The sequence below is a fragment of the Bombina bombina genome, chromosome 9 (assembly GCF_027579735.1).
Source record: "Bombina bombina isolate aBomBom1 chromosome 9, aBomBom1.pri, whole genome shotgun sequence".
Taxonomy (NCBI): Eukaryota; Metazoa; Chordata; class Amphibia; order Anura; family Bombinatoridae; genus Bombina; species Bombina bombina.
This window is the reverse complement of record NC_069507.1, coordinates 213745594-213983093: the sequence shown is the minus strand read 5'-3', so window position 1 is coordinate 213983093 and position 237500 is coordinate 213745594. Positions and strand designations below refer to the sequence as shown.

Genomic DNA, 237500 nt, shown 5'->3' with positions numbered 1-237500 from the left:
TTATCTGAACCTTCTGAATACATTGGACCATCTTTCACCGGAGTGGTATGTGCGCTGGGCCACTTTTAATATACCCAGCTTGCTTCATTAGCACTACAGTGTGCTCTATACTTTGTGAGTATATCTCTGAAGGGTAAAGCTGGTGGGTTCACACTCTGCTTACTAATTCCACACTAGGAGTCGCCCTCTGTATATCTTCTTACTTTTGAGATCTGTTTGTGGCAGACCACAAAAACCCCTGCGGCCATGACAGCTCTACCTAATTCCCTACTAACTTTTTTCCTTACTCTGTATGGAGTTTTGTGCATTGGGAAATTCCTCCACCTAAGACGGGGGATGATGTTGGACCACCCCAACCTCACTCCTGGGAATATGGTACAAATTCATTGAACGTCAGACCTCATGTTGTTGATCAGGTCTAACACTGATGCCGTCCCTAAGTCATTACCCCCTATATGGAGCAAGATGATGTGGGGATGGCCCCACCTGCGCTTGGCGCCCTGAAGGAGAGTTGGCAAGCCATTACACAGCAAACCTCTAGGACCCAGCCATCTTAGGGATGCTCTTGATGCTGGAAGGCAAAGCTGTTGCCTGTCTGGAAGGGAGAACGCCCTCAAAGCTGCCCAGTGGATGTAGGAGTGCCCCACAATCCACACCCATGTGGGGACCCTGCCAACACCTAAAATAAATGGAACCAAGAGGAGGTGAGTGCCACAACTTCCGCATCCAAGGCCTGTTCTATCCCCGGATTACCTAAACCTGCCCCAACATTAGGCTGGGGAATCTGGGAATGGGGAGGGGTAAGGGTAGTGGGCTTGTGATGGACTACCAATGCACTTGATAATGGCCTGTTCCCAGGAGGTGTAGGAGGGATAACATCCTCTTTAATAACCTCATCTCTTGTCCCTTAGGTGCTGCACTCAAGGCAGAAGGTCATTCAGAGTCCCTGTAGTGTCTGGGAGCCGCTGAGATCTGTTTTATACGTTCCATCCTGGACTTCTAGAGTGCAATAAAAAACTTTTACAGGGGGGCGGAGCCGGCCGAGAAAGAACATGGTCGCACAAAGCTAAAGCTCCGATCATATCCACTTGATGTATCATATAAAGAAGGGGCAAATGCTCTTTATTTGGGTATTGAAAGGTGCCCAATAAAATCTGAACAGGGGAACAAGGTTCCGGTACCAAAACCTGAGCGGCAAACAGCGGGGAAGGCAAGAACACAAGCATCATCAACGGAGGCCGCACTGAAGCGCCAACTCGGCATGTAACATCCCGCGACCAGAATACTGCAACGGCGGATAAACCTGAGAGTGTGGAAGCCATAACTTGAAAAACGCTTACAGGGGCAATCGAGTGTAAAGAGTTTCATATAGAAAACAGGTCCCCAATATTGAACTTATCAGAACACGCATCTGACAAAAGGCCTCTGGATAACACAAGCCGGAGAGCGGTAACGACTCAAGCTGAAAGTAAGTCAGACCTCGATAACTTTTACTGGGGCCACTATCTAAAAACAATACCCTTACAGTTTCAATCGCAAGACTACTGCGACACAATATAGCTTTATACACAGGATATAAGGACACTCTGATCTGAATAACGCGCTCTCACAGAATTACACTTATTTTTCTCTTCTTATTGCACAAGCGCAGAGCCCCATAATAATAAAGACACCCGGGGTAAGGAGGAGACAAAATTCAAATTTGAAGTTTAATATACAAAGACCCTACATTGTTTTAAACATACTTAAGTGCTTCACATACCCAGATCAATATGGCGGCCAGAAAACCGAGGTCAGACAAGACACAGAAGAATACAACCCCCAGTGGAGGGAAACTAAAATCCTTTTTCAAACCATTTGACAGTGTAAACGCATTATCGTTAGAGACTGCACAAATGGACATGTCAGATCTCACAGAACACACAGATGATTCTGCTCCTATAACAAGGGCAGACCTGAATCTACTAAAAATGACCTCAGCACATTCATGGTACAAGTCAGCACAGCAATAAAAGATGGTCTGGCCGAAGTTAAAAGGGATGTTAACGCTCTGGGCCACAGAGTACTCCATCTTGAAGAGCAAGCAGAGGAAAATACAAAGACCACTGATGATATGACCATCGCATTACAACAGCAAAACACCACAATCCTACAATTGCAATCGCAAGTTGAAGACCTCGACAATAGAGGAAGACGCCACAATTTGAGAATTAGAGGGGTACCGGAGGAAATTCTACCACCACAAATCCCCTCATACCTACAAAATTTATTTAAATTTCTGTTGGGACTTAACAAAGATGACACAATAATTCTAGACAGAGCACACCGAGCCCTCAGGGCAAAACCCCCACCAACTGGGCCACCCAGAGACATAATACTATGCTGCCATAAATTTGCAGACAAGGAGAACATACTGTTGGCGGCAAGGAAAAAATCCCCAATCAGATTTGGAGAAGACTCCATCCAGATTTTCGCTGATCTTAGTCCCCTAACATTAGCAAAACGAAAGGAGGCCAGGTACCTTACACTACACCTGGCTGAATTAAACATACCCTACAGATGGGGTTTTCCATTTGCTATCAGAGTCATCAAGAACAATAAAACCTATATCTACAAAGACCCAGAAGATCTAGAGACATTTTGTCAACAGCTGGACATCCCTCAACCCTCTTTGCCTTCTATTAAAGACCTTATATCGGATAAACCAGCCCACAGAAAATCCAACACACAGGACCAAAGATCTGACTGGATGACAGTACCGAACAAGAGAAGAAACACCACTATTGCTCCACAAGCCCAGACAGAAATGGACGGTGAATCATCATGAAAGAGACACTTTGCTTTTCTTTGCCTTTGGGTGGGATACCTCCCCGCCATACTTTTGCTCAGTTACTGATAAGTATTTGGTTATATTGACACTTTATGCAGACTTGCACTAAAATGCCGGAAGGCATTGGGAGACTCTCCCCCTCATTACACCTATCACCTTAACTCCCCTAAATTAACGAATTCATGCCCCCGAATTCAACCCAATTTAAGACCTAATAACAGTCAACATCAAGATTGGATTGGCATATTTGGTGCCTCACTCCCTCCACCCTTTTTAGTCTTTAATACTCCACTTATCGGAAGTACCCGTTACCCCATCCCCTTCTCTCACCCCTCCTAAGTGTGTGATGCTAGAACTTCACACATCATATTGTTCAAGATGTTATTGTTGTTATTGGATGTTATTTTTATATGGTTTGAAATATTTACATGTTTTATTTATCTATTTCAATCTAGAAACCACCATCTATTTCCTTCTCTTTCTCTGCACTTCTCTTGGAGATCCGAAAACAACTCCCTCTTATGTAGTTATCCTCTGTCTCTCTTCTACCCTTGTTGACAGAACTCTGCAACCCACGAAATGGCCGAATTATCAAATGGTAAGAAAATATTGTTCTCCAACACACACACAAGAACATGGCTAACCCAATAGTTAATATCATTTCACAAAACACGAAAGGCCTCAACTCACCCACGAAGAGAGCAATTGCATTGCGGAGCCTAGCCAAACATAATAACTCTATTTTATTTCTTCAAGAGACACACTTTGTAAAAGAGTCAGAACCTAAATTCCACTCTAGGGAATTCACAACAGGCTATTATAGCTCAAACAAAGTTAAAAAAAACGGGGTATGTACCCTCTTCCACAAAAACATACAATTCCAGCTCAATAAACAGATAACGGACAACGAGGGCAGAATATTGATATTGACGGGACTCATGTTCCACCAACCAGTAACGTTAGTCAATGTTTATGCCCCTAACGGCAAAAAAGCTCAATTTTTCCAAACATTACAAAATTTAATTGTAGAACATAAGACGGGAATCCTTATACTAGGAGGAGATTTAAATGTTACTCTAAATCCCTCACTCGACGCCTCCTCTTACAGATCCACAGCCCAAACGAGACCACCTAACCTAGTATTCAAATTTCTAACACACTTAGGCTTACTTGATACTTGGAGATTGAAGCACCCCACGCAGCGCAATTACACCTTTTTCTCTTTCCCCTGGTCAGTGTACACTAGAATTGACTACATTTTCATAGACAGAAACCACCTATCTATACTTAAAGATGCGGACATCCAACCGACCCCATGGTCGGACCACTCCATGGTCAATACACAGCTACAATGGCCTAACCACCCCACTACCCCATTTATTTGGAGACTGGACGACTCCCTAATGCACACCCCACACACAGTCAAGGCAATAGAAGCCTCCTTAAAAGAATACTTTAGTATTAATATGACTCCCACCACTTCACCACACATGCTATGGGAAGCCCATAAGGCAGTAATTAGGGGGCACTGCATCAAACATACAACTTACAGGAAAAAAATCTACAACCAAACAATAAATAACCTGACTACTCAACTAGCCCGCCTGGAATTAGCACATAAAAACTCCCCAAAGAATAATATACTACTTAAACAGGTAACAGACACCAGGCTAGAACTTAACAACACATTGTTAAAAGAAGCACAGAGACGAGCGTTACACTTAAAGAAAACCTTCTACTTTGAAGGCAACAGGGCAGGCTCACTCTTAGCTAGAGCCTTAAAAACTCAGACGTTAAAATCACAGATACATAAGATAACAACACCTGACAAAAAACTTTTACAAGTGCAGATCCAAGGGAAAAGAGGCAGGATCTTCCTTGAACTTCTTCTTATATCTGGTGAGTAATCCCACCCTTCACCTTGCAACAAAGTTGCAACATAAAACATACAAGGGGTTTTCACTACCACTAGATGGCACAGGCCCCTAATTTTGCTTCAGGAGACTATGCTACCTTACACTACTTTTTTTTTTTACATTGGAATGATAAAAATGCAAACATTCTCAAACTAGAAAAATACCAGATTGTGTATTGGAAAAGTCACTAATACAACAAATGGAAAGCATTGACGTCAGCGAACACAATCAAACCAACCACAATTTATTGACTAAATATCAAAAACAGAATAGACACATCAAATTCAGCAACCAAATTGAGCGATAACACACACTGGATAAACCATAACAGTATTGGCTACTGATCTGCAAATGCTAAGACCCAAAAAACAAGAAGGCTCCTCCCATGCCAACAATGTCAACAGTACTTTTTGATGACTATTGAATCACTACAAATAAAAAACAGTACTGAATATATCACCACCACCAATTAAACATTAAAACATGAAGAAAACATAAGATATTGACAGTTGGGACCAGGTGGGTAAGTAGACCTTACTTTGCCCCAGGGCAAATGCTGTGGGAGGCCACTGTTTCAACATTGCCTATTCCAAAGCACCACAAACTCCTAAAAGTATAATTCATTAGCATATCTGATTAATTATAGACATTCATAGTCCACAGAATTGGAGCTGCTTCTCTGTGGGTCACCTATCTCCGCTTGTGCAACTTTCATATACAAACATGTTTTTCTGTACAGCAACACAGTGTTGGTCACCTTAAAGACTTTGCCACAATATTTGTAAAGGAAGAACCTTACATTGTGAAACTGTTTTATGGAGAGGAGGGAGCACACAAAGGGCTAGACATATGCTCATCAGGCAACAATGCGTTGATCATACTACTGATTACAGCGCAAGATGGGCCCGTTGTTGAGTCCTTTGAGACCCCTGTAGTTATGCACCTGGTTGCATCATGCAAAGAGAGCAAGGAGACTATCAGGAGAGGAGAGAATGTTGGACCATCATAATGAGTGTACCAAACAAAACTGTTCATCCAAGATCTAGCGCTCAAGGCAAAAAAGTTGGGCTCCAAATAACCACAATCAAACGTGTCACTTATCTGAAATCAGTGGTGAAGTAGTCACTGTGAAGCCACAACACAAGGGGGCATATGAAACAATCCTGTAGTTAAAAAAGGGCCCGTAATCCGTGAACTTGCAAGGAGTCTTAGTAGCTCAAGGTGAGAAAAGGTCGGCACTGCTGAATTACTAAAAGCAGCTCTCTTTATTGGTTCAAATTAAAATTAGGTACAGCAGGTTAAAAACCCATTTTATGCATTTCGGCTTGTAACCCTAATCATAGATGCAGAAATCTTTCTGGCATTAGAACACATTTTAAAAACACCAGCTGTCTGCCATGCATTAGATCAAATCACGTGACACATTGACATCAAATATTTGTTAAGGGGGAATAACTATAATGTGTAAAACACATAATGCCCTTAAGCAAAGAAAAAACTGTATAGTAACACACACATATTGCTTCTTGTGTGAAATAATGTCAAATCAAATAAATAAAACATTATATTGCAATAACCTTTAAGGTGAAAAAAAAATTACGCCCAGGGAATATCCTGGACATCTACAGTCAGCCCCTCGTTCTGCTTTAGTGCATTTACTTTGATAGCTTTACAACGCCTTCCCCCTAATAAAACAGACATGCAAATATTTTAAAGTTGCCAACATTGACATAACCATAATTTTATCCAACTGTGTTTCCTAAGCTTCTGGTTGTAATTATTGTTTTCTGTGCTGTTAGCGGTTCCTGTTTGATGTGAGAGAAACAGCCACTAACTAAAGTGTGGAGAAGGTATGTGATGCGAATTGCGAAGCTCAACAAATATCTAATCTAGGCCTTAGTGCATTTAAACAGGTTCATTAGCCTTTCTAACTCTTGTGTATCTCATAGCCTAGACATTCACTGATTGGAGTATACACACTGCGCACTCGCATGTCAATAAATCTTAAACTTTCACAATTCAGGAAGAGCATGTCATTTAAAGAGACTTTAAAAATGAACTTTTATTTATTATCTAGCTGGTGATTTGTGGCTACACACATTTGTTTCTTGTTATTGGCTCCAAAGATAACATCAGCTAGCTCCCAGTAGTGCATTGCTTCTCTGGAGATGATTTTATTTATAATTGTAATCCGTTTGTAGAGGTTAAACACATAGTTATATGCAAACAATAAAGCAATAATAAAATTCTCTATCACATTTGAATATTTTTACACTTTTATGTCCCTTTAAAATTCATTTAGAAGTATTTTTTTATATACTCGTTAGAAAGAATCTTTTAAAAAAAAAACTATCACTGTTTTGTGATAACTTTCATTGTTAACACCCAGCAGCATTAGACTAGCAATATGCATGCGCTCTTCCTCCCTGCGTATATGTTCAGTGTGCCAGATGTGTCATGTGATGTGTGACATCACCAGCACTAGGCGCTTGCTAAGGAGTAGATAGTTTATGTACAGCACCTAGCACTTTATAGATAGAGGTTCACATACATTGTAAACATTACCACAGAAGCAGTAAAATGTTTTATAGTTATGTTACTACAGAAATTCTTCCAATCAAATCTTAAATGGATATGAAACCTGTTTTTTCTTTCTTTCATGGTTTAGACAGAGCATGTAATTTTAAGGCCTAGATTTAGAGTTCGGCGGTAAAAGGGCTGTTAACGCTCCGCGGGTTTTTTTCTGGCCGCACCATAAATTTAACTCTGGTATCGAGAGTTCAAACAAATGCTGCGTTAGGCTCCAAAAAAGGAGCGTAGAGCATTTTTACCGCAAATGCAACTCTCGATACCAGAGTTGCTTACGGACGCGGCCGGCATCAAAAACGTGCTCGTGCACGATTCTCCCATAGGAAACAATGGGGCTGTTTGAGCTGAAAAAAAACCTAACACCTGCAAAAAAGCAGCGTTCAGCTCCTAACGCAGCCCCATTGTTTCCTATGGGGAAACACTTCCTACGTCTGCACCTAACACCCTAACATGTACCCCGAGTCTAAACACCCCTAACCTTACACTTATTAACTCCTAATCTGCCGCCCCCGCTATCGCTGACCCCTGCATTACACTTTTAACCCCTAATCTGCCGCTCCGTAAACCGCCGCCACCTACGTTATCCCTATGTACCCCTAATCTGCTGCCCTAACATCGCCGACCCCTATGTTATATTTATTAACCCCTAATCTGCCCCCCACAACGTCGCCGACACCTGCCTACACTTATTAACCCCTAATCTGCCGAGCGGACCTGAGCGCTACTATAATAAAGTTATTAACCCCTAATCCGCCTCACTAACCCTATCATAAATAGTATTAACCCCTAATCTGCCCTCCCTAACATCGCCGACACCTACCTTCAATTATTAACCCCTAATCTGCCGACCGGAGCTCACCGCTATTCTAATAAATGTATTAACCCCTAAAGCTAAGTCTAACCCTAACACTAACACCCCCCTAAGTTAAATATAATTTTTATCTAACGAAATAAATTAACTCTTATTAAATAAATGATTCCTATTTAAAGCTAAATACTTACCTGTAAAATAAATCCTAATATAGCTACAATATAAATTATAATTATATTATAGCTATTTTAGGATTAATATTTATTTTACAGGCAACTTTGTAATTATTTTAACCAGGTACAATAGCTATTAAATAGTTAAGAACTATTTAATAGTTACCTAGTTAAAATAATAACAAATTTACCTGTAAAATAAATCCTAACCTAAGATATAATTAAACCTAACACTACCCTATCAATAAAATAATTAAATAAACTACCTACAATTACCTACAATTAACCTAACACTACACTATCAATAAATTAATTAAACACAATTGCTACAAATAAATAAAATTAAATAAACTATCTAAAGTACAAAAAATAAAAAAGAACTAAGTTACAGAAAATAATAAAATATTTACAAACATAAGAAAAATATTACAACAATTTTAAACTAATTACACCTACTCTAAGCCCCCTAATAAAATAACAAAGCCCCCCAAAATAAAAAATTCCCTACCCTATTCTAAAATACAAATATTACAAGCTCTTTTACCTTACCAGCCCTGAACAGGGCCCTTTGCGGGGCATGCCCCAAGAATTTCAGCTCTTTTGCCTGTAAAAAAAAACATACAATACCCCCCCCCCCCAACATTACAACCCACCACCCACATACCCCTAATCTAACCCAAACCCCCCTTAAATAAACCTAACACTACCCCCCTGATGATCTTCCTACCTTGTCTTCACCATGCCAGGTTCACCGATCCGTCCTGGCTCCAAGATCTTCATCCAACCCAAGCGGGGGCTAGACATCCACTGAAGAAGTCCAGAAGAGGGTCCAAAGTCTTCCTCCTATCCGGCAAGAAGAGGACATCCGGACCGGCAAACATCTTCTCCAAGCGGCATCTTCTATCTTCTTCCATCCGATGACGACCGGCTCCATCTTGAAGACCTCCAGCGCGGATCCATCCTCTTCTTCCGACGACTAGACGACGAATGACGGTTCCTTTAAGGGACGTCATCCAAGATGGCGTCCCTCGAATTCCGATTGGCTGATAGGATTCTATCAGCCAATCGGAATTAAGGTAGGAATTTTCTGATTGGCTGATGGAATCAGCCAATCAGAATCAAGTTCAATCCGATTGGCTGATCCAATCAGCCAATCAGATTGAGCTCGCATTCTATTGGCTGATCGGAACAGCCAATAGAATGCGAGCTCAATCTGATTGGCTGATTGGATCAGCCAATCGGATTGAACTATATTCTGATTGGCTGATTCCATCAGCCAATCAGAAAATTCCTACCTTAATTCCGATTGGCTGATAGAATCCTATCAGCCAATCGGAATTCGAGGGACGCCATCTTGGATGACGTCCCTTAAAGGAACCGTCATTCGTCGTCTAGTCGTCGGAAGAAGAGGATGGATCCGCGCTGGAGGTCTTCAAGATGGAGCCGGTCGTCATCGGATGGAAGAAGATAGAAGATGCCGCTTGGAGAAGATGTTTGCCGGTCCGGATGTCCTCTTCTTGCCGGATAGGAGGAAGACTTTGGACCCTCTTCTGGACTTCTTCAGTGGATGTCTAGCCCCCGCTTGGGTTGGATGAAGATCTTGGAGCCAGGACGGATCGGTGAACCTGGCATGGTGAAGACAAGGTAGGAAGATCATCAGGGGGGTAGTGTTAGGTTTATTTAAGGGGGGTTTGGGTTAGATTAGGGGTATGTGGGTGGTGGGTTGTAATGTTGGGGGGGGGGGTATTGTATGTTTTTTTTTACAGGCAAAAGAGCTGAAATTCTTGGGGCATGCCCCGCAAAGGGCCCTGTTCAGGGCTGGTAAGGTAAAAGAGCTTGTAATATTTGTATTTTAGAATAGGGTAGGGAATTTTTTATTTTGGGGGGCTTTGTTATTTTATTAGGGGGCTTAGAGTAGGTGTAATTAGTTTAAAATTGTTGTAATATTTTTCTTATCTTTGTAAATATTTTATTATTTTCTGTAACTTAGTTCTTTTTTATTTTTTGTACTTTAGATAGTTTATTTAATTTTATTTATTTGTAGCAATTGTGTTTAATTAATTTATTGATAGTGTAGTGTTAGGTTAATTGTAGGTAATTGTAGGTAGTTTATTTAATTATTTTATTGATAGGGTAGTGTTAAGTTTAATTATATCTTAGGTTAGGATTTATTTTACAGGTAAATTTGTTATTATTTTAACTAGGTAACTATTAAATAGTTCTTAACTATTTAATAGCTATTGTACCTGGTTAAAATAATTACAAAGTTGCCTGTAAAATAAATATTAATCCTAAAATAGCTATAATATAATTATAAATTATATTGTAGCTATATTAGGATTTATTTTACAGGTAAGTATTTAGCTTTAAATAGGAATTATTTATTTAATAAGAGTTAATTTATTTCGTTAGATAAAAATTATATTTAACTTAGGGGGGTGTTAGTGTTAGGGTTAGACTTAGCTTTAGGGGTTAATACATTTATTAGAATAGCGGTGAGCTCCGGTCGGCAGATTAGGGGTTAATAATTGAAGGTAGGTGTCGGCGATGTTAGGGAGGGCAGATTAGGGGTTAATACTATTTATGATAGGGTTAGTGAGGCGGATTAGGGGTTAATAACTTTATTATAGTAGCGCTCAGGTCCGCTCGGCAGATTAGGGGTTAATAAGTGTAGGTAGGTGGCGGCGACGTTGTGGGGGGCAGATTAGGGGTTAATAAATATAACATAGGGGTCGGCGATGTTAGGGGTAGCAGATTAGGGGTACATAGGGATAACGTAGGTGGCGGCGATTTGCGGTCGGAAGATTAGGGGTTAATTATTTTAAGTAGCTTGCGGCGACGTTGTGGGGGGCAAGTTAGGGGTTAATAGATATAATACAGGGGTCGGCGGTGTTAGGGGCAGCAGATTAGGGGTACATAAGTATAACGTAGGTGGCGGTCGGCAGATTAGGGGTTAAAATTTTTAATCGAGTGGCGGCGATGTGGGGGGACCTCGGTTTAGGGGTACATAGGTAGTTTATGGGTGTTAGTGTACTTTAGGGTACAGTAGTTAAGAGCTTTATAAACCGGCGTTAGCCAGAAAGCTCTTAACTCCTGCTATTTTCAGGCGGCTGGAATCTTGTCGTTAGAGCTCTAACGCTCACTGCAGAAACGACTCTAAATACCGGCGTTAGGAAGATCCCATTGAAAAGATAGGCTACGCAAATGGCGTAGGGGGATCTGCGGTATGGAAAAGTCGCGGCTGTAAAGTGAGCGTTAGACCCTTTAATCACTGACTCCAAATACCAGCGGGCGCCCAAAACCAGCGTTAGGAGCCTCTAACGCTGGTTTTGACGGCTACCGCCGAACTCTAAATCTAGGCCTAAGTATCTTTCTAATTTACTCCTATTCTTAATTTTTATTTGTTCTCTTGGTATCTTTATTTGAAAAAGTAGGAATGTAAGCTTAGGAGCTAGCTTATTTTTGGTTCCGTGCCCTGGGTAGTGCTTTCTGATTGGTGGCTACATTTAGCCACCAATCAGCAAGCACTACCCAGGTGACCAATCAGCAAACGCTACCCAGGGCGCTGAACCAAACATTGGCCGGCTCCTAAGCTTACATTCCTACTTTTTCAAATAAAGAGAACAAAAAAAATTGATAATAGGAGTAAATTAGAAAGTTGCTTAAAACTGCATACTGTATCTGAATCATGTTTCATATCCATTTAAATGCTAAAAATTAACTTTTTTATGTCCCAAAAATTAAAAGTAAAAATACCCTTTAATGAGAAATGGGAAAAAGTGAAAACTATTGACTTTGCTGCAAAATCTTTAGCTTTCTTTCAATTTATTGGTGTCCTACAATAATGTTACACCATTAAAGTTCATAATATTGCAACAAAAATACCTCAGCAATGCAGATGGTACAACATTAAAGGGACAGTCTAGGCCAAAATAAACTTTTATGATTCAGATAGGGCATGTAATTTTAAACAATTTTCCAATTTACTTTTAGCACCAATTTTGCTTTGTTCTCTTGGACCTAGATTTGGAGTTTGGCGGTAGCCGTGAAAACCAGCGTTAGAGGCTCCTAACGCTGGTTTTAGGCTACCGCCGGTATTTAGAGTCACTCAAAATAGGGTCTAACGCTCACTTTTCAGCCGCGACTTTTCCATACCGCAGATCCCCTTACGTCAATTGCGTATCCTATCTTTTCAATGGGATCTTCCTAACTCCGGTATTTAGAGTCGTTTCTGAAGTGAGCGTTAGACATCTAACGACAAAACTCCAGCCGCAGGAAAAAAGTCAGTAGTTAAGAGCTTTCTGGGCTAACGCCGGTTCATAAAGCTCTTAACTACTGTACTCTAAAGTACACTAACACCCATAAACTACCTATGTACCCCTAAACCGAGGTCCCCCCACATCGCCGCCACTCGATTAAATTTTTTTAACCCCTAATCTGCCGACCGCCACCTACGTTATACTTATGTACCCCTAATCTGCTGCCCCTAACACCGCCGACCCTTGTATTATATTTATTAACCCCTAATCTGCCCCCCACAACGTCGCCGCCAGCTACCTACACTTATTAACCCCTAATCTGCCGTCCGCATGCCGCCGCCAGCTACATTATCCCTATGTACCCCTAATCTGCTGCCCCTAACACCGCCGACCCCTATATTATATTTATTAACCCCTAATCTGCCCCCCACAACGTCGCCTCCACCTGCCTACACTTATTAACCCCTAATCTGCCGAGCGGACCTGAGCGCTACTATAATAAAGTTATTAACCCCTAATCCGCCTCACTAACCCTATAATAAATAGTATTAACCCCTAATCTGCCCTCCCTAACATCGCCGACACCTAACTTCAATTATTAACCCCTAATCTGCCGACCGGAGCTCACCACTATTCTAATAAATGTATTAACCCCTAAAGCTAAGTCTAACCCTAACACTAACACCCCCCTAAGTTAAATATAATTTAAATCTAACAAAATAAATGAACTCTTATTAAATAAATTTTTCCTATTTAAAGCTAAATACTTACCTGTAAAATAAATCCTAATATAGCTACAATATAAATTATATTTATATTATAGCTATTTTAGGATTTATATTTATTTTACAGGTAACTTTGTATTTATTTTAACCAGGTACAATAGCTATTAAATAGTTAAGAACTATTTAATAGCTAAAATAGTTAAAATAATTACAAATTTACCTGTAAAAGAAATCCTAAACTAAGTTACAATTAAAACTAACACTATACTATCAATAAATTAATTAAATAAACTACCTACAATTACCTACAATTAACCTAACACTACACTATCAATAAATTAATTAAATACAAATACCTACAAATAAATACAATGAAATAAACTAACTAAAGTACAAAAAATAAAAAAGAACTAAGTTACAAAAAATAATAAAATATTTACAAACATTAGAAAAATATTACAACAATTTTAAACTAATTACACCTACTCTAAGCCCCCTAATAAAATAACAAAGCCCCCCAAAATAAAAAAATGCCCTACCCTATTCTAAATTACTACAGTTCAAAGCTCTTTTACCTTACCAGCCCTGAACAGGGCCCTTTGCGGGGCATGCCCCAAGAAGTTCAGCTCTTTTGCCTGTAAAAAAAAACATACAATACCCAAGCCCCCCAACATTACAACCCACCACCCACATACCCCTAATCTAACCCAAACCCCCCTTAAATAAACCTAACACTAAGCCCCTGAAGATCATCCTACCTTGTCTTCACCATACCAGGTTCACCGATCGGTCCAGAAGAGCTCCTCCGATGTCCTGATCCAAGCCCAAGCGGGGGGCTGAAGAGGTCCATGATCCGGCTGAAGTCTTCATCCAAGCGGGGCAGAAGAGTTCTTCCATCCGATTGAAGTCTTCATCCAAGCGGCATCCATCCGGAGCGAAGCGGCAGCATCCTGAAGACCTCCACCGCGGAACATCTATCCTGGCCGACGACTGAACGACGAATGACGGTTCCTTTAAATGACGTCATCCAAGATGGCGTCCCTCGAATTCCGATTGGCTGATAGGATTCTATCAGCCAATCGGAATTAAGGTAGGAATATTCTGATTGGCTGATGGAATCAGCCAATCAGAATCAAGTTCAATCCGATTGGCTGATCCAATTAGCCAATCAGATTGAGCTCGCATTCTATTGGCTGATCGGAACAGCCAATAGAATGCAAGCTCAATCTGATTGGCTGATTGGATCCATCAGCTGATTCCATCAGCTGATTCCATCAGCCAATCAGAATATTCCTACCTTAATTCCGATTGGCTGATAGAATCCTATCAGCCAATCGGAATTCGAGGGACGCCATCTTGGATGACGTCATTTAAAGGAACCGTCATTCGTCGTTCAGTCGTCGGCCAGGATGGATGTTCCGCGGTGGAGGTCTTCAGGATGCTGCCGCTTCGCTCCGGATGGATGCCGCTTGGATGAAGACTTCAATCGGATGGAAGAACTCTTCTGCCCCGCTTGGATGAAGACTTCAGCCGGATCATGGACCTCTTCAGCCCCCCGCTTGGGCTTGGATCAGGACATCGGAGGAGCTCTTCTGGACCGATCGGTGAACCTGGTATGGTGAAGACAAGGTAGGATGATCTTCAGGGGCTTAGTGTTAGGTTTATTTAAGGGGGGTTTGGGTTAGATTAGGGGTATGTGGGTGGTGGGTTGTAATGTTGGGGGGCTTGGGTATTGCATGTTTTTTTTTACAGGCAAAAGAGCTGAACTTCTTGGGGCATGCCCCGCAAAGGGCCCTGTTCAGGGCTGGTAAGGTAAAAGAGCTTTGAACTGTAGTAATTTAGAATAGGGTAGGGCATTTTTTTATTTTGGGGGGCTTTGTTATTTTATTAGGGGGCTTAGAGTAGGTGTAATTAGTTTAAAATTGTTGTAATATTTTTCTTATGTTTGTAAATATTTTTTTATTTTTTGTAACTTAGTTCTTTTTTATTTTTTGTACTTTAGCTAGTTTATTTAATTGTATTTATTTGTAGCAATTGTATTTAATTAATTTATTGATAGTGTAGTGTTAGGTTAATTGTAGGTAATTGTAGGTAGTTTATTTAATTAATTTATTGATAGTCTAGTGTTAGGTTTATTTGTAACTTAGGTTAGGATTTCTTTTACAGGTAAATTTGTAATTATTTTAACTATTTTAGCTATTAAATAGTTCTTAACTATTTAATAGCTATTGTACCTGGTTAAAATAAATACAAAGTTACCTGTAAAATAAATATAAATCCTAAAATAGCTATAATATAATTATAATTTATATTGTAGCTATATTAGGATTTATTTTACAGGTAAGTATTTATCTTTAAATAGGAATAATTTATTTAATAAAAGTTAATTAATTTCGTTAGATTTCAATTATATTTAACTTAGGGGGGTGTTAGTATTAGGGTTAGACTTAGCTTTAGGGGTTAATACATTTATTAGAATAGCGGCGAGATTCGGTCGGCAGATTAGGGGTTAATGTTTGAAGTTAGGTGTCGGCGATGTTAGGGAGGGCAGATTAGGGGTTAATACTATTTATGATAGGGTTAGTGAGGCGGATTAGGGGTTAATAACTTTATTATAATATCGGTGCGGTCCGGTCGGCAGATTAGGGGTTAATAAGTGTAGGCAGGTGGAGGCGACGTTGTGGGGGGCAGATTAGGGGTTAATAAATATAATATAGGGGTCGGCGGTGTTAGGGGCAGCAGATTAGGGGTACATAAGGATAATGTAAGTAGCGGCGGTTTACGGAGCGGCAGATTAGGGGTTAAAAATAATATGCAGGGGTCAGCGATAGCGGGGGCGGCAGATTAGGGGTTAATAAGTGTAAGGTTAGGGGTGTTTAGACTCGGGGTACATGTTAGAGTGTTAAGTGCACACGTCGGAAGGGTTACCGCATAACAAACAATGGGGCTGCGTTAGGAGCTGAACGCGGCTTTTTTGCAGGTGTTAGGTTTTTTTTCAGCTCAAACAGCCCCATTGTTTCCAATGGGAGAATCGTGCACGAGCACGTTTTTGAGGCTGGCCGCGTCCGTAAGCAACTCTGGTATCGAGAGTTGAAGCTGCGTTAAAAATGCTCTACGCTCCTTTTTTGAAGCCTAACGCAGCCTTTATGTGGACTCTCGATACCAGAGTTATTTTTATGGTGCGACCAGTAAAACGCGGGCGTTAGTTTTTCGGGTCATTACCGACAAAACTCCAAATCTAGCCGTTGGTATTCTTAGTTGAAAGCTTAACCTAGGAGGTTCATATGCTAATTTCTTAGACCTTGAAGGCCACCTCTTTTCAGAATGCATTTTAACAGTTTTTCACCACTAGAGGGTGTTAGTTCATGTATTTCATATAGATAACACTGTGCTTGTGCACGTGAAGTTATCTGGGAGCAGGCACTGATTGGGTAAACTGCAAGTCTGTCAAAAGAACTGAAATAAAGGGGAAGTTTGCAGAGGCTTAGATACAAGATAATCACAGAGGTTAAAAGTATATTAATATAACTGTGTTGGTTATGCAAAACTGGGGAATGGGTAATAAAGGGATTATCCATCTTTTAAAACAATAAAAATTCTGGTGTAGACTGTCCCTTTAAATATAGAGCCACCATCATGTGAGAATGGCACACATTTAGATTAGAATTTGGTTAAGATTAGGGCTAACAGGAGTTGGCATCTTTTATGAACTAATTGCCAGAGATATTCCTTGTGTGCCGATGTACATTTTTTTTTTTGGTACCAAAGTGATATTGTTTCCTCCATGATATACTTTTCTAAAATCAATGTATTTGATTCCTTTATCTGTTTAGATTCATTACTGATTTCCTTTTTCACCATGCTCTGAAGCTGACATGTACAGTATATGGTATTTGTCAAAATGTACTGGTCAAAGTTAAAAGTGCTATGATCCCAGTTACTGCACAGGCTGAACCTTCCCAGAAGCTTCTCTAGATGGAAAATCAAAGCCCCAGTTCAGGAGCAGAGACCTTTATCAGACACATATAGCAAATTCATCTGTTTTATTGATGTCCTTTCATCTTATTTTTAAACTCTCATTCTTTCAAAGTATTTGCCAAAAAAAGCCAGGAGGGACATTCGCTGTTATATTAAGCACAGATGGCAGCAAAAAAAAGCTTTTTTACTGAAGCCAAGATTTCCAAATGCACGTGGTAAGTGATGTCTATGGCCGCACACCTCATCTGACCTTATCTACCAGTAGTGGTTGTAGACAATAACATTTGGGTGTAAAATGGAACAAAAAACTATCCAGCACTGTTGGGAAACCCGTTTCTACCACATTTCTATAGGACAAAGACATCTGCAAGCTTTCAGGAAACTGTAGAACTACCAGACAAAGGGACCTCAGTGCCCTAAAAGCTTAAGTCTTCTTTATTTTTAAGCAATTCCTTTTTTTACTGTTTAACTTTTTTTTATAAATACATAGTCAAAGTTGCAGTCCTAGAGCCTCTGCTTTCTGCTTCAGATGATTCTAAGGCCAGTGATTGGAGAATACATATGTATGCCTGCTCCTGATTGGCTCAAAAGTTGTGTCCCTATCTAGGGTGGCAAAGGAGCACAAAACTGTACTTAGCAAATTTGCAGGGGTTAAACACATAGTAAAAGAAAGGAATTTGTTTGGAAATAAAATGCTTTAAAGGGACACTGAACCCAATTTTTTTTCTTTCATGATTCAGATAGAGCATGACATTTTAAGCAACTTTCTAATTTACTCCTATTATCAATTTTTCTTCATTCTCTTGCTATCGTTATTTAAAAAGCAGGAATGTAAATCTTGACAGCCAGCCCATTTCAGGTTCAGCACCATGGATAGCCCTTGCTTATTGGAGGCTTACATTTACCCACCAATAAGAAAGCATAACCCAGGTTCTCAACCAAAAATTGGCCGGCTCCTATGCATCACATTCCTGATTTTTAAATAAAGATGGCAAGAGAACAAAGAAAAATTGATAATAGGAGTAAGTTAGAAAGTTGCTTAAGATTGCATTTTCTATATGAATCATGAAAGATAAAAACATAATTTATGTAAGAACTTACCTGATAAATTAATTTCTTTCATACAATCCTACCAGGAGGGGCAACGTTTCCCAAACCTCAAAATGCCTATAAATACACCCCTCACCACACCCACAATTCAGTTTAACGAATAGCCAAGCAGTGGGGTGATAAAGAAAGGAGTAGAAAGCATCAACAAAGGAAATTTGGAAATAATTGTGCTTTATACAAAAAATCATAACCACCATAAAAAGGGTGGGCCTCATGGACTCTTGCCAATATGAAAGAAATGAATTTATCAGGTAAGTTCTTACATAAATTATGTTTTCTTTCATGTAATTGGCAAGAGTCCATGAGCTAGTGACATATGGGATATCAATACCCAAGATGTGGAGTCTTCCACTCAAGAGTCACTAGAGAGGGAGGGAATAAAAATAAAAACAGCCATATTCCGCTGAAAAAATTAATCCACAGCCCAAAAAAATAAGTTTATTTTCATTTTTGAAAGAAAAAAACTTAAATCAAAAGCAGAAGAATCAAACTGAAACAGCTGCCTGAAGAACTTTTCTACCAAAAACTGCTTCCGAAGAAGCAAATACATCAAAACGGTAGAATTTAGTAAATATATGCAAAGAGGACCAAGTTGCCGCTTTGCAAATCTGATCAACTGAAGCTTCATTCTTAAAAGCCCACAAAGTGGAGACTGATCTAGTAGAATGAGCTGTAATTCTCTGAGGCGGGGCCTGACCCGACTCCAAATAAGCTTGATGAATCAAAAGTTTCAACCAAGAAGCCAAGGAAATAGCAGAAGCCTTCTGACCTTTCCTAGGACCAGAAAATAAAACAAATAGACTGGAAGTCTTCCTGAAATCTTTAGTAGCTTCCACATAATATTTCAAAGCTCTTACCACATCCAAAGAATGTAAGGATCTCTCCAAAGAATTCTTAGGATTAGGACATAAGGAAGGGACAACAATTTCTCTACTAATGTTGTTAGAATTCACAACCTTAGGTAAAAATTAAAAAGAAGTCCGCAAAACTGCCTTATCCTGATGAAAAATCAGAAAAGGAGACTCACAAGAAAGAGCAGATAACTCAGAAACTCTTCTAGCAGAAGAGATGGCCAAAAGAAACAACACTTTCCAAGAAAGTAGTTTAATGTCTAAAGAATGCATAGGTTCAAATGGAGGAGCCTGTAAAGCCTTCAGAACCAAATTAAGACTCCAAGGAGGAGAAATTGACTTAATGACAGGCTTAATACGAATTAAAGCCTGTACAAAACAGTGTATATCAGGAAGTATAGCAATCTTTCTGTGAAATAAAACAGAAAGAGCAGAGATTTGTCCTTTCAAGGAACCTGCAGACAAACCCTTATCCAAACCATCCTGAAGGAACTGTAAAATTCTAGGAATTCTAAAAGAATGCCAGGAGAATTTATGAGAAGAACACCATGAAATGTAAGTCTTCCAAACTCTATAATAAAGCTTTCTAGAGACAGATTTACGAGCTTGTAACATAGTATTAATCACTGAGTCAGAGAAACCTCTATGACTTAGAACTAAGCGTTCAATTTCCATACCTTCAAATTTAATGATTTGAGATCCTGATGGAAAAACGGACCTTGAGATAGTAGGTCCGGCCGTAACGGAAGTGGCCAAGGTGGGCAACTGGACATCCGAACCAGATCCGCATACCAAAACCTGTGTGGCCATGCTGGAGCCACCAGCAACACAAAAGACTGTTCCATGATGATTTTGGAGATCACTCTTGGAAGGAGGACTAGAGGCAGGAAGATGTAAGCAGGATTATAACACCAAGGAAGTGTCAGCGCATCCACAGCTTCCGCCTGAACATCCCTGGACCTGGACAGGTATCTGGGAAGTTTCTTGTTTAGATGAGAGGCCATGAGATCTATCTCTGGAAGACCCCACATCTGAACAATCTGAGAAAACACATCTGGATGGAGAGACCACTCCCCTGGATGTAAAGTCTGGCAGCTGAGATAATCCGCCTCCCAATTGTCTACACCTGGGATATGCACCGCAGAGATTAGACAGGAGCTGGATTCCGCCCAAGCAAGTATCCAAGATACTTCTTTCATAGCTTGGGGACTGTGAGTCCCACCCTGATGATTGACATAAGCCACAGTTGTGATATTGTCTGTCTGAAAACAAATGAACGGTTCTCTCTTTAGCAGAGGCCAGAACTGAAGAGCCCTGAGAATTGCACAGAGTTCTAAAATATTTATTGGTAATCTCGCCTCTTGAGATTTCCAACCCCCTTGTGCTGTCAGAGATCCCCAAACAGCTCCCCAACCTGAAAGACTCGCATCTGTTGAGATCACAGTCCAGGTTGGCCGAACAAAAGAAGCCCCTTGAACCAAACAATGTTGATCTATCCACCATGTCAGAGAGTGTCGTACATTGGGATTCAAGCATATTAATTGTGATATATTTGTATAATCCCTGCACCATTGATTCAGCATGCAAAGCTGTAGAGGTCTCATGTGAAAACGAGCAAAGGGGATCGCGTCCGATGCTGCAGTCATGAGACCTAAAACTTCCATGCACATAGCCAAAAAGGGAATGACTGAGACTGAAGGTGCCGGCATGCTGCGACCAATTTTAAACGTCTCTTGCCTGTTAGAGACAGAGTCATGGACACTGAATCTATCTGGAAGCCTAAAAAGGTGACCCTTGTCTGAGGAATCAAGAAACTTTTTGGTAAATTGATCCTCCAACCATGTTTCCGAAGAAACAACACTAGTTGATTCGTGTGAGATTCTGCAGTACGTAAAGACTGAGCTAGTACCAAGATATCGTCCAAATAAAGAAACACCGCAATACCCTGTTCTCTGATTACAGATAGTAGGGCACCCAGAACCTTTGAAAAAATTCTTGGAGCTGTTGCTAGGCCAAATGGAAGAGCAACAAATTGGTAATGATTGTCTAGAAAGAGAATCTCAGAAACTGATAGTGTTTTGGATGAATCGGAATATGAAGGTATGCATCCTGCAAGTCTATTGTGGACATATAATGTCGTTGCTGAACAAAAGGCAGAATAGTCCTTATAGTCACCATCTTGAAAGTTGGTACTCTTACATAACGATTCAAAAATTTCAGATCCAGAACTGGTCTGAATAAATTTTCTTTCTTTGGTACAAAGAATTGGTTTGAATAAAACCCCAAACCTTGTTCCTGAGGAGGAACTGGCATGATTACCCCTGAAGACTCCAGGTCTGAAACACACTTCAGAAAAGCCTGAGCTTTTACTGGATTTACATGGATACGTGAGAGAAAAAATCTTCTCACATGAGGTCTTACTTTGAATCCTATTCAATACCCTTGAGAGACAATGCTCTGAATCCAATGATTTTGGACAGATTTTATCCAAAAATCCTTGAAAAACCTTAATCTGCCCTCTACCAGCTGAGCTGGAATGAGGGCCGCACCTTCATGCGGACTTAGGGGCTGACTTTGGTTTCCTAAATGGCTTGGATTTATTCCAATTTGAGAAAGGCTTCCAATTGGAAGCAGATCCCTTGGGAGGAGGATTGAGTTTTTGTTCCTTATTCTGACAAAAGGAATGAAAACGGTTAGAAGCCTTAGATTTACCCTTAGGTTTTTTATCCTGAGGCAGAAAAACTCATTTTCCTCCAGTGATAGTTGAAATAATAGAATCCAACTGGGAACCAAATAAATTATTACCTTGGAAAGAAAGAGATAGTAATCTAGATTTAGATGTCATATCAGCATTCCAAGATTTAAGCCACAAAGCTCTTCTAGCTAATACAGCTAAAGACATGGATCTAACATCAATTTTGATAATATCAAAAATGGCATCACAAATAAAATGATTAGCATGTTGCAGTAAGCGAATAATGCTAGATATGTCAGAATCCAATTCTTGTTGCGCTAAATTCTCCAACCAAAAAGTTGATGCAGCCGCAACATCAGCCAAAGAAATAGCAGGTCTGAGAAGATGACCTGAATATAAATAGGCCTTCCTTAGATAAGATTCAAGCCTGCTATCTAAAGGATCCTTAAAGGAAGTACTACATTCCATAGGAATAGTGATACATTTAGCAAGAGTAGAAATAGCCCCATCAACTTTGGGGATTTTTTCCCAAAACTCTATAGATTTTGCTGGTAAAGGATACAATTTTTTAAACTTTGAAGAAGGAATAAAAGAAGTACCTGGCTTATTCCATTCCCTAGAAATCATATCAGAAATAGCCTCAGGAATAGGAAAAACCCCTGGAGAAACCACAGGAGGTTTAAAAACAGCATTTAAACGTTTATTAGACTGAACATCAATAGGACTGGTTACCTCAATATCCAAAGTAATTAACTCTTCTTTTAATAAAGAACGCATATACTCTATTTTAAATAAATAAGTAGATTTGTCAGTGTCAATGTCTGAGGAAGGATCTTCTGTCTCAGATAGATCCTCATCAGAAGAGGATAAATTATTATGTTGTTGGTCATTTGAAATTTCATCAGCTAAATGAGAAGTTTTAAAAGACCTTTTACATTTATTAGAAGGTGGAAATGCAGACAAAGCCTTCAGAATAGAATCAGAAACAAATTCTTTAAAATTTACAGGTATATCATGCACATTAGAAGTTGAAGGAACTGCAACTGGCAATGTACTATTACTGATGGAAACACTATCTGCATGTAAAAGTTTATCATGACAACTATTACAAATGACATTCGGTGAAATAATTTCTACAATTTTACAACAAATGCACTTAGCTTTGGTAGAACCGATGTCAGGCAGCAATGTTCCAGCAGAAACTTCTGAGACAGGATCAGATTGGGACATCTTGCACAATGTAAGAGAAAAAACAACATATAAAGCAAAATTATCTATTTCCTTATATGACAGTTTCAGGAATGGGAAAAAATGCAAAAGCATAGGCCTCTGATAGAGAAAAAAGCAAGAGGCAAACATCAATGGGGTATTGAAATAATGAAAAAATTTGGCACCAAGTATGACGCACAACGTAACGTAAACTTTTTTGGCACCAAAAATAACCGGAAATGACACACTGTCACTAATGATGCCGCCGTATGAAAGGTCTTGGCGTCACGTATGACGCCGGAAATGACGAAGTTGCGTCATAAACGTATTTTTTCGCGCCAAAAATATTTTGGCGCCAAGATTGACGGAATAAAGTTTAGCATTTGACGCACCCGCAGGCCTAATACCCGCAATAGCAAGAAGTAGTCAATTGAAAAAAAGACTAAACCCCAGGTAAGAAATAAATTTCTTAAAATGTTTATATTCCCCAAATATGAAACTGACAGTCTGCAGAAGAAAATACATGAACCTGACTCATGGCAAATATAAGTACAATACATATATTTAGAACTTTATCTAAATGCATAAAGTGCCAAACCATAGCTGAGGTGTCTTAAGTAATAAAAAACATACTTACCGAAAGACCCATCCACATATAGCAGATAGCCAAACCAGTACTAAAGGTAATGGTAACTTGAGAGTATATCGTCGATCTGAAAAGGGAGGTAAGAGATGAATCTCTACGACCGATAACAGAGAACCTATGAAATAGACCCCCGTTAGGGAAATCATCGTATTCGAATAGGTGATACTCCCTTCACGTCCCTCTGACATTCACTGTACTCTGAGAGGAATCGGGCTTCAACAATGCTGAGAAGCGCATATCAATGTAGAAATCTTAGCACAAACTTACTTCACAAGAGCTGCTGGTGCAATGCTGAATGCGGAGAGCGTATTGCTCTCCGCATTCAGCGATGTCTGTCGGACATGATCCGCTGATCGGATCATGTCGGACAGACATTTGTTAAATAGGCCCCCTTGTATCTAAGCCTCTGTAGACTGCCCCCTTATTTCAGTTCTTTTGACAGACATGCATTTTAGCCAACCAGTGCTGACTCATAAATAACTCCAATGCTATCTATATGACACACATGGACTTGCGCTGTCTAGCTGTGAAAAACTGTCAAAATGCACTGAGATAAGAGGCAGTTCAACCTTAGCATATGAGCCTACCTAGGTTTAGATTTCAACAAAGAAGACCAAGAGAACAAAGCAAATTTAATGACAAAAGTAAATTGAAGTTGTTTAAAATTACATGCCATTTTTGAAACATGAAAGTTTGAATAGACTTTCCCTTTAACTTTTAAAAGTATTTGCATCAAATTCTTATATCAATATGTTTTTATAAAAGCATAGCAAAGTTTTGTTGTAATTTAAGACATCCTTACATTTACAATAAGTGCGGTAGATTCACTAGCAGCATCTCAAACCTCTACAGTCATTCAATACCTATGTTATCCATGGAACCCATTCACTAAAGTTCACACACCTCTCTAATCCTTAGGGAATAAACTGCATACTGATTATTGTGATTAGAGGAACGCTGTTAGCAAATGTAACTCTACCACAATGAGGTAGGGCTTAGTAAATATGGTGAGAGTTGCAGGAATATTAAAAACATGCTCAAGAAACACAGTCATCCCACTCATAGACATTGTGAGATGCAATTTATATAAAATATAATGCAAATGTAAATAATTTTATATTTAAATTTGTATTTCTTATTATACTGCTTTGCAATCCAAATATAAATACCATACTTAAAGTGATAGTAATCTCTCCCCTTTATAATAACAAACCTGGGCCTAGATTTGGAGTTCGGCGGTAAAAGGGCTGTTAACGCTCCGCGGGCTTTTTTCTGGCCGCACCATAAATTTAACTCTGGTATCGAGAGTTTAATCAAATGCTGCGTTAGGCTCCAAAAAAGGAGCGTAGAGCATTTTTACCGCAAATGCAACTCTCGATACCAGAGTTGCTTACGGACGCGGCCGGCCTCAAAAACGTGCTCGTGCACGATTCTCCCATAGGAAACAATGGGGCTGTTTGAGCTGAAAAAAAACCTAACACCTGCAAAAAAGCAGCGTTCAGCTCCTAACGCAGCCCCATTGTTTCCTATGGGGAAACACTTCCTACGTCTGCACCTAACACCCTAACATGTACCCCGAGTCTAAACCCCCCTAACCTTACACTTATTAACCCCTAATCTGCCGCCCCCGCTATCGCTGACCCCTGCATATTTTTTTAACCCCTAATCTGCCGCTCCGTAAACCGCCGCAACCTACGTTATCCCTATGTACCCCTAATCTGCAGCCCTAACATCGCCGACCCCTATATTATATTTATTAACCCCTAATCTGCCCCCCTCAACGTCGCCGACACCTGCCTACACTTATTAACCCCTAATCTGCCGAGCGGACCTGAGCGCTACTATAATAAAGTTATTAACCCCTAATCCGCCTCACTAACCCTATCATAAATAGTATTAACCCCTAATCTGCCCTCCCTAACATCGCCGACACCTACCTTCAATTATTAACCCCTAATCTTCCGATCGGAGCTCACCGCTATTCTAATAAATGGATTAACCCCTAAAGCTAAGTCTAACCCTAACACTAACACCCCCCTAAATTAAATATAATTTTTATCTAACGAAATAAACTAACTCTTATTAAATAAATGATTCCTATTTAAAGCTAAATACTTACCTGTAAAATAAACCCTAATATAGCTACAATATAAATTATAATTATATTATAGCTATTTTAGGATTAATATTTATTTTACAGGCAACTTTGTAATTATTTTAACCAGGTACAATAGCTATTAAATAGTTAAGAACTATTTAATAGTTACCTAGTTAAAATAATAACAAATTTACCTGTAAAATAAATCCTACCCTAAGATATAATTAAACCTAACACTACCCTATCAATAAATTAATTAAATAAACTACCTACAATTACCTACAATTAACCTAACACTACACTATCAATAAATTAATTAAACACAATTCCTACAAATAAATACAATTAAATAAACTAGCTAAAGTACAAAAAATAAAAAAGAACTAAGTTACAGAAAATAAAAAAATATTTACAAACATAAGAAAAATATTACAACAATTTTAAACTAATTACACCTACTCTAAGCCCCCTAATAAAATAACAAAGCCCCCCAAAATAAAAAATTCCCTACCCTATTCTAAATTTAAAAAGTTACAAGCTCTTTTACCTTACCAGCCCTGAACAGGGCCCTTTGCGGGGCATGCCCCAAGAAGTTCAGCTCTTTTGCCTGTAAAAAAAAAACATACAATACCCCCCCCCAACATTACAACCCACCACCCACATACCCCTAATCTAACCCAAACCCCCCTTAAATAAACCTAACACTAATCCCCTGAAGATCTTCCTACCTTGTCTTCACCATCCAGGTATCACCGATCCGTCCTGGCTCCAAGATCTTCATCCAACCCAAGCGGGGGTTGGCGATCCATAATCCGGTGCTGAAGAGGTCCAGAAGAGGCTCCAAAGTCTTCCTCCTATCCGGCAAGAAGAGGACATCCGGACCGGCAAACATCTTCTCCAAGCGGCATCTTCGATCTTCTTCCATCCGGAGCGAAGCGGCAGGATCCTGAAGACCTCCAGCGCGGAACATCCATCCGGACCGACGACTGAACGACGAATGACTGTTCCTTTAAGGGACATCATCCAAGATGGCGTCCCTCGAATTCCGATTGGCTGATAGGATTCTATCAGCCAATCGGAATTAAGGTAGGAATTTTCTGATTGGCTGATGGAATCAGCCAATCAGAATCTAGTTCAATCCGATTGGCCGATCCAATCAGCCAATCAGATTGAGCTCGCATTCTATTGGCTGATCGGAACAGCCAATAGAATGCGAGCTCAATCTGATTGGCTGATTGGATCAGCCAATCGGATTGAACTTGATTCTGATTGGCTGATTCCATCAGCCAATCAGAAAATTCCTACCTTAATTCCGATTGGCTGATAGAATCCTATCAGCCAATCGGAATTCGAGGGACGCCATCTTGGATGACGTCCCTTAAAGGAACAGTCATTCGTCGTTCAGTCGTCGGTCCGGATGGATGTTCCGCGCTGGAGGTCTTCAGGATCCTGCCGCTTCGCTCCGGATGGAAGAAGATCGAAGATGCCGCTTGGAGAAGATGTTTGCCGGTCCGGATGTCCTCTTCTTGCCGGATAGGAGGAAGACTTTGGAGCCTCTTCTGGACCTCTTCAGCACCGGATTATGGATCGCCAACCCCCGCTTGGGTTGGATGAAGATCTTGGAGCCAGGACGGATCGGTGATACCTGGATGGTGAAGACAAGGTAGGAAGATCTTCAGGGGATTAGTGTTAGGTTTATTTAAGGGGGGTTTGGGTTAGATTAGGGGTATGTGGGTGGTGGGTTGTAATGTTGGGGGGGGGGGTATTGTATGTTTTTTTTTTACAGGCAAAAGAGCTGAACTTCTTGGGGCATGCCCCGCAAAGGGCCCTGTTCAGGGCTGGTAAGGTAAAAGAGCTTGTAACTTTTTTAATTTAGAATAGGGTAGGGAATTTTTTATTTTGGGGGGCTTTGTTATTTTATTAGGGGGCTTAGAGTAGGTGTAATTAGTTTAAAATTGTTGTAATATTTTTCTTATGTTTGTAAATATTTTTTTATTTTCTGTAACTTAGTTCTTTTTTATTTTTTGTACTTTAGCTAGTTTATTTAATTGTATTTATTTGTAGGAATTGTGTTTAATTAATTTATTGATAGTGTAGTGTTAGGTTAATTGTAGGTAATTGTAGGTAGTTTATTCAATTATTTTATTGATAGGGTAGTGTTAGGTTTAATTATAACTTAGGTTAGGATTTATTTTACAGGTAAATTTGTTATTATTTTAACTAGGTAACTATTAAATAGTTCTTAACTATTTAATAGCTATTGTACCTGGTTAAAATAATTACAAAGTTGCCTGTAAAATAAATATTAATCCTAAAATAGCTATAATATAATTATAATTTATATTGTAGCTATATTAGGGTTTATTTTACAGGTAAGTATTTAGCTTTAAATATCAATCATTTATTTAATAAGAGTTAATTTATTTCGTTAGATAAAAATTATATTTAACTTAGGGGGGTGTTAGTGTTAGGGTTAGACTTAGCTTTAGGGGTTAATCCATTTATTAGAATAGCGGTGAGCTCCGATCGGAAGATTAGGGGTTAATAATTGAAGGTAGGTGTCGGCGATGTTAGGGAGGGCAGATTAGGGGTTAATACTATTTATTATAGGGTTAGTGAGGCGGATTAGGGGTTAATAACTTTATTATAGTAGCGCTCAGGTCCGCTCGGCAGATTAGGAGTTAATAAGTGTAGGCAGGTGTCGGCGACGTTGTGGGGGGCAGATTAGGGGTTAATAAATATAATATAGGGGTCGGCGGTGTTAGGGGTAGCAGATTAGGGGTACATAGGGATAACGTAGGTGGCGGCGCTTTGCGGTCGGAAGATTAGGGGTTAATTATTTTAAGTAGCTGGCGGCGATGTTGTGGGGGGCAGGTTAGGGGTTAATAAATATAATACAGGGGTCGGCGGGGTTAGGGGCAGCAGATTAGGGGTACATAAGTATAACGTAGGTGGCGGTCGGCAGATTAGGGGTTAAAAATTTTAATCGAGTGGCGGCGGTGTGGGGGGACCTCGGTTTAGGGGTACATAGGTAGTTTATGGGTGTTAGTGTACTTTAGGGTACAGTAGTTAAGAGCTTTATGAACCGGCGTTAGCCAGAAAGCTCTTAACTCCTGCTATTTTCAGGCGGCTGGAATCTTGTCGTTAGAGCTCTAACGCTCACTTCAGAAACGACTCTAAATACCAGCGTTAGAAAGATCCCATTGAAAAGATAGGCTACGCAAATGGCGTAGGTGGATCTGCGGTATGGAAAACTTGCGGCTGAAAAGTGAGCGTTAGACCCTTTAATTACTGACTCCAAATACCAGCGGGCGCCCAAAACCAGCGTTAGGAGCCTCTAACGCTGGTTTTGACGGCTACCGCCGAACTCCAAATCTAGGCCCTGGAATGTTAGTGATATTTTAGATGGAGCTAAATTCATCAGTTGTAATGAAGATGCGCTATAAGATTCCAATTCTCCACGCTTCGCCATCCACTTCAAAAGTCAATTCTTCTGTGAGCTAATGGTTTAAATTGTTGTCCAATCAGCGCTCTCCCCTTTGAGCGCCTTTTATTGTAACTAGAGCTCTGATTGGACAACAATTCAGATCTTTAGCTCACATAAAAATTTACTTTTGAAGTGGGCGACAGAGCGCAGGGATTTGAATTTCATGTCTATATTAAAAAGTACGTTTTAGCGCATTTTCATTACAACTTATGAATTAAACTCCATCTAAAATGTCACTAACATTCCAAATCTGTTTGTATAAAAGGGAGAGTTTACCATCACTTTAATACAATTCTTATTTGTACATTGTTTATCTGCACTTGGGCTATAAGAATTGTGCACAATTGTAGTGACATCTCCAGACATTAAATTGGGGGGGGGGGGCTCACCTATGATTTGTGGGTGAAACCTCAATAGGAGGGCGGGACCAGGTATATCTATATTTATCTATACCTATATATAATCATATATAAATATATATATAAGTTAACCGTGATAAGATGCTCTGGTTAAAATATTTAATGAATTATATTTTTATTGTGTAAGGTAGGGGGCGCTAACAGTGAGTTTGTAGTACCAAGGGGGTGTTGGCCGGAAAAGTTTGGGAGCCACTTTTCTAAACTATAACATTTTGGGAGTGCAAAAAGTGGTCCACACAGCTAAATATCAAGGGTGCAGGTGGTATGGGTGGGAGGTCTTTACTTCTATAAAATTTAAGTGCTACATTATGACCCCAATTATCTAAAGCTCTCCACTCAGGTGAGATTATCTACAAAGATCCATGAGTGCTACAAAACTCTTCACGGGACTGATCTATGGGCAAATTTAACTGTGACAGCTGTGTTTCTCGCTAAGGAGTGTACCCTACATTTCTGTATATGGAGAGACATTTTGTTTCAAAGCATATTAACAGTACATTTTAAATATTGTATAAAGAATATGCAGCAGAATGGAAAGTAAAATTGCACTGTAAAAATACAAAATTGTAATTGTAAAAGTACTTCAGCCTTGGTGGGTGGGCTGAACAGGGACATTTCTTGGGGATATATAAGCCTCTGATGGGGATTCTTGCCAAGGGGAACTACTTCTAAAATACTAATACTGTCACGGCCCCCAAAGAGACGCTTTACTGCTATAGATTGGTACTTACCATAAGACATTATCCGGAACTATGGTATAAACAGAGGCGTAACTAGAAACCACAGGGCCCAGGTGCAAGAATCTAAGAATGCCCCCCCCCCCCAAAAAAAAAATGGTGAATTTGATACATATCTTTTTTTTTTTTTTTTTACATTTAACACAGGGAAAAAAATGTGAATCAGATTACATGTCTGCAAAAGAAGGTACCCTGTGCCCACAGTCTGTGAGATGGTCTGACCCCCTATTACTGTATATAGTGACACTGTTTAACCCACCAATATTGTATATAGGGAGTTAGTGACACAGTCTGTAATCTGCTGGTGAGATGGCTGGCCTGACCCTACCCGCTCCAGTACTTTATAAAGTGACCACAGTAGTCAGTGACATGGTCCAGCCCCCCCGTACTGTATATTAGGGTTGTCACCGTTCCTTAAAATACAAAACACTTATACGTTACACATGCTGCAGGGTGTGCAGGGAGGAATATGAATAGTGCTGTCCAGAAACACAATACATGTTCCTCCCTGCACACCCTGCAGCATGTGTAACTCATAAGTGTCCAGAAAAACATGGCTGAGGTGGCAACCCTAACTGTATATAGTGGTACTGTATAGTGACACTGTTTACCCCCTGCCCCCCCATGCTGTAGTAACAAGGTCTGTAATTTGCTGGTTCCACAAAAATACGCACACACACATACATGCATAAATACACACACAGTCACATACATACACACATACACACACACACACACAGCACGCCACAAAAAGCACATGGCTAGAGGCGTGTTGTGTTTTTTTCTATGGGCCCAACCAGTAAGTGACACGTAAACGGAAAAGGAGGAGCTTGGATGCGTTCTTATTGCAGGGGGATCCTTACGGCAGTACACAGTTGGTCCTAAGTCGTCTTGAAGAAGTCTGCGCAGGACAGATGAAACGTGTATTTCTGCATGAGAGAGGGTTCTCTTACAGGGACCTTAAATAGCAGTATTGCCGGGAAACATTCTATTAGAGGACAAAGAACATTGGGATTGGACTGTGATTTATGCAGCCTGGAGCTGTATTTATATATGTTCTTAAGGCACCTTTTAATTTATTTTCCTGTAAGTGCATAGCGTTGTGTGTGCTTAAATAAATTTCCATACTACTACCTTGAGTCGAGGTTGCGCTTCTGTGTTCTTGTTTTGTAGTTACCCATTGCCCTGGCACTCCTTGGTGCCTGGAGACATGTGGAAGCTGCACCTGCGACTGATCAAAGGGGAGAGCTACTATTCCTTAAAGGATCCCAGCATCAATATAGCCTTTTTAAAGTGTACTACCTATACTCCCTGACAGGGGCGTATTTATGCATAGGCCAACAAGGCCGGTGCCTAGTGCAACAGATTTGGGGGGGGCCCTGGCACTGATATGTTGGCAACTGCATTTATTTATTTTTATTATTTATTTTTTTCGCTAAAATTTTTAATTTTTTTCTGTTCAGCGGTCACATGACCCGGCTTTTTGCCGAGGTCACGTGAAGTTTTCTACCTTCCGCCTGCCTTCCTGTCTGCTCACAGTTGCCGCACATGGATGGAGGGAGCCACGCACGTGCGCATGTGATCTCCCTCCCAGGCCAGTGAGGAGCAGCTTAGACAGTGAGTGTTTGGGATCGGACCGGAGCGTCTGCGGAGCCGACGAGCGAGCCTAAAACAGAGAGGACAGGTGAGGAGGGGAGTGACCCGGTGGGCAGGCACAGAAAGAATAGTAAGTACTCACTGCTCAGCTCACTCATGTCATGTGAAATAGCAACTTTGCAGGCCAACTTGCCAAGTATCTTCTTATTTTTTGTTTTGGTCTTTATTTATTTGGGCACAATGGCACATAACAGTGAGACTAGTGAACTTGTGAAGTGAAGTCCCATACCTAAGATATTAAAAGACAAAGAAATATCATGTCAGGGGGCTAAGCATTGACCAGCTAAGCTTTTATAGAGATAGTAAGAGTTACTTTCCTAAATATCGTCATCAACAATAACAGAAACAATAGTGTACTCACTGCTCTCTCATGTGAAATAGCAACTTTGCAGGCCAACTTGCCAAGGTATCTTATTCTTATTTTTTGGTCTTTATTTATTTGGGCACATAACAGTGAGTGAACTTGTGAAGTGAAGTCCCATAACAATATTAAGAGATATCATGTCAGGGGGGCAGGGGGCTAAGCATTGTCCAGCTAAGCTTTGTAGAGACAAGTCAGATCATCATGGCTGCTGCTATTAGAGAGAGTTACTTTAATAAATAACATCAATAATTAACATGTCATATGCTGAGGCCAGCCAGGGGTTTTATATACAAGGCTGAAAAAACAAGCACAAGAGCCTGGCAGGGGAATATTTAATTTTAAAATGCAGAACCAAAAAACAAATCACATTACTCCCACCAAAAAATGATATATCCAAAAATGACTGGAGTCTGAGTGCCTAGGGCAGTACAAAACCTAAATACGCCCCTGCTCCCTGAGGCACGTTGGTGGATAAGTGTACGAGGTTTGTCGAATCTGTTTATTGTTATTTTTTTTATTTTAATTCCTATTAAGGACTCCACTATAATTGATATAAATTATGTATTGTGATTAGCAACACAAAAGATCAAAGTGGTTATTGTTATTATTATTGTATAGCTGTGAGCACATAAATCTTTGGCTAAGCTCAGTTATGACACAATCAATATTATATTGTATTTATTATTGCATTTGTAACTGTGCGCAGGCAGCTCAGGGTTAAGTGTTTTGTACACATTTATATTTGCTTAAAAATGTTTTTATTCCTCCTTCTTTGCAAGATTCTCCAATCCAGGGAGCTTCATTACTCTCTATGGGAGACAGCTCGATCCTCGCTAGGACTTCCAGGTTCAGTCTTCCTTTTAAGAGAACTGTGAGAGGTTTGTTGATTCATGGGTCATGGTAATATTTCTCTCCATACTAGTGAATTTTAGCAAATCTGGCCCTAAGAAACCAGTGCCTGAAAACAGACAATTACATAGGGGGTTAGTAACATAGATTATTAGTATTACAAAACATGAGGATACTGCCCTCTAGAGGAAATGACAGGTAAGAACAGTACATTTCAAATATATCAATATTAAAAGTAAATAATGTTTTCAGTGACTTATATTGAAATGTATAAAAATCAACATTTGAATATTAATATTCATATTAAATATTTAAAACAAATTTCATATTTAAATGTTGCATTTGATAAAGGAACAGCTGTTTGCAAAAATAAAAGCCAAACATTCAATAATTGTTTAGAATTAATACTACAACTGTTGCACAAACAAATGTTTAACAGAAAACACACCACTTAGTTTACACCACCAAAAATTGCACTCCCTCTACATTCTTGTGTAATTCCTTAATCCCAATTCTCCCATATTCATGGTAAATTACACATTATATCTGTGGGTCTAATATAAAGGATAATAATTACATTGAATCTTTTTTGGAGACTTCTTGGTGTCATAAAACCCTTTTGTCCATCTTTTCTTTTCACCAATATTTTGGAAACAGTAGAATCAATTCTCATGCCCCACCCACTGCATCAATAATACCCCAGAGTTGTATAATTAATTATGTTTACAAACAAGAGAAGGCTCCAACCTTACATGAAAGAGACTTTTTTACTTAAGTTGTAAATATCATCAAAATCATATTTCATGATTCAAATGGAAAGTACAATTTAAAAAAAACAACTATGTAGTTATATTACCAAATTTATGCATGATATAGAAAGGGCTAGCATGTTCCTAATAATTTTTTCCCCACTATCTATATCATCATAAATATATTCCCTTATATTCCCGTTTATTATACATGCAAATTCCTCATTTTATCACCCCTATCCCTCCAATAATCCTCTAAATGAACTGTCCAGTCATGTTAATCATTTCACCAGGTTCCAGTTATGCAGATAAATATGATATTCCTGTTTTGCTGCTAAGAACTCCAGCTCCCTTATTTTACCTGTCATGCTTCTTGAATTTGCAGTCAAACTTTTTTCTTGTACTTACTGTTGATGCTTTTCCATCCAAACCTTGTGATGTGACATTTTCTAAGTGTACCCTTCTGTCATCCATGCTTTGGGATATTTCAGATGTATCATTTTCACAGACTAATCTGTCAGTTTTATTATGTTTAGACTGACCACCCCACTTCCCTATTTTAAAAGCTTCTCTAGAGGAGCTACCATCCTCTCCCCAAACACACCTGCCCCCATGTCATTCCGGTGCAATCCATCCTTACTTTACAAATTGTACCCAACTGAAATGTCAGCTCATTGCTCTAAAAAGTCAAACCCCTGATTTTTACACCACGTTTTTAACTAGGAATTAACTGTCCTTAGCTGCTTCTGCCTTACTGCGTTAGTGCATGGAACTGCCAATATATCAGAAGTTACTACATTGGAGGTCCTTGCTGTAAAATTGCTACCTAACTCCCTGAAGTTATTTTTAGGACAACATCTGCTTCTAATTCTGTCATTTGTACCAATATACACCATGACTGCTGGATCAGACCCAGATCTCTCTAACAATGTATCAATTGTTCCACAACATTCCTAACATTAGCTCTTGGAAGACAGCAAACTGTTCTATAGATCTGGATGACAAATTACCCTGTCTAAATTCCATATGAGTCTCCTACGAGTATCTGCCTTGAACCCAGACTTATATCCATGACTGTAGAACTGTTCACTGGATTGTTAGGCAGAACAACCCTCTCTGATATTGTAACACCTTAATCAATATCCCCAACGTCTCTTCTGCTTCCCCTTCTATGACCCAGCTACTTCCCTGAGTATTCACCTCTGAATCAACTCCTTCTCCTCTGCTAGAACCTGTTGGGTCTTATCCATTTCCCTTCCAATTGTTTTAATATCATGCATTAGAGCAATTAGTTCCTCCAGTACTCTAATACAAACTTCTAGAGACAATAAGCTCACAATTGTCACAGAGGTATAATTCCCAAAGTGGCTGCATTAGTGATACAAACTCATGTCAAGCTGTGCACTGAATTAAATTCTGACACATACTTAAAGACACAGTCTAGTCCAAAATAAACTTTCATGATTCAGATAGGGCAGTTAATTTTAAACTTTACAATTTATTTTTAACAACAAAACTATTTTGCTTTGTTCTCTTGGTATTCTTAGATGAAAGTTAAACCTAGGAGGTTCATATGCTAATTTCTTAGACCTTGAGGACGGCCTCTTATCTGAATGCATTTTGACAGTTTTTCACCACTAGAGGGTGTTAGTTCATGTGTCTCATATAGATAACACTATGCTCACCCACGTGGAGTTACCTAGGAGCCAGCACTGATTGGCTAAAATGAAAGTTTGTCAAAAGTAGTGAAATAACGGGGCAGTTTGTAGAAGCTTAGATACAAGATAATCACATAGATAAAAAGTGTATTAATATAACTGTGTTGGTTATACAAAACTGGGGAATGGGTAATAAAGGGATCATCTATCTTTTTAAACCATAAGAATTCTGGTGCAGACTGTCCCTTTAATATAAAAAGCTTTACATTTATACATATAAAATGTGTATATTTAACTTTATTCAAATCCCATCTTGCTTAAATGGAAAAACTCACTTTAACAGGATAGCAATTTAAGCAGCCAAGTTCTGCTGCAGAATTTGTTGATGGTCTACAAATTAAAATAACAATATAAAAAAAAACTTACAAGACTAGTGATAGCTAAAAACGCCATTATCCTTTTCAAATAAAAAAATCTCTTTCACAATAGTAAAGAATCTCCTCACAAAATACAACATTCTCCAACAGACAAACATATTTTCTGAAAAGGACATTTCATTTAATTGTCTCTCTAAAACATAACTGTTAATGTTTTTACAAGAAATTACACGGAAGCCTGAACTTTGTGTAAACTTCATTCCAGAGTAATACACTTAGGCTGCTCAAATTCTTCTCAGAATGATGCACTCAAGTTTCCTTGCAAGGCAAAAACTATTTTTATATTAAAACAAAAAATAAATTACAGTGTTTATCGTCAGTTTCAGATGATTGATTTACAGGCGTAATTACAAAATTCCAACAGTAGATGTCAGCACATACACATAACTTCTCATGGCTGTAATTTCTGATTTTGGATACTGTGTGAATATATCCAGCTATCTTTTGGTTTTAATCCTTCCATTTCAACATTAGATTTTCCAATTCTGGGCACCATCTACAGCCTTCTTTACACTTGCCAGCTTCATATTTTATCCATTCAACACATCAATAAATTTCTACTTTATTGTAATTCCACATCTGGGCCACTAGGTGTCAGTGCATCATGTAGCTTTCTCACTGTTCGGCAGTGTGTGAATGATCAAGCTTGGAGCTAGAATGTGACCGTGGCTTTGCTATGACTCCCATAAATATGAATTGTCTGCTAGTAGCTGGGCCAGCTTCTGGTTATAAGGACGGTAGAAATCTTTGAGAATTTGTCTGGTCTGTGGGAACATAGGCCCCAAGCTGCAGTCTTCTGGGCGACGACTATTAGATGCTGGACTCTGTATGACTGAGGCTTCCTCTTTGTCACTTAAAGGTCCTGCAAGGTTTGTGACAAGAAAGTCTGATTAAACACTCAGAGATAAAAGATAAAGATCAGGTCAAACATCAGACATCCCAACCTGCGAAAACTCATTTCAGGGAGGTGGCTTCACCCACTACTGCGCCGCCACCCCCCCCCCCCCCCATCCCAATTATATATTGGACACCTTGAATCCCTAAATAATATAGAGACTTATCATTAAAGTAGCTTCCCACTAAAGTCACATTCAAAAAAGTAGCTTTATTGCACAACCACATACAATAAACCTATTTTCCAGTGATCGTACGCTTGTTGAATGTATCAATATTTAGAATACAAAGTTTAATTATGTGCAGTAAATAAGGTAGTATTTGTGTTTTATTTTATTAGAATCAGTGGGGGCTTTTTGGTTACTGATGATTTGAGGGTTCTACAACGTCCCAGCAACTAAAGGCATTCCTTAAAGAAACACTTTTCCAGCTTTGGGCCACATTGGATCATGGTACTTGGAGTTTCAGGGAGATTGCATTCCATCTGCTGGCATCAGGGAGCCGCTATTACAATCAGGGAGACTCCCTGAACTTCAGGGAGAGTCGGGATGTCTGAAACATGCACATTAAATATCAGTGCTGAGAATCACAACGCGATTTACTAAAGAAAAGTCAGAAATGTAAAATCACACATTATAGTGTTGCAGGGTTAGGATGATGCAAACTGGAATGTTACAAGGTTAGGGTGGTTATCAAGGGAAATTTTGTAAAGTTTTGTTAACTCCTTGACAACCAGAAAGCAAAATGTTGTAGTAATATCAGGTAACATAAGTTTTAAAGGGGCATTCCTAAAACTGTTTTTTTTTACTAGCTGTGAGCTTTACCTTGGCAAGAACTGAAACTCAGATCATACACTCACATCACAAACTCTAAAACTGAAGTGCACCGGAGAAGTAAATTGATTTGTACATTTGAAACACGATATTCCCCTATATTTGCGCCTTAAAATCTGCACAGGAATTAATCCTCTTATTTATCATTTAAAAATGTGCATAAAATCGAGCAAGTTTGACTGTAAACTTTTCCTCCGTTTGCATTTGCCTAGGCACACAGGGGCGTCAAAAGGGTTATATTAGATTGTTGCAATCACAATAGTCCGCCTTATCGATTTGACTAGTTAGTTATTTATCATTTTTTTGCATCTATGGAGAACTCCTATATATGCGTGCGGTGGAGCTCTCCATAAGTACCGCGGCAAACAGCATTAGAAATCATAGCTTGTGTTGTGTGCACATCAGGGGCGGAACTACAGGGGGGTGCAGAGGGGCCCAGCTTAAAAAAAAAATATATTTTTCCTCCAATAGAAAATGTTGACCTGCCACTGCCTGCACTGATATCATGTGAGTGTGACAAGATGCTTCACTAGTGTCTCTGACTATGACTACAGGGGTTAGTGTTTCTGTTTTACCCATTGGTGTGTGTGTGTATGTGTGTATTTATGCATGTATGTGTGTGTGTGTGTATGTATGTGACTGTGTGTATTTATGCATGTATGTGTGTGTGTGTATGTGTGTATATGTGTGTGTGTGTGTATGTATGTGACTGTGTGTATTTATGCATGTATGTGTGTGTGTGTATGTGTGTATATGTGTGTGTGTGTGTGTGTGTATGTATGTGACTGTGTGTGTATTTATGCATGTATGTGTGTGTATGTATGTGACTGTGTGTATGTGTGTGTGTATGTGTGTATTTATGCATGTATGTGTGTGTGTGTGTATGTATGTGACTGTGTGTATTTATGCATGTATGTGTGTGTGTGTATGTGTGTATATGTGTGTGTGTGTGTGTGTGTATGTATGTGACTGTGTGTGTATTTATGCATGTATGTGTGTGTATGTATGTGACTGTGTGTATGTGTGTGTGTATGTGTGTATTTATGCATGTATGTGTGTGTGTGTGTATGTATGTGACTGTGTGTATTTATGCATGTATGTGTGTGTGTGTATGTGTGTATATGTGTGTGTGTGTGTGTGTGTGTGTATGTATGTGACTGTGTGTGTATTTATGCATGTATGTGTGTGTATGTATGTGACTGTGTGTATGTGTGTGTGTATGTGTGTATATGTGTGTGTGTGTGTATGTATGTGACTGTGTGTGTATTTATGCATGTATGTGTTTGTATGTATGTGACTGTGTGTATTTATGCATGTATGTGTGTGTGTGTATGTATGTGACTGTGTGTGTATTTATGCATGTGTGTGTGCATGTTTGTGGAACCAGCAAATTACAGACCTTGTTATTTACTACAGCATGGAGAGGTGGGGGTAAACAGTGTCACTATACAGTACCACTATATACAGTACAGGGGGGCTGGACCATGTCACAGACTGCTGTGGTCACTTTATAAAGCACTGGGGCGGGTAGGGTCAGGCCAGCCATCTCACCGGCAGATTACAGACTCTGTCACTGACTCTATATACAGTACTGGTGAGTTAAACAGTGTCACTATATACAGTAATAGGGGGTGAAACCATCTCACAGACTGTGGGCACAGGGCACCTCCTTTTGCAGACGTAATCTGATTCACATTTTTTTTCTGTGTTAAATGTTAAAAAAACATTCACTTTTTTGAGGTGGGGGTGGAGGTGGGGGGTCCCTTCTTAGATCCTTGCACCTGGGCCCTGTGGTTTCTAGTTACGCCTCTGGTGCACATCTTGCGGCATGATGGAGTATTTCTTGCTTTTTGCTGGGATATATGTGGCAAAGCAGCTGGAAAGGCCAGAGGATGAGGTAGCTATGCCCTTGCAAAGGTGCCAACGTGTTCCATGGGTATTTCTACCCCGTTGTGTTCTACATGCGCTGGCAGACCATGAAATAAAACAGAGATTCTGGATAAATAGGCACTATCTATAACTTTGTTGTCCTTTGTTTTTAAAAAACAAATAAATAAATAAATAAATAAAAAACAATTGATTGTTAATGGGAACGTATTTATGGTATAACCAATAGTAACATAGTCTAGAAAAGTACTGTATGTTGCAAAAAAGGATTATAAATTATAAATGAACGCAATAAATCTAATTGACATATTTCTGTAAGGATTTTTTTTATAACAGCGATAGCTTCTTTTACATGATAAATTAGGCATATTTAATACTTCGACTTGAGAAATTCATCATTACTTCGCCTCAGCTCGCCTCTGGAAAAACTACTTTTTTAGGATAAATTTATGCGCACCGGTGCATTTCTCCAATGGCGAGCTGAGGAGAACGCATAGGAGAATAGTGAGAATTCTCAGAGTGCTTGCTAAATCTTGCTTAAAGAGACATGAAACCCAATTTTTTTCTTTCATGATTTAGATAGAGAAAACAATTTAAAACAACTTGCCAATTTACTTCTATTATTTAATTTGCTTCTATCTCTTGCTGAAAGGTTTATCTAGGCAAGTTTAGGAGCAGCAAAGAACCTAGGTTCTAAATGCTGATTGGTGGCTGTATATAAATATAGATTGTCATTGGTTCACCCATGTGTTTAGATAGAAAATAATAGTGCATTGCTGCTCCTTCAACAAATGATACCAAAAGAATGAAACAAATTAGATAATAGAAGTAAATTAGAATGTTGTTTAAAATTGTATGTTCTACCTAAATCATGAAAGAACATTTTTGGGTTTCATGTCCCTTTAATATAGGTAGCAATCTACACAAGTAGTCAATCTATTTATAAGTTTCTGGCTCATGTCAAAGCAATAAGGCTGCAGGAAGCAGGTGATGATAATAATAACTGAACATGTCAGCACCTAAACTGGCATAAGTAATACATCTCTTGCCTTTTAAATCTAACGCTGACAAAACAGCACGCTCTATACGTTATATTTATGTTAAAGTGACATAAAACTACAATATGAAACTGCTGTTATGCTTTTTGAGAATTGTTATTGTACTGTTGAACCTTTTTTTTAAAAATTGTATCATAAAATGTGTGGTAAAAAAATAAACTGAAATATATATTTAAATAATTTATTTTGCCCCTTTTTTCCTGTAATTTAACTCTGAACATTGTGAGCTTTCCTAGTCCCCTGTGTTTCTGTGAAGTGATGTCATGTAGAAACCCTTTCCCATTTCTCTTCAGCTGAAGACAATTAGGGAAATATAAAGTGTGCAAACAGTGGTTGTGTAGAATATAGCAATGCTAAAGAACCTTTAAAACCTGTAACAAAGTTACTGTAACATTGGTATATTTAGTGAAGCCTTTGTTTGCACACGTTTTCTGCCCCAGTTGTCCTCAGCAGAAGATATTAGATAAGAGAAATCTAGGTTTCAACATCTAGATTCCGATTACTTGATAGAAATTAAAACATTACATTTATTCCTTCAATATTTAAACAACTACTATAATAAAAAAATAAATCTACATATTATTCTCAGGCTAATTTTTGCTTTATATTGTATCTAGCATTTTGTTTAATTTCCCTTTAATACGAGATCCCAAGGAAGTCAGAGTAATTTATACTAAGAGTTTGCTAGAAAGTAAAATATCAGTTTGGCAACAAAGTAATTAACTGGGTATATAACAAATATTAACAGTATATTGAACTTCCATGTTCACATTCCCTTAGGCAGAATTGTGATGAAATACAATATCACATGCTAGTCTTCCTGACACACATACACACAGTGTATACATACCTAGACTAAGGAAGGAGTATACCATCCTCATACTTTGTGTCACATTGGCTGCGTGATCTTCCAGTCGCATTATCAGGAACTGATCCATCCTAAATAGAGACAGCCAGTCCCATAGATACACAATGTAAAGACCCACGTGTAATCGCACCTTTGGGAGAAAAGACTGACTTGTAATTTAGGCATAAACACTGTAAATATATAAATATATGATATATATATAATATCAGCTGAACAGAAATAAAAAATGTTACATGAACCTATTCCAAAGAAAGATGCTAGCTCAAGAGGTCCTGCACTGAGCTTAAAGGGAAAGTCAAAATTAAACTTCCATTATTAAGATAGAGCATGCAATTTTAAATAGCTTTCTAATGTACTTTTATTCTATAAATTGCTTTGTTCTCTTGGTATCCTTTGTTGAAAAACATACATTTATTTTTATTATCTAATTTGCTTTGTTCTTTTGGTATCCTTTTTTCAAAAACTTGCATAGGTAGGCTCAGGAGCAACAATGTACTACTGGGAGCTAGCAGCTGATTGGTAACTGTACATATATGCCTCTTGCCATTGTCTCACCAGATGTATTCAGCTAGCTCCCAGTAGTGCATTGCAGATCCTTTAACAAAGGATAATGAGATAATGAAGCAAATCTAGTAATAAAAGTACATTGGAAGGTTTTTTACAATTGCATGCTCTATCTGAATTGTGAAAGAAACATTATGGGTTTCATATCCCATTAAAATAATTGTGGGAAATGTACAGGAATTGCTTATATCCCTATATACTGTAATACCAACCAGGACTGAACCAACCCCTCTTCTATGAAAGGTGATTGCTTGAATACTCCTTCATTCTTAGTGACTAGACCAAAGACAGACTATAAAAAGGAGTGAGTGACTGGTGAGTATTATCTAGGGATATGAGACAAGATATAGAAATTACAATATTAGGAAGGACATTTCTTGTTATCTTGGCTCTCCCTAGAGCAATACTCACCAGTGATGATTGACTAACAGAGCTGTAAATAAAACAAGACAGCATAAATACTGCAATGTCATTTATAGATAAATATTTATTAATTGAATGCAGAGGAAAGAATTTTCTTCCAGACCGTGGTCTCAGCTGCTTGGTAAACATCCAATCTATAATGTGTGATGAAGGTATTGTAAGATTTCCTAACTTCAGTCTTACATAATTCCTAAGGATAAATATCTGCCTAAACTGCTCAAGAAGTGGAGACTGCCCTGGTTGAGTATAGTTTATAGATACACTGTACAATCCAACAAGAAATTGTGTGTGTGGGAGGGGTTTACAAGAGCATGAATTCCATTATGTCCATAGGGAATAATATAGAGTGGAGAAATATGTTTAATTGGTTTGGTTCTTCTATAAAGATAAAAACAGATACAACAAACCAAATCGAAACCCTATAAGTTCTGATTAGACTGAACTTCTTAGTCCGATAGAAGAACAATCATCTGGGATATGTGAAAGTCAGGCTCTACTTTAGGAAGGGAAGAGAATACAGGATTAGTAGTAGAACCTTGGAACTGTGTAGTGCAGTGATTAATAGGTTAGGAGGTGTAGGCGTTCTATGGGAGATAGCCAGGCGTTCCAGTGGAGTCAGTAGTTTGATTGGGATAACATCGCCAGCAGTGAGATATATTCTAATCTCTGACGTACAGGTTACCATAGGGTTTCAGTCATGTCTGTCTCGCCTTTTCAGTGTAATGCTGGTTTAAGGAAAGTAAGGTCACGCCGGCATTATTTGAAGTGTTCCTACACAAAATCCATGTTTGGTTTCAGTGAGCATACTGTCTGCATCGTGTGGGAACACTTCAAATACGCCCCTCCCCGCTTGCTGACAGGGCCAACAAGTGGCGATGTCAGTGATCTTTTGATGATGTAGTGCTCCCCATTATATCCTATAGGAGACATATCACCACTCGCCGGCACTTCATGGGTCCATCCCTTTTTTTACAATATATCTACAGAACGGCAGGCTGAGAGGCTGACGAGGCCAGAAAGACAGTTTCTTCTTGGTCTGTCGATGCTTTGAATATCAAGGCCTAAGAAAGAAGGAGTATTCAAGCGGTTAACTTTTATAGAAGAGGGGTTGGCTCAGTCCACACTCTCCCCCCTTCCGGGGCTAGATAGATAGATAGATAGATAGATAGATAGATAGATAGATAGATAGATAGATAGATAGATAGATAGATAGATAGATAGATAGACAGATAGATAGACAGATAGATAGACAGACAACATGCCTTAAACAATGCAATAATAAAACATGTTTATGTTAATATTGTAGTAAACAGCTACACAATTGCTGATAGAGACTATCTATAAAGTGGCAATTAGAACCTTACTTTTTATGATACTAATATTATACCTCTTTGTATAAAAACACCCTATACTTGTTATATCTGCTGCGCTACTGCATTGTTTACTACATTTCAAATAATCTGAAATAATAATCCTCACATTCCCATTCCTATTTTAAAGGGACAGTCTATCTACTACAGATTTTTTATTGTTTAAAAAGATAAATAATCCCTTTATTAACCATTCCCCAGTTTTGCATAACCAACACGGTTATATTATTATACTTTTTATTTCTGTGATTGCCTTGTATCTAAGCCTCTGCAGACTGCCTCCTTATTTCAGTTCTTTTGACAGACATGCATTTTAGCCAATCAGTGCTGACTCGATACTCCACAGGAGTGAGCACAATGTTATCTAAATGACACAGGTGAACTAGCTCTGTCTAGCTGTGAGAAACTGTTAAATGCACTGAGATAAGAGTTTTTTTTATATAAAATTTGGAATACAAATGAAATGATTGCTTATAAAAGTGAAATAAATAGTCAGTAGTTCATACATGTAGTTCCAGAAAATAAATACATTTTGTCTAGATAATTGTGACCTGTAAAACTATATTTAAACCATTAACTTATCTTGAAAAAACAAGTCTCCATTTTAACATTGTGAGATTGCAGAACAGAGGACAAATAAATCCAAAAACGTCTTTGTGTTTCAGGATCACATATTTCCTTACATTCCATTTAAAAAACAACTAAGAAGTGAAATCAGGGTCTGGGCTTGGCTAGTGTTCTGAGGGGCAGTGTCAGGTGGTGCATAGGTGTGGGAGGAGTTACTTGAATATTTTTTTTCTAAATAAAGTATAATACAAAATGCTTCTAATCAAAACTGAAATGCCTTGATGTTTTTTTTAATTCTGTCATATTCTTGTAAGGATGATGCTACGCTTATTTTGCGTTCTCTACTGCTTGATGTGCTATCGTTGGACTTACCGGCACTGTATTACTAAACGCGGTGTTATAGACACAGGCTCTCAGAGAGGACCCTTGCAGGCAGCTACCAAACATTTGCAAGGACTCGTTCACTTTGTCGTGGAAATCTTCAGCAGACTTGTTTGCAATAGCAAAGTACAAATAGTCAGAATACAGCCTGTGAGATAAGCAGAGAAATTGTGGTGAAGGGAACTTACAGTGAATGTAACTACATGCAAACAACTTATAAGCAACAGGCCAGTGTCCCTGATATTTTTCCAATAATAAATAAATAATATGCTATAAAATCAGTAGGAACATGTGCAGAAGGAGATAGTTGCTTGTTATACATATACACAGCACATCATTAAAAAGAGTGACCTTTCCTTTAAAAATAAGTGACTCAGCATCAGTGCCACAAGTAAGGGCTTGAAGGGACAGTCAAAATTAAAGTTTCATGGTTCAGATAGGGCAAGCAATTTTAAAACAATTTCCAATATACTTTTAACCTCAAATTTACTTTGTTCTCTAGTTATTATCATGGATTTATATAGTGACAGAATTATGCTTTCCTCCCTTCAATCAATGCCTCTTTTTTTTTTTTTTTTTTTTTTTTTTTAATTGAGGTAAAGAATAAAGCAATACAAAGTAACCACAAACATAGGCCTCCAACCCATGGGGGCAATCTACAGAAAAGTACATTACTGTTCATGCACTAAATATTACATCCAAGATATATGGCATCCAAACACTCTAAGCAATAAAGAACTAATAGCCAGGAGTCACTTCCAATGATGTAATGTTGTCTAAGTGGTTAATTGAGCTATGAGTTAACCTCAGATTTTTAAGTTTTTGGTAAATAGGACTTCTTTTTGGGTCCTCCCAACTGTAATTTCTCATAAATTTCAAAAGAAAATTTACCAACAATGTACAATACATCATAAATGAGTTACAATTGAAACAGCTCTAGCGAGACAGTACATTCCTGTTAAGACGTGAGTGCATAGAGATAATTTCACAAGCAGTCTATTCAGATAATATATAAATTCAAATAGGAATAAGGTTATATGGTAGAACGTGTCTTTGGTATCCCAGGCTAACCCTGGATCAATGATATATCCTACTAGGACTCACAGCCTATGTCTAACTCATTTTTTCTTTGATAGGAAGGGGTGTATTATGTGCCGCTATTTTATATCAAACATCTAATAAGGAATGGGGAGTTGCTATGGAATCTGTGTTCCTTAGTTTACTTTAGTAAACAGGGCCCAAGGGAAAACCCTTTGGGGGGGGGGTGGAATACGGAGTAGTAAAATTAGTCCAATAGTACCTTCTCAAAGTATAAAAATGTGTGTTTTCAAACAAGTGGTAGATAGGCAATTGTAGATAGGGCGTTTCCCTTGTGCAGCACAGAACTACTAATGTACACTACATGTTATATAGGCGCATTTGAGCTTTCATATGGGTCTAGATTAAAAACAAGCGCCCAAACATCTCAGGATAATCGAAAACTTGGAGAAACCCCTTTCAATTTAAGAGTAAGGAGTAATATGGATTTCAAAAGCAGAGGGCTATATGTAACCACTGTAGGTAGTACTATCAAAACTATAGGGTTGAAGATTGCGAAGAGATACTGGTAGGTCATCTCGGCCGCAGACAGCCCACCTCTCTCTATACACATTTCAAGCACAACCCAAATACGTGCTGTACCGGTGCTAGATTACGTCCTACAGGTTTGGATATAAATATGTTGCGCAGCAGTATAGCCCAATATAAAATTCTAAATGTATATAACAATCCTCAATGAGAAGCAAAAAAAAAAAAAGAACTGTACCGAAACATTTATCATTATAGCTCCAGCCCCGGGGCACGGGCCCCATACCCCAAAACCTAGAGCAAGCAGTAGCACCACCACGTAACATAGTCTGTGCAGCAGCTCATATAAGTATGAAATATACAGGTATACCCCACTCATACAGCGGGTTAGGGACAGGAGCCCCGCTGTAAAGTGAAAACTGCCTTAAAGTGAAACAAGGCAGTTTTAGCTTTCTTTTCACTTGCCAGTGTGTTTAAAAACTTAAAAACATGTTTTAATTAACTTATATTAGGTGTGCAATAGCGCTAAGTTTAGTTTAACACTAGCACAGCACAGTATTCAATAAATACTGTACCTGTAAAATAGTGACAATCACTGTAGTGCAATTTGCCAGAGTATAGCACTGAGACACAGATTGCACTGTAATGCTGTAAACAGAGTGAACTAAGGATAATAAAATGGTGCCAGTCACTTTTCTTGCAATCTCACGAAGATTACAGCACGGTTTTAAAATCCTTGGAGGTTGAACTTCAGCTCCACAAAGCGCTGTATTAGCGAAGCGCTATAAAGTGAAGCGCTGTAAAGTGAGGTATACCTGTAAATGATTGCGAAATAATATTGCAAGGAGAGACCGATGGTATGTTGTATAAATCATCTCCATTGCTCTACATAGAATTATTCAATCAGCGGGTGTTTCCCCTGTATTAAAAGTATAGCATGCAGTTAGGGTGCATATAAACGGGAATAAACAGATACAAGTTTCAAAAACCTCCTACATTTTCATAGATATCTTAAAGAACTGGACTCTAAATAACTTGACTGAGCACACATAGTTATGTAGCTGTTTAGAGGGAAAAGTGAGTCTCAGAACAGAAAACCATGATATTAAATGAAAGTGTCCAGCGTATTGCGCAGTGTCTCTGGACTCAAAACTTACTAGAAATACCTTGCATAAAAACCAGAGTGAATAGGTACAGAGTACAAAAACCTACAACAATTGCATTGATATCTTAAACAAATTAACTCTAGATAACTTGACAAACACACATATTTATGTTGCTATAGAAAGGGAAAAGTGAGTCCCAGAACTGAAAACAATAAAACTAGATGATACTGTCCAGCATATTACGCAGTGTCTCTGAACTCAGATCTTACTGAAAATATCTTCATCTTGCTTCAAAGTAGTTCAAGCATAATAGCAGGTAAGCTACAGATTGTCCCAAGGAAAGAACAGAGTGCGGTAAGAGTAACTAAATAACCCCTCTGAGGGAAGTCTCGTTAGTCACTTTAGGGTTAATATTCATATACTGAAGGTTAGACGCTCCAGTACCTTTTAAGTGAGTTCTCTATGGGAGGCTAGTAAACGTTAAGTAGGGTAGTGTAGTAATCTACAGTCACATAATATTCTGTTTAACTTAAGGTTAGGGGCTTCAAATGGCAATAAACATATAATAGATACTACCAGTAAAATTGTTGTGTCCATAGGTGTCAAGTCCAGGGGGTTCCAATCATAACATAGACAGCCTCTCCCCAATCTATGGTGTTTTAACCCACACCAGTTTTTTGTAAAATAGGAAATGATGTAGAGTCAGCTCCATAAGAAGAGGTGAGTGTCTGGAATCCCCAAGTTGTCGGCTGCTCTTCACGGCCAATGCTCCGGATTATATGCATGCCTGCATCTCCAAGGTCCGGTCTAGGTAAGATGTGCCCATCTCCCAGCTGAACTGTATGATCGGTGAGTTCCAGCACCGTCCCCTCTGTCTCTGACTCAGGGTAATTAAGGGCCTCAGTTGCACAAATCTGGTGCTCCTGACAACACCATAGCTCCTCCGACGGATCTAAAAATCCTATTGGGGCCAAAGAAATCTTGGCGGTATGGAGGGTGGGCATCTGCAAAGTAGCTGTGAGATCTCCTGTCTCGTTCTCCGCCGTTGATACTACCCCTGGAGCGGAACAAGAGACAAGTTCCGTATGCGGTTTTATTACCCATTCTCCATCAGCATGGGAGCGGCCTGTTTCTGTATATACTCATTCCATTTTGGGTACATGCTGAGGGGAGTTGTGACCCGTTATCAGGAGAACAAGCTTTCTCTCTATGTCTTGCAGTGCCGCCTCTAATTTGCTATACACCTCCTCCATATCATCAGGTTATGTTGCTCCACGTGGGTAGAAAGATGGCCAAACTCCAATATGTTGATCCGGATATTTTAATCAATGGCTTTCCTTGTTTAAGTAGTTCTTAGTTTAGCATATGGTTCTCCTTGTTTAAGTAGCCATTCAGAACTTTTCCCAACATAAAGGACTATCTGAAAAGGTATTTTTTTACTATTTTGGCTACGGAGCTCTCTCTCTATGCATCTGCTCTGGTCCGTGGCTAGCTCCGCCCCCCAAATCAATGCCTCTTTTAATACACACTAGTATCTTATTAGCCCTTGAAGCTGCTGCCCTGCATTGTGCACCCATCTTTAGCTTGTTATCTATTACTACTCCCAAATCCCTTTCCTCTGTTTGGCGAAGTCTTGTCCCATTTAAATAATACGTTGCTTGCTTATTTTTACTTCTAAATGTAGAACCTTGCATTTTCTCGTATTAAATCTCATTTTCCATTTACCTGCCCATACTTCTAATTTTTGCAGATCCCTTTGTAACAAAAGTTCCTCCTCCTCTGACCTAATGACCTTACTTAACTTAGTATCATCTATAAAAATAGAGATGACCCCAGATGGCTGATAATACCTTCTTAGGTCTTATGCTTTCTTGTGCCCAGATCCCAGATATGTATAGTGGCTTATTGACACGTATATGAAACGTACATTATTTTACTATAATAATTATAATGCTTATGCTAGGAAAATGTATTTTGTTAAATTTAGTCTTGATAGTGATGTCACCATAGCCAATATTGTGAGCCCCCTTAGGAGCTTCACTGTGTGGTCCCCATATAATCCAGTGTGATTTTTACTACTGCTTATAGTGGATATGTACTGATAGCATTGATACAGCACAAATGACCTGTTTGTTGTTTTTTAACCACCTCACTACTGACAGAATGTTATTGACAGCTCTGACATCATTAAGATACAATGTTTATAACTTTATATGTCTATGACTATGCAGGTCCTTTATGTTTATGTGGGAAATATTCTTCATCTTATTTTTTCTTAGATGTTAATACTAAGTTCTCCTACATAGCATTGAGCCTCAGATCATCTTTCTACAGATAATATAATATTTTAGCAAGCAAAAATGTCACTGTGATAATGTAAAGATAGAAGTAATCTAAGATATATATATATATATATATATATATATATATATATATATATATATATATATATATATATATATATATATATATATATATATATATATATACTTAACCAGTTTATTACAAACTGAGCAGATCCTTTGATGGTGTTATGCCATTAATTTTGAATGCAGACTCATTTTTAAGAACATAATTTAACCTCTTTTATACTTCACAGAAAGGCCCAACTGATCATTCTCACTGTTCTTATAGTAAGGTGCATTAGTGGCCCTGTGTTATCCTTGTCAGCAGGGTATGTATAACCACCAGAGCCGTCTTTAATATTGACTGGACCCTGGGCAAAAAATTTCTTGACCCCCACCCCACCCCATGCAATTTGCTCTCCACCCCAACATCCCAAAAAACAACTAAATCAATTTATTTTATAATTTTTTATAAAACTATTAGCCCAGCAGTGGATCATCCACTGCTGGGCTAATCATTTAAAAAAAAATGAAATAAATTGCAATATGTGAAACTGGACGTAAGCAGTACTAATAAGTAAATAAATATATAAATTCCTCCACTGTGGATTAATTTAATATTCTTTTGAATGTGATTCTGGTGTGAGGTTTGCTGGTTAAAGAGATTTAGGGCAGCCAACAGGAGCAAAGTAAGGTAAAGACTAAGGAGGATGCATGGAGGTGCACACAAATATAAGTTTACTGACTGGAACAGCAGAACTACTATGGGATGCTGTAAAATCTGAGACAGAGAGAAAACAAAAACTATAACAATAAACCTTACATTAATGTGTGAAGTATCAGCATGACACTATACATAAGCCACACCAGCACATGTCACTTCTTTGCTAGGAACAAGTTCCCTCTCACCCTGCACTAGACAATGCTGCATGGGGAGGGGCGTGTGTGCACTCACTTATTCTTCCCACTGACACCTTTCTACAAAGCACTGTTCCCCTGACAAACTTCAGTTAGTTGATCTTAGGGTCACAGCAGAAAGAGCAGGGCTAAGGGGACCAGCAGACTGGATGCTGTCTGCCCAAGGCTGAATGGATACAGTGTGAGATGAGTCACACAGCCTCAAGACTGAAGAGAGCAGTGTATGCAGCTGCACAGATGCTCAAATCCTCACATGCCTGCTGCTCCAGCTTTCTGCTGCATGTGCCTACAGTTAGCCCTACCCAGAAACAATCCCCACCACCAGAGCAGTTACCTGGTAACAGTGGTAACCCCAGCAGGACCTTTTCTGATGCAATGGGAATGGCTGGATGCAGAGTTAGGTCTTAGCATTCAGTGCTGCACAGTGCACATCTAAAACAGCACATGGCAAAAGCTTGGCATGTCACATGACACCGGCACGCTCTGGCACAGATTTTTAAAAAAAATATATATAAGCAGAGTACTTTTGACTGTGACAGTATTAGGACTGAATGTGTGTGTTCGCCATGTCACATTAGCAGTCTGGTTGAACCATAAAAAATAGGACTCTTGGGCCCCTCAACAGAGACTGGGCCCTGGGCAGCTGCCCCTTTTGCCCTGTGTTAAAGACGGCCCTGATAACCACATTGAGGCTGTTCAGCAATATAGCTATTACACATTGAGAGTCAATCCATGTAAGATATTAGAACACCCCTGAGTTATAGTTACTGAGAGAGAACAAATGTGGTTTGTTATGCTAGTAATTTAAAGTTACATATATATAAATAGAAAAAAGAGGTTCCCCTTTGAGACTCAAGAGTAGTCTCTCAGTGTCCATAATAGCCCTCTGTAGATTCCTATTTTGATAGTGCCGCCATCTACCTTACCTACCCCCTAAAGTGAGCCCCTACCCCGCCGCCATCTACCTTACCTACCCCCTAAAGTGAGCCCCTTACACCGCCGCCATCAATTTTATAAATATTAACCCCTAATTTAATCCCCCTACACCGCCGCCAGCTATATTAACCCTAATTATATTAGGCTTAATATAGTTAATATCGTTATTATATTATATATATTAACTTTATTAACCCTAATTATATTAGGGTTAATATAATTAATATCGTTATTATATTATATATATATTAAGTATAATAACCCTATCTAACTCTAACATCCCTAACTAAATTCTTATTAAAATAAATCTAATTAATATTAATATTATTGATTAAAATATTCCTTTTTAAATCTAAATACTTACCTATAAAATAAACCCTAAGATAGCTACAATGTAATTAATAATTACATTGTAGCTATTTTAGAGTTTATATTTATTTTACAGGTAACGGTATTTATTTTAGCTAGGTACAATAGCTATTAAATAGTTAATAACTATTTAATAGCTACCTAGTTAAAATAATTACCAATTTACCTGTAAAATAAATCCTAACCTAAGTTACAAATACACCTACACTATCAATAAATTAAATAAACTACAAATATCTAAACTAAAATACAATAAACTAAACTAAACTACAAAAAAAAAACAACACTAAATTACAAAAAATAAAAAAATATTACAAGATTTTTAAGCTAATTATACCTATTCTAAGCCCCCTAATAAAATAATAAAGCCCGCCAAAATAAAAAATTTCCCTACCCTATTCTAAATTTAAAAAGTACACAGCTCTTTTACCTTACCAGCCCTTAAAAGGGCCTTTTGCGGGGCATGCCCCAAAGAAAACAGCTCTTTTGCCTGTAAAAAAAAACACAATACCACCCCCCAACATTACAACCCACCACAATCAGCCAATCAGATTTTTCTACCTTAATTCCGATTGGCTAATAGAATCCTATCAGCCAATCGGAATTCAACGGACGCCATCTTGGATGACGTCATTTAAAGGTAGAAGGAGCGAAGAAAGAAGATTGAAGATGCCGCTTTGCTTGAAGACATCACCGGATGGAAGAAGACTTCACTGCCGCTTGATTGAAGACATCGCCGGATGGAAGAAGACTTCATTGCCGCTTGATTGAAGAAATCGCCCGGATGGAAGAAGACTTCTCTGCCGCTTGATTGGACATCGCCCGGATCGGATGAAGAGTTCTGACCGGCTGGGTGAAGACAAGGTAGGGAGATCTTCAGGGGGGTAGTGTTAGGTTTTTTTAAGGGGGGTTTGGGTGGGTTTAGAATAGGGGTATGTGGGTGGTGGGTTGTAATGTTGGGGGGTGGTATTGCATTTTTTTTTACAGGCAAAAGAGCTGTTTTCTTTGGGGCATGCCCCGCAAAAGGCTGTTTTAAGGGCTGGTAAGGTAAAAGAGCTGTGTACTTTTTTAATTTAGAATAGGGTAGGGAAATTTTTCTATTTTGGGGGGCTTTATTATTTCATTAGGGGGCTTAGAATATGTGTAATTAGCTTAAAGATCTTGTAATATTTTTTTATTTTTTGTAATTTAGTGTTTATTTTTTTTGTAATTTAGTTTAGTTTAGTTTATTGTATTTTAGTTTAGATATTTGTAGTTTATTTAATTTATTGATAGTGTAGGTGTATTTGTAACTAAGGTTAGGATTTATTTTACAGGTAAATTGGTAATTATTTTAACTAGGTAGCTATTAAATAGTTATTAACTATTTAATAGCCGTTGTACCTAGTTAAAATAAATACCAAGTTACCTGTAAAATAAATATAAACCCTAAAATAGATACAATGTAATTATTAATTACATTGTAGCTATCTTAGGGTTTAATTTATAGGTAAGTATTTAGATTTAAATAGGAGTATTTTAATTAATAATATTAATATTAATTAGATTTAATTTAATTAGGGATGTTAGAGTTAGATAGGGTTATTATACTTAATATATATATATAATATAATAACGATATTAATTATATTAACCCTAATATAATTAGGGTTAATATAGTTAATATATATAATATAATAACGATATTAACTATATTAACCCTAATATAATTAGGGTTGATATAGTTAATATATATAATATAATAACTATATTAACCCTAATATAATTAGGGTTAATATAGTTAATATAGCTGGCGGCGGTGTAGGGGGATTAAATTAGGGGTTAATATTTCTAAAATAGATGGCGGCGGTGTTAGGGGCTCACTTTAGGGGGTATGTAAGGTAGATGGCGGCGGGGTAGGTGCTCACTTTAGGGGGTAGGTAAGGTAGATGGCGGCGGGGTAGGGGCTCACTTTAGTGGGTAGGTAAGGTAGATGGCGGCGGGTTAGGAGCTCACATTAGGGGGTAGGTAAGGTAGATGGCGGCGGTGTAAGGGGCTCACATTAGGGGGTATGTAATGTAGCTGGCGACGGTGTAGGGGGATCACATTAGGGGGTTATACTTTTAATGTAGGTGGCGGCGGGGTCCGTGTGCGGCGGTTTAGGGATTAAATACTTTATTAGGGATTGCGGAGGGGGATCGCGGTTGACAGGTAGATAGACATTGCGCATGCGTTAGGTGTTAGGTTTATTTTGCAGATAGTTTAGGGAGTTACGGGGCTCCAATAGACAGCGTAAGGCTTACTACGGCTGCATTTTGTGGCAAGGTGAAAATGGAGTAAGATTTCTCCATTTTCGCCATGTAAGTCCTTACGCTGTATATTGGATACCAAACTGCGCTGGTTTGGTATACCTGCCTATGGCCCAAAAAACTACGGGCGAAGGCAGAAATATACGAGCGTAACTTCTAGGTTACGCCGTATATAGGATACCAAACCAGCGCAAATTTCGGCGTTGCCGGCTTTTGCGGGTGACGCTGCATATTGGATCGGGCCTCAAGTGCTTATCAAGTAAAACAAAAAAATAAGTTATTTTACATTTAATATATTCTACACAAAATCCTAAAATATTCTACAGGGATTTGTAATCCTAATGATAAGATATTAAAAAAAAGTCTTTAAAAAAGTGATGTAAAATATATTTTCAAATATTTTCACCTAAGACAAAGTCCCATGTTAGTAGCAGGTAACACTGTGTATTACTGAAAAAAAAAATTAAAAAAAAGATGCCAAAAAGAAAATTCTGTAACATAAGGTATTTAAAATGGTGCAAATTAAAGGGACATTGTACACTAGATTTTTCTTTGCATAAATGTTTTGTAGATGATCCATTTATATAGCCCATCTGTGAGTTTTTGTAAAAATGTATAGTTTTGCTTGTTTTTTTTATTAATATTGTGCTGATTTTCAGACTCCTAACCAAGCCCCAACAGTGTCAGATTTATACTGATGTCTACAGACTCCTGCTGGCTCCTGTTTATCTTATCTGTCTTTTCATATGCAGGGAAGGGGGGAGGGGGAGAGTCTGCTCTTATTGTTTTTCTGGCCCCTTTCACTGGGTGTCCCAGCCTAACCTCGTCAACAGTGCTAAACTAGGAGCTTCTAAGTACGTTTTTAAAAAGTTGTATACTGTATTATATGTATTATATGTATTAGATCAGCATCTGTGCATATTCTACTTTATAGTAATGTCTATTACATGCAGTTATATGAAAATTGGTGTATACTGTCCCTTTAAATGGCAAGCTTAGGCAATTTGCATAATTTTGAAGAAAAGCTGCTACAGAATTTACAGAGAAAGGTACAAAACGTCAGTACTAAGGAAAATTCAAATAATATTATTAGTAAACTCTAGGTATTGATTTGAATTATACTTTGTAACAAATAGCTATCATACAAAAAATCACATGCTAAAGTCAACCCCTAGACTACTGTGTGTTTTAACCCCCGCAAAGTGGTTAAACGCACAGTAGAAATACCGCTCAGTACTTGCAGAGTACTACTGGTCCCAAGTAGAAAACACAGCTGATCCAACCAGCAGTGCTAGTTCTACATCAGTCGTGCAACTAGTGCTGTTGATTTGATCAGTTGCAGTTTCTGCCCGGGAACAGCAGTGCTCTGCGAGTCCGTATTGGTATTCCTACTGTGTATTTAACCCCTTTTTGTGGGGGGGGTTAAAAACACAGCAGTAAAGGGGTGACAGTCTTAAAATGACATGCTCTAATGGATTACAGCATGTCATTCTCTTTACTATAATGGCCCTTTAAGGTTTTTCAGAGACATTTAATAAAATGTAGGTAACAAACATGTAGTCAGTATAGTTCTGTCCACCATTAAGGAACAACCTCTTACACGCACAGTTCAATCTCTGGCCATAGGGCTGGACTGGAAACACGATAACTTGCCAACAGGAAGTTTGTTAACAGAGACTATCATTAAAGGGGCATGGTCAAAGAAGAAAAGCTGACTCTAACAGGGAGTTTAAATATAGAACATCCTTCTTACAGTAAATGTTGTTCCCAAAATGCTTAAATGGACAGATAAGTAAACTTGTAATCTTTAAAAGAGATATTACAAGGGATTAACTGGACCGTATAATAATGCATAATACGTATATCAGCAATTAAAGGGACATTCCTGTCAAAAATGTAAATGCACATAGATGGATTACATATTTGAATAGAAACATATTTGCAATATACATGTATTGTCAAAATGCTTCTAGCAAAAATTATCACTGTTTTAGTGTTTTCATTTTTTTTTACATGTATGTGAAGCATAGCTAGATATTCTCAGTGCACCAGCATTTTAAATACTGCAGCTGCTCAGAGCACTAGTGGGGCTTGTATTATCATAATTTAAACAAACTGAGTCATTATTCGATAGGAGACACACTTTAGGCTCTCTGATTAAGTGCTGTGTTTAAAATGCTAGTGCACAGTGCATACTTAAATACACCTTTGAAACAGCTATAGCTTTTATTAGGAGCATTTTTGCTAATGCATGTATATAACAAAAATGCTTCTATTCAAACCTGAAATGCATCCATGTGAATTTCAATTATGGCTGTGATGTCCCTTTAAGTAGTGAATTGCACAATAGCTGCATATAAAATAAATGCTTTAAAAGCAAATGTAAACTGTACATTTATTAATGATTTACACATTAATTGATTTGCAAAGCTCTGAACATTGTGCTAAATCTTTGAAAACCCTGATCAGTATCTTTATCTTATATGCAATGATTGTGGCCAATTAGGATAAGGGCTTGAGCACAACCTTGCACTTGTTTTCGGCAGATAATCGTTTCTGAACATTTGACTGGTTTTGTCAGAGTGATCGCAATCCTGAAATGCGTCTGCTGTTATCATGTCTGATGTTCTAAATTGTTATCTCACAAAAACAACATGAAATCGTTATCTACACCTTGAGATTTCGTAATCAAAAAAGGAAATGCGAATGATTAACGACAAAGAAAATGAAGATTTTGTGGGTTTGGGATTTACATCACATGGCCTGTATAATGATTGATCCCTTTTTTGTTCTGTGATGCTAGTATGTGATATGAGTATACTTAACCTGTTGTGTTCCAAAAACATAGAGATTTGTATCTTTTTAAGGAATTTTACAGTAGTAGGAACATGTGTTTGTCGGGTTATTGATTACTCTATTTTTTTATCACTGTAAAAGTGCTTTTTATTAAGTTAGGGACTTTAAAAGATCAATAACATAAAAAGTACTGACAACAAACAAAGACATCATGAAGCTCATTGGCAAGTTTTAACATTCTATACCTATGTCTGTGCAATGCTTTCTTAAAGCGACACTGAACCCAAATTTTTTTCTTTTGTGATTCAGATAGAGCATGCAACTTTCTAATTTACTCCTATTATCAATTTTTCTTCGTTCTCTTGCTATCTTTATTTGAAAAAGAAGGCATCTAAGTTATTTTTGGTTCAGTACACTGGACAGCACTTGTTTATTGGTGGGTGAATGTATCCACCAATCAGCAAGAACAAACCAGGTTGTTCACCAAAAATGGGACGGCATCTAAACTTACATTCTTGCATTTCAAATAAAGATACCAAGAGAATGAAGAAAATTTGATAATAGGAGTAAATTAGAAAGTTGCTTAAAATTGCATGCTCTAGCTGAATCACAAAAGGAAAAATTGGGGTTTAGTGTCCCTTTAATTACATTGTAATGTACAGAATTCTTATGCCTGATAACAATAGTATTTAGCTCTCTCCCATCTTCAACAGTGTGAAAAAGAAACAGGAAATAAAAAGTTTTAAACTCATCATTAATTGGTTAATTCAAGCCAGGTGAGCACTTACATTTCATCACAGGTCTATCTAAATGTACAGCAATGATACTCTAGCTCTTATTTTCAAACTGATTAGAATTCTTCAATAGGTAGCAATAATTGTGTCATGACAAATTTTCCTATCATTTCTTTTCTGGGTTATTATAGTTTTATCCTGTGCTTTTCTGTAGCAAACATATGAGTGTATATAGATCAAAGCTTCCCAGGAGATCTTGTAAATTATATAGAAAATATTCAAGGGTGCCAATAATGTTGACCAGAAGTGTAGGCTACAAAATGTGACTTCCAGCCTTTCTAAAGTGCATAGGACAAGTCATTTTTTCTTTAGCACAAACCAAGATATTTTAGAGCAAAAATAGTAAACTACAAAATAAATGTATACTGCAATCTAGTTGTTTCATTTTAAATAATTTTAATTAAGTTAATTAATCAATCAATCAAATGCTATAGAACCCAAATGTACAACAGTATCATCTTGGACCAGAAAACAGAAAGGAATTTGCCATACCTCTCCACAGGATCTCGGAGGATCATGATGAACTTAGCATTAGGTTGGAACGCATGGATGTAATCTTGTATAAGGATGGGGGGTTCAGTGTTTGTGACATTATCATAAAAGTATGTCCATGCACTGTTATCCCACATAGTTGAGGCACTGGCTTCTCCTGCATCAAGATAAACAATACATGAAGAGAAGTTATGTAGAACTAACCACTGTTCTCCTGTGCAACTCTATTCTTTTCACCGAGGGCATCAATATAAAACCTGTATCTCTAAGTGACAAATGGGGGCAAAGTTATTTGCTCAATACCCTTTTTGTTAGGATGCTCTCACGCTGAAAAATACAATATTTTAGTTCTCACACTTTTGGGCATTTTTCAGGGAACATGGCAACAAAATAAAAACCTAACCTGACAATTATAGCTTTGCTTTTATTATAGACAAATGCATATAGATTTAATTGGACAAAGAGCAAAGTCCCAGGAGAAGGCATTTGCCCTCTCTTGCCCCCCCCCCCTTCTGGATGCCCATGTTACTTTACCCCAATAGAGCTGTGGGAGTTTTCAGTATCATCCAGTGAATTTTTAACCCTCGGATTAGCTGTAATCCCTGTTCATTTCAAATCAAAATAAACATCTTTGAACTTTTTTTTAAGCAAAAAATATATACATTTTTAACATGATTAAATACTGCTTTTTCATTTGCACAATGTGTCCCTTTAGTATACCTAGCCTCTTTTTATATCATTTTATACAGTTAACCTAATTATAGTCATAACAGCTAGGGGTACAGGGAGTGTGATTGCTCCTGGGGTCAAGCCAACGTATGTTATATATGAAATGTATTTACAAATAGGCCCTTCAGGAATAAAAGAAAAATGTACACGAAAATACATAAAAGATTTGACAAATTGATGGAATCTGGTTACATTTTATGTGAGGCTGTGCGTATACCAGGTGAAAAGCATTGTGGGTAGTAGAAGGGGAGGGGTTCCAGTTTACTCTTGACCCTATTGGTATTTATAATGGTTATTATTGTTGATATACAGCAGTTAGCCTCTTTGTGTTTACATAAATAGCCCCTTACCAGTGATCAGAGGGTCTATACTGCTTTCTTCTGCTGCATTGTGACCATGATGTTGGCCTTGAATTTCTTGAGCTGCCAAATCAAACAGGTCCAGGTAATCCTCCAATGGGAATGGGCTTTGCAATGGCTCCTTCAGCCTCACAATTCCTTAAGCAAAAACAAGGTCACAATTCAAATATCTAAATTTTATATCCTAGAAAAATGCACCCAACTACAAGTTTTCTGAGATTACTAAAAAAAATAAAAAGTTTCCAAGGAAAGGTCACCATACATTTTTTTTTACTAACATTGCTGGTTACTACATCTAGAAATATGTAAACTTCTTCAGACGCAGACAGCAAATAAGCAATTCCTCAAAGAGAGAAAAAAATTACATTTTGTCTTTATGTTGCATCTAAAAAAAGAGGATTTTACATGAGTTATAGTTTTGTTTTATTTTATTTTATTTATTTTGTATTCTAAAACAGATGTTCCTGTACTGAGAAAATAATATATTTTGTTGTTATGCTTGTGAGGTGTATAACTCCCCACCAATAGAGAAGAGGGAATTTTGCTTATCAGCCACTAAGCAATTAGTCCCTGATCTACAGTTGTACACAGATATGCACTTTCTATTAGCTTCAAAATAAACAGATTTAACTTAGCCTTTTTCATGCGCAAAAATATATTCTTATATGTTTAAATAGTGCTTTTATATGCAAGAATATTGTATGTTTACTTTTCATTTAAAGTAAGTGACATAGATTCACAAACACTATAGGCTTTATTACAAGTGGAGCGCTAATTTATTGCGTTCCCGCAAACGGGCAAATTCGCCCTTTTACAGGCGTGCGATAAATAACCAGCCATTACAATTAGCATTCAAAAAATTAAGGGTCAGACCAGTGGTTCATTTTTTTAAAGTGCCGCAGTTGGCCCCAAGAAAATTGTAGTGTAGTTATGACTAATAAAAAATAAAGCAGCATTTTTCATTTTAAAAATATAAACTGCACTACGTAGTTTTTAGAGGTTAAAAGTGGCAGGTGTGGGTGTTGGGAAAAAAATGGCACTGAGTGCCTTTACATTGCAGTCTATAGGAACTGTGTGTTCCCTGTAATATATATGTATGTGTTTATATTTGTATATACACATATTAACACATAAATATATATGTATATATTCACATACACATATATTTATATCTGCTGCCCATCGCTGTGTGACTTACCCCCTTCACCGCACTAGTTCTCATGCCGTGTCTCATGCCATGTGTGCTGGCCTTTTTAGATACCAGTGCACAATTGTGTGCGCTGATACTACAAGTGGAGCACAAATATTGCGCTCATAAAAGCGCAATTTTGTGCTCCACCCGTAATCTGGCCCTATATGTTCACACTAGTCAGGATAGAAAGTTACTAGTACAGTCAGTGTAAAAGGCAGGCAAAAGTCAAATACCAAGAGACCGATAAAGTTTGAGAGAGAAAAGATTTACGCACATAAAATATTCATTCAGACGCACTAATAAAGAAACAAAAATAAACACAGACATAGGATCAACAAAGAGGACTGGATTGAGTAACTGTGTGTATTACAATTAATAAATATAGTGGATAAGTTTGGGATAAAACTAAGTAAAGGCTCGTATTGTGCTACTTTGTCTTCAGGATTGACAGCCCTACACTACAGGTCCGAGTGACCCTGTTTTCTGCTGGAAACAAATTAGTGAAACGTTGTGTACAAAGCCTAGCTACTAACAGAGAGGAACTATTCAGGAAGGCACCAAACAAATTCAGTGACTCATACATCCTATGGCAGGCACCACAGATGGGTTCTTTATAATTAGATGTAAAGTTGTAAATACACAGAATAACAATAAACAACAAACATACCAGGAAAAAGAGTACATTTAAATGATGAGACAGGAAGAGCTGCAAGCCTAGCTCCTGTATACAGCAAGACCAAAGACAATAGCAGATCAAAGAAAACCAAAATAATTATGTAGCACTTACTTGTAACATTAGTATGTAGCAATTTTGGATGACAAACTAAAACAAGTGTCGTAAAAAGCATGTATATATTAATCACTGCCGAAAACTTGTTATTAGGCATTCATTTACAATACAACTGCCAAATATGGCCAAGTGGGATTTGCAACTGGAAGCAGCCCCTCAGATCCCACCTAAAAAAATGATGATTCAGCCCCAAAATACCAGATAATCCTCTGATAGAGGAACATGGCAACCCCAGAAAATAATTTTACCCTTTAACAAACAATGCCTCAATAGCTTGTCCTTTGTCATCACCTGGGAACAACAGATTTTACCCCAGTTGTGTTTTTCAAAGAATTTACCTAGAAAGGACAGCCCCAAAATACCAGACATGGCATAACATGGTAACCCCAGAATATAAGTTCTGCTTTTATTGGGTCTTGTAAGTGAGGTGAAGCAATATCCCTCTAGCATGTTGATCAAGGGGTCCACACTTTCCTCTTATCATCCTCAGGCAGACTCCAAAAGGGTAAAAATGTATGTATTAAACCCTTGCCCTAAATGGATGTAGGTACTACGTCACACAGAATTTTTTTTGTCACCATCTGTAATGATCTTCTATTGGTGCCAGTGGGAGGGAGGCAGGTTGGTGCCTCAGTGCAGGAGGAGGAAGGGGCGGGTCCCTACACTAAGGCAAAAAAGGAGTTTGAAGGAAGAGAGAGGGATGGGTCCCTACGTTACAGAAGAATATAGGTTTGAGGGGGGTTGAGGGGGAGGTGGGTCCCTACACTGCAGGAAATTATTGATCACTTGGAGGAGGGAGTTGGTGAGGATGGGGGGATCCCTATACTACAGAATATATATATATATATATATATATATATATATATATATATATATATATATATATATATATATATATATATTTAATAAAAAATTCAAATTAAAACATAAACTTAATAATTTGTTACTGGCAAGGTACAGTGGGAGAAGGGAGGGTTAGAGAGCTGTTTGCGGGGGATCAGGGAGGTGAGCAGGTGAGAAGGGATCCCTACACAAGAGACATTAAAAAAAATAAGTATATATTTATTTAAAAAGAAAAGCCCTACACTGCATACTGGTAGACTGTCTGACAGTATCTAAGATGGTGGTGACCAGAGGGTAGGGGAGGAGGGAAGGAGGGAAGAAAGCTATTTGGGATGGTTCAGGTAGGAATCAGGGGGTGGGTGGCGTTAGGTGGAACAGTAATCCCTACACTAGAACAAATATTATCCATACAAGCTAAACTGACTAAACCATTCACTATCGGGAGTTTCAGAAGTGCGGTGCACAGCTGCAATTAGCGGCCTTCTAATTGCCAAAAACAAAAAGCAAACCCATGCATGTCTGCTATTTCTATTTCTAACAAAAAGGATTCTAGAGAAGCTTTTACAACCATTTGTCTTATGACTGCAGTAGTTGGGTCTAGATCAATACCTCAGATTGTCTACTTATATATATATAGTTTTCACAGTTAAATAAAAAAAAACAGAGGCTCTATTTCTTTTTAAATGGATTGATAGCAAAAAGTTCTACCAGTTCTCCAGTACTTTGGGCAAGTTTTCTCTGACTTTCCCAGCAGTGAAGGGGTGACAATAAGAGAGAAGTGTTAAACCAGGAACAAATAAAGCCTAAATAGCTTTTTTATTCATTGTTAATATACAGTATATGTATACTTATATAGTATATAGTAAATGACCCCGAAATGTCACTGTATCACAAAAATACTTTCTAAAAATCAAGTGAGTTCTGACCTCTATACTATTTGTAAATAAACTGCAATTAGATGTGAGTGTATATATATATATATATATATATATATATATATATACACACACAGGGAGTGCAGAATTATTAGGCAAGTTGTATTTTTGAGGATTAATTTTATTATTGAACAACAACCATGTTCTCAATGAACCCAAAAAACTCATTAATATCAAAGCTGAATATTTTTGGAAGTAGTTTTTAGTTTGTTTTTAGTTTTAGCTATTTTAGGGGGATATCTGTGTGTGCAGGTGACTATTACTGTGCATAATTATTAGGCAACTTAACAAAAAACAAATATATACCCATTTCAATTACTTATTTTTACCAGTGAAACTAATATAACATCTCAACATTCAGAAATATACATTTCTGACATTCAAAAACAAAACAAAAACAAATCAGTGACCAATATAGCCAGCTTTCTTTGCAAGGACACTCAAAAGCCTGCCATCCATGGATTCTGTCAGTGTTTTGATCTGTTCACCATCAACATTGCGTGCAGCAGCAACCACAGCCTCCCAGACACTGTTCAGAGAGGTGTACTGTTTTCCCTCCTTGTAAATCTCACATTTGATGATTGACCACAGGTTCTCAATGGGGTTCAGATCAGGTGAACAAGGAGGCCATGTCCTTAGATTTTCTTCTTTTATACCCTTTCTTGCCAGCCACGCTGTGGAGTACTTGGACGTGTGTGATGGAGCATTGTCCTGCATGAAAATCATGTTTTTCTTGAAGGATGCAGACTTCTTCCTGTACCACTGCTTGAAGAAGGTGTCTTCCAGAAACTGGCAGTAGGACTGGGAGTTGAGCTTGACTCCATCCTCACCCCGAAAAGGCCCCACAAGCTCATCTTTGATGATACCAGCCCAAACCAGTACTCCACCTCCACCTTGCTGGCGTCTGAGTCGGACTGGAGCTCTCTGCCCTTTACCAATCCAGCCACGGGCCCATCCATCTGGCCCATCAAGACTCATTCTCATTTCATCAGTCCATCTTGACGTTTCAGCTTGTGTGTCTTGTTCAGTGGTGGTCGTCTTTCAGCCTTTCTTACCTTGGCCATGTCTCTGAGTATTGCACACCTTGTGCTTTTGGGCACTCCAGTGATGTTGCAGCTCTGAAATATGGCCAAACTGGTGGCAAGTGGCATCTTGGCAGCTGCACGCTTGACTTTTCTCAGTTCATGGGCAGTTATTTTGCGCCTTGGTTTTTCCACACGCTTCTTGCGACCCTGTTGACTATTTTGAATGAAACGCTTGATTGTTCGATGATCACGCTTCAGAAGCTTTGCAATTTTAAGAGTGCTGCATCCCTCTGCAAGATATCTCACTATTTTTGACTTTTCTGAGCCTGTCAAGTCCTTCTTTTGACCCATTTTGCCAAAGGAAAGGAAGTTGCCTAATAATTATGCACACCTGATATAGGGTGTTGATGTCATTAGACCACACCCCTTCTCATTACAGAGATGCACATCACCTAATATGCTTAATTGGTAGTAGGCTGTCGAGCCTATACAGCTTGGAGTAAGACAACATGCATAAAGAGGATGATGTGGTCAAAATACTCATTTGCCTAATAATTCTGCACTCCCTGTATATATATACAATATATATATATATATATATATATATATATATATATATGAACACACACCCTGGCAGATGAGAGAGAGAAGAGAGAGAGAGAGAGAGAGAAATAGAAAGATAAAGAGAGAGCAAGGTGTCTCGCTAAGATGGTGTATACTGCATTTTCGTATGGGAAGGAGATGTATATATTACAAAAGGGCACAATGAAAATCGTAATTTTAAAAATTATTCAAAACAAATATTTGACCCATTCACTCATTAATACATAAAAAAAATTATATTTTTATGGCGCATCAAAAATCGAAGCAAAATTGTTCACCAAAAATCGTTTTTTTATCAAAAATGCAAAATTTAAATGTAAATTACACAGAAATAAATCATATTAAATATACACAGCATAGATCGTAATTTAAATACACTGGATATGCAAAAAACATAGAGATTCGTACTTTTAAGTATGAAATACAAAACGCAATTTTTTTTTAGACTAAAATGGGCTGAACATGTATGAAATTGTCTCTCATAACCAAGCGTAATTAGTTAAACATTTCTGCCCTACAGATCTCACAGTTTTTTCTTGCAAATTAAAAGGTGGCGAGTTTTTGTCAAAATAATCAAAACACTAATTACTCTGAAAGGAAAACCTATGCATATTAAAATATATATTTTAAAAGGGAAAGAAAAAATTACTCATTTTCAACAGTATAACACTATATGGCAGTTTGGCCTATAGGACAATTTAACATACCAAAGCGTTTTCTTGTCCACCAGTGTGGCTCTTTAATAACAGAGAAGCGAACTCTGGAATGGAGGCGAAGGCGATCGTAAAGGTCTGTTGTGCCACATTTGGGTTGTCCAATGATATAGAAGTAAGGAAGGCAGCGCATGCGGTATCTACGTCCCTCTTTTAGCTGCAGCTTCTCCCAAAAGCTCTTTCTCAATTCCGCAAAAATGGAATGGAAGCGCTTGGAGTAAAATGCATAAGCGTTGGATCTGTAGGGATCGTTGCTATGGTTCCCCTTGTATTCCTGGTACCAGCAAGGGCTTAGACTCAACTGCAGAAAGTTGTGTGGGATCACGGAATATAACTATGAAAAACAATAGGCTGAATTATATAGTTATTCATTATAAAAATATAATTTATGCTTACCTGATAAATTCATTTCTTTCTCCTGTAGTGTAGTCAGTCCACGGGTCATCCATTACTTATGGGATTATAACTCCTCCCTAATAGGAAGTGCAAGAGGATCACCCAAGCAGAGCTGCTATATAGCTCCTCCCCTCTACGTCATATCCAGTCATTCGACCGAAACCATACGAGAAAGGAGAAACTATAGGGTGCAGTGGTGACTGGAGTTTAATTAAAATTTAGACCTGCCGTAAAAACAGAGCGGGCCGTGGACTGACTACACTACAGGAGAAATGAATTTATCAGGTAAGCATAAATTATATTTTCTCCTGTTAAGTGTAGTCAGTCCACGGGTCATCCATTACTTATGGGATACCAATACCAAAGCTAAAAGTACACGGATGACGGGAGGGACAGGCAGGATCTTTACACGGAAGGAACCACTGCCTGTAGAACCTTTCTCCCAAAAACAGCCTCCGAAGAAGCAAAAGTGTCAAATTTGTAAAATTTTGAAAAAGTGTGAAGTGAAGACCAAGTTGCAGCCTTGCAAATCTGTTCAACAGAGGCCTCATTCTTAAAGGCCCAAGTGGAAGCCACAGCTCTAGTAGAATGAGCTGTAATCCTTTCAGGAGGCTGCTGTCCAGCAGTCTCATAGGCTAAACGTATTATGCTACAAAGCCAAAAAGAGAGAGAGGTAGCCGAAGCTTTTTGACCTCTCCTCTGTCCAGAATAAATGACAAACAGGGAAGAAGTTTGACGAAAATCTTTAGTTGCCTGCAAATAAAATTTCAGGGCACGGACGACGTCCAGATTGTGCAAAAGTCGTTCCTTCTTTGAAGAAGGGTTAGGGCACAATGATGGAACAACAATCTCTTGATTGATATTCTTGTTAGTGACTACCTTAGGTAAGAACCCAGGTTTAGTACGCAGAAATACCTTGTCTGAATGAAAAATCAGATAAGGAGAATCACAATGTAAGGCCGATAACTCAGAGACTCTTCGAGCCGAGGAAATAGCCATTAAAAACAGAACTTTCCAAGATAACAGCTTGATATCGATGGAATGAAGGGGTTCAAACGGAACACCTTGCAGAACGTTAAGAACTAAGTTTAAGCTCCACGGCGGAGCAACAGTCTTAAACACAGGCTTAATCCTAGCCAAAGCCTGACAAAAAGCCTGAACGTCTGGAACTTCTGCCAGACGTTTGTGTAAAAGGATAGACAGAGCTGAAATCTGTCCCTTTAACGAACTAGCAGATAAACCCTTTTCTAAACCCTCTTGTAGAAAAGACAATATCCTAGGAATCCTAACCTTACTCCATGAGTAACTCTTGGATTCGCACCAATATAAGTATTTACGCCATATTTTATAGTAAATTTTCCTGGTAACAGGTTTCCTAGCCTGTATTAAGGTATCAATCACTGACTCCGAGAATCCACGCTTTGATAGAATCAAGCGTTCAATCTCCATGCAGTCAGCCTCAGAGAAATTAGATTTGGATGTTTGAAAGGACCCTGAATCAGAAGGTCCTGTCTCAGAGGCAGAGACCATGGTGGACAGGACGACATGTCCACTAGATCTGCATACCAGGTCCTGCGTGGCCACGGAGGCGCCATTAGAATCACTGATGCTCTCTCCTGTTTGATCCTGGCAATCAATCGAGGAAGCATCGGGAAAGGTGGAAACACATAAGCCATGTTGAAGACCCAAGGTGCTGTCAGAGCATCTATCAGCACCGCTCCCGGGTCCCTGGACCTGGATCCGTAACAAGGAAGCTTGGCGTTCTGGCGAGACGCCATGAGATCCAGATCTGGTTTGCCCCAATGATGAAGCAGTTGGGCAAACACCTCCGGATGAAGTTCCCACTCCCCCGGATGAAAGGTCTGGCGACTTAGAAAATCCGCCTCCCAGTTCTCCATGCCTGGGATGTGGATCGCTGACAGGTGGCAAGAGTGAGACTCTGCCCAGCGAATTATCTTTGAGACTTCCATCATCGCTAGGGAACTCCTTGTTCCTCCTTGATGGTTGATGTAAGCCACAGTCGTGATGTTGTCCGACTGAAACCTGATGAACCTCAGAGTTGCTGAGGCCAAGCCAGAAGAGCATTGAAAATTGCTCTTAATTCCAGAATGTTTATTGGAAGGAGTCTCTCCTCCTGAGTCCATGATCCCTGAGCCTTCAGGGAATTCCAGACTGCGCCCCAACCTAGAAGGCTGGCGTCTGTTGTTACAATCGTCCAATCTGGCCTGCGGAAGGGCATCCCCTTGGACAGATGTGGCCGAGAAAGCCACCATAGAAGAGAATCTCTGGTCTCTTGATCCAGATTTAGCAGAGGGGACAAATCTGAGTAATCCCCATTCCACTGACTTAGCATGCACAATTGCAGCGGTCTGAGATGCAGGCGCGCAAATGGTACTATGTCCATTGCCGCTACCATTAAGCCGATTACCTCCATGCACTAAGCCACTGACGGGTGTTGAATGGAATGAAGGACACGGCAAGCATTTAGAAGTTTTGAGAACCTGTCCTCCGTCAGGTAAATTTTCATTTCTACAGAATCTATAAGAGTCCCTAGAAAGGGAACTCTTGTGAGTGGCAATAGAGAACTCTTTTCTACGTTCACCTTCCACCCATGCGACCTTAGAAATGCCAGAACTAACTCTGTATGAGACTTGGCAGTTTGGAAACTTGACGCTTGTATCAGAATGTCGTCTAGGTACGGAGCTACCGCTATGCCTTGCGGTCTTAGTACCGCCAGAAGAGAGCCCAGAACCTTTGTAAAGATTCTTGGAGCCGTAGCTAACCCGAAGGGAAGAGCTACAAACTGGTAATGCCTGTTTAGGAAGGCAAATCTTAGATACCGGTAATGATCCTTGTGAATCGGTATGTGAAGGTAGGCATCCTTTAAATCCACTGACCCTCTTGGATCATGGGTAAGATGGTTCGAATAGTTTCCATTTTGAACGATGGAACTCTTAGGAATTTGTTTAGGATCTTTAAGTCCAAGATTGGTCTGAAGGTTCCCTCTTTTTTGGGAACCACAAACAGATTTGAATAGAATCCTTGCCCGTGTTCCGACCGCGGAACTGGGTGGATCACTCCCATTAGTAAGAGGTCTTGTACACAGCGTAGAAACGCCTCTTTCTTTATCTGGTTGCTGATAACCTTGAAAGATGAAATCTCCCTTGTGGAGGAGAAGCTTTGAAGTCCAGAAGATATCCCTGAGATATGATTTCCAACGCCCAGGGATCCTGGACATCTCTTGCCCAAGCCTGGGCAAAGAGAGAAAGTCTGCCCCCCACTATATCCGTTTCCGGATCGGGGGCCCTCACTTCATGCTGTCTTAGGGGCAGCAGCAGGTTTTCTGGCCTGCTTGCCCTTGTTCCAGGACTGGTTAGGTTTCCAGCCCTGTCTGTAGCGAGCAACAGTTCCTTCCTGTCTTGAAGCGGAGGAAGTTGATGCTGCTCCTGCCTTGAAATTACGAAAGGCACGAAAATTAGACTGTTTAGCCTTTGGTTTGGCCCTGTCTTGAGGCAGGGCATGGCCCTTACCTCCAGTAATGTCAGCGATAATTTCTTTCAAGCCGGGCCCGAATAATGTCTGCCCTTTGAAAGGAATATTAAGATTTAGAAGTCACATCAGCTGACCAGGATTTAAGCCACAGCGCTCTGCGCGCTTGAATGGCGAATCCGGAGTTCTTAGCCGTAAGTTTGGTTAAGTGTACTACGGCATCAGAAATAAATGAATTAGCTAGCTTAAGGGCTTTAAGCTTGTTCATAATCTCATCCAATGGAGCTGTGCTAAGGGTCTCTTCCAGAGACTCAAACCAGAATGCCGCCGCAGCAGTGACAGGCGCGATGCATGCAAGGGGTTGTAATATAAAACCTTGCTGAACAAACATTTTCTTAAGGTAACCCTCTAACTTTTTATCCATTGGATCTGAAAAAGCACAGCTATCCTCCACCGGGATAGTGGTGCGCTTAGCCAGAGTAGAAACTGCTCCCTCCACCTTAGGGACCGTCTGCCATAGGTCCCGTGTGGTGGCGTCTATTGGAAACATTTTTCTAAATATAGGAGGGGGTGAAAAGGGCACACCGGGTCTATCCCACTCCTTGTTAACCATTTCTGTAAGCCTTTTAGGTATAGGAAAAACGTCAGTACACGCCGGTACCGCAAAATATTTATCCAGCCTACATACTTTCTCTGGAATTGCAACCGTGTTACAATCATTCAGAGCCGCTAATACCTCCCCTAGTAATACACGGAGGTTCTCAAGCTTAAATTTAAAATTTGAAATCTCTGAATCCAGTTTACTTGGATCAGATCCGTCACCCACAGAATGAAGCTCTCCGTCCTCATGTTCTGCAAATTGTGACGCAGTATCAGACATGGCTCTACTATTATCAGCGCACTCTGTTCTTACCACAGAGGGATCGCGTTTACCTCTTAATTCTGGCAATTTAGATAGTACTTCAGTCATAACATTAGCCATGTCTTGCAAAGTGATTTGTATGGGCCGCCCTGATGTACTTGGCGCCACAATATCACGCACCTCCTGAGCGGGAGGCGAAGGTACTGACACGTGAGGAGAGTTAGTCGGCATAACTTTCCCCTCGTTGTCTGGTGATATTTTTTTAACATATAAAGTTTGACTTTTATTCAAAGTAACATCTATACATTGAGTGCACAAATTTCTATTGGGCTCCACATTGGCCTTTAAACATAGTGAACAAACAGATTCATCTGTGTCAGACATGTTTAAACAGACTAGCAATAACACTAGCAAGCTTGGAAAAAACTTTTAAATAAATTTACAAGCTATATAAAAAACGCTACTGCGCCTTTAAGAAACATAAAAATGTGACACAGTTGAATTAACAATGAACCAAATATGTTAAAACAACCAAATTTTAACAGAAAATGTATAAAGTTAGCAGAGTATTGCACCCACCAGCAAAAGGATGATTAACCCCTTAATACGCAAAACGGATAACAGTTGAAATAATAAACGTTTTTATCACAGTCAAACACACTGTCACAGGTCTGCTGTGACTGATTACCTCCCTCAAAACTAGTTTTGGAGACCCCTGGGCTCTGTAGAGACGTCCTGGATCATGGAGGAAGAAATAGGAAGACTGTGACTAAATTTTTACTGCGCAATAAAGCGCTAAAATAGGCCCCTCCCACTCATATTACAACAGTGGGGAAGCTCAGTAAACTGTTTTTATGCAGAAAAAAAATGACAGCCATGTGGTAAAAATCATGCCCATAAAGTTTTATCACCAAGTACCTCAGAAAAAACGATTAACATGCCAGTAAACGTTTTAAAATTGAAAATTATGAAGTGTTATTAATAAGTCTGCTGCTAGTCGCTTTCACTGCAGTGCAGGCTCAAATATTACTTTAATATTGACAGTATTTTCTTGTGAAATTCCATTCCCCAGAAATACCTCAGAGTATACATACATACATATCATATCAGCCTGATACCAGTCGCTACTACTGCATTTAAGGCTGCACTTACATTACATCGGTATTAGCAGTATTTTCTCAGTCAATTCCATTCCTTAGAAAATAATTTACTGCACATACCTCCTTGCAGGTGGGCCCTGCATGCTATCCCCTGTTCTGAAGTTACCTCACTCCTCAGAATGGCCGAGAACAGCAAGTGGATCTTAGTTACGACCGCTAAGATCATAGAAAATTCAGGCAGATTCTTCTTCTAATGCTGCCTGAGAACAAACAACACACTCCGGTGCCGTTTAAAATAACAAACTTTTGATTGAAGAAATAAAAACTAAGTTTAACACACCACAGTCCTCTCACACGTCCTATCTTTAGTTAGGTGCAAGAGAATGACTGGATATGACGTAGAGGGGAGGAGCTATATAGCAGCTCTGCTTGGGTGATCCTCTTGCACTTCCTGTTAGGGAGGAGTTATAATCCCATAAGAAATGGATGACCCGTGGACTGACTACACTTAACAGGAGAAAAATGTTTATGGCAAATATTTTGTATTAAAAACAACATGTACCATGTCATTTTTTTTTCCATCATAGACAGACAGTCAGATAGGCAGGCCGACAGGAAGGCATATGGATAGATAGATAGATAGATAGATAGATTGATAGAAAAACTGATAAAAAGGAAGGAAATTTAAGGATAGATAGATAGATAGATAGATAGATAGATAGATAGATAGATAGATAGATGATAGATAGATAGATAGATAGAAAGGAAGGAAGGTAGATAGGTAGAGAGATAGGCAGACAGGAAGGGAGATGCATAGCTGTTTTTGCAATACTTCCATATAATTAATATGTAACTCACATGGGGCTCATAGCGCTCCATTTCTTCAATATCTGGGATCTTCCGTTGTGTGAGCTGAATTCCTCCATCTTCTGGAAGAGAGTTGCCAAGATGGGACGTAACATATGTGTAGTTGACCACACAAGGTTTAGTAAGTTGTGCAGCCTCACTCTTGGTGCCCGTAAGGTTGGAACTAAAGGTGAAGTCTCTAGATTCTGAGGGTGCCTGGAACAGATCTGGTCGGCCTCCAGACAAAATGTAAGATGCAAGAACTAGTGCAGTAATTACCAAAGCAAACAACAAGCTACAAAGAGTTCTTCTGCCAAGACCTCTGCTGTAGCTTCCCCTGTCTTCTTCATATAAAGACATTCCGAAGACATGCAGGGGATGTGGGGGTTCAGTATGGCGCAAGATAGCTCTCAATCTGTCAAATCAAAAGTAGTCTTACATTTGCCCCAGTATTTACAGGGAGCCAATAGAATTCCATCTTGTAGCTTGAACATATCTAAATAGAGGCAATAGTTTAACCAACGTGAAAAACAAATCAAAGGTATAAGTCTTCTTGTAGACTGAAAAACAAAATATGATTCCAAAAGAAAGCCATACAGAATCAGTGCTTGTAACTTTTCCAAAATGAGATGTATCAAATTCACAGCATCTCCACATTTTTTCAAGTCTTCCTCTTTTCTGCAATGATATAATAAAGCTCACATTACATAATTCATCTAGGTTTAGCAAGGTGTGAAACACATTTACATCTCTAAAATTAGACATTTCCTTACACAAGACACAACTAAGTTTTTAATCCACTCTCTCATCCTTTCCCGTCTCGACTATTGCAACTCCATCCTCTCTGGTCTCCATAGCTGTCGCCAGGCTCATCTTCCTTACACGTCGCTCTTCATCAGCTGCACCTCTCTGCCAATCCTTTTCACTGGCTTCCTCTTGCCTTCAAGATTAAACACAAAATCCTCACTCTGACATTCAAGGCCCCCAATAGCACTGCTCCCCTTTATATCCCCCTATATCCTTCTCTCCAGATACTCTCCCTCCCGTCCCCTTTGCTCTGCTCACAACCTCCTACTCTTGTTACCTCCTCACATTCCTGTTTACAGGACTTCTCCAGACTGGCTCCCATCTTGTGGAACTCTCTGCCTCACTCCACAAGACTCTCCCCTAGTTTTAAAAGCTTCAAGCGCTCCCTAAAGACTCTTCTGTTCAGGGATGCATACAACCTACACTAACCTTTCCTAATACCAGTTCCTCTCCTCCATTGCTATCCCCTTGAACCCCCTTATCGTGTATGCCTAAGAGCACAACTGTTTGCAGGTCACCTTCATAAGAGCTGACTACAACAGTGCGACTCTCGGCAGGGCCCTCTACCCATTTGATCCCTATAAATGTTACATTGTATACCACCTATGTTTATAGTGCTGTGGAATCTGCTCTACAAATAAATTATCATAATAATAATAGCATTCAAATGTAAAATCCAATATCTATTTTGTCATGCATACTTATTGTTATATTTCTCTAAGTTCTACTCTGAAGATATTCATGTTTTAAAAGGAACTGTTCTTTTAAAACCTGAAGTCCAAATTAAAGGGACACTGAACCCAAATTTTTTCTTTTGTGATTCAGATAGAGCATGACATTTTTAATCAACTTTCTAATTTAATCCTATTATAAAATTTTCTTCATTCTCTTTATATGAATTGCAATAATGTAACTTTAGATGCCGGCCCATTTTTGGTGAACAACCTGGGTTGTTCTTGCTGATTGGTGGATAAATTGATCCACCAATAAAAAAGTGCTGTCCAGAGAAAAAATGATAATAGGAGTATATTAGAAAGTTGCTTAAAATTGCATGCGCTATCTGAATCACGAAAGAAAAAAATTGGGTTCAGTGTCCCTTTAAACTTTCATGATTCAGATAGAGCATGTCTTTTATAATAACTTCCCAATTCACTTCTACTATTAGCCGTGTGATATGACTGCAGCGGCGTTCCAAAATCCCTTACGTGTATTTAACAGGACTCTGGGAGTTTGAAGAACTAAACCTCTCCTGCTGGGGATCATTCTGTGTTTTGATTACCTGCTTACACCACCCAGGATACTGAACGATAAGTACCTTTTATAATCCAGTATGAACTGTGCCTTTCTCAGCTCTGCAAATGCAGATATTTTTGAATAAGTGCATTAATCTCAAGTGCTTGATTTCTTCCTTATTTTATTATTGTGTGCATTAAGTATGAATAATGTTTGTTGTTCTATTGCCATAGGCTACATTAGATAATTGTAAACTGTGCACAGTAGGATTGGTATAGGATAATTTACTATATCAATAAATATTTCTTTATTAGACAAAGAGTGCTGTTGTGAGGTATCTGTTTTTCTTTTGCAATTTTGATTAGTTAGTTTAATACCTTAGCACCGATATTACTAAATATCCTAAGTCTTAAAGATTATTAGTAGACCTGAGCAAAGTTTATAACTTTAGTTCACTTCTACTATCAAATGGTATTCAATCTCTTGGTATCCTTTGTTGAGGAGCATACTTTGATAGGCTCAGGAGCTGCAATGCACTACTGGGAGCTAGCTGGTGATTGGTGGATATACATATGGCTCTTGTCATTGGCTCACCAGATGGGTTCAGTTAGGTCCCAGCAGTGCATAGGTGCTCCTGAGCTCCGCCTACCTTGACTGGTGGGTTCCATACAGATATTATTCAGAGATACAGTGGGATACTATTCAGGTAGCCATAAACAAAAGGGATACAATATGGAAATGCCATTCAGGCCATTGCAAAAAATGAAGATATAATTAAAAAAAAAGATTAGCCTTTTCTCATTTAGAAATCCTGACTAGGATTATTCTCCAGTTTATACTCCAGTGTATGGTCACCTGAATGTTGGCGACATAAAGAGTCACTGGTCAAGCCATAAAGGGGTTAAACACATTGTAATATTGCTTCTTTATGTCCCTTTTACCTACAATATCCCTATAAAACTAGAATATTATATATTCTAAAAATAATGTTATAGATATTTTTAGTCTGTTTTTGACTGATAATTGTGTAAAATAAATAAGTCTACACATCAATCTATATGGTATCAAAATTCTCAAATGAATCATTTTTTTTAATTGATCATTAAAAAGTTAAGGTACACAAGGAAATAAATCAATATTTTGGGCGAGATTTCATATGCGGCACAGGCCTCAGCGTAACTGCTGAAACCCGCGTTGCCTGTAATTTCCCCTTGCACATCGTAGAATCACATATACAGCGCCGGCAGTTCATAAAGTGTCGTAAGTCGGATAAACTAGCGATGTCCAGAAATGTGCGTAAATACAAATTTCTGGAGTTGCCAGTGACTTCTTTAATAATCTCGCCAGCCCAGAAACATTTAGATGATCGGGCCCTAACCATTACCTGTAAAGGGTTAAATAAGAGATTGGCAGAGCTGCAGGCACAGGAGTAAAACAATGCATGGTGAGTATTAACCATTCTATTGATGTTTTTTTTGTTCAGCAGTTTAATGTCCCTTTAATTCTATCAGTACTTTGCCGTTCTAATTGGTCTGTCAGCATCCCCTTAATCTGACACATCAGGGATTGTTTTTAAAGGGACAGTCTACTACAGAATTTTTATTGTTTAAAACGATAGATAATCCCTTTATTACCCATTCCCAAGTTTTGCAAAACAAACACGGTTATATTAATACACTTTCTTTCATGTAATTGGCAAGAGTTCATGAGCTAGTGACGTATGGGATATACAATCCTACTAGGAGGGGCAAAGTTTTCCAAACCTCAAAATGCCTATAAATACACCCCTCACCACACCCACAGTTTTACAAACTTTGCCTCCTATGGAGGTGGTGAAGTAAGTTTGTGCTAAGATTTCTACGTTGATATGTGCTTCTCAGCTTTTTTGAAGCCTGTTTCCTCTCAGAGTACAGTGAATGTCAGAGGGATGTGAAGGGAGTATCACCTATTGAATGCAATGGTTTTCCTCACGGGGATCTATTTCATAGGTTCTCTGTTATCGGTCGTAGAGATTCCTCTCCTACCTCCCTTTTCAGATCGACGATATACGCTCATATTCCATTACCTCTACTGATAACCGTTTAAAGGATTACTTTCTGTTATAATTTTTAAGCTAAACAACTAACATATTAAAGTTAATAAACATTAATTAAAACCTACTGACCTATATTTTCTCCAAAACGAAGTTTCAAAACGTTCTAAAAGTTATATCTTTTATTTGCCGATGATGTCACGTTATCCTGCCCACTATTTTCAGCACTGCATGTTCAAAATACTTAAACCAATAACTTTGTGTTTAAAGCGTCATTTTGAAACCTAGGTATTGTAAACGGATTTGTACAGAGCAAAGGATACCCACGGAGTGGGTTTGGAAAACAATTAAATTTGCAGACAAGATTTCTGATATACGGTAGAGATATGTTAATGAAATGCTATTGATAAAAAGCGTATTTGGGGTAGTTAGTTAGTAACAGGCATAGAAAATATTTACTTACAGTGGCCCTTTAAGTACTGGTTTGGCTATCTGCTATATGTGGATGGGTGTCTTCAGGTAAGTATGTTTTCATTACTTAAGACACTCTCAGCTATGGTTTGGCACTTTATGTATTTATATAAAGTTCTAAATATATGTATTGTACTTATATTTGCCATGATTCAGGTTTCAGTATATTTCCTTTTGCAGACTGTCAGTTTCATATCTGGGAAATGCATTTTTTAGAAATTTATTTCTTACCTGGGGTGTAGTCTTTTTTCAATTGACTGTCATTTTTCAAATTCGCGGGCAGAATTAGGCTCACGAGGGCGCAAATTGCTAAAATTTATTGCGTCATTCTTGGCGCGAGATTTTTTTGGCGCAAAATTATGTTCGTTGACGCAATTCGTCATTTCCGGCGTCTTAGTTGACGCCGGGTCCTTTCACAAGGTTGCGTCATCTATGACGCGGGTGTGTCATTTCCGGACGTTTTTGGCGCCAAAAAATATTTTTCTCTTTGTTGTGTATCATACTTGGCGCCAAATATTTTCATTATTTTAGACCCCATTCCGATTTGCCTCTTGCTTTTTTTTATGTCAGAGGGCTATTCTGTTTGCATTTTTCCCATTCCTGAAACTGCCATATCATTTTGCTTTATTTGTTGTTTTTTTCTCTTACATTTGCAAGATGTCTCAATCTGATCCTGTCTCAGAATTCACTGTTGGATCCCTGGTGCCTGAGAACAGTTCTACCAAAGCTAAGTGCATTTGTTGTAAACTTGTGGTGATTATACCTCCAGCTGTGGTTTGTAATAGTTGTCATGATAAACTTTTACATGCAGAAAATGTATCCATCAGTAATAGTTCATTACCTGTTGCTGTTCCCTCAACATCTAATGCACAAGATATACCTGTAAATTTAAAAGAATTTATTTCTGATTCGATTCAGAAGGCTTTGTGCCATTCCGCTTTCTAATAAACGTAAAAGGTCTTTTAAAACTTCTCATAAGGTTGATGAAATTTCAAATAACCAGCAACATACTGAATTATCCTTCTCTGATGAGGATCTATCTGATTCAGAAGATCCTGCCTCAGATATTGACACTGATAAATCCTCTTATTTATTTAAATTGGAGTATATTTGTTCTTTGTTAAAAGAAGTGTTGAATACATTGGATATGGAGGAAACTAGTCCTCTTGATATTAAAACTAGTAAATGTTTAAATTCTGTTTATAAACCTCCTGTGGTTATTCCAGAGGTTTTTCCAGTTCCTGATGCTATTTCTGATATGATTTCTAAGGAATGGAATAAGCCAGGTACTTCTTTTTATTCCTTCTTCAAGGTTTAAAAAATTGTATCCTTTGCCAGAAGTTAGATTAGATTGGAGCTTTGGGAAAAGATCCCCAAAGTTGATGGGGCTATCTCTACTCTTGCTAAACGTACCATTATTCCTACGGAAGATAGTACGTCTTTTAAGGATCCTTTAGATAGGAAACTTGAATCTTATCTAAGGAAAGCTTATTTATATTCAGGTCATCTTCTTAGGCCTGCAGCTGCCTCAACTTTTTGGTTGGATACTTTAGCGCAACAAGTATCGGATCATGATTTGTCTAGCATTGTTAAGTTGATTCAACATGCTAATAATTTCATTTGTGATGCCATTTTTGATATTATCAAAATTGATATTAAATCTATGTCTTTAGCTATTTTAGCTAGAAGAGATTTGTGGCTCAAATCTTGGAATGCTGATATGACTGCTAAGTCCAGATTGCTATCTCTTTCTTTCCAAGGTAATAAATTATTTGGTTCTCAGTTGGATTCAATAATTTCAACTGTTACTGGGGGGAAGGGAGTTTTTTTGCCTCAGGATAAAAAACCTAAGGGTAAATCTAAAGCTTTTAACTGTTTTTGTTCCTTTCGGCAAAATAAGGAACAGAAACCTAATCCTTCCCCCAAGGAATCTGCTTCCAATTGGAAGCCTTCTTCAAATTGGAATAAATCCAAGCCATTTAAGAGATCAAAACCAGCCCCCAAGTCTGCATGAAGGTGCGGCCCTCATTCCAGCTCAGCTGGTAGGGGGCAGATTAAAATTTTTCAAGTATGCTTGGATCAATTCGGTTCAAAATCATTGGATTCAGAGTATTGTCTCTCAAGGGTACAGAATAGGATTCAGAGTAAGACCGCCTGTGAGAAGATTTTTTCTCTCACACATTCCGGTAAACCCAGTAAAGGCTCAGGCTTTTCTGAAGTGTGTTTCAGACCTGCAGTTGTCAGGGGTAATCATACCAGTTCCGTTTCAGGAACATGGTCTGGGGTTTTATTCAAATCTATTCATTGTCCCAAAGAAGGAAAATTCATTCATTGGATCTAAATATTTTGAATCGATATGTAAGAGTACCAACTTTCAAAATGGTGACTATAAGGACTATTCTGCCTTTTGTTCAGCAAGGGCATTATATGTCCACAATAGACTTACCGGATGCATATCTTCATATTCCGATTCATCCAGATCACTATCAGTTCCTGAGATTCTCTTTTCTAGACAAGCATTACCAATTTGTTGCTCTTCCTTTTGGCCTAGCGACAGCTCCAATAATCTTTTCAAAGGTTCTAGGTGCCCTACTCTCTGTAATCAGAGAGCGGGGTATTGCGGTATTTCCTTATTTGGACGATATCTTGGTACTCACTCAGTCTTTACGTTCTGCAGAATCTCACACGAATCAACTAGTGTTGTTTCTTTGAAGACATGGTTGGAGGATCAATTTACCAAAAAGCTTTTTGATTCCTCAGACAAGGGTAACCTTTTTAGGTTTCCAGGTAGATTCAGTGTCCATGACTTTGTCTCTAACAGACAAGAGACGTTTAAAATTGGTTGCAGCCTGTCGGAGCCTTCAGTCTCAGTCATTCCCTTCAGTAGCTATGTGCATGGAAGTTTTAGGTCTCATGACTGCATCATCGGACGTGATCCCCTTTGCTTGTTTTCATATGAGACCTCTCCAGCTTTGTATGCTGAACCAATGGTGCAGGGATTATACAAGGATATCACAATCAATATCCTTAAATCTCAATGTTCGACTTTCTCTGACTTGGTGGTTAGATCACCATTGTATAATTCTAGGGGCCTCTTTCATTCGTCCAACCTGGACTGTGATCACAACAGATGCAAGTCTTTCAGGTTGGGGAGCTGTTTAGGGATCTCTGATAGCACAAGGAGTTTGGAAATCTCAAGAGGCGAGATTACCAATCAATATTTTGGAACTCCATGCGATTCTCAGGGCTCTTCAATTTTGGCCTCTGTTGAAGAGAGAACCATTCATTTGTTTTCAGACAGACAATATCACAACTGTGGCATATGTCAATCATCAGGGTGGGATTCACAATCCTCAAGCTAAGAAAGAAGTACCTTGGATACTTGTTTGGGTAGAATCCAGCTCCTGTAAAATTTCTGCGGTTCATATCCCAGGTATAGACAATTGGAAAGCGGATTACCTCAGTCGTCAGACTTTACATCCGGGAGAATGGTCTCTCCACCCAGATGTGTTTTCTCAAATTGTTCAGATGTGGGAGCTTCCAGAAATAGATCTGATGGTATCTCATCTAAACAAAAAACTTCCCAGGTATCTGTCCAGGTCCAGGGATCCTCAGGCGGAAGCAGTGGATGCATTGATGCTTCCTTGGTGTTATCAACCTGCTTATATTTTCCCGCCTCTAATTCTTCTTCCAAGAGTGATCTCCAAGATCATCATGGAGCAATCGTTTGTGCTGCTGGTAGCTCCAGCATGGCCTCACAGGTTTTGGTATGCAGATCTTGTTCGGATGTCCAGTTGCCAACATTGGCCACTTCCACTAAGGTCACACCTTCTATCTCAAGGTCCGTTTTTCCATCAGGATCTCAAATCATTAAATTTGAAGGTATGGAGCTGGAACGCTTAGTGCTTAGTCATAGAGGGTTCTCTTACTCAGTGATTAATACTATGTTGCAGGCTCAAAAATCTGTTTCTAGAAAGATTTATTATCGAGTTTGGAAGACTTACATTTCATGGTGTTCTTCTCATAAATTCTCTTGGCATTCTTTTAGAATTCCTAGAATTTTACAGTTTCTTCAGGATGGTTTGGATAAAGGTTTGTCTGCAAGTTCCTTGAAAGGACAAATCTCTGCTCTTTCTGTTTTATTTCATAGAAAGATTGCTAAACTTCCTGATATTCATTGTTTTGTGCAGGCTTTGGTTCGTATCAAGCCTGTCATTAAATCAATCTCATCTCCTTGGAGTCTTAATTTAGTGTTGAAGGCTTTACAGGCTCCTCTGTTTGAGCCTATGCATTCTTTGGACATTAAACTACTTTCTTGGAAAGTGATGTTTCTTTTGGCCATCTCTTCTGCTAGAAGAGTTTCTGAATTATCCGCTCTTTCTTGTGAATCTCCTTTTCTGATTTTTCATCAGGATAAGGCGGTTTTGCAGACTTCATTTAAATTCTTACCTAAGGTTGTGAATTCTAACAACATTAATAGAGAAATTGTTGTCCCTTCCTTGTGTCCTAATCCTAAGAATTCTTTGGAGAGATCCTTACATTCTTTGGATGTGGTAAGAGCTTTGAAATATTATGTTGAAGCTACTAAAGATTTCAGGAAGACTTCTAGTCTATTTGTGATATTTTCTGGTTCTAGGAAAGGTCAGAAGGCTTCTGCTGTTTCCTTGGCGTCGTGGTTAAAGTTTTTGATTCATCTAGCTTATTTGGAGTCGGGTCAAGCCCCGCCTCAGAGAATTACAGCTCATTCTACTAGATCAGTCTCTACTTCATGGGCTTTTAAGAATGAAGTTTCAGTTGATCAGATTTGCAAAGCAGCAACTTGGTCTTCTTTGCATACATTTACTAAGTTCTATCATTTTTATGTATTTGCCTCTTCAGAAGCAGTTTTTGGTAGAAAAGTTCTTCAGGCAGCTGTTTCAGTTTGATTCTTCTGCTTTTGATTTAAGTTTTTTCCTTTCATTTATGAGAATAAACTTATATTTTGAGTTGTGGATTAATTTTTTTCAGCAGAAAATGGCTGTTTTTATTTTTTCCCTCCCTCTCTAGTGACTCTTGTGTGGAGTTTCACATCTTGGGTATTGCTATCCCATACGTCACTAGCTCATGGACTCTTGCCAATTACATGAAAAAAACATAATTTATGTAAGAACTTACCTGATAAATTCATTTCTTTCATATTGGCAAGAGTCCATGAGGCCCACCCCCTTTTTTGATGGTGGTTATGATTTTTTTGTATAAAGCACAATTATTTCCAAATTCCTTTGATGCTTTTTACTCCTTTCTTTATCACCCCACTACTTGGCTATTTGTTAAACTGAATTGTGGGTGTGGTGAGGGGTGTATTTATAGGCATTTTGAGGTTTGGGAAACTTTGCCCCTCCTGGTAGGATTGTATATCCCATATGTCACTAGCTCATGGACTCTTGCCAATATGAAAGAAATGATTTTATCAGGTAAGTTCTTACATAAATTATGGTTTTTTACCTCTGTGATTACCTTGTATCTAAGACTCTGCAGATTGCCCCCTTATTTCAGTTATTTTCACAGACTTGCATTTTAGCCAATCAGTGACCGCTCATAAGTAACTCCACGGGCATGAGCACAATGTTATCTATATGGCACACATGAACTAATGCCATCTAGCTGTGAAAAACTGTCAAATGCATTCAGGTAAGTGACGGCCATCAAGGGCTATAAATTAGCATATGAGGCTACCTAAGTCTAGCTTTCAACTAAGAATGCCAAGCGAACAAAGCAAATATAATGACAAAAGTAAATTGGAAAGTTGTTTAAAATGACATGCCCTACCTGATTCATGAAAGTTTAATTTTGACTAGACTGTCCCTTTAATAACTAACTGCAGTAATGATCAAGTTAATTTGACTGAACGCTGGCAGTGTGTGTGAAATCATAGGGTAAAGCAGTTATAGCAGATGCAGCTCTTAGTCATGCAGAAAGAATTCAGCTCCCTGACCTCTTCTCACGGATAAGGCGACAAGTGCAGAGATTCCCAAACCCATCTCAAAGAACTGCTATTCACAAGTCTTGTATTCAAGTCCGTACACAACAACTGCAATGAATTATGAGATCATGTAGTAGGGAACATTGTATGAATATTGCAAATATTGCCACAAAAAGCAGCATTCAGCTCTCCCCTGTAATCACTGTTTTTTCGCCTGCTATTTAATGCACATTATTCCCTTTAATTAAAAGCTCCCCGCTAGGCTCTAACAGCAGTGAATGATTTAATGGTACTACTATTTAAATTAGGAAACACGTACATTTCAATTATGTACCTATTTGGTAGTAAATGAATACTTTCCTAGACAGCTGCCTAAAAAGGTCTGTTTTCCATGGGCTGATTTTCTCATTAAACTAAAGACAAAAAGTACAGACAGAATAAAGGGACCAGTTTATACATATGGTCATTCTAATCATAGATCTGAGCCCATAACAGACATGGATCAGGTTATTCCGTTTATATGGATATTATTTATTGTTTGTTTTCCTCTTCTGGATGATTGTCAGACCCTAGTCAGATCCATTGCTTGTTATCCAACAGACACACCAGGTATAACTTGTGATTTACAAATGTACATCTATATTAACAATAACACTGAGAATACAGAATAAAACACTAACCAGGTCTACTTACTTTCTTTTTTGTTTTTAATAGTCCACTAGTACATGTATAGCAGAGTAATAGCCATAGGTCAGATGTAGCAGAATAATGGTCAGAAGGTCACATATAGCAAGATATAGTTGTTGGTCAGGTATAAAGGCTGTGACACACTGCAAGCGGAGCGGCGCGCAGCGTGTAGATGCGGCTGTATGCGCTCAGTGTGTTCTGCCTTTTCATCTCTGAGCACTCTGCTGCGTCAGGTTGCGTAGCTGAGCACTCAGAGATGAAATAATTGAACTTCAGAATCAATGCAATGCGGTGCGAAGCAGCTGCATCGCCTCGCGCCGCATCGCTTGCAGTGTGTCACAGCCTTAAGAGAACAAGGGTCATCAGGTCTCATATAGCAGAGTACCAGGCGTAGCTCAGGTATAGCAGAGTAAGGGTCATCAGGTCACATACAGCAGAGTAAAGGCTGTGACACACTGCAAGCGATTGTGGCACGAGGCGAAGCAGCTGCTTCGCTCCACATCGCATCGCTTCTAAAGATCAAATATTTCATCTCTGAGCGCTCAGCTACGTGACCTGACGCAGCAGAGTGCTCAGAGATGAAAAGGCAGGACACACTGAGCGCGCACAGCCGCATCTACATGCTGCACGTCGCTCCGCTTGCAGTGTGTCACAGCCTTAACAGACGTAGGTCAGGTATAGCAGAGTAAGGGTCAGCAGGTCACGTATAGTAAAGTAACAGGCATAGGTCAGGTATAGCAGAGTAACAGGCATAGGTCAGGTATAGCAGAATAAAGTTCAGCAGGTCACATGTAGCAGAGTGACAGGCATAGGTCAGGTATAGCAGAGTAAGAGTCAGTAGGTCACATATAGCAGAGTAACAGGCATAGGTCAGGTATAGCAGAATAAGGTTCAGAAGGTCACATGTAGCAGAGTAACAGGTGTACATCAGGTATAGCAGAGTAAGGGTCAGCAGGTCACATATAGTAAAGTAACAGGCATAGGTCAGGTATAGCAGAGTAACAGGCATAGGTCAGGTATAGCAGAATAAAGTTCAGCAGGTCACATGTAGCAGAGTGACAGGCATAGGTCAGGTATAGCAGAGTAAGAGTCAGTAGGTCACATATAGCAGAGTAACAGGCATAGGTCAGGTATAGCAGAATAATAGGCATAGGTCAGGTATAGCAGAATAAGGTTCAGAAGGTCACATGTAGCAGAGTAACAGGTGTACGTCAGGTATAGCAGAGTAAGGGTCAGTAGGTCACATATATCAGAGTAACAGGCGTAGGTCAGGTATAGCAGTGTAAGGTCAGCAGGTCACATATAGCAGGGTAACATGCATAGGTTAGGTATAACAGAGTAAGGGTCAGTAGGTCGCATATAGCAAAGTACCAGGCATAGGTCAGGTACACAGCAGAGTAAGGGTCAGCAGGTCACATAAAGCAGAGTAACAGGCGTATGTCAGGTACAGCAGAGTAAGGGTCAGTAGGTCAAATGTAGCATAGTAATAGGTGTAGGTCAGGTAAAGCAGAGTAAGGGTCAGTAGGTCACATGTAGCATAGAAATAGCTGTAGTTCAAGTATAGCAGAGTAATGATCTGATGTTACAGTACAGCCAGAATGAGTCTTTTAAACTGTATACTATGGTGAGTTAAGACTGTCATCCTGGAGGTGGACTGAGGCTTACTCAGTACATGCTCTTTAGTAAGGCAGTAAATGTGCTGTAGTAATTGCAAAATTATGAAAAGTAACACCATTATGGGGTTTAAAAATGTAATCTTATCAACATAAGATTCATACAAAACATATACCAAATGATCAAACAGCCTGGAACTGATTCCCTAAAGCTAACACTCCTCTCCATTCATTAGTGACTGATCTCTATAGAAGAGACCTGCAATATTAGAGAGGTTGGACAGGAGTGAAACAGTAAGATGGTAACATCAGGATACACATCATTCACAGTAAAAGCTTTAACTTGTCAAATGGTCACAAACACTCACTATTTTTATTGGCTCCTGCATATTATAAGTGAACTGAGTGCCGCTACTTGTTTTTTCCGGGGCTGGGACATTTTTAAGACACATTCTACCAATAGAAAGAGGTATAAATAGGCTGGTTGTCATTATACAGACTGCAGGTATAATTAGCATCTCAGTGACTGCTCTGTAGAAGCTTTTAGCCTGGTTCAATTTCCAGCCGCTGCAGCATTGTGGCTCATTCATGTCACCAACCACAGAGAGGAAAACAAACCCACCCTGTGGTCAAACGAAGGAAAGAACTACACAAATAATGACTGCATTAAACTGATCTTGTGCTGACACAGGTATCATGGGAAGTCCTCGCTCCCAGCAGTCATCCCTAGAGAGCCATTTAACACAGACCAATATCATGTTAAATAACAGCATAAAAGTGCAATCCGTCCCAGAAGGCTAATAATGAAATCCAATGAAAAAGTAACCTAAAATAGATAGTGTTTGTTTTATGAGCGGTTAAACAAAATCCCTTAGAACATTAATGTTCTGATTACTGATATCCTACATTTAGGTATCTCCAGGGGCAAGTTATGGATAGGCCAACTAAACCTATGCCTAGGGCAGCATGATTGGAAGGGAAGCACATTTTGAGGGTTAGCTCTATGTATTTATTAAGTACAAACCAATGATCCCTTGTTTCAACTTCCGGTGGGTGGGCTGAGGTAGAGAGCACAAAGTGTCACAGCTCCCACCTCCGCATCACAAACACCGCATAGCAGACCCTAGGCCTAAGCAAGTCGGGACAAACCACGTTGCCTGCCTCCGCTGAGGGTAGGAAATAGAGGGTTGGTCTGAGAGGTTAGTGCAGGCGGCACTGACGAAAAGCAACTGGGAAGTGTGCAGGGAGCAAGCAACAAGATGGAGACATCAGTGCGAGAGTGAGTCTCTCCGTGGAAAGTCACAATCCGTAGAAGAAGGCTTTGTAACGGTTGCCATGTTTTCTGCTCCAGATAAAGTTATCAGCTTGGTCTTCAGCTGCTGTGGAAGGGAAAGATGGTGCATGTCGCTGCAATTACTTAAAGAGCTTCGAAGAAACCAACGTAAAGATAAGTGTCCCGGATTCTGTTTATCTACTTTATATTGAATGACTGGTAGAGGGCTTTGGTTGTATATATGCTTTGGCTTATAAGTCTGGGGCAGGAGTGAATGGTGATTCAGAGCTGAGAATCATGGCTGTTTAAGCACTATCCCAGTGAAGATGCATGTAATCCTACCTGTTTAAAATCACTGTAAATACTGCATAAGTAAGATACTCTTTTGCTTTAAAAGGCTTTGAAAGTGCAGAATGGAATATTAATCTGTGACTTTTTATGGAAAAAGAGGGTCTGTGTGAATTGCTGAATGCGGAATTATTACACGACCTGTAAGTCTGGGGAAAGGGAGGAATAGCGCTCCAAGCAGACATAAAAGTACCCCAGTGAAGATGTCTGTAATAAGGGAGATAATATGCCCTCTCTTTTGAGTTCAGCAAAGGTTCAGAGCTCAATATAGAGCCAGCTTGTAAACCTTAACTTGAGTCTTATTTGGTTGGTTCAAAAGACGGGTTGTTATTTGAAGGATCTCTACTGAAATTAAATAGTTTTTTTGTTTTTCTCTGCTTTTCTCCATTAATTAATTTAAGTATCTTGTATTGGGAAGCAATAGGGATTGCCACTATTTTGAAAAGTTTTTTTATTTTTATTTTCACTTTTTTTTGATACACATAGGAGATATCTCCCCTACACTTATCCACTGCTCACCCCTTTAAAAAAATTTTTGGAGCTGTTTGAATAATACAAAACCCCACTTTTCTTTTCTTCACATCCACACACCACTTGCACTTTTTTTTTCTCTTCAGTAAACACATGGAGAAATATGTACACAATTTGAAAGACAAATCTCCTATGATGGTGGCTAAAAATAGGGAGAGAAACAAAAACAAATATAGCACTGACAGTATTACTACAGAATCATGGGAACAGTCAATCTCAATCTTAGAGACTCAATTAATTATTTCTCAGATGTCGAATTTAATGCTACCACAATTCGAGAATATAAGGAAAGACATCTCAGAGATATCTACTGATTTAAAACAGTTTAATGCAAGAATGGTAGAGGCTGAGAATAGAATCTCCAATTTAGAGGATCAATTATGCAAGAAAGAAACAACTATTAAAATGGACTCACTGGAAGATAGATTAGAATACTTGGTGTTCCAGAGAAATATTTAAATGATGATTTAGAGAAATTAATATCGAAAGTAATCCCAAAGCATCTGCAAATGCTATTAACAAGAGAAATAATAGTGGAGAGAGCCCATAGGATTGGCATCAGAACTACCGATGTGCAGACTAGGTCTTCAAATAGAGGCTATCCCAGACCAGTTATAGCAAAACTCTTAAATTATCAAGATAAGGTAGAAATTATGAAGGCACATAAAAAATTGAAAGAACCCTTAGTACTTGATGGTTTGAAAATTCTGATATTTCAGGATTTCTCAATAGAGACAGCAAGTAAGAGAAAGAGTATGTCTCAGATTTGTAGTCAAATCATTCAGAGAGGATTACAAGCATATGTAATCTACCCTGCTATTTTAAAGGTTGAATGTAATGAAGGTATCAAAATATTTGGGAGTACACAAGAAGCAAAACACTTTCTGGATATGTTATTAAAAGAATAAGGATTTTGGGGTTAATGTTGATATTTTATCGGACTTCTGAATACATTATATAAGTTATCTGGAAACTATGAATCTGGTTATAGCTATCTTTGTATATCTGGAAGAATGACAACTATGGATATGGATATAACTACACATGAGATATATACTGGCTTGTATGTGCTTCGGATGAATACTTTTTATACAGTGGAAAAGATTATAATTATGGGTAGAATATGTTGTAATTTTGTAGTCTCCTCCAGACCTGGTCCTAAAAAAATGTTTTTGTGTTTCTTCTCTTACTCCTCTCTGATGCTATCCAAGCCCCTCTCTTTGTACATAAGAGTTTAGTAAGCTGATGAGCAGTGCAGTGACATTAACATCTTGGAAAGTGGCGGGCATCACCTCACCAATAAAAAGAAAAGCAATTATTAAACATTTTTAAAAATGTAATACGGACATAGCTCTTCTACAAGAAATAAGATTAAAAGAAAAGGAAATCTGTATAAATTAAAAAGCAACTGGATTCGGGAGGTGTATGTGACACCCTGCTCCAGGAGACAGAAAGGGGTTGCCATATTAATTAGTAAAAATTTGGAAACGGTTTTAGATGAAAATTCAAGATTCTTAATCTTGAAATTAGAAATAAAGGGTTCAGTTCTGGTAATATGCAATATCTATGGCCTGAATTAGCTTGATTTGGAATTATGGTCCAGAATTCAAGCACGGCTAATAGAGTATATGGAGTATAATTTAGTAGTAGCAGGGGATTTTAATTTAAACCCGCAATTCCCGATAGATAGACAAAGTACCCAAAATAGAAGATTTGATAATAGACTTAAAAAGGAAAGGAAAATATTTAGAAATTTGTGTAAAACTATAAAACCGCGGGATATCTGGAGATTTCAAAATCCAGACGAGAAGGCATTTACTTGCCTATATAAGAGATTCTTCTCATTGTCGAGAATAGATATATTTTTGATCTCTGAATCACTAATGAAAAAAGAGTTAATGGCAGACATTAAAGAATTTACGTTATCAGATGATGCTCCAATCACATTAAAAATATTAACAGCAGTGGGAAATCAGGGCAAGAGAAATAATTTTTTCCCCCAAAATATATGAAAGGGAATAGTGCATTTAGAACTTGGTTTAAAACAAAATGGAAGGAATTTTTAGAATATAATATAGAATATTGGGATAACATCGAAATCCTGTGGGAAACAGCAAAGACTGTTTTAAGGGGAGAGATAATAGTTTTATGACCCAGTTAAAAAAAAGGTAAGGCTAGAGAGGTGCAGTTAGCCAACCAACTAATAAATATGTATAATAGGTATCTTTAAGAGACATCTAAAAGTAACTGGCAAAAATATATTAATAGGAAACGAGAGAGGGATGCATTCTTGTTACAAAATGCATATAGAGAAGACTTGAAAACGGGTAAATATCTTGCTAATCTTACTAGGTCTTTAAAAAAAGTCAAGTCGAGTGGATGCAATAAGACAGGAAAAGACTAGGGTGACAAATCTGGATGAGATTTCTCAAATCTTCCATAATACGTTTCAAGACTTCTACACTGGTAGGGTAATCAATGAAAGGAATAAAAAAAGAGTTTTGGGAAAATATAGTTCTGCCAAGAATAAATAGTGAAGAACTGGAAAATGTGAATAAAGCTATTACTGAGGAAGAAGTAGAGATGGCGATCAAGAAAGTGGCAGACAATAAGTCACCAGGGCCAAATCAATTACCAGCAGAACTCTATAAAATTTTGTGTGAAGATTTTGTACCTGTTTTAACAAAGCTTTTTAATGCTTATTATATTAAGAATATTTCAATTTCTAAAAATTTTACAAAAGCAATTACTGTATTAGTCTAAAAAAAGGAAAAGTTTCAGAGTTAACAGATTCTTATAGACCAATCCCGCTACTGAACCTGGACTATAAGATATTTGCCATAATAATAGCAGATAGTCTTAAAATGTGATAAATAATTTAATTAACCCAAATCAAACAGGTTTTATGAATGGAAGAACATCAACTTTAAAAATTAGGACATGTTTAATTTTATAATATTTCTGGAATTTAAAAGAACAAGAGGAGAAGGAGAATCTAGATGATGCGGCTTTAAAAAACTATTGACGCTGAAAAAGATTTTTGTTGCTATCAGCAATGACGGCTTACTGGTGCGGTTGTTCATATCGGGCTGTGTGAAGAGGCTTGCTGCAGCTCCTTGGCAGTGCTGTGTATTCGCGCTCTTTGCTTCTACCAATGTAACACTGTCCATGTATGATAAGAGCTCTTTTTCTGTTGGCGTTCTATCAATTAGGGTTTGAAATAAAGCCTCAATCTTGGCAAAATGGCGATCAAACTTGTCTAGCATGTTGTTGCGCCACGTGGATGTGACTAATCTCGCCATTGCTATTAGCAGTGTAGATCTGTAAGCTGATAGTGGTTGCGAGAGGTGTATAAAGGTGAGGACCTGTTTAGAGAAAGTAAGTCAGTAAGGCAGGTATCTTCTGCCAGCACTGGTAATCCGGTATACCCGGGGGGGGTCGCCACCTATGTTCAGGCCGCTGCCTTAGGTCTTATGTTGCCGATTTGTAGCCCTGAAGTCATAAAAACAGCATGTCAAAATAGCCACCAGCTACTGCGGAGCTATTATTTGAAGAATAGGTTAGGTGATTTTGCTGTTATTTCTCAGTAATCAGCGGATTAGAGAGGATCATATGCAGAGCTCAAAGAAAGTGCGTCCATACTGGTACGCTGTTCGGACACGCCCTAGGCGGGACTTTTTTTTATGTAAAACAGCTGTTAGACTTAGGGAAACGCCCTACAAAAAGCCCTTTTAAGGGCTATTGGTAGTTTAGTATTAGATTAGGGGGTGTTTTTATTTTGGGGGGATTTTTAATTTTTATAGGGGTATTAGTTTAGGTTTAATTTTATTATTTTTGATAGCTTTGTTTATTTTTTTTCTGTATTTCTATTTCTTATTTTTTGCAGGCTTATTAACTAGTCATTCCATAAATAGATTCCTTTAGGCCAAAATAATGATCATGTTTCTAACAGAATTCAAAGAATGCTCCAATGGGGCAAAATACCTGGGTTACCTGTTACACAGGATTTGTAGAGTTACCTTATGCTTTAGTAAAACAGCTATACAGAATAATATAGAAATGGGCACAATTAGCTAAGACCCTCTTATAAGGGCTCAAAGATATAAAGTCTCTAAGGCTTTAACATAGAGATACAAACATACACAATATGTATACATATGGTTATATCTATATATGTGTGTACAGATGTATTTATGTGTTTACATATGTATTTACAGACATAAAAACACATATATGTACACACAAATATACATTTATATATGTGCATGTGAGCCCTTTGCAGTCAAATACCTCAAAACACGAAAAAGCATTTTTATTCAATATTAATATTGAATAATGGTTTTAAAGGGACATGAAAACCAATCATTTTAAACAACATTCGAATTTACTTATATTATCTAATTTGCTTCATTCTTAAGATATCCTTTGTTGAAGAAATAGCAATGCACAATAGAATGCAGCATTCACCAATCAGCAGCTACTGAGCCTATATAGATATCCTGTTCAACAAAGGATATCAAGAGAATGAAGCAAATTAGATAATAGAAGTAAATTGGAAAGTTGTTTAACCCTTTGGCTGCTAAGCCATTTCCTACCTGGGTGCTAAGCTAGTTTTGAGCTTATTTTTTATTTTTCCTTTTTTAAAATATATGTATTTTTAACTTTGTAACTTTTTTCTCCAGATCCCCAAGACTTATACCGTTAGAAAGGTAGCTGCTTAGATGCCTGAGATACAGGTTTCTAAGCAGCATGCCCCCATCTCTCTATACCTGTCCATTGTCAACTTTAAATAAAGTTGCGCGGTGACGTCATCACGTAATTGCGTGTGACGTCACCACACCAAACGCGAAGCCCCGGCGATGCCTGTCACTATACAGGCCAGACCGCCAGGTTAGAAGACAGCGGGAGCCCCCAGATTGTCCTTAAAGTGGGTGAGTACTAGCAACGGCTCTGAGCCGTCGTCAGCACCTGACTGGGACAATTTGCGACTGCTCAAAGCTGTCGTTAGCACTCAAAGGGGCCTTTCTATCAAGCTCTGAAAGGAGCTTGACGGCCCGTGTTTCTGGCGAGTCTTCAGACTCGCCAGAAACAGCAGTTATGAAGCAGCGGTCACAAAGACCGCTGTTACAGAAGCATTAGTTATTTTGTTGTGAAGAGCTTATTTCCCAGCAGCAATGCCTGAACCAGCAAGCCAGCGCCTAAGAAGGGCTCCAAGAAAACCGTAACAAGTATCATTTCATAAAGAGTTAACTCTTTTTTTTCAGCTTTTAGAAACTATTGCCTAAATACACATTTTTGCTGGCCTCAGCTCTAAGTTTAGGGATAACCAATCCCATTGTCTAATCACCTCTGGAGCCAGACTGCTAATTGATAAGATGAACTTGTAAACTTGTTATCTTAAGTACTGTAATCCTATTGTGGCCTGTCAAAGGACAGTGCTCTCTATCTAAATGTGTGATGGGGGATTTTGTGCTTCCCCCCCCTCTCCCCCTGGGAGTGCCCTGTGTGCATGTAACCTTAATAAAAAGCAGGCTGGGCATCCCAGTGCTGAGTTCTTGTTTGACCCTCAATCGCAGCGTTGACTCGTTTTTGTGGGCAGAAGGGTATCCTAGCGGTACTGCAGCTAAGGGAGATTATTCTATATTTGCGAGACTCATATAGAATACTATGGAAAGCAGCTTCTCCCCTCTTTAGCAATAGGGATCCAGGCTACTAATCGGTCCATCTCTCAGCGAGACTAAGGGTAACCGTAACATTTGGCGGCAGCGGCGGGATTTTCCTGGATTTCCTAGGAGAGGTACAGAACGGATGGAGAGCGCTTACGAAAAATTGAAGCGTACAACCCTAAAGGATTTACTTGAAAGCAGAGGGGGGTACACCAGCAACCGGCCGAGGAGAGAGCTGATCGCAGAATTGAACGAACTGGATCAGAGCTTCACAATGGTGGAAACACCGACCACGATTAGTGACGAAAAAACCAGGATTGTTCGGGAAAGGCTCTCATTATACGGGCCGAACCCCTCCATGGAATTGGTACAGCAGTTGATGGCGGAGGCGGACGAGGATATACGAGAGACTCGAGCCCACGAACTCAACCTAGCGAACGCACACCGCAATGCTGTAGCCCCGCAGGTAATCATCCCTGTCGAAAATGCTGGGAGGCCCAAGATACCCTATACAGCATTTCGACCCTTTCTAGAGAGCGAGACAGGGATTGATGAATATTTGGCGGACTTCGAAAGGCAATGTGCCCTGCACCAGATTCCCAACAGAGAGTGGCCCACGATATTGTCTGGGAAACTATCCGGGCGAGCCCTGGAAGCCTTTCGTACTCTGGGTGCTAAGGAAGTGACACAGTATGAGCTAGTTAAGGAGACACTGTTGCGACGGTACGCTGTAACTCCGGACACGTATCGCCGACAGTTTCGGGGCACGGAAAAGAAGCCTAACGATACCCATATGGAATGGGCGCACCGAATGCGGAGAGCGGCAAATCACTGGCTGAGCGGAAGTAAAGCGGTGACTGGGGAGGAAATTTTACAATTGTTTCTCTTAGAACATTTTTATAAGGGCATGGAACAGCAAGGGAAGGAATGGCTGCGAGACAGGCGGCCTTCTACCTTAGAAGAAGCAGCCAAATTGGCCGATGAACATTATGACTCCCGTCTTCACGAACCCATGAACTACCGAGCTCCAGCACGGGTCGAACCCAGAGAGGTTTACCGTGCACCCCCTCGTGCTGAATTCCGAGCCCCGGTGCCCACAGGGCCCGTCCGACACTCAGGACCACCCAATAACAGCTCTGAGCATCACAGACCGACTTGCCATCGATGCAAGCAACCAGGGCATTTCATGGCTAGCTGCCCCCTTAATACGCACCAGACACCCAGGAATTACAATTACCCCTCTGGGTCCTATCGTCCGGCCCGGGTCCTCTGTGTTAACCAAGAGGCCCCTATGGAGGGATATGTGGGGCCGCTTCACGAGGCAGACCCTGTATATGCTGCCTCAGATAACCGCCAGCACCATCGGCAGAGGGTATGGCTCGAGGGGCGATCTACCGAGGGATTGCGAGACACAGGGGCTACTATCACGCTGGTACAGAGTCATTTGGTGCCAGAGCACAAGCGATCCGGACAGACTGTGGCCGTTAGAGTGGCGGGGGGGGATGTGTACAAAATTCCAACAGCTAAAGTGCATCTTGATTGGGGAGCGGGAAAGGGGGCTGTGAACGTGGGCCTAATGGATAATTTACCTGCCGAAGTACTACTGGGCAACGATTTGGGCCCCATGACTTCTGCCTATGCTCCAGTATGCAACAACGAGGCGGACCCAGTGACTACACGGGCCCAAGCCCGGACGGAGCGAGAGCTCTCACCAGTGCGGGAGACACAGGTAAGACCTACCCCGACCTTGCCTGACAGGTTAGGCCCCATACCCTGGGACACCCCAGATGCTTTCGAGGCAGAGTCTAAGACTGACCCGACCTTACAAAAGTACCGGGAACGAGCAGAGACCGGAGGGGGCGGGGCAGATAACGAAACATTCTTATGGGAAAAAGGGAAACTATACCGCTGGACAGAGAAAAGGGGACAGCGTAGGCGACAGCTGGTAGTGCCCCACAAATACCGTCAAGAAATCCTCAAAATAGGCCACGACATCCCCTTAGCAGGCCACCTAGCCGTTACCCGTACCCTACACCGCATTACTCACACGTTCTTTTGGCCAGGGGTGCACGCTGACGTTAGAACTTACTGTAACACCTGCGATGTGTGTCAACGAGTAGGAAGGCGAGGCGATCACCCTAAAGCCCAGCTAGTAAATATGCCCATTGTAGAGGAACCCTTCAGCCGGGTTGCTATTGACCTAGTGGGACCACTGGCTACCCCTAGTCCCTCCGGTAAGCGCTACATTCTTACCGTAGTGGACTACGCTACCAGGTACCCAGAGGCTGTCGCCCTATCCAACATACAAGCGGATACGGTAGCGAATGCACTAGTACAGGTGTTCTCCCGGGTAGGATTTCCAAAAGAAATCCTATCCGACCGAGGCACCCAATTTACGGCTGAATTAACCCAACAACTCTGGCAGGTTTGCAAAATTAAGTCCCTCCTGAGCTCCCCATACCACCCCCAGACGAACGGGCTGTGTGAGAGGTTCAATGGGACCCTCAAGCAAATGCTCAAGACGTTCACTCAGGAATACCGAGACTGGGAACGCTTCCTGCCGCACCTCCTATTTGCTTATCGGGAGGTGCCCCAGGAAACGACAGGGTTCTCTCCCTTCGAGTTGCTCTACGGAAGAAAGGTACGGGGACCCCTAAACCTGATCCGGGAGCACTGGGAGGGAGAGATGGAGGCTGATGGTGTCCCCATTGTGCCATACGTGCTGGAACTCAGGGACCGAATGGAGCAATTAGCCAAATCCGTGCGGGCTAATCTCCAGTTGGCCCAGAGAAGACAGAAGGTATGGTACGATCGGGGGGCCCGAAAGAGAATCTTCACCATAGGACAAAAGGTGTTAGTACTTAAGCCGGTGAAGACAGACAAATTGCAGGCGTCCTGGCAGGGTCCCTACCAGATCGTAGAGAAAAGGGGAGACACCACTTATGTGATAGCTAGCTGCCATGACAACAATCTTAGAAAGACATTCCATGTAAACATGCTCAAGGAATATTTTGAGCGACCAGAGAACGTGACGGCCGTATGTTGTTCCCCTCAGGAAGACCCCGACAGTTTACCCATTCCAGACCTATTAGAAAAGAGTCTCCCCACAGGTATAGTGGCGCAGGTTCAGATAGGGGACCGACTTAGCCCCACTGAAAGGGAGCAGCTCAACCAACTCCTCCAGTCCAAACACCTCACCTTCTCCCCGAAGCCAGGGTACACTACTTTAACCACCCACCAGGTAGATACTCCGGGACAAGCTCCCTTGCGCCAGGCTCCGTACCGAATCCCCGAAGCAGTTAGGACAGGAATGAAGAAGGAGATCGATGAGATGCTCCAGCTCAGGGTAATTGAGCCCTCCGATAGTCCATGGGCCTCCCCAGTTGTCTTGGTGCCCAAGAAAGATGGGACCACCCGGTTCTGTGTAGACTATCGGAGGCTCAATGAAAATACCGTGACGGACGCTTACCCTATGCCCAGGGTAGACGAGCTACTCGATCGTATAGCCAGGGGAAATTACCTGACCACTATTGACCTCTGCAAAGGTTACTGGCAGATTCCCCTGGCCCCGGAGGCTATCCCCAAGTCGGCATTCGTCACCCCATTCGGCTTATATCAGTTTAGGGTAATGCCGTTTGGGATGAAGAATGCCCCAGCTACATTCCAGCGCTTGGTGGATAGGCTCCTGGATGGCTTCCAGAGTTTTGCTTGCGCCTACCTGGACGACATAGCGATCCACAGTGAGTCCTGGGAGGACCACTTAGCTCATGTGGGAATGGTTCTGGATCAGATCCGGGCTGCTGGCCTGACTCTGAAGCCAGAAAAATGCCACTTTGGGATGGCCGAGGTACAGTACCTGGGTCACCGGGTGGGGTGTGGAAAGCAGCGACCAGAGCCGGCCAAAATAGAAGCTGTCGCCAATTGGCCCACCCCCATCACTAAGACTCAGGTCCTAGCCTTCCTGGGCACGGCAGGGTACTATAGACGGTTCGTACCAGACTACAGCACACTTGCCAAACCCCTGACAGACTTGACCAAGAAGAACTTACCTCGACAGGTCCTGTGGTCTCCCCACTGTGAAACGGCTTTCCAGGCTCTCAAAAATGCTCTAATTAACGCTCCTGTCTTGGCGGCCCCAGCCCTTAACAAACGTTTTATCGTCCATACAGACGCTTCCATGTTCGGGCTGGGAGCTGTCCTCAGCCAAGTAGGCGAAGATGGAGGGGAGCATCCAGTTGCCTACATCAGCCGGAAGCTCCTGCCCCGCGAAGTCAGCTATGCAGCGGTCGAAAAGGAGTGTTTGGCTTTGGTGTGGGCATTAAAGAAATTGACTCCCTATTTATATAGTCAGGAGTTCACTCTGGTCACCGACCATAACCCGTTGGTGTGGTTGAACCGGGTCTCTGGAGATAACGGCAGGCTATTACGTTGGAGCTTATCGTTGCAACCCTTCAATTTCACCATTACTTACAGACCTGGGAAACAGAATGGCAACGCCGACGGGTTGTCCAGACAAACAGACCTCAGCCCTGCATAACCAGCGGTCTGGACAGCCTTAGTCTGCCCCGAAAAGGGGTCAGACCGTGTCTGCCAGAGTGTTCCACAGAAAGGGAGCACTGTTACAGAAGCATTAGTTATTTTGTTGTGAAGAGCTTATTTCCCAGCAGCAATGCCTGAACCAGCAAGCCAGCGCCTAAGAAGGGCTCCAAGAAAACCGTAACAAGTATCATTTCATAAAGAGTTAACTCTTTTTTTTCAGCTTTTAGAAACTATTGCCTAAATACACATTTTTGCTGGCCTCAGCTCTAAGTTTAGGGATAACCAATCCCATTGTCTAATCACCTCTGGAGCCAGACTGCTAATTGATAAGATGAACTTGTAAACTTGTTATCTTAAGTACTGTAATCCTATTGTGGCCTGTCAAAGGACAGTGCTCTCTATCTAAATGTGTGATGGGGGATTTTGTGCTTCCCCCCCCTCTCCCCCTGGGAGTGCCCTGTGTGCATGTAACCTTAATAAAAAGCAGGCTGGGCATCCCAGTGCTGAGTTCTTGTTTGACCCTCAATCGCAGCGTTGACTCGTTTTTGTGGGCAGAAGGGTATCCTAGCGGTACTGCAGCTAAGGGAGATTATTCTATATTTGCGAGACTCATATAGAATACTATGGAAAGCAGCTTCTCCCCTCTTTAGCAATAGGGATCCAGGCTACTAATCGGTCCATCTCTCAGCGAGACTAAGGGTAACCGTAACAACCGCTGCTCCATAACCTGTCCGCCTGCTCTGAGCAGGCGGACAGACATCACCGGAAATCAACCCGATCGAGTACGATCGGGTTGATTGACACCCCCCTCTTGTGAGCTGCCGGTGCAATGCTGAATACGGAGAGCGTATTGTTCTCCGCATTCAGCAAGGTCTGGCGGACCTGATCCGCACTGTCGGATCAGGTCCGCCAGACTTTGTTAAATAGAGGCCAAAGGGTTAAAATGGCATGCTCTTTCTAAATCATGAAAGAAAAAAAATTGTGTTTATTGTCCTAACTATGTTTTTAATGTAAGCATTTCACATTCCAATGTTTCCCTCCAAGCACTGAATTGCTAGCTATGCTTTTCGGCAAAAGATACCAGAAGAACAAACTAATTTAAATAAATTGAAAAGTCTCTTAAAATGGCATGCTCTATCTGAACCATAAAAATGTAATTTTGAGTTTCATGTCATTTTAATGTCCCCTTAAATGGGTTGTAGTCATTTGGGAAAACTGGTATAAGCACCGTGAAATATGTAAGAGGAGTATACAGTGAAACAGCGAAAGCTTGTTTATGCAGAGCGAGGAAATAAAAACATGACATCGTTCAGGTATATTGAAGGAAAAGTTCACATTGCTAACAAGACATTCCTTTGATACCCAAAGACTATTCACACTCTGAAATATGTTTATGTAGGAAACTCTTAGAGAAAGGAACTTGCAGAATGTTCTTGCAGGGACATGAATCAGTTTCCAAGAGGAAAATGTGTTTATTTATTTTGTATAGGCATTTATGCTGCAGGATTATAACTGGCAAATAATCAGGAAAGCTTTCTGTAACTGAATGACCCTGAAAAAACTGCAGACTACAGGCTTTTCTTAATTCAGCAAAAATACCTTTTTGTACCCTATAATAAACATGTGCCATAATTCATACACAGAAGCTACCAATATTAATTACTATATAATTATGGCTGAACAAAAATAACTCAAACAAAGCAGCATCCAGAGCTTTTGTGGTACCAGCTAGAATGTGTATGAATCATGGAGGGAGAACATTTATACAGGACACAGTAGTCTTAAAGGGACATGAATCTAAAAAAAAAATCTTTCATGATTCAGATAGAGAATACAATTTTTAACAACATTCCAATTTACTTCTATTTTCTCATTTGCTTCATTCTTCAGATATCCTTTGTTGAAGAAATAGCAATGCCCATGGCTGAGCCAATCACATGAGGCATCTATATGCAGCCACCAATCAGCAGCTACTGAGCCTATTTAGAAATGGTTGTTCAACAAAGGATATCAAGAGAATTAAGCAAATTAGATAATAGAAGTAAATTTGTGAGTTGTTTAAAGTTATATTTTTTTTCTAAATCATGAAATAAAACATTTTGGCTTCATGTCCCTTTAAAAAGACACATTACACTATGGATCAACATTTTCACATTATGAAATTAACAATGGAATTTTTCCCTCCTCATTTATGTGTGAAAGGTTAAATTATTTGTTTTGTATGATGTTTAAATTACTAATTTTTTTGTGCACTTTTCATACAAAAATTTTTGTTTTGAGGGTAAAAAGTGGCTTTAGATCATTCCACCAGGGAAATAGGACTGGCCAGCATTCTTTAATAATCTCGCCAGCCCAGAGAGTCCAGGGGGCCTATTTATTATTGTGCAAGCAGACGTGATCCGATATTGCGGATCAAGTCTGCTGCACATCGATAAATGCCAACAGCATACTCTGTCGGTATTTATCATTGCACCAGCAATTCTGGTTAACTGCTGGTGCTATACAGCCCCCTGCAGATTTGCGGCCAATCGGCCGCTAGCAGGGAGTGTCAATCAACCTGATCGTATTCGATCGGGTTGATTTCTGACAATTTCTGTCCGCTGCCTCAGAGCAGGCGGACAGATTATGGAACATCGGTCTTTAGATCGCGGCTTCATAACTTCTGTTTCTGGTGAGCCTAAAGGCTCGGCGGAAACACGGGGCATCAAGCTCCATACGGAGCTTGATAAATATGCCCCCAAGAGTCTCCTCAGTCACAAAGAGATCTGTAAGTTTACATTTGTCAGCCATTTAAAGGGACATTAAACACTAAATATATGCTAGACAGAATGATGTATTCAAAGAAAAGATTAGTCTGAGAATAACATGTAGCTGTATTTATTAAAGTTTTATTCGCTGTTTAAATAGTGACAACATTTAAATAAAGTTTTAGTTTCTATAAAACAATGGGAGCTGCCATGTTGTAACTTAGGTTACCTTCTCTGCTGTGGCCAATTAGAAACAGTTATAAATAGGTCACTAGAGTGTGCAGCCATGTTGTGCACTTCCATTTCTAACAGCAACTTAAAAGCTCACAATTTCAGAATAGAATTACAGGAAAAAGGGACAAAATACAAAATGAAAGTATATTGCATAGTTACATATATGATTTATTATTTTATATTACCATCTCATAGTATTTAATGTCCCTTTAAGGAAAATAAACATGAAGAAACTGTCATTTTTGTATGTATTGGATATGCTAATTAATACACACTGAAACATTTATCAGTAGGCAGTTCTGTGTATCTAACCCTTATATACTGTATAAAAATAAACCAATTAAAGGGAAAAAAACACCTTGTAGTTAAAAGACATTTCTGTAGTCTTGAAAAAGTTAACATACCAACCAACATTTTTCTACATACATTACCACTTTGTTTTCTGCAACCGTTTTTTCAATGGTCAAACTCCCCCCATTATTTATAATCACGTAATAATCATCCATACATGATGCAGTGATAGAATGTTTATATAAGCCTTGTAAGCACTTAGCATTGAAAAAAGCCATGATCCACTATGATCTGCTTGGAGAAATTCTCTATCACTTTGTTCAAAACAAAAAAAATATGCAGGTGCTTCAGCAACCAAACAGTGATACTGCAACATCTATATCCCCAAGTTAAAGCATGGCTCCATTTTATTAATAACAGTTAAAATACAGTTCAGTAGAGATATCTCAAAGATACTCCATTTGAAGGAGTTGATCTGGTAGGTAGACAAGGCTAGTCAAATTTTTTTTTTTTTGTGTCACTCCCTGGAGGGTGTCACCCAGGTGCGGCCCGCACCCCCCTAGTGACGCCACTGAGTCAAAACAAAACTAAAGGGACATGAAACCCAAACATTTTCTTTCATGATTCAGATAGCGAATGCAATTTTAAGCAACATTCCAATTTACTTCTATTTTCTTATTTGCTTAATTATTTAGATATCCTTTGTTGAAGAAATAGCAATGCACATGAGTGAGCCAATCACACGAGACATCTATGTGCAGTCTCCAATCAGCAGCTACTGAGCCTATCTAGATATGCTTTTCAGCAAAAGGTATCAAGAGTACATTTGATAATAGACAAATAGATATCCACAGGGCCAAAATGCAGCCACACAAGCTCTTCCCAAAAACAAGATCTCTCAACCAGATTTCATATATAAAACCAAATAAAAATGAACGGAAAGAGCGCTAATGTAGCTCCTATATGGGAGCCAAAAAGCTAAAGGTGGGATCTATTGGGTTATCCAAGTAAAAAATAATAAAAAGTAAAATGACTAGTTATTGGAAAAGTGAGGTGTGGATGGCCTCCTATGTCATGATATAACAATTTTACACAGATAGAATTACATAGGATAATACAAATAAAATATAATACAGTTGGATCCCATGTGTGATCTAGGAGAGACACCTAGATTTATACATATATCGGATCTGTACAGGGTGTATCCTATATTTTAACTAAAATCCAGAGAGTCTCCTCAGTGGAGAAGTTACGCTAAATTCTTTAAAACCAATATAGATATTAGACAGGGTAGAAATCAGCAGAGAAATAGAAAAATGTATATCCCTTAAGATAGAGATAGATCCAATGCTATTACTTTTTAACTATCTTCCTAAGCTGAAATGTAAACTGAGATTAAAACTCTTATGCATAATGATAAATGGGGCTAAACAATTGATACCCCGTCTTTAGAAGAAACCGATACACCCAAGATAACCGAATGGAAAGATCATATCACACAATTATTGATTTTAGAAAGGTACCACTATGCTCAATCCCAACAACTCGATTTCTATGGTAATATGAGATTCTTGTGGGAGGACTATTTGGAGTCACAGTGAACAAATATAGTATTGTTTCAATGATAGCTACGAATTGTATTAGAACTTTAATGTCCAATGTTTACGTACCATCTCATGTAATGTTTATAGCGGTATGATATTACCGCTGATTGTTATGTAATATTTGTTTTTTCTACAATAAAGGAAAAAAACAATATAGATGCGTTATATAAAAACATAGGATACAAAATATTACAAAATGCATAACATATGGTAATCCATGTAAAATGCCCCAAAAAATGTCCAAAGAAAGTCCCAAGAGAAAAAAATCTAGAAAAAATATCTTGATGTGGAAAAAACAAAAATATATATACTGTATATAAAAGTGTGTCCAAAAAAGGTGTTGATAAAAAAATGTAAAATAATCGAAAATATAAAAAACAAACAAATATGAAAAAATAAAAATGGGTTGAAAAACAAATGGTGTATACCTTAAAAATAAAAAATAAAATAAAAATGCAGTGAAAAGAGATGCAAAAAGAGATATATTTATTTATCCAAACGTGGATCATAAAAGTGAAAGCAGATTCACAGTAATGTTTAAAAGCAAAACTGGGGGAAGTCAGTTACATTTGGCGCCAAAGGATCTGGCTTAGGATGTGTACCCAGTCCGGTCTGTGAGTGCGGTCCATTCCTGTGTTTTGTATTTACATAGGGGAGGTTACAAAAGCCTGTGTCACCCTGGGAGGTTCCCAGTTGGTTTGTTTAGAAGTATGCATTGTGTGGGTGCTGGGTTAGGGTCCCAGGAAGGGGGAGACCTTGTCGTGGTGCTGGGCTTGATCCTTTGGCGCCAAATGTAACTGACTTCCCCCAGTTTTGTTTTTAAGCATTACTGTGAATCTGCTGGCGAGTGCCAGGTTTTCTGTGTGTTGTGTTGATAATGTTTGTAATGCTTCCCTGAGGACCTGTCACCCAGGCTGCTCTGGGGTTAACTGCCTGGGTTGCTGGGAAATTTGCAGCTGTCTGTCAGTGTTCAGGGCTGTGGAGTTTGCTGTGGCTTAGGATGTGTAACCGGTCCAGTTTGTAAATGTGGTCCATTCCTGTGTTTTATATATAAATATGCACACACACACACGTGTGAAGGGTTATTCAGGGATTCCTGACAGATATCAGTGTTACAATGTAACTATCGCTAATTTTGAGAAAAAAAATGGTTTGAAAATAGCAAAGTGCTACTTGTACTTATTGCCCTATAACTTGCAAAAAAAGCAAAGAACATGTAAACATTGGGTATTTCTAAACTCAGGACAAAATTGAGAAACTATTTAGCATGAGTGTTTTTTAGTGGTTGTAGATGTGTAACAGATTTTGGGGGTCAAAGTTAGAAAAAGTGTGTTTTTTTCCATTTTTTCCTCTTATTTTATCATTTATTTTATAGTATATTATAAGATATGATGAAAATAATGGTATCTTTAGAACATCCATTTAATGGCAAGAAAAACGGTATATAATATGTGTGGGTACAGTAAATGAGTAAGAGGAAAATTACAGCTAAACAAAAAACACTGCAGAAATGTAAAAATAGCCCTGGTCCCAAACGGTCAGAAAACTGTAAAGTGCCTTGGTCACTAAGGGGTTAAAAGCAGAAAGCAGATGGATTTACCTACTCAACACTGTACAACCATCAGGACTGGATGAACAAAACAACTATTACATATATTTATAAAAACTATACATATAAGAGAAACAAAGTTACTTTTTATTCTACATTGTTTCAATTAGATAATAGAAACACCTACATCAAACTGCCTATGTGGTAACTTTTACTGATACTGTATTATATTATGTGTATCTTTGCAGACTGCAGGACAAACAGGCTATACCAGTGGTTCTCAACCAAAGTGACCTCAAGGCCCGGTAAATTTTATCTAGACATGTCCAGGGCCCGGTAGTCTTATATTTATATATATATATATATATATATATATATATATATATATATATATATATATATATATATATATATATATATATATATATTATATATATATATATATATTATATATATTATATATATATATATATATATATATATATATATATATATATATATATATATATATATATATATATATATAGTGAGCAGCAGGGGCGGGCTGATCAGCCAGGCAAATAGGACCTGGGCCGAGGGACCAGCAAGTAGGGGGGCCCACAAATGACATCTCCACGGATCCTGGTGCATTCCTTAAGCTGGAGTTTTCAGTTGCCCTATCAGTAACTAAGCAAAAAAAGTGTGGGTTTAGAGGGGCCCTGGCGGGGGTCTGTCACTGTGAGGGCCATGGAGTGTGGGGGCTGGCCCTGGAGGTTGGGTACCCTTTCTCTGGACCTTAATGTTGGGGGTCCTGGCTCTGGAGGTTGAGGGGCCTGTTGGGGGCAGGGCAGGGAGGCTACCATGTTCATTTGCATACAATTTAATACATTTTGTTCAGTGTGAGACAGTGTTCCTGGGACCTTGATTGGTATCAGCCTGCCCTTGGTGTGCAGTGGGGTAAGAGTGTGCAGTGGAGGCATGACAGGCCGGGGCCCACCAGCAGGGCTATCACGGCCCGGTACTGGGCCACGGCCCGGCTGTTGAGAAACCAGGGGCTATACAATAATTCCAGTCACATTTATTGTCTTGGAGTTATTCTGTTTTCTTTGTAGTTTGCCCACATTCCAATGTAAAATGTATGACACCCATCATCCCCATTCAACATGTTTTACAAGGGTTCGTTCTTTTTCTTTTTTCACCCCTTCACTTATGATCACAAGTGCAATGTATATTTTATTACACACATATCTTCAATCACAGCACCATTGATCACATTTTAGTTATACAGACATAGTATCACACCCATTCTAGCTATCATTTGTTGCACACAGATTATCATGATGATCACTTTAGCATGCACTTAGATTGACAATAATATATTCCACTCAACACAGAACCAACTAATCCTTAGGGATTCTTCATCATATATTTTTCTCAGAATTGCACAGTCACAAAACGTGACTTCTAGTTACATTAATGCAGGTAATTATGTGTATCAATTCCAAGCTAATCAAGCATCTGCATATTTTTATTACATATACTTAGTGTATCACTCAATGAGCACAGTATTGGGATTCTACAATATACTTAGTGTATCACTCAATGAGCACAGTATTGGGATTCTACAATATTAGCAATTAATATGGAATAGTATACGATTATTTTGCTTGAATAGAAGATTATTTAATATTCAATACAATTAGTTGATCTGTGGGCTTAATGTAGGTACAGTTACACGTGATCCACCTGCAATAATAATATCATATTAAATACATTTTTAAATAAACAGGTCTTCTCATTTGATGTGAATAAATATAATTCTCCAACGATTATATCTAATAAAGTATTCAGACCTAGTGGTCTGTAGTGGCCCTAGCCCACCTTAAATATTACCATACCTTTCAATGAACATGCAGATCCAATTGCGTCTCAAGTTGAACTTTCAATGATAGATTTTCGGACCAATGAGAGGCAAGAGGCGGATACTTTAAGTTATCTGTTCGTGATTTAAACCCGGGAGAGCAGCGGCTCGCCTCCTTTGATAAAGCCCGTCAGGGCGAAATGCGTCAGCAGGGGTTAGGAGCTAATGGGAGCTCTTTTTATTTAATGAAAATACAGTGATATCCGCATTAGAGTATTGAATAACATACAGCGAGTGTGAGAGATATTTCTGATGTAGCATGACTGCTATGTGTAGCTTATTGTGTTGCAACCGTAACAATCTGTAATAGCGCCAACACAGTCAGCGATTTATATCCCTATTTGGGAAAGTATTTACTCAAGAATCATTATTTAACCAGACTGACAGTTTCACAAGAGGGTAACAGAGTGGTCCACAGTATAACTGTGTAACAAGAATATTCCCAACTAGTGGCAGAAGCAAGAGAAACGAATGGCCAGTGTCAACACAGTACTCTGCTACAACATCACAAAATTAAAGTGTAAATAGGAGTAACAGTACAGTAAGGTTTATCACCATGTATAGTGATGGGGCGGGTTTCATCAAGAGGATCATTAATAAACATTGGGGTATTTTAAAGGCAGACCCTATAATCAGGGGGGTAATTGAGGATAAACCACAGGTAGTTTTTTAAAAAAGCCGTAACCTCAAAAATATATTAGCTCCATCAAAACTAAAAGGCCCCAAGAACTCTAATGACAAAAAATCTGGTACTCTGGGTCACAGGTAGACCAGGGACATATAAATGTGGTTGTGGCAATTGCTGTATGTGTGCCCATCTACTGAATCATGATTCCATCAACAATTGGAATAACACTAAGACAATGCCCATTAAAGTAGAGGGAACTATCACAGCACATTTGTTGTTTACAGTCTCATTTGTGGCTGTGGCATGATCTATGTTGGAAGGACGAAAATAACAATAAAAAGGTGATGTTATGACCACATTAACAATATGGAAATTGGTCTGAGAACACATAGTGTGTCAGATCATTTCAGGATCCATCACAAACAAGATCCCAGTAGTCTTTTGCATAAGCATTTTAGAAGTAGTCCCCCTGGCCAAAATCCCCATCAGAGGCTCATTACCCTTAGGCAAAGAGAAACAAGATGGATTCAGGAGCTAGACAGTTTGACCCCAAAAGGGCGTAATATAGATTTAGATCTACAAGCATTTATGATCTGAAAAAGCAGTAGTCTGTCTCTTTAAGATGATAATATTAAGTTATTGTTTATCATAGATTACACTCAAATACAACAATAAGCTGCGCACAGATCTAAACACAGTAATTACACTTTAATAGATTTATACTTTAAATTTTGTTCAAATATTCTATTTTTATACACTATAGTATAATAGGGAATGCTCATAACAATTAGCACTCCTAGGGAAACAATAGTGATACAATTTCAATTTCAAGTAATACTAATTGTATCTAAGATACTTAAATATACAATATAATTATAAAATTAACCACTTCAATAACTCACATTCATGTCTCTGGGAGTAATGGTAGAAACTTTATGTTAAATTCCAAATTATTATTTGTAGATAATTCTCTCCCTTGGTAACGAATCTTTTGTGCTGCTTCTCAGTTCACTGACCACAAAGGAGTGCTCAGATTTCAAGGACACTAAAACGATAAGAACACAAAGCGCATCCCAGATTCAGGGTAAAATCATTTGTGACTTTATTTGTGCACACAATCTAATGCACTTACAAGAATTTAAAGAATTTTTAAATATTAAAAGTCTTGTAAAAACGTTTTGGTATACTTCACAGTTCTTACACCACAGGAATCCGCAGGTAGCGACCTCTGCTGCCCTTGTGTGTCTCTGTTTACCAATAGTCCAATCTTTAAAAAAGAATTTATCATCTGGTGCCGCTAATTATGTTCATAATTAGCGGCACCAGATGATAAATTATAGGAGGGGATTGCAGAACCGCTGCCATGTGGTCTTCCTGAGGACATCTGTAATAGTTTGCAGAGGCAAATGAAACGCGTAGACGGGAGGGTCTACCTATGACTACAGAGACTCTGCACGTTATAAGAGACTGTCTTATTTAAGCAATTGACTATTGAAGAACCCTTTTTAACCCCTTAATGACCACAATGTACCCTGTATGTCACTGGTCGTTAAGGGTTTTTTCAGGACATAATAGCACAAGTCTAGCAAGAACATGCTATTAATACCCTCCCTCCAGCAGGTTTTGTGGAATAGAGCAGTCTCAACGCTGGTGGCAAGACCGCGCAATAAAACAATCAAGTCCCAAAAAAAGGCCAGTGACATACAGGGTACGTCGCTGGTCCTTAAGGGGTTAAAGATTGGACTATTGGTAAACAGAGACACACAAGGGCAGCAGAGGTCGCTACCTGCGGATTCCTGTGGTGTAAGAACTGTGAAATATACCAAAACATTTTTACAAAGCTTTTAATATTTTAAATTCTTGTAAGTGCATTAGATTGTGTGCACAAATAAAGTCACAAATTATTTTACCTTGAATCTGGGATGCGCTTTGTGTTCTTATCGTTTTAGTTTATCATAGATTAGAGGTACTTTACATTCGATGTTATTTTGACCCACGGTATAGACTGTTTTAGGTGTGGTTAAGATATGGAGCACGCCGTAATAGCACATGGCTAGAGGCGTGGTTTGTTGTGCATCTGCACGACAAATTGGACAGAGACACGTCAACGGAAGAGGAGGAGCGTTGACATACTTGTAACAGAGGGGAATCCTCATGCCAATACACAGCTGGTCAGGAGTTGTCTTGAAGAAGTCTGCACAGGACAGATGAAACGCATAGACAAGACTGGTGTATTGATCTGTTTTCGTATCTAAGAAAATTTGCTTACAGGAATCTTATAAAGCAAGACTGCCAGAAACAGATAATTGAGAGCAAATTGAGAGCCAATTAGGAGTGGACCGTTTGACAAGCAGCCTGGAGCCGTAATTATATATGTCTTTAAAGGCACCTTTTCACCTTTTAATCTTGTAAGTGCATATGGTTGTGTGTGCTTTAATAAATTTACGTATTACTACCTTGAATCGAGGATGCGCTTCTGTGTTCTTGTTTTTGAAGAATACTTGTTACGTTATTTCATATTGATACATAAACAAAGATAACATCAGCTGCAGTAACTTTGTTGTTTTTCATTTAGTTACAATCAGAAACTATTAATATGTGTGTGCACTATAACATTTTATATGAGGTGCAGTAGGGGTAATTTAATTTATTAATAAGCACACTTTATCAGGCCAAGTTGATGGACAACTACAACCAAGTAATTTCATTTATTTACTTATAGATTTTAATCCACTATCCTGGATTTCACTAATACTTGGCCTTATTTCAATTATTTCCTTTAGTGGTCTCTTCCCCTCAAATCCATGTGTTGGAGCACTACACTACAAACGTTCAGTTTTACTATTATATATACATTGAAACTACAAACTGAATAATAATTCATGAGCTGAGTAACTTCACAGGTACAATCTGACTGATTGCAGTACAGTATAATATGAACAGACTGATACCATTATAGTTCATTACACACCTTGCTATGCTAACACCTGTTATAGGATCTGGAGGAGCAGGATATGTAAATATCTATGTGATTGTTTTAACTATGCACTACTCTGTGTGTACATTTGTTTATTAGGACTATACTATACTAGTACCCTATTGATTAATCATTTAATACATATTTCCACTCCTTGTTACTAATACTCCACTTACCATACTCCTTTACATGATAATTTGAACACTTAGGCCTATGATTCACATAGGAGAATATATCATGGATTCACTGTCATTTTCATTAGTTTTAATTTAGCATGTTAGCCCGTTTTTAGCAAATACTAATAAAAGTTATGTTTTAATTGGTTTGTATTATTTTCTGTTAGTTAAGGCAGTGAGTGCTAGAAGGCATCCTTAGTGGATCTCGTTTCTGCTCTTTCAGTAAGGTTAGCCACTCTTACTTGAATCATTTTGCAGTATGTTATCTTATCTCTTTTGCTGAGGCCGGTTACGAACATATACATAGCATCATTAGGCTTGTGAAGTCTGCAGCTTGCAAAATAAATAGTTGAAGCATATATTGTCACATTTCTGCAATTTACAGCATTAAATCCCTTTAAATAGGCAGGGGAGTGGCTAGAGCAGTGGCAGTTCTGTTAAGTGTTGGGGTTGTACTATTTATTCACTCCAAATCTCAACAGTTATTTATTTACATGACAGCCTCATTACTGTATGCCCTTTTGTATTAGCCAGGGCAAAATATGAAATACATGGTGATTTAAATAATGAAAGCAGGAACAACAAGCAGAAAATGATGACCTGACACCAATATTTGTTTCTCAATTATGGATATGCAGTTTTGAGGCAACTTTTGCTGGCTGTCTAATTTGCATGCGAGGCAGTCGTACCTACAGCTGCCGTAATTACCAGAGTAAACAGGTAGGCATCATGTTGCTCTAAGGGTGCCACATTTTCTGGATTTAACCCTAGCTGGTCCCTGCATATGTTTAATCAAGTGGCCAATGAGGAATCCTTATACACTAGAATTAAACAGAGATACGCATTATGATTCCTTAATACTTCTGTCATTAGTAGGATGGCAATTCCCTGACTAATGTATTTTAAATCTAGGAAGGAACCAATATCCCCTAAAGACAGCATACAGTACACATACATAAAATATCCCTCATATTATAGATAAATTGCATAGAAACTGCAATTGCATGGGTACTTGGTGATTTTATGGTGCTCTAACCCTTAAATATATTTACCACAGAATCAATATTTCACTACACGTACAAGCAATAATGAACAACCTAAAAAATATTATACGGTTTGACCCTGGATCCATGGAAAATACACTGTAACTGTCCCTTTAAAGGAGAGAGATGGAAAGCTAAGAGACACACATCTCTATAGTTATCAGATATATTTCTCCCTGTTTCTGGGATGTGTAAAGGACCATTAAACACAGAAGAATAGAATAATGAGCAAATGCATAATACAAAGATAATACTGAAGTATTTCCTTTTAAATAAAATGCATTTTTTTTCTGAAATTTCAAAATTAGTTTAATTTTCTTTCACCCTGCATCATGTGACAGCCATCAGCCAATCACAAAATACATATATTTATATACTGCTAATTATTGCACATGCTCGGTAGGGGCTGGTGCCTCAGAAAGTGTGCATATAAAAAGATTGTTCACATTTAAATTAAGGAAGTGAATTGGAAAGTTGTTTAAAATTGTGTGCTCTATCTCAATAATGAAAAATTCATTTTGCTTTTAGTATGCTAGATAGAATGATGCATTCAAAGAAAAGATTAGTCTGAGAATAATGTAGATGTATTTTTTAAAATTGTATTAGATGTTTAAATATTGACAAAATAAGTGTAACATTTTTGTGTCAATTAAACAATGGGAGCTGCCATGTTTTAACTTAGGTTACTTTCTCTGCTCTGGCCTATTAGGGACAGTTATAAATAGGTCACTAGAGTGAGCAGCCAATCGCTGTGTGGAATATAACAGTGTTCTGCACTTCCATTTCTAACAGGAACTGAAATGCTCACAATTTCAGAATAGAATTACAGAAAAAACAGGAAAAATTATATAGTATATTGCAGAGTGTTTTTTTTATACATATATCATTTAATATTACTATCTCAATGTGTTTAATGTCCCTTTAACTATCTTTTTCAACTCCCTCCTTTCTTCAATCTCATGTTTTACCCTCTTTTTTCTCTCTCAGGCCATACCTTCTCTTTACACTCTTTCATTCCCCTCTCTCATATCTCTTCACTCTTTTTTTCTCCATTCTCTCTTAAAGGGACACTGAACCCAAAAAAAATTATTTCATGATTCAGATAGAGCATGACATTTTAAGCAACTTTCTAATTTACTCCTATTATTAATTTTTCTTTGTTCTCTTGCTATCTTTATTTTAAAAGAAGGAATGTAAATCTTAGCAGCCTGCCCATTTTAGGTTCAGCACTATGGATAGCGCTTGCTTATTGGAGGCTTACATTTACCCACAAATAAGCAAGCATAACCCAGGTTCTCAACCAAAAATGGGCCGGCTCCTATGCATCACATTCCTGCTTTTTAAATAAAAATAGCAAGAGAACGAAGAAAAATTTATAATAGGAGTAAATCAGAAAGTTGCTTAAAATTGCATGCTCTATCTGAATCATGAAAGAAAAAAATTGGGTTTAGTGTCCCTTTAACTCTACCTTCTTCTCCACTGTCACTTTTTCTCTACAGTCTCTCTCGTTGCCCTTGTTTACCCTCTCAGAAGTAACAGTCTAAGCACTAATAGGGTCCCTACAGCCCTAGAGGAATAAAATATCCTTGCATTTGGATATATAATATCCCATTAGATAATAGTTTTAGCACAAAATGTGTTTTTGTCAGTGCTACATTAGGAATGTACAATCTGCAAATACAATGTGCCAACTTTGCTACTTACAGCATGCCACCAGACTTCAGACTCAGCATTCACTAACTAACTTTCACTCACCACCGTTAAATTTCCACTCGCCAATGGCTAGTGGAAATTTTGAGGAGTATATATATATATATATATATATATATATATATATCCTCCAAAAAGAGATAAGCACAGTCTTACATTACCACAACTGCCAGGGTGCACTTCACATAAAATGTATATGTTCCTCGTTTGCAAGAAGGCACTACTTTGGGAACATGATTGTCCTACATTGGTGATATTAGCAGAACATTTGACAAAGATGTCACAACGACATCGAAACGTTATGGATGTATTTGCCTTTTAAAATATGAATTAAAAGTAGTTTTTTCACTAAAGACCAGTGAGTGCCTTCTTGCAAACGAGGAACATATATATATATATATATATATATATATATATATATATATATATATATATATATATATATAGATATACAGTAGTTTACAAAACAAACATAAGATATGTGTAAAAATATGTATTTATAAATAAATAGAACATATTCTTTTATGTCAAGAACATTGGAATGTGAAATATTCATATTTTCATGTCTGGTTAGCACCCTTGAGAATATGTGATCGGGTTTGCACGCGATTAAGGGTGTTAGTTTTTGTTCCCACTTTTCGCCCGCCATTGAAGTCTATGGGGGAATACATTAATGCGGTCAAGATATTCGATCTTCAGCTTTTTGTGCACGTCGGGTTAGTGCGCGGGTGAAAACATATTACTTTCAACTTGTAATGCGCGCACAACCCGACACACACAAAAAGCCAAAGTCTAGCTGGGTTAAGGCAGGAGCTAAACTAACCCTTCACTAGTAATCTAGCCCTAAACGTTTATGACTCAGATGGAGCATGGGATTTTTAAACAACTTTCCACTTTATTTCTATTACTTCAATTATCAAATGCTCTTAGTTCTCTTAGTATCCATTGTTTAGGAGCAGTAATACACTACTGTGATCTAGGTGGTGGCTGCACACGTGTCTTGTCATTGGTAAAACCAATGTGTTCAGCTAGCTCCCACTGCTGCTCCTGAGCCTATTTAGGTTTACTCTTTAACAAAGGATTACAAGAAAACAAAGCAAATTTAATAACAGAAATAAACTGGAAAGTTGTTTACAATTACAAGTTGTATCAGAAAGTTTAATTTTACTGTCCCTTTAAAGGGTAATTAAACACTAGATTTTCATTGCATAAATGTTTTGTAGATGATCCATTTATATAGCCCATACAGTTTGTTTGTTTGTTTGTTTGTTTAAATGAAAAGTTTTGCTTATTTTTAAATAACATTGCTCTGATTTTCAGACTCCTAACCAAGCATCAAAGTTTTAGGAGAATACAGAGGTATACCTACTCTAGCTTGCTTCTGTTTGTGTAAAGGAAGGGTAGGGGGGAGTGTCTGTTTTTCCCACTTGCAGTAAGTGTTCCAGTAACCTTTTAAACAGAGCTAAATTGGAAGCTTCTAAGTAAGATTTTAAATGGTTTTATAATGGATTTTTATATCAGCATCTGTGCATATTATTCTTTATAGTACTGTCTATCACATGCCGTTATATGAAAAATTGTGTATACTGTCCCTTCAATGCTCATATAGCAACATTCTCTTTGCTAATTTGCTGCAACGCATTTCTTCTGTTTAAACTAACCGGAAATATACAAATATGAATACATTGTTCATGTGTTAAATAAACTCACTTGTTGGTAGGCAGGCTTGTGGAAGGAGTACAACTCTAGGAGGTGTCTCTTATCATCCAGTGCATATTAATACTGCAGTATCAATGCAGAACAAAGTCCTGCTATCCTGAATAGAAACTGCTTTTACTTTATATCTTTCTCATACAAAAAAAATATTTTAACCATTTTAATGACTTTAATTTCTTTAGCACACAAACCATGTCTGCGGGAGGCTCAATGTATTCACATCAACATTACAAATATACACAACAAGGTACACAACTCCAATCTTCATCTGCACCTCTACATCATGAGCTTTTGAGTATGTAATTTTGTTTGAATGTTATTCCTCTCCTGTAATTTGCAGATTCTTATCCAGTGCTGTGTGAGGCTCATCAGTCTGATTGCACATTTATTTACTCATTGAATCTTTCTGAGCATATTTATGTGCAGTCATCTGCTGGTGCTGCTATGGGGACTTTCAACAATCACAGACTGTCTGCCTAAGAAAGGAGGGGGGCAGGGGGACTTAAATGACATGTAAAGCTGCTGTTGGTTAACCCATCAGCTACCAGAAACTACTGAACTCCTACTGGCAAGAAATGAATGAGTTAACTTGTCTTACAATCCTAATAGAAACAAAGAATAAGACATTCCATATAGATGATGTACTGTCTGATAATAGTCAAGAAGTGCAATTAATGAGTAATGTCTCTCCCGAAGCAGGGAGTGATATAACCCCCAAAATATGGTTACTGGGGAAATTAGCTTACTGACAGGCACTAATATTGAAGATTAATTGTATTATATTAATAGTATTTGAAATGTTTAGTAAATTACAATGTAAGCATTTTAAAATGACTGTGTGAATCTAAATCCATTACATACATATAGAGAATGGTGAACTAACTGAGCTCTTTTACAAATACTTCTCTGCAGATCAGCTATACCCGTACTTTAATAATGATTCAAATCTGACATCAACTATTAGATTATTTCAATTAAACAAAGGCAAGTTGTAAACGTGTAAGAGCAAACCATTGGAGCACCCTATAATGCCTATGTGTGCACCTATTTAGGTAGATGCCACAGCATGAAGAATATCACTTACCTGTGAGGGGTTGTCTTACCCCATCCTTATCTCACTTTAAAGCATGACTTCAGCCTGTGCCCATGCAAAGGAATGAGGGTTCTCCCTGCTGAGCCAGGAGCATCCCTGGGAGGTGCCTGCATCTGGCTGACTGCAAGAGAGGTGCTTGTGCCCAGTGAATACAAGGCAAGCAGGACCTTTCCTTTACGTCACCATGACCACGCCCACACTCCGTAATGTGTGGAATATGAGCAGTCAGTGCTAGCAAATACACAGAACGTGTGAAAAGCAAACTGTGTTAGTGTGTAGCCTGCAGCAGATATATTCCTATTTAATGCCATGATTTTAAGATGTAACAAAGTATTACGGGAGAATCCATACAAATAAGCTAAAGGTGTACAGAGCAAGCTACTACAAAAACAATAGCCATAAGGCTTAGGTATTTGGGAGGTGGTACAATCTGTCAGCAATAGCAATGTTTAATGCTAGGGGCTGAAGCCTCCAGTGTTTTACAGTAGAGCCCCAAGTGCCTTTAGGGCTGTACTGCTGTTTTAATTAAATAATGTCACGCTATGCTTTTACACATACTGTCTGTTACTGTTATGTGTGCATGTATATAATACACCTTGAGATTATAAAATGTTTAGTTATGCATAATGAAACAACTCTGAAATATGTTTTGTCCCCTTTGTATGTAATTTAGGTCTGAAAATTGAGCAATTTCTAATTCTCAGAACTTGGAATTCCACCATGCTGTCTTCTCAAGGCTAGCTCTGCTACATATCAGTCCCTAATTGACTTTATCAGACAAATGTAAAACAATGCATTCTAAACTAAATGTATGATAGTTACTAGCCTTGTTGTCTGTGGACTAAAGTCCGGATTGGCTCCTCCAAATAAGGCAAATGATGGATGGAGTTTGGGTATTGAAAAATAATTTCAGTAAAAAGGATGTTGATTTGTTTTATAAACTGCAAGACTTGGCTGATATGTTGTTATTCTATAGCAACACAACATAAATGTCTTGTAATTAAAAAGTGTTGACTGCCCCTTTAATGTTCCTCCAGTTATAGAGCTGAAACAGCGACTGCATCCTTTGGTTAAATCTAAAAAAATAAAGATAAAATATTCCCAAATATTTTTGGGGGGAGTGGCAAATGTGAGTTTTTTCCAAGTTATAGAATAAATGTGATAATGTGACTTTAATAGTGTTGTTATAGAAGAGTGATGCCCATGCCTTTTATGTGAGGGGGCAAATTAGTTTTTTTCTTTCTTTTGGAGGTCCATTTAATGAACTTATTAATTATTAAGTCTGGTTGCATAAAGTGTGTGTGTGTATATGTATGTATGTGTGTGTCTGTAGTGTGTATATATCTGTGTAGTTTGTGTATATGTCTATGTGTAGTGTGTGTGTATATCTATAGTGTGTATATGTGTATAGTCTGTGTGTATAGTGTGTGTGTGTGTGTGTATGTGTGTATGTACATGTCTCTGTGTGTATAGGGTGTGTTTTTATGTGTGTGTATGTGTATAGTCTGTGTGTATGTGCATGTCTGTGTTTGTATAATGTGTGTGCATATAGTCTGTGTGTATGTACATGTCTGTATAGTGTGTATGTGTATATGTGTGTATGTATAGTGTGTATGTGTGTATAGTCTGTGTGTATGTGCATGTCTGTGTTTGTATAGTGTGTGTATAGTGTGTGCGTGTTTGTATGTGTGTGAATGTGTGTGTTTGTGTATAGTCTGTATGTGCAAGTCTGTGTTTGTACAGTGTTTGTGTATAGTATGTCTGTATGTGCATGTCTGTGTTTGTATAGTGTGTATGTATAGTATGTATGTGTGTGTTTGTGTATAATCTGTGTGTATATGCATGTCTGTGTTTGTATAATGTGTATGTGCATAGTCTGTGTGTATGTGAATGTCTGTGTTTGTATAGTGTATATGTGTATAGTCTGTGTGTATGTGCATGTCTGTGTTTGTATAGTGTGTATGTGTATAGTCTGTGTGTATGTGCATTTCTGTGTTTGTATTGTGTGCATGTGCATGTCTGTGTTTGTATAGTGTGTGTGTATAGTCTGTGTGTATGTGCATGTCTGTGTATGTATAGTGTGTGTATAGTCTGTGTGTGTGTATGTGTATAGTCTGTGTGTATGTGTGTGTGTGTATAGGGTGTGTTTTTATGTGTGTTTAATGTGTTTAGTCTGTGTGTATGTGCATGTCTGTGTTTGTATAGTGTGTGTGCATATAGTCTGTGTGTATGTACATGTCTGTGTGTGTGTATAGTGTGTATGTGTGTATGTAAAGTGTGTATATGTGTATAGTCTGTGTGTTTGTGCATGTCTGTGTTTGTATAGTGTGTGTATTTAGTGTCTGTATAGTGTGTATGTATGTGTATGTCTGTGTTTGTATAGCGTGCATGTGTATAGTGTGTAGTGTGCAGGGCCGGTGCTAGACTATTTTGTGCCCTAGGCGAGACCAGTTACTTGCGCCCACCCCATGCCAAAAAAAAATAAAAAATTAAAGAAACAAAACATAACACTTTTAAATTTCTTTTAATTTTCATGAATAAGTGGTGTGGCATAAGATGCCAAAAGCAACAATATTAAAGGCAAAATATAAAGTAACCAAATGTTACATTGCCTATATTAACAACAAATATATTTTAACTTTTAATTAAACAAAATATATATTAACTGAGTCTGTATTTTCCTTCCAGCCAGAGAAACAAACCAAAAAAAAACAGATTTGTCAGAAATTTTTTTAAATTTCAGACACCTTAAAGTCTCACTTTGCGTGCCTTTTCCTTTGCAAATTTTGTCACCATTTCAGCCAGATCAAGTGCTGCTGCCTGTGTGTGTTCAATAGATATAGTTGCCAAGCCAACTAGTCTCTTTTCCAACATTGTAGAATGTATGTAACTTTTTATAAGTTTGAGCTTTGAGAAACTACGTTCACCACTTGCCACTGATACTGGAAGTGTGAGAAGGATCCTCAGAGCAACAGAAACATTGGGCACGTTATCCAGAAGTTTATTTTGTAGTATGAAGAGAAGTACCTGTTGTGGCGGCATAGGCTTTGGAAGTCTTCGAGCTATTGCTTCAAGTTCACAACGCAGATCTTCAGCATCAATATCTTTGTTTCCATTATGCATCGATGACTTTTCCAAATTATTACAGTCCTTAAGTAAATCTTCTGTTTATTTTTTCTTTATACTGTATATGTCATATAGAAAGCCAAATAGTGAATTATATTTTTGTAGCTGTTGGAATCTCTCTTCAATCGATTGTATTGCCATGTCTTAAACAGCATAGTAAAAACCTGTTTTGAATTTCTGCTTTGGATCTTGTGGTGCTTCTTCTCGGGCCTCATAATCAAACTGCCGTTTCTTTCTCCTGTTTCGAACTTGATCTTCTGTCTCAAAGTTTGGTACTATCTGTATCTCATTTGCAATCTCAGTAGCATCTGTCAAAACTTGTTGAAAACCCTTATCACACCTGCAGGTTATGAGATAATTCTTGGTCACTTGCAATTGTCTTGTAGCTGAATTTAAATCAGCGTCCTTATTTTGTAGTAGCTTGCTTGTAAGATTGACTTCAAAAAGGATGTTGTACCATGTAACAAGGGATACCACAAACTTGAATTTACTAACTGCATCAGCAAGGACCTTGGCCTCAACTCTGGAAGTTTTTCCAGATGGACCTGATAGGCTTGTATCCTCAAAAATCTCTATCAAAGCATCATATATATTACCAAGATGATATCTCAGTGGTTTCAAAGCATCAATCCGACTCTCCCATCTTGTTTCACTCAATGGCTTAACAGTTATGCCTAAGTCTGATATATGGCTAATTAGAACTTGCCAACGCTTAGTTGATGTAGAGAAATAATTATAAATCTGTTGAACTAACCCGAAGAAAGTAGTTGCTTCCAGACAACACCTAGCAGCATCATTGACTACCAAGTTTAAAGAGTGTGCATTGCAGGGCACAAAAACCGCACGTGGGTTTAAGTCCAGTATTCTCTTTTGTGCTCCATTTTGTTTGCCTTTCATGTTACTGCCATTGTCATACCCTTGACCACGCAGATTTTCAATTGGCAATTGAATTAGCTTCAGCTGTTCAAGAAGAGTTTCTGCTATAAAGGCACCTGTAGTCTCCTGTAGTGGAATAAATCCTAAGAAATGTTCTCTTATAGTAATACTTTCAGACTCATTATCTGATGGTTTGCTTACATCGACAAAACGTACAATCATTGTCATTTGCTCAATGTGAGAAACATCGGGTGTGCAGTCCAGAATAATTGAATAGTATTTAGCTGAGGTTGTACTTGTTATAATTTTCTTCTTTATAGCACCGGCTAGAAGCTGTATAAGCTTATTCTGGATATCTTTTCCCAGGTAGTGAACCAATGTTTCTTGATCTTTAACCCTACGCAAATGTTCATTCATGATATGATCAAAAAGGGCTAGATATTCGACAAACTTTAAAAAATTTCCATTGCCGGCACTATACAACTTGTCATTTGTACCACGGAATGATAAGTTTTGCATGGCAAGAACTCTTACCAAAGCAATCAAGCGTTGCAAGACTTGTTGCCAATATTGTTCTTCTTGCCTAATTTTCAGCTGGTTTAGAGCATCAATTGTTTTATCTTTAGATAAGCGGAATTCAAGTTCACGCCAGGCTTGATAGTTTTCCAAATGGTCAGTATTCCTCTCATGTGAAGAAATAATTGCTCCAATGTTCTTCCAGTCTTTTGAACCTGTTTCTTGTAGGGATGATGCAACATTTCTTTTACTGAACAACTTACAGCAAAAACAAAAAACCACATCTTTTGAGGTTGAATATATCAACCATTGGCAACACACTTCTTCACCATTTGCCAGTCTCCTCTTGTAGTGTACAGTAGAAAATCGTCTGTTTTTTGAGTCTTTGGGAAAATCATGTAATACAACCTCCTGTGGTCCATGTTGAATTATAAGCTGTCATAGATCATCACTGCAAGAGTTGGGCCATTTAGCAGGGTCACTGTAATCCAAATCAGGCACAATATTGTTTTCTTTTGATGGCTTTGCAGTGATACTACTAGTCTCACTGTTATTGACATCTTTTTCTTCTTCATTATTTCTAGAAACATTTCCAAATTGTGAAACTTCAGTATGACTTGTAGTTGGAGCACAACATTCAGCTTCCCCATCCCCAGTGGCAGGTTCCACTAGTCACATTCTTGTTCTTGATTTGCTTTCTGTGTATGAAGGTATCTAAAGAAATACCCCTCTTGCTTTGATTGCTCCTTAGCTTGTTCTGCCTCTCGTTTGCGGTACTGGGCTCCAGAAGGTCGTTTTTTATCAGCCATAGGTAACTGAAGAAAATAAAAAACATCTGCTTAAGTAAAGATAGTTCAGCTCTATGGTCCATCTTCGAAAATATAAAACTACTTATATATGTATATTACAATCAAAGACATAAGTGACTATGCCACAATCTCCCCCAACTACACCCACATGGTCACCCCTATGTTTGCCTTTAAGCTGGGAAGTTGACCCCATTGCTTAATGTTTTATTAATTAACAAATAACCGTACGTTGGTAAAAATTCACCTGAGAAACAAATGACCCCACACCTCAGGCCCAGCAATTGATCCTGGGCAAAATTAAAGAATTATTTTTTTCATGACAACTTAGTAGTTACTGTTTAAAACTCAATTACAAGCTAGCAAGTCACCGTGTCAATATATATTTACATTTACAATTTACATTCAGCATCAAATTTGCTTTCTTCCATTAGTGTTCTTTGTTGAAATCTAAACATAGATAGGCTCATGTGCTAATTTCTAAGGCCTTGAAGCCTCTAGCTCTGAAAAAACTGTCAAATGCTTTCAGACAAGAGATGGCCTTCAAGTTGAAGGCCATCTCTTGTCTGAAAGCATTTGACAGTTTTTTCAGAGCTAGAGGGTGTTATTTCATGTGTACCATATAGATAACATTGTGCTCATGCATGTGGAGTTACGTATGAGAGGGCACCGATTGACTAAAAAGCATGTCAGTTAAATGAACTGAGATAAGGGGCAGTAGGCTTAGATACAAGGTAATCACATAGGTTAAAATGTATATTAATATACAATAACTGTGTTAATTATGAACAACTGGGTAAGCGGTAATAAAGGGATTATCTATCTTTTTAAACAATAGCAATTCTGGAGTAGACTGTGTCCTTTTAACCATATACCAAACATGACAAGTATAATACTTGTTTAAGCAAAAAAAAGATTAAAAAAAAAACAATCTCATGATTCACAGAGATAGATAGAGCATGCAATTTTAAACAACTTTCTAATTTACTACTATTATCTTTGTGAAGGCAAACGCAGGTTGTGAAGATGCCAGATTCTGCATCAGGGGGGGTAGTTTTATAAGGGCAGCAGCAGACCCTCTTTCTTTTTATATAAAATATAATATTTTATCTAAAAAAAAAAAAAAAAGGGTCGTGTCTGCCCTTATAACACTGTCACTACTACCCCTGCTGGCTGCAGATACTGGCATCTTCACAAATTCCAATCTGCCATTTGCCAGGATGATGTGCTCACATGGGAATATTTTAAATATTCCCATGTGAGCACATCATCCCTGTGCATTATTTAATTAAAGAAATTGCAACAGCAGATTGTGAAATCAAATAATACTATATTATATATACTATACAGACAGTATACTATGAATGACCCTCAGTCACAGTCACATCATCACATGTAAAATAGCAATAGGTAGACAAGTATTACATTTATATTTATATAATTTGTTTTAAGAAAATCAATGAAATATTCATCATTCATACAACATCATTCATACATTGTTGTTCTAAGGCAGGCCTCAGGCAGGCCTGTAACTAGTTTCAACAACAACCCAGCATAAGTTCTCAGCCACACATTCAGGGGCCCCCTGAATATCAGAATATATAATGTCTGTGTACTGACATGTACTGTTGTGGGTGATCTGATGCGCCTGTTTCATTACTGATGATAGTTAATGGAATTAGTGTTCCAACTTGGAACACAAATTCCATTAACTATCAGAAATGGAACTTCCCAAGTACTAGTAATTACACAAACACAATAAGTGGCATTGGCAATGCATATGCATAGAAAGCTTTATATCATGAAAGCACCACCTCAGTCATGATCCTGATCCATCCACTACAAGTGTAAGATTTTGGATGAAATGAAACTTAGACAGTAAGTTTTTCTCAAACACGGTGACTAGCCCTAGCCGCACCCACGTGGCTACATGAGTTTTGTAACCAGGCGGGAAAATTATAAAATACAAATTTCCTTCCACACAGGACACAGCACTGTCCACAATCCAAACTAAGTCTAAGAGTAGTAGACTATATAATATAAATACATACTAGTTTGCAAATTGCAGGCAGCATCATGGATTAATAAAAATAACACAATCAATAATTGACTGTTGTGTTATTTTTATTAATCCATCTGCTGCCTGCAAATTTGCTAGATAATCACAGTTTTCAATTAACAAACTACCACCGGCAGCCCTCACCATTAAAATGAGGTAGATATATTATAGACAGTGAGAGAGTCAGACAGTGACTACTGTGTCTTCTACTAGTCACAAATATCAACAACATACACATGATGATCATCATGCCAAGCCATCATTGACCTCAGACCTCCATATATATTATATTTAAAAAATATAAAAAGCAGTCAAGCAGAAATTTATGAAATAATTTCTCATGACTCTCCTGGCTGAGTCTCTGAGCTCTCACCTCTGTTTGGTGGTCTGGTCGTCGTCCTCGACCTCGTCCTCCTCCGTCCTGCCTGGGCTGGGCCTGGGTGAGGGTCAGGGTCCACATTCCACATGACACTGACTGTCCACACACACACCCGGTCCGTCGACCAGTGCTGATCTGATCGGCTCTGTCTGGGCTGGCTAGCTGAGCTCTGCACATGACACTGCACGCAGCACACTGTGTCTGTCTGCGAATGCCACTGGCTCTCTACTCTACCCTCAGGCTCTACTGGTAACACGGACTACTACTGCTGCTTGCTAGCCCTAATGACAGTGACACTGTCTGTCACTCTCTCTCCTCGACCTCTTCTGTCACTGTGACTGTCTCTTCCGGCTGCTGCTGCCGCGTGTGTGAGGCTCAGGCTGGCACAGCACAATGAGCGGGAGCGGCAAAGCGGGCGGGGTGGTCACGTGGTGATGGATGGTGACGTTGAGGGTGCTGACGTCGGCGTCGCCTAGCGCGGGTAGGAGGCTAGCAGGCGCAACAATAAATATAATATACAATTAACATTACTACCGGTCCTGTGACTCCTGTCCACGAGGTCAAGAACTTAGAAGTACTGACTGTGAAGACTGTCTCTGAGTCTGAGACTCTGACTTAATAAATAAAATAAAATAAAAAAAATATGAAAATACACTGTCACAGAAATTTATTTATTTTTTGCCCATAAAAGTAGTAGGCTGGCTCTGCTGCCTGCACCCTAGCTGGCAGTGCGCCCTAGGCGACTGCCTAGATTGCCTAGTGGAAGCGCCGGCCCTGGTAGTGTGTATATGTGTATAGTCTGTGTGTATGTGCATGTCTGTATGTGTAGTGTGTGTGTGTGTGTGTGTGTGTGTGTGTGTATGTATATGTGTATAGTTTGTGTGTATAGTCTGTGTGTATGTTCATGTCTCTGTTTGTATAGTGTTTGTATGTGTATAGCCTGTGTGTATGTGTATAGTCTGTGTGTATGTGCATGTCTGTGTTTGTAGTGTGTGTGTGTGTGTATAGTCTGTGTTTATGTGTAAAGTCTGTGTGTGTCTTTTTCAAGTTTGTAAGGTATTTGTATGTGTGTAGTCTGTGTGTATGTGCATGTCTGTGTTTGTATAGTGTGTATGTATATCGTCTGTGTGTATGTGCATGTCTGTGTTTGTATAGTGTGCATGTGTAGTGTGTGTATGTATAGTGTGTATATGTTCATGTCTGTGTTTGTATAGTGTGTGTATATTGTGTGCGTGTTTGTATGTGTGTGTATGTATAGTGTGTATATGTGTATAGTCTGTGTGTATTTGCATGTCTGTGTTTGCATGTGTGTGCGTATAGTCTGTGTGTATGTGCATGTCTGTGTTTGTATAGTCTGTGTGTATGTGCATGTCTGTGTCTGTATAATGTTTGTATGTGTGTGCGTATAGTGCTTGTGTGCATGACTGTGATTGTAAAGTGTGTGTGTATATAGTGTGTGTATAGTCTTAGTGTATGTGTATAATATGTGTGTATGTGCATGCCTGTGATTGTATTGTGTGTGTATAAAATATGTGTATAGTCTGTGTATGTGCATGTCTGTGATTGTATAGTGTGTGTATATAGTGTGTGTATAGTCTTAGTATATGTGTATAGTCTGTGTTTATGTGCATGTCTGTGATTGTATAGTGTGTATAAAATGTGTGTATAGTATGTGTGTATGTGCATGTCTGTGATTGTAGTGTGTGTATATATATATATATATATATATATATATATATATATATATATATATATATATATATATATATATATATATATATATATGTAGTGTGTGTATGTGCATGTCTGTGATTGTATAGTGTGTGTGTATAGTCTGTGTGTATGTGCATGTCTGTGATTGTATAGTGCGTGTGTATAGTCTGTGTGTATGTGCATGTCTGTGATTGTATAGTGTGTGTGTATAGTCTGTGTGTATGTGCATGTCTGTGATTGTATAGTGTATGTGTATAGTCTGTGTGTATGTGCATGTCTGTGATTGTATAGTGTATGTGTATAGTCTGTGTGTATGTGCATTTCTGAGGGTGGAGATTGTTAGTGGTGCCTCAGGCTGACTGCATGGAAGATCAAATATATGCTAACATATTATGTTAAACCAAAATTCCAGATACTCGCAAGACAGTGCGACTAATAGCATGGATAACTCAATCTATTGCTGTTACCAATTGTGTGCCTATCTAAAGGGATTCTTATAATAACTCTATAAATGTGGTTCTAATAAATGGATCACTAGATGAAACTAAATATATCATAAAGAGGATATTTAATACATGACAATGTGATACAAATTAAAACATAGGCAATACCTAGATAAAAATAATAATAAGAATGTCTTGGTACATTTAAAATTTTAAAAACAATGACACCGGTGTCCCAACAATGATACAAGCATATGTCAATGTATTAAACTTGATATTCTAACAATATTCTCTACCTAACACAACTATGCAGGTGTTGACGGCTGATACAAAACAGTAGAGTGTGGCTGGTATAGCTGGTATAATTAAATGATGCTATAGTACTGCTACCGTGAGGAAATAAAAGATACATTTCACAGAGAGTTCCTCGGTGTGATTATAGCGTCAAAAGGATATTCTTTAATAGGAATGAAAGTTCCAATATGACCAGGTTTGAACACTGATACAAAGGGTGTAGGGCAGTGCTTTCCAAACTGTGTGTCGTGACACAGAAGTGTGTCGACAGCAGTGTGTAGGTGTGTCCCTGCTTCAGCACAAATTTTTTATTTTTTTGGGGGGGGTTTCGACTTTCCGCCGGCCTGCTACGCATATCACGTGGTTGACACATGATTGATACCTAGTGGGTCACAGATCATCTTAACCTATTGGCGCAGCTCAGCGGGTACTGAAACTATTCCGATTAGCGGCTTTGGCGGCACATTGGCTCCTGACTGCATATGTAGTCTCCTCAATCAGCTTGTGACTGCATGTGAAGTCAGTAAGCGGGACAGCAGTGTGTTTGCAGCGTAGGCAGTAGTCAGTCAGACTAGCAAAACTCTGAGGGCGGCAGCTTAAAGGCTGAGCAGAAGTCAGTGGGGGGTTTTTTTGCAGCTAGCTCCCAGCATTGCATTGCTGCTACTGATATATGGGTAGGAAGTGGAAGCTTAAAAATGCTTGATGATGAAATGCGAGTGTCTTTATCTAATATTCCACCAACCTCATAAATCCCATTAAAATAGTAAGTAGCTATTGGTGTTATTAAACTTGTTTAAAAATTCTTGCACATACTTACTGTTACTTGTAAATATATTTAGTTATTATATTATTTATGTATGTGTCCGTATCTCTTAAAACAAGTTAGTTTAACCTCCTGTTTGCTAGTATAACTGAATTACTGTGTCACAAAATGATGTAGGTCTAAAAAAGTGTGTCACTAACATGAGATGTTTGGAAAGCTCTGGTGTAGGGTTATACGTATGTTTCCAATATGGTCAAATTTCTCATATTTGAATCTGATGATACCAAGTTATATGGTGATACAAAGTTATTGCTCTCAGTGGTAGCAAAGTTCTTATGTCTCCAACGATAGTTATAATAATAAAGCGGACACTATAGACACTAAGATTTAGCGTGTTAAGTGTACTCACTCTTTCTTCGGCGTCCTTGCCTGAATGACTCACTTGAACCGTGAGAGCTGCCGGGGTGTTAGATCCAATCAGTGGCAAATGCTGAAAGTACACGCACTTATTCATAAAGCTGTAAACTGCTGTGATTATCTCCGAACTCCTACCGCTTCAGTATGTGCACTTGATAGCACATTGAAAGAATTGGTTATGGGAGTTTTTATTTGTGTTGTGTCCAAGTCAGGAGCTGTGTAGTAGAACGTCTATGCGTTTCAGCTGCTCAGAGCCTTTATCAAGATCTCTGAGCAGCTGAAACGCGTAGACGTTCTACTACACAGGTGAGAAGTGCGAACAGTTAGTTGGCCAGCACTGCGTTTCCGAAGTTCAGTGTACACTCTGTTATCATATGTATGTGCATTTCTGTCTTTGTATTGTGTGTATGTGCATGTCTGTGTTTGTATAGTGTGTGTATAGTCTGTGTGTGTATAGTCTGTGTGTATGTGCATGTCTGTGTTTGTATAGTATGTGTATAGTCTGTGTGTGTGTGTGTATGTGTATAGTCTGTGTGTATGTGCATGTCTGTGTTTGTATAGTGTGTGTGTATAGGGTGTGGTTTTATGTGTGTGTATGTGTATAGTCTGTGTGTATGTGCATGTCTGTGTTTGTATAGTGTGTGTGCATATAGTCTGTATGTATGTACATTTTTGTGTTTGTATAGTGTGTATGTGTAGGGTGTGTGTGTATATGTGTGTATGTATAGTGTGTATATGTGTATAGTCTGTGTGTTTGTGCATGTCTGTGTTTGTATAGTGTGTGTATATAGTGTGTGTATAGTGTGTATGTATGTGCATGTCTGTGTTTGTATAGTGTTTGTATGTGTATAGCCTGTGTGTATGTGTATAGTGTGTGTATGTGCATGTCTGTGTTTGTAGTGTATGTGTGTGTGTGTGTGTGTGTGTGTGTAGTCTGAGTGTATGTCTTTTTCAAGTTTGTAAGGTATTTGTATGTGTATATAGTGTGTATGTGTATAGTCTGTGTGTATGTGCATGTCTGTGTTTGTATAGTGTGTATGTATATCGTCTGTGTGTATGTGCATGTCTGTGTTTGTAGTGTATGTGTGTGTGTATAGTCTGAGTGTATGTGTTTTTCAAGTTTGTAAGGTATTTGTATGTGTATATAGTGTGTATGTGTATAGTCTGTGTGTATGTGCATGTCTGTGTTTGTATAGTGTGTATGTATATCGTCTGTGTGTATGTGCATGTATAGTATGTGTAGTGTGTGTGTATGTATAGTGTGTATATGTGTATAGTATGTGTGTATGTTCATGTCTGTGTTTGTATAGTGTGTGTATATTGTGTGCGTGTTTGTATGTGTGTGTATGTATAGTGTGTATATGTGTATAGTCTGTGTGTATTTGCATGTCTGTGTTTGTATAGTGTGTATGTGTATAGTCTGTGTGTATGTGCATGTCTGTGTTTGTATAGTGTGTATGTGTATAGTCTGTGTGTATGTGCATGTCTGTGTTCGTATAATGTTTGTATGTGTGTGCGTATAGTGCTTGTGTGCATGACTGTAACTGTAAAGTGTGTGTGTATATAGTGTGTGTATAGTCTTAGTGTATGTGTATAATATGTGTGTATGTGCATGCCTGTGATTGTATAGTGTGTGTGTGTGCATGTCTGTGATTGTATAGTGTGTGTGTGTGTATAGTGCGTGTGTGCATGTCTGTAATTGTACAGTGTGTGTATATAGTGTGCGTATAGTCTGTGTGTATGTGCATGTCTGTGTTTGTATAGTGTGTGTGTGTGCACGTCTGTGATTGATTGTATAGTGTGTGTGTGTGTGTATTTATGGCGTGTGTAAAGTCTGTGTGTATTTGTATAGTCTGTATGTGTGTGTATGTCTGTGATTGTATAGTGTGTGTGTGTGTATATGTGTATAGTCTGTGTATAAAGTGAATGTGTGAGTGTTGGTTAGAATACATAAAGCAACCTTTGGTAGTTTCATCTCTTCTTATCAGTATGATGGGATTTATGAATTGTAATTTAAAACACAGAGAGAGATGGGTTAAGAAAACTCCTGTTTTTTTAAATGCACATATATTTAAAACTTAATAGACTTTAATGTCCCATTAAAACAACATTTTAAAAAAAGTCAACCATGCACATTAAATAGCAGAAATTTAAAAATGTTACGGCTAGATTTAGAGTTTTGCGTTAGAAGGGGTGCGTTAGCTACGCGTGCTTTTTTTCCCCCGCACCTTTTAAATACCGCTGGTATTTAGAGTTTACAGAATGGCTGCGTTAGGCTCCAAAAAGGGAGCGTAGAGGCATATTTACCGCCACTGCAACTCTCAATACCAGCGGTGCTTACGGACGCGGCCAGCTTCAAAAATGTGCTCGTGCACGATTCCCCCATAGGAAACAATGGGGCAGTTTGAGCTGAAAAAAAACCTAACACCTGCAAAAAGCAGCGTTCAGCGCCTAACGCAGCCCCATTGTTTCCTGTTCCGATCAGCCAATAGAATGCAAGCTCAATCTGATTGGCTGATTGGATCAGCCAATCGGATTGAACTTGAATCTGATTGACTGATTCAATCAGCCAATCAGAATTTTCCTACCTTAATTCCGATTGGCTGATAGAATTAGCCAATCGGAATTCGAGGGACGACATCTTGGATGACGTCCCTTAAAGGAACCGTCATTCGTTGGGAAGTCGTCGGCCAGGATGGATGTTCCGCGTCGGCGGGATGAAGATGGATCCGGAAGAAAGAAGATTGAAGATGCCGCTTGATAGAAGACTTCAGCCGGATGATGGATATCTTCGGCCCCCGCTTGGATCAAGACTTCAGCTGGATGATGGACCTCTTCAGCCCCCGCTTGGATCAAGACTTCAGCCGGATGATGGACCTCTTCAGCCCGATGATGGATATCTTCAGCCACCGCTTGGGCTTGGATGAAGACTTTGGACCATCTTCTGGACGGATCGGTGATACCCGGCGTGGTGAAGACAAGGTAGGGAGATCTTCAGGGGCTTAGTGTTAGGTTTATTTAAGGGGGTTTGGGTTAGATTAGGGGTATGTGGGTGGTGGGTTGTAATGTTGGGGGGGGGTATTGTATGGGGGTTTTTTTACAGGCAAAAGAGCTGTTTTCTTTGGGGCATGCCCCGCAAAAGGCCCTTTTAAGGGCTGGTAAGGTAAAAGAGCTTTTCGATTTTTATTTTAGAATAGGGTAGGGCATTTTTTTATTTTGGGGGGCTTTGTTATTTTATTAGGGGGCTTAGAGTAGGTGTAATTAGCTTAAAATTGTTGTAATATTTTTATAATGTTTGTAAATTATTTTTTTATTTTTTGTAACTTAGTTCTTTTTTTATTTTTTGTACTTTAGTTAGTTTATTTAATTGTATTTATTTGTAGGCATTTTATTTAATTAATTTATTGATAGTGTAGTGTTGGGTTTAATTGTAACTTAGGTTAGGATTTATTTTACAGGTAATTTTGTAATTATTTTAACTAGGTAGCTATTAAATAGTTATTAACTATTTAATAGCTATTGTACCTAGTTTAAATAAATACAAAGTTGCCTGTAAAATAAATATAAATCCTAAAATAGCTACAATATAATTATTCGTTATATTGTAGCTATATTAGGGTTTATTTTACAGGTAAGTATTTAGCTTTAAATAGGAATAATTTATTTAATAAGAGTTAATTTATTTAGTTAGATAAAAATTATATTTAATTTAGGGGGGTGTTAGTGTTAGGGTTAGACTTAGCTTTAGGGGTTAATCCATTTATTAGAGTAGCGGCGAGGTCCGGTCAGCAGATTAGTGGTTAATACTTGAAGTTAGGTGTCGGCGATGTTAGGGAGGGCAGATTAGGGGTTAATACTATTTATTATAGGGTTTTTGAGGCGGGAGTGAGGCGGATTAGGGGTTAATAACTTTATTATAGTAGCGGTGAGGTCCGGTCGGCAGATTAGGGGTTAAAAAGTGTAAGTAAGGTAGTGGCGACGTTGGGGGGGGGCAGATTAGGGGTTAATAAATATTATGTAGGTGTCGGCGGTGTTAGGGGCAGCAGATTAGGGGTACATAGGGATAACATAGGTTGCGGCGGTGTGCGGTCGGCAGATTAGGGGTTAAAAAATATTATTAGAGTGGCGGTGATGTGGGGGGACCTCGGTTTAGGGGTACATAGGTAGTTTTTGGGTGTTAGTGTACTTTAGAGCACAGTAGTTAAGAGCTTTATGAACCGGCGTTAGCCCAGAAAGTTCTTAACTCCTGGCTTTTCTCTGCGGCTGGAGTTTTGTCGTTAGATTTCTAACGCTCACTTCAGCCAAGACTCTAAATACCGGCGTTAGAAAGATCCAATTGAAAAGATAGGATACGCAAATGGCGTAGGGGGATCTGCGGTATTGAAAAGTCGCGGCTGGAAAGTGAACGTTAGACCCTTTCCTGACTGACTCTAAATACCAGCAGTAGCCCAAAACCAGCGTTAGGAGCCCCTAACGCTGGTTTTGACGGCTAACGCAAAACTCTAAATCTAGGCGTTTGTCTCTTTTAATGCAGTAACGTTAAATCTGTTTACATTAATAATAAAATAAGAAGAAGGCAGCAGATGTGTGTGTACAACTTATCCTTGGGACATTGCTTACTGGCTGATAGGGACAACTCCCTCAGCACTATTGATTGATGGGGAATACTTTTTCCAGCATTTCTGCAAAATGTAATCGTACATACTGTAGTTAAGGAAAATCTGCTTCTCAAAAAATTGTAATGCAATTTAAATACCATCCTTCTAATGTAACAAAATAGCTTCACTGTCCCTTTATATAAATTGAATTATTATTAAAACTTTCAACTAATAAACCTATTGTAGTGAAAGGGAACATTCCGCCTTAAAGGGACACTGAACCCAAATTTTTTCTTTCGTGATTCAGATAGAGCATGCAATTTTCAATCAACTTTCTTATTTACTCCTATTATCAAATTGTCTTCATTCTCTTGGTATCTTTATTTGAAAAGCAAGAATGTAAGTTTAGATGCCGGCCCATTTTTGGTGAACAACCTGGGTTGTTCTTGCTGAATGGTGGATACATTTACCCACCAATAAACAAGTGCTGTCCAGGGTCTGAACAAAAAGATTGGCTGGCTCCTTAGCTTAGATCCCTTCTTTTTCAAATAAAGATAGCAAGAGAATGAAGAAAAATTTATAATAGGAGTAAATTAGAAAGTTGCTTAAAATTGCATGCTCTATCTCAGGGGTGGGCAGGCTTTTGTAAGACAAGGGCTACCTCTAATTGTATTCCAAGTGACGTGGTCACCTAGCTAAAAAAAAAAGAAACACCAGTCACTGGCTGAAAATTTTATTTTTGCCTCAAATAATACAGCTTTAAAAATCAGCCGCCCTCTTTAATAATAAATACAGCCACGCTCTTTACTTACTGTGAGAGCTCTCTCATTGTCACGCTGGGACCATCAAGCAACCTTATCTGTGTACCGCGCCTCTGCGTATGAATAAGTAGTCTCACAATCAAGACAGCTCGAGTCTAGGACTAGCGGAGTAGTCAAGCCTGGAACACATGAGAAACTCACAGCTCAGGTACAACGATGACAATAAACTATTCTCAGCCAATCATAGACAGACTCATTCTACAAAGTAATTTTACTGGCTGGACGCCATGTCAGGTTGATTAGGGGACAGGTCCAGTTGGCTGCTCTCCATCCGTTCGCTACTAGCTGAAGACTACTTCAAATAGTTGGGACAGTGACAGCAGCAGGACCTGCAGGCTCTGTACCGCCTTACACAGCAACCAGAGACTGGCATAGCAGCAACAGCACTGACCTGCACAATCTGGTGACAACAAATTCTGGGGACAGAAAGCTGCAGAAACTAGCACAGTATAGCTAATATTAGTGTGTCAGAGAAAGTATCAGAGAGCAGCATCAAAGCCTGGTACAGAGTAAGTAAAAGAACCTGAGGGGAGTAACAGACCTAGGGGGAAAAAAACAACACCAGATCATTCACCCAGCAGAAATTTTATACAATTTATCTCACAGCGCTTAACCGAAACTAATGTCTTATGGCTCCATGAAATAAGGGTCCCTAGTAACCCCTGAGAGTGAATGAAGATGTGATTTAAATACAAGCAGCGCCTATCTTGAAGGCAAACACAGATAATAATAGTATCAAATGTGTGTATTTATTAGATGTGTGTATTTATTAGATGTGTGTATTTATTAGATGTGTGTATTTATTAGATGTGTTTATTTATTAGATGTGTGTATTTATTAGATGTGTGTATTTATTAGATGTGTGTATTTATTAGATGTGTGTATTTATTAGATGTGTGTATTTATTAGATGTGTGTATTTATTAGATGTGTTTATTTATTAGATGTGTGTATTTATTAGATGTGTGTATTTATTAGATGTGTGTATTTATTAGATGTGTGTATTTATTAGATGTGTGTATTTATTAGATGTGTTTATTTATTAGATGTGTGTATTTATTAGATGTGTGTATTTATTAGATGTGTTTATTTATTAGATGTGTGTATTTATTAGATGTGTGTATTTATTTAAAACATTGTTTAAAATAAAAAATAGATTAGTTAAACCTATTCCATATATAAAATGTAAAATGTTATTGAACCTACTGCAAGGACATATGCAGAGGTGATATCCTACTTAAAACAATAGGTTGGAATAGTGATAAATCTATTGGTAGTCCAGTACTGATAGGTAATCCTAATCCAAAAATGGGATAAAAATAATAACAATAAAACTGTATTCAAAATAAGAAAATACAAAACACAAAAATCAAAAATAGTTCGAAATATTTTTGATTTTTGTGATTTATATTTTCTTATTTTGAATACAGTTTTATTGTTATTATTTTTATTTTTATATTTTTCACACATCCACTATTTTTTCTTTTGTGAGGCACTCACTATTTTTCAAGGAATAAAAATTCTTTCAGCTCCCATTTTTGGATTAGGATTACCTATCAGTACTGGACTACTAATAGACATCACTATTCCAACCTATTGTTTTAAGTAGGATATCACCTCTGCATATGTCCTTGTAGTAGGTTCAATAACATTTTACATTTTATATATGGAATAGGTTTAACTAATCTATTTTTGATTTTAAACAATGTTTTAAATAAATACACACATCTAATAAATACACACATCTAATAATTACCCACATCTAATAAATACACACATCTAATAAATACACACATCAACTAAATACCCACATCTAATAAATACCCACATCTAATAAATACACACATCTAATAAATACACACATCTAATAAATACCCACATCTAATAAATACACACATCTAATAAATACACACATCTAATAAATACCCACATCTAATAAATACCCACATCTAATAAATACCCACATCTAATAAATACCCACATCTAATAAATACACACATCTAATAAATACACACATCTAATAAATACCCACATCTAATAAATACCCACATCTAATAAATACACACATCTAATAAATACACACATCTAATAAATACACACATCTAATAAATACACACATCTAATAAATACCCACATCTAATAAATACCCACATCTAATAAATACACACATCTAATAAATACACACATCTAATAAATACACACATTTGATACTATTATTATCTGTGTTTGCCTTCAAGATAGGCGCTCCTTGTATTTAAATCACATCTTCATTCGCCCTGCAGAGCCTGGTACAGAGTAAGTAAAAGAACCTGAGGGAAAGTAACAGACCATTCACCCAGCAGAGCCTGGCTACAAGTAACGGAGGACAGAACTAGAAAGTATCAGCAGAATATCAGACAGAGCAAGGACCTGGAACTGCCAAACCCAGGGATACCGAGCAACATCTCAGTCTGTTTGGGACAGGCAGTAACCAAAGCTGGGGCCGCGAGTTCATCTACAACCGCGTTGCGCATGCTGAAGTACACATACCGCCGTCATAGACTCATAGCCGATTTCAAAAGTTTGCATAAGAGAAACATTTCTCATACATCTACGGTGGCGAGGCTCTTCACTCAGAATCTAGATGTGTGAGAAATGTTTTTCTTATTATGCAGACTTTTGAAATCTTCCTGGCGGTCACCTCAAAATTCACTAGCGGTCCACTGGTAAACCGCGATCTACCTCTTGCCCACCCCTGCTCTATGTGAATCACAAAAGAAAAAATTTGGGTTGAGTGTCCCTTTAAAGGGAAACTAAAGATAAAACTCCTGTGATTCAGATAGAGCAGGAAATTAAAATGTTCCAATTTACTTAAATCTTCAAAGTCTGCCTAGTATTTTAATATGCCCGGCTCTCTAAGGCAGTGTTTTTCAACCAGTGTGCCGTGGCACACTAGTGTGCCGTGAGAGATCCCCAGGTGTGCCGCGGCAGACTGACAACAGTGCGGGGGTGTCCCTCTTTCAAATTTTGAAATATTTGGAGGTATGAGACAGGCTCATCAGGCATCATTTACAACCATGACATTGACATTCATTCACAGACAATCATTACGATTGTTTGTGAATGAATGTCAATATGCCATATATAGTTTGTAGGAGGCATGGCATGACAGCACAGTACAGTGTGTGTGTGTGTGTGTGTGTGTATATATATATATATATATATATATATATATATATATATATATATATATATATATATATATATATATATACACATATACACTGTATTAGGCTACAATGTGTCATTTTGTAAAATTTTGGGATGGTGGTGTGCCGCAGGATTTTTTAATGTAAAAAAGTGTGCCACGGCAAAAAAAAGGTTGCAAATCACTGCTCTAAGGCACCAGCTCTTACTGATTTCAGTATGAGCAAGAGTTCATAGTGTATACGTAAATGAGTCTGATTTGCTGATGGCTGTCACATGATTCAGGGGTCAGACAAATTAAAACAGTTTGTTTAAAAAAAAAATCCAATTCTTTTTTGAAATGCAGAGTAAGTATTATTGCATTATCTTCTTATCAGGCATTTTCTATTTAATTATATTGTATTTCATGGTCCTTTAAAGGGACATTCCAGCCAAAACTGGAATCCACATTTTGGTTTTGATTAGAAAGTTTCTAATAAAAGCTATAGCTGTTTCAAAACACAGCACTTGCTAAGGTGCTTATACAATCTGGTAAAGACTCAATTTGTTAATTGCTGATATGATACAAACCCCTCTGGCACTCTGAACATCTGCAGTATTTAAAATGCTGGTTCACTGAGAATATCTAGCTATGCTTCTCGTGCACGTGCAGAGAAAAATGTTAACACTAAAACAGTGATAAATTTTACTATAAGCATTTTTGCCAATACATGTTTATTGCAAATATGTTTCTATTTAAATATGTAATTCATCTACATGCATTTAAATGTTTACCGTAATGTCCCTTTAAGTTTATTATGCAATGAGATGTACAACAATAATAGGTTAAAAAGCATTAGCAGATTTTTTGGACAAGAGTTTTCAGCCTGTTTCTCGATTTTGCTTTACAGTATTTATCCCAATTGTTAGCGCTTTTCAACATAATATTTTTATTCTTTCCAATAAAATAATGTTCCCTTAATGTGTTTCCAATGATATGTTATACAAGCAGCAGAGTATAAAATGTATAGAAATGGCATATTTATGTTTATTCTTGTATATGAAATAGCATGTGTTCTTTAAAACCACAACCCATTAAAATCGATTGAACTTGCAGGGAGATCAGATCTTATTAGTTTAGCACTTAAAGGGACAGTTTACTCAAAAAACAGAATTTATGCTTACCTGATAAATTACTTTCTCCAACGGTGTGTCCGGTCCACGGCGTCATCCATTACTTGTGGGAAATGTTCTCCCCCACAGGGAAAGGCAAGGAGAGCACACAGCAAGAGCTGTCCATATAGCTCCCCCTCTGGCTCCGCCCCCCAGTCATTCGACCGACGGTTAGGAGAAAAAGGAGAAACTATAGGGTGCCGTGGTGACTGTAGTGTATAAAGAAAAAATTTTCAACCTGATTAAAAAAAAAAAAAAACCAGGGCGGGCCGTGGACCAGACACACCGTTGGAGAAAGTAATTTATCAGGTAAGCATAAATTCTGTTTTCTCCAACATTGGTGTGTCCGGTCCACGGCGTCATCCATTACTTGTGGGAACCAATACCAAAGCTTTAGGACACGGATGAAGGGAGGGAGCAAATCAGGTTACCTAAACAGAAGGCACCACGGCTTGCAAAACCTTTCTCCCAAAAACAGCCTCCGAAGAAGCAAAAATATCAAATTTGTAGAATTTGGCAAAAGTGTGCAGAGAAGACCAGAGAGCTGTGATACGGTCAGGAGGCTGCCGTCCGGCAGTCTCATAAGCCAAGCGGATAATGCTTTTCAGCCAGAAAGAGAGAGAGGTAGCAGTAGCTTTTTGACCTCTCCTCTTACCAGAGTAAACGACAAACAAGGATGAGGTTTGTCTAAAATCTTTTGTTGCTTCTAAATAGAACTTTAAAGCACGAACAACATCTAAATTGTGTAATAAACGTTCCTTCTTTGAAACTGGATTCGGACACAAAGAAGGAACAACTATTTCCTGGTTGATGTTCTTGTTGGAAACAACTTTTGGAAGAAAACCAGGCTTAGTACGCAAAACAACCTTATCTGAATGGAACACCAGATAGGGTGGATCACACTGCAAAGCAGATAATTCAGAAACTCTTCTAGCAGAAGAAATAGCAACCAAAAACAGAACTTTCCAAGATAGTAACTTAATATCTATGGAATGTAAAGGTTCAAACGGAACCCCTTGAAGAACTGAAAGAACTAAATTTAGACTCCAAGGAGGAGTCATGGGTCTGTAAACAGGCTTGATTCTAACCAAAGCCTGAACAAAAGCTTGTACATCTGGCAAAGCTGCCAGTCGTTTGTGCAACAAGACGGATAATGCAGAAATCTGTCCTTTTAGAGAACTAGCTGACAATCCTTTATCCAAACCTTCTTGGAGAAAGGAGAGAATCTTTGGAATTTTTTTTTTTTTTTTTAAATACATTTTTATTGAGGTTTAATACATACAATAATCATTAGGCAATACTTTGCATGACATGTAAATACAGGAAAAAGAAATCATATAAATGGCACAAAAGACAGGAAAAAGCATTAACTAGCACAGAATCTTGATTTACAGTCAAGGCTAGAAAGGAATATAAATGTCATTTAGTAATGCAATGAAACAAACCAATGAGAACATTCCCAACCTCATGTTTTCTGTTATAGGGAGCTCCCCTTAGGATATAATAGCAAATTAAATATAACGTTTACCCCCAATGGATTATAGAGGCCACTCTTGGACCCCCAACACTATCAATGTGGCACAAAGGGGGATAATGGGGAGGAAAGAAAAATAAAAAATAAAAAAAAAAGATACTGGGTCACTCTTGGACCCAAAGTGTGGATTAGAATAGTGATGAACCAACATTTAAACATAGTGGATTGCTAAAACAAGTACCAGTTGCTATCAGGCCATAAGTAAGCTAGGTACTTATTGTTTCACAAGTAATTCTTATGACTAGATCGATATTATCGTCTAGTGGAAAGACATATTACCCAGGCAGTACGGCATACTCACAGTGAGTGCTATTATAAAACTAGTCACACAAATTTTACCCAAAAGGAGGGGAATTCTTAGCTGACCCCTATTGGGGGGCGCTCTATAATATAAGAAAGAGAGCTATAGATTAGAGTGTCTGTTGCCTTTTAAGGGTACATTTGCAGCAAATATCCTAGCTGTAGCTGTTGAAATGTACTAGTGGAAAATATAGTGAGCTAAATCTAGGTAATAAATAGGTGAACATGCTAGTAGCTAAATATAGACCTGAACATAAAAGCAAGCATTAGTAATAGACATTCAAAATTCTACTAAAAGGCCACCTTATCTGTGTCAGATATATTGAGCATACATTAAGCAGAACATAGGTGATAAATGTTCATGCAGTGTCTGAAAAGTTCTCGCATCTTAAAGCGTCGTTAGTCACAGTCCACTCATGAGAGCGAGTCCCAGTGCTGGATAGGGCAACCAAGGCAGCATAGATTTGGGTCACCCAGGGCAAAAGTCTAATATGAAGTGGGACTTAGTTATCTAGAGCTGACACATCATCCCTCAGGTTCATATACAGGCAGACCCAAGCCCCACACAATGAAAACAGAGGTGTACCTTTTCCTTTCCCCGTGTGCGCCCCGTGACAGAGTATGGACGCTACTGCATGGGATCATGTCCAAATGCCCCCAGGATCAAAAGTCCAGCAGGGGAAAGAAATGTGTATACTGGGCAATGGCTGGCAGAAAGTTCCCTGAAATTTACCCCATCTTGGCGGTCTGACCCTCAGTCTCGCTGTTTCCATAGACATGCGGCAATGTGCCGTGGGGGCTTTCACCAATGCGGCCCAAACTTCCAGGTTAGTGTAGGTCGGCTGAGTCTCAAATTGCTTCAGTGCCTCCGCCGACACTTTACATCCGTGATACCCATGGCGCACCTCGCTGATGTCCTCCACGCCGCAGGAGAGGTGAGTCATGTCCGAATACAGGGTTACAATTTTTACTTCCCCAATGACAGTGACTGTTCCTGCCTTAGCTGTCTGTCGCTGTCTGGAGGTTTGCGGTTGCATCTCGGTCACTACCGGGATGTCAGGTGGGTCTTTTATTGCTGCTAGGGGGGTTTTAATAGGAAGGCTTAGAAGTGGTATTGCCTTCTCCAGGGCTTGAACTTGAGATACCTGGTCTGTAGCGCTATGGCCAGGCCCCTGATAATCGGCGGCGTCTTCCACTTGCCCTGCAGGAGCTACTGATATGGTACGACAGTGAGCACTGCCAACCTGTCTGGCCAACACACGGAGGCTTTCACATTCAGTTGCCCAGGCCCGCTGTATCCTCATATGGTGGTTCTGTAGAAGCTTTGTCACGGCTGAAAGGATTATTTCGGCATCAGTCGCCATCTTTAGCCGGTATGCGCTGAACAAGGAGGCTCTAAGATTTCCTGCTAGTTAGCCTCAATAACAGTGATGGTACTATATAGTCATAAGGAATGTTGGTATTACAGGGAGAAAAAAAGAAAGTCAGTGTCTTTGAGATAGAAAAGATCAGCTTTAGCAGTTATGCAGTAAACAGCCGCCAACAGGGGGCTGCGCGACAGTGAATTCCCGTGTGGGAGTCACTGGGGGGTTTTGAGAAGGCCTCAGCCTTGAAATAGCTCCGGTAACAGTAGGTGCTGCACGATCCTAGGAAGGGAGGCATCAAATGAAAGATTAACTTTTCAAAGTCTTGCTTCCAACAATTTAAAGCCCAAATACTGGCTATATCTTTCAATATTCTGTAGTTTCAGCAGGAAGGTGTGAGCAGCAAACAGTTTTGCGTCCAGAGATGGCCGCCGCCCGGAAGTTCCCCCGAATCTTTGGAATTTTAATCTTACTCCAGGAGAATCCTTTGGATTCACACCAACAGATATATTTTTTCCATATTTTATGGTAAATCTTTCTAGTCACAGGTTTTCTGGCTTGGACCAGAGTATCAATCACAGAATTTGAAAACCCATGCTTGGATAAAATCAAGCGTTCAATTTCCAAGCAGTCAGCTGCAGAGAAACTAGATTGGGATGTTCGAATGGACCTTGTACTAGAAGGTCCTGTCTCAAAGGTAGCTTCCATGGTGGAGCCGATGACATATTCACCAGGTCTGCATACCAAGTCCTGCGTGGCCATCAGAATCACTGAGGCCTTCTCCTGTTTGATCCTGGCTATGAGCCTGGGGAGGAGAGGAAACGGTGGAAACACATATGCTAGGTTGAACGACCAAGGCGCCACTAATGCATCCACTAGAGTCGCCTTGGGATCCCTGGATCTGGACCCGTAGCAAGGAATCTTGAAGTTCTGACGGGACGCCATTAGATCCATGTCTGGAATGCCCCATAATTGGGTTAACTGAGCAAAGACCTCCGGATGGAGTTCCCACTCCCCCGGATGGAAAGTCTGACGACTCAAATAGTCCGCCTCCCAGTTGTCTACTCCTGGGATGTGAATAGCAGATAGATGGCAGGAATGATTCTCTGCCCATTGGATTATCTTGGTTACTTCCTTCATCGCTAGGGAACTCTTTGTTCCCCCCTGATGATTGATGTACGCAACAGTCGTTATGTTGTCCGACTGAAATCTTATGAACCTGGCTTCCGCTAGCTGAGGCCAAGCCAGGAGCGCATTGAATATAGCTCTTAGTTCCAAAATGTTTATCGGGAGAAGCGACTCTTCCCGCGACCATAGGCCCTGAGCTTTCAGAGAGTCCCAGACCGCGCCCCACCCCAAGAGGCTGGCGTCGGTCGTGACGATGACCCACTCCGGTCTGCGGAAACTCATTCCCTGAGACAGGTGATCCTGGGTCAACCACCAGAGAAGTGAGTCCCTGGTTACCTGGTCTACTTGAATTTGGGGAGACAAGTCTGTATAGTCCCCATTCCACTGATTGAGCATGCACAGCTGTAATGGTCTTAGATGAATTCGAGCAAAAGGAACCACATCCATTGCTGCGACCATTAGTCCTATTACTTCCATGCATTGAGCTATGGAGGGTTGAGGAATAGAGTGAAGAACTCGACAAGCTTTTAGAAGTTTTGTCTTTCTGACGTCTGTGAGAAAGATCTTCATTTCCACAGAATCTATTATTGTTCCCAGGAAAGGAACCCTTGTGGACGGTGACAGTGAACTTTTTTCTATGTTCACTTTCCACCCGTGAGATCTGAGAAAAGCCAACACAATGTCTGTATGAGCCCTCGCTTTGGAAAGAGAGGACGCTTGGATTAGGATGTCGTCTAGATAAGGTGCTACAGCGATGCCCCTCGGTCTTAGGACCGCTAGAAGGGACCCTAGCACCTTTGTGAAAATTCTGGGAGCGGTGGCTAAACCGAATGGAAGAGCCACAAACTGGTAATGTTTGTCCAGAAAGGCGAACCTCAGGAACTGATGATGAGATTTGTGGATTGGGATATGCAGATATGCATCCTTTAGATCCACGGTAGTCAAAAATTGACCCTGCTGGATTGTTGGTAAGATTGTCCGAATGGTTTCCATCTTGAAGGATGGAACTCTGAGGAACTTGTTTAATATCTTTAAATCCAGAATTGGCCTGAAAGTTCCCTCTTTTTTGGGAACCACAAACAGGTTTGAGTAAAACCCTAGACCTTGTTCCCCGGAGGGGACTGGGTTTATCACTCCCATCTTTGATAGGTCTCTTACACAATGTAAGAATGCCTGTTTCTTTATCTGGTCTGAAGATAAGCAAGACAGGTGGAACCTTCCCTTTGGAGGAAGTCCCTTGAATTCTAACAGGTATCCCTTGGAAACTATCTCTAGTACCCAGGGATCCAGAACATCTCTTGCCCAAGCCTGAGCGAAGAGAGATAGTCTGCCCCCTACCAGATCCGGTCCCGGATCGGGGGCTACCCCTTCATGCTGTCTTGGTAGCAGCAGCAGGTTTCTTGGTTTGTTTACCCTTGTTCCAGCCTTGCATGGGCTTCCAAGCGGGTTTGGGCTGGGCCGCGTTACCTTCTTGTCTAGCGGCAGTGGAGTTATTAGCCGGTCCGTTCCTGAAATTGCGAAAGGAACGAAAATTAGACTTTTTCTTAGCCTTAAAAGGCCTATCCTGTGGGAGGGCATGGCCCTTACCCCCAGTGATGTCTGAAATAATTTCCTTCAATTCCGGCCCAAAAAGGGTCTTACCCTTGAAAGGAATATTCAGTAACTTAGTCTTGGACGACACATCTGCCGACCAGGATTTTAGCCAAAGCGCCCTCCACGCTACTATAGCAAAACCTGAGTTTTTCGCCGCCAATTTCGTTATTTGAAAGGCGGCATCCAATATAAAGGAATTAGCTAACTTTAATGCGTGAATTCTGTCCATGACTTCTTCATAGGAAGTCTCTTTCTGGAGCGACCTTTCTAGTTCTTCGAACCAAAAGGACGCCGCTGAAGTGACAGTAATAACACACGTAGCTGGTTGAAGGATGAACCCTTGCTGAACAAAAATCTTTTTAAGCAATCCTTCCAATTTTTTATCCATAGGATCTTTGAAAGCACAGCTGTCCTCTATAGGAATAGTTGTGCGCTTCGCTAGTGTTGAAACAGCTCCCTCAACCTTCGGGACCGTTTGCCATGCGTCCCTTCTAGGGTCTACTATGGGAAACATTTTCTTAAATATAGGAGGTGGGGCAAAGGGTACACCTGGCTTCTCCCACTCCTTTTCCACTATGTTCGCTACCCTCTTAGGTATTGGAAAAGCGTCGTCGTGCACTGGGACCTCTAAAAATTTGTCCAATTTGCACAACTTCTCTGGTACTACCATGGAATCACAGTAATTCAGAGTAGCTAATACCTCCTTAAGCAAAGCGCAGAGATGTTCTAGCTTAAACTTAAATGCCACTAGATCAGGTTCTGCCTGTTGAGAAATTTTTCCTGAGTCTGAAATTTCACCCTCAGACAGCCCTTCCCTCACAGCCAATTCCGATTGATGTGAGGGTAAAATAGATAAGGCATCGTCAGCGTCTGATTGTTCATCCTTTTTATCTGTATTTAAAACTGAACAATCACGCTTTCTCTGAAAAACTGGCAGTTTGGATAAAAGATTTGCTATAGAATTATCCACTACTGCTGATAATTGTTGCATAGAAATAAGCACTGGCGCGCTAGGTGTAGACACAGACACTGGCGCGGGCAAAGCTGGTGTAGACACAGAAGGAGAGGATGTAGAGCTATCCCCACTACCTTCATTAGATAAATCATCTTGGGTAACATTATGAAAAATAACAGAGCTGTCCTGATTTTGTTTGGACGCTATGGCGCAATTATCACAAACACTCGAAGGGGGAACCACATTTGTCTCTATACACACAGAACATAGGTTATCTGATGGAACAGACATGTTAAACAGATTTAGGCAGGCAAACAATGCAATAAAAACGATTTTAAACAAAAACGTTACTGTCTCTTTAAATAATAAAATGACACATTTATTTCTGAATGTTCAAAAAACTATGAAGGCAATATCCGATTTTTCTGAAATTTGGACCCCAGTGTCTTAATGCTTAGAAAGTATTGCACAGCAAATATTGAGACTCTAGCTCTTAAAACAAGCAAACCGGAGCTAATTGTTGGATTTTACCGTTTTTACACACCACAATCCCAGCTACAGCCTTGCTGCAGCTTTTTACCTTCCTTAGGGGTCACCATTCACAGAAAAAAGACTTTTGGAGTCACTTTCTGAACCACAGGACCCTCTCACATGAATCTGCATGCACTGCCTTGAAATTCAACTGCACAGCTGAAGTGCCAAAATGAGGCTTCCTCCCTCAGCACACTAGAGTGAAGGGGCCTTCCTGACTAGATTTAGGTGTCTAAAACAAGCCAGATCAATAAAAAACGTTCCCAAGTGTATGTGAGTTTATAAAATATTTCAAATGGTATAATATTGTAATAAAAACCAATCGATTTAGCCCCTAACAGTGTCTACCAGCATAAAAAACAAAAAGGGGAAGCCTGTTATCTTTTTTGCTGAGGTGAAAGAAAAATGGCTTACCGTTTCCCCTGAGGGGAAAAATGACTGTCATCTAGCATTAGCCTGTGTTGTTAGAAGGAGACTAGTCATACCTGAAGCAGATGAGTCTGCAAACTGTTACCCCCAACTGAAGTTCTCTTGTTTCAACAGTCCTGCGTGGTAACAGTAATGGATTTTAGTTACTTGTGCTAAAATCATAGCCCTCTTAAACAGAAATCTTCATCACTTTTCTGTTATAGAGTAAATAGTACAAGCCAGCACTATTTTAAAATAACAAACTCTTGATAGAAGAATAAAAAACTACAACTAACACCACAAACTCCTCGCCATCCCCGTGGTAGATGCTACTTGTTCAGAGCGGCAAGGAGAATGACTGGGGGGCGGAGCCAGAGGGGGAGCTATATGGACAGCTCTTGCTGTGTGCTCTCCTTGCCTTTCCCTGTGGGGGAGAACATTTCCCACAAGTAATGGATGACGCCGTGGACCGGACACACCAATGTTGGAGAAATGTTCTCCCCTTTCATTTGTTCCCAATGATCCACTTTACCTGCTGGAGTGAATTAACTTGTTTACAAGTATTTCCATTATCATTATTTGAAATAGTTTATTTAGCCTGTGGTATCCCCACCCATCCTGAAAGTTTTTGGCCTCAAGGCCAAGCTGTGTTAACACAGCCAGTAGAAGAAATGACTCTCCCAGTGGGTTATAGAAGAGATAAGATCATAAAATGTTAATTTTCCATTGCTCTCTACAAGTATTGGTGATTGGTTTATGGACAGAAATAAGATAAAAAAGCAGGTATGTGTACATAATGTGATAAAGTAATGAGATCTGATTATACCTACAAGCTCAACCCATTTTATTAGGTTGTGGCTTCAAAACACAAAATCAGCTAATTCATATACACAAATAAGCCTTAAAAAAGCAAATCTCATACATTTTATACTCTGCAGCTGGTAAAAAAGTAATTGGAAACACATTAAAGAGACAGTAAAGGTTCAGAATAATGTTATATAATTCTGCACACAGTGCAGAATTATATAACTTTATTTAAGCGGTAACTTAAAAACATAATTTATGCTTACCTGATAAATTCCTTTCTTCTGTAGTGTGATCAGTCCACGGGTCATCATTACTTCTGGGACATTACTCCTCCCCAACAGGAAGTGCAAGAGGATTCACCCAGCAGAGCTGCATATAGCTCCTCCCCTCTACGTCACTCCCAGTCATTCGACCAAGGACCAACGAGAAAGGAAAAGCCAAGGGTGAAGTGGTGACTGGAGTATAAATTAAAAAATATTTACCTGCCTTAAAAACAGGGCGGGCCGTGGACTGATCACACTACAGAAGAAAGGAATTTATCAGGTAAGCATAAATTATGTTTTCTTCTGTTAAGTGTGATCAGTCCACGGGTCATCATTACTTCTGGGATACCAATACCAAAGCAAAAGTACACGGATGACGGGAGGGATAGGCAGGCTCTTTATACAGAAGGAACCACTGCCTGAAGAACCTTTCTCCCAAAAATAGCCTCCGATGAAGCAAAAGTGTCAAATTTGTAAAATTTGGAAAAAGTATGAAGCGAAGACCAAGTTGCAGCCTTGCAAATCTGTTCAACAGAGGCCTCATTCTTGAAGGCCCAAGTGGAAGCCACAGCTCTAGTAGAATGAGCTGTAATTCTTTCAGGAGGCTGCTGTCCAGCAGTCTCATAAGCTAAACGAATTATGCTACGAAGCCAAAAAGAAAGAGAGGTAGCGGAAGCTTTTTGACCTCTCCTCTGCCCAGAGTAAATGACAAACAGAGAAGACGTTTGTCGAAATTCCTTAGTTGCCTGTAAGTAAAATTTTAGAGCACGGACTACATCCAGGTTGTGCAGTAGACGTTCCTTCTTTGAAGAAGGATTTGGGCATAAAGAAGGAACAACAATCTCTTGATTGATATTCCTGTTAGTAACTACCTTAGGTAAGAACCCAGGTTTAGTACGCAGGACTACCTTATCCGAATGAAAAATCAAATAAGGAGAATCACAATGTAAGGCTGATAATTCAGAGACTCTTCGAGCCGAGGAAATAGCCATTAAGAATAGAACTTTCCAAGATAACAACTTTATATCAATGGAATGAAGGGGTTCAAACGGAACGCCCTGTAAAACATTAAGAACAAGGTTTAAACTCCATGGTGGAGCAACAGTTTTAAACACAGGCTTAATCCTGGCCAAAGCCTGACAAAAAGCCTGGACGTCAGGAACTTCTGACAGACGTTTGTGTAACAGAATGGACAGAGCTGAGATCTGTCCCTTTAATGAACTAGCAGATAAACCCTTTTCTAAACCTTCTTGTAGAAAAGACAATATCCTAGGAATCCTAACCTTACTCCAAGAGTAACCTTTGGATTCACACCAATATAGGTATTTACGCCATATCTTATGGTAAATCTTTCTGGTAACAGGTTTCCTAGCCTGTATTAAGGTATCAATAACTGACTCAGAAAACCCACGTCTTGATAAAATCAAGCGTTCAATTTCCAAGCAGTCAGCTTCAGAGAAGTTAGATTTTGATGTTTGAAGGGACCCTGTATCAGAAGGTCCTGTTTCAGAGGTAGAGACCAAGGTGGACAGGATGACATGTCCACCAGGTCTGCATACCAAGTCCTGCGTGGCCACGCAGGTGCTATTAGAATCACTGATGCTCTCTCTTGTTTGATTCTGGCAATCAATCGAGGAAGCAACGGGAAGGGTGGAAACACGTAAGCCATCCTGAAGTCCCAAGGTGCTGTCAGAGCATCTATCAGGACTGCTCCTGGATCCCTGGATCTGGACCCGTAACGAGGAAGCTTGGCGTTCTGTCGAGACGCCATGAGATCTATCTCTGGTTTGCCCCAACGTCGAAGTATTTGGGCAAAGACCTCTGGATGAAGTTCCCACTCCCCCGGATGAAAAGTCTGACGACTTAAGAAATCCGCCTCCCAGTTCTCCACTCCCGGGATGTGGATTGCTGACAGGTGGCAAGAGTGAGACTCTGCCCAGCGAATTATCTTTGATACTTCCATCATAGCTAGGGAGCTTCTTGTCCCTCCCTGATGGTTGATGTAAGCTACAGTCGTGATGTTGTCCGACTGAAACCTGATGAACCCCCGAGTTGTCAACTGGGGCCAAGCCAGGAGGGCATTGAGAACTGCTCTCAATTCCAGAATGTTTATTGGCAGGAGACTCTCCTCCTGACTCCATTGTCCCTGAGCCTTCAGAGAATTCCAGACGGCACCCCAACCTAGAAGGCTGGCGTCTGTTGTTACAATTGTCCAGTCTGGTCTGCTGAATGGCATCCCCCTGGACAGATGTGGCCGAGAAAGCCACCATAGAAGAGAATTTCTGGTCTCTTGATCCAGATTCAGAGAAGGGGATAAGTCTGAGTAATCCCCATTCCACTGACTTAGCATGCACAGTTGCAGTGGTCTGAGGTGTAAGCGTGCAAAGGGTACTATGTCCATTGCCGCTACCATTAAGCCGATTACCTCCATGCATTGAGCCACTGACGGGTGTTGAATGGAATGAAGGGTGCGGCAAGCACTTTGAAGTCTTGTTAGCCTGTCCTCTGTCAGGTAAATCTTCATTTCTACAGAATCTATAAGAGTCCCCAGGAAGGGAACTCTTGTGAGTGGAACGAGTGAACTTTTCTTTTCGTTCACCTTCCATCCATGTGACCTTAGAAATGCCAGCACTAACTCTGTATGAGACTTGGCAGTTTGAAAGCTTGAAGCTTGTATCAGAATGTCGTCTAGGTATGGAGCTACCGAGATTCCCCGCGGTCTTAGTACCGCCAGAAGAGCACCCAGAACCTTTGTGAAGATTCTTGGAGCTGTAGCCAATCCGAATGGAAGAGCCACAAACTGGTAATGCCTGTCTAGGAAGTCAAACCTTAGGTACCGATAATGATCTTTGTGAATCGGTATGTGAAGGTAAGCATCTTTTAAATCTACAGTGGTCATGTACTGACCCTCTTGGATCATAGGTAAAATTGTCCGAATAGTCTCCATCTTGAACGATGGAACTCTTAGGAATTTGTTTAGGATCTTTAAGTCCAGGATTGGTCTGAAAGTTCCCTCTTTTTTGGGAACCACAAACAGATTTGAGTAAAACCCCTGTCCCTGTTCCGGTCGTGGAACTGGATGGATTACTCCCATTAACAAGAGCTCTTGTACGCAGCGTAGAAACGCCTCTTTCTTTGTCTGGATTGTTGACAATCTTGACAGATGAAATCTCTCTCTTGGAGGAGAGTATTTGAAGTCCAGAAGGTATCCCTGAGATATTATCTCTAGCGCCCAGGGATCCTGAACATCTCTTGCCCAAGCCTGGGCGAAGAGAGAAAGTCTGCCCCCCACTAGATCCGATCCCGGATCGGGGGCCCTCAATTCATGCTGTTTTAGGGGCAGCAGCAGGTTTCCTAGTCTGCTTGCCCTTGTTCCAGGACTGGTTAGGTTTCCAGCCTTGTCTGTAGCGAGCAACAGCTCCTTCCTGTTTTGGTGCAGAGGAAGTTGATGCTGCTCCTGCTTTGAAATTACGAAAGGAACGAAAATTAGACTTTAGCTTTCAAGTAAGAATACCAAGAGAACAAAGCAAATTTGATGATAAAAGTAAATTGGAAAGTCATCTAAAATGACATGCCCTATCTGAATCATGAAAGTTTATTTTTTTTTAAATAGTCTCACTAGATGTTCTAAGTTTCAATTGTTTTGGTACCAAGTTGTAGATTTTATTTTATGTTATTATATTCTAAAAGTTCAACCATTGTGTCTTATTTGTGCTGTAAAACTCAGTGTATATGCCTAAAACCTATTCTAAAAGAATTTAGGAATCATTATACTTAATAATGAACAATTATAGTCACTCCTGTTATCCAGTAACTATCTTTACTCAATATTAAGAAATAGTATTTCATATACTTCCACACACTTGTATTTCCCTGAAAGGGTTAACTGTGTGAGGTGCAAAAAGACAAATGTTGAGATTGTAATATAAAATGTATTGTACATAGTAAAACAATTTTGGAATCTACTTTTCCTATTGTTTATAATTAAAATGATATGCTCTAATTTGTTAAAGCTTGTCATTTTAAAGGGACAGTAAAGTCACAAAAAATCTTTCATGATTTAAATAGGGCATGTAATTTTTAACAACTTTCCAATTTACTTTTATTACCAATTTTGCTTTGTTCTCTTGGTATTCTTAGTTGAAAGCTAAATCTAGGAGGTTCATGTGCTAATTTCTTAGACCTTGAAGACTGCCTCTAATCGGAAAGCATTTTGACAGTTTTTCACCACTAGAGGGCATTAGTTCATGTGTTTCATATAGATAACATTGAGGTCTGGCACGTGAAGCTCCTAAGAGCAAGCACTGATTGGCTAAAAATGCATGTCTGTCAAAAGAACTGAAAAAGGGGGCAGTTTGCAAAGGCTACAAGGTAATCACAGAGGTAAAAACATAATTTATGCTTACCTGATAAATTCCTTTCTTCTGTAGTGTGATCAGTCCACGGGTCATCATTACTTGTGGGATATTAACTGCTCCCCTACAGGAAGTGCAAGAGGATTCACCCAGCAGAGTTGCTATATAGCTCCTCCCCTCTACGTCACCTCCAGTCATTCGACCAAGGACCAACGAGAAAGGAGAAGCCAAGGGTGTAGTGGTGACTGGAGTATAATTTAAAAAATATTTACCTGCCTTAAAAAACAGGGCGGGCCGTGGACTGATCACACTACAGAAGAAAGGAATTTATCAGGTAAGCATAAATTATGTTTTCTTCTGTTAAGTGTGATCAGTCCACGGGTCATCATTACTTGTGGGATACCAATACCAAAGCAAAAGTACACGGATGACGGGAGGGATAGGCAGGCTCTTTATACAGAAGGAACCACTGCCTGAAGAACCTTTCTCCCAAAAATAGCCTCCGAGGAAGCAAAAGTGTCAAATTTGTAAAATTTGGAAAAAGTATGAAGCGAAGACCAAGTTGCAGCCTTGCAAATCTGTTCAACAGAGGCCTCATTCTTAAAGGCCCAAGTGGAAGCCACAGCTCTAGTGGAATGAGCTGTAATTCTTTCAGGAGGCTGCTGTCCAGCAGTCTCATAAGCTAAACGAATTATGCTACGAAGCCAAAAAGAGAGAGAGGTAGCAGAAGCTTTTTGACCTCTCCTCTGACCAGAGTAAACGACAAACAGGGAAGACGTTTGTCGAAAATCTTTAGTTGCCTGTAAATAAAATTTAAGGGCACGAACTACATCCAGATTGTGCAAAAGACGTTCCTTCCTCGAAGAAGGATTTGGGCACAAGGATGGAACAACAATCTCCTGATTGATATTCCTGTTAGTGACTACCTTAGGTAAGAACCCAGGCTTAGTACGCAGAACTACCTTATCCGAGTGAAAAATCAAATAAGGAGAATCACAATGTAAGGCTGATAACTCAGAGACTCTTCGAGCCGAGGAAATAGCCATTAAAAATAGAACTTTCCAAGATAACAACTTTATATCAATGGAATGAAGGGGTTCAAACGGAACACCCTGTAAAACGTTAAGAACAAGGTTTAAACTCCATGGTGGAGCCACAGCTTTAAACACAGGTTTAATCCTGGCCAAAGCCTGACAAAAAGCCTGAACGTCTGGAACTTCTGACATACGCTTGTGTAACAGAATGGACAGAGCTGAGATCTGTCCCTTTAAGGAACTAGCGGATAACCCCTTTTCTAAACCTTCTTGTAGAAAAGACAATATCCTAGGAATCCTAACCTTACTCCAAGAGTAACCTTTGGATTCGCACCAATATAGGTATTTACGCCATATTTTATGGTAAATCTTTCTGGTGACAGGCTTCCTAGCCTGTATTAAGGTATCAATAACTGACTCAGAAAAACCACGCTTTGATAAGATCAAGCGTTCAATTTCCAAGCAGTCAGCTTCAGAGAAGTTAGATTTTGATGTTTGAAAGGACCCTGAATCAGAAGGTCCTGTTTCAGAGGTAACGACCAAGGTGGACAGAATGACATGTCCACCAGATCTGTATACCAAGTCCTGCGTGGCCATGCAGGCGCTATTAGAATCACTGATGCTTTCTCCTGTTTGATTCTGGCAATCAATCGAGGAAGCATCGGGAAAGGTGGAAACACATAAGCCATCCTGAAGGTCCATGGTGCTGTCAAGGCATCTATCAGGACCGCTCCCGGATCCCTGGATCTGGACCCGTAGCGCGGAAGCTTGGCGTTCTGTCGAGACGCCATGAGATCTATCTCTGGTTTGCCCCAACGTGGAAGTATTTGGGCAAAGACCTCTGGATGAAGTTCCCACTCCCCCGGATGAAAAGTCTGACGACTTAAGAAATCCGCCTCCCAGTTCTCCACTCCCGGGATGTGGATTGCAGACAGGTGGCAAGAGTGAGACTCTGCCCAGCGAATTATCTTCGATACTTCCATCATTGCTAGGGAGCTTCTTGTCCCTCCCTGATGGTTGATATAAGCTACAGTCGTGATGTTGTCCGACTGGAACCTGATGAACCCCCGAGTTGTTAACTGGGGCCAAGCCAGAAGAGCATTGAGGACTGCTCTCAATTCCAGAATGTTTATTGGAAGAAGACTCTCCTCCTGATTCCATAGTCCCTGAGCCTTCAGAGAATTCCAGACAGCGCCCCAACCTAGTAGGCTGGCGTCTGTTGTTACAATTGACCAGTCTGGCCTGCTGAATGGCATTCCCCTGGACAGATGTGGCCGATAAAGCCACCATAGAAGAGAATTTCTGGTCTCTTGAATGGAATGAAGGACACGGCATGCATTTTGAAGTTTTGTTAACCTGTCCTCTGTCAGGTAAATCTTCATTTCTACAGAATCTATCAGAGTCCCCAGGAAGGGAACTCTTGTGAGTGGAAAGAGAGAACTTTTCTCTTCGTTCACTTTCCATCCATGCGACCTTAGAAATGCCAGTACTATCTCTGTATGAGATTTGGCAGTTTGAAAGCTTGAAGCTTGTATCAGTATGTCGTCTAAGTACGGAGCTACTGAAATTCCTCGCGGTCTTAGTACCGCCAGAAGAGTGCCCAGAACCTTTGTGAAGATTCTTGGAGCCGTAGCCAGTCCGAATGGAAGAGCTACAAACTGGTAATGCCTGTCTAAAAAGGCAAACCTTAGTTACCGGTAATGACTTCTGTGAATCGGTATGTGAAGGTAAGCATCCTTTAAATCCACTGTGGTCAAGTACTGACCCTCTTGGATCATGGGCAAAATTGTTCGAATAGTTTCCTTCTTGAACGATGGAACTCTTAGGAATTTGTTTAGGATCTTTAAATCCAAGATTGGCCTGAAGGTTCCCTCTTTTTGGGAACTACAAACAGATTTGAGTAAAACCCTTGTCCTTGTTCCAACCGCGGAACTGGATGGATCACTACCATTAATAAAAGATCTTGTACGCAGCGTAGAAACGCTTCCTTCTTTGTTAGGTTTGTTGACAACCTTGACAGATGAAATCTCCCTCTTGGGGGAGAGGATTTGAAGTCCAGAAGGTATCCCTGAGATATGATCTCTAACACCCAGGGATCCTGAACATCTCTTGCCCAAGCCTGGGCGAAGAGGGAAAGTCTGCCCCCCACTAGATCCGGTCCCGGATCGGGGGCCCTCAATTCATGCTGTCTTAGGGGCAGCAGCAGGTTTTCTGGCCTGTTTGCCCCTGTTCCAGGACTGGTTAGGTTTCCAGCCTTGTCTGTAGCGAGCAACAGCTCCTTCCTGTTTTGGTGCAGAGGAAGTTGATGCTGCTTCTGCTTTGAAATTACGAAAGGAACGAAAATTGGACTGTCTAGCCTTGGCTTTGGCCTTGTCCTGAGGCAGGGCATGACCTTTACCTCCTGTAATGTCATCAATAATCTCTTTCAAGCCGGGCCCGAATAAGGTCTGCCCTTTGAAAGGAATATTAAGCAATTTAGATTTAGACGTAACATCAGCTGACCAGGATTTTAGCCACAGAGCTCTGCCTGCCTGAATGGCGAATCCTGAATTTTTAGCCGCAAGTTTAGTTAAATGTACTACGGCATCTGAAATAAATGAATTAGCTAACTTAAGGAATTTAAGTTTGTGTGTGATGTCATCTAGTGTGGATGATTGAAGTGTCTCTTCCAGAGACTCAAACCAAAATGCTGCTGCAGCCGTGACAGGCGCAATACATGCAAGAGGTTGCAATATAAACCCTTGTTGAACAAACATTTTCTTAAGGTAACCCTCTAATTTTTTATCCATTGGATCTGAAAAAGCACAGCTATCCTCCACTGGGATAGTGGTACGCTTAGCTAAAGTAGAAACTGCTCCCTCCACCTTAGGGACCATTTGCCATAAGTCCCGTGTGGCGGCGTCTATTGGAAACATTTTTCTGAATATAGGAGGGGGTGAGAAAGGCACACCGGGTCTATCCCACTCCTTAGTAACAATGTCAGTAAGTCTCTTATATCCAACCTACACATTTTTTCTGGGATTGCAACTGTGTTACAATCATTCAGAGCCGCTAATACCTCCCCTAGTAACACACAGAGGTTCTCAAGCTTAAATTTAAAATTTGAAATGTCTGAGTCCAGTTTATTTGGATCAGAACCGTCACCCACAGAATGAAGCTCTCCGTCTTCACGTTCTGCAAACTGTGACGCAGTATCAGACATGGCCCTTGCATTATCAGCGCACTCTGTTCTCATCCCAGAGTGATCACGTTTACCTCTTAGTTCTGGTAGTTTAGCCAAAACTTCAGTCATAACAGTAGCCATATCTTGTAATGTGATTTGTAATGGCCGCCCAGATGCACTCGGCGCTACAATATCACGCACCTCCTGAGCGGGAGATGCAGGTACTGACACGTGAGGCGAGTTAGTCGGCATAACTCTCCCCTCGTTGTTTGGTGAAATATGTTCAATTTGTACAGATTGACTATTTTTTAAAGTAGCATCAATACATTTAGTACATAAATTTCTATTGGGCTCCACTTTGGCATTAACACATATAGCACAGAGATATTCCTCTGAATCAGACATGTTTAACACACTAGCAAATAAACAGCAACTTGGAAATACTTTTCAAAGTAATTTACAAATAATATGAAAACGAACTGTGTCTTTAAGAAGCACAGAAAATATTATAACAGATAAAATAATTAAGTTATAGCATCAATCTTTGTCAGAATATACAGTTTTAGCAAAGGATTGTTCCCCTCAGCAAATGATAACTAACCCAGGCAGCAGAAAAAAATACACAAATAAACGTTTTTTATATCACAGTCAATACAATCAGCACAGCTCTGCTGTGAATGATTACTTCCCTCAAAAAAGACTCTTGAGATCCCTGAACTCTGTAGAGATGCAGGAAGAAAATGAACCTCTGACTGAGTTTTTCTGATGCATAGTGAAAGCACCAAAATGGCCCCTCCCCCACACACATAACAGTGAGAGGGATCAGTGAACTGCTCTAATTTAAATCAAAACTATTGCCAAGTGGAAAAAAAGTGCCCAAAACATTTTTTCACCCAGTACCTCAGAGAAAAAAACGTTTTTACATGCCAGCAAAAAAACGTTTTACCTCAATAATTAATTGTCATTTAAAACCTATTGCAAGTCCCTGCAAAATAGGTTAAGTCTATGTATACAGTTTAAAAGCCAGAGAAGTACCATTTCCCAGAAAACTGAAGTGTAAAATATACATACATGACAGCCTGATATCAGCTACATCTACTGCATTCAAGGCTGAGTTTACATTATAACGGTATGGCAGGATTTTCTCATCAATTCCATGTCAGAAAATAATAAACTGCTACATACCTCTTTGCAGATTAATCTGCCTGCTGTCCCCTGATCTGAAGTTTACCTCTCCTCAGATGGCCGAGAAACAGCAATATGATCTTAACTACTCCGGCTAAAATCATAGAAAAACTCAGGTAGATTCTTCTTCAAATTCTACCAGAGAAGGAATAACACACTCCGGTGCTATTATAAAATAACAAACTTTTGATTGAAGATATAAAAACTAAATATATCACCATAGTCCTCTCACACATCCTATCTAGTCGTTGGGTGCAAGAGAATGACTGGAGGTGACGTAGAGGGGAGGAGCTATATAGCAACTCTGCTGGGTGAATCCTCTTGCACTTCCTGTAGGGGAGCAGTTAATATCCCACAAGTAATGATGACCCGTGGACTGATCACACTTAACAGAAGAAAAGTATATTATTATAACTGTGTTGGTTATGTAAAATTGGGGAATGGGTAATAAAGGGATTATCTACCTTTTTAAACAACAAAAATTCTGGTGTTTACTGTCCCTTTAAGGCTAGGAATTTTGGACTACTGTGTGTTTTAACCCCTGCTGGTCATGAGTGGAAACCACAACTGATCAGTCAGCAGCACTGCCGCAAGACTCAGCTGTATAAATAGTGCTGCTGGATGGATCAGAGGAGGTTTCTGTTCAGGGCCAGCAGTGCTTTGTGGGTCCCAAGTACTTCTACTGTGTGTTTAACACCTCTGCAGGGGGATGAACACACAGTAGTGCAGGGTCAATAGTCTTACAATTACATACTCTAATAAATTGTGAATTTCCAGGCCCTGACTACTAAAAGCGCATATGAACGGCCTCACAAACCTATCTCTGACACATATCTGTACCTAATTTGCAGTTTAAATTTTCTGCTCAAACCAAGCCGTAGACACACAGTGAGAAGACCATTTATTTCCAGACTCAAGTCAAGATTGACCCCTCCATTTAAGGAAAGTGGTGGATTGCTTTTGACCAGTGAAAAGCAACAAAATGGAGGTCCAAAATGTAATAAACCATGTATCAATACAACAAATACTTTCCAGCCTATAAAATCTGTAATATTTCATTCCTGCACACCAGCCAATACAGAGGACATATGGGCACAGGCTTTTTGTGGGCATTAAAAACAACAGGCGCAATATTTTGCTCTGTAAGTGTTTTTGCTTTTCAGTAGTTACACTGTCAACTGTTCACAGGGTTTTGTTTCCTGTATGGATATTTAAGTCCTTTAAAGGGACATTGTACAATAGATTTTTATTTGCATAAATGTTTTGTAGACAATCATTTATATAGCCCATCTGGGAGTGTTTTTGTAACAATATTTAGTGTTGCTTATTTTTAAATAACATTGTGCTCATTTTTAGACTCCTAACCAAGTCCCAAAGTATCAGATGTAAATACTGATGTCTACAGATTCCTGCTTGCTCCTGTCTGTGTAATGGGTCTTTTCATATGCGAGGGAGGGGGGAGGGTCCTGCTTTCTTAGCTCTTTTCAGTGGGTGTCCCAGCCTAACCTTATCAACAATGCTAAATTGGGAGCTTCTAAGTACGTTTTTAAAAATAATTTATACTGGATTTTTATAACAGTATCTGTGTATATTCTTCTTTTCAGTAGTGTCTTTTACATGCAATTATATGAAAATTGGTGTATATAGACGGATAGATAGATAGATAAAATAACGCATATAGATGTAAATTCACTGTTTTTAACCAGATCTGCAGTATAGACAGACAGACAGAGGGAGAGAGACAGACACAGACAGATAGATAGATAGATAGATAGATAGATAGATAGATAGATAGATAGATAGATAGATAGATAGATAGATTAACAGATATAGATGTAAATTTACTGTTTTTAAACAACAGATCTGCATTATAGACAGATAGACAGCATGAGACAGATAGATAGATAGATAGATAGATAGATAGATAGATAGATAAACATATAGATGTACATTTACTGTTTTTAAACAGATCTGCAATATAGACAGACAGACAGAGGGAGAGAGGGAGAGAGATAGAGAGAGGGAGAGAGAGAGAGAGAGGGGGGGGGGGATATATAGATAGATAGATAGATAGATAGATAGATAGACAGACAGACAGACAGACAGACAGACAGACAGACAGACAGATAGATAGATAGATAGATAGATAGATAGATAGATAGATAGATAGATAAACAGATATCAATGTAAATTTACTGTTTTTAAACAACAGATCTGCAATATAGACAGACAGACAGAGGGAGAGATAGATAGATAGATAGATATATAGACAGATAAACAGATAAACAGATATAGATGTAAATTTAGATCTGCAATATAGACAGACAGACAAAGGGAGAGAGAGAGAGAGAGAGAGAGAGAGAGAGAGAGAGAGAGAGAGAGAGAGAGAGAGAGAGAGAGAGAGAGAGAGAGAGAGACAGACAGACAGACAGACAGACAGACAGACAGACAGACAGACAGACAGACAGACAGACAGACAGACAGACAGACAGACAGACAGACAGACAGACAGACAGACAGATAGATAGATAGATAGATAGATAGATAGATAGATAGATAGATAGATAGATTAACAGATATAGATGTAATTTTACGGTTTTTAAACAGATCTACAATATAGACAGACAGACAGGGGGAGAGAGAGACAGACATACAGACAGATAGATTAACAGATATAGATGTAATTTTACTGTTTTTAAACAACAGATCTGCATTATAGATATACAGACAGATAAATAGATAGATAGATAGATAGATAGATAGATAGATAGATAAAATAACACATATAGATGTACATTTACTGTTTTTAAACAGATCTGCAGTATAGACAGACAGACAGATAGACAGAGGGAGAGAGACAGACACAGGCAGATAGATAGATAGATAGATAGATAGACATACAGATAGATAGATTAACAGATATAGATGTAAATTTACTGTTTTTAAACAACAGATCTGCATTATAGACAGATAGACAGAAGGAGACAGATAGGTAGATAGATAGATAGATAGATAGATAAACAGATATAAATGTAAATTTACTGTTTTAAAACAGATCTGCAATATAGAGAGAGGGAAAGAGAGAGAGAGACAGACAGATAGACAGATAGATAGATTAACAGATATAGATGTAATTTTACTGTTTTAAAACAACAGATCTGCATTACAGACAGAGAGATAGATAGATATATAGATATATAGATAGATAGATAGATAGATAGAATGATAGATAGATAGATAAAATAACACCTATAGATGTAAATTTACTTTTTTTAAACAGATCTGCAGTATAGACAGACAGACAGACAGACAGACAGAGGGAGAGAGAGAGAGAGAGAGAGACAGACACAGACAAACAGATAGACAGATAGATAGATAAATAGATAAAAAGATATAGATGTAAATGTACTGTTTTTAAATAACATCTGCAATATTTTAAAGTGATTCTTAAAGTTTGCTATATAAACTACATCAACTAAAATTGCTTTCTGTGACAGTTTCCTTATCGGCTTGTAGGCATATGTTGCAAAGCAAAGCTGTAAATTTGCTGTAAAATCCACTGTTATATTAGAATACAGTGTACAGCAGCCAAACCCATTGAAAACCGTCCAAAGCAAGTGCATTGTTGTATTGTAAAAGCCTTGTTCCCTAAATGAATAACAGATCTGAGGTTGTTAATCTTCTTACAGAAGCTTTTAACAGGAAGCTTTGTGAAATGTTTGCTCACATGTGATCACAGTATCAGGGTTATCGTGTTATGTAACACAGAGAGAAAGCGAGAACGCACTCTGCAATATGTTAGAACTCTTATCAGATGTGATCTTTAAAAAACAATACCATTTTACGTCTATTACCAAATGTGCTTCATCCTCTTAGTATCCTTTGTTGAAGGAGTAGCCATACAGGAGTGGGAGCTAGCTGAACTACAGTGAGACAATAACAAGAGGCATATGTGCATAGCCACCAATCACCTTCTAGCTGCTAGTAGTGTATTGCTGCTCCTGAGCCTACCTGGGTATGCTTTTTTAACAAAAGATACCAAGAGATCAAAGCAAATTAGATACTAGAACTAAATTGGAAAGGTGTTTGAAAATCGCATGCTCTATCTGAATGATTATCTTTTCATTTTATTTTTATTTTTTTTATTTTTTTGAAACAGCTTTATTGTAAGAAAGAAAGTGAGGTTACAAAAGGTTGGAGACGCAGCTCCAGTTCGCCAAGTACAACAACAGCTGTTATTTTTAAGGATAAAGTCGAAATGCAGTGGCAGGTCCTCCCAGAGTGTCCATTCAGAGTGTTCTGCGATATCAGATTTTGGTTAAAAAGTCTGTGATAAAGTCCTGTTGTAGGATCGCAAGGAACTGGGAGGTAACTACCAAGGGGTATTTTGCCCTGAATATCCTTTTTTTTAGAAATTAAGAATTTAAATACAAAACAATTTACATGAACAGAGGTTGAACGCCCCCGCTCCGCCCGCGCACAGAACAAAAGTGTGATGGGTGTGAAATGTTTTTAGATCCCCTGCTAGCACATTATGCAGAAGTAATATATGGAAGATAACCTGACTGATTTTTGGGGGGGCTAATTGGGGCCCTTGTGTTTATTTTGGATGTAAGTGGTCCAAAGTTGGGAGAATTCCGCGTAGGAGTCCATTTTAGTCATTTTTGAGGAAGTAGTATTCCTCCAGTTCTAGTATTTCCGTAACTTTTGTGAACCACATGCTCATAGAAGGGACCTCCCTACTCTTCCAGTTCTTAGCTATCAATACTTTGACCCCATTGGTCATAATATTAAGAAGGTGTAAGTAAGGTTTATATTTAAGTGTTGTGGGGGGCTTGTGTAATAACCATATGAGGGGGTCAATCGGGAATTGAGTTGACAATATAGTCTCCATTTCGGAGATAGCTTTTCTCCAAAAATTCTGAATGCTGTTGCACCACCACCACATGTGGGCGGTGTCACTATTAACATGGCCGCAGCGCCAACATTTGTTCCTGTGGGTGGGGAAAAGACGGTGTAGCTTCCTCGGGGTTAGGTACCATCTATGCAAGAGTTTAAAATTAACTTCTTGAATTGAGGATGAGATAGAAGATTTTTTTGTGCCCTGGAACATTAGTCTACTCGTGTGGGGTAATATGATGACTCCCAGGTCCTTCTCCCAACTTTCAAGGTAAGGGGGGATATGGCCTGGAGGGCTGTGAGTCAGGATCTTATATATAATCGAAAGTGTGTGTCGTAAGGGGGGTTCTTGGATGCAAAGGGATTCGAAAGAGGTCAGGGGTCTGGTCATATTTCTATATCCCTGGTGTTTGGTGATAAAGTGGGTTACCTGTGCGTAGGTAAACCAGTCTTCAAAACATGCAAGGCCTTTTGTTACCAAGTCATTTCGTGAGAGGAGGGTTTCGTTGCTAGTTAGGTCGTGTATTGTGAGATCTCTGTTTGTGGCTTCTGTGGTGGTTTGTGTGGTGTATGGTCTAGTGATGAATTCTCCATTTTCTATCAGAGAGGTCAAGGGTGAAGGAATTGACGAGATGAAGTGAGTTGTATTGATTGTATGTTCCCAGACCTGAAAGGTTTCCTGGATTATTGGGTTGGATGAACTGATGGACTTGAATAAGCGAGGGCTGCTCCAGCACAGCCTTCCTAAGTGAGGTTTATCCATCAATAGATGTTCTAGTGTGACCCACCTTTTGTGGTTGTAGTGGATATTCCAGTCTACTATGCGTTGTAAAAAGATCGCCTGGCGGTAGGCGGCAAGGTTGGGGACCCCCAGCCCCCCTTGTGTTTTGGAAGTCAACATAGTTTGTCTACTAATTCTTGGCGGTCTGCGAGGCCAGATGAAGTCGCTGAATGCTCTCTGAAGGGAAGGGAGGTATGTCTTGGGGAGTGGGATCGGTAGCGTCTGGAGGAGGTACAAAATACGTGGGAATATGTTCATTTTAATGGTTTCGATGCGTCCTAACCACGTTAATTTTTTGGAGCCCCATGAGGAGAGGTCTCGTATTATATTGTGCTTGATGGGGGTGTAATTGAGGTGAAATAGGTCGTCGTGCAAAGAGGTCAGGTGGATTCCCAAGGGAATGAGTGCACCAGGTGAAAGGGGAAACCGCTCGTGTGGCTTCCAGGGAAGGGCCTTTCATGTTGACATTTAAGATTTCTGATTTGGACATATTAATAACAAAGTTAGACAGGAGTTTAAAGGTTGCAAATTCGCTAAGAAGATGGGGTATCGAATGTTCAGGGTTAGTGAGAGTAAGGAGCATGTCATCGGCGAATAGTGACACAACGTATTTGTGGTTTTTTATGTTGATACCTGTTATCTGAGGGTTCTGCCTAATCTTAATTGCTAATGCTTCTATGACGCAGGCAAATAAGAGGGGGGATAAGGGGCAGCCTTGGCGTGTGCCGTTGTTAATAAGGAATGGGGGGGATAAAGTCCCATTAACTAACAATCTAGCCGTGGGGCAAGAGTATAGAGAAAAGATCCTCGTGAGGGTCTTTGCGCCAAGTCCCATGTGGGACAATGTGGCCCGCATGAAATCCCAGGCAACACGGTCAAAGGCCTTCTCTGCGTCGGTGGATAATACCACAGAGGGAATGTTTTTAGTTCTAGCGTAGTGAATCAAATTTAAGGCCCTGACCGTGTTGTCTTTTGCCTCCCTTCCAGGTACGAACCCGACCTGATCCAGATGGATCAGGTCTGGGAGGACATCGTTCATTCTATGTGCCAATATGCGAGCAAATATCTTTACATCAGTATTCAGCAACGATATTGGCCGGTAGCTACTGGGTAGGTCTTGGGGTTTGTTTGGTTTGGGGATTAAAATTATGTGGGCTTCCAGTGCGGAAGAGGGGAATGATTTGCTTTCGTCTATGGATTGAAAATATTTCAACATGTGGGGAGTAAGAATGTCTTGGAAGGTTGAGTAATATTTGTTGCTAAAGCCATCTGGGCCTGGCGCTTTTCCATTGGGCAGGTGCCTCAAGGCTAGTTTGAGTTCGGACAGGGAAATGGGGCTTTCAAGCTTTTCCTTCTGCTGGTCGTTTATTTGTGGTATATGTAGTTTGTTAAGATATCCTTCTATTAATTGTGCCCTGGTGGAGATTTGGGATGGGTTTCCGGAGTCAGTGGGATGTATGTTGTATAATTTCTGAAAGAAGAATTTGAAGGCTTTAGAGATGTTATAAGTGGAGAATTGGGGGTTACCTCTGTTATCCTTAATCTGCATGATGTATTTTTGGTGTGTTTTTTGCTTGAGGTATCTCGCTAACAGTCTGCCTGACTTATTTCTACCTTCGTAGTTTTTTTGTTGAGTGAGTAAAGCTTGTCTCTTATGTGTCTTGTCGAGGTGGGAAGCTAAAGTCTGTCTGAGTGCCATAATTTCATCTAGCAGGTTTCTATCGGTAGGGGATTTCTTGTGTCGGGATTCCAAGTGAAGTATTTGTGATATCAAGGAGGTTGTGTACTCTCTCTTGGATTTATTCAGGTGTGCCTTAAGGGCTATCAAGTTCCCCCTTATGACGCTCTTATGTGCCTCCCAGAGAGTGTGGACGTGAGTCTCAGGTTGAGAGTTATGTGTGAAGTACTCTGTGAGAGATTCTGTCAGTTTGGAGATCACCCCCGGTTCTGTCAGTAAGTGTTCATCGAGTCTCCAAAGGAAGTCTCTTATGGGTTTAGAAGGCCATGTCATTGAGCATACTATGGAGGCGTGGTCGGACCATGTGATTGGGGATATCGAGGCCGAATTAAATAGAGATAAGCCCCCCACATACGCAAACACATAGTCAATTCTGGTGTAAACTCCATGTGGATATGAGAAATAGGTATAGTCTTTAGTCCGCGGGTGCAAGGTTCGCCATACGTCTTGGGCCACAATTTTCTCTAAATGTGATTTAACCTTGGAGATCCTCGATAGTGGTGTGGAGGAGTGAAGTGTTGAGCAATCTAACTTAGGGTTGAGCGCAGTGTTCAGGTCTCCACATATTATGAGTGTGCCCTTCTGGTGGTCTAAAAACATAATTTTTCCTCCCTGATAAATTTATTTCTCTTGTGGTGTATCCAGTCCACGGATCATCCATTACTTATGGGATATTAACTCCTCCCCAACAGGAAGTGCAAGAGGATTCACCCAGCAGAGCTGCTATATAGCTCCTCCCCTAACTGCCATTACCAGTCATTCGACCGAAAACATGCAGAGAAAGGAAAACCATAGGGTACAGTGGTGACTGTAGTTTAATGGAAAAATTACCTGCCTTAAAGTGACAGGGCGGGCCGTGGACTGGATACACCACAAGAGAAATACATTTATCAGGTAAGCATAAATTATGTTTTCTCTTGTTAAGTGTATCCAGTCCACGGATCATCCATTACTTATGGGATACCAATACCAAAGCTAAAGTACACGGATGACGGGAGGGACAGGCAGGCTCTTTATACGGAAGGAACCACTGCCTGAAGAACCTTTCTCCCAAAAACAGCCTCCGAAGAAGCAAAAGTGTCAAATTTGTAAAATTTGGAAAAAGTATGAAGAGAAGACCAAGTTGCAGCCTTGCAAATCTGTTCAACAGAAGCCTCATTCTTAAAGGCCCAAGTGGAAGCCACAGCTCTAGTAGAATGTGCTGTAATTCTTTCAGGAGGCTGCTGTCCAGCAGTCTCATAGGCTAACCATATTATGCTACGAAGCCAAAAGGAGAGAGAGGTAGCCGAAGCTTTTTGACCTCTCCTCTGACCAGAATAAACGACAAACAGGGAAGACGTTTGTCGAAAATCCTTAGTTGCCTGTAGATAAAATTTCAGGGCACGGACTACATCTAGATTGTGTAGCAGACGTTCCTTTTTCGAAGAAGGATTAGGACACAAAGATGGAACCACAATCTCTTGATTGATATTCCTGTTAGTGACCACCTTAGGTAGGAACCCAGGTTTAGTACGCAGAACTACCTTGTCTGAATGAAAAATCAGATAAGGAGAATCACAATGTAAGGCAGATAACTCAGAGACTCTTCGAGCCGAGGAAATCACCATTAAAAACAGAACTTTCCAAGATAACAACTTGATATCAATGGAATGAAGGGGTTCAAACGGAACCCCCTGTAAAACATTAAGAACTAAGTTCAAACTCCATGGTGGAGCAACAGTTTTAAACACAGGCTTGATCCTAGCTTGAACGTCCGGAACTTCTGACAGACGTTTGTGTAAAAGAATGGACAGAGCTGAAATCTGTCCCTTTAAGGAACTAGCGGATAAACCCTTTTCTAAACCTTCTTGTAGAAAAGACAATATCCTCGGAATCCTAACTTTACTCCATGAGTAACTCTTGGATTCGCACCAATATAAGTATTTGCACCATATCTTATGGTAAATCTTTCTGGTAACAGGCTTCCTAGCCTGTATTAAGGTATCAATAACTGACTCAGAAAAACCACGTTTTGATAAAATCAAGCGTTCAATTTCCAAGCAGTCAGCTTCAGAGAAATTAGATTTTGATGTTTGAAGGGACCCTGGATCAGAAGGTCCTGTTTCAGAGGTAGCGACCAAGGTGGACAGGATGACATGTCCACTAGATCTGCATACCAAGTCCTGCGTGGCCATGCAGGCACTATTAGAATCACTGATGCTCTCTCCTGTTTGATTCTGGCAATCAATCGAGGAAGCATCGGGAAGGGTGGAAACACATAAGCCATCCCGAAGGTCCAAGGTGCTGTCAAAGCATCTATCAGAACCGCTCCCGGATCCCTGGATCTGGACCCGTAACGAGGAAGCTTGGCGTTCTGTCGAGACGCCATGAGATCTATCTCTGGTTTGCCCCAACGTCGAAGTATTTGGGCAAAGACCTCCGGATGAAGTTCCCACTCCCCCGGATGAAAAGTCTGACGACTTAAGAAATCCACCTCCCAGTTCTCCACTCCCGGGATGTGGATTGCTGACAGGTGGCAAGAGTGAGACTCTGCCCAGCGAATTATCTTTGATACTTCCATCATTGCTAGGGAGCTTCTTGTCCCTCCCTGATGGTTGATGTAAGCTACAGTCGTGATGTTGTCCGACTGAAACCTGATGAACCCCCGAGTTGTTAACTGGGGCCAAGCCAGAAGGGCATTGAGAACTGCTCTCAATTCCAGAATGTTTATTGGTAGGAGACTCTCCTCCTGATTCCATTGTCCCTGAGCCTTCAGAGAATTCCAGACAGCGCCCCAACCTAGTAGGCTGGCGTCTGTTGTTACAATTGTCCAGTCCGGCCTGCTGAATGGCATCCCCCTGGACAGATGTGGCCGAGAAAGCCACCATAGAAGAGAATTTCTGGTCTCTTGATCCAGATTCAGAGTAGGGGACAAGTCTGAGTAATCCCCATTCCACTGACTTAGCATGCACAATTGCAGCGGTCTGAGATGTAGACGTGCAAAGGGTACTATGTCCATTGCTGCTACCATTAAGCCGATCACCTCCATGCATTGAGCTACTGACGGGTGTTGAATGGAATGAAGGACACGGCATGCATTTTGAAGCTTTGTTAACCTGTCTTCTGTCAGGTAAATCTTCATTTCTACAGAATCTATAAGAGTCCCCAAGAAGGGAACTCTTGTGAGTGGAAAGAGAGAACTCTTCTTTTCGTTCACCTTCCATCCATGCGACCTTAGAAATGCCAGTACTAACTCTGTATGAGACTTGGCAGTTTGAAAGCTTGAAGCTTGTATCAGAATGTCGTCTAGGTACGGAGCTACCGCAATTCCTCGCGGTCTTAGTACCGCCAGAAGAGCACCCAGAACCTTTGTGAAGATTCTCGGAGCCGTAGCCAATCCGAATGGAAGAGCTACAAACTGGTAATGCCTGTCTAGAAAGGCAAACCTTAGATACCGGTAATGATCTTTGTGAATCGGTATGTGAAGGTAAGCATCCTTTAAATCCACTGTGGTCATGTACTGACCCTTTTGGATCATGGGTAAAATTGTCAGAATAGTTTCCATTTTGAACGATGGAACTCTTAGGAATTTGTTTAGGATCTTTAAATCCAAGATTGGCCTGAAAGTTCCCTCTTTTTTGGGAACCATAAACAGATTTGAGTAAAACCCTTGTCCTTGTTCCGACCGCGGAACCGGATGGATCACTCCCATTAATAAAAGATCTTGTACGCAGCGTAGAAACGCCTCTTTCTTTATTTGGTTTGTTGACAACCTTGACAGATGAAATCTCCCTCTTGGGGGAGAGAATTTGAAGTCTAGAAGGTATCCCTGAGATATGATCTCTAATGCCCAGGGATCCTGGACATCTCTTGCCCAAGCCTGGGCGAAGAGAGAAAGTCTGCCCCCCACTAGATCCGTTCCCGGATCGGGGGCCCTCGATTCATGCTGTCTTAGGGGCAGCAGCAGGTTTCCTGGCCTGCTTGCCCTTGTTCCAGGACTGGTTAGGTCTCCAGCCTTGTCTGTAGCGAGCAACAGCTCCTTCCTGTTTTGGTGCAGAGGAAGTTGATGCTGCTCCTGCTTTGAAATTACGAAAGGAACGAAAATTAGACTGTCTAGCCTTAGGTTTGGCTCTGTCTTGAGGCAGGGCATGGCCTTTACCTCCTGTAATGTCAGCGATAATTTCTTTCAACCCGGGCCCGAATAAGGTCTGCCCTTTGAAAGGTATATTAAGCAATTTAGATTTAGAAGTAGCTGACCAGGATTTTAGCCACAGTGCTCTGCGTGCCTGAATGGCGAATCCGGAATTCTTAGCCGTAAGTTTAGTTAAATGTACTACGGCATCTGAAATAAATGAGTTAGCTAACTTAAGGGCTTTAAGCTTGTGTGTAATCCCATCTAATGGAGCTGATTTAAGTGTCTCTTCCAGAGACTCAAACCAAAATGCTGCTGCAGCCGTGACAGGCGCAATGCATGCAAGAGGTTGCAATATAAAACCTTGTTGAACAAACATTTTCTTAAGGTAACCCTCTAACTTTTTATCCATTGGATCTGAAAAGGCACAGCTATCCTCCACCGGGATAGTGGTACGCTTAGCTAAAGTAGAAACTGCTCCCTCCACCTTAGGGACCGTTTGCCATAAGTCCCGTGTGGTGGCGTCTATTGGAAACATCTTTCTAAATATCGGAGGGGGTGAGAACGGCACACCGGGTCTATCCCACTCCTTAGTAACAATTTCAGTAAGTCTCTTAGGTATAGGAAAAACGTCAGTACTCGCCGGTACCGCAAAATATTTATCCAACCTACACATTTTCTCTGGTATTGCAACTGTGTTACAATCATTCAGAGCCGCTAACACCTCCCCTAGTAATACACGAAGGTTTTCCAGCTTAAATTTAAAATTTGAAATATCTGAATCCAGTTTGTTTGGATCAGAACCGTCACCCGCAGAATGAAGCTCTCCGTCCTCATGTTCTGCAAATTGTGACGCAGTGTCTGACATGGCCCTAATATTATCAGCGCACTCTGTTCTCACCCCAGAGTGATCACGCTTACCTCTTAGTTCTGGTAATTTAGCCAAAACTTCAGTCATAACAGTAGCCATATCCTGTAATGTGATTTGTAATGGCCGCCCAGATGTACTCGGCGCTACAATATCACGCACCTCCCGAGCGGGAGATGCAGGTACTGACACGTGAGGCGAGTTAGTCGGCATAACTCTCCCCTCGTTGTTTGGTGAAATATGTTCAATTTGTACAGATTGACTTTTATTTAAAGTAGCATCAATACAGTTAGTACATAAATTTCTATTGGGCTCCACTTTGGCTTTAGCACATATAGCACAGATATTTTCCTCTGAATCAGACATGTTTAACACACTAGCAAATAAACTAGCAACTTGGAAATACTTTTCAAGTAATTTACTATAATATGAAAACGTACTGTGCCTATAAGAAGCACAGAAAAAGTTATGACAGTTGAAAATTAATAAACTGAAAAGTTATAGCATCAAATCTTTGTAAAAAACACAATTTTAGCAAAGGATTGCTCCCATTAGCAAAGGATAACTAACCCTGATAGCAGAAAAAAAAAAACAAAAAAAAACGTTTTTTTTATCACAGTCAACTACAATCTCACAGCTCTGCTGTGAGTGATTACCTCCCTCAAAACAAGTTTTGAAGACCCCTGAGTTCTGTAGAGATGAACCGGATCATGCAGGGAAGACAATAAACTTCTGACTGAATTTTTTGATGCGTAGCAAAAGCACCAAAAAAGGCCCCTCCCCCTCACACATAACAGTGAGAGAGATCAGTAAACTGTCATAAATTAAATAAAACGACTGCCAAGTGGAAAAAAATAGTGCCCAAAACATTTTTTCACCCAGTACCTCAGAAAATTAAATGATTTTACATGCCAGCAAAAAACGTTTAACATTAATAAATTGAGTGTTATTAAAAAGCCTGTTGCTAGTCCCTGCAAATTAGGCTAAAGTTTTATGCATACAGTATAATTCCAGTGAAGTGCCATTCCCCAGAATACTGAAGTGTAAAATATACATACATGACAGCCTGATACCAGTTGCTGCTACTGCATTTAAGGCTGAGTTTACATTATATCGGTATGGCAGAATTTTCTCATCAATTCCATTGTCAGAAAATAATAAGCTGCTACATACCTCTTTGCAGATTAATCTGCCCGCTGTCCCCTGATCTGAAGTTTACCTCTCCTCAGATGGCCGAGAAACAGCAATATGATCTTAACTACTCCGGCTAAAATCATAGAAAAACTCAGGTAGATTCTTCTTCAAATTCTACCAGAGAAGGAATAACACACTCCGGTGCTATTATAAAATAACAAACTTTTGATTGAAGGTATGAAACTAAGTATAATCACCACAGTCCTCTCACACATCCTATCTATTCGTTGGGTGCAAGAGAATGACTGGTAATGGCAGTTAGGGGAGGAGCTATATAGCAGCTCTGCTGGGTGAATCCTCTTGCACTTCCTGTTGGGGAGGAGTTAATATCCCATAAGTAATGGATGATCCGTGGACTGGATACACTTAACAAGAGAAACTAGGTTTTTGATTTTTTTCATGAAGGAGTGTTGTGCGGTGTTGGGGGCATATATTGAGATCAGTGTGATAGGTCTCCCATATAGCAGGCCAGTTAGAAGAAGGTATCTGCCCTCTCTATCTTTAATCGTTTGTATTGACGTGAAGGGTACATTTTTCCTAAGTAAGATTCCCACCCCATTTTTCTTGTTACTACAATGTGATGCCCAGAAGCATCTACCAAAGGTGCGTGTGAAGGTGGAGGGTTCTTTCCCTTTGCGGAAATGGGTTTCCTGTAGGAACACAAGGTCTGCCCCAAGTCTGTGGAAGTCTTTAGAGGCTATCGACCTCTTGGAAGGTATGTTCAGGCCTTTTGCATTGATAGAGTATATGGTTATGTCATTGCTAGCATGGGATCTAGTCTTTAGATTAGCCATTATCTATGTTCTGGGATGGAGTTGTATATTGTGTGACTAGTAGGGTTTCTATTTGTTGCTTTAGGGAAATGAGTATCTGTGCGCAGGGCGGACCGGGGGGATCCAAGCACGGCCTAATCAACTGGCCATGCAGTTTTGATGTAGCTTTAAACAAAACATACAAATTCTGAAAACAAAAAACATTTAACGAATGAACAAGAGTTATTGAAAGAACCAACAATAACATGTGTTGGAGAATAAGGGGTGTCACATCCCAACTGACACTTGACTCATCAAAAAGAATTTTGGGTAATTGTGGGCAAACTATAGGAGAGGGTTCAATTCAAAGGGAAGGAGAGAGGAAGTACCTCAGGGCCTACGGGCTGGGTCGCCTACATATATAGCGGTCCGTGTATAAGGGTAGGTATATGATCGTGCCTTGGGTGGCAAGGTTCAAGGAGAGGGGACGGACCGCTGAGACTCTCAGGTTATATTAGTGCAATATTAGCGGATCTGGTTACAGGCCCTGGAGGGCCGGGACATAAAGGTGGAAGATAAGTTTTCCTCTGGCTATAAAACTTGGGGGGGGGGCATGGGCTCATATCGAATCTAGCCAATGCTTAGCTTTGATGGCTGGCATGGGGGGAGTTAGTAACTTATATTGTAGGGGAAGGGAGGAAGTGCGCCTAAAACAAATACTTTTACAGTAACGATTCAACATTACCCAATATCCACCCTCCAGCAAGTATCTCTTACATTACAGTAGCCCCACAATTCGATGCATAAGAAGATGTCATAACAATTGCAATTCACATACCATGGAAAGGTTATGTAGGTAGTAGGCAGGTAGCTAGGAAGGGAAGGCATGGGAGGGGAGGGGGTGGAAAAAGAAAGGGGGAAGGAGTGAAGTCAAGACCCTTTTAAGAGCAAAAAAAACACAACAGTTACAAAACGAGTGAGCATCATATCAAGCCAGTCCAGCATCTATCCCAGGTCCCAACCCCCCACCAGAGCATACAACAGTGCCATATTATACTTATCATGTCCTGAGAGAAAGATTCTGTATCTTCTGTGCTTGCTTTTCTGCATAGTAATCAGGCGCCCACGGGCGCGGCTGATGAAGGAGGCCTAGGATGATAGTGGGTCCAGTTTTTTCTTTTTATTGGCTTGGGACCACTGTGGTCTTTGCGGCTTGGGGTCTGCTTGGCTGCTTGTGGAGGGTGAATCTGAATCTTTAGGGTTTGGTTGAGGGAAGTGAATGTTAAGACCTTTTTAGAAAGCATCCAAGTCTTCGGTATCTTTGTAGACGTGTGTTTTTCCATCATGCTGGACTATGAGGCTGAATGGGAACCCCCATCTATATTTCACTCGCCTTTCTTGTAGGACTTGGGTGATATATCGTATTCCTCTTCTTCTTTCGATTGTTGCCGGGCTAATATCCTGGAATATTTGAATACTATAAGTCTGGAATTTGATCTCCTTTTGCAGGCGTACTTGTCTCCAAATTTCCTCCTTCTCTAGGTAATGAGCAAATTTAACAATAATGTCCCTAGGAGGGTTAGGTGGTTTTGGAACTGGTCTCAGCGCTCTGTGTGCGCGTTCCATTGATGTTTCAGTAAGTTTAAGGGCTGGGGCAATGTATTCGAATAATTGTAGCAGGTAGGAGACAAGGCAGTCCTGGGTTGCTTCTTCAGGGACTCCTCTTATCCTCAGATTGCTTCTGCGACCTCTGTTGTCGAGGTCTTCTACTTTAAGTTGGAGTGCTTGCAACGTGAGGTCCTGTCTGATCAATTGGTGGTTAGCGTTGGACATTATGGTATCTAAGGTGTCTTGACCCTCTTCCAGACATTCTATTCTAGCCCCAAGTTCTCCAATGTTCTTTTTTAAGGAAGACATCTCCGTTTTAATGAAAGATTTTAGATCTGCAAGGTCAGATTTTGAGGGGAGCTGTGAGATGGTCTGCTGTATCAAATTGAGCTGCTGTGAGTGTGAAGCAGGGTCCTGATCTTGTAATATGGGTGTATCAGCCACCTGGAGTTCCTTAGCAGTATCAGGTGCTTCATTTTCTTGTTTATGGAAGAATGAGGACATAGTAGCAGTGGCAGGGATGGAGGTCTTTTTGTCTGCTTTCAGCTTCTGCCTAGACGCCATTAGTGTAGTGGGTTATCCCTTTACTTTCAGTGGCATGTATTGGTATATGGGCTGACAGGTGATAAAACGTCTGTGCAGGGCGATTACAGGGCAATCTGGGACCTTCCGCGGCCACTAACTTGGCCTGTGTTTATATGTGGCAATGGGATGGTGTACAGGCCTAAAGGATCTTTCTCCTCAATTGCCGTGATTCGATCTATGGGCCCGGGTCCTGTAGACGTAACTATACTGGTGTGGCGTTGGAGACCTTATACGATTTAGTACCTGCGTGTTGATGGGACTGGTCAGGACGTTTACAGCCGGATGACTGTGCGCAGGCTGCCGTTAGTCGGTTAGGAGAGACGCCACGTGGGTGTCGTGCTGGCGTGCGGCTGCTCGCGGGGGTCCGCTCGAATGTTCTGCCCCGGGCCTATGTCCGTTACTCCGGTCACCTCGTTGCGGCAGATTCACTCAGACAGGTAGGTCGCGGGGTCTCACGGCCTGAGATCACCAGGCGGGTAATCGCCGGAGTAGGCCTGTAGTGCGGAAGAGACTCTCTTCTCCTTTAAGTATGTCTAGGATGCGGCAACAACTCAGATCATATGCCCCTCGGTTAGAGGTGATATATTCGGTATTTAGACCCTCATCTGCCCTTTAGATCACCATATTAGAGCCAGTGAGTGGGAATGTGTAACGGAGCTGTGTCAAAGTGCGGCCATGTTCCTGCACGGCTGCGCTCCGCCCCTCATCTTTTCATTTTAAATGTTCCTTATAACAATTAAGATCCTAATCAATCAACAGAAGAGAATAATCATAATTCCAGGAATGTCATTAAACGTATCAATACTTCAAATACTTCCCAGGCTCTTAAATCTGCCAATCTGGACCTTTAGCACTAACACATATGTGCATTGAATGTATTAACTGTTTAATAGCTTTTAAAAAAGATCTTTTGTCAGATTTTTTTAAAAGTAGATACAAAGGACAGATACAGCATATTTACATATGGTCCCTAAACAGTAATTACTTTGCATGTTTGGGCACAAATGGTATTGCTGTATTAATGCTCACTGGCTAGAAGTGCCAACTCCCACAACTATTGGTGGAAAAGGAAAACATGACAAGAAAATAAATATATTTTCTTGAATAAATAAATAAAATAAAGGGCATGAAAAGCAAAAAATAAACTTTCTTGATTCCGATAGAGTATTCAATTTTAAGAAACTTTCCTATTTACTTCTGTTGTTCTCTTGGTATCCTTTGTTGAAAAGCATATCTATATAGTCTCAAGAGCAGCAATGCAATAGCTGATAATTGATGGCTATAAACATATGCCTCTTGTTATTGGTTCACCAGATGTGTTCACCTAGATCCCAGTAGCATATTGCTGCTCAACAGCTGACTTTGTAGGGGTTAAACACATTGGGCCAGATTACAAGTGGCATGCTAAATTACTTTTTCACTTGCGAACTAACTGCGCTCAAAGTAAGAATTTATCATGGCTGGGTTAGCACACATATTACAAGTTCAAAGTAAAAAGTTAGCGTGCAAGATTAGACTTCCTAATAGTTATTGCTCACGAGCTAACCTGACACGGCATTAGACCAACTGCGCTAAACCCGAAGTGAAAATGCTCTTTTTATTTTAAAATATATATTTCTATATACAGTGTATCTCTGATTTAAAAAAAAAAAAATATATATATATACCTATATATCTATATGAATAAATATACATCTATATATATTGTATATGCATATATATATATATATATTATATATATATGAAAAAAGAGAAAGAGAACAGCACTCCTGAGATAGAACAAAAGCTAGAATAACTTCAATGCCTGTTCATTTATATTGCAACTCAGGGTGTGCGTTCTTTTTGCACACTATGCCTCTTCACAGAGAAAAAATATCCTGTAGCATATCAGTCTGATCCTGCCCAATGACAGCCCAGCGCCGAAATATGTATGTATTTAGTCTCCCTATGGCAAAAAGGGGCAACCGGACGTGGACTCCTTGCTCAGTGTGCTTAGAGGAATATGGTTACACCTCACTGATGAGGCCGAATGAAGGCCGAAATGATCGTCTGGGGTTGCTGTGTTCCTTGTTCAGAGTGGAATTGCCTGGTATTTCGGCGCTGGACTGACCGTAACAGGCGGGATCAGACTGATATACTACAGGAAAGTTCTACTCTGTGAAAAGCATTACTGGGCTAAAAAGCTGCACCCAGGTGGAAAATCGCCATAGAACAGGCTAACAATGGTATTGAGCCAGTTGTTCGTTACTGTGAGTGCACTTCTCTCTGTATGTATGTATATATATATATATATATATATATATATATATATATATATATATATATATATATATATATATATATATATATATATATATATCTTGAAATATCTATTTAAAAATAAAAAGACTATAGGAATTTCAAGTATTTCCATTAAAAACGCATTAAAACACATTCAAAATGAATTAAATGATATTGCATGTCTCAAGGTATTTTACTGGGAAGGGCTCAAAAGTGTATATATATGTGGACATAAATATTTACACATCTAAACACATAACTACACAAGTATACACACACACACACACACACACACACCCAACAGGGGATTAATGAAGAGGCTTCACATATAAAAATATAAACCCAAACGTGCTTACTGATTACATATCAAGCTGTTCTCATACATTTGCATATCTTACATGGGACTTTGCCTTATCCTAGTTTCAATATTGTTTTTATATATGTTTTTGATGTGCAAACACATACATAAGTAACCAGCGCTTTCTATGTTCTTTTCTGTGTCATATAATATACCATATCTTTTAATCCTTTAAAACATTTTTATTAATAATAATATGATATAGTTTTAGCAAAAATTGTATATATTTATTTAATGTGTTTTTGATGTGCTTTTTTGTTCAACTTTTTTTTTAACCCTTACATTTACTTCCGGTCGGAAGTTGCGCTTAATATTCTAGCACAGTTTTCGAACCCAAACTTTAACTTTCAGCTTGTAATACCAACGCTATTTAGCACGGTTGCAACATCCACTGTATATCCAAGTATAGGCTGTAAAATCGGCCGTGCTAACCCTTTTATGGTTAACATTATTTAACATGGATTTGTAATATCAAAGTTGTGCACTAATGTTGGCGCAATCCAGCAACATTGTTGAGTTATGTTAATTGCTGCCACCTAGTGTCATAGTGTTACATTACATTAACTTGTACATAATTGCTTTCTTTGGAACTATGGGGATTCCAATACATTTCTGAGTCTTGTTTTTTTTCTGATAGGACTGATTATCAAAAATTTGCCAGCATGGAGAAATATCATACAAAAAACTTTTATTTTTAAGGAACATAAAACCCAAAGTTTTTCTTTCATGATTCATATAGAGCATTTGTCAAGATATATTGTTTAAAGGGACATTAAACACTTTGAGATGGTAATATAAAATGATAAACTGTATATATATATATATATATAAAAAACTGCAATATACTTTCAATATTTATTTTGCTCTCTTTTCCTGTAATTCCATTTTGAATTTGTGAGCTTTTAAGTTCCTGTTAGAAATGGAAGTGCAGAACACTGTTATATTCCACACAGCCATTGGCTGCACACTCTAGTGACCTATTTATAACTGTCCCTAATTGGCTACCGAGAAGGTAACCTAAGTTACAACATGACAGCTCCCATTGTTTTGTAGAGACTAAATCTTTACACTTATTTTGTCACCATTTAAAAAACTAATAAAACTTTAAAAAATATATCTACATGCTATTCTTTAATCTTTTCATTAAATGCATCATTCTACCTAGCATTTATTTACGGCTAGATTTAGAGCTCTGCGGCCAAAGGGGTGCGTTAGCTACGCATGCTTTTTTTCCCCCGCACCTTTTAAATACCGCTGGTATTTAGAGTTCACAGAAGGGCTGCGTTAGGCTCCAAAAAGGGAGCGTACAGGCATATTTACCGCCACTGCAACTCTAAATACCAGCGGTGCTTACGGACGCGGCCAGCTTCAAAAACGTGCTCGTGCACGATTTCCCCATAGGAAACAATGGGGCAGTTTGAGCTGAAAAAAACCTAACACCTGCAAAAAAGCAGCGTTCAGCTTCTAACGCAGCCCCATTGTTTCCTATGGGGAAACACTTTCTAAGTCTGCACCTAACACCCTAACATGTACCCCGAGTCTAAACACCCCTAACCTTACACTTATTAACCCCTAATCTGCCACCCCCGCTATCGCTGACCCCTGCATATTTTTTTTAACACCTAATCTGCCGCTCCGTACACCGCCGCAACCTACATTATCCCTATGTACCCCTAATCTGCTGCCCCTAACACCGCTGACCCCTATATTATATTTATTAACCCCTAATCTGCCGCCCCCAACCTACAATTATTAACCCCTAATCTGCCGACCGGACCTCACCGCTACTATAATAAATGTATTAACCCCTAATCCGCCTCACTCCCACCTCAAAAACCCTAGAATAAAATAGTATTAACCCCTAATCTGCCCTCCCTAACATCGCCGACACCTAACTTCAAGTATTAACCCCTAATCTGCCGACCGGACCTCGCCGCTACTCTAATAAATGTATTAACCCCTAAAGCTAAGTCTAACCCTAACACTAACACCCCCCTAAATTAAATATAATTTAAATCTAACAAAATAAAATAAATCTTATTAAATAAATTATTCCTATTTAAATCTAAATACTTACCTGTAAAATAAACCCTAATATAGCTACAATATAACGAATAATTATATTGTAGCTATTTTAGGATTTATATTTATTTTACAGGCAACTTTGTATTTATTTTAACTAGGTACAATAGCTATTAAATAGTTAATAACTATTTAATACCTACCTAGTTAAAATAAATACAAAATTACCTGTAAAATAAATCCTAACCTAAGTTACAATTAAACCTAACACTACACTATCAATAAATAAATTAAATAAATTAAATACAAATACCTACAAATAAATACAAATTAATACACTAACTAAAGTACAAAAAATAAAAAAAGAACTAAGTTACAAAAAATAAAAAAATAATTTACAAACATTATAAAAATATTACAACAATTTTAAGCTAATTACACCTACTCTAAGCCCCCTAATAAAATAACAAAGCCCCCCCAAAATAAAAAAATGCCCTACCCTATTCTAAAATAAAAATTGTAAAGCTCTTTTACCTTACCAGCCTTTAAAAGGGCCTTCTGCGGGGCATGCCCCAAAGAATAAATGCTACATATAATTATATATATTGAAAGCAAAGATTAGCCCGAGAAAATAAATTGCATATGTGTTTTTAAAAGTTATACTAATTAAAATATTGAAAAAAATAAGTGCAAAGTTTTAGAGTCCATAAGGAAGTGGATGCCACCATGTTGAAACCTTCCTTCTCTGCTGTGGCCAATTAGGGACAGTTATAAATGAATCCCTAGACTCTGCGACCAATGACTGTGTAGAATATAGCAGCATTGACAACGTGTAGTAAATACTGTGCTTGAGGGACATCTGGTAGAAGCTGCATGACGTAAGACGCCGCCACGCACGCTCCTGCTCATGAGATCGAGCTAGAGGGAAGACTCTTCACCCTGTCTCCAAATTTCCATAGGCAGCCTGCCAACTTTCTGCCTGGAGAGATGACCAAGGACCATGGTGCACTGGATGCCCAGTAAGGCGATTGACGGCCAATACGCCAGGGCCGCAACCTAAATCCAGCCTGTAAACACTGGAACGTCCGGAAGCCGCATACAGACAGAAGAGCAACGTAGCCTGTGACTCCTGCGACCGACCCTAGTTGGGAAACTAGAGGGATACGAAATCCCAGGACAGCATCATCGAAGCCCCCTGGGAGAAACGCACTGGAGCAGACGGGAGGTGTCCTGTCTGGACCGGTGTTGGTGGAGATGGAGGGTGCGGATGACGGCCTTGCAGTGGAGTGGCTACAGAAGAGACCGCAAGTATATGTTTTAAAGCAGCACGCAGCTTAGTGTCAAAATAGTTAGCACACACATTTAGTACTGGTAACTAACTGTCCTGACAGGGATCCTGTAGAGACTGTATAATACCCCAGAGACAGTTGTTATGTGACCCTGCATAAACCCAATATTAGCGGGTAAGGAATCGTGGGAGGATAGTAAGGCCACGCACCACAAGTTTTATTACTGCCATTCAGGAACTTTAATCAGAGCTAAGGAAAAGGGGATGCTGTGTGTCCTGACTATGAGGCTCCCTCCCTCTCTCTATTGACCTGGTCCCTGTTGGGGAGAAAGTGTGAGAATTGACTTTATTCCTGTTCTGCTGAAGTTTTGTAATAACTGCAGGAGGAAAGAATAAACAGAATGAATAAAGAAATATAGCAGGATTAAATAAAGAGAAGAAAAAGTGCTTCTAAGGTGGACGGTAACAGCATACGGTACCACCTGTAAATAATATTAAACACCCTCTATACAGGGACAGGTTCTATATATGAGGTGGACTGCTTAAACATTCTAAGAGTCTCTAAGAGATCCTGTTCAGATATCCTTCTATGATGTGGATGTTATTATAGTAATTATCTAACTATGTTTTGGTAGTCTCAGTTTGTGACTATGAAACATGCTGTATATAAATTGAATATGAGCTATTCTGTTTTGTATAATTCCTAATAACGTAACAAATATCCTATCCTATCTTTATATTAACCTCATACCATAGATAAGAATAATTGGAGCGTTGTATATATATGTGGTATATCTCGAGAATATTGCTAGAATATAATAAGCCACTGTTTGGTATAGTATTTAGATAGACAGTCCACTGTTTATGTATTAATAGGCAGGCCACTTAAAGTTACTTAATTATACACTTATTTTTTGCACTACAAGCAACTCTCTCAAAAGTAAAGAACAAACAAGGGGTAAAAAAGGAAAAAAAAAAAAAAAAAAACGAAATACTGGTGCACACTTTAGATAACCAGTATTAAAGATCATACACTTAGCTCACTTTTTTGATCTTCGAATAAAGCCGCCAGGCTTTTCTCTTTTTTTTGTCACCTTTATTTTTTTCACAATACTTTGACACTTTTAAATTGTTCTATTTCACTTCCCACCATTTTTGATGGAAAGGTTTAACACCAACCCCAAAAATAGATCCCCCGCAATCCCTGCCAAAAAAGAAAAAAATCTAAATCTGCATTAGACTATTCAACTGACTCTACAGTTACACCCACTCAAAATCTTGAGGCAAATTCAATGTTTAATCAGATAGCTGAGCTGGTACTCCCCCAGTTTGACTCCCTTAAAAAAGAAATAGTGGGATTAACAAATGAATTTCGGCAATTCTCAAATAGAATTGCGGAAGTAGAGTCAAGGGTATCTGAACTAGAGGACCTTAGTAGTGCCCACAAAGTCTTGCATAAAAACCACTCAGATAAGATTAAAACTCTACAATCTAGAATAGAAGATCTGGAGGACTGGGTTGTAGGGCTACCTGAGACCAGTGAGTTTGAAGATTTGGTAAAATTTGCCTCACAAACACTCCCTCAATTGCTTAGTATGAGTATTCAATTAGAGGGAATTTTTGTGGAGCGAGCTCATACAACAGGATACATAAAGAAGTTTAGCGATGGGAACAGTAGACCCCGTATAGTGGTGATACGGTACCTCAACTTCCAAGATAAAACCAATATCCTAAGACACTTTAGAAAAATTAATGCATTAATGGTGGGTAAGACCCGTATACATTTGTTCCAGGATTTCTCGGCAGAAACTGCAGCTAAACGTAGGAAAATGGCCCCATACTGTAGGGCTTTAATTAAGGCAGGACTTAGAGCAGGAATGAGATATCCAGCACAAATACTAGTTGGAGGGGGCCACCCACACACTTAATAGTATAAAAGAGGCGAAACTCTTCTTTGAACGATATAAGATAGACCCTGTAACTGTAGATAGAAAAGGTAATCTCATTATCCAATAGAAATATAGTTAGGGATTGATATAAAGTCTATTACAGGCGTAGGATGGGCAAGGTGTCTGAATTTTGGTGGCCAATGATAAGTTTGTTTCAGTATGTAAACCCTTCTTATGACAGAAGGGAATGTCCTTTGTTTATTTTAATTTTTATGTTTGTTTTTAGTGGGCCACAAGAAGTACATTTTTTAAGTGCTGTGTCTTTTAAAAGCAGATCTGTTGATTATAAATATTTGTACAGATTGATTGTTCTTCCCCTTTTTTTTTTTTTTTTTTCCTCCCTTCCCTCCTGCCTCTTCTGTCGGTGCTGGTAAACGTATGGGATTGTAGTAGATTCATTATGAACCTTGAAATTAATCTGGTATCATGGAATGTGGGAGGGATAACATCTCCTATTAAAAGAAAAAATATTCTTAGGCGGCTTAAACTCCAGAAGCCAGATATAATTTTCCTACAAGAGTTGCATTTAAAGGCTCCAGAAATTGATAAGTTGAAGGTTGGGTGGATTTCAGTGGTTATTTCCACACCATGCAGTAAGAGGAAATGTGGGGTGGCAATATTATTTAACAAGAAAGTCACTTATAAAATCGTAAAGCAAGAATTAGACCCATCAAGCAGATTCATAATTATACAAGTTGAACTAAATAGTAAAATCTGGTCACTTTGTAATGTATACGGACCAAAATAATCGTGATATGAAGTTCTGGAATAAATTTAAGGCTAAATTGGCCCCTTATCTTGATCATAATTTAGTTTTAGTGGGTGACTTTAATATAACTCAATATCCGGAGATTGAAAAATTTAGATTCCATTAACCGAAATCTATCTGAGATTTCTGTAAATCCCTAAATTTAAAAGATATAAGTTGAATACAGTATCCCGACTTGCGCAACTTCTCGTGCAAGTCAAAGTCACATTGGAATTTTTTAAGAATAGATTTATTTCTCTTAGAAGAGAAGTTGTTATTGTTAGATATTAATTCACAAATTTCAGAGATCCTACTATCAGACCATGCCATAGTTGGTGTAAAATTTAAGAGATCCCCATTAATTGGTCGGAATAATAATACTTTCCATTTTCCAAAAGATATGACTAATAGCCCACAATTCATAAATTGGTTGGTAGAAACATGGAGAGAATATTACAGAAATAATAAGGGGTACCTACATAAAATAGAAACTTTTTGGGAAGCAGGTAAGGCTGTCCTCAGAGGCGAGATAAAAGCATATATGATTAAAATAAAAAAGAAATATAAGCACCAAGAAGTCCAGCTGGCTAATCAGCTTAAAAATTCATACAGGATGTATTTGAATGTCCCAAATAGTATCCACTGGAATAAATATAAGTAAGCTAAAGATGCTACAGAGCTTTTTCTGAAGGAAAAATGGTCATTAGAGGACTTAAAAAACAGCTTTTTTCTAGGGATTTCAAGGCACCTCAGCTAAACCCCTAGCAAAAATCAGCAAATTAAGGAAAAATAATAATATGATATCAAGCATTAGGGATGGTAAACGAAAGTGTACTCAAGGAACCGAGATCAGGGATATTTTTTTTTTAAATATTACCAAAAAATGTATTCTAAAGAAAAAATAGATATACAGTACAAGAGCAAGAGGGGTTCTGGCAAAAAAATAATCTACCTAAAATTTCCAATGATGATTTACTGATGATTAATCAGCCAATAATAGTAGCAGAATGTGAATCAGCTATTAAAAGAATGAAACAAAATAAAGCTCCTGGTCCTGAGCCTGAATGGATACCTGCCGAATTCTATAAAATCTTAAATAAAGAGATACCCACCACTTTAGCCAAATGATTCAATAATTATTTGTGTGAGTATCATATGAACTCTCCATATTTTTTGGATTCAATTATAACACTTATCTATAAAAAAAGGTAAAGACCTGGGAGCATATCGTCCTATATCGCTTCTAAACAATGATTATAAATTATTAATGTCAATTATGGCCAAAAGACTTAAAAAAATAGTTGGAAGAATAATCCACCCTGATCAAACGGGGTTTATACCAGGAAGGAATGCAGTTCGCAATATAAGAAAAGCACTTCTGACTATAGATAACTATTAGAATAAAGGAAAACAAACATCTAGGTCTAGGACAGATTTGGCCTTAGTGACATTAGACGCCGAAAAGACCTTTGACTCGATTATATGGGAGCACCTGTTTTTGGCGCTAGGAAACTTTGGTTTTTCTGGAAACATAATTAATATGCTTAAACTGGTCTATAAAAACTCTAGATCACAATTACTGGTTAACGGCCTATTGTCTCAATATATCTTATTGCAGAAGGGTACGAGGCAAGGATGCCCTTTATCGCCCCTTCTTTTTAATATTTCGTTAGAACCATTGGCAGTATGGCTTAGACAGGAATTAAAAGGAATTATACTGGGAAAACAGAAAGTCATCTTATCCCTATACGCAGACGATTTTATATTATACTTAAGTGAAACGAGCCAGAGTATTCCACAATTTCTACATCTTATTAATAGTTTCAGTAAATTTTCGAGGTACATAATTAACCCTATGAAATCTGAGATCTTGTGGATACATAAGACCTCAGAGAGTAATTTCCCCCACATTTTTAAGGAAGTACAAAGTATGAAATATTTGTGAATTAAAGTTTCTAGGAATCCCCATAATTGGTACAACCTTAACTATGAAGATTTATTCGCTAATATGGCAAAAGAGATGAAAGTATGGAAGTTATATTATTTGTCTATATTCGCTAAAATTATGTTAATTAAGACAATTTTTTCCTGCATATTCTATTTCTGTTACAGAACTTACCCTTATTTATTACTAAGCAAGATATTCAAAGGTTTAATGCTGCATGTTCATTATTTTTATGGGGAAGGACCCGGGCTCGAATAGCTATGGCTAGACTAATCCAACAAAAAAGCTATGGTGGTTTTTTGATGCCTAGCTTGGAATATTATAACTGGACTTGTATGATAAAATTTGCAGTCGATTGGTTAACAGAAGCAAACTATGTTACTTACTATGATATAGAAACAAAACTGGTCGACCCATTTGATCGAAGATCCTTGTTACACTACCCTTTTGATAAATTACCAAGCAATATTGTACATATGCAGACTTTTGTCAATATCATCACTGCATGGCCAAAATATTGTAAGGAAATTGGGCACGACTCAAGGTCCTCTCAACTCTTACCTATTACCAGTAATCCGGATTTTTCCCAGGATTACGGGATGTGGTCTTTAAAGAATGTTAGGAGAAGGAACTTGTTTATATCTCCCATCTTCTCCAGGATAATAATAAGACACTACAATCATATGCAGAACTCTCAGCTAAATATGTTCTTCCGGTAAAGAATTTTTATGCTTATTTACAGATAAGAAGCTACGCCACGCAACTAATTAGATCAAGTGGACTCGATTGGGGTGCTAAGGAGATCCCCAGTGGAATTAAGCTATATGAGGCAGGTAGACAAACAATTTCTTACTGGTATAGATCCCTGATTATTAAGTCTGGTCAAGATAATTTAAGAAAACTTAAAATTAATTTATCAAGACTATTCCCGAATATATCGGAACAGGACATTGTAAAGAGTATTCGCCTTTCAGAGCATGCTACCACTAATATAAGCTGGCGGGAATCTCAAATAAAATTGTTGAACAACTACTATTTTACTCCATATAGGTTGTATAAATATTCTAAAAATATACAAACTAGTCAATGCTTTGCATGTAAAGCAGAGATGGCAGACATCATTCACTGCATGTGGTCATGTCCAAAATCATCCAATATTGGAGTAAAGTTAATTATTGGCTGAATAAACATCTAGAGAAAAAAATTAGCATTACTTTGCCACAGGTTTTTTTTTTAGACTCAGATAGGAGAATTAAAGGGGATCAACTCTTTATCAATTTCACCATTCTGGCTGTTAGGAATCAACTATTAAGGGAATGGAAAACTGCAAAGGTCCCTACTATTACTGAATTATCTTATATACTAACTTTGCAAATAACAATTGCAAATCATATGACCCTAAACTAAACATTAATTCGCAGTTCAGAGCTTTTTTTGCAAAGTGGAAAAATCTTATTACTGCCTAGTCAATACCTTTACAATACCAATTTATAAAAAGATTCAGAAATTATCCAGTATTTCTTTCTCTTATTCTTGAGGGAGAGTTACCTCAGTATTGGATAGATCTTGACCAGATGTGGATCTAACTTTTGTTATTATATTGTTTATACTTAATTTTAGTTTAGAATATGTGGACTCCACGTGGAAGAGACAAGATAGGACTCTTCTTTTTTTTTTTTTGTGGAAGAGACAAGATAGGACTCTTCTTTTTTTTTTACCATTAATATATATATATATATATATATATATATATATATATATATATATATATATATATATATATATTTCTCCCCACTTTTCTCTCTTTTGTTGTTTTTTCTGGCTCGCTTTTTTTATTTTTAATGTAAGAAGTATATGATAACCATACAGGATGTTTGTTTACAGTGTACAATAATCTTTAAGGTAAAGCTGTAACTCCTGTTATGAGACATGTTTGTTTAACTAATTTCTTGAAAATCTAATAAAAAGATATATATAAAAAAAAGAATATAGCAGCATTAACTCTGGAGTCTGCACTTCTAATAGGAATTAGAAAGCCCACATTTGCAAAGTGTTAATGTCCCTTTAAAGGCATTTCATTATAAATATTATTAAGTTAGTAAGCTGGGTGAATATATAGTCATATATGGAACTGTCCAAATTGTAGAATTCAGAGGCTCGCCTATTTATTACTTATTTTAGCAGGAAAAGTTTAAATTAACTTACACTTTTTAACAAGTTTAGCAATGTCCTTGTCAGCTGATTGATTCAGGCATCAGCTAATAAGTACGTTAGCTTCACTTTTGTTCTTGGCCAGTCCTGACCCCATCGAAAAAAGAAAAAAAACATGTTTTGTGCTGCTACTGGCATGTAGCCAGGGGCGGACTAACCCATCGAAATTAGATATACATTATATCATGCTTTTTGCTTCCAAGTATTCCAAGTGAGATATTGTATATCTAATTTTCATATCTTACCCAGAGTTCCCTGGTGCATTGGTGACATTGTATACAGAGTACTTCTGGAGATAAGCAAGCAGGGATAATTGACTACATTTGCTAATTTTCTATACAATAAGTATGACTCTTAATTTTATTAAATGGAGGATTTTAATCTCATGCTTTTATGTCCACCATAACTCAAATGAGTATTGCTTTTTCTCTAGAAATAAGCTTCACCAAGAAACAAATTAAATTTATCTTCTGCTGAGGAGCGTTAATAAACTGGAAACAGATGTCCAGAAGTGGTGCTAAAGGGGGCTGTTCTGGTTAAACACAATACTTGGAAGCAAAAAGAGTGAGATATTGTATATATAATTATCTTACCCAGAGTTCTCTGGTGCATTGGTAACAATGTATACAGAGTACTTCTGGAGATAAACAAGCAGGAATACTACTCTAGTTATGCTTATTTTCTATACAGTAATTTGATGGCTCTTTCTTTTATGAAATAGAGCATTTTAATCTCATGCTTTTATCTCCACTATAACGCAAATGATTATTGCCATTTAACTTTCTGCAGGACATACCAATATTATTGAAGCCAGTGTTAAATTAGCTCCATTTTGACTTTGTCTGTTGCACTATTTTGTTATAACAAATGTTGCAGGCTAACAGAAATCTTGGTTGCATTTCTAAAGCACAATACTCCCAATGATGCTACCGGAGCTTTAGTGCACTCTGTGCTTTGTACTTCACACTAATCTGCTCTGATTGTCCGGTTCTGAAGTAAACTGAGACCGCCAGTGGCACGTTGTGCACACGTATTGCTTGCAGTCACAGAATGGTATGTGTAGTAATAAGGTCCTAGGAGAGAGGGGTAAGCAAGGTAGGGTTGGGGTGCGATTAGCCTAAAGTTCTGGCTTTGTTTGTGTGTAGATGCGGTACATCCAATTAAACTTGTATGCTTGTGGTACACTTCCAATTAGATGACCGCACACAGATTGGAAGCCACTGACCATTTCTTGTAGGCTAAACAAAGGTCGATAACACAGATAAAAAAATTATCTTCTGCCAGATTCCTCACAATGAACAGTTGAGAACTATAGTGGTGATGGAGTGAGATTTATATGGGGCTAAAGCCCATTTTGAAGCAAATCCTACCTGTTGCCAAAATGCTGAACATTTAATCAATGCAGTAAAACAAGGTTGTCTGGCACAGGAAATGTAACAGCAGCAGGTGTAGGGTAGGCACCAAGCATGATGTAAATTATTGTACACAGAGTAACACAGTATTAATCAGATATTAAAGAGAAACTAAGTACTTTTGACTTTTACTTTTCAGGTCATTTGTAACTGTCACTAACTAGCCTCTAAAGGGAGATTCAATAAGAATATTTTTACATCATTGAGGTCAATTAATCCAAAAATGGTGGTGTGGGTAGAGCATATCTAGATGCAGGACATGGTTGGGTGGAGAATTACTGGGGGTGGAGTCAAAGGGGGCCTTTGCGTTGTCAGTCTACCCCTGCTTGTAGCAGTAGCACTAGTTACTACTTTAACTTCATTTAAGTTTAAGTGCATACCTAGTCAGGGCTGTGCATCAGTATTATACATTGTTAAAAGCATTGCTGCTATATGTTACTCAAGATACACTCATATGCAGTGGAGGCTTCTACATAGGAGCACGGCCGCACGTGAACCCCCTGAGAAAAGAAAGAAAGAAAATACAGAAAAATTTGATTTATTCAACCAAAAAATGTTCCAGTCTAGAAGAAAAAAAAATCCTTTTTTTACCGCACGTGCGGTAGAGAGGTATAGCCTGCCATATCCCTTTGCACATTTTTTCTATGTGCCTGCTGCACCGCCCATAACAGAGCCTATACCTTTGCTAATTGCACAATTTTCAGTGTGCAAGTTGGGCCATTTCTATGGGCGGGCAGCAGGGGGAGTGCTTTTTTTTTTTAAAGTTTCCTTCTTTTTTCCCCCTCCTCTCTCCCTCCCGTGTCTGTCACCACACTGCTTCCTCCTCACTTGGCGCTCTCAGTTCGGACTTGACACTGGAAGCCTTGCGGTGCTGTTTATATGCTGAATGATGCTGCTCCACTAAGGCAAGGGGGCGAGAGGGCTGTCCATTTTAATTTGTTGGTAGGAAATATAAGAGATGAGCTTTCTGAAGGTGATTTTTAATTTTAATAGAAAATCTAACTTATAAATCTGCATTGTTTTAAGCTCATGGGCAAATAAGAATTTACAAATAATCTATTACTAGATGGGATACTGTGTGTAAAACCCTGAGGTGATGAGGGACTAATTTTGTGATAAATAGGTCAATTCTGCCACCTAATCTTTTTTGGGAACAAAGTGTTTTTTAAAATGAGGATAAAAAAGTATACATTTAGACCGAGAGGCACATTATCAGCTTGCGGACAGGATAATTTCTCTGCATACAGGTAGGACACACACACGCGGAACCTCACTCCCTTTGGGCTTGCTCTGTATACTTTAATTGTATCTGGGACTACTGGGTTATTGTTACATGGCTTCTACTAGATCCACAGTGTTTAGTGAGATGTCCCAGCTATCAGTCATGGCGGAGAGTGCAGGGTGTAAACCACATGCTGGATCCGGTGAGCTGTTGATTACTTTTTGCAGAGAACTGTTGTCCATGTGATCTGTGGACATTGTTATATGATGTTTTGGGACCATGCTGAGTGCTCCTAACTGCAGTGCTGCCATTTTAAGCAAGAGTATAATGGAGTGACAGTGTTGACTACAATCTCAGAGCCACTGCAATATAATTTGGGACAGAGGAATTTTGAAGAAAGCTAATTAGCTGAGAGAAATATATTAAATGAGCTCAATACTCAGCATATCTATAGTTTGGATATAATTGAAGGGATCACTGTTAGATATTTCTATATTTTCTGTTTCCACTGTGCATTATATATTGTGTAGGACATTTATTATAAGCACAATAAAGCACATTACTAAGCACATTTTGGTATCTGTGTGATTGTGTAACTGGCTCACAGTAGTTAACAATTTTTGTTGAAGTTTACTAACTTTAGGGAAACACTGATAGAGTTTAATTTTGCTTCAGTTGTAGAGTTACAAGTTCCTGTGCAGTTTTACCAGCCCACCTAGCATGTCCCCTTCTACAGATGTAATCAATTATGTTGTATCTGCAGGCATGCTTTTTCATCAACATAAGTGTGTGTGTGTGTGTATATATATATATATATATATATATATATATAAATAAACATACACACTATCTATATATATATATATATATATATATATACACTTTATATATATACTTTAGCAGTTCAAAGATTCCCTAAAGGTTTTTACTATATATATATATATATATATATATATATATATATATATATATATATATACACACACAGTATCTCACAAAAGTGAGTACACCCCTCACATTTTTGTAAATATTTTATTATATCTTTTCATGTGACAACACTGAAGAAATTAAACTTTGCTACAATGTAAAGTAGTGAATGTACAGCCTGTATAACAGTGTAAATTTTCTGTCCCCTCAAAATAACACACAGCCATTAATGTCTAAACCGTTGGCAACAAAAGTGAGTACACCCCTAAGTGAAAATGTCCAAATTGGGCCCAAAGTGTCAATATTTTGTGTGGCCATCATTTTTTCCAGCACTACCTTAACCCTCTTGGGCATGGAGTTCACCAGAGCTTCACAGGTTGCCACTGGAGTCCTCTTCCACTCCTCCATGATGACATCACAGAGCTGGTGGATGTTAGAGACCTTGCGCTCCCCCACCTTCCATTTGAGGATGCCCCACAGATGCTCAATAGGGTTTAGGTCTGGAGACATGCTTGGCCAGTCCATCACCTTTCCCCTAAGCTTCTTTAGCAAGGCAGTGGTCGTCTTGGAGGTGTGTTTGGGGTCGTTATCATGTTGGAATACTGCCCTGCGGCCCAGTCTCTGAAGGGAGGATATCATGCTCTGCTTCAGTATGTCACAGTACATGTTGGCATTCATGGTTCCCTCAATGAACTGTAGCTCCCCAGTGCCGGAAGCACTCATGCAGGCCCAAACCATAACACTCCCACCACCATGCTTGACTGTAGACAAGACACACTTGTCTTTGTACTCCTCACCTGGTTGCCGCCTCACACGCTTGACACCATCTGAACCAAATAAGTTTATCTTGGTCTCATCGGACCACAGGACATGGCTCCATGTCCTTAGTCTGCTTGTCTTCAGCAAACGGTTTGCGGGATTTCTTGTGCAGCATCTTTAGAAGAGGCTTCCTTCTGGGACGACAGCCATGCAGACCAATTTGATGCAGTGTGGAGCATTTGGTGTGAGCACTGACAGGCTGACCCCCCACCCCTTCAACCTCTGCAGCAATGCTGGCAGCACTCATCCGTCTATTTCCCAAAGACAACCACTGGATATGATGCTGAGCATGTGCACTCAACTACTGTGGTCGACCATGGCGAGGCCTGTTCTGAGTGGAACCTGTCCTGTGAAACCGCTGTATGGTCTTGCCCACCGTGCTGCAGCTCAGTTTCAGGGACTTGGCAATCTTCTTATAGCATAGACCATCTTTATGTAGAGCAATAATTCTTTTTTTTTTTTTTTTTCAGATCCTCAGAGAGTTCTTTGCCATGAGGTGCCATGTTGAACTTCCAGTGACCAATAACACCTGCTCCCCATTCACACCAGAGACCTTGTAACACTAACGAGTCACATGACACCGGGAGGGAAAATGGCTAATTGGGCCCAATTTTCTACATTTCCACTTAGGGGTGTACTCATTTTTGTTGCCAACGGTTTAGACATTAATGGCTGTGTCTTGAGTTATTTTGAGGGGACAGCAAAATTACACTGTTATACAGGCTGTACACTCACTACTTTACATTGTAGCAAAGTGTCATTTCTTCAGTGTTGTCACATGAAAAGGTATAATAAAATAATTACAAAAATGTGAGAGATACTGTGTGTGTGTGTGTGTGTATATATATATATATATATATATATATATATATATATAAACTATTTTACATAACTGGTCCGTGAACCCCCATTTGAATAACCCATGAGCCGCCACTGCTCATATGTATATCTAGATCTACTGTAAAAAGAGTAGGGTGAAATCATATTATTAATCAAACTTCACAGTTTCATACACTTGGAGTTGGTGTTGAGTCTAGTCGAGCTAATAAAAACAAACAATTGGGAAAAAGGACCCCATTCATGTAGGCTGCTACTCCTGCCAGTTTGGATTAAAGGGATACTAAACCCATTTTTTTCTTTAATGATTCAGATAGATCATGCAATTTTAACTAACTTTCTAATTTACTCCTACTATCAATTTTACTTCTTTCTTTTGCTATCTTTATTTTTTTTAAAAAAGCAGGAATTTAAAGCTTAGGAGCCAGCCCATTTTAGGTTCAGCACCCTGGATAGCGCTTGCTTATTGGTGGCTACATTTAGCAAACCAATAAACAAGCATAACCCAGGTTCCCAACTAAAAATGGGATGGCTCTTAAAGGGACAGTCAACACCAGAATATTTGTTGTTTTAAAAGATAGATAAATCCATTAATTACCAATTCCCCAGTTTTGCATAACCAAGTTATAATTATACACGTTTTACCTCTGTAATTAAATTGTAACTAAGCCTCAGCAGACTTCCCCCTTATTTCAGTTCTTTTGACAGACTTGCATTTTAGCCAATTAGAGCTGTCTCCATGGTAAATTCACATGCATGAGCTCAATGTTATCTATATGAAACATGTGAACTAATGCCCTCTAGTGGTGAAAAACTATCAAAATGCATTTAGATTAGAGGAGGGCTCCAAGGTCTAAGAAATTAGCATATGAACCTCCTAGGTTTAGCTTTCAACTAAGAATACCAAGAGAACAAAGCAAAATTGGTGATAAAAGTAAATTGAAAAATTGTTTAAAATTACATGCCCCATTTGAAACATGAAAATTATTTTTGTCCCTTTAAGATTTATATTCCTGCTTTTTAAATAAAGATAGCAAGAGAACAAAGAAAAATTGATGAGTAAATTAGAAAGGTGCTTATAATTGCATGCTCTATCCAAATCATAAAAAAAAAATTGGGTTCAGTGTCCCTTTAATTTACATGCTCTGGAAAGTAATCTCTTTAGTAATGCTCCCTTTCCATATACACTGTAACCCTTTTTGTTTCAGCAAGATCACAGATTTAATTATTCCACATATTGGAAATTATTTTAAAATGATCTATCCGTGTGTGTTTTGTGTTTTTAGAGATGTGTGTATATTTGTTATTTGGCATTAACCTCTTAAGGACATATGACGGAATTTTTCTGTCATAAAACAATTGAGCAAACTGAAAGCTGTGTCCTTAAAGGGTTAATATAAGTGTTTGTACACATATTTACTCAAATAAATCCAGTGCCAAAATCAGCAGACTTTTTCAGCAATCATTTCACTAACAGATGTTTATTTAAAAATGCTAGGGATGTACATATTTGTTATTCAAGTCATTGCACCTTTCAGTTGGATAGATTTCTAGATATGGTAAAGAAAAAAAACAGGAATTCTGTAGATCGTTCATGTGTTGTGTAAGAGGTCCAGATTATCATGCATTTAGGACTAGCATCATCTTTCCTCCAATGGTCCTTGCCTTTGATTATCAAGCAGGAAGGGATACATCTAGCAAATTGTCTGATTTTGATTTCTGATCTGTCTGCTTGCAAGACAGTTTAACTGGTGCCATTTCTCCACCAAGACTAGAAGGTAACTTACATAAACAACGTTTTACAGTTTCTTCATCCTCAAAGGAAGATTTGTCTTCAGTTTGTTAAACAGCCTTTATAACATTTGCCAAAAATGGCAAAATTATGTAATTTAGCTGCTACAGATTATTATTGGCTTACTGTAGCTGCTCACAAAATTGAGAGATTATATATTTCTGTAACCCCAATACAAAAAATAAACTTTAGTATGTGATGCTCAGAGGGGGGGGGGGTTCACTACCACAATATAGCATATATTAAAGTGTGTTTTGTCCAAACCAGAGCGTGCCACCTCTCCTCTGTTTATACTGGGGTTACGAAAAGCTTTATTAAATAGGCTGGACATTCTGACAATTAACTCTATAGTACCATTCCCCCCCCCCCCCAATGGATTATATTTATTTGTTAAGGTGGTGAAATTTCACAAGTTCCTTATAGTTAGGATTCCACACATGGCCATCAGAAAGAGGCAAAGATACCCAACACACCAAGAAGCTTTTAGTCCCTCCCACTTCCTTGTACCTCCGTCTTATCTTTATCTCCACAATAGTAGGAACCGTGCTGGTGTAGCTCAATGGTTAAAGGACATAAACCAAAAAAAAGTATCCAAAAAAAACATAAAGGAAAAATATTAAAACTAAAGTCACAAAAATAAATGTTAAAAATAAGAATCCTAATGTGTCAGCTCCGTGTAATAAGGGTGTAAATCCGCTGTTGAAAACCTAAAATAAGACTATACAAAATCTCCTAAAAAAGGTGGTGACCAAATAGAGATATGCTTACCAAAAAGCAAACTCACACCTCAAATCTCTGTCAGCGTGATTTGGCCTAACTTGGGGCCTTTATCAAGGCAGAGATTTGTCTTTATCCTACCATCATTTTAGACCATCTTAATCTGTTAAAACGTTTTTTTAATAATTTATATTTAATGTAATTTATTTTTTATCTTTGATATTGTCTGTTGCCCGATATACTTTAGCCTGTTGGCACTGCTATTATATCTCCATTTGTATCTGTCCTAATTATCTTAGGTAACCTTTAATAGCGAGCTTGTATGAGTACCTTATGCGCTGTCAGCTATCCTCTTGTTTTATCAGCAAGTACCATAAAGAGACAAATCTCTGCCCTTTGCAATCTTTCTACTGAATATTACTCAAAGTTACCAGACATACAACCTTTTGTCCAAGCTTTAGTTAGAATCAGGCCCATTTCTCCTCCTTGAAATTTATATGAGGTTTTGAGGGTTCTACAAAGTCCGCCATTTGAGGACATGCATGAGCTAGACATTCAGCTCTCATCTTGGAATGTTTTGTTTAAGTATTCTTTACTTAAAGGATTACTTTGTTATAATTTTTAAGCTAAACAACCAACATATTAAAGTTAAACATTAATTAAAACCTACTGACCTATATTTTCTCCAAAACGAAGTTTCATAACGTTCTAAAAGTTATATATTTTATTCGCCGATGATGTCACGTTATCCTGCCCACTATTTTCAGCACTGCATGTTCAAAATACTTAAACCAATAACATTGTGTTTAAAGCGCCATTTTGAAACCTAGGTATTGTAAACGGATTGGTACAGAGCAAAGGATACCCACAGAGTGGGTTTGGAAAACAATTAAATTTGCAGACAAGATTTCTGATATACTGTAGAGATATGTTAATGAAATGCTATTGATAAAAAGCGTATTTGGGGTAGTTTGTTAGTAACAGGCATAGAAAATATTTACTTACAGTGGCCCTTTAAAGGGACACTGAAGCCAAATTTTCTCTTTCATGATGATTCAGATAGCGTATGACATTTTAAGCAACTTTCTAATTTACTCCTATAATTAATTTTTCTTCATTCTCTTGCTATTTTTATTTTTAAAGCAGGAATGTAAATCTTAGCAGCCAGCCCATTTTAGGTTCAGCACCATGGATAGCGCTTGCTTATTGGAGGCTTTAATTTACCCACCAATAAGCAAGCATAACCCAGGTTCTCAACCAAACATGGGCCAGCTCCTATGCATCACATTCCTGCTTTTTAAATAAAGATAGCAAGAGAACGAAAAAAAAAAAAATGTAAATTAGAAAGTTGCTTAATATTGCATGCTCTGAATCATGAAATAACTTTTTTATGTTTGCCTCCTGTTAGGCTAACTTTGATAGGAAGGTCCTCCAGGCTGGTAAATAAGTGCATGCGTTTTGTCCCACCTTTTTCTTGTAGGCTCCACATCTTTGGTATTAGATCCCAAACATAAGGAACCCACAGACTCCCACTCTCAAAGAAAACTGTTAATGCTTACCTGATTAATTTCTCTTGGTGGTGAGAGTCAGACCTGGCCAAATGTAAAATATATTTTTCCGATTGGTGGCAGTTCTAGTTTGCATCTCAATTACCCCGATTTTTTTCCTACTTTTCTGTTATACTCCTCTGCTAAGCTATACTTTAACACTGAGGAACTAAAAGCACTGAGTATCTTTGCCTCCTCCTGGTGACCAGGTGTTAAAACCAAAAACGTATGGAACACGAGGACCCTCACACCAAGAAAGAAATGAATTTCAGGTAATTATAAATTGTTTTTTATTCCCTAAACTTCCTACCTTGCAGAGGGGGGGACAAAAAACAAAAAACAAAGAAACACACTGATTTAAAGTGGGTGCTTCAGTTTCTCAACATGTCCTCTTGAAACTTTACACTAAAGCATCTGGCTGTTAATTGTAAGATTTTGCCATTTGTAACCGTATTCACACAAAGTAGGTCTCATTATTAAGGATACTTTGTGGTTAGTTTTGTTGATTCTGAAGTTGAAGTTCCAACTTCCTATAATCAGTCAGATCTCTACAAATGATCAGAATGCTACACTTCAAATTGTATGCTCAATATTTTTCACGAGACGGGGACGGTCCTAACAGCAACTCTGAGAAGTCACATCCAGTAGTTAGAGGAAAACCTAATAATCTGATGATTGCCCCATCTAACAGTATTTAGAATACATAATGTAGATTTATCATCTTCAAATTTGCTATTTTTGCAAGACAGGAGCCAAGGAGCAGTTCTTTAGGCCTACAACAGTGGCACTTAAATGATTCAGCATCACACTGCTGCTACAGAACAACATTTTCTCCAAAAGAACCAAATGTATACCTTTAAAGCTACAAATCTTAGAGACTGAAAACACAGCAAAAGTTTTAGAAAAGCAAAGAATTAATGCAGCACCAAGAGGATCATCTCCTCAAGCTAGGGGGCCTACCTTCTAAGCACATTTGAACAGTCATACAAAGACTAACTGGAAGAGATTAAGACTAAGGCAACTGAGAAGGGGGTTCACAAGAAAGTACAACTTTACTTGATCTCCCTTCAGGTTGACATCAAGACCCTGAGATGCCCCTCCAGATCTGTACTTCTCAGTCAAACCAGACATCCTATAGGCCGCCATCCATATTAGCATACCCACTCAGACATTACCAATTTGTTTTGCACGTGCATGTTTTCACTTGGTTATAAATGTTAAAATAAACTCTTTTTTTACATCCTTGCTCCGCAGTTTGCTTGTTACACTGCAAATCCCTAAATTTAGTACTACTTTTCTATTTTAACCTAAAGTCAGTCTTTAGAATGTTGACATGAGAGCACTCACACTGATAGCAATGCATACTAAGCACAAATATGCCATCAAATAGCAAAGCATGCAGTGACGTGCACTCATAGGAGGCAGGTGAGGCAGTGCCGCACCTGCCATTTGGGGCAAAAGAAAAACAAATAGAGAATTTTATATTTTTTTTACATGTCAAACTATAATATTGCGCAATAAAGAGGCACTGGCTTCTGGTGTTTCTCTATTGCGCAATATTTTAAGTGTATTTTTATATCTAGCTGCTCTGCAGCATCACCCGGTGGTGATTTGCAGGAGCAGCGCGGCTGAGAAAATTGTTATATGAGGCATCTCTAATGAGGCCTCGACTGTTCCCTGGGAGACCGGCTCATCCAATCAACACCGGTGTTGACTCCCTGGCTCTGCTTACAGTGCACTACTGACTGTCAGTCACTGTCTATGCCGGGCCCGGTGTCTACTGTGCATGCGCAAGGAAGGAGCAGCGCGGCAGCGGGAACAACAGCCAGTGCCAGTCATTCCTGCCTGTCACATCAGCCTGAGCCAAGTAGCGAGAGTGGAGTGGAGGAGGCTGCCTGATCTATTCTAGAGAATCTAGAGAGTGACGCACCGCATATCGCAGCTGCTGCCCCCTGGTCCTGCCTGACCTGTCACCTGTGACCTGAAGGAAGGAGCCGTCGTCCAAGTCAGCACACAGTCCATCACACTGTCACACAAGTAAGTCAAAGCCATGCCATCGTGTGATAGTGTGATGATCGTGCACTGCTGCTGTTATATGATATATATTTTATTGTGAGGCTTGGGGTTGTGAGTTAATACGGGACCGGGTAGTGGGTGCCCCCCCCTCTGCTGCTCTGAATCTGACATGTTAAGTGCCTGTGTGACCGTGTTGGAAGGAACTTGTGACTCAGTCTGATCCTCTTCTCTGTTTATTTGCTTAGTAAATGTATTTTGTGTATGACCCGGTCAGTGTTGTAAGTACTTACAACACTGACCAGGTCATACACAAAATACATTTATTAAGCAAAACTTGCAAGTTGCTATGGTATGTTGATGTTCTCTACTTCTCTGGCAGCTTAATAAATATATTTTAATGAGCAGCCATCTTGTGATTTAGTGCTTATTTGCTTAATAAATGTATTTTGTGTTTGACAAGGTCAGTATTGTAACTTACTAAATATATTTAAATTATAAATATATTTTAATGAGCAGCCATTTTGTGATTTTGTGCTTATTTGCTTAATAAATGTAACTTACAACACTGACCAGGTCATACACAAAATACATTTATTAAGCAAAACTTGCAAGTTGCTATGCTATGGTATGTTTGTTGAAAATCAGATCTAAATATGCTCATTAGCTACTGAGCATATTTAGATATTTTTTCCAACAAAGGATATCTGATTTTCTTCATTCTTTTGATATCCTTTGTTGAAAAGCATATCTAAATACGCTCAGTAGCTACTAAGCATATTTAGATATGTTTTTCAACAAAGGATATCAAAATAATGAAGAAAATCAGATATCCTTTGTTGAAAATCATATCTAAATATGCTCAGTAGCTAATGAGCATATTTAGATCTGAGTTTCTTCATTCTTTTGATATCCTTTGTTGAAAAGCATATCTAAATATGCTCATAGCTACTGAGCATATTTAGATATGATTTTCAACAAAGGATATCAGATTTTTTTCATTCTTTTGATATCCTTTGTTGAAAAGCATATCTAAATATGCACAGTAGCTACTAAGCATATTTAGATATGCTCAGTAGATACTGATTGGTGGCTGCATATAGATACCTCATGCGATTGGCTCGCCCATGTGCATTGCTATTTCTTCAACAAAGGATATCTAAAGAATGAAGGCATATCCGATTGCTAGCCACTGCCTCACCAGCCTCTGAAGTCACCGCACATCACTGAAAGCATGCAGTGTGCACTTTCAATATTTATGGAAACTTCTATCCAGAGTTTTTTTTTGGGGTGGGGGGAATTGAAAAAAAAAAAAAAGGTAACACCACACACCTTAACATAGAGGTAGAAACTCTATTGGTAAGAGTTACCAGGGTAGGTAAAAGATCTCACTTATAATATAAAAAAAAAAAAAAAAAAAAACGCTAACACATTTGCAAAAAAGTTACATATCAAAGCTACTTTATTTATATTAAATAACATTAAATAAGCTATAACACCAGTTTTAACGCTACAATACATATACAGCACATTAGATTGTCAGCTTACTATACATACATTCCCCAGTCCTAACAAAACTATATAAACCAGGAAGAACATTAGTGCACTTCTTAGAAACAAATTCATAAAACATCACTACACAAGAATCCCGTTATGCAGCTCAGCCCACATATTGGGGTAACAGACGTATGCAATTTGATAACCGTTTAGGTCTGCATATAATTTACACATCAGCCAGGGGTAAGGGTATCACAATCCTGCAGAGGGTACACAAACCCTGTAAATCAGCTTTCTGGCTCCCAAGTAGCAGATTCATCTGAAGTCAGTTGTGCATGTAGACCTTTCATTCTCAAAAATCAATAGACGATAATGGATAAATAAATTGTCCTTTTGTGTTTGTATAAGTTCAGTAGCACTGGTTCCACCAAAAGCATTGCAGGTAGAACATGGCTATATTGAGCCAAACAATCTCCAACTATGAGACCTACAATATGGAAAAAGCAGCAAGAGCATTAACTAGGGATCAAAAGGTTTTTAGAATGACAGGAGGGTCTTGTGGATGATATCGATTGACTCTCTGATCTCATCTTCTTTAATGGTCAGTGGAGGTGCAAGACGAATTGTGTCACCATGGGTTGGTTTGGCCAGAAGGCCATTGTCACGCAGTCTAAGACACACCTTCCAGGCATCACAGTCTGGAGGGAAGAATACAATAAAAATGAGGCATTTACTAGAATTGTTAGTACTACGTTTTCACACCCCATGCACATTAGTTCTCCATGTAAACCAAATTTCTGGATGTCTCACTCACACAAGTAATTATAGCATAGTTTCCAATATTTTAAAGGGACACTAAACCAAAAATCTGATTCAGATGAAAAAAAATAAATATATATATATATATATATATATATATATATATATATATATATATATATATATATATATATATATATATATATATATATATATATATAGTATTCATCAGATTCTTTGTTCTCATATTGGTTGAAGAGCTCTCGATAGGCAGCGTGCACATGCCTAGAGAAATACATGACAGCAAATAGTGCTGCCATCTAGAGCTAAGGTACAACATTGTTGCAAAACTGCTGCCATTAAGTGCTGGAGACCTGTGCACACCCCTGAGCTGATGTTTTATATTTGATACAAAGTATGCATTTCATGCAAGTTTAATGAATATGATTAACTTGCAGATATATATAATTTCAGTTTCCATTGCTTATTAGAGAGAACTTATATAAACATAATGCACACAGTACAATCAACTATATAAAACTGCTATAAAGTTTGGTGGTGCCCAACAAGGTTATAACTGTTTATGTATGATGTACCTATAGGAGACAACAATGGTGAAAAATATTCTTGATCATTGAGAATAATAATATATTAGACTGTTATGTTTTATTGTATATGTCATTCAATACAGTGAATGCTGATAGGATGCAGCCGGAGGGAGTTTCCTTCAGCCACTCCCCTAACATGTGTGTTCAATTAAGTTGATACAAATGTGGGTTATAAATAGCAAGTGTTTTAGTTACATTTTATAAGCCTGATGAAACAGCTTGTTGCTGAGAAACGCGTCGCTTGTTTTTACTCTTTTACAAAGTAAAGTATCATATTTTTATAAACACTTGCTATTGTGTATTATTTGGACCAATCCTGGTCCCCTGGACTTTTGCTGACTGCCTCCTGTGGGAACCTTGTCATAGTCTGTTGGGTGACTGCATTGATCCCTTCCTGCCTGATTAGCATCAATGGAGATGCTTTACTAAATAATATACTACTCTATCCAAGAGGTCGGTCTGCTGGGTGACTGATTGATCCCAGACTGCTTCTGTTGCACTAACTGGAGTGCTTCCTAAATTGTGAATTTGCATCAGCACAATCAAATAACATGCACTCTGTTGAACAAACAATATTGGGCCATGTGGCGCATCTTTTTTTATATTTTATAGATCATCTTCATAGGATCCTGGCTGGGTTCTCTACAGATTGCTGCCTAGATTATCTTCAATCTACTCCTCAGAGACTTTTATTTTATATATTTTGAATTGTTTTATTATTACTAATTTTTTTTTTGCACGGATTGAGATATATATCTGACTCTCACTCGTTCTGATATTCTGTATATATATTAATATATTCACGATATTGACACACAAATTATTATTTATTTTACTTTAGGGCGCCCCCTATTTTATAGGATTATCTCTTATTCAGATGGAAGTAAATAAAAAAAAAAAAAAAAATTATATATATTTTGTATTCTCCATCAGATTTTCTTTGTTCTCATGTTATTGGTTGAAGAGCTCTCGATAGGCAGCGTGCACATGCCTAGAGAACTATGACAGCAAATAGTGCTGCCATCTAGAGCTAAGGTACAACATTGTTGCTGCCATTAAGTGCTGGAGACCTGTGCACACCCCTGAGCTTACATCCCTGATTTTCAACAAAAAAGAAAATCTAATAGAAGTAAACAAAAAAAAAAAAAAAAAAAAAAAAAAAAAAAAAAAAAAAAAAAAAATATAATATGAGTTTCGTTTTTTTAAAATGTATTTTTTCTGATTTTTCTCCATAGTGCCAACCACTATTTAATTTTACATATGGGTGTCATGGGATCAAGCAAATATTTAAGCTACAGAAAATTTACATTTCAATATTCTGTGAACAAAAATCACAGTAGACTGAAACCACAAAAAGATAAGGCCTTTATTGGTTCTCTGTATATATCTACTATAGGATGTGGGCTTGGCATGGATATCTGATTGTAGGAAATAAACTCAAGGAACAAAGACCATGACTACACAAGACAATTGCAAGTAGAACCATAATACTTTGTGTACATTAGCAAGGGTTCAGTGAATAGAACAACCAGAGATGTATAATGCTGAGCATCTTAGAAATCCATAAAAAGCCAACACTGAATTACTGTGAATTGTATTTAAGTAAGTAACTGGTTTTTGGTCACTCCAGTGTCAATGCCAATATTAAGTTTGGGGTCTATTGAAAATGTATCTCCACCCATACCATGAATGAAAATACTAATTCTGAAAGACCATAGCAAACAAAAAGAAAAAACACCAAGTTACCATGTAACTTGTGTTAAGGTCTATAACAATTGTAACTCGGGGAACTCAAACCTTACATCTGCCTCTTAGGTCCCATTATACACAATTATTTATATAGATGCCACTGTACCTTTGGTTTGTTTGATGACAATGGCATTCAGCAGCCCTTTGCCTCTCACATGTGTCACTATATCAGAAGGACACTTCATCAGCTCTGCTCTCAGCAGCTCGCCCATTGCTGTAGCATTTTCTGCCAGTTTCTCCTCCAGAATGACCTGAACGTAACATTTTATTTATTAGTTTCATAAACCACATTTCCTACCTTTGAATATGATTAGCTTTAGAAGACAATTAAGATACATCAACTATTTTTAGTACTATTAAATGCCCATATTGTGCAGTTTAGGAAAACAAAAAAACATTAGAAAAAAAAAAAAAAAAAAAAAAAAAAAAGTCTGAGGTGTGGACTCCAGGTGAATGCGATTGGCCAGGCCATTTACATTGTTTTTTTTAATCTAAAGACGCATATATGAGCCTTTGACTTAAGTAATCAGATAACATGAAATGCAGAATTATACAAATAGAAAAGACTAACCTCTAGAGAAGCCAGAGCTATGCGACATGCCAACGGATTCCCACCATAGGTGGATCCATGTTCACCAGGCTTGATGGTGAGCATCACTTCGTCATCACACAAAACAGCAGAAACCTGGTTAACAAATAGTCATGAATGAACAAACATTCAGAAAAGCGCAATTTATGTTTCCATTCTATGATTTAGTGCAGTATAAGATTGCATGGTGTCTGTTAAACACTGCTGTACTTACCGGATACACACCACCTGAGAGCGCCTTTCCAAGCATCACCATATCAGGGCGCACATCTTCATGGTCTACTGCAAGCATCTTCCCAGTTCTTGCCAGCCCAGTCTGCACCTCATCAGCAATGAATAAAACCTAAGATGATTTAAGGTCATTGTGCAGTCAGAAACCAAGGGCTAGATCAATTTGCAGAGACAGGATTCACATGTAAACCTGACATGCATTTCATTAAAATCTGTGGGGCACATTTGCTTTCCATATTTACCATTATTCAAGCAAAGGCTTGTGCAGTCCTGACCCCTAACCAGTTACATGAGAGTAGGGCTTATCAGTTACCCCAGTCAAATTCATTCAGGTTATTTTCATCCACCAACTCTAAGTTGGCAGAGAGTGTTTATGAAGCACCAGTTTAAACCGCTGCTATATAAGTCGGTTGCTGGCTCAAATGGCCAGTGAGCCCCAATTGCAGCTATAAAATTATTACTCCACTAGCACAGACTTACATTGTGTGTTGTGCATAGCTGCCGGACGCCTGTTAAGTAACCTTCATCTGGAACAATCACGCCAGCCTCACCCTGAATTGGTTCAACCATAAAAGCAGCTACATTTGGGTCCTGTAAAGCACGCTGTGGAAGAACATATCCAGTTAGGAACATATTTTATTTCCTTAAAGGGACAGTCAAGTCCGAAAAATACTGTCATGTTTCAAATAGGGCATGTAATGTTAAACAACTTTCCAAATTTCTTTTATCACCAATTTTGCTTTGTTCTCTTGGTATTAGTTGAAAGCTAAACCTAGGAAGGCTCATATAATTTATAAGCCCTTGAAGGCCACCTCTTATCACATTTTTTTTTTGCTTTTCACAACAGGGGAGAGCTAGTTCATGTTAGCCATATAATGTTATCACACCCGTGGCTTGTGGCAGACACTGCACTAATTGGTTAAAATTCAAGTCAATAGATAAATAAAATGTCATGTGGGCAGTCTGTAGAGGCCTAGATATAAAGGTAATGTGTATTACTATAACCGTGTTGGTTATGCAAAACTGGGGAATGGGTAAGGGATTATTTATCTTTTTAAAAAAAAAAAATTCACCACCACCACCTCCGAGCCTGTATGAAGCTACCAGAGAAATCACTTTGACATAACAGAAAAAGGCTATGAGGGTGCACGATAGTATATAAATTATATTTTGTTCAAGTTGCACTAACTGCCTTAACAGTTCAGGTAAGCGGTTAAAAAAAAAAAAAAAAAAAAAAAAAAAACACAAGGGACTAAGCCCACAGTGTAAGTGCCACCAACGCGCGTTTCACAAACGCTTCCTCAGAGGGGTACGCGCCGGACAAGTTTTTAACCACTTACCAGAATGGCTTTATCATTGTATTATCTATCAGTCTGTTCAAATTAATTTAAACTCCTGGAGTTTAGGACAAGTGTGTTTGCTTGTGAGCATGCTCTAAAATAGTAACCTTTATTTATATTTCCGGTACTTGTGAGCATAAGTGTATTATAATCACTACACTAGTTTCATTATTACCAATCTGACTGGAAATTGACTCATAATTGTCCATTCTGGATTTCAGCCAGTTTTAAATTGTGTGTACATAGCCTGCCTGGCTCTATTTTTCTAGATGAATTAGTTATTTTTTTTATGCATGATCAATATTTGTATGAGATACTGAATTCTCCCTTTCATTTAATACAAGAGATAGGCTCTTTCCTGTGTGTGCAACATTTGTTGCATTTATGTAAAATTTGTTACATTTTAGCCTAACCATCTTGTGTTCAGCAGTTAAGCTAATTAATGCTCAGGATATAACTGTCTGAATGTTATTTGTGGGTAGAAATAACTATCCTTTAAAAACTTGTTTTTTCTAATATTGTAAATATGTATCTATCCAAAGATGTAATTCATCTATGTGCATTTACATTTTTAACTGGAACATCCCTTTAAACTACACCTGATTAACCATGGTTACCCAACCTGCTCTCACCCATCAGCTGATTTCCTCTGTGCGCTAGTTAAGATCTAAAGAAAATCTGGCCTGTTGTGAGTAATTGAGTCAAGAAATACTGAAATAAAAAAAAATGGCATGATCCTTTAGTTTTCTCACATAATTCTATTTGTCCCACTATTGTAGCAAGTCAGGGGCACATGGAGACCTTTCAAACCTCCAAGGAATAAGAGAAAAAAAAAAAAAAAAAAAAAAAAAAAGCCACAACAAGATAACACTTGTGGGGACTTTAAAAACTCTTTATATTTAAAAAGTGATATCGCAAAAAGTAAATACATGCTAGACCCAATGATTTATTCAAAGCCAATGTTACACACCCCACAAGTATAAAGTTTTAGTTTCTATGAAGTAATGGGCACCGCCATCTTTGGCCTGGTTTTCTATTTAATCAGTCTTCTGCTGACTAAAGTTAAGGATAGATGCCAGTCAGGCAATAACACAGGGTTTCCACAATTCCTTATACGGAAGGGTTCCCCCCCCCTTTCTTTATGTCCCTAATAGTTCTCAGCAGAAGAGAAAGGAAACAACGTTCAAACATGACACCGCTCATAACTTTAAAGAAAGTCAGTGGAATTTTTAAAAATTGGTTTCTAGGTTTGTTTGTTTTTTGTTTTGTTTTTTTTTACAAAAAGTGACTGCCTAATTTCCCTTTAAGAATTAAAATGTTGAGGCAAAAAAGCCTGATGGCGGATGGGGGTATGACGCTGTTACGTCAACACGCAACGGAGCACAGCGCAATCCCAGAGTGGCAGGGAATCTACAGCGGTTGAAAAAGCCGTGCCCGATGCCGACTGATTTTAAGGCTCACTGCGGAGTCTCTTTTGGGAGGAAGCTGGGGCAGTGTGGTGGAGGGGTGACTGCACAAGGGCTATCCTCCAGGAGCGCCGCGGGAGTGAGGCGGTGCCGTGGGTGACCACGTCAGTTGCAGCAAACAGCATTGCAAGAAGGGTCTTGCGGCCAGAGTTTGTCTGCCGACCAACGCTGGGGCCTGTATGTGGGTGGTCCAGGAAGGGAGTTAGGACACCCGCACGGCACAGCATCTTTTACCCCCTAAAAGCATCCAAATCAAGAAAAAAAAAAAAAAAAAAAGAAGAAAAAGATACAAAAGGATTAAGTGTACCTAACAACCCAAGGGATCCAAGGCAAGGAGCTGAAAGGGGAGGTAGGAACTGTTTAATTATTTGCTTTGTTTATTTTTGCTGGGCTCTGGAGAGAGCTGTTGCTTATCCCCCCTCCCCTACCTCATTTCACCTATCCTTGCTGTTGAAGACTTACCAAGTTGAAGTCTTTTTTTTGCTTTTGCTCTTGGTTCTGGCTGGCTTCATATGTTCCCCTCCCCCTGTTTGGGGTAGTTAACAGCTTCGGGAAGTGTTGGAGATGCCAATAAGCCTGCATGATTCTTTATTCTGATTGGATATTATTCCTATAATTATATTTTCTGTTAAGGGGGCTGACAGCCTTTGACAGAATATACATAAGGGTCCAAACGAGAAGTGTAAGAAATCTAACAGGGACATAGTATCTGTTGACATATATATGGATAAATACCTCACCCAACCAAAGATGTCAAAGATAAAACAAGCAAAGAGAAAAAAAAAAAAAAACAAGCAAAGAGAAAAAAAAAAAAAAAAAAAAGTTAAACCTGCTAGCATAACCAGCTCCCCCAATAAATCTGAGAGAAGATAGGATCCCAGACGCTTCATATGCAGGAGAAATAGCAACTTTGGTATGTGCTTTAATTGGTCCAAAACTGGAAGAAATTAACACAAGGCTGGGCACAATCCTGGAAGAACTGAAAAATCATGCAGAAAGAATTAAGGAAGCAGAACAGAGAATTTCAAATTGTGAAGAGGCACAAATTATACTTCAATCACAGATGGAAAGCCTGATAAAGCAAAATCTCTTTACTTACAAAAATTGATGACCTAGAAAATAGGACAAGGCGTAATAATCTGCGCCTAATTGGCATTCCTGAATCCTTATCTGCACTGGAACTAAAAAATTTGGTGGAACATTCTATCCCAGAAACGCTGGGTTTAAACACAGGGGAGAATATCTTTATTACCGAGAGAATACACAGGATGGGAAGAGAAAGGGATTCATCAGCACTAAATGGTAGAAGACCACGGCCAGTTAGTGAAATTTTTAAATTTCCAAGGAAAAAAAAATGAACTGTTGAGAGCATACAGGAAGCAACAACCCCTGCATTACCAAGGAACAAAGATCTTGCTCTTCCAAGACTTTTCCATTGAGACTTCAACAAAAAGGAAGCAATTTTTCACCTATTTGCTCCCGCTTAGCGGTGGAAAACAGATTTTTTGCATTGCTGTATCCAGCTAGGCTTAAGATAAAATCTGGCACAGACTTTTTTTCTTTGACTCTCCTGAATCAGCTCAGTCTTTTTTGGAGAACGAAGCAAAGTAGGGAGAAAGTGATTGAGAGTCCTCCTTCCATTTAATATTGGGACTATATGTACAAATTTTTTTTGTTTACTGTGGTGTGCGTTTTTTTCTCTCAGAATTTTGTTGTGGGAGATTATATATTTATATATATATATATATATATATATATATATATATATATATATATATATATATATATATATATATATATATATATATATATATATATATATATATATATATATATATATATATATATATATATATATATATATATATATATATATATATATATATATATATCTCCGTGGGGTATTTTTCCCCAGAGAATTTTGTTGTGGGGTATTTTCTTTTTCCCCTTTTTTTTCTTCCCTTCAAAAAAAAAAAAAAAACACTTATTGCACACAAATCTTTTGCAAGTAGGCACAAAAGTAAATGCATCAGGGTGTACTAAAAGATGTTAGCAAATTTGTATACATTGGTATCGACAAATAACTAAGATATATGAATATGTTGTTTTTTTAGGGGTTAAAGCATAAGATTTTATTTAGTTATGCACACTAAATTAGTTAAGATTGAGAATATGTTACGTGAATCTAGAAGCATAAGATTTTTTTTTTTATTTAGCTATGCACACTAAATCAGATAAGATTGAGAATATGATACTTGAACTTAGTACCATGGTAAAACAAGGAGTAGAAGGGAAAAACAGAAGAAAGAAGACTATTACTTTCTTCTTATGTTTAGGGTTGAGTGTAAAAAGGAAAATATTGATTATATAACCACTGATATTTATAGAATTATATTATGGGGATGTGTGAAAACACGTGTTAGACTACAAACACTGAACCCTTTATTTTTAAGTATAGGAGGGTATGCAATTATACTTTTTTTCTCTTCCTCTCTATTACTATTCCTGCTTTTTTTCCCCGTGCCTCACCAGGCTTGATCTATTGTTCACTCATTTTTGTGGGGAAGAATGGTTAAAATCTTAACTTGGAACATAGGGGGGGGGGGAATTCACTCCAATAAAAAGGCAGTCATGAACCATTTGGGAAAAAGGGATTTCGACATAGCTTGCCTACAGGAAACCCATCTGATGTAGAGCACAGGAAAATTAAAGCTAGGTGGCTGGGAGAAACTTTATTTTCATCATATACAAAATCGTCCAGAGGGGTTATGGTTCTTTTCCATACAAGACTAGAATATAAAATTGTAGACAAATCTATAGACAAGGACGGGAGATGTGTAATTATTAGACTCTCCATCCACAATGAAGAATATTTGTTGGTAAATATTTATGGTCCAAATATTCCTGATGAAGGGTTTTGGAATTTAATGGTAAAGAAAATGGTCAAATTTCCGAAAGCTAAGATTGTGATGACAGGGGATTTTAACGTCACCCCGAATTCTTATCTGGATAGAAGGAAATTAGGGAACTATAACATCAAAACCAAAATTAAGTCCACACAATTGAAGTTTGAAAAAAAATAAATAAATAATTTAACCTATTCTACAATTCACTTAATCTGGTAGATATTTGGAGGATGTTGAACCCCAGTAGCTTAGAATACACATGCTGCTCCAAATCCCACAATACGCTCTCGAGATAGAACCTTTTTCTAATCTCAGACCTGTTGGTACCAAAGATCGAGAAATGCACTATTGGGGATTTTAGTTTGTCAGATCATGCTCCAGTCACTTTGGTTATGACAACGAAAAGGAAATTTTCGTACAATTCTTTTTATTTTCCAGTTTATCTACGAGATTCTATTGACTTTAGAACTTTCCTAGCCAAGACTTGGGATGATTTTAGAACATTTAACAGTCACTGTAGGGACAATATTCAGCTCTTTTGGGAAACACGAAAGCTTACCTAAGAGGGGAAATAATTAGCTATGTGGCGAAAGCAAAGAAGGAGAAGGCGAGAAGAGATAAAGACCACTCAGATGATGTGAGGGAATCTTACAAACTTTTGGAAAGACCCTGTAAGATTAATACCTAGAACTATTTTCAGGCCAAGAAAGAAAGACATTCCTCCTGGGTGAAGCACAGGTACACCTATATAAAAACAGTGCCAGATTTGCAAAATTTGGTAACAAAGTAGGTAAATATATGGCTTCAATGTTCAAAAGACAATCCAGGAAGAAACCAAAAGCAGCAATAAAAAGGTAAATGATCAATTAGTTATAGAACAAGAGCAGATTTCACACCTTTTCCACGCTTTCTATTCTGATCTTTACTCATCTAAACGCCCGGATGCAGATACTATTAATACATTTCTGGAGGGGGATTTGCTTGCCTACAATTTCATCAGAAAGTTGCGATCTTCTGAATCAGCCAATAACAGAAAATGATTTATAAAATTGGCTCAATGGCAAGAGGGAAAGCTCCAGGTCCGGATTGTCTACCTATTGAGCTTTATCAAATATTGTGATTGGAGATAGGGCCAGTACTCCACGAGCTATATAATGATTACTTTGAAACAGATTCTAAGATCTCCGAGAACTTCAAGAGGGCTAATATAATTTTGATTCAAAAAGCCAATAAGGATCCTACAGATATGATCTCGTACAGACCTATCTCGCTATTGGAATTAGATTATAAAATTCTGATGAAAATCATGGCGGAGAGGATGAAACCTCTAATGCCAGCGATTATTCATCAAGACCAGGCAGGGTTTGTTATAGGAAGAGCATCGGAGATGAATATAAGGAAAATTTTACAGGTAATATGTCAATATGGGGGGGATTGTTCTGCCCTGCCAGAGGCCTTCCTGCTATCCTTGGATGCAGAGAAGGCCTTCGACAGGGTGGAGTGGCCCTTCCTGATCCAAGTTTTGGAGAGATTTGGCTTTAGGGGACACTTTAAGGATTTCATTGACAAGATCTATATAGATGTTAAGGCTTCTATTCTGATCAATGACAGATCCTTTTATTTTGACAAGAGGCACCCGTCAGGGCTGCCCGATGTCACCACTATTATTCGATCTTATAATGGAACCTCTGGCTATTAAACAGATTTATTGTTCGGAATCAGTATAGGACAAACAAAAAAACCTAAAACCGCCTTGTTCGCAGATGATCTTCTGTTATTTGTTGCTGAACCAAAAAGACAAATCAGTGCGATTATGGGGCTGCTTGAACAGTATGGTGAGGTTTCGGGTTACAGAACAAACTTCTCAAAGTCAAAAATTTTGTGGCTTAAAGAGAACCCTGGGGAAGTACAAACTTTTCAATTTATAGAAACTAAAACCTTGGAATATCTGGGCTTAAAAATTTCAGCTAATACAGCAGACTGGTATAAAGACAATTTTGATACAATACTAGGGGATAGCAGAAATAAATTAAAATAGTGGGCTTCACTTCCGGTATCGTTGTTGGGAAAGATCTCTATCTTTAAGATGTTTATCATCCCTAAGATTCTATATACGTTAAGGATGCTTCCTATTTTGATAAGTGGAAACAATTTAAATCTTTTCAACCAATCATTAAGGTTGTTCTTATGGAGTGGGAGAAAACCAAGGTTGAAATTAACTAAGTTATACCAACCCTATAATAAAGGGGGACTGGCGCTCCCTAACTTAGAACGATACAACCAAGCGGCAATTTTACGCTACCCTCTCGATTGGCTAACAAGGTCTCTTATACTCTGAAGAATCTATAGAAAATCAAGCTTGCTTGCCGTTCTTTAAATTATATACTATGCGCTACAAATAGAGAGCTAGGTATGAGCTTTTTGTCACACCCCTTGTACAGAGACATAATAAAAGTATGGATAAATCTACCAGTATCGGTGTGAGCCAAAATATCTCAAAGTGGATGCCGATAAGTGGTAACCCTCATTTCCATCTAGGTAAATCTGATATCTAAGAAATGGTCAACAGAGAGACCACTAGTAGTGAACGATTTTTACAATTACAACACAAATAAGGTGTGTACATTCGATTTGTTTCAGGAAAAATTCCCTGAAGCACAAAAGAAACATATATGTTTTATTTTCTACAAGTCAAAGGTTATATCTTTAAACTGACTAGGTTAGCTCCTCATTTATGGAAAAAAAACACCCTTTAATTGATGTTGCTAAAGTTAGAAAAGGTCTGCTATCTTTTATATACAAACTATTGTTGTCTTTAGATGAACACTCAGCATTAAAAGAACTGGTATCTCATTGGACACCAGTGGTTGATTCTCCTAACCTGGAAAAAAAAAACAAAAAAACCAACTACTACTGAAAAGTTTAATCACCACCCAAAAACTATTTCCTTCATCTTACCATAGAGAAATTCAATTCAGATTATTACATAGGGATTATTTTACTCCACGTAGAGTGGCAAAATGGAATAAAAATGTGCTTAATTGCTGTTCTAAATGCCACTTGGCTGATCCAGACTTAATTCATTTAATATGGAAATGTCCGAAGTTAAAATCAGTTTTGGAAGAAAGTAGAATTTCTTTTCTTCACTATTTTCAAAAGGAAAATTTATTTAACTAAGGAATATCTTTTTTCTTAGACCCCATTCTTCATGGGATAGAGATATTACTTTTCTGGTGGTTGCAGTAACAATTATTAGAACACTTATTTTTAGATACTGGATTATGGTTAAAGTTCCGTCAATAACGGAAGTAAGGAAATTACTTCTAGATGCAGTAATGAAAGCGGCTTATGACATTAAAATAGGAGGGAACTCAGGGGAAAGGTTCTGTAATATCTGGGAGTTTTGTTTGCTCTCAGGGCAATGATTTCACACAGCGAATAGAACAAATTATAAATATTAAGCTAAATTAGGTCTGGTGCTTGGCCGAGTGGGAAGGGACACGGGCGGATTTGGAGAATGTTATAAAAAAAAAAAAAATTCTCTCTCCTTGTTTGTCTGTGTGTTTTTATTTGTTGTTTGTTGGTTTTGCTTAAAGGGATCGTATAGGAGGGTTAAAATAACACGCATATATAGATATCGCATGTAATTGATGCTAGTACACCTTCTGTTTTCTTCTGCCCTTTTTGTATCGTTTTCCTTTTTGTCGTGATGTATAGAAACGCATTGAACACATCTAACATGTTTTATATATATTGTTATACTAAATAAAAATTAAAGAAAAAAAATAAATAAATGTCACTGCAGATTATGCATCAAACTGGGCTAGAAGCATGCCTCAGCTTACAGAAACAGCCATTACTTCATAATCAAAGTACTTACCTCAAGAGCAGGTAGGTCGTTATAAGGAATAATTTTGAAGCCAGGCATGAATGGTCCAAAGCCTTCATAGCTTGATGGGTCTGTAGAACTTGATATAGCAGACATTGTCCTGCCCCAAAAGTTACCAGCTAAACACAAAAGTGAGGAAAATGTCAATATAAATAGCTTGCAGAAAATGGATTTAAAAAAAAAAAAAAAAAACACACACTTTATGGATTGGTCTTTAAAATATATTCTGCAATAGTTTATGGTTTGTAAATGACCAGATTATGCCAATACATTTTATTGGACTAGTCGTGCATTTTAAATGACCATTTATCTGATTTCTATTGTCCACACTTGAACAGCTTCCTCTCCTGAGGTTCGGTCTGCTCATATGGCAACAATCTGAACAGATTGTGCAAGTTTTGTACTTTACAAGCAAATCATACACAGTAATGTAGCCTTAAAGGGACAGTCTACACCAGAATTTTTATTGTTTTAAAAGAGATAATCCCTTTATTACCCATTTCCCAGTTTTGCATAACCAACAGTTATAATATACTTTTAACCTCTGATTATCTTGTATCTAAGCCTCTGCAAACTGCCCCTTTTTTAGTTCTTTTGACAGACTTGCAGTCTAGCCAATCAGTGCCTGCTCCCAGATAACACTGCTTGTGCACGAGAAGTAATCTATATGAAATACGCGAACTAACACCCTCTAGTGGTGAAAAACTGTTAAAATGCATTCTGAAAGAGGTGGGCTTCAAGGTCTAAGAAATTAGCATATGAACCTCCTAGGTTAAGCTTTGAACTAAGAATACCAAGAGAACAAAGCAAAATTAGTGATAAGAGTAAATTGGAAAATTGTTTAAAATGACATGCTCTGAATCATGAAAGTTTATTTTGGCCTAGACTGTCCCTTTAAATTAAAATGAAATGCAACACTGTTCTTTTAGGTTTCAGACAGAGCTCTACAATCAAATTTGCTTCTTCATTCTCTTGTTATACTTTGGAGCAGCAATGCACTGCTGGGTGCTAGCTGAACTACATGCACAAACCATACCCACCAATCAGCAGCTAGCTCCCAGTATTAGCCTACCTAGGTATGGTTTTCAAAGAGAGTGAAGCAAATTAGATCATTTAAGGATTTTTTTTATTTTTCTATTCATTTAATTCACACTCTGAATTATTAAAGTTTAAATTTTAACTTAATGGTCATTTTAATGACTATGTAGTAACACTATTCTGTTTTATATCAGCAACTCACCTGCAAAGACGATTTGTGCTTTGTATTTTGGAATCCCTTTCACAGTGTAGGCCCATTTCCGTGCTAGCTTGCAGGCAGTTTCTCCACTTTCCACCCCTAAAAGAAAAGTCCAATAAATGTTTAAGAAAAATGTAAGATTCAGTTATACAGTGCTTACAAAACATTACTCAATTTGGCTGTTGCTTCTGGTACCTGATAGCAATTATTTGTAACCAAGAGATATGCAGCTACCAAAACGACTCAGACTAGTTTAGGTGATACAGAGATCTAGAGGCGTGTTTTGCTAATCTAGCAGAGGCACCAGTTAGAGCCATTTGACATCTTGTGCAAACTTAAGGGACAGTTTACTGTAAAATGGTTTTTCAATTAATGTGTTTCCAATTACTTTTTTTTTTTAAACTGCAGAGTATAAAATGTATGAGAATTTGAAATCGCAACCTAATAAAATGGGTTGAGCTTGTAGGCATACTTTCAAATTGTGTACATATATACATGCGTCTATCTTATAGATGTCCGTAAACCAAAAGACTAAAGACTGAGAGAATAATGGAAAATCAATTTTATTACTTTCTCTTTTCTATACCCCACTCGGTGTGTTTTGGACCTAAGGCCAGAAAACTTTCAGAATAGGTGGGGATACCACAGGCTAAACCAACTATTTAAAAATACCAATATAAGGGTAAGGGAACTAGTTGTAAACAATTTAATACACTCGAGCAGGTGAAGTAGATCATTGGGAACAAATTAGAGAGAAAGTTTGAGTAAACTGTCCCTTTAAATTAATGGTAAAGATTCAAATTCATATAACCAGATGCGGAATTGAAATATTTTAGATGTGCTTCAATGCATCCATTCTAATGAAGATATGCTATAACTTTATTATAGCAAAATTCCAATACACATTGCTCCAACCAATCACTTCAAAAGTAATTTTATTGTCAGCCAACAGTTTAAACGGTTCTCCAATCTGTGCTCAAGCCATATGGCACACGCACAATTTTTTTTGTAGATTGAACTGTTCTTAAAGTGACACTAAACACCAAATAATTATATCATGATTCAAGTAGAGAATACAATTTTTAACATTCCAATTTGCTTCTATTATCTAATTTGCTTCATTCTTTAGATATCCTTTGTTGAAGATATAGCTATGCACGTGTGAGACAATCACACAAGGCATCTATGTGAAGCAACCAATCAGCAGCTACTGAGCCCATCTAAATATGCTTTTCAGCAAAGTATATCAAGAGAGTGAAGCAAATTAAATAAAAGTAAATTAGAAAGTTGTTTAAAATTACATGTTCTCTAAATCATGAAATAAAAAAAAATGGGTTTCATGTCCCTTTAAACCCATGCTCTAACACTTATCTTACAAAAACAAATTACTTTTGAACTGGGCGTCAGATTACAGGGTATTATCCATTCTAATGAAAACATACTATAACAATGAAATTCCATCTAAAATAGTTTCCATATCCGATTATACAAATTGGAAACTGTACCATCACTTTAAACGTTTGTGATACAGACAGCTTGCAAGTTTTATACAACTCTCCAACTTACTGCCAATAGCAATTTGCTTTGTTCTCTTGGAATTCTTAGTTGGAGTAAACATAGGTGGGCTGATCGGAGAGTAGGAGCAAACACTGCCACTAGATGTCTAAAAACACACGCAAGCTCCTGAGCTCACCTATGATTACTCTAACAAAAGGAAACTAAAAGAACTAAGGAAAATAGATAAATTGTAAAGTTTAGAGATTTGATACTCTATCCTATCCATTAAAGGATAAATTTTGGACTTACTGACCGTTTAATTTTAGTGGGGGGGGGGGGGAGGAAACACACCACACACATTCTAAAAATTTAACAGTTTTTTTCTGAATTCCATACCTGTATTCATGGGAAGGACTTTATTATAATTGAATAGCTTTGTTATATATTCTTCATATTCCCCCAGAACATCATTGTAGAAAGCCCTGGATGTGAGTGTGAGTTTATCTGCTTGAGTCTTTAAAGCATCAAGTATCTTTGGGTGACAATGTCCTTGATTGACAGCACTGTATGCACTCAGAAAGTCAAAATACCTTCTGCCCTCCACATCCCACACACATACTCCTAGGAGGAGAGAAAATATAAAAAACAAGTACAATATACAAAGATGTATACTCCCATTATAACAGATCACCAAGTACAGTAGACTTGCATAACCAACAAACAGAAAATGCAATAAACACTCCTGCTCAATTTTTCTTTTTAGTAAGTGTGTATCATTCTGTGGTTAGGATACAATCTTGTGATTAGGTCTTAAAACTGCAGTAAAAGGGTAATTCTAATACACTTGTGTGTCCGAGCAAACAAATGATGTTTAAGTTACTGAACAAGGGCATTTTAATAAGCAACAATCCATTTTAAAATTGAACAATGTGCATTTCTTGTTATAAAATTAAACTATTTGATAGAGTCCCCCCACTCTCCAATAAAAACCACAAACAAAACCAACCTTTTCCCCTTTCAAGAGCTACAGGCAGAGGGTGGTAGTTATGGGCTCCATATTTTGATTCTCGGTCAAATACATACTCTGAGGTTAACCCTTCTTCTATTGGTTTCTCTGTTGCGGCTGTAGTAACAGAGCTCATCTGAGCTTTGATGTTTGAGCCCAAAGCACCCAGGGTGCGTCTTTGGATTAATTTAGACAACATGTTGAAAAGGTCAAGGTTGTAGATCCTGTATAAAAAAAAACAAACTGAAGATTTCTATTCCTTTAGTCTGGATATTTCAGAGATCTAGGACTTTTATGATGTATGCGAATCATGCCACAGAGATATATACACAGCACATCTATTCAAAACCAGCTAATCAAGTACTTTGCGGTGCGCAATAATGGCAAAAGAAATAAACCTGAGAGATTAAACACTGCTATATGGAGACAATTTAGCTGCAGACTGTATTCAAAACAGTTGGATACAGCATCAAATTGCTACAAAGACCAATTTAAAAATAAATCAATCATTATTTCCTTCAGTTTTTACAGTAAACTAAGTGCTACAGACCACCTTAAAGGGACACTGAACCCACATTTTTTTCTTTTGAGATTCAGACAGAGCATGCAATTATAAGCAACTTTCTAATTTACTCCTATTATCAAATTTTCTTACTTCTCCTGGTATGTTTGTTTATTTGAAATGCAAGAATGTAAATTAATGCCGGCCCATTTTTGGGGAATAACCTGGGTTATTCTTGCCGATTGGTGGATAAATATATCCAAAAAAAAAAGTACTGTCCAGAGTACTGAAACAAGAGCTTAGATGCCTTCTTTTTCAAATAAAAATAGCAAGTGAACGAAGAAAACATAATAGGAGTAAATTAGAAAGTTGCATGCTCTATAAGAATCATTAAAGAAAAAAATTTGGGCTCAGTGTCCCTTTAAAAAGCACAACAGTTTGCCTAATATGCAAAAATTATAACAAATTAGTCACTGACATTGCAACAGATCTGTACACAATACACAGGTTGTATGACGGATAACAAGAGTGTTTTGCAGTCCAGTAATGTATTCCTTAAAATAGGTTTATTTTCAGTGACCAATTTTATGTAAAATGGTGCTTGCCCCAGATTACTTGGAGTGGCCAAAAGAAATCCTGTAACCAAGGTTTCCTTCAAAATGCTGCAAACTGCCCAAACTAGCTATTTGCAGCATTTTGATGAATACCTCAGTTACAGGATTTACTTGTGTCTACTAGAGAGAATGAGACAACATTGTTTACACAAAAGGCGTTTGTCCTTGTATTGTGGGTGTGTGGTTAGCAGAAATCATCTCTAGACTAAGTGGGTCCTATCTTTATAATTACTCATTCTAAACACCTTTAGTACCCATTCTCCAGCTTTGTATAACCAACATTGTTATAATAAAGGAAATAAAAACCCCAAAAATGTCATGATTCTGATAAAACATAGAATTGTAAACAACTTTCAAATATATGTCTATAAGAAATTCTTTGTTTTCTGGTTATGCTTTCTTAAAAAGCAGGAAAGTTCAGGAGCCTGCATGTGTCTGCAGCTTTGAAACAATTTTATACATTAGCAAGAGCACTAGATGACAGGCAGTGCCCCAGACATGTGCATGCTACCTATCTAGATATCTCTTCTACAAAAACATGAGAATGAAGCAAATTATATTTTTTTTATTCTCTCAGAATCATTGATTAAAAAAAAAAAAAAACCTGCATTTGGGTTGTGTGTGCCATATAGATATTTGTGCCTACTCCATTGAGATTGATCATTGGTTCACAAGAACCAGCACTATCTTGCTAAAATGTAAGCAGGGGAAGAAATGTGATGAGGAGCAGTCTGCAGGTGTTAAATACAGGTAACCATAGTGGTTAAAAGTATATTAATACAACAGTGATGGTTATGCAAAACTGGGGAATGGGTAATAAAGAGATTCTTTTTAAACAATACAGGTAGACTGTCCCTTTAATATTACACTGACACTACTTTGCATTTATTTCTCAGTTTCCTTTGCAAGAAACTGCCTTTTTTTAATCTTTAAGTCCTAGAAGCACATTTAGAAAATTACACAATTTTGCAGCTATTAACATAAAGCTTCCATTAGACCTTTTTACTCCCATGCCTCCTGGTGAATTGATCCCCTAGCACATCTAATTAAGAGTCATTAAAGTGTATGCCCTTTAAGACATGCACACTCCTGCTTCTACCTCAATATGCTCACAGAAAGGAGCGAAGTTTAAACAAAGAATGCCAAGAGGCACATTTCATAAAGAAAGAGCTCTATATATCTATAATGTTCTCAATAAGAAGTCTAATTTTGAAATATGTTCCCCTTTAAAGTATTCCCAAAGCAATTATCTTGCCTGGGATCCACCACAGATTAATACATAGCTGATCTTTTATCTACTGATCTGCATTGTATAACTGGTAGAGCACCACATTGGTGCTCTACCAAAAGCAAAGATATAACCGCTTTTACCACGTCACTAAGCACTTTGCCAATATAATCCATGGGCACTGACAAACATACTTGTTGGCTCAGCTTTAAACAAGTAGAACCTGATTGGACAATACAATCTCCAGCCCCTCACACACCTTCTGACATAACAATCAAGGTCAGAATGTGGAAACTGCAGACGTCAAATCTGATCAGCTGTAGACTTAATTTGTGCACTTTTTTCCAGGAGGGGGGGTGGTTAAGTTTTTATTCCACTTTCCAATGAATTTAGGAAGACAAGTTTTGTGTGTGTTTTAAGGGTAGACTAGGTACCACTATACAGTAGTTAACAATATTCTGGAACTAAACAGTGCATGAAGCAGAATTCCAAAACCTAAAACACGTGAACGTAGATTAAAATAGTTTTAGACCAAATTAAATAGTGGTATTAGAATACATTATTTGGCAGCAGCTAATTAAAATGTTGTAATTTGAAACGTAAAAAGATATTAAAAAAAAAAAAAGTAAATTGTTATATATTCTACTTCATTTTCTGATAGAACCTCTAAATGTTACTCGTTTTATTTTTCATCCAATTCAGCTAAAAGAATATCTAAACTTCACAGGATGAAAAGTGCAGTCACTGTAGTGTCGGATGACTGTCTACGTGTGCAGTGATAGTATAGGTTACATCAGCTATAACAACTCCGTCACATTCAGGACATCTTGTTACAAACAGCTGGGAAAGGTCAAGTTTACACAATACTTTACCTAATTGCCAAAAACAATTGTTTTAACATCCCATAAGCAACATCATATACCATTTAACACACTTGCAGAATTACATTTTCTATACAGACAGAAGGGTCCCCCACCCCCTCAATAATAATTAGAAATGAAGGAGTTAACTCACTTTAAATCTAAATACATACATTTGGAAAATTTTGTTACTAAAGCAACACCCATATTATACCTGGCTGCCAGCACAGCACTGGCATTGAGACCACGCAGCCTTTTAAAGGCACTCATCACCTAAGCCTCAATGAACCGATTTGGTCACATTGCTCACAGGTTGTTCTTTGCAAAAATCACACAAGGGAACAAATCCCAGGGTTCATATAAAACTGTTTATCCTTCAGATTTTCTTACCACCATCAGTTCCAATTATTTGTAACTTCATATCCAGGTAACTTAGCTAAGTGAATAAGGGGACAATTTGAAAGACAGACGACAATTTGTGTAGAAAACGAAGTCTGATTTATCCAGAGCTGATGAAACCGATTTAGGACAGCAACGAAATGGACAGTTTTATCCACAGCAGTAACCCACCCGCCTTATCCCGGGCAGGTGCGACCAAAGAGTTAGCCAGAGTACTGAGCCACTAGCCACACCAGTTTTAGTCACCACCTTGTACAGAGATATATGTACAACTGTACCTTTGTAAAGTGAATGTCTGGCACCTTTACCTGACTGAGCTACGCCTCTCTAGGCCACAAGTTGTAAGAAAATGGCTGCTAGAAAGGTCTGTACCTCATTATGTTTAAGCTATTTGTCAACCAAAGCGGAGGGAAGTGCTCTACACTTAAACTTGACCTGGCACTGCTCCTTTGTGACAGGAAAATAATGATGCTGCTTATCACCAGGACATGACAGATTTATTTAAACTGAAGCCTTATAGAATCACTCTAAGTGATGTCCTAAACTCATTCATTCAGCAACAGGCCAGTCTACAGCTGTCCATGTAGTGCGTGCCCCCGACAACGCGCGGTCAGTTACCTTAGGCCTCTGATACTCCACTTCCCCTTTCAGCAGACACAGCTGTATAAAGAGGCGCGCCACCTAAGGCCTATATCTAAGGCAGGCTTTGACGTAACGATTACACCAAGAGGTTGATTGGGCAACTGTTGCCAAAGTAGCCAATCCAATGCCTAGAAGGTACCACCGCCTATCACATGCCCTCTTCTGTGGACGCGAGTGTGAGGAGTTCACGGACGCGCACCTGGGAATGTGCAGCGTTTGGAAGAATATAAATATCTGTCTGGCCACTAAATAAATGACGGCTTCGCTTTATGTTTACTTAGGTTTTAACCCCTTGGGTGGCAGTTAATGCATTGTAGCAACTCGTGTCAGTCATAGTATTGCATAAACTAGATTGGAAATTTCACGGTTTAGTGAATTATCCAGGAAGGTTTTCAGATGTATTTATTTTTATAAAAAGAGCACTAAACTGATATACAGGTTGTGTTGAGCTGTATGTGTAATGAGAGGTTAATGCAGGTTTACAATCAAGTACCATAATTCCTATAGGGGTGTGCAATGAGATGCACATCTTCTTAAACACTATGGGTTAATTAAATAACATTTTCTGCATTTTATTATTGCACTGTGGTTTGCATACAACTATGTGCTTAACCTTTGCAAAAGGGTTAAACACTAAATCAGCTCCAGTGCAGCAATGCATTATTGGGAGCTTGCTGAACACAGCTGGTGAGCCAATGATAAGAGGCATATAAGAGTAGCCCCCAATCACCAGTTAACGCCCTGCTGTCTATTGCTGCTCCTGAGCCTATCTAGATATGCTTTTCAACAAATGATACCAAGAGCATAATGTACATCTGATGATGGAAGTAAATTAAAAAGTCTCTTAAAATTGCATGTTCTAGAGTTTCATTTTGACTTTAATGTCCCTTTAAATGGATTAATTAAAGGAACAGTCTAGTCAAAATTAAACTTTCATGATTCAGATAGGGCATTTAATTTTAAACAACTTTCCAATTTACTTCTATTATCTAATTTGTTCAATTCTTTATATACCCTTTGTAGAAGAAATAGCAATGCACATGTGTGAGCCAATCACACGAGGCCTCTATGTGCAGCAACCAATAAGCAGCTACTGAGCATATCTAGATATGCTTTTCAGCAAGTGATCAAGAGAATGAAGCAAATTAGATAATAGAAGTAAATTAGAAAGTTGTTTAAAATGACATGCTCTTTCTAAATCATAAAAGAAAAATGTGGGTTTCATGTCCCTTTAAGCACAATGTTTTTTTGTGTTATATGCAGTATACAATTGTGATATACTGGGGGTTAAAGAAATATGCATTTTCTTGTGTTGTATTGGTGTTTAATGAGCTATACTCTTTAGGGTGTTTTGAGGCTGAAGGCACAGTGGGGCACATGTTGAAGAGAATTGAAATGAGTGTCCCAAGGGGATGTTTGACATCACAAAAAAAATATGGGTATTAAAGGAAAAGTAAGTACGTTGATACTGCAATAATAAATGATTAATTATGAATACTAAGACAACACTTGCATTAGTATATTTTGTCCATGATTGTGATTTTCATTACCTTTTTTTTTTTTTTTTTTAACCAACGATTGTAAATTTAAGAAGTAGAGGAACATTAAATTAAAATAATAACTAAATAGTAGCTAAGTTAGACTTTGGGGCAATCGTTATTGCCCACTAGACTAACCCTATACATTGGCCTTTCTAAGCAGTTTTCTATGTAAATCAGAGGGCTGATAAATAAATTGTAAGTAACACTTAGGGCTAGATTTATCAAAGCTGAGGCGTACAGGGGCCCGCAAGTAATCAACATTGCACACAAGCGCAATTTTGCGTTTGCGGCAATCCCCGCCCCCTGCCCGCGCAAGCCAATCACGCGCGTGCAGGAGCTGTCAATCTCCTCGGGTCGGACTCGACCGCAGAGATTGAATTTCGCCACCTTAGAGGTGGCGAAGAGCTTAGGAAGCAGCGGTCTGGTGACCGCTGCTTGATAAATTACAGCGAGCAAATTCTTGTGAGAACTTGCAGCTGAAGGGGCTTGATAAATCGAGCCCTTAGTGGTGTATCTTGGAGAGGCTGGAGTGGTATGGCAACCCTAATCATTACTATTGCAAACTCTAAACCTGGTGCCATTTTTAGAAATACTTAGTAGAAGATAGGTTCCCCATCAGTACTCCTGTATTCTTGATCTTTAGCTTTGTGCTCAACTTTATGCTCCAAGAACTAGCCCTGCTTACATTAAAGGGACAATAAATTCATGATTCCGATAGATTATGCCATACTTACTTTGTTGAAAAGCAGGGGCTCAGGAGCAGCAATGCACTTCTGGGAACTAGCTGGTGATTGGTGGCTGCACATACACACTGCTTGTCTCACCAGCTGTTTTCAGCTAGCTCCCAGTAGTACTCTGATGCTCCTTTAATAAAGAATACCAAGGGAAGCACATTTGATTGATATTAAGTAAACTAAAAATATATATAAAATATATTTGTTTGGTCTGAAACACAAAAGAAAAATTTTTGTGGTTTCATGTCCCTTTGACAGTTGTCAGGAAAGCCCTGCCCTCACCCGCGTGTCACCCCCAAGCTCTCCACCTACTGTGTACTTCCAGCCTCTCTCCCTCCCAACCCATCTTTATATCTGACTTATTATATGCTCCATAAAAGCCTCTCTTCTTGTAGAAAAGCCTTTGTAAGGGAGGTTGTAAGTCAAAATTAAACATTATTTATATTATAACATTTACTACTTTTTTTTATATCTACACACATGTCCTCAGCCCTTATGGCCCATATTTATCATGAGTGAACCTGCAGCCATCAGACCGCTGCTTCTTAACCCACTTTGCCACCTGTTATGTGGTGTTTCTCAAATCCCCCCCCCCCCCCCCGACTTTTCCGACCAGCCGACAGCCCCTGCCTCCCCAAACATGTTCATGTATGCAGTATGCACTCTATGGAAAGTAAAAAAAAACAAAACTGTCAGAGAAGTGAGAGAAAACACAGGTTAAATAAATAAGGAATATGCATTGTTTATATATATATATATATAGTATATATATATATATAATATATTATATATATATACATAGGTTTTTAGTTTTGAGTTTAATGTATTAAAAAAAATTCTACTGTCTTAATAATACAATAATGTCTTATGTTTTTCTTTATTAAAGGGACATCAAACTAATTTATTTTATCATGTTCACCTAAAAGAGGACATTAACATGTATTACAGTTTGTTACTTGTTTGGTTTGTTCATTGTTCTTGTTGATTTAAAAAATATATATGTTCTTGTGATGAAGAGAAACCATTTTTGTGGACCAATAGAGCTAAAAGGAGTTTGCTTATCAGCCAGTCAGCTGCTATAACAGATGCACCTTCCTGCTAGTTTCAAAATAAAAAATAAACAGCTTTATCTTAACCCCCTTCCCACCCAGACTTATTTATCTATATCGAAAAAATTCTGATGTAAACAAATAAGTAAAAATTGAAATCACGCGATCGTTAATGTGATTGTGTGGATTTCAATGAGTGGGATAGTGTCAGGGGGGAGTGTCTATGATGCAGGGCATGCCCTTCAGCCCCCAATCCCATTCAGGAAGTCCCTATGGCTTAAGAACAGCCAAAAGGCAAGGACATTCTATGCGTCCTAAGGGCGGTAAAGCCCAGTGCAGTTAGGGCGGCATAGAAAATCCTAAAGGCGGAAGGGTTTACATGGGAACAAAGTTGCAATGTAAACACTTGATTGAAAAAGGAAATCACGGTGTAATAGGATCAAGTGGATTTCAAAGCCAGGATCAGATCATGGGGTACTGCCTACTATGCTAGGCAAACCCCCAGAATTTCCCAAAGTATAAAGGAAAAGGATGCAGGACCCCATAAAAGGCAGGACGGTTCCATGCTTCAAAATGTTCTAACGGCATCTAGGGGTTAAAGATGAGAGAGAAACTTTTTAAAGGGGACATGAAACGCACAGACATTTTTTTCTTTCATGATTTAGATGGAGTATGCAATTTTAACAACTTTCCATTTACTTCAAATTTTCTTCATACCTGAACACAAATGATGAGCAATGACATGAGGCATATGTGTGCAACCACCAATGAGCAGCAAGCTCCTCTAGGGCAATGGCTGCTCTTGAGCTACCTAGGTATTATTTTCAACAAATGGATACCATCAGAGCAATGCAAATTAAAGTATAGAAGTAAATTGGGGAAGCTTTTAAGATTGCATGCTCTAGGTAAATAACGAAAGTGACTTTTTACTGTTCCTTTAAGGCTAATTACTGCTGCATGCCATGCCCTAATTACTTTAAAAGATAACAGTCATCAAAACAATGCACTTTATCCTAACATTGAGACCATGGCTAGCCTTGTCAGCTGCAAAATGAAGTCAGATTTGGCTCCTCCAAATATGTCAAGGTGGTAATATGTCAAGTGGTAGGTGGCGTTTGGTTATTGAAAAACGATTGCAGTAAACAAATTACAAATTATTATAAAATATTTAGACTTGGCTTATATGGTATTCTATATCAAGGCAGCAGAAATGTCTTGTAATTACAAGGTGCTCACTGCCCTTTTAATACTCTGGTATAACAAGTAATTGAAAACATATTGGGTTAGATTACAATTGGAGTACTAAACAATTACGTGCAAGCGAAAAGCAGTTTATTGCAGGTGTTAGGCGCGCATCATGTTTTTTCGCTCGTATAACAAGATGAAAGTAAACCCGATCACTTGAGCGCAGTTTAAGCTAACGCTGTCGAGATAGCGTGATCTTAGAGCTAATAGTTACATTCATAAATCTAATAAAAATTAAAAAAAAAAAAAACATTGAACAAAAAAGTTATAAGGGCTCAAACATATGAGGTCTCAGGTGTTAGAGGGGGGGAAAAAAAGACTGAAATGGCTTTAAATTGAGATACATACATATACATGTCTAAATATGTGTGTTATATATATATATATATATATATATATATATATATATAATATATAATATTTATATATATATATATATATATATATATATATATATATAAAGTTCCAAGGATCCCACGCACCACAAATGCATATCAGGAAACCCCAAAAGCAAGCACATTAAACAAGGATTTGTATCCAAACAGCTTTTAATGGGAATGCAAAAAAGCCCATTCCAAAGTTTCGGCTCACAACAGAGCCTTTCTCAATGGAGGCCGTGCAAAGCTGGATACAAATCCTTGTTTAATGTGCCTGCTTTGGGGTTCCTGATACGCATTTGCAAATAAATACTTAACATTCTTCACTCTCTAAAACAAACTCTATATTTTAGTCACCTTACACAGAGAAAACTTTATCTTCTTTGTCGCAGGCAGAAGAGAGATTGGGTTACTTTTCTCACAGTGATGTAAAGAAACGTCCCTAAAAGTTTCTATCAAAAGTTCATATTGGCTGCCTACAATGGAAAGCAATCAGCTAATAAGAGCTCTTCTATTTTTTTTTGAGGAATGCTGGCAGTAGATGGGATGAACGTACACAAGCTGATGAACCTCAGGCAGAATTGCAGAATATCACTAAAAGCAGCAATAATTTATATAAAATAGAAGTATATTGTTATTTGCCCATGAAACTTGAGCTATAATTACACACCACACACGATTATATATGTGTGTGTGTGTGTGTTTAGTACATATCAGGCAATTAAAAGGACAGTAATAGTCATAATTATACATTCATGATTTAGACAGAGCATACAATTTTAAACAACTTTTCAATTTTACTTCTATTATTTAATTTGCTTCCTTCTCTTGTTATCCTTTGCTGAGAGGTTTATCTAAGAAAGCTCAGGAGCAGCAAAGAATCTAGGTTCTAGCTGCCGATTGGTGGCTGCATATATATACCGATTGTCATTGGCCTCTCCATGGGCTCAGTTAGAAACCAGCAGTGCATTGCTGCTCCTTCAACAAATGATACCAAGAGAATGAAGCAAATTTGGATAATAGAAGTAAACTGGGAAAGTTGTTTACAATTTTATGTTCTACCTAAATCGCAAAAGAAAACTTTTGACTCATTTTCATGTCCCTTTAAGGACTGAATTGTTAATGATCTACATTAAGGAATAATCACAATTATGTAACATATATTACATTTACTGTCCCTTTACTGTCCCTTAAAGGGCCATTATACACTCATTTTTTCTTTGCATAAATGTTTTGTAGATGATCTATTTATAAAGCCCATAAAGTTGTTTTTTTTTTTAAAATGTATAATTTTGCTTAATTTTAAATATCATTGCTCTGATATTCAGACTCCTAACCAAGCCCCAAAGTTTTATTTGAATACGGGTCAGCTACCTTCTCCAGCTTGCTCCTGGTTTGTGTAAAGAGTCTTTCATATGCAAAAGAAGGGCGGAGGGGGGAGTGTCTTATTTCCGACTTGCAGTGGGCTTTCCAACTGCCTTTTCAACAGAGCTAAACTGAAAGCTTCTAAGTAAGTTTTTAAAACCATTTTATACTGGGATTTTTATATCAGTAATCTGTGCATCTTATTCTTTATAGTAGTGTCTATTACATGCAGTTATATGAAAATGAGTGTATACTGTCACTTTAAAGAGCAATGAAATAAGCAAATTAACCCTGATAGCCAGAGATGACGCAATACTTTACAAACTCTTAATCTGGGTTATTGAAAGTTATAATTATTGCAATTGTAACTCAGCAGACTGAGTATTCTAAGATGGCAGTAAAATTGAAAAAACAAAACTATTTACTGTAAAGCAACCTTATAGGGACATGAAACCCAACATTTTTAAACAACTTTACTTCTATTATTGAATGTGCTTCATTATTAATTTGGTATCCTTTAAAAGGAACAGTATTGCACTGCTGAGAGCTTATTGAAAGTATACATTGGGCCACAGACAAGAAGCATATATGTGCAGCCGCCACTCAGCAGCTAGCCAATCAGACGTCACCAAAAACTAGTTATGGTTTGTCACCAAAAACTAGTACTGGTTCAATTAATTGTGCTGCTCAGGTCCAAGATGTGGGATCCTTAGAACTTTTCTGTATACTATTTACAGCAGTGCACCAGGGTGTTTGCCTTTCCTCTCTACGCCAGTATATATATATATGTGTGTGTGTGTGTGCATGTTTATATGTGTTCATATGTATTTTTGTATTTATATGTGTATATATGTATTTACAGACATATATAAATAAATATGTACACATACTGTATATATAAATGCATTGGAGCCCTTTGCAGTAGATTAAATAATGTAAAAACATATTTATGCACTATTCATTTTTAATAAAGTGTTGTACAGTGTATTCACTGTAAATATTTCACATTCCAATGTTCTGCACATGTTCTTTCAAATAGATATTCCTATATATCTGTATAAGTCTATACCTATATATAATCATAGCGTATATATATATATATATATATATATATACATATATATATATATATATATATATATAATATATATATATATATATATATTATATATATATATGTGTGTGTATAAATATATACTTGTGCAAAATACCATCAGATATATGTAGAAATATCTATTTATGAATAATTAGATCATATTATTCTATGTGAAGAACTTTGGAATGTGAAATATGTATATTTTCATGTCGGGTTAGCTCACTTGAGAATATATGATTGTGTTTGTGCGCGAGTAGGGTGTTTTTTCCCCACTTTTTTTGCTCCATTGTCAATGTTATTGTGCGTGCGATATTATAAGTTTGTCTTTTTACGCTAATCGTGTTAGTGTGAAAGCGAAACCAGTTTACTTTCAACTTGTAATATGAGCGCAACCCAACCCAATGCACGCAAAAACGTTTACTTCTAGCGCAGTTAATGCTCGAGCAGGAGCATTAAATTACACTCCACTTATAATCTGGTTTTTTATAGGGAAAACTTAACTAGTGGTCTTTCAGATGCATTATATTTTTTGAGCATATAAAATAAAAATATAATATTACAACATAAAATGTTTTAAACTACAATGACATTAATCATTAAAAACATTTATTCTCAAAGTTATGTAATGGTACTTCATTTAAATACTTATCAACTCTGCATGTTTCCAAGGCCCGATATGACTGATGACTTTGCAGGAAATAGTTCTGCCCTCCTAAATTAGCCAATGATTTAACCTGACTGTATGAGGTGTGAAGCAGGATTAAGTAAGGTTTACCTGGCAATAACAGGGGTGTTATAAACATGTTTTTACAAGATTACAAGGCAGTTGATAAGATAACAGGAGAGTAAAATAAATAAATATATTTCCACAATATTAGGTCTCAACATGTCTGTGTCTCTACTTATGTGACTCATTGACTCACATATGATTCTGCAAATCCCCCATTCCAGTAGTAATTCAGAAAGAAATATATTTTGTATTTAAAAAACTACCGACTTCACTAGCAATATATGCCAGTTATTTTTATTTATGTGAGTAATTATGAGTATGTTTTTGCAACCACAAAACTGAAAACTGACTGTTTTTTTTATAAACTAATATGAAATATGAAAAATATTAAATATGAATATTAAAAGCAATTACACTTATTTGGCAAAAGGGGTCTTTATTTCATTATCACAAGTCCATACACATGGACCATATTGTGGGCTGCATATTTCATATTTTGCTGTTTGACAGCAATCCTGCACAGCTTGCACTATTCCTTTAAACATTGATAAGAGTGAAGTGCTGTGCTCTCACCAGAATACTTTGTTAAATAACAGAATATGAATAGATAAGGCAAACTTGAAGCCTAAACATTAAAGATTCAACAAGTGTGTCAGGAGATCCAAAAATGAGTTAAAGCATAATTTATAAAACAAAACATCAGAACACTGTAATCAATACTAAAATAAATGTTAATAAGTTAATCCTGTTAGTCTTTGTATTTAGGTTGTAATGTTCTTAGTTTGCAGATTTGTTAACCAGAGACTACTAACTATTTGTGCCAATTTTAAAGTATATTCAAAAGAGAAATAGAGTCACATGGGCACATCAAAGCTTTTGATTCCCATTCTAAAACATGATGTACCTTTTCCTTCCTAATGAAAGTCTGAATACACAATCTTGTTACTAAAATATGGACAAAGTTTTATTGGGCCAGTAAGAAAATATATTGAAATCCACTAACTTGAATAGATAGGCAATATTTTAATAATGGTTTTACAGCTGCTAAACAGTTTAATGTCCTTTGAGTTGAAACCAGTAACTGGAAGTTTTTAGTTAAAATATTTTGTAAATTCCTTATTTTGTCCTCTGCTTTTCAGCAGAACAAGGAAGTCATTTCTCAGTAGAAAGTAATGTGGCATCAATAGGGTGACGCTTCTGGAAATCACTTGATTGGATCATGTGGATGGCAATTTCAAGTCACATTAAACTCAGAGAATTGTGCTGTAAAAATGGTGTCATTTGTGCTGAAGTTAAGAAATGAGAAAATGGACCTGTTGCTGAAGAATGCAGAAAAGGGCTGGAAGTGGGAGAGAGAAGAACACTAGGGAGAAGAGAAAAGTGGGGGTTTGTCCCAGGATTCAGATGAGGGATATGGGTAGTGCAGGGATAAGGTAGTAATGAAGGAACAAACTGTGTAATAGGGGCCCCTGGACCAGCCTGAGTGCATTCTCCTCTTGCCTCTATGCTACCTAGAGGCTGCTGCTTCTTCCACTTGGTTCTACGATTTTGAAACCAGATTTTGACTTGAGTCTCTGTTAAGTGGAGAGTCAAAGCAAGGCTCAATCTCTCACACACTGACAGGTAGCGGCTGCTGCGGAAACGGCTCTCAAGGGCCACTAGCTGTTCATAGGTGAAGGCGGTGCGGGCACGGCGAGTCTTTGAAATAGCAGAAGGGGTTACTTTGCCCTCTTCTTTTACAGAATTTTCTTCTGGTTCCTCTGGCACTGTGTTTTGAAGTGACCCTGCTTCATCCCCAGGTCCAGGAACTCTGCTTCTAGATGACATCATATCTGCTGGGGTTAAAACAGGCAATGAGAAAGATACCAGGCACAACAGGAGATATATAGACAGTAGCTAAATACACGAGCCTGGGGATATCTAACTCCTATTTCCTGAAGGCCTTACAGGGAATTCTTACAGGGAATTCTAATGAAATGTTTATGATTCAGACACACAAACAAATATAATATCACAATATCCTTTGTCCAAAGTTATCTCTTTTCATGAAAGCATACAGAGGTAGGCTCAAAAGTGTGCACAATTTGAGTGTTCTAGTATATCATTGTCACAAACATTGTTGCAAACACTACCACCCTATAGTTCTGAAGAAAAGTGCAAGTTCCTGAGCCTACCTCAGTATGCTCTTATAGACAGGAGCAACAAAGGATATCAAGAGTAGAAATGAATAATTGACAATTGAACTACATTGGAATGTTTTTAATTCTGGCCTCCATGCCTTTATAACATTTAGAGAAATAAACATAAAAATGCATAGATTGGTACAAATTATCAGTTTCCTATAGAGATTGGCCACCGTATAACATTCTGCACATCTGATTCTCACAGTATCACCTTCACTCTCCCTTACTTTTACATTTACCTTTTCTCCTTACTCCCTGAACCTTAAATGGACATTAAACCTAATTGTTTTCATGATTTAGATAGATCATACAATTTTGAAACAACTTTCCAATTTACTTCTGTTATCTAATTTACTTTGTTCTTTTGGTATCCTTTGATAAATAGCATGTTTAGTTAGGCTCAGGAGCAGCAATGCACTACTGGGAGCTAGCTGCTGATTGGTGTTATCACATATGTGCCTCTTGTCACTGGCTCATCTGATGTATTCTTCTAGCTCCCAGTAGTGTGTTGCTGTTCCTTCCTTGTAATGTCCCTGTAACCCCCTTGGCTGCCATAGGGAGAGTGATGTAGCATTTATCTGTCAAACAAAGGATGTTTTGTTCTTATCTTAATTATAAGCAGGGCAGATTATACTTCCTTGGCACCCCTAAGCTATTGATGTCACCAGTAGCCTTTGTACTCACTTCGTGTCTATGTATTCTCTAAAACAATCTTTGATTGGCATGCGAGGTGTGTAGAGTACAGACTGTAAGTTGACATGGAGGTTCCTGGACACTTAGGAGTTACACATGCTGCAGGGTGTGCAGGGAGGAACATGAATAGTGCTATCCAGGGTCACTATTCATGTGCTGTTTAGGTGTGCAATTCATGTTCCCCTCTGCTTACCCTGCAGCATGTGTAACTCATAAGTGTCCAGGAAAACATGGCCGAGGTGGCAACCGGAGGGTATTGCACAGTTGTATCACATCCCTGGCCTTGATGATTTCCTTCTGAGAGCGGCACCTCTAGTTTAATGTTTCATTATGAAACTGATGCCTTTTTCAGGGTTTCTGGAAGGGAGGATGATGTAAACCAAAGGTGTCCAGATGTCTGTAGCAAGGGATTCCCTTTTTTGTGAACTTATCAGCAAAATGTGTATAGTTTTGAATTCCAGAAAGGTTTTTTGAAAAGGTTTATCTTATCTTATTTGCTGTGGCAAATTAGGGGCAAACACATTAGCTCCTGTTCTGACCAACTTCTGTGTAGCATATTACAGGGTAGGGTTTGTATATGATACAGACCAACCTCTCTTTGGGCAGTGAAAAAAAACCCCATCATTTTCAGATTTAAATTACAAGGAAAACTGGGTAAAACAAATGATAAAAGTACATTTTATATTTTCCAATGACCGTCTGCTATCCAGGATATCTACAAACAACAGGTTTAAAGGGACATAAAACCCAAATGTTGTCTTTCATGATTCAGATAGAGAATTTTGCAACAATGTTCTACATTAGCAAGAACACTAGATGGTAGCACTATTTCCTGTCATGTAGTGCTCCAAACATGCACCTAGGTATCTCTTAAACAAAGAATAACACGAGTACAAAGCTAATTTGATGATAGAAGTAAATTGGAAACTTTTTTAAAATTGTATTCTCTATATGAATCATGAAAGAAAAATGTTGGGCTTCGCATTGACAGGGTTTTTCTACTATGTGTGCTGTGTATGTTTTCTGAGGGTTATGACATTCTGGTGTGAATTGTGATTGAATTATTTAATAAAAAAAGAGAAAACAAAGAAAAAAGCATTGATCGTTTCTAGTATTTAATACCAGTACCCTGGCAATCAACCTTCTCTCTCCTGGTGCCACTTCTGCTCTCTACAAATGTCACAGTATTAGCCAAGCTCCAGGTAATTCCTGATTTGTGTCTCAATATGACATGTTAAAGGGATAGTATACTGTAAAATGTTCTCCCTTTATAGTGTTCCCAATTATTCATCTTACCTGCTGGAGTGTATTAAACTGTCTGCAAATACAAATTTATCTTTATTTTGTCATTTGGAATAGTTGGTTTTGCCTGCTAAATCTACCCCATTTAGTGAAAGCTTCAGTACTACAGTAATAGGTAGCAAAAGCTATGTAAACAAGGTCCAACAGAAGACATTTTAATGGGTTGTGGTTATAAAGAGAACCCCCCCAGTAATTTCATATACAAACATAAACCTAAAGGAGCCATTTTCCATACATTTTATACTCTAAAACTGTTATAATAAGTAGTTGGAAACACATTAAAGGGACAATGCACCCATTTTTTTTCTTTCATGATGCAGATAGAGCATGCAATTTTAAGCAACTTTCTAATGTATTCCTATTATCAAATTGTCTTCATTCTCTTGGTATCTTTATTTAAAAAGCAAGAATGTAAGTTTAGATGCCGGCCCACTTTTGGTGAACAACCTGGTTTGTTCTTACTGATTGGGGGCTAAATTCACCCACCAATAAACAAGTGTTGTCCAGTGTCTGAACCAAACATGTCTAGCTTCTTATCTTAGATGCCTTCTTTTTCAAATAAAGATAGCAAGAGAACAAAGAAAAATTAATAATAGGAGTAAATTAGAAAGTTGCTTAAAATTGCATGCTCTATCTGAATCACGAATGAAACAATTTGTGTTCAGTGTCCCTTTAAGGGAAAGGCAATTTTGCAGTACACTGTCTCTTTAATGTATTCTGAACTGTCTCTTGGGTTTTTTGGTATGTGTGAGCTGTGTGCCTTGAGATTAGCTCTGCTCTATACACACATCAGCTCCCTGCTGCTATCTCTGGACAGTAGAGTGAGGTTCCCAAGTACCAGCTTGGCTGTGCAGTATTAGCTGCATATCCCCAGTACCACGGTCAGATGGACTCAGAAACTAGCAGAGCTGCTCATTAGACTGAGGTTATTAAGAAGAAATTGCCAGCTTCCCTGCTCCCTGATGGAGTGACCAGCCTATGATGAGGATCGATAGCTGTCATCTCTCTAATACAGGGTCCTATCATCATCAGGTGGGGAGCCTCTGAGCCCTGTGCAGAGAGATATGCAGTCTGCACTAATAGGATATCGATTGGTACCAGGGACAGCGATCATACACGTAAACACCTTGCTCCTTCCATCCCCAATGGGACCTGAGCAATTACCTGGGGCCACAAACTTTTAGGATGCTCCCAGTGTGGCAGAATCAGTCATAAGCCCTATTTACCCCCTATTCATTCATTGAAATAGTCACATAGTATTAAATGGTGGTATAATACTTGTCTATGGTAATTGTTGTGTGTTAACCCTATATGTAAATAACTGTGTTACAGAGTTGAAGGTGATCTACAGAAATAGGGAGAGCTAAACAGCTTAAAGCAATTGCATGGTTAACCCTTTGGAAGAATCTTAATATTCACTTTCCAATAACAACTTCTGAAACATGCCACATATTCATCAAACATAATTGTTTAAACTCTACATATAGAAACTAGCTATCTGAATATCAAGGACAACATTCTAATTTATTTGAACTAATCCTAGTTGGGTTTTTATTATAGTGATGCTGTTAGTTTGCATAAACCGTATCCTGATGAAATAAGATACATAATAAACACTCTGTATCTCTTTATGAAACAATATGTCACAATCCAACTGAACAGATCCTTAACCTATTGGCTACCAAAGAGAATTGAAAATAACGATAGTTACTCACTATGGAAATAATTGCATTAATTCACATCTTTTAATACGTTTCCATGGTCTGTGTAAATGCTCCTGTGATTTCCCTGGACAACTGTGTAAGTTATGGTGTCATCCAATATATTTATATAGAAAAATCTGTATTATGTGTGTGAAGATAACACTGTCTCATCGTTTGTTTGTCATTTTGGTTCAAATGTCATTTGATCTTTAATAGATCTGATTTTTTTGCATGTTTATATAAAATGTATAAATATTAAATATCAATAGATTTTCCTGATAGGTAAATATACATTATTCTGTTTAAACCACGGGAGATGTACTATCACCAGATCTATAACCTAGAATAACATGTAAAAAGTACTTTCAGTCGGTCCTCACCTGTTTCCCCTGTCCTGGATTCTTGTGGACTGTCTCCTTGTTGCTCTACCTTGCTGTGGCTCAGGATATCAGCGATGGAGAAAGGGGTGTGAAGGGGTCTCTGCCCAGGATCTGCTTTCTCCTCCTTGGGGTCACAGTCTGACATCCCCATGACAGCCCTATGGTCAATCTCAGCACAATGAGGTCTTCTGAAGACAACAGGTCTACACTAGAGGTACCAAACTGGATCCTTACCAATGGGCTGACCTACAGTGATCTGCTCTGAGATCCTGCTGTCTAGACCATGTAGGTAAGTCAGTGACCTGCCTGCTCTGTGTCCTGCATGTCTATGCTCACATCTGCTTGTGTCTCTAGATTACTGGGCATCCCATAGAGGAGGAGACAGACAATCAGCCAGGAATGAAGATGGGAGGAGAAGCCCTAAAAAAAAAGACCAAGTTGGGCGGAGGAGAAAGGTCCATATACCTTTGGTACTCAGTCTATGTATTTGTCCCCTGTATTGTGTGTCCTTTCATAGCTGTATCATTTATTGTTATTCAAATCTCTCTGTACAATGTCAATCTCCCATCTGTTCACGGTGTCACATTATTGTTCCCTATATAGTGGCACACTTAGTGTCATATATTTCATTCATTCATTATTTTTTTAACGATTTGCCTTTTGATGTAATGTTATATTGAGTACATCTAACATTTTTGTAACAATGGGGATAAATATGTCTAATTAAAAAGTATAAATATGCAAATTATATTAATTGAATAGGGGCTTAGTATGGATTCCAAATTTACAATTATATATGTATTAATTTTATACTTAAAATATAATTTTAGATATACAAAACAGAATGTGATTTGCTAGTAAAAAGTCTACCAAAATATGTTTAGCCGTCTTTACAAATAATACATACATATAACATTTAAATCACTAAATTGGAAACAATTAAACATAAAATGTGTGTGCTCTTAGGGTAAGTGCACCTAAATGCACTAATGATGTATAGGCAGTAATTGTATGTATGTATTTGTTACAAGTTTTTATTTTCAGTAAAGTGACATGGTTAAAGGATCACTGAATACAGTAGAATTAAAGAATTAACAAATACACTATAAAAGACAACACAATTGCACTTTAAAGGGACACTAAACCCAAAAATTTTCTTTCGTGATTCAGAAAGAGAATTCAATTTTAAACAACTTTACAATTTACTTCTATTATCTAATATGCTTTATTTTTTAGATATCCTTTGTTAAAGAAATAGCAATGCACATGGGTGAGCCAATAACACGAGGCATCTATGTGCAGGCACCAATCAGCAGCTACTGAGCCTATCTAGATATGCTATTCAGCAAAGAATATCAAGAGAATGAAGCAAAATAGATAATAGAAGTAAATTAGAAAGTTGTTTAAAATGGCATGCTCTATCTAAATCACGAAAGAAAAAATGTGGGTTTAATGTCCCTTTAACCCCTTAATGACCACAGCACTTTTCCATTTTCTGTCCGTTTGGGACCAAGGCTATTTTTACATTTTTGCGGTGTTTGTGTTTAGCTGTAATTTTCTTCTTACTCATTTACTGTACCCACACATATTATATACCGTTTTTCTCGCCACTAAATGGACTTTCTAAAGATACCATTATTTTCATCATATCTTATAATTTACTATAAAAAAAAATATAAAATATGAGGAAAAATTGAAAAAAACACACTTTTTCTAACTTTGACCCCCAAAATCTGTTACATATCTACAACCACCAAAAAACACCCATGCTAAATAGTTTCAAAATTTTGTCCTGAGTTTAGAAATACCCAATGTTTACATGTTCTTTGCTTTTTGTGCAAGTTATAGGGCCATAAATACAAGTAGCACTTTGCTATTTCCAAACCACTTTTTTCCAAAATTAGTGCTAGTTACATTAGAACACTAATATCTTTCAGGAATCCCTGAATATCCCTTGACATGTATATATTTTTTTTTAGTAGACATCCCAAAGTATTGATCTAGGACAATTTTGGTATATTTCATACCACCATTTCACCGCCAAATGCGATCAAATACAAAAAATCGTTCACTTTTTCACAAATTTTTTCACAAACTTTTGGTTTCTCACTGAAATTATTTACAAACAACTTGTGCAATTATGGCATACATGGTTGTAAATTCTTCTCTGGGATCCCCTTTGTTCAGAAATAGCAGACATATATGGCTTTGGCGTTGCTTTTTGGTAATTAGAAGGCCGCTAAATGCCACTGCGCACCACAAGTGTATTATGCCCAGCAGTTAAGGGGTTAATTAGGGAGCTTTTAGGGAGCTTGTAGGGTTAATTTTAGCTTTAGTGTAGTATAGTAGACAACCCCAAGTATTGATCTAGGCACATTTTGGTATATTTCATGCCACCATTTCACCGCCAAATGCGATCAAATTGAAAAAAAAGTTAAATTTTTCACAATTTTAGGTTTCTCACTGAAATAATTTACAAACAGCTTGTGCAATTATGGCACAAATGGTTGTAAATACTTGTCTGGGATCCCCTTTGTTCAGAAATAGCAGACATATATGACTTTGGCGTTGCTTTCTGGTAATTAGAAGGCCGCTAAATCCTGCTGCGCCTCACACGTGTATTATGGCTAGCAGTGAAGGGGTTAATTAGGGAGTTTGTAGGGAGCTTGCAGGGTTAATTTTAGCTTTAGTGTAGAGATCAGCCTCCCACCTGACACATCCCACCCCCTGATCCCTCCCAAACAGCTCCCTTCCCTCCCCCACCCCACAATTGTCCCCGCCATCTTAAGTACTGGCAGAAAGTCTGCCAGTACTAAAATAAAAGGGTTTTTTAAAAAAAATAAAAATTTTTTAGCATATTTACATATGCTAGGGTGTAGGATCCCCCCCTTAGCCCCCAACCTCCCTGATCCCCCCCAAAACCGCTCTCTAACCCTCCCCTCTGCCTCATTGGGGGCCATCTTGGGTACTGGCAGCTGTCTGCCAGTACCCAGTTTGCAAAAAAAAGTGCTTTTTTTATTTTTTTGGGGCTTTTTTCTGTAGTGTAGCTTCCCCCCCCACACAGACAATCCCCCACCACCTTGCTGATCTTTTTTTTTTTTTTAAGATTTTCGATATTTATACATTTTTTATTAAATCATTTTCTGTAGTGTAGCGGTTCCCACCCGCTCCCTCCCCGTGCACGCGCCCGCCCCCGCCCTCCCGTGCACGCGCGCGCGTCCGTGCGCGCCCCTGCTCGTCCCCGCCCACAATCCCGCCCCCCCTGCACATAACCAGGGCCATCGATGGCCGCCACCCCGCCTCCCGGTCCGGCTCCCACCCACCAACGCAGGTAGCCACCGATCTCCGGTGCAGAGAGGGCCACAGAGTGGCTCTCTCTGCACCGGATGGCTACCAAAGGTTATTGCAGGATGCCTCCATATCGAGGCATCACTGCAATAACCGGAAAGCAGCTGGAAGCGAGCAGGATCGCTTCCAGCTGCTTTCCAAACCGAGGACGTGCAGGGTACGTTCTCAGGCATTAACTGCCTTTTTTTTGAGGACGTACCCTGCACGTCCTCGGTCGTTAAGGGGTTAACTTTGAAATGGGCAGTAGAAAATGTTCTGGCAAATTTAAAAGTGAATTACATTTTCCTTTCAGTATCATGTGACAGGCATTAGCCAATCACAAAATGCATATACTATACCCTATGCACTGTGCAGTAGAAGCTGGAGAAACCACAAATAGTGCATATATAATGGAAGTATATTGGAAAGATACTTTAAAATTGCATGTTCTATCTGAATTATGAAACTTTATGTTGACTTTAGTGTCCCTTTAACATTTTTTTTTGGCAAATACAATACATTTTTTATAAATTGAATATCCTGTGTGAATACTTTCATGTGTATTAGGTTAAAATGTATAGAAGTCTATACAGTTTGACAGCTAGAGGGCATTGAAAATGGTAAGATTAAAAGGCACCATAAACTGCTATTTTCCACTGCACTTTAATTGGCCACTCCTGTGCACTACTTGAGTATCAGCTCTCAGTTGGTTTTATATGCCTGGCATCCTATGTAGTGCAAAGTGCCTTTGACAAACAAAAGCTTTTTTTTTTGTAAAGTATGTATGGTATTTTAGATTGATTCAAAATCTATGTATGCCTTAGAAATAAAGGTATTTATATATCTATATAAACTTATGTATATGTGTAGGCTGATGGTTTTATTTATTTGTATTGCCCCTAATATGAATTATCAGGTAATCATAATCAAGGTAGGAGATCTCAAAGTAAAA

At 38.6% G+C, this 237500-nt stretch overlaps 2 protein-coding genes across 5 annotated transcripts; both read right to left on the bottom strand.

Moving 5' to 3' along the window:
* Nucleotides 1-35629: 35629 nt before the first annotated feature.
* CHST15 (carbohydrate sulfotransferase 15) lies at nucleotides 35630-115612 on the bottom strand. 3 transcript variants are annotated; one of them, XM_053692604.1, is made up of 9 exons: nucleotides 115405-115612; nucleotides 73357-73523; nucleotides 72596-73261; nucleotides 65885-66224; nucleotides 59781-59927; nucleotides 58702-58858; nucleotides 45083-45239; nucleotides 41769-41916; nucleotides 35630-37108 (listed from the first exon to the last, which is right to left on the bottom strand). In XM_053692604.1, exons 3-9 carry the CDS (start codon nucleotides 72941-72943, stop codon nucleotides 36921-36923), a joined length of 1485 nt encoding a protein of 494 aa, XP_053548579.1. In that variant the 5' UTR covers nucleotides 72944-73261; nucleotides 73357-73523; nucleotides 115405-115612; the 3' UTR covers nucleotides 35630-36920. The 3 variants fall into 3 exon arrangements, with proteins under 3 accessions (XP_053548579.1, XP_053548580.1, XP_053548581.1); XM_053692605.1 differs by lacking the exon at nucleotides 73357-73523; XM_053692606.1 differs by lacking the exon at nucleotides 115405-115612 and having other exon boundaries at nucleotides 73357-74230.
* A 2309-nt stretch (nucleotides 115613-117921) lies between these two features.
* Nucleotides 117922-218927, bottom strand: OAT (ornithine aminotransferase). 2 transcript variants are annotated; one of them, XM_053692608.1, is made up of 10 exons: nucleotides 218800-218927; nucleotides 214579-214802; nucleotides 213969-214193; nucleotides 212079-212174; nucleotides 210830-210957; nucleotides 201718-201840; nucleotides 201221-201349; nucleotides 200989-201102; nucleotides 200524-200668; nucleotides 117922-120746 (listed from the first exon to the last, which is right to left on the bottom strand). In XM_053692608.1, the coding sequence occupies exons 2-10, from the start codon at nucleotides 214775-214777 to the stop codon at nucleotides 120733-120735; spliced, it is 1173 nt and encodes a 390-aa protein (XP_053548583.1). In that variant the 5' UTR covers nucleotides 214778-214802; nucleotides 218800-218927; the 3' UTR covers nucleotides 117922-120732. The 2 variants fall into 2 exon arrangements, with proteins under 2 accessions (XP_053548583.1, XP_053548582.1); XM_053692607.1 differs by lacking the exon at nucleotides 117922-120746 and adding an exon at nucleotides 197249-197999.
* Nucleotides 218928-237500: the final 18573 nt, after the last annotated feature.

What these genes read in the sequence shown, in the direction of transcription:
- CHST15 (XM_053692604.1), bottom strand. Translation starts at nt 72,943, where the DNA reads ATGTCTTTATATGAAGAAGACAGGGGAAGCTACAGCAGAGGTCTTGGC. An exon ending in TATAGACCCTCTGATCACTG is followed by an intron (nt 58,859 to 59,780) that starts GTAAGGGGCTAT and finishes ATCTTGATGCAG; the next exon opens with GAGAAGCCAGTGCCTCAACT. An exon ending in ATACTCCTTCCTTAGTCTAG is followed by an intron (nt 37,109 to 41,768) that starts GTATGTATACAC and finishes CAAACCTTGCAG; the next exon opens with GACCTTTAAGTGACAAAGAG.
- OAT (XM_053692607.1), bottom strand. Translation starts at nt 214,777, where the DNA reads ATGTTGTCTAAATTAATCCAAAGACGCACCCTGGGTGCTTTGGGCTCA. An exon ending in AGCTCTTGAAAGGGGAAAAG is followed by an intron (nt 214,194 to 214,578) that starts GTTGGTTTTGTT and finishes CTCTCCTCCTAG; the next exon opens with GAGTATGTGTGTGGGATGTG. An exon ending in AGCTATGCACAACACACAAT is followed by an intron (nt 201,350 to 201,717) that starts GTAAGTCTGTGC and finishes AAATCATCTTAG; the next exon opens with GTTTTATTCATTGCTGATGA.